Below are 234,571 nucleotides of genomic sequence, written 5' to 3'. Positions count from 1 at the left end.
TCGGTCTCAGATTCGATTCAAATGACCCTTAGCTGACCAATTGGACCCTCAGGAACTCAGAAATCGCAGCGAAAAGAGCGTAGGACCAACAGAAGAGAAATGGCGAGCGAAAAAGCACCTGCTGGAAAATGTCGAAAGTTCAGGTTCTGGTTTTTTGACTGTAACTTATGATGCGTTGATCGCAGCGTATTGGGACTACGCCCAATCGATTTTTCTCGCAAAATTACGTCGGAATAGTGCCACAAATAATCAATTCCAGCACTTTTGAAAATCGCGAAAATTTTCGCCAAAAATGGAAAGGGGTTAGCCTTACTTTTTTTTTGGGCAAAAAACTTTCGGTCTCAGATTCGATTCAAATGACCCTTAGCTGACCAATTGGACCCTCAGGAACTCAGAAATCGCAGCGAAAAGAGCGTAGGACCAACAGGAGAGAAATAGCGAGCGAAAAAGCACCGGCTGGAAAATGTCGAAAGTTCAGGTTCTGGTTTTTTGGCTGTAACTTATGATGCGTTGATCGCAGCGTATTGGGACTACGCCCAATCGATTTTTCTCGCAAAATTACGTCGGAATAGTGCCACAAATAATCAATTCCAGCACTTTTGAAAATCGCGAAAATTTTCGCCAAAAATGGAAAGGGGTTAGCCTTACTTTTTTTTTGGGCAAAAAACTTTTGGTCTCAGATTCGACTTAAATGACCCTTATCTGACCAATTGGACCCTCAGGAACTCAGAAATCGCAGCGAAAAGAGCGTAGGACCAACAGGAGAGAAATGGCGAGCGAAAAAGCACCTGCTGGAAAATGTCGAAAGTTCATGTTCTGGTTTTTTGGCTGTAACTTCTGATGCGTTGATCGCAGCGTATTGGGACTACGCCCAATCGATTTTTCTCGCAAAATTACGTCGGAATAGTGCCACAAATAATCAATTCCAGCACTTTTGAAAATCGCGAGAATTTTTCCCAAAAATGCAAAGGGGTTAGCCTTACTTTTTTTTCGGGCAAAAAACTTTCGGTCTCAGATTCGATTCAAATGACCCTTATCTGACCAATTGGACCCTCAGGAACTCAGAAATCGCAGCGAAAAGAGCGTAGGACCAACAGGAGAGAAATGGCGAGCGAAAAAGCACCTGCTGGAAAATGTCGAAAGTTCATGTTCTGGTTTTTTGGCTGTAACTTATGATGCGTTGATCGCAGCGTATTGGGACTACGCCCAATCGATTTTTCTCGCAAAATTACGTCGGAATAGTGCCACAAATAATCAATTCCAGCACTTTTGAAAATCGCGAGAATTTTTCCCAAAAATGCAAAGGGGTTAGCCTTACTTTTTTTTTGGGCAAAAAACTTTCGGTCTCAGATTCGATTCAAATGACCCTTAGCTGACCAATTGGACCCTCAGGAACTCAGAAATCGCAGCGAAAAGAGCGTAGGATCAACAGAAGAGAAATGGCGAGCAAAAAAGCACCTGCTGAAAATGTTAAAAATTGAGGTTCTGGTTTTTTGGCTGTAACTTGTGATGCGTTGATCGCAGCGTATTGGGACTGCGCCCAATCGATTTATCTCGCAAAATTACGTCGGAATAGTGCCACAAATAATCAATTCCAGCACTTTTGAAAATCGCGAGAATTTTTCCCAAAAATGCAAAGGGGTTAGCCTTACTTTTTTTTTGGGCAAAAAACTTTCGGTCTCAGATTCGATTCAAATGACCCTGAGCTGACCAATTGGACCCTCAGGAACTCAGAAATCGCAGCGAAAAGAGCGTAGGATCAACAGAAGAGAAATGGCGAGCAAAAAAGCACCTGCTGAAAATGTTAAAAATTGAGGTTCTGGTTTTTTGGCTGTAACTTGTGATGCGTTGATCGCAGCGTATTGGGACTGCGCCCAATCGATTTATCTCGCAAAATTACGTCGGAATAGTGCCACAAATAATCAATTCCAGCACTTTTGAAAATCGCGAGAATTTTTCCCAAAAATGCAAAGGGGTTAGCCTTACTTTTTTTTTGGGCAAAAAACTTTCGGTCTCAGATTCGATTCAAATGACCCTTAGCTGACCAATTGGACCCTCAGGAACTCAGAAATCGCAGCGAAAAGAGCGTAGGACCAACAGGAGAGAAATGGCGAGCGAAAAAGCACCTGCTGGAAAATGTCGAAAGTTCAGGTTCTGGTTTTTTGGCTGTAACTTATGATGCGTTGATCGCAGCGTATTGGGACTACGCCCAATCGATTTTTCTCGCAAAATTACGTCGGAATAGTGCCACAAATAATCAATTCCAGCACTTTCGAAAATCGCGAAAATTTTCGCCAAAAATGGAAAGGGGTTAGCCTTACTTTTTTTTTGGGCAAAAGACTTTCGGTCTCAGATTCGATTCAAATGACCCTTAGTTGACCAATTGGACCCTCAGGAACTCAGAAATCGTAGCGAAAAGAGCGTAGGACCAACAGAAGAGAAATGGCGAGCGAAAAAGCACCTGCTGGAAAATGTCGAAAGTTCAGGTTCTGGTTTTTTGACTGTAACTTATGATGCGTTGATCGCAGCGTATTGGGACTACGCCCAATCGATTTTTCTCGCAAAATTACGTCGGAATAGTGCCACAAATAATCAATTCCAGCACTTTTGAAAATCGCGAAAATTTTCGCCAAAAATGGAAAGGGGTTAGCCTTACTTTTTTTTTGGGCAAAAAACTTTTGGTCTCAGATTCGACTTAAATGACCCTTATCTGACCAATTGGACCCTCAGGAACTCAGAAATCGCAGCGAAAAGAGCGTAGGACCAACAGGAGAGAAATGGCGAGCGAAAAAGCACCTGCTGGAAAATGTCGAAAGTTCATGTTCCGGTTTTTTGGCTGTAACTTATGATGCGTTGATCGCAGCGTATTGGGACTACGCCCAATCGATTTTTCTCGCAAAATTACGTCGGAATAGTGCCACAAATAATCAATTCCAGCACTTTTGAAAATCGCAAGAATTTTTCCCAAAAATGCAAAGGGGTTAGCCTTACTTTTTTTTTGGGCAAAAAACTTTCGGTCTCAGATTCGATTCAAATGACCCTTAGCTGACCAATTGGACCCTCAGGAACTCAGAAATCGCAGCGAAAAGAGCGTAGGACCAACAGGAGAGAAATGGCGAGCGAAAAAGCACCTGCTGAAAATGTTAAAGATTGAGGTTCTGGTTTTTTGGCTGTAACTTGTGATGCGTTGATCGCAGCGTATTGGGACTGCGCCCAATCGATTTATCTCGCAAAATTACGTCGGAATAGTGCCACAAATAATCAATTTCAGCACTTTCGAAAATCGCGAAAATTTTCGCCAAAAATGGAAAGGGGTTAGCCTTACTTTTTTTTTGGGCAAAAAACTTCTGGTCTCAGATTCGACTTAAATGACCCTTATCTGACCAATTGGACCCTCAGGAACTCAGAAATCGCCGCGAAAAGAGCGTAGGACCAACAGGAGAGAAATAGCGAGCGAAAAAGCACCGGCTGGAAAATGTCGAAAGTTCAGGTTCTGGTTTTTTGGCTGTAACTTATGATGCGTTGATCGCAGCGTATTGGGACTACGCCCAATCGATTTTTCTCGCAAAATTACGTCGGAATAGTGCCACAAATAATCAATTCCAGCACTTTTGAAAATCGCGAAAATTTTCGCCAAAAATGGAAAGGGGTTAGCCTTACTTTTTTTTTGGGCAAAAAACTTTTGGTCTCAGATTCGACTTAAATGACCCTTATCTGACCAATTGGACCCTCAGGAACTCAGAAATCGCAGCGAAAAGAGCGTAGGACCAACAGGAGAGAAATGGCGAGCGAAAAAGCACCTGCTGGAAAATGTCGAAAGTTCATGTTCTGGTTTTTTGGCTGTAACTTATGATGCGTTGATCGCAGCGTATTGGGACTACGCCCAATCGATTTTTCTCGCAAAATTACGTCGGATTAGTGCCACAAATAATCAATTCCAGCACTTTTGAAAATCGCGAGAATTTTTCCCAAAAATGCAAAGGGGTTAGCCTTACTTTTTTTTTGGGCAAAAAACTTTCGGTCTCAGATTCGATTCAAATGACCCTTAGCTGACCAATTGGACCCTCAGGAACTCATAAATCGCAGCGAAAAGAGCGTAGGATCAACAGAAGAGAAATGGCGAGCAAAAAAGCACCTGCTGAAAATGTTAAAAATTGAGGTTCTGGTTTTTTGGCTGTAACTTGTGATGCGTTGATCGCAGCGTATTGGGACTGCGCCCAATCGATTTATCTCGCAAAATTACGTCGGAATAGTGCCACAAATAATCAATTCCAGCACTTTTGAAAATCGCGAGAATTTTTCCCAAAAATGCAAAGGGGTTAGCCTTACTTTTTTTTTGGGCAAAAAACTTTCGGTCTCAGATTCGATTCAAATGACCCTTAGCTTAGAATTTTTCCCAAAAATGCAAAGGGGTTAGCCTTACTTTTTTTTTGGGCAAAAAACTTTCGGTCTCAGATTCGATTCAAATGACCCTTAGCTGACCAATTGGACCCTCAGGAACTCAGAAATCGCAGCGAAAAGAGCGTAGGACCAACAGGAGAGAAATGGCGAGCGAAAAAGCACCTGCTGGAAAATGTCGAAAGTTCAGGTTCTGGTTTTTTGGCTGTAACTTATGATGCGTTGATCGCAGCGTATTGGGACTACGCCCAATCGATTTTTCTCGCAAAATTACGTCGGAATAGTGCCACAAATAATCAATTCCAGCACTTTCGAAAATCGCGAAAATTTTCGCCAAAAATGGAAAGGGGTTAGCCTTACTTTTTTTTTGGGCAAAAGACTTTCGGTCTCAGATTCGATTCAAATGACCCTTAGCTGACCAATTGGACCCTCAGGAACTCAGAAATCGCAGCGAAAAGAGCGTAGGACCAACAGAAGAGAAATGGCGAGCGAAAAAGCACCTGCTGGAAAATGTCGAAAGTTCAGGTTCTGGTTTTTTGACTGTAACTTATGATGCGTTGATCGCAGCGTATTGGGACTACGCCCAATCGATTTTTCTCGCAAAATTACGTCGGAATAGTGCCACAAATAATCAATTCCAGCACTTTTGAAAATCGCGAAAATTTTCGCCAAAAATGGAAAGGGGTTAGCCTTACTTTTTTTTTGGGCAAAAAACTTTTGGTCTCAGATTCGACTTAAATGACCCTTATCTGACCAATTGGACCCTCAGGAACTCAGAAATCGCAGCGAAAAGAGCGTAGGACCAACAGGAGAGAAATGGCGAGCGAAAAAGCACCTGCTGGAAAATGTCGAAAGTTCATGTTCCGGTTTTTTGGCTGTAACTTATGATGCGTTGATCGCAGCGTATTGGGACTACGCCCAATCGATTTTTCTCGCAAAATTACGTCGGAATAGTGCCACAAATAATCAATTCCAGCACTTTTGAAAATCGCAAGAATTTTTCCCAAAAATGCAAAGGGGTTAGCCTTACTTTTTTTTTGGGCAAAAAACTTTCGGTCTCAGATTCGATTCAAATGACCCTTAGCTGACCAATTGGACCCTCAGGAACTCAGAAATCGCAGCGAAAAGAGCGTAGGACCAACAGGAGAGAAATAGCGAGCGAAAAAGCACCGGCTGGAAAATGTCGAAAGTTCAGGTTCTGGTTTTTTGGCTGTAACTTATGATGCGTTGATCGCAGCGTATTGGGACTGCGCCCAATCGATTTATCTCGCAAAATTACGTCGGAATAGTGCCACAAATAATCAATTTCAGCACTTTCGAAAATCGCGAAAATTTTCGCCAAAAATGGAAAGGGGTTAGCCTTACTTTTTTTTTGGGCAAAAAACTTCTGGTCTCAGATTCGACTTAAATGACCCTTAGCTGACCAATTGGACCCTCAGGAACTCAGAAATCGCCGCGAAAAGAGCGTAGGACCAACAGGAGAGAAATAGCGAGCGAAAAAGCACCGGCTGGAAAATGTCGAAAGTTCAGGTTCTGGTTTTTTGGCTGTAACTTATGATGCGTTGATCGCAGCGTATTGGGACTACGCCCAATCGATTTTTCTCGCAAAATTACGTCGGAATAGTGCCACAAATAATCAATTCCAGCACTTTTGAAAATCGCGAAAATTTTCGCCAAAAATGGAAAGGGGTTAGCCTTACTTTTTTTTTGGGCAAAAAACTTTTGGTCTCAGATTCGACTTAAATGACCCTTATCTGACCAATTGGACCCTCAGGAACTCAGAAATCGCAGCGAAAAGAGCGTAGGACCAACAGGAGAGAAATGGCGAGCGAAAAAGCACCTGCTGGAAAATGTCGAAAGTTCATGTTCTGGTTTTTTGGCTGTAACTTATGATGCGTTGATCGCAGCGTATTGGGACTACGCCCAATCGATTTTTCTCGCAAAATTACGTCGGAATAGTGCCACAAATAATCAATTCCAGCACTTTTGAAAATCGCGAGAATTTTTCCCAAAAATGCAAAGGGGTTAGCCTTACTTTTTTTTTGGGCAAAAAACTTTCGGTCTCAGATTCGATTCAAATGACCCTTATCTGACCAATTGGACCCTCAGGAACTCAGAAATCGCAGCGAAAAGAGCGTAGGACCAACAGGAGAGAAATGGCGAGCGAAAAAGCACCTGCTGGAAAATGTCGAAAGTTCATGTTCTGGTTTTTTGGCTGTAACTTATGATGCGTTGATCGCAGCGTATTGGGACTACGCCCAATCGATTTTTCTCGCAAAATTACGTCGGAATAGTGCCACAAATAATCAATTCCAGCACTTTTGAAAATCGCGAGAATTTTTCCCAAAAATGCAAAGGGGTTAGCCTTACTTTTTTTTTGGGCAAAAAACTTTCGGTCTCAGATTCGATTCAAATGACCCTTAGCTGACCAATTGGACCCTCAGGAACTCAGAAATCGCAGCGAAAAGAGCGTAGGATCAACAGAAGAGAAATGGCGAGCAAAAAAGCACCTGCTGAAAATGTTAAAAATTGAGGTTCTGGTTTTTTGGCTGTAACTTGTGATGCGTTGATCGCAGCGTATTGGGACTGCGCCCAATCGATTTATCTCGCAAAATTACGTCGGAATAGTGCCACAAATAATCAATTCCAGCACTTTTGAAAATCGCGAGAATTTTTCCCAAAAATGCAAAGGGGTTAGCCTTACTTTTTTTTTGGGCAAAAAACTTTCGGTCTCAGATTCGATTCAAATGACCCTGAGCTGACCAATTGGACCCTCGGGAACTCAGAAATCGCAGCGAAAAGAGCGTAGGATCAACAGAAGAGAAATGGCGAGCAAAAAAGCACCTGCTGAAAATGTTAAAAATTGAGGTTCTGGTTTTTTGGCTGTAACTTGTGATGCGTTGATCGCAGCGTATTGGGACTGCGCCCAATCGATTTATCTCGCAAAATTACGTCGGAATAGTGCCACAAATAATCAATTTCAGCACTTTCGATAATCGCGAAAATTTTCGCCAAAAATGGAAAGGGGTTAGCCTTACTTTTTTTTTGGGCAAAAAACTTTTGGTCTTAGATTCGATTTAAATGACCCTTAGCTGACTAATTGGACCCTCAGGAACTCAGAAATGGCAGCGAAAAGAGCGTAGGACCAACAGGAGAGAAATGGCGAGCGAAAAAGCACCTGCTGAAAAATGTCGAAAGTTCAGGTTCTGGTTTTTTGGCTGTAACTTGTGATGCGTTGATCGCAGCGTATTGGGACTACGCCCAATCGATTTTTCTCGCAAAATTACGTCGGAATAGTGCCACAAATAATCAATTCCAGCACTTTTGAAAATCGCGAGAATTTTTCCCAAAAATGCAAAGGGGTTCGCCTTACTTTTTTTTAGGGCAAAAAACTTTTGGTCTCAGATTCGATTTAAATGACCCTTAGTTGACCAATTGGACCCTCAGGAACTCAGAAATCGTAGCGAAAAGAGCGTAGGACCAACAGGAGAGAAATGGCGAGCGAAAAAGCACCTGCTGAAAAATGTCGAAAATTCAGGTTCTGGTTTATTGGCTGTAACTTGTGATGCGTCGATCGCAGCGCATTGGGACTGCGCCCAATCGATTTCTCTCGCAAAATTACGTCGGAATAGTGCCACAAATAATCAATTCCAGCACTTTTGAAAATCGCTAAAATTTTCGCCAAAAATGGAAAGGGGTTAGCCTTACTTTTTTTTTGGGCAAAAAACTTTTGGTCTCAGATTCGACTTAAATGACCCTCATCTGACCAATTGGACCCTCAGGAACTCAGAAATCGCAGCGAAAAGAGCGTAGGACCAACAGGAGAGAAATGGCGAGCGAAAAAGCACCTGCTGGAAAATGTCGAAAGTTCATGTTCTGGTTTTTTGGCTGTAACTTATGATGCGTTGATCGCAGCGTATTGGGACTACGCCCAATCGATTTTCCTCGCAAAATTACGTCGGAATAGTGCCACAAATAATCAATTCCAGCACTTTTGAAAATCGCAAGAATTTTTCCCAAAAATGCAAAGGGGTTAGCCTTACTTTTTTTTTGGGCAAAAAACTTTCGGTCTCAGATTCGATTCAAATGACCCTTAGCTGACCAATTGGACCCTCAGGAACTCAGAAATCGCAGCGAAAAGAGCGTAGGACCAACAGGAGAGAAATGGCGAGCGAAAAAGCACCTGCTGAAAATGTTAAAGATTGAGGTTCTGGTTTTTTGGCTGTAACTTGTGATGCGTTGATCGCAGCGTATTGGGACTGCGCCCAATCGATTTATCTCGCAATATTACGTCGGAATAGTGCCACAAATAATCAATTTCAGCACTTTCGAAAATCGCGAAAATTTTCGCCAAAAATGGAAAGGGGTTAGCCTTACTTTTTTTTTGGGCAAAAAACTTTTGGTCTTAGATTCGATTTATATGACCCTTAGCTGACTAATTGGACCCTCAGGAACTCAGAAATGGCAGCGAAAAGAGCGTAGGACCAACAGGAGAGAAATGGCGAGCGAAAAAGCACCTGCTGAAAAATGTCGAAAGTTCAGGTTCTGGTTTTTTGGCTGTAACTTGTGATGCGTTGATCGCAGCGTATTGGGACTACGCCCAATCGATTTTTCTCGCAAAATTACGTCGGAATAGTGCCACAAATAATCAATTCCAGCACTTTTGAAAATCGCGAGAATTTTTCCCAAAAATGCAAAGGGGTTAGCCTTACTTTTTTTTAGGGCAAAAAACTTTTGGTCTCAGATTCGATTTAAATGACCCTTAGTTGACCAATTGGACCCTCAGGAACTCAGAAATCGTAGCGAAAAGAGCGTAGGACCAACAGGAGAGAAATGGCGAGCGAAAAAGCACCTGCTGAAAAATGTCGAAAATTCAGGTTCTGGTTTATTGGCTGTAACTTGTGATGCGTCGATCGCAGCGAATTGGGACTGCGCCCAATCGATTTCTCTCGCAAAATTACGTCGGAATAGTGCCACAAATAATCAATTTCAGCACTTTTGAAAATCGCGAAAATTTTCGCCAAAAATGGAAAGGGGTTAGCCTTGCTTTTTTTTAGGGCAAAAAACTTTTGGTCTCAGATTCGACTTAAATGACCCTTATCTGACCAATTGGACCCTCAGGAACTCAGAAATCGCAGCGAAAAGAGCGTAGGACCAACAGGAGAGAAATGGCGAGCGAAAAAGCACCTGCTGGAAAATGTCGAAAGTTCATGTTCTGGTTTTTTGGCTGTAACTTGTGATGCGTTGATCGCAGCGTATTGGGACTACGCCCAATCGATTTTTCTCGCAAAATTACGTCGGAATAGTGCCACAAATAATCAATTCCAGCACTTTTGAAAATCGCGAGAATTTTTCCCAAAAATGCAAAGGGGTTAGCCTTACTTTTTTTTTGGGCAAAAAACTTTCGGTCTCAGATTCGATTCAAATGACCCTTATCTGACCAATTGGACCCTCAGGAACTCAGAAATCGCAGCGAAAAGAGCGTAGGACCAACAGGAGAGAAATGGCGAGCGAAAAAGCACCTGCTGGAAAATGTCGAAAGTTCATGTTCTGGTTTTTTGGCTGTAACTTATGATGCGTTGATCGCAGCGTATTGGGACTACGCCCAATCGATTTTTCTCGCAAAATTACGTCGGAATAGTGCCACAAATAATCAATTCCAGCACTTTTGAAAATCGCGAGAATTTTTCCCAAAAATGCAAAGGGGTTAGCCTTACTTTTTTTTTGGGCAAAAAACTTTCGGTCTCAGATTCGATTCAAATGACCCTTAGCTGACCAATTGGACCCTCAGGAACTCAGAAATCGCAGCGAAAAGAGCGTAGGATCAACAGAAGAGAAATGGCGAGCAAAAAAGCACCTGCTGAAAATGTTAAAAATTGAGGTTCTGGTTTTTTGGCTGTAACTTGTGATGCGTTGATCGCAGCGTATTGGGACTGCGCCCAATCGATTTATCTCGCAAAATTACGTCGGAATAGTGCCACAAATAATCAATTCCAGCACTTTTGAAAATCGCGAGAATTTTTCCCAAAAATGCAAAGGGGTTAGCCTTACTTTTTTTTTGGGCAAAAAACTTTCGGTCTCAGATTCGATTCAAATGACCCTGAGCTGACCAATTGGACCCTCAGGAACTCAGAAATCGCAGCGAAAAGAGCGTAGGATCAACAGAAGAGAAATGGCGAGCAAAAAAGCACCTGCTGAAAATGTTAAAAATTGAGGTTCTGGTTTTTTGGCTGTAACTTGTGATGCGTTGATCGCAGCGTATTGGGACTGCGCCCAATCGATTTATCTCGCAAAATTACGTCGGAATAGTGCCACAAATAATCAATTCCAGCACTTTTGAAAATCGCGAGAATTTTTCCCAAAAATGCAAAGGGGTTAGCCTTACTTTTTTTTTGGGCAAAAAACTTTCGGTCTCAGATTCGATTCAAATGACCCTTAGCTGACCAATTGGACCCTCAGGAACTCAGAAATCGCAGCGAAAAGAGCGTAGGATCAACAGAAGAGAAATGGCGAGCGAAAAAGCACCTGCTGGAAAATGTCGAAAGTTCAGGTTCTGGTTTTTTGGCTGTAACTTATGATGCGTTGATCGCAGCGTATTGGGACTACGCCCAATCGATTTTTCTCGCAAAATTACGTCGGAATAGTGCCACAAATAATCAATTCCAGCACTTTTGAAAATCGCTAAAATTTTCGCCAAAAATGGAAAGGGGTTAGCCTTACTTTTTTTTTGGGCAAAAAACTTTTGGTCTCAGATTCGACTTAAATGACCCTTATCTGACCAATTGGACCCTCAGGAACTCAGAAATCGCAGCGAAAAGAGCGTGGGACCAACAGGAGAGAAATGGCGAGCGAAAAAGCACCTGCTGGAAAATGTCGAAAGTTCATGTTCTGGTTTTTTGGCTGTAACTTATGATGCGTTGATCGCAGCGTATTGGGACTACGCCCAATCGATTTTCCTCGCAAAATTACGTCGGAATAGTGCCACAAATAATCAATTCCAGCACTTTTGAAAATCGCAAGAATTTTTCCCAAAAATGCAAAGGGGTTAGCCTTACTTTTTTTTTGGGCAAAAAACTTTCGGTCTCAGATTCGATTCAAATGACCCTTAGCTGACCAATTGGACCCTCAGGAACTCAGAAATCGCAGCGAAAAGAGCGTAGGACCAACAGGAGAGAAATGGCGAGCGAAAAAGCACCTGCTGAAAATGTTAAAGATTGAGGTTCTGGTTTTTTGGCTGTAACTTGTGATGCGTTGATCGCAGCGTATTGGGACTGCGCCCAATCGATTTATCTCGCAAAATTACGTCGGAATAGTGCCACAAATAATCAATTTCAGCACTTTCGAAAATCGCGAAAATTTTCGCCAAAAATGGAAAGGGGTTAGCCTTACTTTTTTTTTGGGCAAAAAACTTTTGGTCTTAGATTCGATTTAAATGACCCTTAGCTGACTAATTGGACCCTCAGGAACTCAGAAATGGCAGCGAAAAGAGCGTAGGACCAACAGGAGAGAAATGGCGAGCGAAAAAGCACCTGCTGAAAAATGTCGAAAGTTCAGGTTCTGGTTTTTTGGCTGTAACTTGTGATGCGTTGATCGCAGCGTATTGGGACTACGCCCAATCGATTTTTCTCGCAAAATTACGTCGGAATAGTGCCACAAATAATCAATTCCAGCACTTTTGAAAATCGCAAGAATTTTTCCCAAAAATGCAAAGGGGTTAGCCTTACTTTTTTTTTGGGCAAAAAACTTTCGGTCTCAGATTCGATTCAAATGACCCTTAGCTGACCAATTGGACCCTCAGGAACTCAGAAATCGCAGCGAAAAGAGCGTAGGACCAACAGGAGAGAAATGGCGAGCGAAAAAGCACCTGCTGAAAATGTTAAAGATTGAGGTTCTGGTTTTTTGGCTGTAACTTGTGATGCGTTGATCGCAGCGTATTGGGACTGCGCCCAATCGATTTATCTCGCAAAATTACGTCGGAATAGTGCCACAAATAATCAATTTCAGCACTTTCGAAAATCGCGAAAATTTTCGCCAAAAATGGAAAGGGGTTAGCCTTACTTTTTTTTTGGGCAAAAAACTTCTGGTCTCAGATTCGACTTAAATGACCCTTATCTGACCAATTGGACCCTCAGGAACTCAGAAATCGCCGCGAAAAGAGCGTAGGACCAACAGGAGAGAAATAGCGAGCGAAAAAGCACCGGCTGGAAAATGTCGAAAGTTCAGGTTCTGGTTTTTTGGCTGTAACTTATGATGCGTTGATCGCAGCGTATTGGGACTACGCCCAATCGATTTTTCTCGCAAAATTACGTCGGAATAGTGCCACAAATAATCAATTCCAGCACTTTTGAAAATCGCGAAAATTTTCGCCAAAAATGGAAAGGGGTTAGCCTTACTTTTTTTTTGGGCAAAAAACTTTTGGTCTCAGATTCGACTTAAATGACCCTTATCTGACCAATTGGACCCTCAGGAACTCAGAAATCGCAGCGAAAAGAGCGTAGGACCAACAGGAGAGAAATGGCGAGCGAAAAAGCACCTGCTGGAAAATGTCGAAAGTTCATGTTCTGGTTTTTTGGCTGTAACTTATGATGCGTTGATCGCAGCGTATTGGGACTACGCCCAATCGATTTTTCTCGCAAAATTACGTCGGATTAGTGCCACAAATAATCAATTCCAGCACTTTTGAAAATCGCGAGAATTTTTCCCAAAAATGCAAAGGGGTTAGCCTTACTTTTTTTTTGGGCAAAAAACTTTCGGTCTCAGATTCGATTCAAATGACCCTTATCTGACCAATTGGACCCTCAGGAACTCAGAAATCGCAGCGAAAAGAGCGTAGGACCAACAGGAGAGAAATGGCGAGCGAAAAAGCACCTGCTGGAAAATGTCGAAAGTTCATGTTCTGGTTTTTTGGCTGTAACTTATGATGCGTTGATCGCAGCGTATTGGGACTACGCCCAATCGATTTTTCTCGCAAAATTACGTCGGAATAGTGCCACAAATAATCAATTCCAGCACTTTTGAAAATCGCGAGAATTTTTCCCAAAAATGCAAAGGGGTTAGCCTTACTTTTTTTTTGGGCAAAAAACTTTCGGTCTCAGATTCGATTCAAATGACCCTTAGCTGACCAATTGGACCCTCAGGAACTCAGAAATCGCAGCGAAAAGAGCGTAGGATCAACAGAAGAGAAATGGCGAGCAAAAAAGCACCTGCTGAAAATGTTAAAAATTGAGGTTCTGGTTTTTTGGCTGTAACTTGTGATGCGTTGATCGCAGCGTATTGGGACTGCGCCCAATCGATTTATCTCGCAAAATTACGTCGGAATAGTGCCACAAATAATCAATTCCAGCACTTTTGAAAATCGCGAGAATTTTTCCCAAAAATGCAAAGGGGTTAGCCTTACTTTTTTTTTGGGCAAAAAACTTTCGGTCTCAGATTCGATTCAAATGACCCTTAGCTTAGAATTTTTCCCAAAAATGCAAAGGGGTTAGCCTTACTTTTTTTTTGGGCAAAAAACTTTCGGTCTCAGATTCGATTCAAATGACCCTTAGCTGACCAATTGGACCCTCAGGAACTCAGAAATCGCAGCGAAAAGAGCGTAGGACCAACAGGAGAGAAATGGCGAGCGAAAAAGCACCTGCTGGAAAATGTCGAAAGTTCAGGTTCTGGTTTTTTGGCTGTAACTTATGATGCGTTGATCGCAGCGTATTGGGACTACGCCCAATCGATTTTTCTCGCAAAATTACGTCGGAATAGTGCCACAACTAATCAATTCCAGCACTTTCGAAAATCGCGAAAATTTTCGCCAAAAATGGAAAGGGGTTAGCCTTACTTTTTTTTTGGGCAAAAGACTTTCGGTCTCAGATTCGATTCAAATGACCCTTAGCTGACCAATTGGACCCTCAGGAACTCAGAAATCGCAGCGAAAAGAGCGTAGGACCAACAGAAGAGAAATGGCGAGCGAAAAAGCACCTGCTGGAAAATGTCGAAAGTTCAGGTTCTGGTTTTTTGACTGTAACTTATGATGCGTTGATCGCAGCGTATTGGGACTACGCCCAATCGATTTTTCTCGCAAAATTACGTCGGAATAGTGCCACAAATAATCAATTCCAGCACTTTTGAAAATCGCGAAAATTTTCGCCAAAAATGGAAAGGGGTTAGCCTTACTTTTTTTTTGGGCAAAAAACTTTTGGTCTCAGATTCGACTTAAATGACCCTTATCTGACCAATTGGACCCTCAGGAACTCAGAAATCGCAGCGAAAAGAGCGTAGGACCAACAGGAGAGAAATGGCGAGCGAAAAAGCACCTGCTGGAAAATGTCGAAAGTTCATGTTCCGGTTTTTTGGCTGTAACTTATGATGCGTTGATCGCAGCGTATTGGGACTACGCCCAATCGATTTTTCTCGCAAAATTACGTCGGAATAGTGCCACAAATAATCAATTCCAGCACTTTTGAAAATCGCAAGAATTTTTCCCAAAAATGCAAAGGGGTTAGCCTTACTTTTTTTTTGGGCAAAAAACTTTCGGTCTCAGATTCGATTCAAATGACCCTTAGCTGACCAATTGGACCCTCAGGAACTCAGAAATCGCAGCGAAAAGAGCGTAGGACCAACAGGAGAGAAATGGCGAGCGAAAAAGCACCTGCTGAAAATGTTAAAGATTGAGGTTCTGGTTTTTTGGCTGTAACTTGTGATGCGTTGATCGCAGCGTATTGGGACTGCGCCCAATCGATTTATCTCGCAAAATTACGTCGGAATAGTGCCACAAATAATCAATTTCAGCACTTTCGAAAATCGCGAAAATTTTCGCCAAAAATGGAAAGGGGTTAGCCTTACTTTTTTTTTGGGCAAAAAACTTCTGGTCTCAGATTCGACTTAAATGACCCTTATCTGACCAATTGGACCCTCAGGAACTCAGAAATCGCCGCGAAAAGAGCGTAGGACCAACAGGAGAGAAATGGCGAGCGAAAAAGCACCTGCTGGAAAATGTCGAAAGTTCATGTTCTGGTTTTTTGGCTGTAACTTATGATGCGTTGATCGCAGCGTATTGGGACTACGCCCAATCGATTTTTCTCGCAAAATTACGTCGGAATAGTGCCACAAATAATCAATTCCAGCACTTTTGAAAATCGCGAGAATTTTTCCCAAAAATGCAAAGGGGTTAGCCTTACTTTTTTTTTGGGCAAAAAACTTTCGGTCTCAGATTCGATTCAAATGACCCTTAGCTGACCAATTGGACCCTCAGGAACTCAGAAATCGCAGCGAAAAGAGCGTAGGATCAACAGAAGAGAAATGGCGAGCAAAAAAGCACCTGCTGAAAATGTTAAAAATTGAGGTTCTGGTTTTTTGGCTGTAACTTGTGATGCGTTGATCGCAGCGTATTGGGACTGCGCCCAATCGATTTATCTCGCAAAATTACGTCGGAATAGTGCCACAAATAATCAATTCCAGCACTTTTGAAAATCGCGAGAATTTTTCCCAAAAATGCAAAGGGGTTAGCCTTACTTTTTTTTTGGGCAAAAAACTTTCGGTCTCAGATTCGATTCAAATGACCCTGAGCTGACCAATTGGACCCTCGGGAACTCAGAAATCGCAGCGAAAAGAGCGTAGGATCAACAGAAGAGAAATGGCGAGCAAAAAAGCACCTGCTGAAAATGTTAAAAATTGAGGTTCTGGTTTTTTGGCTGTAACTTGTGATGCGTTGATCGCAGCGTATTGGGACTGCGCCCAATCGATTTATCTCGCAAAATTACGTCGGAATAGTGCCACAAATAATCAATTTCAGCACTTTCGAAAATCGCGAAAATTTTCGCCAAAAATGGAAAGGGGTTAGCCTTACTTTTTTTTTGGGCAAAAAACTTTTGGTCTTAGATTCGATTTAAATGACCCTTAGCTGACTAATTGGACCCTCAGGAACTCAGAAATGGCAGCGAAAAGAGCGTAGGACCAACAGGAGAGAAATGGCGAGCGAAAAAGCACCTGCTGAAAAATGTCGAAAGTTCAGGTTCTGGTTTTTTGGCTGTAACTTGTGATGCGTTGATCGCAGCGTATTGGGACTACGCCCAATCGATTTTTCTCGCAAAATTACGTCGGAATAGTGCCACAAATAATCAATTCCAGCACTTTTGAAAATCGCGAGAATTTTTCCCAAAAATGCAAAGGGGTTAGCCTTACTTTTTTTTAGGGCAAAAAACTTTTGGTCTCAGATTCGATTTAAATGACCCTTAGTTGACCAATTGGACCCTCAGGAACTCAGAAATCGTAGCGAAAAGAGCGTAGGACCAACAGGAGAGAAATGGCGAGCGAAAAAGCACCTGCTGAAAAATGTCGAAAATTCAGGTTCTGGTTTATTGGCTGTAACTTGTGATGCGTCGATCGCAGCGCATTGGGACTGCGCCCAATCGATTTCTCTCGCAAAATTACGTCGGAATAGTGCCACAAATAATCAATTCCAGCACTTTTGAAAATCGCTAAAATTTTCGCCAAAAATGGAAAGGGGTTAGCCTTACTTTTTTTTTGGGCAAAAAACTTTTGGTCTCAGATTCGACTTAAATGACCCTTATCTGACCAATTGGACCCTCAGGAACTCAGAAATCGCAGCGAAAAGAGCGTAGGACCAACAGGAGAGAAATGGCGAGCGAAAAAGCACCTGCTGGAAAATGTCGAAAGTTCATGTTCTGGTTTTTTGGCTGTAACTTATGATGCGTTGATCGCAGCGTATTGGGACTACGCCCAATCGATTTTCCTCGCAAAATTACGTCGGAATAGTGCCACAAATAATCAATTCCAGCACTTTTGAAAATCGCAAGAATTTTTCCCAAAAATGCAAAGGGGTTAGCCTTACTTTTTTTTTGGGCAAAAAACTTTCGGTCTCAGATTCGATTCAAATGACCCTTAGCTGACCAATTGGACCCTCAGGAACTCAGAAATCGCAGCGAAAAGAGCGTAGGACCAACAGGAGAGAAATGGCGAGCGAAAAAGCACCTGCTGAAAATGTTAAAGATTGAGGTTCTGGTTTTTTGGCTGTAACTTGTGATGCGTTAATCGCAGCGTATTGGGACTGCGCCCAATCGATTTATCTCGCAAAATTACGTCGGAATAGTGCCACAAATAATCAATTTCAGCACTTTCGAAAATCGCGAAAATTTTCGCCAAAAATGGAAAGGGGTTAGCCTTACTTTTTTTTTGGGCAAAAAACTTTTGGTCTTAGATTCGATTTATATGACCCTTAGCTGACTAATTGGACCCTCAGGAACTCAGAAATGGCAGCGAAAAGAGCGTAGGACCAACAGGAGAGAAATGGCGAGCGAAAAAGCACCTGCTGAAAAATGTCGAAAGTTCAGGTTCTGGTTTTTTGGCTGTAACTTGTGATGCGTTGATCGCAGCGTATTGGGACTACGCCCAATCGATTTTTCTCGCAAAATTACGTCGGAATAGTGCCACAAATAATCAATTCCAGCACTTTTGAAAATCGCGAGAATTTTTCCCAAAAATGCAAAGGGGTTAGCCTTACTTTTTTTTAGGGCAAAAAACTTTTGGTCTCAGATTTGATTTAAATGACCCTTAGTTGACCAATTGGACCCTCAGGAACTCAGAAATCGTAGCGAAAAGAGCGTAGGACCAACAGGAGAGAAATGGCGAGCGAAAAAGCACCTGCTGAAAAATGTCGAAAATTCAGGTTCTGGTTTATTGGCTGTAACTTGTGATGCGTCGATCGCAGCGAATTGGGACTGCGCCCAATCGATTTCTCTCGCAAAATTACGTCGGAATAGTGCCACAAATAATCAATTTCAGCACTTTTGAAAATCGCGAAAATTTTCGCCAAAAATGGAAAGGGGTTAGCCTTGCTTTTTTTTAGGGCAAAAAACTTTTGGTCTCAGATTCGACTTAAATGACCCTTATCTGACCAATTGGACCCTCAGGAACTCAGAAATCGCAGCGAAAAGAGCGTAGGACCAACAGGAGAGAAATGGCGAGCGAAAAAGCACCTGCTGGAAAATGTCGAAAGTTCATGTTCTGGTTTTTTGGCTGTAACTTGTGATGCGTTGATCGCAGCGTATTGGGACTACGCCCAATCGATTTTTCTCGCAAAATTACGTCGGAATAGTGCCACAAATAATCAATTCCAGCACTTTTGAAAATCGCGAGAATTTTTCCCAAAAATGCAAAGGGGTTAGCCTTACTTTTTTTTAGGGCAAAAAACTTTTGGTCTCAGATTCGATTTAAATGACCCTTAGTTGACCAATTGGACCCTCAGGAACTCAGAAATCGTAGCGAAAAGAGCGTAGGACCAACAGGAGAGAAATGGCGAGCGAAAAAGCACCTGCTGGAAAATGTCGAAAGTTCATGTTCTGGTTTTTTGGCTGTAACTTATGATGCGTTGATCGCAGCGTATTGGGACTACGCCCAATCGATTTTTCTCGCAAAATTACGTCGGAATAGTGCCACAAATAATCAATTCCAGCACTTTTGAAAATCGCAAGAATTTTTCCCAAAAATGCAAAGGGGTTAGCCTTACTTTTTTTTTGTGCAAAAAACTTTCGGTCTCAGATTCGATTCAAATGACCCTTAGCTGACCAATTGGACCCTCAGGAACTCAGAAATCGCAGCGAAAAGAGCGTAGGACCAACAGGAGAGAAATGGCGAGCGAAAAAGCACCTGCTGGAAAATGTCGAAAGTTCATGTTCTGGTTTTTTGGCTGTAACTTATGATGCGTTGATCGCAGCGTAATGGGACTACGCCCAATCGATTTTTCTCGCAAAATTACGTCGGAATAGTGCCACAAATAATCAATTCCAGCACTTTTGAAAATCGCAAGAATTTTTCCCAAAAATGCAAAGGGGTTAGCCTTACTTTTTTTTTGGGCAAAAAACTTTCGGTCTCAGATTCGATTCAAATGACCCTTAGCTGACCAATTGGACCCTCAGGAACTCAGAAATCGCAGCGAAAAGAGCGTAGGACCAACAGGAGAGAAATGGCGAGCGAAAAAGCACCTGCTGAAAATGTTAAAGATTGAGGTTCTGGTTTTTTGGCTGTAACTTGTGATGCGTTGATCGCAGCGTATTGGGACTGCGCCCAATCGATTTCCCTCGCAAAATTACGTCGGAATAGTGCCACAAATAATCAATTCCAGCACTTTTAAAAATCGCGAGAATTTTTGCCAAAAATGCAAAGGGGTTAGCCTTACTTTTTTTTTGGGCAAAAAACTTTTGGTCTCAGATTCGATTTAAATGACCCTTAGCTGACCAATTGGACCCTCAGGAACTCAGAAATCGCAGCGAAAAGAGCGTAGGACCAACAGAAGAGAAATGGCGAGCGAAAAAGCACCTGCTGGAAAATGTCGAAAGTTCAGGTTCTGGTTTTTTGACTGTAACTTATGATGCGTTGATCGCAGCGTATTGGGACTACGCCCAATCGATTTTTCTCGCAAAATTACGTCGGAATAGTGCCACAAATAATCAATTCCAGCACTTTTGAAAATCGCGAAAATTTTCGCCAAAAATGGAAAGGGGTTAGCCTTACTTTTTTTTTGGGCAAAAAACTTTTGGTCTCAGATTCGACTTAAATGACCCTTATCTGACCAATTGGACCCTCAGGAACTCAGAAATCGCAGCGAAAAGAGCGTAGGACCAACAGGAGAGAAATGGCGAGCGAAAAAGCACCTGCTGGAAAATGTCGAAAGTTCATGTTCCGGTTTTTTGGCTGTAACTTATGATGCGTTGATCGCAGCGTATTGGGACTACGCCCAATCGATTTTTCTCGCAAAATTACGTCGGAATAGTGCCACAAATAATCAATTCCAGCACTTTTGAAAATCGCGAGAATTTTTCCCAAAAATGCAAAGGGGTTAGCCTTACTTTTTTTTAGGGCAAAAAACTTTTGGTCTCAGATTCGATTTAAATGACCCTTAGTTGACCAATTGGACCCTCAGGAACTCAGAAATCGTAGCGAAAAGAGCGTAGGACCAACAGGAGAGAAATGGCGAGCGAAAAAGCACCTGCTGAAAAATGTCGAAAATTCAGGTTCTGGTTTATTGGCTGTAACTTGTGATGCGTCGATCGCAGCGCATTGGGACTGCGCCCAATCGATTTCTCTCGCAAAATTACGTCGGAATAGTGCCACAAATAATCAATTTCAGCACTTTTGAAAATCGCGAAAATTTTCGCCAAAAATGGAAAGGGGTTAGCCTTACTTTTTTTTTGGGCAAAAAACTTTTGGTCTCAGATTCGACTTAAATGACCCTTATCTGACCAATTGGACCCTCAGGAACTCAGAAATCGCAGCGAAAAGAGCGTAGGACCAACAGGAGAGAAATGGCGAGCGAAAAAGCACCTGCTGGAAAATGTCGAAAGTTCATGTTCTAGTTTTTTGGCTGTAACTTATGATGCGTTGATCGCAGCGTATTGGGACTACGCCCAATCGATTTTTCTCGCAAAATTACGTCGGAATAGTGCCACAAATAATCAATTCCAGCACTTTTGAAAATCGCGAGAATTTTTCCCAAAAATGCAAAGGGGTTAGCCTTACTTTTTTTTTGGGCAAAAAACTTTCGGTCTCAGATTCGATTCAAATGACCCTTATCTGACCAATTGGACCCTCAGGAACTCAGAAATCGCAGCGAAAAGAGCGTAGGACCAACAGGAGAGAAATGGCGAGCGAAAAAGCACCTGCTGGAAAATGTCGAAAGTTCATGTTCTGGTTTTTTGGCTGTAACTTATGATGCGTTGATCGCAGCGTATTGGGACTACGCCCAATCGATTTTTCTCGCAAAATTACGTCGGAATAGTGCCACAAATAATCAATTCCAGCACTTTTGAAAATCGCGAGAATTTTTCCCAAAAATGCAAAGGGGTTAGCCTTACTTTTTTTTTGGGCAAAAAACTTTCGGTCTCAGATTCGATTCAAATGACCCTTAGCTGACCAATTGGACCCTCAGGAACTCAGAAATCGCAGCGAAAAGAGCGTAGGATCAACAGAAGAGAAATGGCGAGCAAAAAAGCACCTGCTGAAAATGTTAAAAATTGAGGTTCTGGTTTTTTGGCTGTAACTTGTGATGCGTTGATCGCAGCGTATTGGGACTGCGCCCAATCGATTTATCTCGCAAAATTACGTCGGAATAGTGCCACAAATAATCAATTCCAGCACTTTTGAAAATCGCGAGAATTTTTCCCAAAAATGCAAAGGGGTTAGCCTTACTTTTTTTTTGGGCAAAAAACTTTCGGTCTCAGATTCGATTCAAATGACCCTTAGCTGACCAATTGGACCCTCAGGAACTCAGAAATCGCAGCGAAAAGAGCGTAGGATCAACAGAAGAGAAATGGCGAGCAAAAAAGCACCTGCTGAAAATGTTAAAGATTGAGGTTCTGGTTTTTTGGCTGTAACTTGTGATGCGTTGATCGCAGCGTATTGGGACTGCGCCCAATCGATTTATCTCGCAAAATTACGTCGGAATAGTGCCACAAATAATCAATTTCAGCACTTTCGAAAATCGCGAAAATTTTCGCCAAAAATGGAAAGGGGTTAGCCTTACTTTTTTTTTAGGCAAAAAACTTTTGGTCTTAGATTCGATTTAAATGACCCTTAGCTGACCAATTGGACCCTCAGGAACTCAGAAATGGCAGCGAAAAGAGCGTAGGACCAACAGGAGAGAAATGGCGAGCGAAAAAGCACCTGCCGAAAAATGTCGAAAGTTCAGGTTCTGGTTTTTTGGCTGTAACTTGTGATGCGTTGATCGCAGCGTATTGGGACTACGCCCAATCGATTTTTCTCGCAAAATTACGTCGGAATAGTGCCACAAATAATCAATTCCAGCACTTTTGAAAATCGCGAGAATTTTTCCCAAAAATGCAAAGGGGTTAGCCTTACTTTTTTTTAGGGCAAAAAACTTTTGGTCTCAGATTCGATTTAAATGACCCTTAGTTGACCAATTGGACCCTCAGGAACTCAGAAATCGTAGCGAAAAGAGCGTAGGACCAACAGGAGAGAAATGGCGAGCGAAAAAGCACCTGCTGAAAAATGTCGAAAATTCAGGTTCTGGTTTATTGGCCGTAACTTGTGATGCGTCGATCGCAGCGCATTGGGACTGCGCCCAATCGATTTCTCTCGCAAAATTACGTCGGAATAGTGCCACAAATAATCAATTTCAGCACTTTTGAAAATCGCGAAAATTTTCGCCAAAAATGGAAAGGGGTTAGCCTTACTTTTTTTTAGGGCAAAAAACTTTTGGTCTCAGATTCGACTTAAATGACCCTTATCTGACCAATTGGACCCTCAGGAACTCAGAAATCGCAGCGAAAAGAGCGTAGGACCAACAGGAGAGAAATGGCGAGCGAAAAAGCACCTGCTGGAAAATGTCGAAAGTTCAGGTTCTGGTTTTTTGACTGTAACTTGTGATGCGTTGATCGCAGCGTATTGGGACTACGCCCAATCGATTTTTCTCGCAAAATTACGTCGGAATAGTGCCACAAATAATCAATTCCAGCACTTTTGAAAATCGCGAGAATTTTTCCCAAAAATGCAAAGGGGTTAGCCTTACTTTTTTTTAGGGCAAAAAACTTTTGGTCTCAGATTCGATTTAAATGACCCTTAGTTGACCAATTGGACCCTCAGGAACTCAGAAATCGTAGCGAAAAGAGCGTAGGACCAACAGGAGAGAAATGGCGAGCGAAAAAGCACCTGCTGAAAAATGTCGAAAGTTCATGTTCTGGTTTTTTGGCTGTAACTTATGATGCGTTGATCGCAGCGTATTGGGACTACGCCCAATCGATTTCTCTCGCAAAATTACGTCGGAATAGTGCCACAAATAATCAATTCCAGCACTTTTGAAAATCGCAAGAATTTTTCCCAAAAATGCAAAGGGGTTAGCCTTACTTTTTTTTTGGGCAAAAAACTTTCGGTCTCAGATTCGATTCAAATGACCCTTAGCTGACCAATTGGACCCTCAGGAACTCAGAAATCGCAGCGAAAAGAGCGTAGGACCAACAGGAGAGAAATGGCGAGCGAAAAAGCACCTGCTGAAAATGTTAAAGATTGAGGTTCTGGTTTTTTGGCTGTAACTTGTGATGCGTTGATTGCAGCGTATTGGGACTGCGCCCAATCGATTTATCTCGCAAAATTACGTCGGAATAGTGCCACAAATAATCAATTTCAGCACTTTCGAAAATCGCGAAAATTTTCGCCAAAAATGGAAAGGGGTTAGCCTTACTTTTTTTTTGGGCAAAAAACTTTTGGTCTTAGATTCGATTTAAATGACCCTTAGCTGACCAATTGGACCCTCAGGAACTCAGAAATGGCAGCGAAAAGAGCGTAGGACCAACAGGAGAGAAATGGCGAGCGAAAAAGCACCTGCTAAAAAATGTCGGAAGTTCAGGTTCTGGTTTTTTGGCTGTAACTTGTGATGCGTTGATCGCAGCGTATTGGGACTGCGCCCAATCGATTTATCTCGCAAAATTACGTCGGAATAGTGCCACAAATGATCAATTCCAGCACTTTCAAAAATCGCGAGAATTTTTGCCAAAAATGCAAAGGGGTTAGCCTTACTTTTTTTTAGGGCAAAAAACTTTTGGTCTCAGATTCGATTTAAATGACCCTTAGCTGACCAATTGGACCCTCAGGAACTCAGAAATCGTAGCGAAAAGAGTGTAGGACCAACAGGAGAGAAATGGCGAGCGAAAAAGCACCTGCTGAAAAATGTCGAAAGTTCAGGTTCTGGTTTTTTGGCTGTAACTTGTGATGCGTTGATCGCAGCGTATTGGGACTACGCCCAATCGATTTTTCTCGCAAAATTACGTCGGAATAGTGCCACAAATAATCAATTCCAGCACTTTTGAAAATCGCGAGAATTTTTCCCAAAAATGCAAAGGGGTTAGCCTTACTTTTTTTTAGGGCAAAAAACTTTTGGTCTCAGATTCGATTTAAATGACCCTTAGTTGACCAATTGGACCCTCAGGAACTCAGAAATCGTAGCGAAAAGAGCGTAGGACCAACAGGAGAGAAATGGCGAGCGAAAAAGCACCTGCTGAAAAATGTCGAAAATTCAGGTTCTGGTTTATTGGCTGTAACTTGTGATGCGTCGATCGCAGCGCATTGGGACTGCGCCCAATCGATTTCTCTCGCAAAATTACGTCGGAATAGTGCCACAAATAATCAATTTCAGCACTTTTGAAAATCGCGAAAATTTTCGCCAAAAATGGAAAGGGGTTAGCCTTACTTTTTTTTTGGGCAAAAAACTTTTGGTCTCAGATTCGATTTAAATGACCCTTATCTGACCAATTGGACCCTCAGGAACTTAGAAATCGTAGCGAAAACAGCGTAGGACCAGCCGGAGAGAAATGGCGAGCGAAAAAGCACCTGCTGAAAATGTCGAAAATTGAGGTTCTGGTTTTTTGGCTGTAACTTGTGATGCGTTGATCGCAGCGTATTGGGACTGCGCCCAATCGATTTCACCCGCAAAATCACGTCGGAATAGTCCATAGAAGACCTCCATACCAGCACTTTTCAAAATAGCGAAAATTTTCTCCAAAAATGCAAAGGGGTTAGCCGTACCATTGGATGAATAATATCAAGACAGTAGCTCTCATGGGCTTTCATGTGACAACCGAAAATTGCTCCGCGAGATGTTCCAACGGTAGATTTGAGAACTCATGGCACAACATCAGAGAGTTTCCGATTACAACATGATGCTGGCTGCATTCACCTTCCGAGTAACACAGTCTTCGCAATGGTAAGCCTAAGCCAGTACTTGGCCTGAGTGTACTTACCGACTTGTCGGCGATACAATAAATTAATAATGAGAATAAATATCATTCAAAAGTCGTAGAAAAACAGTGATTTAATCAAAGTATAGTTACATGAGAGAAGAATGTATACGTAGATCATGAATAAAAATATATCAGATATAATAATGATGCAGAGACCAAAAAGTATAAATGTATATGCGGTCCATGTACGACATTGATACATATGATTCGTTTATGATTCATACGTGATACATACTATAAATTTCTTAAATTTCTAGGAAACATACTAGATTATCTACAATAATCGGCTGTAATATGACAATAAAAGAATTGTTCGTTTCGATATGGGATTCAATTCGACACGCAGTCTTTATATTCCATAACATTAATCATCAGAATTAGGAGTACGAATGGGAGTGGAATCAGGAGTAGAAGTAGGAATAGAAGTAAGATCAGGAGTAGGTTCAAGAGTGAGAGTAGGAATAGGAGTAGGATCAAGAGTTGGAGTAAGATAGTTGTAGAAGTAGGTGTAAGATTGAAGTAGAAGTAGGAGTAGGAGTAGAAATAGGAGTATATGTTGTGGGCAGGGGAGGGAAGGCTAGGGGAGTGTAGGGTAGGGTTGGGTATGGTAGGGTAGGGTAGGAATAGTAGGAAATATCTCCTACTCCTGCTCCTACTCCTATTCCTACTCCTACTCCTGATCCTACTTCTATTCCTACTTCTCCTCTATTCAATACTTCAGAATGTTATATTCACAGTGTACAAATCCTCGTCGTCCTCGTCCACCTCATGCTCCTGGTCTTCCTCATCCTCCTCCTTGTCCACCTCCGACCACCGCCAACCACCTCCAACAACCACCGATAACCACCTCGGGTTATACCTGGAATAGTAATAAATATTTTCAGTATGAGAACACATCAAAGATATTGTGTAAGGATTATTATAATTAATTAGTTAATCAATCATCCAATAACATAATAAATTTTGGTAGCGCATTTATAGCTACCGAATTCGTGCTTGCGCGAAACACGAATTTAAGTAATTTAATGTAAACATGACAAGTTCAAAAAATCTTAGATAAAATACAAATACAATTGCCATTAAATATTATAAAAATGTTTTACTCACCGTGCAGTCATCCTCGTCCTCCTTGTCTTCCTTGTCCTCCTCCTCGTCCACATTGATCACCCACAACCACCCCCAACCACCTCCAACCACCTCCAACCATCGCCAACTACCTTCAACGATCACCGACAACCACCTCGGGTTATACCTTGAATAGTAATAACTATTCTTAGTATCCGAACACATCAAAAATATTGTGTAAGGATTCATACAATTAATTAATTAATAGATAATATAATAAATTTTATTAGCGCATTTATAGCTAATGAATTTGTGCCTACCCTACGGAGCGCATGTCCTGGAAGTCGAGTTTCACCAGGTAGCGGACCTGGAGCATAGAAACTACGGGGCGCTTGTCCCTACAGTCGAGTTTCATCAGGTAGCGAACCTGGAGCGCAGGAGTCACGGAACGCTTGTCCTGGAAGTCGAGTTGCACCAGAAAGCGGATCCGGAACGGGGTAGAGAACCCTGTACTCGAAATCTGCGGAGCGCGATTCTCATCCGTCCGCTCTACTGCGCGGTTGTTTGCAGACTGAGGAATTCGACTAGCTGATTTTAGATCGATGACGTCTCGAGAAAAAAAATTTTTGGTGACGTCACTTTCTGAACATCCAAACTTTGATTTCGATCTTTAATACTATGTATGATGTATGATGTAAGATGTATGATGATGTGATATGATGTATAATGATTTTAGTTTCTATATTTCAGACAAGAAGTACGCACTTCATATTTCCTGCCGATTCCAGACTCAAGCGGCTAGGCCCTTCGATAGTCAGCATTTGACTAAAGATATATTCTTCAGTTAACGGATCAGCTAATACCGCTGCTGTTTTGCGACAGTTGGATGTTAAAAATTTTTGTTCCTACTTCGCAAATGTGTGTTAAAATACACTCAAAGTTCCAAGAAGCATTGTTTTATCTCTCTATCTATCTCTCCCTTTCAAAAAAAAAAAAGTCGCCGACAATCACCTTTTTAAGATTTTCAAATCAGGAGACTGTGTTAAATACTGTCTCCTATACGGAGCAGCCATTTTATCTCGATCAAATTAGCGCATCCGTGATGTATTACAGTTACTCTGAATTTTTTCCGCTACGAACACATTTCAAAAACAATTCTGATTCTTCATCCAACGTAGATACTTCACTTGCGACTAGCTTAAACAGCGTTTCGATTCTATTACTACGAAAATTCACGATCGAGAGAGGAAATGAAAAGTTCTTGGAATAATTATGAATATCAATGATCAACTTAGTTCTTGACCTCTGTGTGTTCAATGGGGATTAATTCTTGGATATGAAGGTCATAATAAGAACGTAGAATAACTTGTTAACATTTCGGCCCAAAGTGAGGGCCCTCCACAAGACGAAATGTATAACTTGATCTGTTCAATTAATACACCAAATAAAATTACAATAATGAAGAAATTGAATTGAATATGAATAATAATGTTGTAGAATACATGGAGGAACAGGGGAACGAAGAGGATGAAGGTGGTCGGAGGTATTCGGAAATGGTAGGAGGTGGTAGGCGCTGGTAGGAGGTAGTAGGGGGTGGTAGAAGTTAGTTGGATATGGTAGGAGGTAGTAGGAGGTAATCGGAGCTGGTAGGAAGTGTTTGGTGGCGGTTGGAAGTGATCGGCGGTGGTCCATAAGGACGAGGTGGACGAGGAGGACGAAAGTGGTCGGAGGTGGGAGTAGTTGGTTGACGGTGGTTGGAGATGCTCGGAGGTAGTAGGGGTGGTTGGCGGTGGACGCGGTTACGCGTCTTCTCACAGGGATAATCGAGCTGATCGACATTTCTAAGTCGCAGTTGACAAGTAGTCTTACGTACTCACTTTGTAGCGACTCAATCTGAATCTTCCATACCGACACTACTTTGGCTGCTACGAATGTCGGTGCGAGCCCGTTAAGTAGAGTCGATAGACCAGAATCCTCCTACGCTCCCAGGCCCACCTGGGCCTACTTGCCCGCCGAAAACTGGTCACAAAAATTTACGCTGGGGTATCCGTCTTTATATTTTTCAGTCAACGACCCACTGTAGAAATCTACTCGCTTTAGTGCCATCTGATGGCGCCAATGGTAAATCATCGGGAACGGTACGATTCTATGCGCAGTGTTTGCTCCGTGGTCTGCTCATTCCATGCATATGTTTATGGAGTTGTGGTGACGTTAAATTTCACTAGAATAATTAGCGAGAAAGCAAAAAAATCCCAGACAACACCTCGTGATTCATTCCGTTTTCATTGTGAAGGTAGGAAAAAGTATTACACGAATGCAATTGAAATTAATGTTTCACATCGAAGTGAGTGAGCCGTAATCATTATACGTGTTCATACTTAATTTCACTACGGCATATCTGCAAATTCTTAAATCAACGTAAACAATATTATACTTGTTATCATTGCAAATATAAAGATGGTGTCACAACTTTTCCGTATTGTGTGACGTTTCTTTTATGCCAATAACTAACCTTCACAAAATAGTTGATAAGAATTCTATTCTTGTTATCCATAATAACAATGAAATGTCGAAACTGAATTTAGAATTGAAATAACTTTATTGAGTGAAAAAGCAAAATACATTTTATGCTGAACAATTGTAACGGTACCATGTCAGAAATTTTTGGTGAAAACTTCACTTAGTCGTATCTGTTATTCCGTTACACAAGATCCATTTGAGGAAACTAATTTGGTAAAATGCATTTATTCTTTTGATTTGATATTTCCATTAGTGGTTTTCCTACCTGTATGTGTTTAAATTTTACCGTCACCAAAATTTGTATTTTTTATATTTAATCCGATTAAACTACCACATGATCGTCTTATGTATGATGATGGCAAGGTTTTAATTCGATAGCAAAACGACCAATTATTATTGAATATTTATTACTAATATTTAAAAATATCAGTTGCAATGTTTTGACATTTATTGACCAGGGTCAATACACAATTTCTCAAAGCACCTATGTTACTTCGTTTTTTCAAGGAATCACAAGCATTTATAATCAACTTGAAATGGCTACCGTACCACTGATGTTCGCGGAAGAGGATATTGAGGGAGGGGGCAAAGAAGAAACATCGAATGGGATAGAAAACGACTTTGCATACAACAACAATGTGCAAAATGCTAATATTAAAATACGAATGGCTTTTTTGCGTAAAGTCTATGGTCTCTTGAGTGTTCAGTTGCTCATGACCATTGTTGTCGCAGCCATATGTATGTTGAGCAAGCCTGTTAGATTGTTCATACACCAAAAGTAAGGATCCAATCATCTTTGATGCTTTATACATGTATCAGTTAGTGAAAATTACGCTATTACATATTTTCAAATACAAATTGTAACAAGTAAATAATTTTAGAGAATTAAAAAAGTTCAAGCAATTCGGCACGATGTTTATCATAAGTTAGAACTTCCTTTTCACTTCAGTTATGATTACTGCCCCTGTTAGACAACATACTTCATACTCGCTTTCTTCTTATCATGGTGATATTTCAGCGAATGGATGGTTGGATTGTCATTCTTCATGACCCTCGGATTTATGATGGCGTTAATCTTCAAGAGAAGAGAACACCCCATGAATTTGATTCTTCTGGGTGCATTTGTAAGTATCATTAATGAAAAAGTATCAGGAATGTTACGTTTTGTCTAAATAGTAAAGAGTTAGTAGCTCATAATAAAAAATAAACTTTATTATTAATTGCAGACTTTGGTTCAATCGTACACAGTTGGGGTTATTGTTACAATGTACGACCAAGCAATTGTCTTAGAGGCTTTACTTATCACATTGACGGTGGTTGCTGGATTAACAGCTTATACGTTTCAAACAAAAAAAGACTTTTCGTTTTTAGGTTTTGGGTAAGTATACTTTACTTCAAGTTTTGTTTTGAAATATTAATTACATGCAAATCAGTATGTGAAGTGAACTTTGCTATCTGGAGTCGCAGTTATTCGCTTTTAGCTACTCCTATAATGTCTACGTTATTCTATTCTTTTAATAACTGTGCACCTAAAGATTGATAAAAAAGCGAATTAGGTATTTCTGATTAACTAACAGGCGAATATTCATTTTCAGATTGTTTGCTGGTCTGTGTGCCCTCCTGGTTGGTGGAATTCTTCAAATTTTCGTACAAAGTACTGGATTTGAGTTGCTGCTCAGCATAGGGGGTGCTCTGCTGTTTTCGATGTTCATTATATTCGATACACAACTCTTAATGCGCACATTGTCACCTGAAGAGTATATTTTGGCAACCATTAATCTGTACATGGATATAATTAATTTATTCGTGCACATTCTCAGAGCTTTGGCTGCTTCTAGGCAATAATTAATGCTCATGAGAGTTCAAAACTTTTTCCAATTTCTTATTATATTTAGTGCTTGATTGCCAAACAAGCACAAGAACATAAAATGTTCCGTTATAATTAAGGTAAAAATTTCTTGTCTCACTTTTTTGCCATTTTTTACGCACTTGGCGTGTGTTAAGCTTCTTAAGATGAATAAAGTGTCGTATTTACTTATGTAACTTGACTACAAATTTTTATTCAAAGTAGAGCTGATAGGGTTATTTAGGTATATTTATCAAATACAAAATCTGTAACCCAACACAAATTCTTCCTTTTTCGCCACTTTAAATACTCATGTCTAGATAAATCGGTTGATTTGTTAAGTATGCACGTGTTACCGTTCATATTTTGACAGGACTTGTCAAGATGACACTCTATGGCGACGTTAATTTACTTCGCTACGTGCGCACCGATACAGTAAATCGGGTTTGGACATAACTTTTGTTATCAGCAATTCTTTTAGGTACTGTCGAAAATTTTCAAACTTACGTCTCATTTTTAACTAGAACAATTTGTTTTGCAAACGTACCTTCAGGCAGCCTTGTACATTCAAGGCTAACAGTGTAATAGAGCCAATGATATATTTTTTATAAACATTTGATATATTTTAAACGTTATTTTATAATATCGTATTATTATGTATATTTTACCCTCTAACCATATTTTTATGGTTTCATTTAAACTACGTTTTACGGGTGAATGACTTATATCATTTCACCATTCTGTATTATTTTGTTCTTACGTGTAAGCAATCAACACAAGTATTTTGCCGTGTTGTATGATAAAATGTGTATATTCAATTTCGTGAAATAAAGTTATTTGTTGAACCTAATCTAATATCCCTTCATGCTTGTGAGGAATTATCACCTGTTAAATTAAAGAAAGAGTGTATTGCGGGGTAACGCAAGTGGAAAAACGTATGTCAACTATGTTCCCGGACACTAATTTTCACAATTTATTGCAATACAGATTTTGAAATAATTGAAGGAGCTATACTTATTTTCGTGTTTGTGTAAATACTAAAGTTGGCAGAAATTCCGCATGAATTTTCAGAATCCAAATGCTTCCAACTCCTGATTCATAGCAAATGTATGGTTTTGCACGATGGAATTTCTATCCATAACTTGAAGTGTAAATTACACAGCAGTTTAGCCGCAGTACGATCCTTTGTATATTGCAACCTAATTATGTAATACAATTTCCCTTTCGATGTAGATGTAATACTTTGACGATCGAAACCAAAATTGATCTGTGTTACTTCTACAGGAGCCTTCACTTGTTATTGAAATGTTCGAATGCAGACTTAAGATGTGTGAAATAAGCAGAGGTTCTAGAATCCACAGACGATTCGTATTAACTTGGGTTGTTTCTGTGTCCAGGTATTCAATTGATCTTTATTCGAAAGTTAACTGTGGCTATTGAAAATATACAAACTAGGGTGTGTGTTTAATGCGTGTTTACGAGCTACACGATTAACGATACTGTGGAGCATTGTATTGAAAGCCAAAATTAGCTTGTTCAAAAGCCCTCGTCCACAGAAATCAGGTCATTAGAATCGAAATTCAGTCTTTCATCTACATACAACGGAAAGATACGTATAAATGTAAAAGTAGAGTTTACAACTTCATTAAGCGCCTCCAGTTCATGGACCTTTGTGACTAGGAATATCTTACTATATTTTAAATCGAGAATATGTGGTATTTACGTACATAAATTAGTTCTGAGTGGGGCTGGATTTGTCAAAGAGAATGAATTCGCGTAACTTCGACTCGCAGATTGATGATGATATGTATTGGCATACAAAGAAAATCGGGTACACAGAGCTCAGTTTCTGGTATCTGCAGTTGTTCAACCATTTCTGTAATTTGTCGCGTAAATAATTTTGGGCTCTTCGCATTCAGTTTAAATTACGATAAGACGTCTACGTAATTTGTTAATTAATCATTTAGCTTAATACAGAGATATTTAGTAATTTTTCACGATTGGTAAATTGATTATTACTTGATATGGTGTCATCTGTGATTTACGAGCTAAAGCTTGACCATTGTTAAGTGGCCGAGAATGAGTCACGACATTCATTTCAACAGCAAATGTAGTGTATGAGCATAGATGAGACTTCAGATATCGAATCGATTGAATATTACATCAGATTGCTTAGAAGAAGTTTATAACAGTCCGAGCTTACGAAACGAAATAACATTTTCTCCACGTAGCAAATGGTTTTCATTCGCATTTTCGATAATTCTTTTTTAATATCATTGTAATGCCGATAGCAATTTCACAAGCCGCCTGAGAAAAGCTAGGGGATATGTAATTTGCGACGGCTGCTAAACTTTTGATAATTTGAGTTCGTTTTCCAATTTTGCGTACTCGCTCCAACGCGTTACTCCATCTGACTAAAATTACTTCCAGAATATTTGCAAATGTACGTACATATAGGTACGTCTAATGTCATCTACCGTTCTGCGGAAAGTCCGTGGGAATTGTACCCTCGATTAAGAAGACGATATTGGTGTAAGAAATGGAATAAGACGTTGGACGAACCGCGTCACTTAACGAAATGAAAAGTAAAGTACACGCAAGAAATTCTCTACACAGACGAGTCGAGCTTTCCGGGGAAACAATGTTCGCGCATTTATATTATTACATTTTTAAATTATATAATCTTTACTTCAAATGTATAACTACCCAATAAATCTCCTTTAATCGCGTTCAAGATGACTTCGAATTTTTAATCCGTCAATGGAAAACGGATATTGCTCATATGTACAGTCAGGAGTGATCAGTGTTGTAAAGTATCTAGGTACAAGTACCTTTTTTTGTTCATAGGTACATGTGTCAGTACCTATACCTGTATCTAGATAATTTTCTTAGCAAGTACCTTGTACTTCAGGAGTATCTGCACCTACTTATAGGTAAAATGTAAGGTGCTTTATTTGCGTAAAAATTTCCCAGTAGAACGTGTGTTCAGTGCTGGAAGGCAAATATTAACTTTATCAGGAAATACATTATCTGATGACATTTTCGAATGTCTACATTTTCTTAAACATGATAACTTGCATCAGCCGTATAAGTGGAGTACTGTACAAGTGTATAACTTTTTCATATCACTCTTACGCACGGAGAAAATAGAATAGCAGATTCTACTCAAAACTGCAGGAAAAGAGGTACACACCAGGTTTTTTGGTAAAATATACGTCGCAAAATGCATAGTTTACCTGAAGATCATCGCAAACCACTGTGGGCAGACTAAAATCTGCTAAATTTTTGTAGTAAAAAATACAGTTGACATTTGTATTTTTCATGAAAAACCCTCACGTGTCCCTCTTTTCCTGCGGTTTTGAGTAAAGCCAGTTCTTTCATCCTCTCCGTGCACTTACGTAAATAAAGTACCGAAGTACCTGTATACAGACAAATTTTCAGCACCTGGACCTGTACCGGTACTAGTTTTAAAGTACTTTTTACAAATTATTATCGGATTTGAAAATTTCGTAATCCATCGTTTTCGAAGATTCACTTTTAAAGTAAAATATAAGATAAACAGTATTGATATTGACAAACGGCAATTAAGAGTGATATATTTCCATGCGGCAAGTGAATATTTGGCATGGTACATAACGTCGTTGGTTATCTATTCCAAAGTTTCACTTCGTCTGAAAACGAGCTCATAGTTTGTTATTATTGTTGTTATGCGACCACAAGATTTGCCTCTGGTTTGTTCGCCAGGATGAAGTTTGAATATTTAACCAATATACCAAAGACTATGTCTATCCTTTACACTCCCGCATATATTTATATATAATATACACATATGTAACATATAGCTTATAAACGAACCGTTTACTGAGCGTATCGGTGCAAGACCGTCTTCGGCGCCGGTGTGAATTGAAGATACGTGTGGCTCATTCCGAAGTAGAATACTCAGTAATTCGAGTTATCACGTCTCGCAATCCTCGGGAACTCCGGCGACTCGGACTAATGTTTTCGTTACGTCACGTTCTCGACTACACCCGCATACGCGTACATCAGAAATGAAAGCTCCCGGTGCTCTCTCGGACCCGCAGTGTGCCACAGCTTTGATGAAATTCCCAAACGTCTTGTAGCTTCCACTCCTCGATCATGCTCCATCATTCTTTCTGACCTTCTTTATCTTATACCTGTTTTCTCGTATAATCTTTACTCCTTCCTCTGCTGCCGGCTGGTACAAGTTGTGTCCGAGCTGGCGTCTCGGATTTATTTGACCTGAAAATCTGGGAAGATATTTTCGGCTAAGCTAGGACTGTGGCAGTGGAATTCTCCATGCGGCGCTTATCGTCGAATTCTTTTCGACGCTGTCCTGTTGAGGGGGCGAGGAAGTGTAACTCTTTACTGAACCGGAAATACAGCCTGAATGCATGTTAATGTCGCATGACGATGCGTAGAAATTGACGTTTACGGTTCTCGAAACTCCCGCAGGCTCTAAACAATAGTCTTGTGGATCTACAAGGGTACGAGCTCTATACAGTTATACGACAATGCGATAGTCCACTCAACTATCTCTGCTTTTCTGACACTGACGTTGAGCACGGTCCATCTATTGACCGAATTGTACACACGAATTTCCAGATTGCGATATACGCTCAACCGAGAGGCGGAAAACCGGTGCTGTGTTGCTGTTTGCGGAACTACGTTGGATCGTTATTGATTTTGCAATCTAAAATGCACTGAGTAATCAGGCCTGAGTCCTGTACATATATACCCAGATGTAAATTGTTCCCAGGAAAACGATATCGTTTATTAATTATTTGAGTTTGTAACTTGGAGTGCCTGAGAGACCCTTCTGCGAGTATATTCGGGTATAATTATGATCCAACGGAAACTGGCACCATACCTACTGACTCCGATCTCTTTCGACGTAGTTGTGGAGATGAGCTGGACGGGGATGCTGCAGGGAGACGCGAACGCGAAATTTGATTCATTCGTGATTTGCAATGCAGCGCGGAATTCTCTGTGCTTGTCCTGCCTAAGTAGTGCAGGCTGCAAGCTGCATTCAGGTATAGAGCCATGTAGTACATGCATTGGTATATACCTATGTATGTATTACATACCTGGGCTTGTGGGTTGGGGTGGTGGGGCTGTAAAAACGTGTAAGCTAGTGAATTAGGATTCTATGAGATGCTAATGAAGTCTTTACATTCTGCCAGCGTCTTCACTCGAAGCTTGTAAACTAGGACGGAGGGAAAACTCTACTTTTGATTACCTTAGCATAGCGGAAGGAGAATGATAATAATTAGATATGAAACGGCGAAAACATGGCTATATACGTATCTTTGACTTGTATAAGTAATTTTATACGCGCGTATAGTAATGGCTTATTGTCAACGGTTCCTGGAACGGAAGTAGCGATGGCATGATAATGAATTCCAATTCCAGCCAAATCTCTTACTCACTGTAAATAAATAAATATTGTTATTCACCGTTTGAGTTTGACTAACTTTACGCCGCCGACATTTGCAGCTCCCGCGATGCGAGCAGCGCTGCGAGAAAATCACGTTTCAAAGTTCACTTCGCGTAGATCTTCTCCAATCTTATCCCATCCAATACTCTACATGGTTCTCTCGTTCCCGATATACTTATTTAACGGGAATGTTAAAGAAATCCCCTTGAGCCGTTCCACTCGGTTATGACCAGTTATATTACGCCGGTAAAAACCACGTTATAGGCAGCAACCGCCTAGCTAGTCACGGTCAGGTGACGTCATCGGTAACGACACCCAATCAAGTTACCAACAGCCATGCCGGATATTATGGAATCATAATTATGTCTCATCCCAAGCCCTTCCCAGACGTTGGGTGGTAGTGGATCCTCCATGCAGTCTCGCCTACGAACATGTGCCTACATATACCTAGTGGACATTATGCAGTATATATTGAGATCGATCATACCCTCGATACTGTTGAGATTAGCGAGGGGTAAGAACGATCCTCACGTCGCGCGTCGTTTCCTCAAAATGCGAAGAGAATGTACTGATATGAGGAATGGTGTGGATAAATAATACAGCGGAAACGCCATAAGAGTTGAAGAGTTCCTTTTACGGCAAGAGGCCGAGAGGTGATATCCTGTTTCTCATATAACTTACGTTGCGTTATTACCTGCTTACCCGCAGCATGAGCAGAGCGAATGTGCAGTTCTTTATCCATTTTCTAGGTACATATGCAAACCGAATTGAATTGATTTGCGTTTGAGATACGCCCTGTTCGCCTCCCCGCCTCAAAGTTAATTGCAGGATTCAAATTTCTCACGTTTTCCTGCTGAAAACATTAAGAGCAAGACTTTTCATGTATACTTATTATTATCGAATTTCTTTATAAATGGAAAATATGAGATCAGTGTTAGTTTATACCCGTCGCTACTCGTCAAGGATCTGCGCCGATAGCCCATCCGTGAAACCACTAATTTGACTAAATAATGGATTATTTCAACAATTTTAATGGGCAAGACGTGTGTGTGGGTCGAGGAAGGCGTATCAAGCGAGGCTTTCAGCGATATTGCAATTTATATTTGGCCAGCAGCGGGATTGGAAGCAGCAACGGATATTACGAGCTGGTATGGGCACGTCAAAGAAGCTAAAGACTGCGGAGTAATTTCGTCCATAAAGTTCACGAGTATTCGTAAACTCCTAAACGTTAAGAGAATAAGTGGACGCGTGTACCTACGTACATAAATGCTCCGCCCGGTCGCCCAGGGGCGGGATGTGATTGCTTGTTTATTTTTTTTTTTCGGCGATGCAAGGGACGAAAAGAAATATACTATATCGAAGGATCATGCGTCTCGGGTGTCTGCGTCAGGATCGTTATCGAAATCTGAGTTGGAGAGTAGAAGTTTTAAACGCTAGGTTCGTGTTATCGTGCCAACCAATCTGAGATAGATTCGTTGGTAAGTTTTGTGCAACAAAAAAGAGTAATTTCAAAACCGCGAGCACACGAAACTTGGCGGTTAACCTCAGGCGGCGTGGAAATGAGACTAGTAGAAACTGCTCGCCTTGTCGTTATGTAAATTCACCATTTTCACTCGTCCGATTGTCCATGCGCGCCGCAAAGTCGCGCGGTAGGAGATGGTTTGATAAAAATACTTTTAAAACCCCATGTACAAGCGAATCTTCGTATTACACCATGCACCGTACCGAAGGGGGAGAAAATACAATTTAAATATTAGACAAGAATCACGAAGTAGTTCTAAAGTCTTAAGAGTTAGTAGACGACTTTTATAAGAGTACCTACTGCCACATTCGCCAGTTATTGTTCCAAGTTTCCTGCGTCACCAGACCGCGTTAGATGATACGTGCATCAAATATTTAAGTCGATAATGATTCGTGCAACATTGCAGAAGGAACATTTTCTCTATAAAGTGAATTGCCTCGCTTCTAGAAAAATGGCGCGGAAGCCGGATAGCTGCGAAGTTGAGTGGATGTGCATAAAGTATTCAGAGTGTTACCTGCGCGTATTATGTCTTGGACTACATACAGTAGTCTATGTATACATGCATAAAGTATACGTACGTGTACAGATGTATACCTGCCGACCACCACCCACGTAGACGTGGAGCACAAGTCAGGTGGACGCAAAGTAGCGACGACCAATTAACATAGAGACAACGGGGTCTGCATATTCATTTATTCAAATGACCACCCCTGTATCCCAGTTCAGTTTGCAGGCATCTAGGTGCCCTTAGGGCGGCGGTCTGGAAAGTAGACAAGTGAAAGCCTCCTGCCAAACTAAAACGTGCAAGGGAAAACAGGGAATTGCACAAATTACAAATTCCAGTTACTCTTTGCGAGGGTGGCTGCGGGACAAAGTGGGTAATATACCGGCTGCCGGGCGTGTCGTTTGAGGAAAGTATAACGCGATGAGGTTCTCTTTGAGAGTACAATTGCCAATTGTTATCTGCAATCAAGTGTTGGCACAGAATGAGCGCCCTGCCTCGTTTTCCCTCGTCTCACCCAGCTTTGTTTTATTGTATTGTTAATACGTGTGCTTCGAGGTAACGACATGCGGTGATCGGCGTTATTAGTCAGGGCTCGGGACTGCCTCGACGTTAACACGATGACCATAATCCTGCTCTTGGACCGTGCAGCTGAACTCACTGAATCATTGAGGCGGCGCGGAAATCTACCGGCGATAATAAAGTTTCACAATCGATTCCGCACCCTGACGGGACGCGCACGCTTCGATGATTCCTGCACGGCAACTCCGGTTGTGCAAACGGTTTAGGATAAGCGAGAACCGGTAGACGCCTACCGGTGTTTCTGATAGTCGGTATACGCAAAAGTCTATACACTGAAAATTGACTCGACGAGTTTTTTTAAACTACGTACGAGTATGTAATGTTTTATATTTGTACGTTATCGACCAATGAGCAAATTGCAATACCAGGACCGCAAAATTGGTACAAATAAGTGGACGGGGAGAAGAGAAGAGGAAGTGGTTAGGAAATAACGCGAAATTCCTGTTTTTATCTGTTTCTCCCAAGTTTCTCGAGAGGTCGAGGTTCCGGAATATTACGAAGAAATGAGAAATGGTAGGCAGCGCGGCGGTATCATTTTATTTTATCTCGTTTAATTATAATTTCCTCCAGACAATATTCCTCTGTCTGTCCGTTAGTACGTTTGCACAAGGCAATCTTAAAGGCTGCCAGATGAAAAATGTTTTATTTTTCAAGGTTGCTTGAGCTTGATAAATATAAAATGTAATTTAAAATTACCAATAGAAACAGATACGGTCGTACGTTTTGCGAGCTGTGCTGTTACTTCGAAACAAAGAAACAACAAAGAAACAAAGACACAATTTACGTAAAATATACCTAATTACTTATCTGTTTAACCGAGGAACTGGGAGTATAGGTATACTGTGGATACTGGGTAGGTTGTCTGGAAGAAATCGTCAAATTTGTCACACACTATTTCCAATGCTGTCTGATTTCAATAAATCATACGGAATTCGATTCGTCGAATAAATTACTTACGGCTGCTACGTTGTTGCGCCAGATCGATAGAAACTTTTGAATCTTTGATTCGTGAGCCCGTGTATAATATGAGGGTTGGCTCGGATGAATCGTCCAAAGCATCGGACTGAGTCTTTGGGAAGAGAAGGTATATTTGAAAGATAATTATAATAAATAACGGACGATAAGAAAATTAATTGAAACTAGAAGAAGAATCGTAGTGTTATACGTGAGTAGCGCTGTATCGGAAGAACCTCAAAAGTAAAGAAACAGTGTTAATTCGTTGTTGATTGAGGAGGTTTGTCCAGAAATATAGGCACAAGTTGGGTATTTTCAAAGGTGCGTGGACAACGTATCCAGAATTGAAGGAAGGGGTACACAGAATGCGTTTCAATATTGTAACCGATCGAGTCGATCGGAGAAAATCGCGCGAACTAGGCGCTGCGGACAAGATTACACGAACTAGGTGTAATCAAGTCCAGTGAAGGAATTAAACGCTCTTAAGGTTGCACGAACTAGGTGCAGTGAAATAAAAGAGGGTACTCATTGGCAACCTGTTATGTAACCAAGATATGGGGTCTTTCGATGACCAAAGCTGACGTGAACTCGGCGCTGGTCAGACGAAAAGTGCGCGTCGCTTCGCGGTGGCGCTTTTATAAGAAGTGGTTGGTCGTATCATCGAGCGCTCAGCAGTCGCTCGGTGACGTCACAATTTTAGGAACAGCGACTGACGGATTCTCTTCTCCCATGCCGAATTATGCTCTTAGGTGATCATTCGTTCATTGTAGGCGGGAGTGAATTCGATAGTGTAAATTTATACATGCGGAATTTATTAGTTTAATGACAGTAAAGAAAGATATGACTGTAGGGTTATTAAACAGCCCACCTTCATGGTTTTACCGCTGCGATTTTACGGGTTCGTCTGTATTTTCGGCCACATTTTCATCGATGGGTGAACAGACATTTCTATTTTGACTCTAGATAATTGGAAAGTTTTTCTGATCATAATTGACAGCCAGTGTTTAAATTATTTTACAATGAGATAAACATGTGACTCTTTATTTCACGCTTTTCATTGTGTTGAATATACCTGTTTTCTAGGTGTCTAAAGGCTTAGAATCTAGATCTTAAGCATCGGAACGTATATTGGCGATTATCAGTCGCTGTAGAATGGCGAAGCAGATATTACGGATCATTAAATTTACGAAGTACCCGGTAGATAACAGCAGCTCAATCTCGAACCAAACACAAAACTCGTATCGTCGGTTGCAGTGCAACGGAGAACAAAACCTTGGCCCCCCTTTTCCACCCTATTCTATTCTCTTTCCCGACCAGCCTGCAGGAACAAAATAGTCGAATACAAACTTAAGCCGGAAGCGAAAACTTTGAATTCAATTTATGGATCTACTAGGTTTTCTATACAGAAACTGCAGACGAAACCTACCGGCGAGAAAACTTACCTTAATTTAAATAACAAAATCGTAATAGAACGTGTAATAATGTTAGCAACTTACTTTCACCGGTACTCCTCCGTTGTTTCTTGATGCATCCTTTTGACTGCGCCTTCGTCCTTTTTTTCATACTTTGCTAATATTTCGATGTTGGTCATGTGCACAGCTTGATAAACTTTTTTTAACGATCTAAAATCCTTTCCCGCATGCGATATACTAACGTCGCCAGCTTTGCTGCAATTTTTCTGTAACCCAATTTCGAAACGTGTTGGAAAAGTTTTCACACTTTCCTGGCTGAGAGTTAATTATTACTCGTTGCAAGTTAGGAGGAGAAAGGGCAGCAAAGTAACGGCCATTTAATAATCACTTGTAAAATTTCGAAACTAGATAATTCATTTTAGCTAATGATAACAACCGGTGAATTAATACCCGTCTGTACGTGCTTTACGTTACCGTCTACAGAGCGGTGTTACAATTGAGGCGGGATCCTAGAACTCGGAGAATTTCGTCGAGTTATTATTCACTTTTATATTTTATCTATCAAATTTATAAGTCACGATAAAAATATTCATTTGCCGCCTTTCGTGCATATTTATGCAATTAATTATAGCGTCGGGTGTTTATTTGCGAGTTTATCGATGCGTCTGAATTGCAGCCTCGGAGTAAATGAAGTACTGTTTTCATTGTTCCTTTTTCCAATTAAAAAAAAATCCTATTCGTAGGACCGATATTTTTAATTACAGCGATAAAAATGCTAAAAATACCAGTAGCCTGTAGGGTATTACGTGTAGATACCCGTAACGATTCAGAAATCCACCGCTCGGCCGATAGTATATGCCCAGGAATGTGAAAAGTGAACCAGAATATACGAGATCAAACTATGGCAAGAAAACAAATGAAATATTATCGGTTTTTTTTCTATATGGAAATATGTTTTTCGTCATGTCATCGATATTTACCAAATTTTCACAGCAGAAAGGAAGCAGGAAAAATTGATTTGTTCTTTCCCCGAGGACAAACAGTTTTTTCATTCAATTCTGTCATACCCTGGCCAAAATTTTCCCTGAAATGTATTATTATGCAGTTTGATCAGCTGACAAAAACATTCCTGATCGTAGTCTGATTCCTGGGAAATAATGGCCACCAACTCTCGGTATTGATTCTGCACGCTAGGTAGTATCGAAATATCATAGATCCCAACGCGATCGATTCGTCGTTGAAAAATCAACGCTACAGTCGTGAAATCTCGCGTTATAAAACCGTGGGAATCGGTACAAGTTACGCTCAATTAAGGTGTCGACACAAATGCCATTTACGGCCATAGCTCGTTTCTTTCGTACACCGACGGTTAGTCTTATAAGCGTCTGTTTTATCTTGAGGACTACGCAGGCTGTCCAATTATAATTAATATCTTATCTCAGCTCGGCGATCTTATACTTGGCAAGTTCCAACTCGTCGGTCTTTATAGGCATACCGCGTCTGCTGCAGCACCGTTCAAGAAATTAGCGAAAGACGGAAGCGCGCGCCTTTGGCGTATGCGAAGTCTGCGGTGTGGGTGATAAAAAGAGCTTTCGCTTGTTATCGTCACAATTTCCTGAGTAAGAAAAAATTTCCTTCAACCCGACGCCTCACCTTTGAATTTCGCCTATTTATCTGGGTAAAACACGCACGGCGATCCTACAATAAAGGCAAATCCAGGAGCACGGGGAACGCGTAAACACGTTAACGCGATTTATTCACGTCCCTCGCTCACTTTCGTTGATCCTATACGTTTCTGCAGCAAGAGCTGCCGGAAGCCCGCAAGATCCTTGAATCCCCCGGTTGAGGGGTGAATATCGCGTTGCAATAACGCGGTATCCACAGCCAACCTCTTCCGCTCGAGTGTAACTACAAAGGTGCCGAGTTGAACGTATCCATCATCCCGGCATTGCAGTGTTCGTGGATACTGGCAAGCTGGATAGAGGGCAGAGGCTGCAGCGGGTAGGTACTGCGATGCTAACCAACTGCTATTGACACACTTGCGGTTTGGCTGGCCCTAGATATTGGCATCGGGCTTCGGGGTTGGACATGTTTCGGGTGATCCGACTAACAACCAAAATCCGTACAACGCTCCACGCGTGTCGCCGACGATTTTCCGCAGCTTACGGATCATCGCAAGACGAGCCTGTTCGGTGGCCACGAAATGGCTGACACTCCAATATCGCGCCCCGTTTAACACCTACGTATATGCCGCTGAATGATAAGGCTTATTTTTTATTCTGCATATAGGTACGACGGGGCAGATTTCCTCCGAGAATCGTGATATACTCCGCGGAACGGGACGAGTTATGTCACGTGATCCCACGAGCTTCATATCTTTTGGTAATAAACGTGGCCAATAAAAAAAAAAAAGGTCCCCGGCTTTTCGACATGAGCTTCATTATAGCGGATACAGGGTTTCTCATGATGTATGGCACGGCCTCGGAGGTCCGCCCTCGCGATCTCACGTTACGTTTCTAGGATTACTACGATTGGTCCGCTCCGAATGGACAGAAATATAATACCCCTCTTGCATTGTTCTTGTCAATTTTACCGCGATAACGTTTTCTACTCACCTTTGAAGACGAATCACTGTTCTCTTTTTTATTTTAATAATCAAATAGCTTCGCCGCCGGTGCAAGGCATGTTAATGTTTAAACTTAACGACACACCCGTTATATCGCGATATAAACTGCGTTTGTAGAATGGGTTCACCAGCGACCCGGTATTCTCTAGTATTCAAGTTTATTGCTGCACCGTTTCCCAGCCGAGATGAGCGGAGACTGCAAACCATTAAGTTTATTTTCTGGAAATATATACTTCCATAAAAATTTTCAACAAAATTGACAGTGCTGTTCGAACTGGGCTTGATCTGTGCTCTGTTCCACTTGGCGGTATGGTTTAAAGGTTTCTGTGAATTCGACCGCATGCTGAGGGACTTTTGTCATCGGTAACAAGATTACAGATTTCTCACAACTGACGACTCTGTTATCAATGAGTAGAAAATGCTTTTACTCGAGAGAAACACACACGATGCGTGTGTTTTTCCAGAATATCGTATGTTCACCTGTTATCTTTTGCATCCTATCACCGTGTGGCCATGGCTTGTTAATGTTATAATAAAATGAGTCAAAGCTTATTAAGACAGAGTTTCGTCGTGGGAACTCGATAGTCGTCGATACCGTCCACTGTTCAAGAGTTGAAACTCACGTAGTTTGAAAAGCATCAAGTGCAGAAGTTTAAATTATATATAGTATAAATACACGAACTTACATACCTATAAATATACAGAGCAGTCGGTGCTGTGAGCTCGGGTAGAGTCTTTCAAGACCGAATGCCTTGAGTAGACAAGTTTTCTCTCCATCTTCGGTTAAAGAATAGCACTTCACCTCTGGGAAGTAATCGAATCGCTGATTGGCCAGATGGTCCAAGGAAGGAAAAGGTTCATTAATCGGTTTCCAACCAGTTGTGTCGTATTTTGCGCTCCGACATATCGGCTTACGTCATCGTTTGCGCGTATTAAAAAAACAACGAAGTGGATAAATACTAAAAGCACTGGACATCCCGGATTTCTCGCAAAGCAGCTAAATGTAGAAAGTATCGTACGTGTGCACGACTAATTGCACCAGAAGAAAAGCTAATTGTTTAAATCTGGGTTAAGGTTACCAGATGTTACCTTAATTTTTTCATCATACCCACAACGAACCGCGATTATAAACGAGCGGCTTCCGTCTCGCTAATACTTTGCAATGTAAGCTCGACACAAGACGGTGCTGGGACATTTAGCGTTTCAAAAGATGCGCAGGTAAAACGCGCCGCTGCATGTTGGCCAGGGGAATCGACGTAGTTAAAAATTTGAACAAAAACGCAAGAACGCGGTATATACGCGTTTGTTCTTTGCTCTACATCAATCATTCCCAATAAAAATTTCAAGCTGACAAGAATTAATGCCCGTGCGAGGTTTAACTTTTCTCTACAGGCGCAAATACGTTGGTAAAACGCCAGCGTTCACGTATAGACGTGTCCATTGTTCGGTTGGCGAGGTGTCTGTTTTAGTATCGAGAGATAGGCGGCAGCAATTGCGCGTCTCTTGTTTGACCGCCGCAGCTTTATGGCTTATAGGACCTCTGTAACGAGCTTATCCGATTAGAGGTGCCCTGGAATCTCTCTATCTCTTCTCTGCAACACGAACTATAGCCACATACATTTACACACGCCTACAACGATACATGGTGTTGCGTGGTCTTCGCGCCTCGATTCCTTTCATGTGACCCACAGCTTAGAATCATAGTTTATTTCCCGGCGGGTCGCCTAGGTCACGTCGTATCTTTACAATACAGGATAATTATTATTTAATATACTTATAAATAAATAAGTAGTTACTTGTTCGAGCAACCGAAATTGTGAGCTTTGAGAATGTTGCGTGATCGAGGGTGAGGAGATTCGTGTTATGTCATGCAGAAAAAGAAAATATACATACACCGGTGAGTTGAGAGAAATTAATAGCTTACTTTGTAACGGGTGAAAATTAACAAGAATTAATTGACGCGATTTTCTTTAATTAAACTATAATAATCGAGCATAATTCGTTCCAAGAATTAGTTCAAACCATAGGTGGTTGGGTAAGCTTTAGTAGAAATCCAAGAAACTAGTCAGCTTACGGAATAATACTGCAGAATTATATAATGACCATCTCTGGAAATAATTGATTGCAAATGTGACCTGGTACGAGTGGTAGATTAAATGTTGAACTATCGGAAAAAAGCAAATCAATTGCATGTGCAAATTTGTCTGTATTAAAACAAGGTGATACAAAAATGCAGTTTAACGGATAGAATTTGAATGTAAATAAAAAGATATTTAGTTTGAATAAATGCAAGGTATAACGGAATATTTAGAGCTATGGAAATGACGTCAACGATTCATGGATATATCGCGCATTCACATAACTAGAATTTGCGAATGCTGTTGTTTCGTTATTATTATTGCTATTGGATTTTTCACATTTTTCTTTTCCAGCACAGCGAGAAACGTACATACATCTGCGTGTATGAAATATCGTCACTTGATATTCTGGAAATAGGAGTGGAATGTCAATTGAAAATCGCGTTCTAAATTCAGATCACGAAGTTTCATCTCGCGCGATTGCAGGGGAGTTATATGACCATAATAGTTTGATCATTGTTGATCGTAGGTACCTGCGTTTCGTCAATCCCGTTTGCAAACTCAATGTACCGGCAGATATTTCGCTCGAAATGTATGCGCATTGTAATTTAACGTCCGCTGAAACTTTTTGATACTCCTAATTTATCGTACGCCATCAATTTTTCCCGCACTATAAAAATTACATGAATATCAAAACACGCCCTCATATACTCGTATTACATTTTATGCCGCATTTACGACCGCGTTCCAATATTATCACGTATCACGGTTGACAAATATAATTAAACTTCCAACTGAAATTTTCCGCGGTTTTCGCGTTGCAACGGCAAAGTCCGCATATTAAAGAAAATCTTTTGTTACCATACAACAGGTAGAGTAGCACACCAGCAGACCAACTCATGATCGAACTAATTAACGTTTAATAAAGGTATATATACCTACCTGTATCAAAGGGGCAAGCAGGGTTTGTGCAGAATTTGCAGACCGCTGTTGAATGCGCCGGAATTGTTTTTCAATGGAGAAATGACCCATTTCATTGTTCTACGTCCCTCTCCTGGATGCACGTAGGCAACAACGCACACGGTTTCCGACGTCTGCGCTTCCTTTAGGCATCTTTTTTATTTTATAACCATTTTTTGCCACGTGCTGATTGAATTCTTTTACTATTTTTCAATCAGATGTTCAATTTATCGTTCACAACACAATCATCCTTGTATAAACCGGAGCACCCGGCGCAATCTGCTACAGTCTGGGAATAAATTATTGTTCACCGTTTATTCGTAATACATCTATTGTATAATCGCAGCACATAACTGACAATCGGATAATTGCGATTCAGTTTTGTACAAAAACGTGCAGCTCGAATCGTTTCGTTGAATGGAAATTAATAATCATGCCAAAGGCAGACGCGCGGCTTTGCTTTTACCGCATCACGCCAGCTTCGCTGAATATTGGGTATATATGCCTGATATACCTGAAACCTTGTTACTTCCGTACAAATAATATGTAGCAGGTATAATTTTTATCCTTTTTCAATTTAATTTATTTTATAATGGAAACGAAGTTTCCGGTTCGAAGAAATGCTTGCGCGTAAAACGATTTATCATTAACGGTATATGAGTTACACGAAAGTAGCAATTGCTATATGGAGTAAAGCGGTTTAATGAGATAACGAAAGGGGAAGGCTTTTTTACAGCGACAGCATGGGAGGAAAATTGAGGAATATCCGGGATTATGAGAGCGTTCTAATTTAAAATCTTGCTTGGTTTTTTTTTTTTCTTAATTTTCGTTTTTTTTTCTCGTTTTAATCTTTTTACACAATAGTTTTAATGACATTCGACTGATATATATACATATGTGTTAGTGTAGACCCATAACACACACGCACACACATATATACAACGTGTGTGTATATATAATTATTTTGTGTATGTCTTTATTGGCCCAACGACCTCACATAAATTACCATATATATAATACATATACTTAGTTTGTCTTAAAGTTTATTTATACATCATTAATACGGCCGTATTAATATACTCCTTTTTGTTCCGTTCTTTTTTTCTCCCCCTTCTTTGCAGATATACATAGTTTAAGTTTCTCATATTTACAAAACTCACCACGATCTCGCGCGATCACTTCTCGTAATTAATTATACAATAATGATAACGTCGTCATTATCATCGATAATAATAACGAAAATAATAATAATAATAATAATAATAATTCGTGTCTTCATAGTTACAGTTTAAGATTCGTATTTTTATGTTAACATGTAGGTTTTCATTTGTGTTACCTGACACGTATAATCGGAAACAAAGCGACCAAGCCAATTGCAGTAAAACTTGTTACGCGAAAAGTTCAGTACGGTATAAATTACTCTGTGCCGCAGATATCGTATTTTGGAGTGCGTTTCCTCGCTCGCTCTATGAGAACGGAAAAATCTCACGAGTTGCCTGCCAAACTCCTTCTCGGCCACCCTGTACATACGTGACACAGCTACGTTCATATTTATACATAACGACTGGTTGCTCTGTCAATACTAGTTTATTTATGCATCTATCGATTGAACTTGAGTCGATTCTCAATTACTTCGAGTGCCATTTAAACGAATGAAACGTTTCTTTCATTTCTAAACAATTTGTACACAATGCGTAAAAGATCAACGCCAAAATGACGTGAAAAAGATAAGGAAAATGAAAATAATGTGTGTATAGATAAATTGAAATCGCTATTGATTCCATTGAAAATCGAAAGTATTATAATCAGGAGTACAAACATTCGTATTCCACTATTACGGCTAATAGGCAGTCACGTTAGATATGACGGAACTAAACTGGTTGCACTTTTTACACACACACACAGATATATATATATAGTATATATATATACGATATTACAAATTATTCGAAAATAAGGATTCATCTGTTCGCTAATGTATAAATATTGTATCTATGTATATTAATGTCTCACGTATCCTAGGAGCTGCGACACATTTACAGTAAGGAACAACGATAAAACGAAGTAAAAGGGGTAGAGTGAAAAAAAAAAAAACAAATAAAACCAATTATAAATAATTTGCCAAAAGATCAGTAAAAAAACAAACTAAAAATAACGCACTTCTGCAGTCATGAAATACTTATAAATTGTAGGTACATGTATAAAATAAGTGTAATTTCCGTCGTTTATCCGGTACGTATATAGTACGAATAAGATTGGAGTAAGCTCGAGATTTATCAATGTCTGATCGACATGGTTTAAAATGAAATGAAATCTTTATAATTTTTTTTTTTTTTCACCTTCTATTATATCTATATGATACACCCGCGCACTTACGTGTATATATATATACATATAAATATATTAGGTATATTGAGAATCACACAACCTTGATACATTAAGTATTTAGAAAGTTTTTTTTTTTTTTTTACAGACAATTGAAATAACACGACACAGTATGTATATAAGTAGGAGTAATAATTTATAATGGACAGAGAATGAGTAGCCGTTCGAAACGAGAGCCGCGTCGCTGTCGGTTGTCGGTCGGTGTTGTTTCTCGCGAGGTAATTTTTGGTTTGAAATGCTTTCGCAACGTGCGTCTTATAATATATAAGAGGAGAACGATCGGGCCATAATATGTATATGCATAAGGCGGGTATGTGCCAGCCGAAGGCGGAGGATAAAACGTTCCGTTGTAAAACGTCCGGATGAATATCTCGTCGGCGTCGTTTTCGTCGTCACGGTTACGCAACGTATTCGGAATGCTCGTCACGCCCGTAAGTCAGGACGCGGTAAAAGGTATTATAACCGGGCCGAGAAAATTGTCATAATAATGGAAACTCGGGTAAATCGGAGCCGCGACTTCTTTCCCTGTAAAGATTTTGTGGAATTTTCTTGCGCGTCAAAAATTCTCTCTTCGATCGCGTCGCGTTATCGTTCGGCATTCACAGTCGCTTGTCTACGTCAAAACGTTTGATTTCCATCAATTTCTATACACACGTTCGACAAGAGGACGCGGTTTTTTTTCCCCGAATAAAGTATGCATGAAATTCCGCACGAACTAAACCCCCGGTTCCATTTTTTTTACTGCCTTCAATTTTATCCACGAATGAGTTTAGAGATCTGTTTCTAATTCATCTCGGGATCAAAAATATTCAATTACTTGTACAATTACTAATTCTTGGAGACGTACGATTGTTCGTTTAGCAAGAAATTTATTTCTTCTTCTTCTGTATTCGTAGTCTCGACCTTATCCAAACAGAGTCGTATTTTCATTTAGAATTTGGGGGGGAAAAGTGATAGATGGCCGGTGCTCTGGTTATGCAATGCGTGTGCCAATAAAAATCAAGTAATAATTACTATCCGGATTAAGCCTAAATTGCGATTTTCAGGATTACCAGTGAATCAACAATCGCGTTTATTTATCTCTTTTTATCACTAATGTACGTGTCTCGAACTTGTGGAGAAGAAAATTTCCATCAAATTCGGAAACACCTGGAAACTTCTGTAAAAGAGGGAATTTATTTTTACAGTCAAACGACATAACTTCTTTGTCTTTTTTTCAGTCATAATAATTGATTGGCCGTGTGTGTTTGTGTACTTTTTTTCTTCATCCAGAATTGAGTCGCTAAGGGAAAAGCGTCAATAAAGTGAACAATCTCTTTGTGAACGTACGAAGTACGCAGTGGAAAATCCCCTGTGGTGGAAACATAATATTCGCTGATGAATAAACCGTTACTTTGCCATGTCAACATGTTGTAATTTGTTTAAAATCAATATGTAATTACAGATCAAACAAATCGTAGTATTGAATTACAAATTAGAGCGTGAGCTCATCGATTTTCCCTTTAGCTGTTGATTAACAAAATCCAATAGAACGATGCCTGCAGGGTTTCAAGCATGCAGTATACGTAATTTACCATATCGGGAGTACCGGCAGTTGAAGACACGTATATCGTGAAATACTAGACGTTTATTGTAATAGATGATAAATATTTTAATTAAAATGACCGAGAAATGTATAATAATGTATAATGTATGATAAAAGGAAGAAAAAAAGAACCGATTACATTCCCGTCACAGAAAAAGAAGTCGCGTTGCGTGTGATGTCGACATTCACTACCAGATAACCAGACACTTGTCCGTTCTACGTGTATATTTTTTTATTTTTTTCCAACTTCAGCCCAACAACGAAGAGAAACGCGAAGCTGTAACGCAGCACCGGCGTTAACTACACTTGCCAAGTTCACCGTGGTGCAAGGGTGCATAGGTATAATGTATTATATATATAAGTTCAAAAGTGTCAGGTGTTCTACCGCTCCTGACTAGACTAATTACGCTTGCACGTTTCAGAAGAGGCCGCGGAGTAGAAGAGAATTCCCGTCTTTCTTTCCCCATTTGCGATTTCTCGCCGTTCGTAGGTATCGTGTAACAAACTTCAAGGGCTCCGGAGACTCCCTAGGGAGATTGTTTCTAGTCGCGACGCTTCTCCAACTTTTACCCTCAACGCTACACTCTCTCCTTATTTTCTCTCCCTCTCTTTCTCTTTTGCTCCCTTTACAAAACGTTACGTCAAAACTGTCAACGGAATTTTGGCACGCTCCAACCGAATTGCTAAAATTGCGAATTCAACTGACGACGAAATTAATTGTAAAAACGAAATTGTATATATTACACGGGCATTCGTAGGTACATGATAGGAGGAAGAAGGCTAAATTAAGAAGAAAAAAAAAATGAGCAAAAGAAAAAAACTGCAGGTGAATCGAACAAATGTATGACTGTGCACAATTGTGCGGAAGCGCGGTAGCGGGAAATGAGATGGATAAGTTTAATTTGAAACCCTATACCTATCTTATATACCTACAAATACGCACTGACCAGGCCGAGATAGTATATTTATAAAATAAGGTTTATAATACAGATGTTAAAAGAGATCCGAACGTCTGTAAGACTTATATATGTATGTATATAGAAACTATAAAGAATTGAAAAAAAGAAAATTCCGAACTTTTATGAGTCAAACTAAACCCCGAGCGAATGACAATCATAAAATGTTTAATACTGCAGCTGCTACTCGTACACATGTATGATAATAATACATGCACGTGCTTATGCATAAACTATATTGCTCCACGTATCACTCAACGAATCTGTTTGTTACAACGAACTTGCCTGTATAATACGTATTCAAAGAATATTGTACGTTATATTATATAATAGGCAGTTTCTATCCACCGCTAATGAGAGATTCATTTTTACATTGCTTCAGTTTTGGCGAATGAAAAATAACGAGATCTTCATTACCGGTAAATTCTATGTATGTAAAAAGTTGCAGACGTGTATAACTTACAAATCATTGTAAGAATGGAGAAGAGAAATAAACATAATTAAATAGATGCGTTATGTTCACTACACGTATGTACATACATAACATACATGGTATGTAAGTATCTAGTTGATACAACACACACTGAAAGTGAGAGTGAAGTCTGAAACGCGCGGTAGGTTCAATTAACGCTAATATTTACATACATGTGTGTTGTGTATATGTAATATGTATTATATACTGGCCTATGGAGAAGCAAGTAACGTCACGATAATAGTACGTAAGTTACTTAGTCAATTCTTAAAATATTTCCATCGTTTATTCCGAAATACAATTGCTAAAATTCACCATCGTAAGAAATTTCTACTTTTTTATGTCTCGGTGTGAACCACATACGTCACGGTTTTTTTTTTGCCACATCTCAATATGTTCACAACTTCTTAGGCTTAAGACAACGGTATTAGGTGTGAGTCGACCGGACATAATTTATTTTTACCATTAACTATTATTATTATTATTATTATTATTATTATTTTTATTTTATATATTCGTGTATTTACTGGTTTTTTCTTCTATATTTATGAAAAATACTCTTAGCTTGTTTTCTTGGTTTCGCAATATACACAATATTATAACAATCTAGCTATAAATTAATGGTTTAAATTTTTATGTCACAATTTTGCTCGTTTTTTTTCCCGACACATATATACATACATACATATGTAAATACATATGTATTTACACATATATATACATACATACATATGTATTTACATATGTATTTATATGCGCGTATAGGTATGCGTATGCATGTTGTCATATTATTATAGTCACTAAATTACCTTGCAGCAAAATCGGGAAAACTAGTTTTATATAGGCATACTCGTATACGTATACCGATTTGATACATATACATACATATATGTAACGAAAATCGAAAAGTAAAGAAAGCTGGTGAGAGAAAAAGAGATACGTAAGTATGATTCGGTCCATTTCGTGACATGTTTATCTTACGTTACTACAGTTTCTCCGACTTTCCTCCACTTACAATATCATATGTTATTCACTGTCTGAATAAATATATCAAGTACACGATCGTACGGTGTGTTAATTATCTCATAGTTATAGTTTTATTTCAATCTATCTAGGCAAAATTCATTCACCGATGGCTCATTGTTAGGCCTACTTAGCGGTCGGCTTTGGATTAAAGGATATTGCCGGTATTATTCGTAATTCTCAACATCTGTGTTTCTCATCACGAACGAATTTAATTCTTGTCGATGGCGATTCATTCCTGTATATAATTTCACGTTTTATTCATTATTTCTATGTCTGCGCGCGCCTGTATGCGTGTGTGTGTGTGTGTGCATCAAGTATATTCAGACGCACGCGTACAGATGAACATTATTAAGTACTCAAACCGGTTATTTTTTCGGTACCCATACGTATAATTCATAACCAAACGATTGTTTGCGACGCCGAAGTAAAAAGAATGAAATGTAAAAAAAATTCTTCGTACATATTACACGTAAATGCAAGAAAATACCGAAATCGATTACGTCCATAGTGGATATTTTTAGTACAGGGGAAAAAAACTAATTTGGGAATATACCTACGTACGAGATTTATATGCGCGGAATTAGTTTCTCTTCGGTCCGCCGATCATCTTTCATCCCGATAGCATCTAGATTAATTTATCAAGTTCCCCGAATCAAGATTGGATTCCGCAACAAACTTATATACCTGCATTCCTAGGAAATCGTTGGTATACAGGTAAGTATAGGTAAACACACGTACGAAAATCGCGAGAGATATACTCGTTTACGGCATAGAAGAGCGTGCAAACGGCAGAGCCTGGCGAGCGGCTTGTAACGCTGCTTTGGCGCATCTTACACTTTCAATCGACACACTTTCGAACCGAAGCATTTACGACTGTCTATAAACACACGTCTGTCCTGCGGCCTCCGGGAGAACGGTGATGATACCAAAGAGATAGAAAGAGATACGGGGAGGGAAGGAGAGACGCGAGCGAAGACGAGGCCGGCTGCTGTGCGGAGGAACGAACGAGAAGTATAAGTAAAAACGATACCGGTCTTCGGCATCTGACCAAAAGGAGAAATAAATAACGAAGAAGAATAAAAAAAAATAAAATGAAACAATCGAGTCACTTGTGTGGCCCGAGGCAAGGGACAGAGTAAAAAATAAAAAAAAAAGTAAACAGCAAAATGAAGTAAAGTCGGGAAAAAACGGTTTCGAGAGGTGAGGGTGAGGGGAAGAGACTGCAAGACGAAAAAAAAAAAAAAAAAAAAGAAATCTCTCTCTTAGGTCTCGCTGAAACAAAAGGGAAAGAAAATAGAAAAACGCGGACGTCAAAACAAGGACGAAACTTGAGACGGGACCGAAGGGTTCTCCCGATCCACCTCCCACCTCCGTCTTTTTTGTAACATTTGAAACTTTTTTTTTTTTTTTTTTTTGCATAGAAAAATTCTCCCTGTCGTCCTCTCGTCTTAATTGGGCGTTGAAATATCGGGGTACAGCGTAAATTGGCTGGAACCTGTTCGAAATCCATCAAAAGTTACTCCTCAGTAATGTCGCTAATGACGCGACGCTGCGCGAATGGATGCGGTTTTCTAGCTTTCTTGGCTTATATGGTCTCTCGTATGTGCCGCGGTTCCCGGAACCTTTTCTCATTCTTTTCGTTCTTCTTTCTTCTCCTCGTCTTATTCTTCTCTTATTCTTCTTCCTCTTCTTCAATCCGAGCAGACGGGATACGATCGAGGGAATAATCGACGCTATTCCCGTCGTTCTATAACCGCGAAATCCCGTCTCTCGACGCTTTCTCATCGTCCAACAGCGATGCAACGCCTCGTTTCTCGACCACAGATTTAACCTCAGACTCCGACTCGGTTTATACGAACCAACCTCGACTGACCTAACCTAACGTAATTATGCAACTGATTACTTTACGCTCGAAGCATGCCGCGTGTAATATAATAATAATTCTCAAGAAGAGGAATCCTTCGAATGACCTGCGCTGCAAGAAAATGTCGGCGATGGCGGCTCTCACCGTCGGCCTTCGACTACAGTGCAAGGTACTAAACGGCGAGTGGATGTTTTATGTAGGTAATCGGTATAGAAATGCATCAGCGAGGCCGAAGATCCGCGAAGCTCGGGTTACAGAGTAAACTGAGATGAACCGTTATTAAGGAAAATATTTCCTATACTTCCATCCCGGCTAATTTAAGAAGAAATTCCTAGAAATGAGAACGTTAAAAATTTAAGCGCGATTTTACGAAATGATTACTCTTGCCGCACAGATAGATTGCCGTATCTCTTAGCGCCATAAGACTCATTGGAAGAGATTTCTTCACGTATGATAATGCGACGTGAACAACGTTGTACGAATCGAGCGAGATGTTCTCCTACTTTAGAAAAGAACGGAAACCTAATCAAGTATGCAGTGTTAGTAAACGCATATTGGTCATGCGTTTATAGAATCGGACCAATCTGTAATTGATATCGCACGCGGAAATGTTCGCACAGAGCATAAAGCATTCAGAGAACCGTTTACTTCAGGAGAGGAGCCGGAAAGAACGGCGACAGGTATTTATGTATACATGCACGGTGGGAAAAGTTTTTCACCCTCGTCAGTTGAGGACGAGGTACAAAGAAATAAGGAGGCAAAACAAGGTGGAGAGAAAGTAAAAAAAAAAAAAAATAGCCGAAGGAAAGGAAAAATTTGTGCCACTATCAAAAGTTTAAACGAGAGAATAAGTCTTCTGCGTTCTTATATACTATCGGCAAAATACCTGTTCTCTCTCTCTTTCATTCTCTCCCCCTTTGCCCCGTTTGGATAAGAATAAACTCTTGGAAACGTTTCTACGAGAAAAGTTTGATCCTGAAGTATAAAGATCTACACGGCGACCAGCACGCGCTATACGATACATTTCGGACCCCTTTACGCGATGGGTTCTGGGTACTAAATGGACGAAGGAGAGAAACGTCCCATTTGGTGCTACGGTGGTCAGGTTTCAGGGTTCTCGGAACGAGACGGAGGTCAAGGGTCATGAAAATGGAGCTGCGGGCAGGGGCGGAAGTAAAGGGAACGAGAAGAGCGGAGGTCGAGGATGACGGTTGTTGCGGTCGTGATGGTGCGACATCGGGGCAAATCGAGCTAAAAATCGTCGGTAACAACTTGGTTATAGAAGTATGAGGAATGGTAAAGAAATAGTTGGATGCGACCGCGGCTAGGAGGACAAAAGAATGATTCGGGCACCGGCAACCAACCGGTTCAATTGTGCGACCCAATTGACCCCGACTTACCGGACGAAGAGGACGGGGAGGATGGCGACGAAGCAACGAAACGCGAGGTGCACTGACAGAGCGGTCGGTGGCAGGGGATGAAGAGTTGCGCAAAAGTGTTTTCCAGATCAATTCAATTTCGGATGACAATCTTCGTCGATCTCGCGACGAGAGCTCGGATTGGAAAATTTTACGCCAGATACTTATACCGTCCGAGTAGCCATGCGTGCAAACCGCCAGACTCGCTAACCCACGTACGCGTTATATGTATAATTGCATAAGTAACACGGACGGTCCGATGGTCGAATTTTTCAACGATACTCAGCGAGGAAACGGAACGTTTATTATACACGCGTTTCATACCACATTCGTGACTAACTCTGCACAACGACCGACTCACATGGAATCGAAGCGATGTCAAACTGCAGCTAGCAGGTTGCTATTAAAGCGTGTAGAAGTGAACCGGGTGAGATGGCGTTTGAAAAAATAAATAAAAATAAAACAAAACTAAAGTCAAACTAGAAAAAAGCAACAAAAGATCGAGAAGAAAAAAACCTATCGTATACGTATGCACATATGTGTACCTATGCATATTTGTGTAAACAATAATTTTCAATCGTGCGGGAGAGCGAACGGCGGGGGGGGAGGGGGGTGGGGAGCTGAGATGTATAAATAATAGCCATACGGCAACGTTATACGTACCCCTCTCTTTGAATTTACATATTATTATACAGGCCAGTTGATATATGGCGCGTCCGTCGAGAAGCCGATCATAAATAACTTATAGCCTATGTTAATAATATATTAGACTTAGGCAGTGTTCCTTCCCTCGTTCCCCGCCCCTTTCTCTGCCCCTGCCACTTTCTCGCCCTTTCGACCTATTCGTCGACCCCACCGTCACTCAGGCACTCGACGTTAACAATGAAGCTCAGTGTCAGTCCTCCGAACGAGTTTTAAACAGCAAATACTAAACGAGTTTGATACATATATATATATGTACATATGTACGGATATTATGTATACGTAGACTTGTAGCGATGCGTTGAAAATTTTAGTGTATCCACCTTGCTGAGATTTTCATATATAATCGTCTCTGAAATTTCTAGTTACTTCTCCAGACGACGGTGATTAAAATCGTTAATATATAGAGGGTACTGAAGAGGAGAGCAATAAAACGAAGAAGAAGAAGAATGGGAAGAAATCTGAGACAAGTAGCTGCCGAAGAAGTTTGCTGCATTATTTTCAAGCAAAGAGTGTGACGCATTGTCTGAAGCGATGAAAAGAGGAAGGAAAAAAGGAAAAGGAAGGAAGAGAGACGAACACTCGCTACAGCCGGTTATGAGGAATTTGTAATTATTGTATGAGAATTATTCGAGGATGGTGGATAAAGGGTTTTGAAAACGCGAGGCGATTAGACGTTCCAACTTTCAAAGTATACGTCGTCCTTCTCTTTCAAATGGTTCAATACACGCGCGCGCCGTTTTTGATCTTCTACCTCGTATATGTTACACGTACAGCAAAGGTACGAAATACTTGAAATTATTAATCAATCTCTTTGGGATGTATCGCGAGGACGCGAACACTCGACATTTTAATCCATGCAATAAATTTTGCCCCTCGTTTACAGTACCGTACAAGAGTACCGCTCACGTATACTCGTCGTTCCCCGAACAACCGATTTCAAATTTTAATTAATCTTTATCCAATTTTCAACAAGTTATATCAATTACTTTTAAGAGCTACGGCGGTTCAAAAGTCGCTGCGGCTTGTTGTACGATACACGGTTATTAATTGAAATGACAAAATTAAGAATACAGCCTCGAGTGATCCGCCTCGCGTATACTCAAAAACGACCGACGATCCTCCGCGGCGTTGTCGTATTATCTCACAAAATATGCAATTAAAATGTTGTTGCCGTGTTGTTGTTTCATTTTTCCATTTTTCTTCCCGGTCGATCGAATGTATTTATTTTCTCATCCTTTGTGCGGGGCTCGTCGAAGAGAGCAGAGCCGGGAACGACTACTCGCGCCGCGATGTTTGCTGGTTGAAAATATAATATACACCTGAGAGGGATAAACACCACTACGGATTCTCTCCTTTGTAAGAGTATACGTACAACAAAGCTTCCAACTTCCATGGCACAATCGCCTGCACCTTCTCTGATTGTGAGCGACACCGAGAGGAACGTACGCATGTGTGTACGTAAGCGTACAAGAGGAGGACTAGATCGCATGCCTGAAACTTCAAAGTATTTTTTCCCACATACGCGCGTGTACGCGGAGAGAAGTACGTATGCACGAGGCGCGTATGTTTACGTGCACCTATGTAAAAGCCCTCCTCAGAGATCGCGCGGGGCATTAATACCTCACGTCACGGCATCGCGCGATATAGACAGAGACCGGTGTGTTATTAATTTCAATCGTGCGCAGGTATAGGGAACACATACCGGCAGGTATACGGGCTGGCAACCCGACGCAACGTAATTTGTACATGTACCCAGAGCGCACATCGAGGTCTTATATCGGCTTGTCTGCGTGTCGATGATCGTACGCCGAAGGAACGCGCGCGTGCGTTACGCGCAAGGAGAGAGTTTTTGACCCCGACGATGACCCCTCCGCCTCTCCTTCGAAATGCAGACGACCAAGGACTTGCTTGTACCTAAGTACGTACAGGCATCGGTACGCGAGCGTGTGTGAATCCGTATCACGGACGATACCAGAGGTCTCCGCGAGGTGGTAAAAGGTACAAGGTGGGTATAACCTGGAGGGCGTAAAGGGGTCGCGTGTGAGAAACGTACGCGTAACTCCCGTGCATGTGGGTACGTACGCGAGTGTATGTTTATTACACCTATGTACGCCGGGAGTGAACGAATCGCGATTACAAAACCAAAACGCCCAGGGTGACGGCAGTGGTTTTACGTACATACGTCTACGGGTTTACGGATACGCGCGGTACCTATAAGGAAAAGTTTTCTACGGGTACTTATTATTGTCAGTTACATACGCGCAATGCGGGCGAGAGGCCTGCTTTCGGATTAGTCAATCATTCGCCGAATGAACCCGCGACTTTGTATACGCGTGTAACGCTCGGTTCTACGCTTTGTCTCACGTTATCGTCCCAGTTGTTTCCGCGTATCGGTAATCGCGTTTCAGCGTTGTAACAAAGACAGGCGCCGGTGATACGAGAACGCATCTCTAAGTAAACCGTGTTTCTCACAGGATAAATAAGGTGAAAACTGAAAATGTTGCCTTTCGAAGCGGGGCTCGCCTCCGAACACGTTATTCGATTTTCAAACGTCAAGGAACCGAGGGGACGCGCGTCCAACGTCTTTCGGGTCGGGATAACGTCGTGGCCGGTTTCGGAATTCGATGTTAAAGTTGATGCAGGGATAATTAGATTTCCCGATACGGGGAGACAAGAGCCGTGCGGTGTTTGCGGGCTTTAATGGAATTTTCAGAATATTGCTGCACCGTAACGAGGCTCCGCTACGCAGACCGAGCTACGTTTCAAAGAAAATGTATCACTTGTCCTCATCCCTTGTAAATATATATTACGTATGTATATTGTAGGTGGACATAATTCTTTGGCCGCGTCTCGTGGCCGTCTACCCCCGGCCATTGGTGGATACGCCCTGGTTTTATCCTCCCTCGCAATTTACCAAATGAAATAACCGGCATTAGCGAGGTGTGATTAAAATGACAATTTTTTTATTTAATGTATGGGTGTAACGGTCGTTTCACGTGCACGTATGAAACAAAAAACGAAACTGTTCAAGTTTCACTTTTCGCCGAGATTAAACCACTCACAATTCAGCCTTTGAAAATATAATATTCGAAGGGAACATCGATCGACCTGACCAAGCATTGTATTTCCATACATTTAACGATAAGTTTATAGGACCTGGATAGTAACTGGTGTTATTCCACTTGACCAAATTCAGGATTGAAAAGATATTGTAAATAAATTTGTACACAAAGAACGGCAGAGGAGAAGCTTGGGTTTTCAATCATCAAATGTTGTATTTCTAGTAAAAGGCTACTTTAGAGTTCATCGATAATGGACTTACAACTTCGTCGTGAGTACGATTATAGAGAATTCGCAACACTGTATCTTTGAATATACTTTGTTTGCGAACCTTTCTCGAAAATGATTAAATTTCTTTTGTTAAAAAGGGGGAAAAAATGACGGTGCAGAGAATTTCGAGACGAATCGCGATCGAGTATTTTGTTCAAAACATTTAATTAATGACAAAATCTTCAATTTCCGATGCCTGGTAAAATTTGTACACGAGCCTGCAGAAGGTGGTATGTATTGAAAACATAAAAAAAAAACTAGACTAGAGTAAATTTCGTTTAAAAAAACTGTACCCCAATACACAGATACGGTGTGAAAATACGGTATAATTTATAACTTTCATTACAACGGTTGGAGCAGCCGATCACAAAGCTGTAACACCGTTGTTAATTAATCAATCAATTAAATTCAAGTACGAATCCACCCCCTTCAGATATATTAAGTCTCGCATAAATAATTTCCGAAAGTTGCGGCGAAGAGTGGTGTACCACGCATACCTGAAACTCCTTGCACGCGGTCCGATTTATCGAGCGAGCTGTTGTACACAGGTGGATTGAAGGCAGGGTCCGTATAAATTGGATGCTGTACTCGATATATATTAGGATCGCAGCACCGCGGGCAGCAGCCACGCCCAAAAATCACGCGTCAGACGAGCTCGGCGGAGAACCATCAACGCTCGATCTATCGAGATAAACAGAAATTCCTACACTACGTGTGTGCATATATATGCATACATGTATATACACACACGCACGCACACACATATATACATGTGCACACGTCACTGTATAATACGCTGCCCGCGCCCCGCCGCACGATGATCGCTTTCCGGTATCCCGACCGTTTCACGAGGGGGATCATCGTCGTTTCTCGATCTCATATCTTCTCCGAAACCCGAAGCAGCGCCCCGATCGACGCGTGAAGTAATAAAATCGTATTCGCTGGCTCGTGAATATTCACTAGCTACCGGGAGGGCGTTCAATGTGTGGGTAAGTGTTGAGGCACACGCACGAACACAGAGCCGCACGCCCCTCGACGCGTTCTACTACAAGGGTTGGCCTGCCTGCAGGCTGTGGGTTGCACGCGTATCGATTGAGAGAGGAGAGAGATGAGAGAGAGAGAGAGAGAGAGAGAGAGAGAGAGAGAGAGAGAGATGAGAGAGAGAGAGAGTCGGAAAGTGGCATAGGATAGGTAAAAGCGTGGGAGCTGCCGGGAGAACGAAAGGAGCAATCCTGTTTCAAAAACTTTTCCCGGGGTTGTGCCCGACTTTTTACACACCCTCCGGATCATCACCGCGCTGAGTTTTCGAGGACGGAATTCCGCGGCCTGCACCCTGACTTTTGTACTTTCCTCCGTGCCGCTAATGACGAACGACGTCTGTTGGACGTTAGATTGTTGGATCAACTTTTACAGCGCGCGAGAGAGGAAAAATAGAAGTGAGATAGCTGCGAGGCCCATTAGATAGATTTAATAAAGGACAATATGGGGAAAGTTTACCTATTACTCGACGAACAATATATATATCCATATATGTGTGCGGGCGTGTGTGTGTGTGGGTGTATATATATATATATATAAACGGTGTAGAAAACACAATATGGCTACTTGGGATTCAAGTCAGTGGCGCGTGGAGAAGAGAAGCCGAGCACCGGCCTGCAGGCAATATCAATATACGAGGGCCATTCTTGTATCAGTATGCGGACTACGTCCCTCGAAATTGTTACTGCCGATATTTGGATACGATACGCAAAAAGTCTAGTCCCTTCTTTCAGAGGATCTTCGTTCGTCAATTAAATCCTTTCCTCGTATCCTGGAGAATTGTTGTCACGCGGCGAAAGAAAAAAAAGAAAGATAAAAAAAGAAGAAGAAGAAACCTATCTCCAAGTACGAAAAGGTACTTCCCGTATCTTTTTATTTTTAAGAATATTTTTCGCCTTCAGAGGGCGGAAAGCGTTGATCTATCGACAAATATACGCCGGAACGCGTGTATCGTTGTTGTTCGCGTGGTAAATAAAGATTTTTTTGCAAGGGGACGTTTATCTTGTAAATTTCGTCGTGGTTGGGAATTTTTTCTTCTTCATCTTCGTCGCCCGTTTTTCCTTTTTTTTTATATCTATATATATATATATACACACACACACACACACACACACACATGTATATGTATGGGCACGAGACTTGGAATTTAAGATTTTTGCCCGCCCACACGCAAGGTTGGAAGAACCCCGAGGATAATAAAAAAAAACGATGGGTGTAAAAATTATCACAGGGTGTGTCAGCCATCTTGGAAAATGTGTATAACCAGAGACGACGCCGCGAGGCGAGGCAAGCAAGCGAAACCCGAAAATCTCGGCAATCGTCGGGGCTGAAATCTGATAAGTTTTTTTTATACCGTTGTGCGCGCGCGTTCTCAGTCATCTGCCTCTTTCTTTTCCATTCCTTTCAACGTTGAAATTATCACGGGACCACCGAGTTTCGGGAATAAAGGATATAGGCATATCCCGTTGAAATTGAACCCGCGGCGTACGGACGAGCATCAATGTTTACTCTGAAAACAATTTCATATATAGAAACGCGTAATAATATAATGATTGAGCGGCGCGTATGAATTCGTGTGAAAATCGAGAAGCAAAAAACATTAATCAAACAGTTAATAAATTTTCAATAATTACCCGATTCCGGAAATGGGTTTAAAAAAAAAAACAAGCAGAGCACGAATCGAATCAGGTTAAAGCAAAGTTATATGAATAAATTTTCAGATTTCCCACGAGGGAGAAGCGCGAGTGGTTATACATATAATATATACCTACGATCATTACCCGAACATCGCGAAAACGTACGTATTTGCCGGAAGGCGATATCGCGTCTAGAAATGAATAACAATCGATCTTCATATATGCATGTATTATTCATTTATAGATTAGTCATGAATTTCAGAGTCTTAGCTTGCTGGCACACGAGTCCCCATTGACGTAGGAGATTGAAAATTTAGACAAATTATTTCTAAACAATTGGAAACAGGATCGTCAAAATAATAATTTCTCCGAAACGAAAATGAAAGGACCACCTAAAGTACATAATTACTGAAAAACATCATTCTGCGCGGATGGTATAGAATGGAGAAATCGCATGATTCCGAGTGTACATTGATAAGGTTTGAAAAGCCTGAACTTGGGCCTCCGTAGCTTTTTGGGTGAAAAGAGAAACGGAGGAGGAAATAGGGATAGAAGCAGCAGCGAGGGGAGAAGAGAAGGTTGTGATTTGCAGCCGGCGAGTAAGCTGGTGGCGTGCTTCAAAAAGCACGGGCTCTGGGTGGAACCAAGATATTATCTCTTGTACTTTCCCCAATCGGATTTGCAACGAATCTTCGAAGAAAGCTCGTCGCCAGGGCAACGAGTGAGAGAGAGAGAGAGGGGGGAAGAGAAAGAGAGCGACGCAGCCTTAGATTCAGGACCATGTCTCAAGTATCAATTTCTTTACCCTCTCGAATACATACATAAATAAAAGTATAAACAAACGATGTTTGCACCTTCGGGAAGCAAAACAAAGCTGGAATCGTACGGGCACTTTGACACGAATAAAAAATGATTCAACAAAATCCAAAGAGTTGAAATAAAAAAAACTAACAAAGCGTTCTTTTGATTCGTTACAACGTTATATACCCTAATACTCGGCGTCAACGGGACACGTGCATCCCTTAATTGTTACTGGTGAACCATTCATATTCTGATCAAATTTCTACAGGTTTTTTATTCACCCCCAACTGCTGCGCACATGCATCATACAAAATTGCGACTCTAGGTGCAAGAACTTGACTCGAGTTTAAGTTTTGTACAATGAAACATGAATAAAGTATTTGTAAACCGATGTACACGGATTTTAATAAAAATATCAATCGTTTCTCGTTTCAACAAAATTGTCCTAACCTTTCTTATCGCTGCAACATCCATAAGATCATAATTTTTACTACTTCATTGTCCAATCCTTAACTCGAGTTAAGTTGTTGTTTCACGCAGGGGCTCAATTAGTATACGTATGAAGTTGTTCGCGAGACAATCGATAAAATTTTCGCGTTTAACCGATACAACATATTGTGCCCAACGTTTTCCCCGCGACGAGGTAGGTACCTACAACCTGTAAAATGGATATGAGAAAGACCCGGCATAAATGGCGCAGGGTTCGTTGTACTAAAATCGATTCGCAAAATTGAACCGATCGTCGCTGTCCTTATCCGAGTATAATTGCCCTGTCTTTTCCATAAATCTCTACAGATCCCCGTTTCTCCGTTTCCCTCACATCTCTTCCCTCGAAAGCGACGCGCGTAGCGAATGTTCATTCCAGTCCGAGGAATGAGTAACAATACTGGATAAATCCCGATCCTCGGTATAGATAAATTTTAAACACCACCGCAAACGGATCCAATCACGATACAGTGTTTTGTTCGTACAAGTCCGACGGACCGACGGACGAACGCACGCGCGGAAAAACACAGGAACGAGCGATCCTCGGGTGCGTGTTTGAATTATAAAATATGACCGACACGTTCGAAAGCGATTCGAGGCGTTGTAGGAAATGAATCACGTGTTTTGTGTATCCATAGATTACGTACGTATGTATGTACGTCTCACTCTCCACATGCGCATAGGCATCTGTTGTGTGGCATGTATTTTCACCGCGTCGCACGCTCGTCAGTTTGTCGGAGGCATGTAGAAAGAAATTTTTTCGTATTAATCTTTGTATAAGGGTATGGGGCTGTAGGTATCTACCTCCTACCTATATACGTATTATACGGAGTATTATACGTGTATCGGCTGCTCTCTCGGCGAGCCGTGTGATCGGTAGACAAATTTTGACATTATCGGGGTCGTTTTTCATCACTTACATAAAACGATCTGCTTTTTTTCTCCTTCTTCTCCTCACTTCACTTTCCTCCGAATCATCGCACGCTTTGTTTTACGACTTTCTACGCCTCAGACCTCTTACACATACTTTCCACCCATCTCCCTCCCTCTACTTCTCCACGGTCTAGACGTTATTCAAGTAATTTCGCCTGTCAACGATATATATTATTATACCGGGCATATTTGCATCGTTGAGAAAACGAATAAATAATAATGACAAAAATAGTCGATCCAAGGTATACCAGCGGATCGAGGATGGAATATTTTTTTCTCTTCTCTCTTCTTCAAACATTATACCTGAAATATATCATTTTTCTTCGTGCGCGACGTTTCTTGCCCGTTTTTCATTTACGATTAATACCTTATACGTACCCATCGCTCGTTAAAGCCGAACAATCCGTACACATACACATATAAACACAGGCACAGAACATTTCGTGCGCATTTATTAAGCCGTTTACACGCTCCCGTATTACCCTGCAGGCCTTTACCCGGATTACGATTAGCGTTCAATTGTTTTAACGGGTCAGTTGAATGTTCACGTAGGTTGTACCGGGAATCCATGGAATTACCAAAGTTTTGCGGAGGGTAGAACCACTGCTCATAATCCCAACGTTCACTCACGTTCATTCGAAAGTAGGCAGATCGGGGTGGAGAGACCGGTTGTAGACAAAGTGAAAAATTTTTAATCCGAGCTATTAGCCATAACTCCCTTTCCAGCTTGGTAGGAGGAGGACAGAGATCGGAAGAAAAAAGTCATTCTCCCGAATGCCAAAGTAAAGCTCGACAAATTACGTACGATATTCTGGAATTAACATTGAGAGAGTGAGAGAGAGAGAGCGAGAGAGAGAGAGAGAGAGAGAGAGCGTGCTGCTGCGATAAGGGAGAAAGAGAGATAGATAATAGATACGCGCACATGTGTACAAGGTGTGAGAAGGGCGGAACCAAGAAGTCGGAGAGCTGTGAAATCCGCAGTACGGTTTGCAAACGGTTAGCGAGAAAAGAAAGAAAAAAAAAATATATATATATATAAAACCCACTTACGAAAAACAGAAATAAAAAAGCTACGGCAGCGCTTTTTCCTCCTTTCGCTTTCTATATCCCTTTCTTTCCAACTTTTTCGACTGTTGACGCGGTTGTTCTTTGTTCGTCGAGGTGTGTAACGGTGACGGTGGGTGGAGAATCTCGAGGAAAAAGAATTGCAGGGGCGTGTGGATCCCTTCGAGACATCGCAAATGTGGGGCGATAAACTGAATCGTCTTGGTTATAATCGGAGTTTAATAAAATATCAATCACTGAAGCTTGAACGCAGGCTCACACGCGTAGTTCTGCGGTAAAACCGACACGCATAAATCTAGACCGGAAATCGTACCTCCGTTCAGATTTTGACACCCGACAGAAACGCGTTGCCGACCAAGCCCGAGCTTTACGATACTGTATACAGAATAATACGACCTTATAGCACCATTCCGTAAAGACTGTGATTTTCATTGCCAACGCGTATCCCAAACCTTTGAATCGGTGTTTCAATCTCCGCTGCAGGTTTGCCCGAGTGAAAGAGTCCGGAATAAAAATGATTAGAATTGAGAGTTGAAAAGAAATTAAAATCCAACGTGAAGCTTGAAAAAAATAAATAAAATATTGGATGAAAAAGGAAAAATATCGAACACGCATCGGTACTGGCACTGTTGAAAAATAGACTACAGGTACGAGCGGAAAATAGAAGGGGGAAATTGCATTGGAGAAGTTAGATGCAGCGATCGATAAGCGCAGATTTGAAATGATATTCTCCTCTCCGAGTTTATCCACTGCAACGTGTTTGGCAAACTAACGATTCGGAGGGTCTGACGTACGTATTATATACGTATACCCACTCGTGTGTTATACGTGAATGTTCCGGAGGCGATTTAAATGGGCTGCCCTATTATAAATAACGAAGACTGCCCTGTTTTTTCACTATCCTTCTATTCCTTTTCCACTCGTCATGGAGAACCAGAGATAAGTCGATATACTCGAAACGGAATTGATGGGAACGGACCGACGAGAATGAGAATAATAATAAAAAATCTACGAGTGATTAAAAACGAACGAGTCACCAAACTGTGCGTTTAAACGTAACGTAAAAGTTGTCCATAAAACTAAAAGCTCCATTTTCTATTTTTTTTTTCATTTTTATACGGGCAGTGATTGCAGTTTGCATTGTTTCACGTACCCCGAAGTGATAAAATATGCATCGAAATTAAGAAAAAAAAAAAAAAAACTGCAACGAAAATACTATATTTTCTCTTGTGATAGTAAAAAGTATATTAGAAATCATATATATATATATATATATATTTGTTTTCACATCAGTGGCGATATTATCTCGGCGTACGCAAGCACAATTTGGTTTGGCGATGCATTGTATGTATGCCAACGAAAGAAGTCTCTTCTCTCCTTAAAGAATTCATCTTTAGTCACGTGTCGCGCTTGATCGTTTCATACTGTGTACATGTTTCCTGTATTTCAAATTTTCATTAATAAAATCGTTAATTAATATCTCGTTTCAGTTCGGTGGCTAACTTAACCATTGATCGAGGAACTTAGATCTATGCTTAAACGCTAACTAAGGTATAACTTAAACTAATAGTTAATTCTTTTTCATTTCCTTTTTTTACTTTTTAAATTTTGTTATATTTCTTTAAATAAGTGACGGCTGTACAAATGCCCCCTTTGGACCTTTTATTGCACTGCACCCCCCCCCCCCCCCCCCCTCCCCCTCTTCTTTCCGTCTTGGACCCAACGGTGGAGTCGTTATACGACGGTACCGAGAGTAAGCCACCGAAGAAGGAATCATCGCGGTGTGTCGAGTGTGCTTTCGAGGAATCTCACAGGACAGATTCGATCTCTCTTCGAGGGTTCGGCCTGAATCGCCCTCGGCGCTGCCGCGCGAATTAAAGTCCATTACACCCACGCGCCGTGATCAATACACCGACTCGATACGACTCTTGTCAAATTTCTTGGACCGCGATCCCGCCGACCGATCGTTATCATACGTGTGTTCTTCAATTTGAAAACTAACGAAGTCAGGGCGACTTATGGCGAATTTTATAGAAATTCGTGATAGAGAGCTTGGAAACGGAATAGAATCGCGTCACATTTCGTATCGCGTTGTACCGATCAACCAGACATAAAGCCCTTCGCATAACTTACTCCCGGTACTCACGAGGTTTAAATAATTTATTATATAACTTATTAAGTACTTTTTACTTCGGTATCGTATAATAGACCTGTCATCGTCCTGTCCTTGAAATTACGATTAAATGTCCTTTTTTTCTTGTTCGTCATTCATCTTTTTAAAATAAATATCGATATCTCGCGTCGTCAAGAGTTTGAGCAGCACAGTATCAGATCAGGGGGCCACGGATGGATATCTATACACGGGACAATATATCTTACATCAGATCGATCAGGTGGTTTTCTTCTTTTTCTCCTCTTTTAGTGATCTTTTTTTTCCCTGTCTTTCTTTTAGACGGACTCAACGAGGCGTTGTCCGCGCTGTGCCGTCCTCGGCTTAGTCGTCCTCATCTTGATCGCCGAAACGTTTAAGCTGCGGAAGAAATTTACCCATGTCATCATCTCGCACAAAACTCGATATTGGAAATACGCGAAACCGGATCTCGAACTTTTCAATTCCACATTTCGACTAACAACAAGATTCGAAGAAATAAGATTACGCCAATTTTTATCAAACGTTACGCATTGCGAAGTGGTCAGCGCTTTATTAAATCAGACCATTTTCACTTGACATTGCGTGTAAGTCTCATGTAATATTGATGGAAAAATTTCTCGAGTATCATTTTACGTATTTTTACATTACGATAATGTGATTCTCTGGCTTGAAGTAATTTCTCAGACTTGACACATAGGTGTACGTATAAAATTTGGTTCGCGCGTTTTCTCGTTAAGGCTTTTCCGAGCTACCGCGATCCGTAAAATCCTTAATTCTTTGCCAGTTCCCCTGCGTTTGGGGTAGTCCATAAAAAAAAAAAAAAAAAAATATCCTCCCTTCCCAATTCCAGTAATAGATGAAACAAGGTGGCGGGGTCTTACCATTTACTCGAACAGCGCGAGCGAAGACTCTTCAGTCCTGACTGATGCACCCCCGGCCTACGTGTTGTTGTAAAGCTGATGATGACTTTGATGGTGACCCTGATGACTGGAGTGAGAGTGTTGATGCTGATGTTGAATGCCCGGATGCCGGGCGTTATATCTAACGCTGCCGGCGAGGGAGCTTCCGCGTCCGTGAGTCCCGACGATACTCTGAGAGTCCGACAATTCGTCCTCCTCGGCGCCGAGACTTCGGAACCTTACGAAGCCGTCCTCGGCAACGAGCATCGTGGATCCGGAAGTCGGCGGTTGCTGTTCGTGAAGATTTTGAATCGGTGTATGCCTACCCCTGACGTCGGAGGAGGTCTTCAGAGTTTGTACGCCGTTACCGTGCCGATTAAGGGAGCTACGAGCTTCGTGGGGAAAGTGTCCCATAGTCCCGGACTTTCTGATCGAGTGTCGTTCGAACGTTCCGGATATATTCAAGTGTTCCGGCAGCGTATTAAGGGGGAAACTGTCGTCGTATATCTGTTTTCCAGTCCGTATATTGTAGTTCTGAATCGCTTGATTCGTGCTGCATATAGCCGGGTAGAGAACGTCGTCCATATTTTCGGTCGACGTTGAACTGCCGCAGGGAAACAGAGCGAAACCCGAATGGGCAGAGTGCTGCTGCAACTGTTTCTCGCGAAGCGGATACTGCGAGAGGCTTCCAACCCATACGAGTAAACCGCACATCGAGAGTTCGAGAAGCCTGACGGAGAACTCCCATCCCCATCGTAGCCACGGATAAGGATCGTCGATTCGTTCCTGAACGCCGAATATTTCGTATAGCTGTACGAATCCCATGAGAATCGAGAGCATAGCGGTTGCTATTGTCGTGGTGATGGCGGTGCTCAGGGCAACGGTCGTGGGGTCGGCCCCGACGTGATTCCCAACGGATTTAGCGTTCGTAATTTGGATCTGGGACCTGGCTACTCGGTACACGTACATGTAGCACAGGCCCAGAGTGACGCACACGACGATATAAATGCACTGGCAGACAAGCGGGAGAATATCATCGGCGTTGCTGTATCCGAGCACATGGGCGGAAACGTGGAGTGATATGCACAAGACGACGTGGACGGCCGAGCAGAGGACAAGGGCTGCTGGCGATACGAACTTGTTGTTCAACGAGGGTGCCTGCGAGCATCTCGCCAGGTAAAGTACGAGGGTGGCGAACGCGGTGGTGAGCAGGGGAGCCGGTAGGTTCATCAGCACCCCCGAAAGAGGTTTGGATAGCGAGTGACCGCGGTTGTAAGGGTCGTAGAACAGGTGGAAACACCTCAGTGTGCAAACGGTGGTGAGCAGAAGATGCAGAGTGAGGAAATACGACTGGCTCAGGAGATTGGTCGCCTCGTTGAAACGTACGATTTTGTATATCGAGTACAAGGCCATGAGGGTGAACATTATCGCGGCTACGTATACGTGGAGGGACCAGGCTATCCTCCAGGTCGATTCGAGGGGGTGAGAGTCGACGTGATTAATCACGCCGTTGTTGTCCGGCGGCCTCTTCGAAGAGTCCGGCGGCTGGGCCTGAGGACGAGGGAGTCTTTCGGCGCCCACTATCCCAATATGCTCGGTCCTGATTCCGTGCGCATCGCCGTTCTCATCCTTTAGATTATGATCACCGTTGTCCTCCTCCTCCTGCCGCCTGGTGTTCGGTAGGTTAAATATCGTCGGGTAGGTGACGGTATCGGAGACCTTGGTTATCGTTCTCTGAGTGCTGGTGGTGGAGGGTCCCTCGGTGGTCGATGCCGGAGGGACGTTGTGAAACGGCGGGGGTTTCGTGGACAGCGGTCGCAAGAGGATATCTGGTATATCCTGTTTCCTCCCGTTGCTACCCGAGAGAATTCTAGATATGCTCGGAAAGTGTAGGGTCGGCACAAACTCGCTCGCCGTGACGTTCTTCCGGTCGGAATCCACGCCCGCCTCGGCACCCTTCTGCTGTTCCCTGCTCGGCGTGTTCAAAGGTTTGTTCCTCGACGACGGTGGCTTCTCGGGGCTCTGGGACGAGGAGCCGACGACCAGGTCCGGGGGCCTTATCGGTATCCTCTCGTGGGCCGGAGTCAGACTCGGCGGCGGTACGGGTCTCCGGACCCCGGAATGACTGTCGGTGTTGGTGCCTCGGAGCGTGGGTTTGTCGGCGAACGGGTTGAGGTATTCGGGCGGTAATGGAGGCGTGAAGAAGGCCCTCGCCGGCGGCGCGTAGGAGGGAAGTTCCCGGAATCCCGGTGCCATGGTAGCACGTGGAATCGGATACCTCATCGACGGTGAGGTCGGAGTCGTGCTGAGGGGTGCCGGGACCGTCGACAATGTCGTGCTCGCCGACATCTGAGCCTCGTAGACGGGTACGCTTCGTTTCGTCGTCGCCGAGCCGTGCGACACTTTGTTGAATATCGCGGCGAGGTTCTTCTCCAAGGGCGTCTCGTCCAGGTTGTACACCGGGCTGTTCGGCCCGCCTTCGCCTGTGCCTCGGACCAACGTCGCGCACGACAACGTCGATAACCAGAGCAACAAATGCGTCGACATCCCGATCATAGTTCAGCGAGTTTACCTGACAACGGGACGATCAACGCCGGGCTGTTTGCTTTCTATCGCCAAAAAATTTCGCACCCTTATCGAAGCCGCGATTTCATGATCCGCCGAATGACTTGGAATCTTTCACTCCGTGCGTTTATTTCTCAATTCCTTGCGTGTAGTTTGAATTTATTCACTATTTCACCACTGTCGAACGTAAAAGAAAATAACCAATGTACACTAGATTATATTAGAAACAATTTGAAAGAATATAAACAAAAGATCACGACACTCTTCATACCTTAGCCCGGTGTTATTAATATCACTCAAATTGCACTAATTTTTAATTAACCTGATGAAGGGGTTATTTCGTTATTTTCATCACTAGAAAGTAGCTTGACGTGGGTGAATTCGTTAAATACATAATTGCCTAAATGTTGTCTTTTATTCCTTTACGTATACGTCGGGTCGTGGGACGTTTTAAACTGTCAGAACACTTTTCTTTTTCACCCGCTTTCTTTATTCTTTTTTTTTTTCCTTCTTAACACGGCGATAATTAGGATTTACGACACCAACTTAAACCGTTAATTTTATATCACCTCTAGTTTTTAAATCAATTTGACGGGAAGTCATTTGCCGGTAGGCGCAAGCGTGCCAGACTTGACACGTGTTTCCTCGTGAGTGAAATGAGAGAGAGGGAGAGAGAGGGGGAGAGAGAGAGAGAGAGAGATAGAGAGAGAGAGAGAGAGATAGAGAGAGAGAGAGAGAAAGAGAGAGACCGGGCGAGAATGAGACAGATAAAGGTTTAGAAAAAAAAGAGGCAAGTGAAGAGAAGGAAAGAAAGGGACGAAAGTATATGTAAAAAAAAAGCCTTGACTTTGACGTCTTTAAATCACTCTGGTAATAGAAGAAAATGAGAATGCGATAGCACCAACAATCCTGCGCGGTGAGCGGGGGCGACGGGTTTTCTCTCTTAAACACTGTCGAACGTAAATCACACTCGTATTAATTATTCACTGGAAATCCAATTACTCCGCTCGGGCAGGGGACCCTAGATTACACGTGGTACAACACTTTTATCAATTTCACAATTTCACTGTCGCGCGATGAAAACTTGCCGATGGATCACGGTCGTATTCACAACACACTTGCCGGCGTATTCGTGAGAAATGACGCAAAACGATTGATAGAGCATCCAGTTTCGGCAAGCCGCGACGTCTTCGTCGTCAACCTTGGACGCGGTTCAACGTCAAGCCCCGGTTGTCTTCGACGGTTTACATCCCGAACCCGCCGCCTGTTGAGGAACCCGGACGGTTCGGAGGGTCGGTAGGTCTTCACGGGCTCGAGTCAGCTGAGCGACTGATGTCCGAGCTACTACCTGTAACAGAGAAAGTAGTGGGGAGTTAGAAAGACGAAACGGAACTTTCGACTCAACTGCCGTCGGATGTACGTAGGTATAACTGGGTAGGCATGTGTCTTGGTATATATAGCGTATACCTTGCAGAGAGCTTTAAGGTCGCGCGGGATGAAGCGGTATAAGCCTCAGGCGCTTAGCGTTCTTTGCCTTAGATTTAGGGATTTGAAATTCAAGAGGGCCTATTTGCTTTTCAAACTACGCACGGATGCGTACGCGTACTATAGACACACCCATTTACATGCATGCATACCTGACGAACGAACGAACGAACGAACGAACGAACGAGCGGCTTATTCGTACACACAAATGCAGGGTTGCATTATATACCTCGTTGAGCGTTGAATGTTGAGCCCCCGTTCCGGCTTTCAAAACGTCAGTGCAAAGAGTAACGAAACGACCGTCGGGCAGGTGAGGGAAGGTGCGTGGGTCGGCGGGCCGACGGGGGTTAGGGGGAAGGTTCAAAGGGTGGAAAAGCAGATCGGCAAATCACGATACCTTCAACAGTCCGTAATCGCGTATCCGGTCATTCGGATATTTACAAAGGTATGATACAATATTGCCATTTTGCGTAAAAGCAATGTCTCGTAAATCAATTTACAGTTACAGCGATCGTTTTTTTTTTCTCCCACCCTCATTTTCCTCCTATTTCGCCTCGTCGTCGACTCTGCAATTAGTTGCCGTATATACATACAGTATAGCCTCAAGTACACGGCCGTTTTTGTTCAGGTAGTTGTACGAACAATTACTACCACTTTCCGCGGTACTTACAATTAGTTATTTATCGAGTCAATTAGTTTCGTCCGTGACGTACAGTTGTATACCATATGCGGTATGCGTATACGGTTTGATTCATCGAGTATTCGACGAAAACCCGGTAAATAAATTCCATGCAAGTTGTATGTATAGTGAAGTAGTCTCCGCGTGCGATACTCGTTTATTCAACACATTTCTGCCGGTTTTTTCTTTCTTCATTTCGTTTATGAATTACTCACGAGGTAAAATGACGGCAATTTGGACTACACAAGAATTTCACTGTTATCTTATACACCGTCGACATATATAAATATATAAAAGTCTTATTAGATACATCGGATATTCAGATAGATATCATCTACAGAATTTCAATTTTTATTATACTCCCACAGAGGTGAATAAAGTAACAACTCTCCATTACAGAACCTTTGTTCGAATCTCTCAGACAAAGAAAAAATAAAAAAATAAATCCGCTGTCTGAAATAAAAAGGGTCTGTGCCTGATTCGCAAATCATCATACCGTCGCGGACACGACACTCGATTAGAATTCCAACTATCGTGCTTGATGTGGGTAATCAAATACGTATTAAGGTACGGCAGTGGGTTCATGGCGCTACTCTCAGCTTTGTGATTGCAAAAAATGGTCTTGATGCATGATTTAGTCTCGTTTATCGCGGCGAGTCATTTCCGCAAAGGAAGAAAGTGGAGTGAGGGTAAGGGAAAAAAATACGAGGAAAGAAAAACTGAACCAAACGAGACCCTCGGACGAGGAAGAGCAGCGCGCACTCCCTTCCCACTTCCACCTTCTACGCATGGGAAGTCGTGCCTCGTGCCCCGTCTCCCGCAGGAAAAACAGAGCAAATAATTAACACCATCTGAGCTGCCCTAGGTCCCAATTTAAAAATGGCCGCAGCACGTCGCACACGTGGTGGTTGGTTAACCATAGAAATCTTGTTTCCTGTTTTGCTTCGAGGCCGGTTGTTACCCAGACCACGGAATTCGAATCGGGATTAAATGCGGTTTTGGGAATAAAGAGCACGCAAGAGACGGCTGAAATAATAACGAGACGAATGGGGGAGAAAACATCGTGAGAAATGTGTATGTCTATGTATATATATATTTTCGCAAATACGTAAGTATGCATAAGGGTGAAGAGATATGTATACGCGTGTCTTTTATCACACAAATTCTCGATTTTCCCCACTCCAATCCCGACGGTACACCAGACACATCGACGACGCGATCTCTCAGTGATTGCGATTAACGTACCCGAACCTTCGGGGCTTTTGCGGTATCGATGAACGATAAATCGAGCTTTCGATATGGCGAGGAAAATGTGGCATGTGGTCCAGGCATATACGAAATGCCTTTCCCGACACGTTTTCCACGTGTGTCGCCTTCCTCTTCCTCGTCCTCGTCCTCGTCCTCGTCCTCGTCCTCCTCACGGTCGTAGGCATCCCGCCGTTCTCGTTGGTAGGTACCTACCCACCGCACCGCCACGAGTGAGTTATGCCTGGCAATCTCTCATGTCCTCTCTTGTGGGTGGAATGCGTATATATTTTAGGTAAGGAAGTTTAGGGGTTGCGTAAGGGTGTGTATAAACTGCGGTGTGTCGCATGCCGTTCGCTTGCTTTCCCTCGTCCCTTAAAAAGTAAAAGGAGGAACAATTGTTCCCGGGTCATTTATCGTTCATCGCCGGTCGTTATCGGGCATTAGCCAGTCGATAAGTTAATTTTTGCCAACCGACCGTAACCCCGTCGACGTTGTAACGACGCGAAGACCCGACTTTGCTCCGTGCGATGACATAGCGCAAGGTACCGTCGATGTGACGTGACACTTATACCTGCTACGTACGTAGGTAGAACCACATTGCGAGAGGGTTTCCTCGTTCTCGGGAATAACAGTTTCTATGTAATACCAGGCTCTGCGTTCGTGCTCTTTCCTTCTGCTGCTGCTGCTGCTGCTGCCGTCGTTGCTGCTTGTCGTCCGTGACTCCGAGAGCACGGTGGAGGGAAGCTGAGTTCAGACCACGGTCATAAACCGGAGAGCTGAGCCTACTGCATTGCGAGTATTCTCAAAATTACGTACTATTTACATTCTACGGTTCATTGTGCCTATATACAGAGGTATATACATGGGTACGTAGCGTCTAACCGTACCTACTTCATTTATTTATATTACAGAATATCCAATTACCGTGATTAATCTCCTTTCTCTCAATGTCACTGAAAAATATCGTCGACAGCCTTTTTGTTGTCTTATTCGTTTTGTTGGAACGATCGAAAAACTGATTTAAAATGAATGAGGTGAGAAAAGAAGAAATGAATTCGATCGACAGAGAATTCGTTTTTCGATTGCTGGATTCTATATATATATATCTATCATCCATATCAACAGGGAAATTCAACAAAAGATTATAAATCCGATGGTATATTTTCAGAACTTTTCAGATTACGTTCAGGATATATTGGCCGAACATTTTGCTACGATCAAGATGAAGAGAGCTCTCTAAACCGAAGTGTACGAAGAGAATCAAAAGACTACGATATTCAGATAACAAATATTCCGTCTAAAATGATTTTCATCGTCCAGCAAGATCCAATAACGTATGCAACACCACACCGTTTATAAACTGCGGTACATGCGAATTACGTAAGTATGTAACAATTACAATATTTGCAAGTGGTATTTACGCGAGTAGGGAACGTTGAAATGCGCCGAGTATAATATCGACTCGTGCACCAGCAGCAGCAGCAACAACAGCCGCAAATAGCATCAATCAACCATGGAATTATTTGACTATTAAAGATTATATACAGTAACGGTGATGATAAATCCGTTACGGCGCCGAGGGGAATTGTGATGGTTAATTCAGTAATACATATTGATTGGTAATAATTTATCGCGTTAGAGTTGCTCGTAGTATAATAGGGCTAGAATTCTAATTGGAATGTTTCGGCTCGCGTCGGCGCGTCCCCCACGCGGCCGTTTCGACAATAATCCAAATTTCATGATCATTGAATCGGCGCAGGGTCAGTTCCTGCCCGAACGACAAACGTCAGTGAAGCAAGCTACTTCCGGTTGCCGGTTGCCGCCGGCGGGTAGAAATTATACGCGTGGAGCAACTGGCTAGTCTCCTGTTTCCCTCTTTCCCTCGTCAATGTTACGGTGTACGCTTACAATGGGTATGTACGGCTGCTCTCCTCTCCTCTCTCTCTATATCCATCCATCTCTCTCTGTACATCGACATACGCACCCCGTATACCCCGATATAGACGCGTAAATTCAGCCTGCAGCTAATAACCCAGGAAATAGGGTTGCGGAGTAAATGGCTGTTAATAATGTGCAGACGGCGGGGGTTTTCATTCGGAACGCGTTCTACGGGCGTATTATTGAGAAAATGTATGATAATTCGAGGAATAAGAGCGCACGTTGGAACTGGATAAACTGGCACTCTGGCAGAAACGAAAAATTAGACAACGATAGCAATGAAACGATCGATCTCACAATCAATAGATCATGCTATAATATTCTTGAACCAGGAGGTGATGGCTGGTCGCTTTCGGTAGTGTATAAGATAAGTTGTAATACGAAATACAAGATGGTACACGAATTTAAGAATTATAAATTACATCGACCATGTACCTACGTATCAATAATTTAACAATAAAAACGTCAGGTTACTCATGAAATTTCTATGTTAAATATTTTTCCTCGTATTTTTCCAACACTTGCGTATATGTACGTTACAAGGAGTGCGGTAGATGGGAAAATGCAACGACGATCACGTCTTCGGTCCCGGAGGGATGATGACGTCGAACCTCGTTTAGGAATTTCAATCATACGCCAAGAGCCATTGAACGAAACGACTGCCGAGTCAGGCACGAAATAAGCGAGAAATATATACACATATATATACACGAAGAGATGATAGGCGATGAATCGAATGGTTGGTTTTCTACTTTACAAACGCCCCTGTCATAAAGAGGACCGCACGCGCGGTGAGCGGATATCGCACGGGAAGTGGATAGGAAAACAAATGACTGTTAATAATGCGGACAAGAAGAGGGGAGGGGGTCCGTCGAGTGGTATGCCGGGCTTTTATGCTCCGTGTGGAAGCTGTACGTGTGCATGCGAGAAAGAGAGAGAGAGGAGAGAGAGAGAGAGAAAAGTGAGAGAACGAGGCCTCGATTTTTCAAAATACAGGAAAATCGTTTTACCTTTGCCGTCGAGAGCGGAGTAGCCCTCCTGTCCAATATCACTTCCCATAATGGAGAGTTTGAAAAAGCATCGAGAGTAGCTGAGAAAAATTCAAGAGAGAGGAAATATTCCCATTATTTCATCCCTCGGACTCCAGACGCGGCGGGTCGACCAAGTCGCGCGATCGTCCGGGGTGGAACGAAAAGTTTCTTAATTTACTCAAATTAAGTTTAACAGTGGACAAGCCCTGCAAGAGAGGGATGGCCGGAGTAAAAGGAGGACGCAAATAGCGAGAGGATCCTAATGCTGAGCAACTGGATTAATCTCAGCGATTTATTCAACGTTGGGTTAACGGCGTTGCATTTTTCAGCGCGAAGAAGATTTCGCACACCTTTACACACAGGCGAGGCGAAAATTTATCAGACGCTTGAAAATTAAAACGCAGCGCGTTTCTCTCATTATAATTTTTCATGATCTTTCACTTCTCTTTATCATGGTATGTATAAATTTATATAATTTATCTGTACATTTTTCTTTTATCTTTATGCGTTTATTTTATCAATGTACCGTACACCCCGTAGTTAAATTCGTTCGAAATTTAATTTTCATAAATTTACAGCTTAAATTCTGGAAGCCTTCGGGCTTACAGTGCGTGAAGTAGTGAGCCGTTTATCAGATTTCACCGCGAAATACGATATCGTCTGACGATCGCATTGCGAACTAGATTAAACGAGTCAAACGCAAATGACAAACATCACAGAAAGCCAATCGAAATTGTAGGTATACGAATGAAATTACACCATACTATACATTCACGATAATTAGAAACGAACACTGTGGAATGTAAAATGAAAACGTGCCCTTCAACGGCAATGCCAAAACGACTACATGAGACGTCTTTTCAAATAGTAATCGGAAACCAATAATGGTGAATTGACGGTTCATCTAGCGGGAAAATTTTAATGACTTCTGTTTTAACGACCGTCCAACAGACGGAACGAGGGTATTTAGACGAAGGAACAGACATTCAAGTTAAAAATAAGCGAACGACTGGACTGAGTCCGCATTGGCACTTTGCGAGCCCAATTTAAAGAGAGAGATAAAGAAAGTTGGTAGGCGCAGGCGGGCGGGCATAATAGAGCTGGAAAAAGAAGAGGAAAAAAAGATTGAAAAGAAAGAAACAAAGAGCCAAGGAGGATCCTTTGTACGTCGACGTCGTAAGAAGAGACTGGTACCCTACACCTACACACTAATCTGAAACCAACACCGACGGACTCTGATGAAAATGAATGTGAAAACGCTGTAGCGTACACAAGTTATTTGTCGGTTGAAAAAAATGAAAAATATTCAGTATAAAAAATTTCCCTTTTTCCCTACCCAAAAGCAATATAGGTACATACCTAGGTTACACGTAGTACAGCACGAGGTAACGTTGCGATATACTTCAAGCATTGCAAGAAACGGGTCTCGGCACAGAGAGAGAAAAAGAGAGAGAGAGAGAGAGAGAGGGAGAGAGAGCCGAATATGCAGACGTCGACGCGGCGCGAGAAGCCCGTCAGGGTCTGGCGCTCCTTTGCCACCGGAGCAGCACGTTCCATTCTTCCCGAGAATTTTCGGCGCCCGAGTCTTTGAGCTGATGATTATAAATGTCCCGGGGTACCTTTTTCGTCCCTCCTCTGTTGGGGCGAAGGAAGAGGCCGGGAAGGGATCCGGGGGGGGGGGGCTATTTTACCGTGGTACAATAATGGGCAGCGTATGCCCACGTAGGGTGCATAAAGAAATTAGGGTATTACACATAAGATGTGTGAAATAGTCCACCTCGGCATTGTGCAATCCAGTAGAGCGGTAGTCCATGGGCGGCGTGTCGCCGGGTGAATTGTCCTTCCGATCCTCCTTTTTGCACCTTGCACCTGGCGGTAGCACTCAGTTTCCCCGTCTCACCTACCAATAGGCACTTATGCTACACTCATGTCTCTCTCTCTGTCTCACTCTCTCTGCTCAATGACCAAATCGGCGACGCGTCTGTTGCTCTGATCTCGGCAACACGAAGAGTGGGAATTTCCGGATAGAAGAAGAGTTGTCCGGGTATAAAGGGGACGAACGAAAGACACGAGGAGGAGACGGCTTCTTGTGCTGGATGATCGTGAAATGTGAAGACATTTGAAAGAATGTCTGCTGTTGTTCGGTCTTGTTCTTTCTCTTCCGATTCCCCTTCTTCTTCCTCGATACATCTTTTCGTATATCATTCCTGCGGCAAGAGGATACTGCTGCACGTATTGTAGATACGAATGGCTTAAAAAAGTTATGAAGACTTCGATCCATCTTTTGCTACATTGCCTGCATTCGTTCTCCTGCAGAGCGCGGGGATAGTTTTCCATACATGGAGATACGTTTCTCGTTTCACCGTAGCAATCTGGTTAGGTAGGTGTTCGCTTGGTTGGTTGAGTACTTTTCTGGAAGTTGTGGAATAGGTGTACGCGTACGGGTAACCTTTACGCGCGTGGCAATTCGGAGAGTTAACAAGCCGGTTTGTTTTGTCTATGGATAGTATTTTACTTTCTTACCCGCCCAGCAAAGTGCCACCGTTAGGCGAAAGGGGGCTTTCGGAACGAGATGGAAAACCGCAACGAAAACCGAGCTCAGCCCGGTTCAGGCGTCTGGAAATTTATTTCACGTACTTTACTTACATGCGAGATTTAGACCGCAAGAAGAATTTCCGACGAAGAAGTTTAATAAAACGTTCTCACCCCCCTCTCCACCCGGCGGCGTCATATACTCGTGTTACTCCACAAGACTAACTAATTTCCACCGGTTGGTACAAGTATTGTATCGAAGTGACGACACGGCGATCGTTGAGCGAGAAGGCGGTAATTCTTGGCTACCCATCCAACCGAGAACGGAATGTTCAACCGAGTCGCAATCCAGTTTCTTCGCAAATATACTCTACCCTCATATGCTTGCTTCGTTTCACACGCGATATATATTAACTAATTCAAGATGGCTTTGGTGAAGAAAAAATCGCGATATATTTCGTGGCGTATATAGTGCTCGAAAAAAGATCCAGCAAAACGTTGGGGGACTTTGGTCCGTAGGGAAGCGGTGGAGGGTTGAGACCGTCGATATGAAGAAGAAGAAGATATTCTGCCAACGCTGCGTGCGCAAATATACGGATTTTTTCATGTACCTATATACACGTAATATTCTCCCCATTATCTTCCCCTCGCGAGGACAGATTTTTCCCGTTCCATGCTCAACGAAATATCAGCGATATTGATTGATCGCGGATTACGCGAGGGCTTCGCCAAGTATTTCCTTACGTTCATTGTACGTCCTGCACGCGCACAAGCGTCAAACACACGCACGCACGCACGCACGCACGCTCGACAGAGGGTTTGGCGAATAGGATGTATAACAAGGGAGTAAAACGGGGGAGGGGATCCCGAACCTTGGCTTCTCCGGTATAACGTTACGGCAGGGTTTCTCTTCTCTTCTCTTCTCTTCTCTTCTCTTCGTGTCATGCTGCCAGGGCTACCAGCTGCCGTTCCCCGTGTCCATACGTATATGGTAGCTGGTACAAGAGACGCACGGTAGTCAGCATGGTAGGCACCCCGTCCATAGGCAGAACAACGCAGCACGCGCGTGTGTGGAATAGAACGAAGAGTGTGTCTTCACACGAACGCACCGACACAGCGTTGAGAATGTAGGTATATGCAAGGGTACCTTCGCGGCAAGCAACTAATGACCGAGGAGGGCTTGGCCAAAGGTTTCGGGATACCACCTGCCAAAAATGTCTACCAAATTGCCACCCGAAACTTGAAATTATCGTTATTAGCTCATCAGAAGAAAGCCTCCTCGGCTCTCCAACTTCCACCCAAAAAACGGGAAAGGTGTGTACGCCGTTTATCCCCCATCTCCTCCATTCGCTTATTATAGACTTTTTCAAAGCACCCCTTTTTTCTATCTTCGTTTCCCCCTCTCGCACGGACAACCCATATTCAGTTTTCATTTTCCACGCAAATTATCACTCGGCCATTAGGATCAATCCGACCGCCCGGTTCCACCGCTGCCGCACTTCGTTCCGCAATAAAAATCCATCAGCGTGAATGACCGGATGAATCAACCGTTTCACGACCGCACTCCAAACTAAGCTAAGCTCCAATAGCTCCAATCCTGCGGTGTAAATAGCAGGTAAACGTCGCGTACTCCGTTCAGGCTTACGATGCGTCTACACCCCGCGAGATAAAATCGAACGCTATTTCATCTGCCAACGATTTGAACACCGTTTATATTCATGTGTACCAATAAACGTATCCATAATGCTTATACGCCGAGGAAGCTTATTATTTGTAGGCGAAATTCCGAAGCTCTCCTCGAATCAGACATACCAGAAGGTAATGGACCGCAGCGTCTGCCAGATTATAGCTCGAGACGACGATACCAGTAATACTTTCAGCTTGACAAAAATTTCTCAGATATACCGTAGAAAAAAGAAATAGCATCGAGGGTATTAAAGATAATTGTACGATAATGATGCGAGTGTGTACAAGAACGGGAAGGTGAAGACTACCGTGTCACGAGGGAAAGAATTAATAACGCGAAGCCGGATAGACCAACAACAAAGAGGCTACCGCTTCGCGGGGTGTTAAATGCTGCAACGGGTAGGTAAATACCGTACACGAGATAAAGACTGCGGGTGTACGTAAACACCGACGGGTACATGCACCTAGTACGAGAAAAGATGCTGCCGCCGATGCGAGATGGTGATATCGGAGGAGTGTAGGTATAATAAGACGAGGAGAAACGTAAAGAAAGAAATTATACACGTGAAATAAAATAGGAAATATTACGAGGCGTAATCCTTGGACAGCCAATAAACTCCCGGGCCTTACGACGAGGCGGCCTATAACTGCTAAGCTTTCAACACACGGATTACTCAGGTAATCCGTATTTTCGAGGATGCGTAAACTCCCAACGTAGAAGTCTGCCGTTGGTATATAACACACTTAAGAAGACCAAGGTACACAATAGCAGCAGGCTGCAGACACATTCGGCCTGCACTACGTCTACAACGCTCACGGACGCACCTCTCCCTCGGCGCCGTACCGAACTATCCGTCCCTAGGTTCTGGGCACATGCACCCGATTTCACGTACATGTGTACATAGGTAGATGTATACCTATATACGCATAATGCGCCTTTCGTCGGGTAAGCCCACACGCGTTTTCACATCTGCTTCCTCTCCAGCCGTGCCCTGCGGAGTGGCCGGGGTGACCGAGGAACGGCTCTGGCCGTTCGGCCACTGCCAAGGAAAACACACACCGTGGAAATTCTGAGACAAGGGACGGAGGCGAAAAAGTCTCCCATGCACGATCCTCGTGCGTGTCGGTCTGCAGATATTGCAAACCTGTGCGGGATTCGTGACGGATGGAATGTAATTGTCCTCCTTTGAATTCAGTTGAAATTCCGGTTTCGATATAGGATCAGTTCCAACGGTCAATATATCCCCAAATCGGATTTGTCACTTTCTGGCTTCTCAACTGCGAATCGTGTCACGGTGTCCGGCGGGGGAATTTAAATCTGAAAATCCAATACTTTTTCCACTACCGAGTCGTTTCATCTCTTTACCCCGGTATCGAGGCGCCACGAATCGATACCTGATCAACGATCTTGACCTAAATCTTTCAGCTTCGGTGCAAGTTTTATAGCGCTAAATATTTACGCACGTAATCAAATCGGGACTCAATTTTCCCAAGAATTTCGATCCAATTCAAATTACGAATAACACAAGAACGAAAGGTTTAAAGAATGAAAGTTAATTCACCAAGGTGCGGGTAGGTACGGATATCCGCTTGAAAAAATCTGCGAACATCCAGTCGGTTTCAACTCTCTTGGGGTCCTTATACTTAAGCTGGTAAACGGGTACGTAGTACGTACATAATGTAGGTACTTACTTTACACGTACGCGTCGGGAGAGCGAAAAGAGAAAGTGAAAAAACGAAGGAAAAAGAAGAAAGCTTAGAGCTTTGCGTTTGAGGGTGCAGAGTTCGCGCGTTCGGCCTGTTGAGTTTCTCTCTTCCCCTCTCTTTCAGCTTCTCCCGCCGTGCGACCTGGTATTAGAATTTAAAGAGCTGATAATTATTTTAAAAGCATCGAGGCAACGAGCTCCCTGAAATGGTTTTTTTCACCTTCGCTTTTTTTTCTTTTTGAATTTATTCTTGTCCTCCTCCTTTCTTCCCACTTTTTTTCACCCTTTTTTTTTACGTTTCCCTCGATGCTTTTTATCAGTGATAATTGCGGTACTAAAATTACGAGATTATATTTTCCCAGTTTGAAAACATAACCAAAGAGACCGAAATCGTATTAATTATTTTTTATAAGGTTGAATTTATCACTTGTGTTTATATTTGAGAAAGTGGGACTCGAAGAAAAAAAAAAAACCAGTTATATAATTACGAGAAATAATTAAAGAGATGGAAAGATAAAAGAACAAACTTCAAAGAAACAGTTCTCGAAAATCTCTTTTGCGATCTCCGCAGTTTGAGCGGACCCCTTTTGTTGGACGGTTTAAAGATATACGAGTAATCATGAGACTTTTCTCGAAAAATACTTTACGCAGATCTAATCCACGCTTTTGAACTTTTCGACAATTTTCAGTACTCGATGGTTATAAAGGGCTGGGCGAATCATTGCGGTGTAAGATTTTCGCCTGCAAAGCAAAGTTTTACCAAATTAATAACATACACTTGCAAAAGCAAGATAACAGGACTCCTAGAAAAATATTCACTCGACACCATGGCGCCTTATATACCCAAGGACATACAAAAAGAACTGCAGTGTCTTCGGATCCGTTGCGTGATTGCGTAATTCTAACGCAGTCCAGGATCCAGGGCTTGCAATTCGCCCTTCGAGGTGAACGCGTGAGTTCTGCAAAAGTCGAGACACGCTCTTCCTCAGTTCCACTATATCGTCATCGTAAACGAGCGTATTGTACCAACGATCGAATTATACGAATAAATATCTCTTACTCGGGTATACGAGTTTCTTGCACTTGTTTAACCCCGCAACTCCGTTTCAAGTCCGTGCAAGCGACGTCATTAATTATTACAGCGTATACGTAAACTGCATGCGCCATACTTCTGGGTAACACGTCTTTCGGGAACAATGTTAGCGATTGTTCTCTCTCGCACGTGCCTGCCTGCTCCACTCGCCTTGCCCTGCAACAGTGGCATCTAGCTCGAAAACGATACAATAGCACACGCTCAGCAAAGCGCATGCAGAATATGCGCCTGCAACCTGAAACTACTTAGTATAATTAAAATTACGACGAGAGACTCCTGCGTTCACCGTATAATTAAGCTCGTGACGTACGCGTCTAGTTATAGCATTCCTGTTTGATTCACGGTCCGTTTCTTCTCTCAACCGTACCTATAATATATGGATCTATCGCGCATACGTGTCGGATTAGACCATTAGGTGGGTAAAACTCATCGTGCGTTTCAAACCCAGTTGATAATTATATTAACAAGACATCAAGACCGTCCCCCTTTTCACCCAATTTTTTTTATGACCAACGAACAAAAACACTGATACGAGAATACGAGGGCTCGGGCCCTTTTCGAAACTTATTCTGGACCACCGATCATTGCTGTGATTGATGATGGGTAAGTAATGCGTGAAGAAATGATAATGAAAATTATACAATTTTATCAGCAAAATGACCACGTATATACATACTAGGATCACTTAAAGTTCCAAGCTAATGTGCGCGGTCCGATGAAAGTTTCCGGCAGACGTACGCTTTGATCTCTCATCTTTCTGCGAAGAGTTAAAAGATTCTATAAACTTAAAATCAGGCCAACGATTGGCTATTGGAAAAAAGTGATAACCGATTAATATCGCTCGAGAATGATCAGTTCTTTGTTATAATCTGTAACTGTCATCTCACCAGCTGATAATCGATAACCAAAGAAGAATTTCGAAAATCGTCAAGTTTACTCACCGTCTGAGAATTCGGTGTTTTTGGAAACGATAAAGATCGCGATCGGATTTACGTATAACGTCAAAAACGAGAAAGATGTTGGGTATGACAAAAATTTACTTCGAACAAAGCGCAGGATACGTGTAGTATACCTGTATAGAGGACGGTGAAGGTAGTCTATGACTCGTCCTCGGCTCGATTTCAGTCCAGCTCATATTTTAACCCAGTCTTACCGAGGCGGGCGGCGAGGAGTGCATGACTAACTTAACATCGAACCCAACTCCCACGGTGGCTTTGAACTATCAGTATACCTACGTACGTGAATGCATGTGTGTGTGTGTACATACACGTACACGAATAGGGGCCGAGATGAGACTAAATGAGACAGACTGGCCCCGTCGGTCCGCGAGATGCTCTCTCAGTTCCAGGCGTACCCGACACACACACACACATCGGTACAGGTGTGCACGCCGACCCGAGGCGAGTTTGAATTTCCGTTCATCACGGCGCAGAGTTGACCTCGCGGTAAAAGTAAGATTCCTACCTCATTTACCTACATATGACGCATACCCGAGCAGGACTCGAGAGTCTGGTGTAAAGACGTGGATTAATATGTATGTATGTATGAGAATTAAGTAAGAGACTCTTGAGTGCGGTTCAAGCACGGTGTGCCTAATACCCTCCTGTATATTTATAACATGTATATATTATAATGTATACGTATATGAATACCTGGCTTCAAACGGTATGGAATCGAATCGTCGAATTGGCGTACTCGGGCTCAGGAAACACAACTTAGCGAATAACCACAAGCGTCCTTGGATTAAATATTAAAACTAGTTGAGAATTTCAACCCCTGCACTCAATTACGCATTATCGTCTGATGATCCGTTATCGCACAGAGAAAAACCTTAAACTTTAGTGAATGCGGCATCAAATACTGGTTAGATGAATAATGCATTTTCGAGTCGTTAGCGGATTATTTAAAAATAAAGTAAGAAAAATACTTTATATCTTGCATGAACTAAACGCGCCAGTCTTCGCTAACCATTTTCACCGTATAAGAAAATATAAACGGATGTTTGAAATAAGAAACGGATTTTTCTTTAAATTATCTCCTATGACAAGCCGTTTGAAACGTGTAAACTTTGTATGTTTGTGACACAAGAATTATTTTCGAATTAAATGTTCTTCAAGTTAGAAATATAAATTAACTACCTAGTCCATTTCAGGCTATATAAGTATGCTGATTTGAACGTTTTCAACGTTGGTACAAATGTTTCTTTCCGAGACAATATTCTTTGGACAGTTCTACTACTGATGATGATATACGCGAACACCTATCAGGTTCATGAACTTTGAAGTGGAAAGCAAATGAGAAACTCAATCTCTGATAAATTGTCATGAATATTCATACTCGGCATTGATACTCCTCGAGGACTACTGTGGAATTCCAGAAGTCTGTGAAAGCTTAAGCACGACGACAGGAAAAAGGGAGAAACGACATTTCGCACATTTTGATCGCGATCACAAAATTTGATTATAACCATACGACAAACGAGAACAAACAATTTTTTTTTTCTTATTACTAATATCACAATCCTATTTATCCAACCGTGCAAGGAAGTAGGAAGAAAAAACAGCGCTAATGTGTTGCGGAATGGTTGGATAAAGTGGAACACGGAAGAAGATGAACAAGAGGAAGAAGAATAATAAGACAGATTTGTACACTAAATTAAGCGCTCTTTTCTCTTCCGTGTGAAGCTGGCTTTAATGGACGCGAGTATTATATACGCTACAATCCTTTTCTTCATCGGTACATTAAGTACGGCGGTTTGATATACGTACCTACCTACTTGCATTAAAGGTACGTTGCGTGTGTACGTGATACGGACACAGACCAGACTCTACGACATTGTACATATTGCAGCGAGCTAGGGGCGAGGTTAGGATGCATCAGCAGCGAAAAACTACCCCGATGGAAAAGCAGCGAAGAAGAATAGCGCGAATAAGTATGCCGCGCTGGTGTAGTACGAAGCGAGAGTTTCACAGGTAACTGAGAGGACCTTTTAGTTTGAAGCTGAAGGCCCAGCTGCCGTCGAAGAAGAAGAAGAAGAAGAAGAAGAAGAAGAAGTAGAATAAAAAGAAGAAGTAGACGGCATCGAAGTAGAAGTAGAAGTAGAAGTAGGTGCGCTCAGTGAACCAATAAATAACCGACAGAAGTGCCCAATTCAAAAGTGATTACAATGGGATTTCGGATCGGAGGCGGTGGTTCAGAAAAACGGATCCAAGTATAGTCGATAGGAGCGACGTTGGGTAGGTATAAGGTACTACATGCCCGTTGGATAGCGAGACTCGTATAATACCCCATTAAATTCATAGCGTTTCGGGTCGGGCCGCAGGATCACTAGGCAATCGAGGCACCGGGGCGAGGAAAGGGGGAAAGAGGAAGGAAGGTGGCGGAGGGAGGAAATGGGGGATAAAGGGTCGAGAAGAGGCAAGCGCGGAGGACCGATGCTTCGTTGAAGATTTTGATCTGGAGCGCGCTGTCGGGCGAAAAAATTGCCGACCCACTTGCGGGGGAAAAAAAAGGAGCCACCGCTAAATTTAACGCCGAAAAAATAAGGACAGAGAGGAAGAACATCTACGCGTCGATGATGCCAGGCGCAAACTTCCCCTTTCTAGTTCATCGCAGACAGAGAGGTATGCAGCCTCGTTCTTTTTACTCTCCGAAGCGAATGGCGATATACCGAAGGTAGAATTTTTATTCCTCTACTTGGAATACCTTCGATACATCGACCTCACGCACGCACAGACGCGCATGCCCTTAACCCTTATTTCAGCTCTTTCACCCCTAGACTCGTGTAATTACGCGTCTCCCTTTCCCTCTCGCCGGCTTTTTCGCCCCCTTTTCACATCTCTCTTATTCATTCGGCACTTCCAAGAATCCACAACATCGCGCACCCTTCAAATTTTCACTAATATCTACTACGCGGAGTGATATTTCGTTCGCGTACAGATGTACAGGTACAAGGTATACGTACTAGAGTGACTTTGATCCGAGACACAAGGCACGTGTCACGTCACGCACGACAAGGTTTACAGGTATTTTCTCTTCATCTTTCAGTTTTCGTGTGTGTGTTTTTTGTTTCTTTTTTCCCCGACTCTTCGCAAAATGTTCAATGATGCGTAGGTACTGCAGAGTTCGAAATTTAATATTCGTCGAATATGTCGAACTTTACCGAATCTCACATTTTTTGTCAGAACAGATGTTTCGTGTCACGATTAGAATTCGTAACGTTTCTGGACAAAGACTCGTCATCTTCTTACAGATATACTAATATGTTTCAGAAAAAAGACCGTAATTAACCTTTCTTGGTACGTAAACATTGACAAGTATTGGTAAGTTTCCTGTAATTACCGAGGTTAGCATCTGAACTTAAAAATGTTAGGACATTCCTTCGACTCGTTTAACAATAAATGTTCATTAAAATCTTTTCCGAATTTCTTTCTTCGCAAACATGCGTAACGAAAATTACGCTTCATCCGTGATCCGGGAGAAAATAATTGATTTTTAAAACGACGCTTACGTTTCCCGTAATCCGTGTTCGGACAGGCACGTACATTTAGAGAAGAATAAGGCGAGGGGTATTTGAGACAAGTAAGTGCACAGGACGTATAAGACACGTAGGTGTATCGTAATGGGGAGGAGTTACGTCGAACGGAGTGTATATAATTGAAGAGGATCCGAAAGGGACTGACTGCCTTGGCTAGGTAGGTAACGGTGCTCGGAACAAAGCCGCCTGCTGGCATTCCTTGCCCATCCTAAGCCCTATACCAGCAACACCATAATCAAGTTGGACTCTAGAGTTGAAAGACGTACTGCACAGTCCTCGAAGGTTATAATATCGAGGCAGGCATTCGACGCCGCGGCAAGGATGCCTTTTCTCCGTCCGTCCGTTCCCGTCGAACCTCCAAGTCGCTGTCGTTCATCGGTAGACAAAGAGAATCCACCAAATCACCACCAGCTTGGTTAAAATAGGTTTTAAACCGTTCTTACGGTCTTTGGATCGGTTCGAAACTGACAGATGTACACGGTCGATAGTCGAGTACCTACCGCGCGATTGGAAGCCGCTTCATCCAACGTTAGATACAAAAGGTCCGTCCCTTGGGGAGTGTTTGTAAATTTGTTTCGAAACTTTTCCAACCAGCCAACACCGCGCGATCGTGACTTGTACAACTTTTTTCCACCCCCAAAGCCAGTAATAATAGTAATAATAACAAAGCTCGCGGTTGAATTTTCTTCGCCCCAGAAATAATCACCGATACGTGAATGCTGCCGCTGCAGGACGTTTCCCCGATTATTACATGCTCGGGCGAAGCCTATGGTTATACATAGTCGCTGTGCAAACGCGGTACCTTTATTTTTGTCTCTTTATGAAAAAGGTTCAAACGTTCCGAAATGATAACGCTACACGGGAGCTGTGGAGTATGGAGGAAACACGGTTTTTTATTTTTTTATTTTTTTTTATTTTTCAACACCAAAGAAAACGAACAGCTTATATATACTTGTCCCCGTATATACAAACGACGGATGTTAAGGTTGGGTCAAAAATTCTACCGACTTTGGGGAAAAATATTTCAACACTTTTCAAAGTAAACTCTCGTCGACGGCCAACTTACTTTCTGCCGTCCGTCGCGTACTCGGCGAAGAATGGCTCTTCAAAAATTGCTGATAAAAATAAAAAGTGAAAAGTGAAAAGTGAAAAGTCAGAGTGGGAGAGGAACAAATATATATTACGGTTGTGTTGTTATACTCGAATGGCAAAAACCAGTATTGTTATCCACGTGATAGGCGAGAGAGAGAGGGAGAGAGAAATACCTCGAATTCGTGCAAAGCATCTGGGTAAAGAGACAAGGGAAATAACGAATATGTGTAACATTGACGAGACAATTGTTACAGATTTAGTTGCCACGCTAGTAACGACTTGTTGTATAGCAACTATAGCAGCATGGATAGAATATAAGCAGATTTTACGCCGTTGTTATATCCGCATTTTAAGACCTGCTGACTGTTCGCACTCAATATCATTATTTATAGTACACGACTAGCGTTTATGGCAGGAAGGTCAATAAGTTGGAATATTCAACTTGAAATGGAGTGAGTGAGTGAGAGAGAGAAAGAGAGGGAGAGAAAGAGTGGGAAGCAAGCAGAGTAGAGTAGAGTAGGGCAAAGTCGAGGGAGTCTCTCTAAAGCCGAAAGTCATAAGTCTTGGCATCGCGAGGATCGACGAACCCTGTCGAAAGTAAGTGACTTAAAGAACTCGATTATACGCGCTGGGTACAAAGTTTTGCAAACTTCGTTTTAATTATCTCGGTAGAACGCGGGTGGGAAATGAATGCGATGAAGAAGAAAAAGAAGTAGAAAAACCAAATGAAAATACGAAAGCGCGAACAAGAAGATAATAACAACAATAACAACAACTATAATAGTAATAATAATAATATTAACGCGAAAGTAAACGCGACAGAGAAAAATATACCTGTTATATTTTACGGAAAAGAGAAACTGAACTACTCCAGCATCTTATACGCTGGCATGAAACGAAAAGCAGCGTCATGACAAATATAATACCCAACGCAATCCTTGCATTATATATTCGGATTGTGTTGCGCAAGCTGTGATAGAGGTGGGGAGGGAGGGAATGGAACGAGCGAGGAGGATGAAAATATGCGTGAAAACAACGAAAAGCAAGGAAACGACCGGAGGGAGAAGACGGAGAGGAGAAAGGGAGGCAAGAAAGTCAAACCACAAAGGGGCTTTTACGCAAATGACATTACGGCTTGCTTGGGATACCACAAGGGTTACTCGTTGTTGTCTTCTTCTTTCCTCTTGTCTCGGCACCATATCGGAATACGCCTCGTTAAATATGACGGAACAATTTCATGGGGTTTCCAAGCACAGCCAGTCAATATCGTCGTTTATTGTTAGTGAAAATGAATAGTTACCGTCGTAGTCCGAAAGAAAAGTTCGACCTATGCTAGCAGGATTATACTGTTGAAGATTGAAATTGGATTCGAACAACTTTCGAAGCTTACCGATTCTACGGTGTTTGTAAAAGTTTAAAATATTCATTTCGAAACCTATTCACCGAGGCTTATGCTTGAAAAATTTTCAAACGTATTAAAACGCAATTTGTTTAAGCTCAGCAAGGTTTGCCCGTGCAATTTATGGTAAATCATAAAACGACGGTACGAGTGATTCTCCGAATTTATTTCCAATATTACATCCGTGCGTGTACAACGAGGTAGGTAAACAGTTTTTACTTGCATCAGCACGACCACTAATTAATACGACAATTTCGTGCACTCTGATTAAAAATTTCGCAACCTCGTTGTTTTTGTATTTACCAGGGTATAACTACAGGCCGAATACTCTGTGTAACCTCGCTATTTTGGAATTTCAAATACTGCCGTAGACCGTCGTGATGAATAAACACGTCCAGTACGTTGGCCTGGAGCGCGAAATTACTGATATATATTTTCGAAAAGTTGTGCCAACTTTCATCCAACGTTTGCCAACAAATTTTGACGTTTCTCTCTGATCCTGTATGACAGTATGTAGTACATATATTTTAGACTGGCCGTTCGAAAAAATGTTAATGTTCCAAGTTGACAAATCTCAAGTTAACTTTGAAAAAAATGAGATCCTCAAAGTTCCAATGCTCTCACTGTTTTTTTTTTTTTTTTTCACAAAAAGATCAAGGTTTCAAAACAAATAAAATTTTTAAAAAAATTACAGGCCCTCCGTAATAGTGAAAAATAAAGCATAAAGAGTTTTCAACTCGGAGCATAAACATTTTTTTCAACGGCCAGTCTAATATATTTATACATATACGTAAGTCACAAGAAGTATTTACACGCGTTCGCGCATCGGTAGATCGGGGAACACCTTCGCATAGAGGTGAAATTTGTTGCCGCTCAGGATTCGCACGCCGACGTACATATACATATTTACGTGGTATTACATGTATACGAATACGAAGGTGGATTTTTGCAAGCGTAAGTACGCGTGCGCGTGTGTATTTATACGGAGAACGTAAAGAAGATTGCTCTGCGTTTCCGACTATAATATAACGATATTTTCAGCTTACTTTGGGACATGATATAGTACACGTATATTCTCTTTACGTATGTGATGTGAGGGGAAAAAAGAAGAGAGAAAAAAAAAAAACCAACAAACACATTGGGATCCTGTGAAAAACGACAAAAGAAAAGACGACGCGCAGTGCCTATTTCTGCTTAAAATAGAGAAAACGTTGTTACACTGGATTTTCATCAGGATTACTTTGAAACGCTGTCGAAAAACAGACGGGACTGTCTCGGTTTTGATAATATCAAGCCACCAAATTCCCCCGTTATTCAGAATATTTCTCGCATTTAAAAACATGCAAATCAAAGTACAGTTGGTTTGATGAACTCGGCGGATCGTTGGTACACGCGTGCGTGGAACCTGTATCGCTTTTATAGACTCTAAGCTGAGCTGCATACATACCGACACGTTTTCATCCTTTTCATTCCTCCGCGGTGTACACCTTATACCTACTCTTCATCTCCCTGCGGTCTCTCACCGTATTTATAATGGGTATGACTCCTGCTCTCCGGGTCTCTCGTGAGGTCCTCTGTTACACATATCAATTCTCAACTCGTTCGCGCACTTTCTCCCACTCCTTTTCTCCGTCTCGGTATCTCTTACTTTTTCACCGGATGCTCGGGAAAAATAAACGCACCCGCAAAAGCTTACAGAAGAGCAACGACGAAGCGCTCCAGGTACCATTAGACAAATTTTCCCTTATTGAATGGAATTGGGTTTTATGAGCAGGCGAGATAGATACCGAACGCCTCATAGAACGTAAGAGAGTAAAAGATATAGGTCCAGCGTTCGGAGTTTTCACGCGATTGAGAAGAATATACGTAGCCGAAAAATGGAGAGAGAACGAGCAAGGGTAGGGAAATGGTGGGAAATAACGAGAAACCGGTCAACCAGACTATGGACTGCCTCTCACAAATTCTCTCTCTTGTCCGTACAACGTTGACATTTCAATTTATTTCTCTCAGCACCGAAGCTCACTTGTCAAACACGTATTTTGCTTATATTTTTTCCCCTCGTTCTGTTATTTCATTTTTTTTATTTCACATTGTAAGACAGATTTATGCATGATAATGACAAAGTTAGCAGAAATCGGGTAAAGTAAGTCAGGACTGTAAGTGGAAATGTAATTAAACTTCAGAAACACGTCAAACTTATCCGTGTCGTCATACAGTTGTAAGTGGTAGCTATTTTCGGGGAAATCACATTTTCACCACGAGCAAAAAATAAGGAACAAAACATTCACCCCCGGTACGACCGTAACCTCTATTTTTCAATCTTCAAACTGATCACGAAAGATCCCAAAGCGAGACGTCGAAAGATATAATTCAATTACACAAAAAACAATAGTTCAACTATTTTTCAATTTTCACGACCGAATAGTAAGCGTACCGCGAATTCGAACAACCGTGCAAGCCCATATATTTCTACTAAAATTCTCGCATCGGTCATTAGATATACTCGTACATGGAGAAATTGTTTCCCCTCAATTAAATCCTGACTCTAATTCTGCACGTAACGGGGAGGGAAAAAACAAATTTATTGTCATTCCCGTGAAATGCTTTTACGATAGGTACCTACTACGTATGCAGCTGTATTATAGATATACGTACGTACGTACACGTACACCGTGACAAAGAGATGTTGCACACGACATGCCAGGATATAAACCCGCACGGATTACGGCTGATAAAGTTTACCGAATCTAGATGATACGTAAATGGGAATCGGAGAGTGACGAAGGCAGAGCTCTGTAATTAGTTTGGAGGGGGAATGTCGAGGGTAACGGGAGAGCAGAGTTGCGTAACCACGATACTGGAAGAAGGGAAGCGGTCGAAAATCAATTAATGGTGCGAAATTGCGTGCGAACAAACAATTTCGCTGCGCGAGATGTCACGAACAGTGAACTCTTAGCCACTAGCTAACACGGATTGATCGGGTTGAATACCGGCATCCGAAGGCAGCGAGTAGGCTTACGAGTCGTAATATCCACCGTCGTTACGGTATGTGTAACAAAGAGCGAAGCGATGCCGAACGTATATCTTGTCCGCAGGGTGAAGAGGAGATTTAAAATCTGAGTTGTGAAAGAGGAGAAGAGGTGCGATAGGAGGAGGAGCAGAAGATGAATAAGAAGACGATGAGAAAAGAGAAAGGGGTCAACTGCTAGTAATTTCAAAATCAAATTATTTCCACGTTTCAAATTACACTGGGGAACGAGCGCGCAACATCGGACACGTGAAAGCATGAGATATGGTCTTATCGGGTTTCAGACTCTCGAGGAAGAGCCCATCGATGTTCGTTCGTTGTCTTTTAATTTATTCCTATTATAAACCCAGAATATATTGCATTATACCTAGTCGGAGAACACGAAACTTTCAAGATTAAGTTCCAAATTCTAATCATGTACAAAATTACGTTAAAACTTGCGGGCTTTTTCACGAGGTCTCGCTTTCCTCTTGACAACGTCACGAAATAATCGAATTCCCATTGTTTCCTGTAACTTGGGGATTTAAACGCTTGTAAAATTATAACAATCGAATAAATCACTCGCCTAACTTAACCGCCAACGATTTCAAACCAAATTCCGTTTCACGCAATTGAGATATTCAATCAGATTTATTTTCGATACGGCATCGCGGCATTCGAAAAATGAAACACTCGGCGAGAAAATTTTCCAGTAACGAATGTCTCAGTCACAACTTCGTCAGTTTCGCACTAATGCTAGACAATAAAGATAAATAGTCCTAATCATTCAGTGATTGAGATACCTAGTGTACCTTTCCGTAAAAAAAAGATATCAATATCGTCCATCTTCTCGCACTTGAGCAATTTCAAAATGAGAAACTAGTACTTACAAGAAATGCGAATACATACCTAAACGGTTTGCATATCGTTGTAATTTCCTCGGAAATTACTTTCCCTTTGACAATAATATATTTCGCGTAATTGAAACTGGTCCTGGTTTCGAAACGCTGTAATCTTGGTTTCGAATCCCAGAGCATCCAGCCCGATTCTATTGTGCATCGCGATGCATTGTCTGAACTCTAGAGAGGCTATACATATATATACCTATAACCAGTAGGGCGCAATAAGTAGAGAGATTTTTCAATTGTTTCGCGATCGTTCCCCTATTGTCTGAGGGAAATATGTAAACCGCCGACTAGCCAGCATATTGTGCACTACCGAAGCCTGGAAAGGACAGTTCGATAGCTCCCCTCTACATTCTCTCTAACCCCGCATGGTGAAAAGCTGTTACCGGATGACGTAAAACCCAGTACAATGAGTCAAAGATTCGGTGTTCGTGTCGTATGGGGTTTTACGTATACATGTACGTATTAACGAAATTGAAATTCCGAAGGATTGAAAGACGTCCACTCATTTCGGTCCGCCGCGTCTCCTCCGCGTTGTCGTCGGACAGAAATTGTAGACGAAAGTAAGGTAAGGCAAGGCAAGGCAAGGGGTCGTCTCGGTGCACAAAGTGCGGTGGCACTGTGGCTCATTCCGTGTCGGGGACCGGGATAATGGCGGCTAACTAACTATTCAGGTCCTTTGAAAGCTCGGGGGATTCCCCGGGGACCTGCCTACGGCTGGTGGTGCCGTTGGTGCCGCTTCTGCCCCCTCAGAGAAGCTGGAAGGGAGGTTTGTTAATTTCATGCTAACCATATTCAATTATTATTTGCTCAGGTTCCGTGGGTCCGTGTTTGACGCCTGGCGACCGCGCGACTCGCCCCGTCAGCTTATTGTTAGTGTTTGGTATTTAGCGCTCTCCGCTCTCTAGGCTAAACCGCCGGGTCCCCGTGTCGCTAGGGGTCGCGATGGGTTCACGGTTAACCGTTCCCAGGTTTACCGAAATTCCCCATCCCGACGACGACACTCCCGCATCCCCATTGTTCCCGTTTCCTTCCTTACCTCACTCCCCCCACAAACCCCCGTCGCCTTTCTCTCTCCCCCTCTCTCGTTGAGAGATTTTCACTCATTCATACCGAAATATAATGCAATTAAATCGAATTGTTTTCACTCGATTCATCCTCTCATTCATCCGCACCGCAGCTGACGTTAGACGGGCATATACCAACCGACTTATATACCTACGCGTATAATTTAACATTGAATAAGAGAGATAGCGAGCGAGTGAGAGACACCGAGTTGCGAGATGGAGGGAAGGGGGAGGAAGGACGACCCTGTTACGACGGTCGTAGAGTTAATTGTTCGCTGGAGAAATAGCAATTGTCTTAATCGAATAAAATTTCATTTCAACTCTGCGTATACATACATACATACATACATACATACATACATACGTACATCGATAGGTATGTATATACATACATATGTATACGGTAGTAATATAGAAACCCTTTCGCCTTGTCGAAAACTTTTCTAATTGGATAGAACAAAGGTCGGCGGTAGCTGTTGGAGGTCTAAGCCATGGTTCGGCTACCCTTCCCACGACCCGAGACAAAATTTTCTGTCGACCCAGAATTGAAACGTAGAGAGAGGGCGCGAGAGAGAGAGAATCTACGAACCGAACGCAACGCGTGTATACCTGTATGACGTATATCTATAGATACGTCGGCCACCCCGCGATGCCTAAGCACACACCTTATCCCGCGGCCTTGTATGTAACACGGTACGGCCGAAGGGGTAAAAGACACGCGATTCGAAGCTTCCGTCTCATTAGAGGAATAGGCGGCACATTAGCGCGGTTCCCGGGGGCCGTCTCGAAACACCACAACTCCGACCCAGCAAGATTGAACCGAAATTTTATTGAAGCGATTTCAACGGAATTGGGGAAAATTGAGGCCGCCGTCGTCACCCCGCACCGTGAGTTTAAGATTCGACCCGATTTGGCTTAATCTTACTTCTCGGTCGTTGCCCTTTATTGTAAGTCCTTTGGCAGCGGCCTGCGTAGCTGACTCGCCTCAGCGGTATAGGCACAGGTGTGCGTGTGTGTGTGTGTGTGTTGCGTCCGTAATAGAGGTACGTACACGGAACACAGACGCAATGCGAAGCTACAAACCGAGGTAAAGGAGAGGAAGGGAGGATGAGAGGGTGCGGAGAGGGGGATGAAAAAAGCGGTCGGAAGCGTTTCAAATGAGTTTTTCGTCACCCCCTCCTTCGGTAGCTATCGCGTACCCCAAAGGCAAGGCGACTTGATGCTGATGCTGCTGCTGCTGCTGCTGCTGCTGCTGCAAGAGCATATTAGCGACGGTCACCCGTTTTCTCATCAACGGAGATTGGCAAGAGGCAAAGAAACGCGCGGCGGAGGCGGCGACGAGAACGCGACGCGGTCGATTCTCGCAGCTTCCGCCGCGTGAAGAAGAAGAGATGGCGGTGCGAAGAGGGACGAAGACGAGCGAAAACCCGCGCTAGGGGGGGCGAATGAACGAACAAACGGAAGGGAATGCTTTTTACGTGTCCGTATTCGCTTCCGGGGTGGAGGAGGTACAAAGGTGACGACCGTTCGTCATCCATCATGGTTACGCCACAATTACACCGGCCCATCCGGTCTTCTTCGTACGTATACGTTCCTGTTCCACGACGCGTAATTTCCCCCATTCTGTGCGAAAAGAAGGAAAGGAAGCTCCCGTCTCTCCGTGAACGTCCCCGTGACAATGTCCTTGGCAGGCAAACACCATCCCCATCCCCTGTTCGCAGGATACTTCTTCCTCCGCTCGCAGAACGGTTCCAACTACGTTTTTTTATTTTTTGTTTTCTTATCCCCCGTTTTCCATTCTTTCACACTTTCTTTCTCTACCCGGATCAGGCGGAAGGAACAAATATATCAAGTCAAAAGCGAAGAATGGCGGCTCGTTATGACGAGACGTATAAACGCGTTCGGGGACTGTAATTTCGGTCGCGCTCGAATTTTGTCGAGTATACCAGTACCTGTCTATACATATAATCCGTGCCATTTTCACCGGACTGGACAAGCTTTCGATCACTCAGATTATACCGTTCAGCTTTATCGATCGCGACGTAATCTCTTCGTATTGGACCGCATTTTCATATTCCGTAACCCCTTATTATCAGCGGAAAGGAATTACATATCTCTATTTCCTTCTATTGTCATCGTTCAAGAACATTCGCGTTAGTTTTGTATTGTTCTGCCAAGGCAACGTCACGCTGCAGAGTGACATACGTAAATGAAATTTTTTTTCCACTCGAAACAGTCGAACACGAAAATTTTTAATAAGCAGCTAATAATCACCCGAGAAGAACTCAATTATGCTATTGATCCGTCATCGAAAATTGCTATACCTACTTGTAATCAAATTTCGAAATTTTCCCATTTTATGTCGAGTATAAGAAAATCGTTTGGCCGAAAATTAGGGTGAGTTGACGGTGTTTCTTACGTTTTTTTTTCTTTTCCTTCTTCTCGTAGACTTGATAGCGCGATGGCGTGCGGTAGTCCAGGGGAAAGTATTTCCAAAAATCATGCAACGAACTCGTTACTATAATAGGAAGACACATAAACGTACCATCTTGACGTTTGCCGATACTCGGAAGAACAAAGTTAAAGAATTGAAAAACTCGTACGAACGCTGTCGACTGTGAATATAATATATTCATATACAGAGTATACCTCGGTAAAAAGTATGTTCGCAAAATAATATGTAATATATCTTACCGGGTCGAAGACAGAAATATAAAGGTAGACGGCACAACTATACGTATATATCTATAGGCATGTGTCGATACGTGAGAAATTTTCTTCCATTGAATGAGAAGTTTTGTTGAACTTTTGCGTCGTCTTAAAGATGAATGGGCCCCAACGTTCGGAGAAGAGAAAAAAGGGTTGAAAAAATCTTCAATAACGTTATTCGCGACAATAATACTAGACACGACTGAAAAAACATCCCTACTATGCGATAGAAATGAAACTGAAAATTTGAGAAATGGTTTCATAATTAGAACCTTTTAAATTACCAAACTCTAGCGTTTTTCATCAAATTCCAATATTTTTCGACTCATTTTCTTCTCTGACCGGATACCCGTAAATTGATTCAGAAACATTCAACGAATCTTTACATTCCAGTACGATTATAACGCGCAAATGCAATTTACTATTGACGAACATTTGCTGTACCATACTGACTAAAATCTATTGTTACGAACTCGAAGATAACTATTTGTAATGAAAAAAATTTCATTCCCTAAAACATAAGAATCGGTTGAAAACCATCGGAATTTTATCATTATAGATCCTTATCCAAAATTGTTAACATTTTAGCTTGCGGTGTTCGAATCGCCTCAGAATCACTTCTATTAAACAGAAAAGATGTTATTTAATTCGCATTCACCATCCGATTAGCGTGTAAATAACATTGCCACAGATTTATTTTACACGGCAATCTTCTTTTCTTTTCCTAACAACTTTTGATTCCGACGATGAGTAGGTACCATTCATTCTCAATTTCGACCGTGCCTGCAATCGCCATATTACATCTCCCCTCGTCGATCCTTTAGAACTTACTATAGTTGTGTTAGAGCTGTTAAAGCGTCGTACTGTATACGTGTACGTGTGCGAGTATAACCTGCGCCGAAACAGGGCGGAGAGATCTAACTCATTACGCATATCATCATCATGATCGTCATATCTCTTTATCTCTTTTCCTCGTCGAGCACATCGTTCAATTAAATTTATGGACTTTTCAAGAATTCACTCGACAGAGATCGGCGTGTGTGTCGCGCATACATACATACGTATATAACAAACTTTTCACAAAGCCCGGTCGGCGGTGGTGGCACGCTGAGGAAGGGTGAACCTCCACCATCCCGACCTTCGTTCCTTATTACACACTGTACCTAGTGCCCCTGCGGTATACGTACACCCATACCTCGTACCTACTCGTAAAACCACTTTTCACCCCGCGCCGCGAAGCGAAAGAGAAAACAATACCAGCTCTTCCAATCCCTAAAGCCCTTGGCCATACGCTCCTACGGACGGACATCTGCGGTAGGGTTACAAGCTACTCAACTTTATACGTATACATCAGCCAATGCCCGCTTACAATTAGTGCAATATTCATACTCTGCGCAAGTATTACATAATTAATCATCTCGGCGGTAGTGACAGCTGGTGATTGAAAATCGTAGATATGTATCGGATCGGAAGAGATGACATAATTAAAGACTCTTCGGAATGATCGGATCGTCCTTTATTTAAACAAAAAGAAAAAAAAAAAAGAAAATGAATAAATAATTCCAAGCATCGAAGGCGTCGAGTAACTGGTTTTAGAAATAGGTGTGCACGGCGGGGTTGTACATAGACGTGGCGACGACAGGCGGGGTTAAACAAAATTGATTCCCGCGTTCGTCGTGCGAATATCGTCGAACGAGCAATTCGTGCATTCCCAAGGGGCGACACGTCCGAAGCTGTATGTGCTAGAGGTACTTCTTTCAGTATTCTCCAAGCTCGCAGAGACCCCTGCTCGCGACGTACGTTTCTCCGTGGTTGCTATCTCTGGGCGTTGAATTCGATATTTCACACTCCCGCCCCCGACTTATCGCCGTTGCAGCATAAAGAGGCGCGCACAGCCCTGCCGGGTGGTTCGGATATCCAGACGATCAATTATCATCGTTCGTGTGTTTGAGATTACGCACGTATAGCCACGCGGATAAGCGTTTGACGAGTTTAGACCAAATGCAGGGGGTGAAGAAAATAGAAGAAAGCTCTGTTTCCGAAGTTGTTTGTGGCGTATGTTTAAATACATGCTATACCTACATAGTACGTTCGACCGCCATGTGGCTCTGCTCAAACTTTGTAGAAGAAGCTAGTCGAGTTACATTTCGGAGCGTGCGTCAGCGGCAACAGCACGAGCTTTTTCAGTTGAAGTTCAAGCTGTCTGTGGACGGTTGTTGTACGCATACGCGATGCGTACGGGTATCGTATGAAAGAAGGGAGGAAAGAAAGAAAAAGAAACGATAACGATATGGAAGCAGCGATCCGCACTTCGTAAATCAGTGTTTACGTAAATAGTTTACCTCGTAAAGAAGGAAGGAAAGGGAATGAAAGGAAAAAGCGAAAAACAAAAAATCTATTTAGTTTACGACGTCGCATAGACAGGGGCGTCAGATCCTCCTCGGCTAGCCTCGCCGCGTATCATTTATGATATCTTTGTGCAAACACATAAAATCTTACGAGTTTCTACCACCCACTAGGCGGCTAGCTGGAGAAATCAGGTTTGTTTATACAGGGATTATTAGAAAAGTTATTAGCAATAAAACCAGCAATATTGTGTTTACTTGGGATTTGTTCTAACAGACGTTTCCTAACGCGCTTCTTTCTTTCTTTCTCTCTCTCTCTCTCTCTCATTATTGTATATGTATATAGGTATACGTTCGTCGTTACTAACGACTTTAATGCTTATATAAACCGTCTCGCAAAATTTTTCATTGCGTTTTTTTTTTTTTTTTACATCATTCCTTCACTTGCTTACCTCACGAAATTTTTGCAATTTATATATATATGTGTGTGTGTAAAATACCGATATAGTGCGGTTATAACTTTCATCGCTCGTTCGAAACAACAAAAAACTGAATCACTCATTACCGAAAAGAAATATGTGTAATAACAGAATTTTTTGCACCCACGCGCACTAATTTTTCTTTTTCTCAGCCTTCCTCGGATTTCCCCGCTCGATTAAAGTCTGGGAAACCGTGCAGCATATACAAAAGAACTTGAGCCTGCGGACGAATCTCATTCTTTTTATCATTCATTCCTAATTGCCTACCCACATATTGTCAGAAACTGCGAAGCTCCGGGAAGAAATTGAGCGTAATTCAAGTTTTTGACGTGGGCATAATACGGCGAATAAAATCGACTGCGTTGAGGATATTGAATATCGCTAAAATTAGGAGAACAGTATTGCGGGGGAAGATTTTGTAAAAAGAAGATACATCGTATAATATTAAGAAACTGAAAGGACACGCGCACGAGATTCGTATGTAACATGAATGTACCTTTATTCAAAGATACATTCTCAATGGGACGAATTATCGTTAAATTATAGTTACGCACTTTCATAAAGTGAAAAATAAATAAATACGCCATAAAGGAGGAAGGGAAAATAATCGTAAATCCTTGTCATTTAATCGCACGTTGCGGTCGCGGCGAAGCCCGGTTAATCTACCGCGGTTAAAAGCGGTAACTTATTGTATAATTTATTCGAGAAGACAGGTCTCGAACAACTTTCAGCCAATGAAATTCGAATAAAACGAAACGACTCACCACCACCGGCGCGTAGCGTCTCGCATCAAAGGTACGGGGGTATCCATACTCCATAGAGCACGGAGCACGCACGGATTCTTGGCTCTCCGCAGGACGAACAACGCGGTTCTTGGCCAACAGGACCGGAGAAAAGAAATAGATACGCGGTATATATTTACTCGCTTCTCTTACGTATACGTATGTAGACACGGATATCACATACGATATATACGTGCAGGCGTGGATGTGGGAATCCGTATTGCAGAACGAGGCGCGATGTGTGCGCGTTGCGACCCGACCTCGCCGATGGAATTAACCGGGACATGAGCATCTTATACGCGAGGAGGCAGGAACAAGCCCCCGAGACACAGCCCTGTAATTACAGGAACCTTACGAACCTTGCCTGTACCAAACCACGCCGTCTTGGCTCTGATTCGCTCGGAATTTTTGTTACATACGTATATGTTTATTTATTTTTTTTTTCATTTCATTCATTTTGTCTCAGCTTGTGTTGTTTCTTTCGTTATTATTATTTTTTTTTTTTTTCTTACTTTTCCTTTGCCTCTCTTCTCTTCTTTTTTTCTCACTTTTAAAACCGCTCTCTTCAATCTTTTCCGCGTCGTTAAAGCACTGCCGCGAATTAACGACGCGCACGGATTAAAGGAAGAGCCGGGAGATGATTACAAAGAAAGGTAAGGGAGGAAAAAAAAAGAAGCCACAGATAAATGGGAATAGAAAAACCGACGAAAGGGGAAAAAAAAAAACAACAAAAACAAAATTCACCGTCGAAATTAAGGAAATAAAAAATTCGAGTAAACCAGTACGAAGAATCAAACGATCGCAGCGGGAATCTATCCCCCTCCCCCTGCCTCTCTCTCTCTCTCGCTCTTTCACCCTTTATTTTTCTTTTTTTTTTTTCTGTCCCTGGACCGCTCGGTCCGCAAACGAGCTCTTCGTACATGCGCATTATACACACGCCTACAGCCGCTGTACAGAGAAAGAGTCCATTGTTTGTTCGGGCTCGAAAAATATACCTCGAACAAAAGACTACCGAAGTTCGCGGATCCTGCAACGGGGCGTGAATCCTACAGCGATTGAATAACGCCGTTATAATAAAAATAGCAAAAACTATAACGCGTTGGAAAATAACAAAAAGGATGGATAATCGTGACCCATTGCAAGTGCAGCAGAATCGAAGACTCGAAAGAAAACGAGACACGTGATAAAAACGACGTAATAACTAAACGACGACAAGGTCGGCCAGCTGAAGGAGCATATTACACGTAAATATACATATGGTATGTATATAGGTGTGTATATATATATATATATATATATGTATATATATATATATATATATATATACACAATACACGGCATGCACTAAGCGATTTTACACCCCCGCGGCAGGTTTAACCGGAACGCGTGTGAGAAAAAAAAAAAAAGGATAAAAGAAGTGCCCCCGTACCCTTTCCCCACCCCGATACGAGGAAAGCAATTGCAATTATCTCGTGGTTGAACTTGAGTCTTAATTCGCTTATCTCGATCACGTTCTCGTGAAAAGACGATGCAGAGAGTGGCGGGTGTGTATATGTATATATACACACACACACACCTATGTGTACATATAGGTGTCTGTAATACTACGTATAAACTCACGCGCCAGACGTAAAAGAGAAAGAGAAAGAATTTCGACTAGAACGAAAAAAGACGGCTATAAAATAAACCACTGTGAGCGTGAGCTGTTTATATTTTATGTATAGCAGGAAAACGAGACTCGGAGGTTTCAGATAAAGGTTTTAGGAACGCAGCCAAATGACTAGTGCAGGGTTTAATTTTTCCGAGATTCGTTTCGGCCCTTCGCCTCTGGCTCTGGTTTTCACACACGTGTTTAAATTTCACGCTGCACTTTCACGAGCGGCAAAAATGGCTCCGAGGTGCAGTAACGCGGTTATACGACACCATCCCTACCTAGGCTCAAAGTTCAACCCGGACGGTATACCTGCATATTTCACGGCGGTCTCACAATCGTCGTCGTTCTTCGAAGCTTATTGTTGAAAAATGAGGGGCAGAAAAAGGAAAGTACGCAAAGGACGGGAAATTTCGATAAAGAGAAAAGGAATTATCAAGGGTAAAAATATTTTTCCACAAGTCGTAATCGTCATCCTTAATATACCGCCTGCACCTTAAACCCTCAATCACAGAGATAAGATTCTGCACAGCGGGTGGCGCTTTTTTATAGCAACACAGTCCCGGCAATGTCATAACTACGTATCGCGTACATATACACGTACACAATATATATATATTGTATACCTTACTCGTAATGCTCATTTTATTATAAAACTCAAATACTCCCCTTTCGCGCAGCGGCGATGATTAAAATATTTTTTAATTATTTTCTCACCCCTGACGTTTAAACAGCGTTGCGCTGGGGGAGCAACAAAAAAAAAAGAAAAAAGATGATAAAGACGCGACCATTCCGCTAAAATAGTACATAATCCTGTAGCTCGTAAAAATTATCATCTCATAAAGGAGCCGGTTGAATGCATTAGCTCGTAAATTACACATCTCCTCAGCGTTTTGTATATATAATATACGTCTACGTGCATACCTATACCTCCTGCATCGCAACGGGAATCGTGTATACCTAATGCGTGAAGAAGATACGCGGTTTCCGCAAGTATCTCTATGAGTAACGATCGGTATAACCCTGTGACCGTTGTACGCGGTATGCGAAATACCGACGCCCTCCTGACTATGCTCATGATTAAGGTATGTTACGGGATAAAAGGTCTCGACCCGAGATCGGTTAACAATTTCCGGTTAACTCATCGGTATTTTACCCACCACTCTTCATATGTATATTTTATGTATTTCTGTATACGTACCCAAGTATGTACATAGCCTGCTCTGCTAGGTCATTCAAAAATTTCGTTATTCAAATTTCCCAAGAATCGATGCTGCGTTAGTCATACAGGGATGACTGTCGTACGTGACACACACGTACACATTACACACGCGCACGCACACTCGTCAAGATAAAGCATCTTTATTAGGGAAAAATATTTGGAAGTACAGGGACAAAATAGACTAAACCTGCATTGCGTTGCATCGGTGGCGGCAACAGCGGATATTTACATACTTTATATCGTGTCTTGTGTGGACGACGGAAGAGGAAGAAAAATATCAAATAGTTTAACTACTGCTGGTACAGCTGATAGCTTTATATATGTATAGCTAGTATACGGAAGCAGGAATGCGAAATATTTCTACGCTGTAAAATGAAACGAAATTCTGCAACGTATAATCGGACGTTATGCCCCCCCCCCCCCCCCCCCCTTCCGCCGCACTCAACCGAACTGTTATACCGCACGTATAACGTTATACCATATCCATTTTGACTCGGAGCGTTGAAGTTTTGCGACATTTTGAAAAGTTTCGTCAGATTCCTTAAATTTCGTATTATACACATACACCTGTGCGTATACATATATGACATATACGTATGCCTACGCATGTGGCAAACCGTTACACAAATGCCAAATATAATGACACGGATATCAGGTACTTGCGAGAGTTCTCAGGGTGTTTTAACCACGCTTTATTCCACGTAACGGTATGCATACAACTGATGTGGGTATGGCCAAAACAATTGGACATTAAGTGAAATTTTACGTCTCAGTCTCTTTATCGCTACGCGGTATATAGACAGGATTACAGTGGACAAAGGAGCCCCCGTTTCAGGTAATAACTGCGTGGTCTTTAAAACGTCAACGTTCAAAACTTCGTCCCGTAATCCTATTTAAGCTGTGGGGAAACGTTTAAGTCTATAACGCGGCTATATCTGTAATCTTATCTCTCGCCTTGATTCTGGGTATACGTACTTGCGGTAAAACAATCACACGGAAACGTCGTTGATGAATAATAACAATATGCCCTGCCAAAAACTCTACAATATTAAAGCGCAGGTAAGCTCCTGAGTAACAATCATTTAAAAATCCACGCATCATCGTTCGCGTGTCATATTTTCACTGTATTGTAAGCGCTAAATCGTTTTTTCCATTTGTTAAACCCCCCCTTTTTCGTCGTCCGACGCCATGCAGCGTATTTCTACAAATTGCGTAATCGAGAAAAGAAGCCGGTGACATCCGGCGTGACGAGGGTTTAATCGATGGTCGTCCCTTCCGCACACACATATATGTATATCGGTATACAACCGAACGTATGGGTTTTACGCCCACATATCCACGCGTTAGACGTCCGCTCCGTATACGTTGGCATAAGTATAGGTGATAAAATAAGAGTAAGGATCGGGTACAGCGAGTCGGCTCGTTGCAAGCACCATATGTCCGGCCGGCGATACCGTCTCGGGTATTTCCTGTCGATCGATCCAACTTTACACCCCGATGCGCGTAAATTACACGGGAAATTAAGAAACGCGATACCCGTATAGTCACATAATATTACAATGCAATAAGGCGGCGAACTCGGTGTCACCGACGTCATTCAACCGAGTCCCTCCTTGTATAATAGAGGAAAGCTGGTGCATGGGTACTGAGGTGGCACATTTTTTAACTTTTTTATTTATTTCTCTCAAGTGCTAATCGAAAAATTTGCGACAAATTATCAAATAAAGAAATTATCGTAATACCTGGAGGAGATGGGAAAATATTTAGCGGTCGCTACTGATTATTGACATCTCCTTGTAATGTCCTTATTTTGTTTTCAGTACTGACATTTACGAACAATGATTAATTGGAACGCGATACGAAAAATATAAACTAATATAACGTGAAAGTCCGTAAGTTGTACACATAAAAATGAATAAAAAAGATTTTAACAATCGTTAACGATCTTTAAATATTTTCCTACCGCCTCCAGGTTTTGCGACAATGTTTTTTCAATATTAGACACAAATCTTCCGAGTAGCACCATAAAAAAACAAAAGTTAAAAAACGAGCCGCCCTAATGAGTACGTTGCGGGTCACAAATTTCCACTGTAAAAAATTGATCAAAAGTGGCTGGTGTGGACCACTGTAGAACAATATTGAACTCGGAGGTCAGACAGTGTCGTATCGACAAGGAATAGTGTTAGATTGACACGGAACGATGATGGTAAACTCCTTAATAAAATGATATAATGAAACACGGTGACGTGCGGTGTAGAATGGTCGGTAAATGCAGAAGAACGGGACGTCGTTGCGTTAAGATGGTGAGTTTAGTGCCGGTGGGTTTTCATACGGCAGCTGGATCAATAAATAGATTGGTTTTCGTTGTGGCTGGTAATTAGGTGGATGGCGAGCCGAATACTATGAAACGTTACGAAGAAAGCATTTTAACGAAGTAATCGGTTCGGGCCACGTATCGACAAGCAATTAAGCACCGTACACGTGCACGTATTACACCCGTATAACCCATGGACGGATTTGGTTTTGTCGAACCCATTCCGCTCGATCCTGCAGCTGAAATCAAACTCTCTTTCTCTCTCAATTTCTCACACGACGTGTAACGAAAAAATGCGGCAATTTTCCACGCGATTTGTAATTTCCGTATCATTCGAAAATACAAATTATCGATAAACGATCTATTTTGTAAACTCGAAAAAGTGAACTCTGCCTGCTCCTTGATCATTTTGCCTAGATAACGCGTCTGCGGTGAGAGAATATTAGACAGTATTTTTTGAAAAACAGTAACGAGGTCGATCGGAGAATTCCCACCCGGATTTTATCTCGTTTTGTCTGATTTGTTGGACGGCATGACAAGGTTTTCGTTCCGTATATTTCATCGTCGTCGTAAAAGCGTGAGATAGAACACACTTCCAAGTCGACAGCGAAGAAGCAAAAGTGTGTTATATTACACGTGTACGTGCGCACATATACGCATTCCTGCGCGCATCGGAACAGCGAGAAAAAAAATACCATCAAGTATTTATATATACACAATATCGCTAGTTGCGCGCGTATATGTAACGATAAATATTTGAATAATATATACATACATACACATGTGTATTATACGCGCGTGTGCATACATATATAAATTGAAAAGAATCCACTCAAGAGAGGGATGAATCAGCGTATAGGAAGGAGCCTATAGGCTCTCGAATGCGGTTGATTTCAGTCATCACTACTATACGTAGGTATACCCTAATCGCGTTGGATGACGACGAGACTTGGGTACCTCGTCTCGTCTCGTCTCGCTGACTGGCTATAATATATTGTATATTCTTCTTAATGTACGCATACATAACCACACGTGCCTGCAGTGCAAGTCCTGCAACTACGGGCGCGAAGAGGCCGACCCGAATCAGCCGGGTTCGACCCGACGCGACCCTGCAGCCAAGAAAGAGTGGAAGGAAAGGAGGAAACGAGGAAAGGCGAGGCGAGGCGAGGCGATGCTGGATGGCATGGCTGGCCGCCGTTTTCTATAGGGTGTTGACGTTATAAGTGCACCGTAACGCCGGTCAGAGGCGAAGCCTTGTTAGGCGCTGCATTCATCCGAAGAGAAAAAGCTCCTCTTAAATTTTTTTTTTTTTTTTTTTTCTTTTTTTTCTTTTCTGTCTCCCCCCTCCTCTCCTCCTCGTTTTTATCACTCCTCTTATTTTTTCAACTCTCCTCGGGCAGCGCGGCATTCGAGACGCGCCGCATATCCAGCGAGCGCAGCCACGGAAATAGCGCGATTCAAACGGCGATGCCTGAACGGTCTCTGAATGGTGAATTAGGGGTCCCTTGTTCCAAAATTACCAAGCCGCACACCCGGTTTCGTTTAATTAATTGCTCTGACGAAACAACGACGTCCGATTCGCCCACTTTTGTGCTATACGCGGAGGGGTGGGGGGTTGAGGAAGGGAAAAAAAAAAAAGACTCACCCCCGCTTTTGAGGATTGTATAGAAGGGGGCACGCGGGGCGTCCACTGCTCAGCCAGCTTTTGCAGCACAACGCGACGTGTACGTGTGTACTTATTGTGCGGTACAAAACAAGTCTCTTCATTGTCGTACGCGTATGTAGGTATACATACGTACACATACGTTTTATACATATATGTATATATATATAGTATATACAAGCAGGAACGTGTGTAATCAAGTCGACCGAACTAAAAAAAAAAAAAAAATAAAAATAAGCCCGCGCATTGCCGGCTCTGTATACGGTTTTGCGAATGCACGTTGTATCCACAATCAACGGCTGTTATAAAGTTTTACGGTAATTTAAGTAACACACAGAGTGCGGCTCGTCGTTGGAATACGAGAAATGAAAATATATACATATATATATTATATATATAATTTAGTAATGTACAGGAAAAAAAAAACGTTGGAGAAAGTAGAAAGGGTTGGAAATGTAGTGGAAGCCGTTCTTCCGAGAAAATTATAATACTGAAAAGAGGGAGGGAGAGAGATAGAGAGAGAAAGAGAGTGGAAGCCGCACTTAACGTATAATGTAACAATATGCATGCCCTACGAAGAAGCGCGTATATATTTATCATATACATGGGAGCTAGACGCGTTTGCATATATGTATATGCGTATGACGTGACGTGAATGAAAATTGGGCGATTGTACGACATCCTTTCATTACAGGTGTCTAATAATTCGCGTCACATTAGGTATACTGGAGATAAAAAAAAAAAAAAAAAATAAATAAACAAAAACCTCGAATGTACGTCGATCCCTATATCTATAAAATACATAAAAGGTACGTTGTGATGTCTCAAATTTTAATACACACATCGCGAGATGGAAGAGAAAGAACGTTCTTCCCTGGTACGAGAACCCTCCTTGAGACTTGAGCCAAATTCAATTGAGCGAAAAAACTTTTTTCTCTTTCGTTTCATTCTCGATTTTTATGCGCGCGAGAAAACACACCGCATACATTGGGTATGACGGTGTGTTCCTTTTAGCGTGAAACTGAACCTCTTCGAACGAAACGAACGGGCGGGAAAAAACCTAAATCGAATAATATCTATAAGGTATAGCGTGGCGTGTCCTCGGGGCGGCGAGAGAGGTTGGATCCGAAGCGGACGAAGAAAAGAAGAAAGAAGAAATAGAAATAGAAATAGAAATAGAAATAGAAATCGAAAAAGTAAGACGGAGAAAAGAAGCGGGCATTTTTCAACGAGAACGATTTCGCTGTCTTATTTTGCAACTGCGGTTATGGAACGGGAACCGTGGAAATCTTAATTTCAATTAGATGATATTTCATTTACCTACAACGCGCCGTGCCGTCGCTGCATGTTGTTCACGTCAAACTTCCCTCACTGCCGTTACGAACAATTTCGTGCTGCACCACAAGTTTCGAGTGAATCCGTAGAGGGTTGTGTTCTCCTCGAGTGAATCCTGCGTATTATAATAGAGGTACACGATAAGCAAACTAGGATCCTTGTCTGGACGATGTTAAGTAATATTCACAAACTCCACCGAAATGCGGGAATCAACGTTAAAAATGGCATGATTCTTCAAAATCGATACAGGGTGTCATTTTCCGAAGAAGAAAACTTTTTAATGTTGATTAACAACAAAATAACATTTTTTTTTTTTTTTTTTTTTTTTTTTGCATCTTGGTACGAGGGTAAAATAATACAATTCACTACTTCAGCTTCGCTCTACTCGTAACACCTAGTTTATTCATATTTTAACGATTTGTAAATCGGACCACCCTTTTCCCTCGACGTCTCGATTTCTTGCCGCAATTAAAAGATGTCGCGGTACTCTCTTTTTCTCTCACTTTCTTTCTCTACTTTTCTCCCCCGAGGGATGTGATGGGGAAACTTTCATACATATGCATGCACTTATAAACGTGTATATATATATAAATATTATTATACACGTATATTACATGTTGCCGCGAGGCGTCAAGTGTTCAAAAATTACGGGCAAGTTTTACTTATAATTTACTCTCGTATTTTTTGTCATCACGTTTTTCGCTTAAATTATCTCGAAATAATTCGAAACTGACAAAAAATTATACATGGGTGAGTTCCCCCCCCCCCCCCCCCCCTACTATTTTTTCTCCCTTTTTACGATCCTCTACACAGAAGATGAGAATACAGCTGCATATGCGTACATTATTTGTGTCTTAAAATTTCAATTTACGATATAACATTTGAATAGAGATACACGTACAAGTTTATACACTGCCTTTTTCTTTCTTTACAATCTCAATCATCCCTAAATGCTATGAAATAAAAATTTTCAGAGGCAATAACGAATTGTCAAACTAATTTATGTTCAGTACAATGATAATTAGTCGCATAGAGCCGTCATGCTGAAGAAATAATCGAATTGAAAATACTGCTTGAACACGAAAAAGAGGGAGGGGGGGGGGAGTATCGAACCATATTGCTGCAGGAGCTGCACAGATGTTCGAACGTCAATTTAAACGCTATTTGAATGACGGGTGGGTGCTCGTAAAAGTGGGGCGCAGCAGGTATAAGGTAACGCATTTAAATTACAGTATCTGTACCCCCCTATAATATATGTATACACCTATACCGGTACCCTTTAACGCGTCAGGGTATCGGCGTACTTTATTTTTGTACATTAAAATGAGTACATTATAGACAGCAGCACTATAACCGAGTTACATGCTCATCGTTTGGCTACCGTGGCACAGAATGCGATACGGGAGGCGGGGGAGGGGGGTTGACGGACCTACAAACAATATACTACGCGACGTCCAACGCAACGTCGAAGACGAAGAGAAAGAGAGATGTAGAAGGTAAGATAAAAAAAAAAAAAAGAAAAGAAATTTATATCTAAAAATTCAATTAACCCTCGTCATCGTGGATCGAGCGGTGGTCAACAGAGAGACCGGTTATCTCGGAGCAAAGCGTATTACCTATGCAAACGCGTATGCAACTTTGTTCCTGCGGTAGTCAAGTCGGCATTCAAGAAAAGGGATAGAGGTACGTGTGCCTAGTTGGATGTTTATTGAATATTTCCATTACAATGTTGGATAACGAAATGAGAGGGAAAGCAAAACTGACGTACAATATTCTACAGGAGAATAACTTATCCAGAGACAAACCTGATACTGAAAACTAAATCTAGGACTAAAGGATAACTGCAAAGAGATAACCCATGAAAATTGGAGGAGGGGGGGGGTACAGCTTGGAAGGCTTAAAATCATACCTATCTCTAGAATTTCATTTTTCAAAGAAATTGAAAACAGAGCAATTTCAGTTTCAGGGTTTTATAATTTATAAAGTTGCAAAACGTTCTCGGAACTATAAATAATACAGCCCTAAGAGTCTCATTGCTCGGTGTGTTTTCATTTTCTTAAGAAACAAACAAAAAAATAAAAAATAAAAACACTTAAAAATAGGTATGGTTTTAAACCATCCAAACTGTAACCCTCCCGCCCCTTAAAAGCAAGAGCGAATCTCACCAGTCCGGATGAGATAAACACCGTTTGCGCACCGTAAACTCCGATCCCTACGTTCCGAAACTGCCAAATCGCTTTCCTACCGAAACTCCACCACCATGTGGGTACAGAGTACCGCGATACCAATCAATGGAGACTAAATAATCACAGGGCATTGTGGATGTGCGTGTTCAGATACGACGCGACGGGGCTGCGTTGCCCTCCTTATTTGCTACGGGTATACACTCGCTCACGGTACGTAACCTTCGTGTGAGTACGGGAACAGGAGCAGCTGACTGATCGTGAGAGAAGGAAGGAAGAAAGGACCCCGCATGCGATAACCTGCGTGCGCATGGTTATCCCGGTAGTAAATTATATGCACCCGGCGCGTATCTCGCTCTCGAGAAGTTATACGAGATATATAGATTTACTTTATCTCCGATTTATCCCGCAGGACGTGAAACAAGTGAATGGTAACCGGCGACTTGGTCATGATAATTTTATCACCGGACCTGTCCGCAGCCATTCAACATCCCTGCAGAGTCCGCTTTATTGATACTCTCTCGCTCAAGGATTACGGTTCGATATTTCAACTTTCGGACCCGATTCATTTCCAATACCGAGGGTCACGCCTATCTACGTACGTACACATCCACCCCCTGCAGCGGCAGCTTTTCCTCCCGGCACTTGGCCGAATCGGGTATCTCGTACCTCAGGAAAGGTGAACGACGCACACCGGATAACTCGGTACCTAAACACCCGTGTCGTCGTCGAGCCGAGTTTCTCGACTAAGCGAACTTTCGACGGCGCCGCATTTCAATAGGTAAAAGTAACAGGTTGTTCTATATTCGTGTATTTGTACGCTTATAATTTTCCGAACATTGCTTGGCTGTTGAAATCGCGTCTTACGCCGAACGGGTCGGAAGAGGAGTACGTGTTCACGATTACTGTTTGGCATTTCTACGATACCGAGCGAGCCGAAGTCGGAAATCAAACACCGCAGGAATTCCCCCGGCGTATATTTTGTTCCTCACTTTTTTCTTTTTCCTTTTTTTTTTCTCACCACAGCTGAACACGTTCGATAATATTCTCGTACACGCACGTACGGATTGCTGTATCGGGATAGACGTTGATTCGACGTAGGTATAACGTTCGAGTAGAACCTCGGCATATTCCGATTGATGAATTTTGGACGAACGGAGAGGTCGTACCGGTACTTAAGACATGCAAGCGATGCCGTTTGCTGTTGCAACTCAGAGTTCGGTGGACTTTCAACGATAAGTCCATTCGGCCAAAATAGGTCAATCCGCACCCCGTGCATGATATGGTTGGGGAGGTTGATGAGAAGTCTTTCATCGGGTTGCGAGAAAATGCGGGAAAAGAAGAGGATCACGATCGACGTTTGCAGCATCATGAAACACCGTTGGGGGATTGGCTTTGTCCTAGAAACATCATCCCGCTCTATCCATCACCAGCTTTGCTCTACTTTTCAGAATAACGCAGGGCGAAATACCATCTCCGTTATACATGTATCTGTATCTGTATACGTGCGAAACAACGCAGACCTGTGCAATGTTTCGTTGCTCCTGTTTCTTTTCTACTTACTTGAAAACAGGGCTCTTTCAATTCAGGTTGTGTTTATGCATTTCCGTTCTAAGGTGGTTACACGTTGCCCTTCGAGATAGTGATACAATTGATGCTTAATTCAAGCTAGTCTACACATGTGTATAAAATAGTACAGAAATACCTTACACGGGTAATTATAACGGATATTCTCTCTTGGCGGAAGCGCTTCTATCGCCTTTTATAGTAGAACCTGCAGTCTTGGAACAAACGATCTAGCACCGTGACACGAATTATGTTTCAATACGTAAATTTGGAACGAAGATGCTGTAAGATTGCAGAAAAGATATGAGCTAAAGAAGGGGGAAAAAATGCGTATCGACGTATCTAAAATCGAAGTCCGATTTCCAGTTTCTCTTCTACGTACATGTATCTTCTTTAGCCGACTCCACCCATCGACCACGTGTTTTAGGGTTGGGATAAAAAAAAAAAGAAAGAAAAAAAGAAAAAAAAAATGCCTCCCTCAACGTGAAAGGAAAAGTACTATAAAACAAAGTTATCGAACATTAACATGAAAGAAGGTCGAAGTGATGTTATTTAGTGAATGTCACGAGTTGGGGCGGACGAAAAGAGGGCGACTAAACGAATTCCTTCGTCTCTCCCGGTTCGCTACGCGCGCGCTAAAATTCTTTCTACTAACGCAGAGGCAACGGTAGCGAGAGAAAGACCGTTGTACCAAAATATAGGGATGTCGGACTCCGCCTCCGCAGACGCATATGGGTTACTACGGAGATATAAGAAGACTGCACGAAGTGCGACGACAGGGTAAATCAATAAAGAGTTATCAGGAAGCGGCGTTGCAGCTGACGCGGGGGAAACATTCGCCGGCGATGGTTAAACGAGGGAAAAGCCACGCTTCTTTTTTTTTCTCCCTTTTCACCCTTTGTCTTCATATTTTTTCATTTCAACCCCTGCAGCATTTTCTAGGGTGCGTCAATGCCGAACGCAACGCGTTCCCACCCGCCAAACGATAATGGACTAATCCTCGGGAATCGGTGTTAATATTAACGGACCCGAGATCTTAACAATGGGGGTTGGAGGGATCACCGCGTATGCGTTTAAAATACGAACGTTTGTCAAATCGGATAATTGTCAAATAGAGTCGCGATATATCGTTCGTGTCTAGACTTTCTGCGTATAGAAAACTGCCGTCGTGCCTACGTCCCAAAACGAATGGGAAATCGGTTGCCCGGCATATCCCACTGGAAACCCCGTTGAGTCCCCCCCCTTTTTTTTTTTTTTTACGACGCGTTGTCGCCCCGCTGATACCGTGCTTGCTGAGATCTCGACGCGATTTTCGAATCATCTAAACATCGAATCGGTATGCTGACAATCGCGATGCAGATTTCAAAAAAATTTCCATTCGTGAATATTTGCGGTACGTAGATTGAAAAAAAAAAAAAGAATAGAAAAAAAAATAACGAAAAGAAAAGAAAGACATAAAAAAATCTGCAACGTCTGCAGATTTTCGATGCTTAGCGCAAATTTTCTCTGCGAGTGTTGTTAAATATTTATGTATGTATGTATATATGTATGCAGTATGTATGTACCAATTTTTATGATATATTGCAGACACCGTTCGGAGAAGATGTCGTATCCCTCTGTTGCAGCGCTGAAGGCGAGATTGGGATGAGAATAAAAAAAGAAAGCAAGAAAGTTGTTGGTTAGGGTCGTAAAAGAAGAGAGGTTTAAATTTTTAACGATTTCCTACAAATTTTTCAGAACTCTTATGCGGCATCTGTCTTCGGCGGGCACGCGAGGAGTTTCACGGCTATCGTCGACAGTAAAAGGGGGATTTAAGTGTGTCCTAGGAGCTCGTAATTGGATCTGTTAAAATAAAACTGCAAAAATCTGTCAAGGATATTGCTCTTCTTTTCACGATCGCGGCGCGAGACGAAGAGATTATATACGTATATGATGATCCTTTCCAAATGTAGTAAATAAATTTACCGCTTCCTAATAATACACAACACACGTGAAATTGTAACGAGACTCCGGAATTATAGCCAACTCCACTTCTGTATTTTCAACTCAAGCGTATTTTAATTCTTTCATTGCACACCAATTTCTGGCAATGAGGCAGAACGAAACTAACAAACGCTTCATAAACGGACTAGGCCAACGCGTGGTCCCATTTACAGCGGTGTTTAATTATCCGGAGATAGTTAAAAACTTCCTCAACACCCTTGGGAATATTAACCCCGATATATTTCCAGCGCGACAAATTGGTTTGAAAAAACTTGTTGAAAATTAATTTCTGATTATTGCGTATCGTACGTAGGTATATAATAATAATACCCCGTGGGAATGGCAACGATAAATTTTTCAAGAGGCAAATTTATCACACGTGTACTCGAAAAATTAATTTAACTTCGAGTTTACGGTAGAAATTTGACAAACGGTTTTCACGAAAATACCTACGCATGATTTTTTTTCCCCGTCCCCTATCGACGTACAGAAATTGCTTCAACGCCGTCCGTAAAATCAACAGTTTGAAAAACCATCGAACGACTACGACTTTTACACACAATTGAAATTGGTGGGAATTTTTACGCAAACGAAAATTAGTTTCCGATTCGAATAAAGTACCGTAACGAGCGAGGCTTGAACCGAGGCGATCAAATAGAGAGTCTGCGGAGTCGATCTCGGCGAGGTTGTCTCCCCAAAATCGGTCCTCCCGTAATTATCGGAAGGTTAATTGCATCAAAGTTGACAAGGGAGGCTGAGCGAGCCAATACAGAGTCTCTGCGACGGACGAACTTACCAACACTATTCCTGTCGCTCAACCCTTGACCTCGAGGAAGATCGAAATACGGTAAAGTAAATTACGATACAGATAACGGTGGATCAGGCACAGGATTGAAATGTTGAAATATTTCAAGCATTGTGAAATGTCGCGCCATTGCAAACCTATGGAGAATTTTCTTGACGATTTTAAAAGCATTTACTCAAGATTTGTCATGCACAAAATTTGTAAAATCACAATGAAATATAATATGTCACTAAACCTTCGTGAATAATGATCATCCCTCTCGCATTTAATAATCGTAGAATTGTGAATCAGTTCCATCCGTATAAAGAAGTCACGCGAATTTATGATACAGAGGAAGAAATAAATATATATATAAAAAAAAAAAAGAAACACACGAACCAACGTCACTATACGAGTATAACGTTGTTCATAGAGTACATTTAATTCGTACGACTGACAGTTTCGTTTCGTTGGATAAAATTACCTCGTTCCGAAACCGTAAAAGCTACGGCGACGATAGCGAGGTATTTTCCAATATTCATCAGGTATATAATATTTATCGCTTGCGAGTGAGTATACGTAGGCGTACAGAGGCGATATTTGAGGTACTAAAACCAAGGGATCAAGAAGCGGCGTCTGGTTCGCTGGATCGGCCGCTATGTTGTCAGGAGTGAAAAACATCAGCGGGCTGAAAAGCGATTGAAAACTATAAAAAGGAAAAAAAAAAAAAAAAAGTAACGAACCGGATGAAAAACTTTTCCCGGGAAATATATTCGTATATTCAGCGTTCCAAATGAGAGGAAAAGAGAAAAGTACACAGTAACAGCAGCTGGGAAAGTAAAGTAACATGTTGACGCAAATGGCGTGAGTACGATGTCAAAGCTTTGAAAAATCCGCGCGAGTGTGAAAATCGTGGCGTTGAAAGCCAATCAACGAACGATAAATTAAACCATCTGTCGGCGGATTAGATCTCTATCCATAACGTACAGATTACAGATTATACCAAGGTATCTGCGAACGGATACACGGTTAAAAATCAATGCCTCTTTCATTATTTTATTACAAGACGGTCAAGTATTTATCAAATTATTACATTCTTAAATTACGGGCTTTCCCTTAATGATGAAAAAAAAACAGGTTAAAATTATGAACGAGAGCTACGATATAAATTGTTCATTTCAAACCGCGTCTAAATTGTTGAAAAATTTAGTAGACTCGTGCGACTTTACCCTACAATTAGTCATTTTACTCGGAAGATTACACTTTACAATGCCATCATATCAATTAATATCGTTGATTATTTAATTTACAAGAAACAACAAATAGCACGATACTGAATTAACTCTTGTGAGAAAGGTGAAAAAAAAAATTGATTTGTCGAATTTGCAAAAAACAGTTTTTCAGACAAATACGAGCCGTCTTGCACTGGGGTCAAATAAAACAAAATCGAAGCTCTCGTTCATGATTTCAGTCTCTATTTTGTTAAATTTCTAGGTAAAAGACCGTGGCTTGCAAATACAAAATTTGATAAAACACTCGACGCGCGATCATCTAGCAATAAATCTCTCTAAAAAAAAAAAATATATATATAAATTTCCAACTACACAACGCGCCAAAGTAGGCAGCAGCGCGTCAAGCGAGAACAATATTGCAATGTAAATCAATAAAACGTACGAGAAGGACCAAAGGACAGAGCCCGAGTTTGTAGGGAGGGTTTTTAGACAGGTTTTAGCGATGATTTAGCGTCGGTTTTGGTTCGGCAAACAAGGCGCGTTTGCACATCTGTGTCCCCGACGCGGAGGGCGGCGTGATTTTCTAGGAGGTACGTGCCTAGAGGATGGCGTTGTTGGTGCGCAGAGAGAAGGACGAGGAGGTCGGGGGCTCCGACCAAACACCCGCGAGCTACGGTCACCGGTTCAATCGAAAGGGTTGAATATGACCCGCTGACGCCTGTACCTACGGCAAGGGCAGCCCGCCGCGCCGTTTAGGGGTAGGTAGGCATAATTTTCAAGTGGTTAATAACGCCAAGCCTAAGGCCGGACGGGACGCCGAGATTTCGCCCGGTTGCATAACGTATGAGGTGAAGTGAGACCGAGCCAGCCGGGTCGGTTGGTTCGTTCGCGTATGAATACGCATTCGAGGCCTGTTCAAACAAGCAAGAAAGCGAGCAACCCTCCCCGTCGCCGTACCTCGCGGCTAGTTTTATGCGAAATTTAAACATTGATTTCGACCCTTTAATATAACCAGAACGAGGAGACGAGGAGACGAGGAGGGCAAGCCGGAGGGCAATAAGGACGGAGGTCCTTATTCCACGACTTTATTCCGAATCCAAGAATCAGCCCCGCGGATGGACGAAAAGGAGAGAAAAGTGCCGGGTTTGTGTCGAAATCTCGGCAGTCGGATGGCGAAGATTTATTCCGCATGCTCTGGCTGCTGCTGGCTAGAAGACACCGCCACTAATACTACTAGTACTATTATTACCATTATTACTATTATTATCGTTGTTGTTTTTACCGTTTGGGTTGGCGAAGGAGAGAGCGTTTGAATCGTTCCCGTGAGTTCTGCAGCTACTTGTACGATACCACGGCGAAAAGCTTTTCACGCGATTACGGGCGGCAAGTCCGTACAACAAAGAAGAAGCTATTCAAGACCATGCCGAAAATTTCGAAGCCGAGTACAAAAAGCTTTGCTGAAAGTTTCAAGAAGCTGACGAAGTAATTGGAATTTAGAATTGGCGTGTAATGGACGGGGAGGAAGGGTAGACGGTTTAAAACCACGCAGATATATTATATGCACGCGTTGGTGCCTGGATTTATCGCTAGAATTCATTGAATAAACTCGTCAGGTATACACAACTCTAACCCCCATTAATTCCGTTGCGTGAAACGAAGTAGACCGCGCACGAAACCCCTAAACGTAGTTTACGAGATACGTAACCACGTTTTTTTTTTGTTTTTTTCTTTTTTGCCCCCCTCTTTATCTCTCCTTTCCCCCGTTTTTAAAATCTTTCCAAACCTTATCTGACCAAATCCCCAAATGAAAATCCACATTTGGATCGTGTGTTTAAAATAAAACTACAGTATAGAAGCCGGTTTTACTATAGAAACCATTTTCTTTTCAACAAAGTGTGTATTCACACGTCTGCAGCGATGAGACTCTTCGCATTTCGAAAGCTTTCTTCAATTCAGGAAAGAATTACACGTATATCGGAGAGCCGATATCAAGAGATTTGTATTGAATTAAACGCCTGCATTTTTCGATATGTACCAGGTTATATAGATCGCGTGAGTAATCTTCCTCAGAGTGTTTCAAGTATCTATAGCGATTCTCGTAATTGGAAAGTGACGCTCAATCGAGGTAATTAAACACGCTGTTGCCGGACGTCCGGATTTTGATGCCCGTTGTAAAACTAGCCCGTGGCGTCGAGAGAGAAGAAGTTTGCGTGATATTTTTCTCATTTTTCAATCCCCCCGTCCCACCCTTTCCTCTCTAGGGTAATTTTAGCTCCCAGCTATTATACACACCGGGTATACGGCTGTCCCATTGAAAACGTCGCGCCAGCTTCCACCGCCTGGCTTAGCTGCACCCCCGTGTGGGTAAAGCCCGGGCTACTTCCAGCGTAAAACGTAATTTAAAATTCCTGGTTTCCTGTTCCTGGCTGGCATTTCCCGGGGGACAGTTCTCGTTGCCAGGATGCAGATATCGTCCCCGTTTTACGCCACCCAGACGGCAGGCATGGCAGACCCTTAGCTAACCCGGCAATCGAACCCGAGTCGAGTCGATCCGAACTACGCCGCGGTATGAAAAGAATCGACCGAATATACGTATAACGATACGTACACATGTATATGCATATAGATACCTATGTACACATTATACGTACAAGGTAAGACTTGGCGATGAAAAATTCTCATCTTTTCGAAATGGTGAAAAGCCTGCTAGCCGGATATACCCAGGTATGCATATATGTATATATTTTTGACGAAGCCGAGATCCCCGCACATCCATCGACTTTGATCGGATCGATGGTGAATAAGCTTCTTCTCTCGCTGCACAATCGTGTCTCTCGGAGCTTCCATAATATATTCTCATCTCTTCCTAGATGCGAAACAGATATCAGGCGAACGTGGATGCCATACGTAGACGGCGTAAGGTGCATATCTGTACCGGTTGCAAGCATAACGACCCTCGCAGGCACTCCCGAGTTATGTGAGATTTCAAATACGTATACATTTCCCCCCATGTATGATGTGACGTTACACGCGACGCCGAGGGTACCGTATCCTGTAAAAGTATCGCCTGAATTCACATACCGTAGTCACTCTGGGTGGTAATAGCTGCGCGGTTGACGATCGTTTTAACCGTATGTATACGTATATGTGCCAAAGATACTCGTATAACCGGAGAAGGGGAGTTTAAATGGGGAAAAAAAAGGTGTAACGCTTTCCACCATCGTATATACTACACTTCGTGCGGTAACCGAGGCGTGTGGGGGTAGGCGTTGTGTTTTTCTCAACCTAAAGGGCGAGGGAAAAAATTCAGTCGAGAGTTTTTCTAACTGAGACTTTATATCCTAAAACTTCGGGACGATGGGTAACGAAAAACAAAAGAGTATAACACAGAAACCCCAAATGATTGGTGGGCTTTTCGACTCACCAAATTCGTTCCGGTGTGTAGAACTCGGTATTCGAAGCACGTGCAGTATTCGAGAAAACTGTAACCATTGGCGATAAATCATTAACGCGAGATGCCAGATTTATCGTTGTACTAGAGAATAAAAGAGGGAGAAAAAAAATGTATAAAAATTATCATACCGTGACGTAAGAAAAAGTTGAGGCTTGACGCTGGGAAACTTAAAAAGTATAATGACGAAATGATTCCCGATATTTTGATAACATGTAAATGAATGTGAGGAGCCTGCGAGGTATATATACATCAGTGAGGAACGCTCAAAGGAACGAATATTGAAATTTCAATTAAAACTCGACCTGTTCGAAGATTGGATCTTTTTCCCTGCTATACGCTATAAAGTGTAAAAAAAAAGCGATTGAAAATTTCATTCAACTTTTCAACATGGAATATCCCAACTTCTCGTTAATGTGTTATAATTTTTTTTTTTTTTATCTATTAGCTTTTCAACGAGAACCTCAATTGTTTGTCTTGATACTCGGTTGAGAGTGAAATTCTGTTGGAAATAGTACAGCATAATATAAGTGTTTCCTCGCCGCTTAAAATCCGGTATAATTTATGATTGTTCACGGGAAAGTTTTCACAACACGCCGACTCGTATCGCCACGCTGTCGAAAATTCAAAAATTCCCCATTAATCATCGACGGTCACGGTCCGTGTACGCGATATATTTATTCGATGGAAGAATAAAAAATAAAAAAAAATAAAAATAAAAAACCAAGAAACCGAGAATTAGTATAAAAACGGCTCGAATCGTTACAGGTACTAATGCATTATACATTAATTTCGTTATACTCAATTTCTAGAGAAATGTCACCTGCATGCATGGCAGCTTTAAAACGCAGCGCATCTTTCCTCCAGCCATTCTGCCGCCGTTCATACGTGTGTACATACACATATGTACTATACATATATGTATATACCTAATGGCTGGTGTAAAAGTGTAAAGTATCTACATCGTCGCCGTTCCATATTTTTTTACTCTTAACTTACTGCACCCAGCTCACATCGAGTCGCACCTTTTTTTCTCCTTTTTCGATTTTTTTTTTTTCTTTCCACTTTCTTTTTTTATCGAAAAATTGAATAACGCTGCGAAAGGTATTATAGTAGGTGGCACTTTAGACTCAGCGTTTATATATAACGTAAGACGTTGTAGAAAAGTGGGGGCGAAGGTCTTGAAGCTCAACAGAACGTAAATTTTACGATAAACGTCTGTCTCTACTTTATATACACAGTGTGTGTGTGTGTGTGTGTGCGCGCTCGTATATATATATATATATATACAATACATACACACACACACACATATATATATATATATATTTCAGGAAAAAAAATAAAGGAATGAAATATTGAAGAGAACAGAGGGAGAAAAGTGAGTGTAAAAATGAAAAGAAAAGAGAGAAAGAGAGAAGTTTTGAATTACGTGAAAAATAAGGAGGTAATCCCTCTCCTGAGCTGCCACCCATCGTAACCCTGAGGCTATCGGTATATCCGAAGCCTTAAAATGGGCCATCGTGTCATTAAAGTTGTGTAATCTCGTGCCCCATATTTTACTTTAACGTTGACGAGCAGCGGCTAAGTTACACCGATTGGCGAGAATAAAAAGAAGGAATGAGGATAATTCTGAGGGATGAAATAAGAGACGTGTACCTGCTCCTCTCAAAAGCAGAATGACACGTGTCTGCAAGAGGCGGAAAATCTAGAATAAAAATCGCAATGCGAAGCAACAATCGAAAAAAAGAGAAGATGAAAAGGGAGAAAATAACAACAAAAAAAAAAATACTTCCCAAATATTTAAACGACCCTGGAGAATGGAGGCACTCGTGGTGGCGGCAGCCTGTCCAAGTACAGTCATTTCCGTAAATTGTTTCAATGTCTCGAAGGGTTTCAGGCTTTCGCGCAACATTATGCTCCCCCATTTTGTTATACGGTACATTGCCTCGACGAAATAGAGAGAGACAAGAGTTGGAGGGAGAGGGAGGAAGAGATAAAGTAATGAAAAACCGCAGAGGGCGGAGACATTAATTTAGACGGTGCCAGATGCGGCGCTACCGCTGCCTGCCTCTCTGCTTCTGCCTGTATATATATATACGTACACGTACCTTTCAAACTTCGACAAATTTGAATTCCCACTGTATATCCTTCCGCTCGCGGGAGTCAAACGGTAGGCGAGAAGTCGCGTACGCTTATACCGAGGGTTCCCGGGAGTTGTAGGAAAGTTGAGATAACATTTTTCAACTTTAAATTTGAATTAGAAAATGCGGTGGGAAAAAGTTTCAAGTAGGTTTAAGTATATATTATACGCGGGTTCTCTTATTATAGATACGTGATTACGAAACAAAAGTCTTCGAGAATCTGTTCGAAAATCATTTTTCTCGACAAGTGGTAAGGGAAAAGTATGACAAAAAAAATAAATAAATAAATAAATAAAATAAAAAGAAGAAGAAAAAATATAACTTTACCGTAACAAAAACGACAAACTCCGAACATCCGTAGCGATCGATTTCTCGACGTAAGTCCATGCCGTTTCATGGCTGTGCACGGAAATCGGGCAAACTTCAACACCGAAAGTCACTTATTCCCTAATCAGATATGACGGCGATTAATTAAAAGAATGTACCCGGTGTACGGTTATATCCACTTGCGACGTGGGAGTGTTGTTTTTTACTTCTTTCTTTCTTTGGCTAAAGGTATACCTGTAACGGCGATCGCACTATACGGCTTCAGGGGGTTTGAAAATAAAAGGAAAAAGAGAGTACCTGAAATACGCAAGATGATATGAAACATCGTGACAATCTTTTATCTAGGAAACGAGTTAGGTATACACGTAACACGTTATAACAGGTAAGAAACTGGTTCTGATCATTTGTTAACTTGCTCGGACTGTAAGTATCACGGGCCTGTTGCTTGCTGCAGACGGCGATGATATCGGGGGAGAGGCAGGAGAGGATCCGCGGACGTTGACGGAAACTATAACGAAAGACGTTCCAGTGCGAGCCCGCGATGCGGTTTTGTAACTTCTGAGACGTGAAGTCGTGTACCGTTGTTTACCGTGAGTGTCTATACACACGGATACGTAAACACACACAGAGCGAGAGAAACGGCGACACAATGCCGGCATGCACGCCTCTTAAAGATGGTAGATTAAATCCGGGTCCGGCTTAGGTAAGCAGAAAGAGGTATACGTACAGCAGTCGCATCGCGACGACGGAGAGAGAGAAAAAACTCTACTAGCGAGGAAAGAGGAGAAGTTGGAGACCTAGTTTTTGGGTCAGCGGTCAATTTCAGTGTGATTTTTCGGATTCGGTACATAAGGAAAACGTGAGGTGAAATCTTTAACGTTTTGGGGTATAATAACAATAATATATATATATATGTATATATAAGTAAAGAGGCAAAGAGACCGTGCGAAAGAGGCCGATAAAGATAGGGAAAGATATTCATTTCGACTTTATCTGTAGAAGACAACAACGGCGGTCTTCAGGTATAAAGAAGAAGAAGACGAAGAAGAGAAACAGCGACACGAAAGAAGATAGGAAAAAATAAAAAGAATGAAAAAAGATAAAACTAAAAGAAACGCCTCGGCGTGGCACCAGCGTCATCCTTCATCCTGTCACTAAGAGCGAATGCCGCGATAACTTATTGCGAGGATGTTTCGGTCCTCGTGTCGTCCGGGCGCACGGTTTAACCCTGAATAAAAGTCCGTTCGTCGTCGACGTCGACGTTCGAAGCTGTTCGACGTTACACGAACGAACGAACGAAGTTAGTATCACAGGTATAAAGTCGGACCAGGATTCGGAGTCCCAAAGTACCCGAAGGCTGGCTCAGCGCGGGGCAAAGGACACGGTGAAATTCCCCCTTCGTTCTCCCTCATGGTTGAGATCTTTTTGTTTTTCGAAATATCGAGTCGCTAGAACGAGCGGCGAACGCAGTCGTGGTCCCACAGAGTCCCTGGAAGCAGAGCTCCTGGAAGAAGACGGTCTTCTCTGGTTTCACTGACGAATATCTATCGCCTATCTTCTTTGCGAAGGGACGGCGGTGTGTGCGTAGGATAGGTATCCTTTTCCAAGGACAAACCCCCCTCGGCCTATTAATCGCTTGGTTACGCGGCGGCCGAAGCCTGCAGCAAGCAAGGGGCGAGTTTCTGGGCGTTATCGACCGAGGTTATCACGAATTTAATGGAAGATCGCTTTCGCGATCCCTGTACTCTTCAGCAGCTTGGCTCAGCTCGACTGAGCTCGGCTCGGCTAAACTCTCCGTGCACGAGGAGGAGAGATGACTTTTCGCTAGCTTTAAAACACTCGCTCGCTGAAACTCGCTAGGGGTCGGATGACTAGTGTAGCTGGTTCTTGTGCTCGTGCGCTCGCTTATTCGTTGTCAGTGTTTTACCAGATGATACGAGATTTACCAGATACCTCACGCCCTCGATGCTTGAGGATTGTTCAATGGGTAATAAATGTCAGTCCGCTAGTCCGTGAAGTCGAATTTCATCAAGTAGCGGAGCTCGAGTGTAGTAACTAGGAAGCGCTAGTCCTGGAGTTTGAAATCCACGAGGTAAAGGACCTGGTCAGCCAAAACTACGAAGCGCTTTTTCTGGATGTCAAAATCCACCAGGTGGAGGACCTGGACAGCCAGAACTACGGAAAATTAGTCCTGAAGGTCAAAAGTCACTAGATCAAAGACCTGGACAGCCAGAACTACGGAGCGCTTGTTCCTGAAGTCGAGTTTCACCAGGTAGCGCACCTGGAGCGCAGAAACCACGGAGCGCTTGTCCTGGAAGTCGAGTTGCACGAGGAAGCGCATCCGGAACGGGATAGAGAACCCGGTACTCGAAATCTGCGGAGCGCGATTCTCATACGTCCGCTCTACTGCGCGGTTGTTTCCAGACTGAGGAATTCGGCTAGCTGAGTTTCATCGTCGACGATTACTATAGATCGATGACGTCAGAGCAAAAAAAATTTTGGGCGACGTCACTTTCTAAGCATCCGAACATCCAAACTTTGATTTCGAACTTTAATACTACGTATGATGATATGATGTATGATATGGTATGATGATATGATGTATGATGATGATTTCAGAGGACAGGCACCCACCTAAAATCCGCGTAGAGTATGGTCCTAGCGGATTTGAGGTTCCTGCGTTGTATAACAAGGCGAGAGGAGGAGGGAAAATGAATATCACGAGAAGTACGAGGACGATGAAGCAAACGCGGCACGTTTCTACGCGAGAGACGTGATCTCGAGGCAAAACCTGTGTATAGATATACGTGGGGCGGGTCTGAAATTCCGAATTTGAAAACTTCCGAAAGTGCCAGATTGCGAATTTTTTCGTGACGAAACTTGAAATAAAGAAATCAAAATTTGACAAAACATCAAAGTTCCGAAAGGACGAAATGCCGAAAGGGCATAACTCGGACAAGTCAAAGTCCCAAAAGTGCGTATATGAGAAAATTGAAAAAAAGTTCTGTGAATTTCTGACTTGGTGGAAATTGCATGGCTTCGATCCTTCTTTGTTTTGGATTTGCGATATTTTTACGTTCGGAATCCTGGTCATTCTCATTTTCGATTTTTCTGATTTTTTGTGAGTATATTTCAACTTTTCAAATTCTACTCTCTCGAAACTTGGATTTTCGGAATTTTGAGCCTCCGACCATTCGAAACTTTGTTATATCGTAAAAGTTTCTTTTCTTTACTTCAAGTTTCGCCACCAAATAATTCGTAATTAGAAGCTTTCGAAACTTTTCAAATTCGGAACTTTAACCCCGGCGCACATAGGTGTATAAACTACGTCCGTGGTTAACATTCGGAGGAAATCGCTTCTTCGTTACCACTTCAAGTTGGCTAAATAGAAAAGGTAACGACCGTAAGAATACGGCGGCGCGGTCCCTCGAGAGAACCGGAGGAAGGTGCCGGCAAGGCGTTACAGAACTACAGTGCAACGGCTCTGAAGAATCCAATTAAATATAATGTAATATAAAAATCCCGATTACCGCGCCTAGAGGTAGCGAGTATACCTATCCAGCGTTCCTGTGAAAACCTCACAACTAAACTCGGCTGTCAACAGTTGCACCGCTCTGCCTGGATGCCGAGCTTGTTGGCTCCACAAGAGGTTTCGAAGCCTCTCTCTCCTTCCTTTCCACTTCACCTTTCCTCTCTGGCAGCGCGAGCACATATCCAAAGCCACTCCAAGAGGCAGCCACACCAGCCTTCTTCCTCGGCCCAGCTCCGACGGGCTTCTTCTCCCCCTTATCCGTCCCTCGCTCCTCTCCTTCGCTATTCCTCGTCCCTCCGTCTCGTTTTCCACTGTCTTCGTAAGACCTCGTCGCGCTCCTTCCATCTTCCTCTTTGCGGCTCCTCCTCAGGCTCACCTTTTTCATTTTTCCCCTTGTTACTTCACATTTCTCTTTGTGATCTCCAGAGTATCCACGTCGCCCGCAGGCCGCGAGTTCGCGAGCCCTGGTATAACCGACAGACCGTACCGAAGACCCCCGCGGCACATATCCGGTATTGTACCAACGACTTGGCCGGGGGGATGGAGAGGAGGACCCGAGGACACGAGCCCTCTCTCCCTCTCTCCCTCTCTCAATCTCGCTCTCTCGCGAGGTGTAAAAGGAGCAAGGGTAGCGGCCAAACACGAGTAAATGCCATCTTGCTTTTTCACGAAGACGGGTCAGCCCCGAATTCGGAAGTAGGAAGGAAGAAAGGGAGGAGAGAACGCGAAAGGACGCGCACAAGGGTTCCGGCTTCTCGGGCGCCATATAAATTGAAAGAAAACTTTGCTCAAGTGTTGTCAAGCTATATTTTTTCACCAGACACGGACTCCACGCTCGTGTACGTACCACGGCGCGTCCTCGTCCTCGTCCTCGTCCTCGTCCTCCCACACTCTAGCACTATACGAGTTCTCGATGTGTACACATGCACACACTGCCGTGCAACAATTCTCCTCGTCGCGAGTTTTCGACACAGTTCGCTTTACTACAACACCCCTGACTCGCGACGAGGAGGCGTCGCCCACTCGTTGTCAAATAGATATACGAATTCCAGTTCCAGGTTACAGCGGGGTGAAAAAAAGGGGAAAAAACCCTCGGGGTATATACTATTACTCTCCTTGCCGTAGGAAACTTGCCCTGGCAAACTTTTACGGTCCTGTATACACGCAGGGAATATATCCGACTCCGCCCAGCTTGAAGGAATATCAACGATCAGAAGCTAAAGGCACACAATTGTCGAAAAAAGGAACGTCGAACTATTTTATGCATGTATAATGTATGCCTATACGTATGAGGTATTCCATGTCAACTCAACCAAATCGAGACCCTCATGTATTTTGTTTTTTTCCGAAATTTTCGTCGGTTTAATAGGATGTCAACAATATCTATGTTAAGTTTTATACATTCTTCGAACAGGTCGCAAAAGAGCAACGATTGTCGAAGGTCGTGAAAAAACGTTCTAAATGTGAAATCTGCAGGAAAAAACATACCGTAATACTGCGTTTTATTTCGAAAATGATCTCATTCCAAAGTGTCTAGGCACTCGAAATATTTTATATTCGATCTAAACGTGGAAAAATGGTGTTTATTTATATTCATTGTGAAAAATTAAACTACAAATGTTCTTCGATCAGCGAAAATTCTTTTAAAATTCCCCCCAAAACAAGAGAAAAAAGTACATCTCTCTACGTAAGAGAAAAATGAAAATTTTCCACACTTTCGTCGTATGAAATGTTTTTTCAAGTATCTTAACACCCAGAAGGACATCATTTACCATCATAGGTCTTGTGCGAAAATGATCAGAATAAAATGCTGCATTTTTGGTATTTTTTTGTTTTCAAGATTAACCACGAAGATGTTATTCCAGGACTTTCGACAGTCTTTGCTTTTAAAACGATTTTTTTGCAGCACGTAAAACAATTAATTCAGACGATTTTGAGATCCTCTGAAACTGCACCGACAAAAATGTCGGGAAAAATAAAAAATATGAATATTAGAACCTGGTCGTGTAGGCATAGAATGCCCCATATGTATATGCATACTAAAAAAAGAACTCGTCGATCTCGTACGAAATATTTTCATTCGGTTTAGAATTTTCGTCCTCGGTTGGCTTGATCCGCTGCAAGTACAGATGTCATAATAATCGTTCCACGCTGTGAGGAAACAAATTCCCAAGTGACTCATTTTACTCGATGTACGAGGTATGCGCTTTAATGGAATGCAGTAAATTTATTTAATTCAATGAATTTGCAATTGAGTCAATTAATCGTTTTTGTTAACCGATGAGAATTTAAAAACCGGTAAGTATAATACAGGGTCACCCGCACCCTCCGAATATACAGTTTCCTTCTTTGAATCGGTAATTTTTCTTTCTCATCCAGCACAATGAGTTTTCATCGATTTCATTGAAACTCAATTGACTGCAATGAAAATTTACAGTAGATCGAAACAAAAGAAGAAGAAAAAAAAAATGAAATTTCAATCATCGGTGCTGAGAGAATTATTGAGTCGATCAAACATTCATCGGTCAAAGTATAAATTTACTTCAGTTTGATTTGGACCGATATTCGGCTAAATATTACTCACATATAAGAGTACGAAAAATTCACCGAACGCGACTTACAATTAATTAACGTCTACGAAAACATCACGCGGTTGTATAAAGCGTGACTTAATTATACGAGCTTTCATTTGAAATATCGCCATATTGTATTTCTGTTAGTGTAACGATGTATACGCCAACGGGGTTCTTTCGCGTCGACGTTGCAGAGACGGAACGGGCGCGGATAAAAGAGTGGGTAAGACAAAAAAAAATTAAAAAAACAAAAAAATACACACACGCAAGAAGTAAAAGAGAAGTAGTACGAAAGCGAAAAACGAGTAGAACGAGCACGAGGAACGGATCGCGTAAGAAGCACGGGAAGCGGGGACGACGTTAAATTAGCGATCAGAAACTGAATGGCCCGCAAGTCTGGGTATTCCAGTACCGCCGAGTATTATAGCTTACAGCGGGACATGGGTACTATTTCTAGAATGGGTTTGGTGATCATTTTATCTCGCGCGTTGCGCTGACCGGGGAGCACCGGGTATACCTCCTCGACGACACGTTAGTTTCTATAGGCTGTTTTTATTCCCTCTGGAACGGAGCCAATTTTCCCATCTAGCAATCGTGAACGGGGCATGGCAGGCGATGAGGAACCGTGCACAGCTCACCGTCAGACTCTGGAAGAGAACAACAGACGAATAACAGTCTGGCGTAAAGCAGACGCCAAGAAGACACGCACAGCGACACGGCAGAGATCATCCGCCAGCAGCTCTCTCTCATATTTTCCGGGATAAAATCCCGCTCTGCGAGTATCAGATCTACAACGTATGAAAACCGGAAGAGGTTAAAAGACGAGTAGTCTAGTTTTGGCGAGGATCGGATTCTCCCATGCCAGACGTCACTGTCTCTCTCTCTCTTTCCCCTTACATTTGATTCTCTTCGAGATACGCGCATACCTACATGTGTGACTCGACGTTAATCCCAGCCTTGCACGCTATGATAGGAAAACACAATGGAAAATCGTCAGCTCGGGATGGTGAATTTCCTTTACGCCGGCTAGTCGATAAATAACCCAAGAAGAGGAGCCTCACCGATACGAATAATGGATTTGGCAAGGCGGCGAGGATATTAGCCTCATTATACCTCACTTGATCAATCTTATATTATACCGTATCCATCGGTTTTCTTTTTTCCCCCTCTTTAACCCTCCTGTCAGACACCGCTATTCTTCCATTTGTTTCCATTTTTGTTACACAATGTATACCCCGTGGTATAATAGATGGAACATATATTACATACCTATGTATGTGTGAGGCAATTTCTTAGCCTTTCCGTTACCCCTCTAATATTTTCTATATATAAATATATATATATATACATATAGTTTTGCTGGTTTTCTTTTCATACGAAAATGATTCATAGATCAACGATCGCAGGTTTATTGTTCAGAATCTCAACGATAGCGAACGCGTAACATCTAGTAGATGAAAAAACAAAAAAAAAAACTTGACAACTTTCCCATCATCTTATCTCATTTTTCTTCTTCATTTGCAACACCGGATAATCAGAATTGCAATTATTCTACAATGTTTATCTACGGTTTCTCTAAAAACTTGCCGGTTCAAAATGTCAAGTTTAGAATTAAAAATGCAACCACCAAACAGTGTTCAAATGTGCGCAATTCGTAATCACTTGTATTTTCAGTTAAAAACAATAATAAAATTACGGTTAAACTCGCATAAAAATAACTCCACCGTATGCATATACTTTTCCCACATTCCCTCTGTATAAACGAGAAATTTCTCCGTCGATCGACAAGATTACCAAAAACCACAGCGTATGTATTACAGTGCAAATACCGCATCGCAATTTACCCATGAATTTAAAATTATCGAGTTAGCGAATCCTGCACAGCAACGCTGGGTTGGAAGAAACGTGAAAAATTCTACCGGGCGAGAGTGGATAGGTATAATATATAAGAAGGGAGATTGGAAAAAGCATGAAGACCATGTACGCGTACATAGGTATAGGTAAGGCATACACCCCATGCCTTGTATCACATTCTCGTACCTAATATCAAAACCTCGAGGCAAACAGTCTACGAATTTTGATGACTCTGTTAGAACCTAACCCGAGGCACGACTCAGGTGGTTACTTACTGCAGGATCTCGCGCATGACCTTCGGCAAATGATGTTGTATTATAGAAAGAAATTTTTATATTTACATACATGTATATAGTTGTTTTTTTTGTTTTTTTTTATTTTTTTTATTATAAAAAATTTTGCACAGCGGGTAAATCTCCTTCCTCGGCTTCCGTAATGCGAATTACACGCCATGCTTTCCTTCTTTGCCTATCGATTCTAAACCACATACATGCATGCGCATTCGTCTACCTCCGTATATACATGGGTATGCCTGTATATGTAATACACCGAGCATCACCGGCAGCCACCCCGTCACGCATCCCATTCACAACTCCACCTGTCCGACGTACGAGCGTCTGGCACTCCGGCTGAAAATAGATCGTTCGCGCCTTCTAATTGTAAGACCCGCAACGGACTGTTTTCTACTAAACGTATTCGCGGAGCGGTGTCGCTCGAAATTGTCTGCGAGGTATATATAACCGCGAATTGCCAAGTACGTTAATATCTAGATATACTGCTGCTGTTCCTCTTGAAATTATACCCGAAACAGTGTTGCTATTCGAGAATTTCTATAAAAATTAAAAACAAGTAGGAAATGCAAGGACGGTACGGAAACTGCGAATTAATCCTACAGCAAGATGTTTAAATTCGACGTTTTATTTTTAGTAAAAAAAAACAAGCCGATTTATATTGTTATAGTTAGGCGATCTGAAAGAGAGGAAACTTTATTTAACCCTTATACGCTGCACGACTCCTGCGTGTAACACTGGTGTCACAACCAGGGTCATTGGAGGTTCCACATCAAAAACCATTGCGTAGAAACGGAGATGTCGATTCGAATAACTTGAAAAAATCCTGGGATACTCTCTAATTAATATATATCAAGGCAAATTAGGTATCTCTAGCGATATGAATTTTCAACATTTTGAGCTGAAAATTGACATAGTAACTCCGAAGACACAGATATTCGAAAAAAGTTATTTAATTGAGCGAGCAAGGTTAAAATTTTTGGAAAAAAGAATGAATTAATGATTTTCACGATATTTTATTATTTACCTCGGATCAAATAAGATTGTTTTGGATGTTTTTCGTACGGAATTTAATGTTTAAGATGCCGTGGGGTCACACTTTGACCCCGATTTGCAACTCAAGGGTTAATTTAATTCTTTTTTTATTAGCATAGTTTATTGAAGAGATAACGAAAAAATTTTCACCCGAAAGATCGTACGATATTTTTCTCCCTCGTATACCGAGACGTCATGCAAAGCTGCTTATTTGCGGACGCGGGGTGGGTACAGCGTCTTTTTATTTCTTGTCGAAGGTGCTCTGCTCTTCTCTCATCCGCAATGCGTATATAACAGATATTCAGGGGAAAAGCGTTAAATGTGAAAAGGGTCCGATATATAGGACAGGGCCTCACAGCTCACAGGCAGACGCTGCGTATAGTAGATATACATACAGATATGTATATATATATATATATATATATATATATATATATTACGATCTCCGTAATAAAAGTACGACGAGATTACCAAGATAAATGATCGGACCGAAATTCAAAAAATTTCGAGGAGAGCTTTGTCAGCCGGGGCGCGGTTTGCGTTTGCGAAGGGCCACAATCTGTAATGAAGCTGGAGCGTCTGGAGTGCTCTCCGCTCTCGACCAACGCATACAAACGCATGTCGGTTGATACATCGGGAATAATAGTGCGGACCGATCGATCGGAGACCACGCGTATAAGAGCTTGCCGCAAAAGGGACATTAAAAGGAAAACCTAGGCACCCTGAACAGATCGAATAAGGGAGCCGCGCGGCGCTGACGGTTCGATTAGAACGAAAATATTACCATAACGAACCCGGGGCGTTAATTAAGTGAAGATACGATATCCGGAACGGCGGATTAACCCTGGAGGATTAATTAACGAGGAAATATACTACGAGGAAACGTACGAGACAACCTGAATACCAGCCACAACGCAAGTTTAATTATTTCACGGATTTAACCTCCCCCCAAATCGTTAAATATAAGATAACTTGTACGTATAACTGAATCGCTCGCATTGGAGGACAAAAAATTTTTTCTGCTGTAATAAGAATAGAAGCACAGATCGTTTCAACAATGGTTTTGTCACACTGTTGAGCGCATATTTGTAATGTAAGTACAGACGAGAAATCAGTGTGTCGCGAGGGGCTGCGACAAAGTTATAGTTCAGACCGGTATCCGATGCTCCAGATTTATCTATATACGAGGGTAATGAAACGTAATAATCGGGAAAATAAAAAGGTCGCTGTAACCTAGTTTCGTTGCCGGTAAGGGGAGGGAGAGAAAAAAAAAAGTGTTTAGAAATAAGCGTTAGGAAGGTCGTTATAACGAAACAGGTTACGTAAGAAAACGAGGACTACCACACGAGGAGGAGGGAAGAAAATTATGACCCGCAGAAATATAAGACAGGAAGACATTTTCCTAACACGTATTACAAGTTCCCCTGTTAGTACCGCAGGGTAATTCAAACTTTTCGACCACACCTTCGCTCCCCCCCCCCCCCCCCCCCCTCCCACCGACCCCGCACTTTCCTCAACCCCTCACCGACGTAATAAAACAACGTAGGTACAATACGAATAACCTGCCTTAACGCACGTAGTAATTCTGTCAGGGAATTACAACACCACCAGCCGTAGTAATGTCGAGGTCAATTGCCTAATTACCGTACAAAGTTAGCCGAAATTAAGTCACGTTGTAAACATCAATGATGAACTGGAGAACACTCCGTTTACGTAACCCTAATCATTTGTTTCTATACACCTGCGATGGTGTTAATCGAGTGAAGTTTACGCACAGAAACATTGTTTCTATACTTTGGCAAGCGTATAAAATCGTTAATTGTTAAGTTTGCGTCATAAGTACAGTCTTACGTTTACATTTTCTTTTCCTCCTACTTCAAGTTACAACCGAATTATGATCGGGTATAAAAAGATAATAGAGTTTCGCACGCTTTTTGGAATTTGAAATTTGCTGACTTTTCCAAGTATAACAGCCTGAAAATATTATGGGATTTTTCCCAGTAAACTTACTAGAAATATGCCGCTCAATAATGACAATCTTTTTTACACGTTAATACTAATATCTGAATATCAATTTACAAAAGCAGATTTTCCGTAAGAAAAAAACGAAGGAAAGTTTGGTATTAAGTAATATACGTCATAGAATGTATGACGTGGTGCGGTGAAACAAAATTTTAAAGTGTACAACGTTTTTTTTTCTCAAGAACGAATACTTTGTACAAGAGCGGGTTTATTTCTTCGACAGAGTCAAAATTCCTTGACTTTTCCCTGCTGTAAAAAATTTCCCTCGTTTTCCCGGTTTTTCAGGTTTTCCCTGTACGTACGAACCTTAAACAAGTTTCCGCGAAATGGAGCAAAGATTTAAAGGGCAAAAAAAAATGTAGTTTCCCAGCTTATTTAGCGTTGAAAGAGGTATTAGAAGCATTACCGCGCTTGAGCCCTTGAGACGGATAGTCAGCTGCCGATTCTCAGGACAGCAAACAGCACAGGAACAAGAATGAGAAATCAAGTGAACCGCTTATCCATATCAAATCGCCGCGATTGGTCACTCAATATTTTTTGCCTTATTTTCACCGAGGTAGGTATGCGTATCAAATTTTTTATGCTAGATAAACTTTTTCTTTGCAACCATGTTGTACGTGCGTTGCGTTTATCCATTAAGTGGCTAAAGACAGATAAAAAGCGCACTGTCAAACATCTACCGGGACTTGTGTAGGTCGTGACGACGTACCAAAGCTAATTTCGTTTTCAGCCTTTAAACCGCACCGTGATTAGTTGCCTATGCTGAAAATTATTTGCGGAATAATATACGTGGGTACAGGTAACGTATGTAAAACATTGAATTCGACAGAATGTCGATTTTTACGCACGGCCAATAACGACGAAAATATAAAACTTTTCCACTTGTCGTTTGCATCTTTGTTATTGTAGAAAAGAAAGCAAATCAAAATTATTTATTTTTTTTTTTCTTAAATCAAAAATAAACAAATACCGGCAGGTATTTACTGATTCGATTTTTTACATTGGCCAATCTAATTTTTCCACATTTAACGTACGTTTAATGCAGATGTACACGCACTCGGTCACGTATTGGTTCGATGTCAATGATACGCGTCACACGTACACGCATACTGCGATCACTGAATGCAGGCCATTGAAACCTGACGGTCTGTTCGAAACAGAGATTGAAAGCTCGTATAAACAATGAGAGATAAAGGGGTAAGAAAGAAACAAAAGAGCGGAAAATTCCGAATGGAATATTGTGAAGTCACACAGAGGATTGTTGCACGCGCGACAGGGTCAGAGGTTCAAAATCGGAAATTGAAAACGACGTATGGACGGTACGTAAAGCGGGCGGCAGGTTCGTTAACGAGACACAGAAGAATGCGGCATGACGTACTGTAGAGGGCTCAAAATAAGCGAGCCAAAAGGAAATGATGTTAAAAAAACACTCTCTTTGTAATAGGTACACATATGTGTGCACAGAGCTTGGCATTTTGCGATGAAATTTCAACGCGTGATGCATATAAAAATAGATATTAAACATTGGTGCAACGAAAATGCGCGTGCATAGATAAATCCGCAAGCTATGTACAGCTGCATGCACGCGGAAAAAGCGTAACACATATAGGTAGAATTTGCGAGATAATTAGGAAAACACGTCGTGAAAATTAATCGGGCGGCATATACTCGCATGTACTACATGTATAGCTCTGATTCCTGCCGAGTATGTTCGGATTTTAAATTAATTGCCCCCGATAGAGGATGAAACGATGGTTTTTGTCGTCAAGCAACGCGCTCTTCCCCTCCTTCGGTACCTTTCGCGTTGTTTTAAAAACGCCTAAGCAATTTTTTGACAGTTTAATATTACCACTCTAGGTGTTCACCGCATGCCTTGGCCCGTCGATATAACAAATTGGTTAAAATTTTCCCATCACTCCAAAGGCTTCCAGCAGCCAAAACAAACAAAAAAGGCGGAAAAAACGGATAAAAGGTCTGCTCGCTAAGCGAGAAGAGGAGAGGAGAGGAGAGAAAGAGGAGGAAAGGGAAATGAAGAGAATAGAAGTTGGAAAAAGAAAAAAGAAAACCCAAGACAGAGAAATCGAACTCCACGGACCAACGGACAGGCTGGCAGATGAAAGAAAGCTGCCCCGAATCTTATTGTAAGCAATTGTGATTCTTTGCTGTCACGGATCTATGAAAAGAGGGAAATAATAAAACCACGGTAAAAAGGAAAAGTTTAAAAAAATTAAGGAGCAGAAAACTCGCCCTGCCGTGACATAAGTGAATGTACCTACAAGTTGTGGAAATCCGCAATAAGGAGGCACAAAGATGAATAATAATGATATTATATGTTGCATGGAAAAATTACACCCTGTAAGTAATTTGTTTCATTCGATACCGATACCGTGGTTATAAGTGCTGCTATATTTCATTAGCAATCATTTGTATTTATGCCCAGCCTGCTGCAGCAACGATTCGAATCTATTCGGGGTACAAATCGCGCGAATAAAATATAATATACGAATACAGATATCACGCGAAATATGTTACGCAAAATAATTCGAATGTTGCACTCGAGAGGTGTTGGTCAATTAGTATAACTGAATTTATACGTCATATGTGTTTCAGGGATTTCCACGAGCATGCAGATAGAATACCTTCAAACATCCGTTAAATGAAGATATAATATTTTCATTATTTCATTAGCGGGCATGTCGTAATATATATCACATAAATTATCTAATTGTTAATTTCGTTATCCTGTACCTCTGCGCACACGTAACGTGTGTGAAATATTATGTAGCTTATGACGATAATTTTCCACGAGGTAAAATTAAAAGTTACTAACTTCAGCCTGACACTTTTCTCTCAAAATTTCCCTATATGATATTACCTTCTGAGTCTGTGCAATGTAATATCTATCAATACGTGAAGAAGCAGAAGAAGAAGAAGAAGACAGCGGCCGAAAAAATTTTGTGTTATCCAAAATACACGTAGACATGTTATAAAAAAAAAAAAAATAAAAAATAAATAAAAATTAGGAAAAAAAAAATGAAAAAAAAAAGACACGATTGGGTAACCGCTGCAGGGTAAATTGGCCTCTGCTAAACATACGCGTGTCTTACGAAGGAGAAGATAAAGTAGAAGAAGAAGAAAAAGAAGAAGATGAAGATGAAGAGAAAAAAGTAGTAGCGCACTTTGTGAAGAAATATGAAAAGTGAAGGAGGAGAGAAAAAAAAAAAAAGGAGTGTAAGCGAAAGCGACGGGTTGTACGAGGAAAACAAGAAAAAAACTGATAACCCGCCCTTGCCGCACCGCCGCAGCGTATTAACCAAAATAAATGTTCTCTCTCGTTCTTAGCCGACTAGGGTGGTTAGCCTTTCCAACCACCGCATCCCATATTTCCCATCCGCTCCCACCCCACGAAAAACGAGCACGTTTAATCCTAAAATTTGAACGGGGCATAAAACAGTTTTGGCTTAACGCGAGCGTTGTGTGTGTGTGTGTGTGAGGGGGGGGGGTATATGTGAGCAATCAAAAAGATAATTTGTCTAGAAAATGTGTTGCCGGTGAAATCGTCTACCCCCCCCCCCCCCCTTAAAAAGTTGAGCGGATGAACGGGCATTACGATCCCGTCGTCATCGCTCCTGCGGAACGTTTTATTATCATTTTTCGCGGTAGAAAGATGAGAGGGAGAGAACGAAAGAGCGAGATGCAAAACATGGTGCCGCACGATGGCGCAACTAGTCTGCGAATTTGCATTAAAATTATATTATGACCTATATCTCTCTCTCGTATGAACTTTAGATGCAAGTGTAATTTTTCACCAAAAGTTCGCAGAATAAAAAAAAAAAAAAAAAGAAAGAAAAAGAGAATAAATCGCATCTGGAATATCAAAGTTTTCTCTACCTTCAACTGCCATTTAGGTAATACATTAATTCGGATAAAAATAATTCGTTTTCCAACCGAAAATGTAATTTTCGTTACTCCTCGATTTGTCGCATCTTTACCGTGACATAATAATTGTAACATTATACATGTATAGTATGATACTATTGAAGAATAATTTAACAATCAAGGAAAGATTGCGTATAAAGCATATAACAAATTAGTTTATTCGGCACAGATTTAAGCTCGAAATGTATACTGAACACGCAGAGCGAAAGCGCCGACGGTATCGGATTCGTGCAAAGCATCGAGTGTTGGGTATTTTTTAATTTTATTTATTAACGTTTTTTTTTTTCTTTTTTTCTTAACCATCAGATTACAGAACTCTAATACAAACTATAGTAGTTTTAGTTATACACGCCACTTGAGATATTTAAGCGCTAAATATGCATTCAATTCATATTTTATACACCTTATTGTTAGTGTACATGCACAATACATCGCTTACAGGACGACGACGTAAAAGTGCGACTCGCTCTCGGTCATTTATTTTCTCCATTACGACAACCGGCTGGTGGCGGTGTTTTATACATACCTAGGTATGTACAATACTGCACAGGATATAGATATCAATGTATATGTTTGGCAGGTACAGAGAAAGTACGTCTCGGGGGAAGAATAAGCATGACGCGATGAAGAGAGTAATATCGACTGATTAATTCAAGAATATACAACTCGAGAGCGGCGCACTTTTCTCCCCGATTGAGTTTAAATTACATTTCCTGCCGGTAAACAGAGGGGGAGAAATTGAGGGTGATGGTTTTATCGGTAGCGCATAACAATACGTAAACAACTATATTTAATTGAATAATAACGATCTGCAGTAACGACGAAATGATATTCAGACGTCGATCGCGATGAAATTAACGACGACTTTCGACATTTGTTGCTACATTCAGGATACATCTGCGTGTAACGTCATTGAATTTGTGGTCTATGTACAAATTTTTAAACAGACGCAGTCGGCTTAAAACGTATTAACGACTTTGAATTATTCTGCTTTGTATTCAGAATGAGAAAAGTTTACATAGGAAAATGAAAAACGAATAACTGCACGGTAACATTTTGCAGAGCATCAAACTCGCATTCGTATGCATGCAAGCGCTGAGACAGGGAGGGAGGTGAGGAGATTTTTGACCGATCGACATCATCACGTTTCGGACGAATCGTTGCCGCTGCAGAGATCTTCATATCTTGAATTGGTTAAACAACATTCACTGAATACACATCGTTACCGCTATGCGAGAAAAGTATACACGTCAAATAATTCAGTTCCATTAGTCAATCAAACCAATTTGCGCCAATTTTTCATCCGCCCCTCTCAACGTCAACCTCGCCGACTCGGTTGAGCCACTCGCGAATTAACTTGTCAAAACTCACAGACGTCCTCTCGAGACTATACGCAGAGTGATGAGGAGTCATGACCACGGTCTGTTGAATTTCTTGAGGAAATTGAATTTCGTGATTGATCAGATCGATGTGCGACGCTCAAAAAGGAATTTAACGATAATACCGTAAAAAATGATCATACGTAATGATTGTTCGTCAAAATAGCAATTTCTTGGATCACCGACGATGAATAATACCTATAGAAGTATAAGTGAATACCAACGACTTTATTGGTGGAGAAAAAGAAGCTTCGTGTAGAAACGCTCTGATTTATACTGATATCAATTTAACGCGTTGGTTGATCAGTGATCAATATTCGTTACTCAATAATATCCTTCATCAAGATGAGCTCTTTTTTCAGCAACACGATTCTAATCGATTCCATTCCGAAATTAAATTTGCTTAGTCAATTTATGGAATTCGTGATTAAAGACCTACAGCAATAACGCGTATATAACATTGCAACCCGTTTGCGAGTTTTGGAAGTTCACGTCAGGGTTTGCATTCGACCGAACAGACGCACAATGGCCTGCTCAAATTCCGATGAAAATCAGTAAAATGGCAAGTTTTAAAGATCGTGGTATCGATAATTCAATCGGATGGTTGCGTCAAGAGGAATCGAGTAAACGCATTCTTCTATAAAAATTCATTCCTACTATATTTTAAAAATATCAACATTAACGAAAGAACATGATTGCGAAGTTCACGGTGTTATCGAAAAATAAAATATCAGACGGTCCGAGCAATACTAAAGTTCACAAATAACCAAATCATATCCCAGCGACAGTTGATCTCCGGATTTAATAATCGCGCACTTCGTCAGACGATCGTCGTCGCGTATGGTTGAATATAAATCAACAAGCTGCTCATCTGCTGCGCGAAGAGGCTGCTAGACGAGATGAGGAGAATTCGCGTTCCTCCCGAGCACCCCTAAAACCCATATCGGTTAACGTACAAGAAGGTGGGTAAATAGATGCTCATATCGAAGAGGGTCAGACTAGGTGAGGTTAGGTTGGGTGAGGCGAGGTTAGATGGCACGGTGCTCCTCTTGAACGGATACGTCGTTATGTATTAATATCCGACGACCAGGTCCGTTAGCCCTGGCAAAGGCTTATCCGAGGTTGCCAGTGAGTGAGTTCGAGGCGGGTTTCGAGCTGCTGCAACCCATCGGGAAACGATACTAACTCTTTAACAGCACCGGGGTTATACCTATAGTATATAAAGTACTGCTACACCTCCGTGGCTGTAAATTACCGGCGCGTTAACTCGCTCCTCTCTTTCTACCGCGATCAACTTTTTCGAGGCACACATTTTCATCCTCTTTCTTTTCTTACAGATACCCGCTCTTATAATACGCGTTTCTTCCTGTTCCGTCTTGCTGATGCTATACCTTTTTCCTCATCCCGTTCCTGCAGACGTTGCGTTGATTATTACACGGGGTAAAAACCAGAGTAACAGAAGTAACGCGATGAGAATAAATGTAATAAGAACAACAGTGCAAGTTCAAAACAGAACTAGAAGGAGATACATACCGAATCATAGATGAAGCTGAAGCTAGCAGCCAGATTTAGCAGCATAAACGTTTTAAACTTTTTGGAAACCGAAAAACTGTTGATCAGTTTTATCCTCATCGTTCTACAAAAGTATCCGGGGTTCAAGGTATTTCACAAATTTTTAATTTTCGGCCTTCACTGCCTTATCCGAATGAACATTGAAACGTTTCGCTGATAATTCTGGCTGCTAGCTTCGGCCTCGTAAATCATAGCCATACGGATCGGGTAAGTACAATTAAAATATAAAAAACGCTTGAAATCCGTGGTTTTCGGTAGTTCTCAGCTAATTCTTGTTATTATACCACGCAATATATATAAAATTTACTTACATAAATTTGTTACGTATACATACACACACACACACACACACACACACACACATATATATATATATATATATATAAACTAGCGTAGGAAACAGATGGAAATACAAGACGCGACATGCTAGGATAACAAATCCGATGAACCATGCCCGAATTCCGCCACGGTCCTCCGTTTCTAATTCTCCTACAGCTGCTGCTGCTGCTGCTGCATCGGGCATCGGTGCCCGGCATATCTCCGATCGTTGTTCGGTTGATTTGAAAGAAAAAAAAAAAAAGCAATAAACAAATAAATAAAGGGAAAAGAAGAAACTTCGGACTTCTCCTTCTCGGAAGACATCGTGAAATCGCTTTTTATTTAATCCTCGGTCCAGAGCTAATGCTCGCGTACCTTATGTACCACCAACGTTCTCACGACAACCAGAGGTGGACGAACCAACGTTGGATCGGATGGACGGATGGTCGAGCAGCGGTGCATCCGCGGTTGAACGCGCGATCTCGAGGATAGAAAGTAAGCAACAAACCGCCCGCGATAGGCTCGACTGAACTCGCACGGCCAACAACCGACCGACCATCCCATCCATCCATCCATCCATCCATCCATCCATCCCTAGGTCTCGATCTCCGAATCTAGGCTTCATCCGACTTATCTATCGCCATCATCTGTACACACCTATACCTACGCGATATTCCGTTGAAAAAATGCCCGACTTGTTTCTTCGAGGGTTATTATTCCGTATGGGTGCGAGTTTCGGGTAAGGGTAAAAAAAAAAACTAGAATTTACGACTGATAAAAGGGTCAGAATACCGAATTTTCATAGACGCGAAAATATTATTCATAAAACTTAAAAATGTGGAGAGTGATGAATTCGGACGATTCTACAGTTCAACATCCTACGTTCTGACCTTGTTATTCTTCACTTCTTCATACTTCTACTCTCAACATTCTTAAATTCTATAAATTGAGTTTTCACTTCTTCAAAAATTCGATATTCCGGCCCTTCAATTTTGTGATCTTTCTATATCTTCACCCCCACCCACGAGTTTCAACCTGACATAAACGAATCGGTTATAGTTGTTACAATTTGTAATAATTCTGCGGGAGATAAAAATTTTACGCGAATACGACATCCTTCTACCTTCGAGTTCCAGAAGTGGAAAAGAATATAATACAGCGGCAGCGGTTGAGTTACAGCGGCAGAAACAACAGGTATTCGACAGGAGGAGCGGAAAGAACACAGCTACAACATAGGTCGAAACTAGTGAGCAGAAAATGAGCAGTAGGCGAGTGCGACGAGGACGATAATTTGCGTGTGATTTCAACCAAACGCGAGAACAAAAGCCTCGTTCCTTTTAAATTGACCAAGAAAATTACCCGTCTTGTATACTTATCTCCCTCTCCCGCCGTTCTATTGTGTGTTGAAATATATACATATCTAGCAGTGTAGTGTTTACACGTAATTTCTACAGTACATGGTGGATGCACGCACGCCCAGAATAATTATTAATACTTTGGCAGGAATTAAGTATTTTCCCGTTCTTCTTTTTTCCCCCTTATTTCTCTCTCGCATCATATTCTTTTTCTTCCCCTCTCACTTATTCTGAAGGAATAAAAAAACGCGACGATATTACTCACAGGACAATAGATTTTTTCTTTTTTTCGTGTAAATAAACGCTGATTTTCTCGCCCGTGATATTTGAGTAGTCTTATTAAGATTTCACGTCAATGACCGTAGAAGTAAGTGTAGTTTTTCGAAACTGGCTCTAATTATTTATTTTATCGACATTTTCACATATGACGGTAAAAAGCAATACTTAGATGAAACAGTCCATTTTTTTTCAATGTCTATAGTTTTTCAAAAAAAAAAAAAAAAAAAATACTACACAGCTCGGTAAAAAAATTACTTTTTTTCCACCCTGATTTTTACCGTGAATTAATTAGTGTTTGAGAACGTAAAATTTACGAATAAAATTATGATTATATTAGAAACCATCCCCTCCTTACAATACTATAATGATATAAAAATTAGGGCCAATCTAACATAATCATGATTTTATTCGTAAATTCTACGTTCTCAAACACCAAAAATCAATGGCGACAAAAAAAAAATTCTTATTCTTGTTGATCTATGTAATCGATCACTTCCTAGAGACAACCGTGATATACGATACACGTAACAACAGGTGTAGAGCGGATAAGTGTTTGTGTATGCTCTAAGCCGCGGAACAGAAAAAATTCTCTCTACAAGATAACGGACGTGGGACGCAACGTCTTGCGTGTATGCATACGGATCTTTTACCGACGATTCACGCGTTCCTCGAATTTTCAGCGATCCTTCTTCTCTTCTGCTTTTCATCCTTTTTCCTGTATTCCTATCCAGCAGGCACAACTTTGCATTTTCTTACGGGGAACATCTGCCTGCGAGGAAAAGGGGAGTGAGGAGACGAAGGAGGAGGAGGAACGTAAAAAGAAATACGTCGAGCTAGCGAACGAACGTCGTTCGGGTCGCGCGCCGTTGACGTATTTATAGTCCGATAATATTTCAGGACTCGGGCTTAACGACGCGTAGTGCTAATGCTGCGCTTATGCATATGCGTGCTCTATGGAGAAGGTTGTACGGACGTAGAATTGCCGGGTTCGTATTGCACGGATAGATGCAGCGTACGTCATATACGTGTACGCTGTACGTGACACGAGCGCTGGGGATTAATCTTGGGGAAAAAGTGTGAAAGAAAGAGTGATGCTCATTTTGACAAGGAAAAAAGTGACTCGGAAATAAATAACTCGTATAACGTTCTACATTCACCGCCGCGCATTCGTCGTTACGCTTGAAATCAAGATTCCATACGTAGCTGCAGTATGTACACGTTTGATATTCGATAACAATTTTCTCGCATCTCATAGCACTGGCGTAATTTTTAATGTTACAACATATTTGAGTTGGGATGTAGAATTTTGAGAGTAAGAATTAGCGACGTTGCATGTAAACCAAACTGCTTTGGACCATGAGCCAACCCTCAAACTTCCCTTTCTTACACTGCAGGTTACAAGTTCTTGGAGAAAAAAAAAGAATAACGTATAATACGTGTTTCCGGCTAAAAATTAAAATTCGTGATTCACGATTTTAAAACCCTCGGATATCATATTACGTGAAAATATGTTGATTTTTTTTTATTTTGAACCACTCTAATGGATCCACCATTACAAATTTGGGAAGTCTGATCTTGGACCTGAAAAACCTCCGCCTATCAATTTCTAACAAAATAGGAATATTTTTAGATTTTTCTCCACCATTTTGGATTTCTCAGTTCGTCTTCAGATTCGCGATCAGCCACCCAACAAACTGACGAGTATATTAATCTTCGTTAAAATCCAAATGTCTTTAGTTTTTTTTTTCTTCAGCTTATTGAATAAAAAAAAATTTTAATTTCGCAAATCTGACCTTAGATTCGTGGTTAGCGATCCAAAACACTTCATCGTACGAAATGCATTCATCCATTCTCAAGATATCATCATTTTTATTTCATTTTTTGGAATCTTGTTATTTAAATACTCGAAATAGTACGAAACTGATCAAAGCAAAAATCTAATCAATTCTATGTTTAAAAAAGCCACGTCGATTGAGAAAAAAAATCATTGGATCCGGTAACTCGTTCTCGAGATATCTTCGGATAAAAAAAATTGACAACATACGTACATTCATACATACACGTAGGCATCTATCTGACAATGATTGGAGGTGATTCTCTAAACTTCAACCCGTAGAGATCTGGTGAAAACTGAAAATTTCATATTTGTGTTCGTTACAATAACTTCCTTTTTTCTCTAAAAACAGAGAAACGAGAAGATAAAAATATTGACTCCGATCGAATGACGTCGTTCCAGAAGCATAAAAAGAAACAGAGTGAGTGTGAAAAGTGAGAAAATTGGGACGCCTAACCGACGACACCATCGGAGCTGTGGAATATGAACGCATACGTATGCATACCCTTTTCTCTTCCGCTTCTTCTTCGCTTCACTTCTCCTCTTCTCCGCCCCTGCAGCAGGCCATACATATTCAGGACCCGCAGCCACCTTGTGTGCGTTTATACACACGAAGCACGTGCGGCGCGCGAAGCGAACAGACGGCCTGACCCCCAGTCACCAGGTACTTGAACCGCTCGAGATCTCTCGGATTCGCCGTTACAGCCAGCAGAGCTATCCACGGTCGAAGGTTGGAAGGGAATAAAGATTCGCCTATAACCTGACCCAACGAGCGGCTGCATATCCCTCCCTCACCTTCGTCTACGAAGGTACGAAACCCTCCCGCGCAGTCCAACGGACCATAACGTAATATCGAGTTTTCCTCATCTTTTCTCTCTCTCTTCCTTGCCCAACTTCGCTTATTGGCCGACCGCTGGGGCATAAATGGGGCTTCCGAATGTAGTCCCGCGTATAAGTATACACATCACATGGGCACCTACCTACCACCTAACCTCCGGATGGCTAAAGGTTCGCGGGGGTTTCGCTCGATGAGCCGTATTATGGGTAGTACATATACTCGAGGACCGGCCTGCCAAGCGCTCTTCGTCACAACCGAGTCACCTATACCGAGTTTCCTCGTCGTTTTATTAGTTTTATTCGTTTTATTCGTTTTATTCGTTTTATTAGTATTATTCCCGACGACGACGACCATCGCCTATGGACATCGGACACAAATCGAGCCGAGCCGTTGATATGAGCTTCGCTCAAGGAATGGCCGCTAGCTCACCTCACCCCCGCCCCGCGCAGCAATTTTTCCCGATCGAAGGGAGGACGAAGAAAATTGCGGCTCCTCGCTAAATCGTCCCATCTACTTGTCGCGGTATAAAAGTGCGGCTTTGCGCGAAACCCGGGATGGGTTGGTTTAGTATACTTTTATCTCCTCTCGATATCCCACGGGTGTGGATAGGTCTAAGGTACTGCTGCGTGTTACGTATAACTCTCCTAGGTATGGATGTGATATATGTGTCTGGACGTCTGGCCGCTGCTCGACGCGTTTGACACGGCTCCCTTACGATTCGGCGGATATAAAAATTTCAGCCAAACCTTTGACCCGAAGAATTATGACTGGATATTGGAAACAACAAGGTTCTTCGTGCCAGACAAATCGAACCAAATACCTTCGACTCGACGTAAATTTGCGAGAATAAGAAAAAGTTCATTGATTCACGTAAACACGCACTAGTGTATTATACCTATGTACAAATAAAATTTTATCGCTTCAAGGACTGGATGAATTTTGTGGGTCAAGTCACGCAATTTTGATTTGAAATTTTGTGTTGAGCATATACACGTTGAAAATTCTTATCGATATCATCGTTTCATTCTCTGATACATAAATACTGATAATCGAGTGAACGCGACACGTAGAAAAAAATGGCTTCTATGGATTACAGGCAGATTTTTTAAATTGCCATTATAAATCAATGAAAAATTGAAAGATCCCATCAAACACCATATTTGGTGCAATTACAAAATAAAAAAAAAAAATAAAAAAACTGCAGTTATTTGCTAAAATTCCCTAGCATCCCCGTGTCAAACAAAATCCCCGGACAATTCCGGATTTGAAAAAAAATTTCCAATCGAACGGACAAGACCCTGAGCGTGCACGAAATTTGCCCGTTTTTCTTCTCTTTTCCAATTTTCGAGTAAATCATCGTTCGGAAATTGCCTCTACCTCGATTGACTATACTATAGAGTATAGTGAGTACAGCACACAGCGATCATCGCTATCGAATTTTCACCTACATCCTCCTCTGCTGATCAGCGGCGTTGACCATACGCGCCGATGAAGCAATATCCAATTACGAATTATCGATACCACCACCGTCCGTACCGTGTACTCGCTGTTCGAACGAATCGCTCGACAAAATTTGGCCAACATCTGTGGACCAGGAACCGCGGTCGATAAACGAATCCGTCATTTCGTTATGCATATATACATATACCCATGCACGTGTCCAAAAAAGCTACCGTGTAATACGCGATGACGAGCAGCAGTAAGGATCCCATGAAATTGCCAGAAAACTGTTGGAAAAATTTGAAATCCCATCGAAAGCGTGGATTGTTATAAAGAATATTTATACACGACGTATTAATATACCTGCAGTAATTAGCAGCGGTATAAAATTATGTATTAATGGGAGACTCGCGGTGTTTTCGAACCGATTCGTCCTGTTTGAGGTAAAAAAATCATGGTCGGCCGTAAAACAAACGAGTCTAGCGCGCAGTCGTGCGCAGAAGCGATTATATTCGGTGTTTGTTTATTATTCCATCCAGGGTAGGGGGGTTAAATCCTTTTATCCCGAAACTCGGCGCTCCGACAAAATCGGGATACCTTCGCGATCCGCGCACGTCCCAGTTTCATCCCGCGGCTACACGCCACCCACCCTCACCCACCCTCACCCACCCACGCATTCACTCTCACTCACGCACGCCGCGAGCATGCCTTCGCCTCCAGAGTCTGTCTGGCGCAGACCTCCGAACCATTATACGCCGCTACGCTTATGTTATACGTATTTTGACAATGGGGACCTACTGTGTTTTCTAAACAGCCTCCGCGGCGTAACCAAGGGTATATTTCTTAAGCCAGAACTAACGAAGGTTACAAACGTTCAGAATTAACCGCATGAATGTAAAACTCATGCCCAAATGCTCTCTCTTGCTGTACACATAACCGTTACGCTAAATATTATTCAACAACGCGTGAACGCTGTTTCTGAGATGAGGTTAAACTCTCTAGCGTTAATGTAACGGTTTGAGAAATTTTGAGGTATAAAAAAATATGGTTTAACGTTACGAGATTATCAGTAATATAATACTCATATTTTTTTCAAATTCTCAACTCGATCAAGGTCGTTTTCAAATTGCAAAATAGCGTTCCTTTTCTTCTTCAATTTTTCGTCACGTTAACGTTACTATAGTGAACCTCGTATTGTAATTAGCTTTAACAGATCCCACGTAGAATATCTATAATGTAGCAACGCGCACGACGCGAAGTTAAAGAAATCCGAGGAGAAATCATAATTGTCACGTATCAACTTTTTTCTCTAACCCTTTTCATTTCGTTTTTCTTTCTTTCTTCTTCTTCTCGTTTTCTTAACACAGAGGACAACATTTTTAGCTTACGTCAATATACACATTGACGAATGTGTTCTTGTTCAGGATTAGTGTGCAGTGCACGTGCGGTACAATATTGCATTTTGTTGACACTGCGCGCATCTACACGTACACATACACTATATTATGCGTATATAATACACACACACGCTCGGGTAACGCATATAAATCCCGTCCACCGCATAAACCCCATTTATCTATGATGCACGCTATATCTGGGTATTTATGCAGTGTGCCAACACGCGAGTATACCTACAACGTTTACGACTCGTATTGTAGGATTGCGTGTGTCCGTTCAGGTACCGCATGCGCATACCTTACAGAACGAGAGAAGAGAGAGAAACGGAGATGAGAAGAGGAATGAAAGAGAGGCTGGCTGATGCAGGCAAGGGTGGGAAAGGGAGAGGAGGAGAAGAAGAGGAAGAAAAAAGAGACGAAGGAGGGAGAGAGATATAGAGAGAGAGAGAGAGAGAGAGAGAGGGAGAGAGAAGGAGAGGCGGCGAAGACGCGGAGTGAGTAACATATACACCTGTGCCTCGGAAAGCAGGTTTCACGGATTAGTACAGCTTCGGAGCTTCGTTCACTCGTCGCCGGAGCTTGTTCACCTTCCTGGCTGGTTGCTGCTTGCCTGGCCGGCTGCCCGCTCGTGTTACCGGTCACGATTGTAACTAGCAAACCAACCAACCAACCCGGGGCGGGGAACAAAACCAATAAGTATAGTTTAGCCCCGTGTACATTCGTACGTTGGTTCGTGGTTATCCGCAGAATTTTTAAACAACCCTTTCGTCATCTGCTGCTGCTGCTGCTGCTTTGCCAGAACTGCAACCGCTACTACTTTTCTCTCGTTCTCTCTCTCTCTCTCTCTCTCTGTATCTCATTGTCAGTAGAGTAAGTATTGTAATTATTTCCTCCAAGGTAGAAGGGAATCCCTTAGCCGCATGTCGCGACCGCACACGACTACCTGCCGCCTGAAATGCAGTAACATAAAGGCGACTTTCGAATTACCGGACGGTGTGTAATATTGTTTGTACATTCAAATATTAGCCGCGCTGCTGCTGCAGCACGAACGCACGCACGCACGCACGCAGAGGATACGCGTGCTGTTCCGGCAAACAGAAACGGAGTGGTTGGTTAATTTCACACGTGAAGGCAACTTCATCTCCCGATCCGCAGTGTTCGGGCGAATACGATAAAGATGCATGTGCGTGGCGGTCAATTTTTATTTCCAACCTGGCTGACGAAAAGGGCCGCCTACAGTCTTGAGGAAGTATAACAGGAATATGCGAGTCAAGCGGTTCTCCGGTATTCGTCCACCGCCTAGACGGATGGACGTACTTTATACATTACGAAGCTTAAGTCGGGATCGTTAACGCAGCGAAATATCATAGAAACAATCATTATTGCGCAATTTTTTGATGTCTGAAGAAATTGGCTTTTTGAAATAAGAGTATGCTTTGTTTATCATGGTTTACTAAATTTCCGGACGTTGCTAAAGATGCGGAGTAACGTTTTTTCCTTCGTGCGTTGCAGCCTCTACGTGAACACGAGATTGAAGTTAGTAACGTTATCGTAACGAAACATTGGCGTATTATTCTTATTTTACAATGACTTTGAAGGAACTAAGTTTTTGAAATATGAGTATGGTTTGTTTCAACGCGATTTACTGAATTTCAGACAATTCCAAGATCGCAAAATCACGGTTTTTCCTCAACATGAATCGTTACGGCAAAATTACTAACTCCAATATGATGAAAACATAAACTTCAAAGTCACTATAAACTTGAAAAATAGTAATTTTTCGTCACGATAACGTTACTAACCTCAGCCTCGTATATGGTACGAACGTTATCCGGTATTTTCGTAGTTCCGATTTCAAATTCCGCTGTAAGCCCGGTTGAATTAATGTTTTCGTCCCCTCTCGCAGAATGGATATGTACGGATATCTGGTTACAGAGCGGGTGGATTTGTCGCATGGTTGAAAAATCATCGATAATATTATTGAGCGTCACCGGCTGACTCGGTGTGGTATAAAAAGTGAAAATAACACATAGGCAGAAAGTTATATCGGTCTTTGGAGTAATATAATTGTCAATCGATTCGTTTATATATATGACTGGCTGGGTGAAAAGACAGCAAGGCAAAAAAACGAGATCCTATATAAAAGAACTCGCGGATGGGGGAACTTTTGACAAGCCATCTCGACGAAATTGTGATGATATGAAAGTTTGGTAAATTGGTTCTCAATCGAGAGAGATATCGGGAATCAACTAAACCCCGCGGTGCGGCGGTCGTAGAAAATAACTCGAGGAATAAGAAAATTGATTTCGAGGCTACGTAGGTATATCGGGTGGAAAAATCACGAGATTTTTCATCAAACCTCCCAGTTCTCTCGGTTATCCAATAGCGGGACAAATATTTTTACCGCTTCGTTCATCGCGCGTAATATCTGCATGCTCTCAGAGTTGATATACCGTACACATAAATGTTTGACTTTCCCTCGACGACAAATATTATATTATGAAAGTATGTACGACGGAAACGAGCAGCAGCCGAGCGCCGGGCCACGTTGTGTGAATCTCTCTCCCTCTCTGTATCTTAAGATTTTCCGAAATCAGACACCAAAGAACACATATTATCTAAGCGTAACACACGTATCGCATTACGGTATCCGATCGTGATCCTGAACTTGACGCATCACGGCAAAGATTGATGTATCAGTTCCAACAATGTAACAGTATCCGTGTAAAGGAGAAGCAAAGATCCTTTTCGCCGAACGACACAACAACCGGCAGATACGTACGTGGGAGAGACACGTGCGCGTATTTTCATTCTCCTCGGGGCATTTGTTGTTATCGTTGCAATTACCCCTCGGGCAGGATCTTCGCGATGCGACTCGCAGACTTGTTTATTCGCCGGGCGGATTTCGCGCGGATGGTTATTTAGACGGAAGAGTGAACTCGCGATACTCGCCAAGTCGATTGAAGTTCAAACCGTGTGTTTTGGCGGAGCGTCGCGCGCTCGGCCAGTTTCGTCAATAACGCATCATCGCACGCACCTACCTATACGCACGGCACACGGACCAGTTAATCTTCGGGGTAAAGTGACTTTGTGACCGGGGAATGAATAATTGCCCAACCGAGTCCTTAAGACCCGAGTCGCACAGTGAATAATGTCAGCCGAGCCGTGTGTGCCGGAATAAATTTAGTAGACAAGGGACCTATATATTTCAAAAGATGCCTACTACCTAAACAGGCCCCACTATCCTCCCTGTGACAACGACGGGTTACAAAACTGACTTGTATTCTCATTCGTTCACAATATGAAAATCAACTCCCAGGAGCGCAGTAAAGTAAGTGAGCAAGTAACAACATCGGCGACAAAACGATTCAGCGACACGGATCGTGTGTTAATGCCCTCGATGAAAAGAAGTTGGCACGCGTTATGATTCCGGGATCGATATTCCTGCAAGATGCAACAACCCTTCAAGCTAATAGCGCGATACCACGTCATCTCCCCTGTATTCGTCAGGGGTAAGTTACACGTAAGCCTCACCGGCTTTTTTCTTTCCTCATTTCTCACTCCGGAATGTAAGACTCGGTCACGTTTTCCACCCACACACGGGCGGGCACGCACCCCCCCCCCCCCCCCCCCCCCACGCCGTAAATCAGATGCAACGATCTTGATTTCGCGGACACGGCATCGTGCCAACGGGGAAAACTGGCGTTCGAATAAATGGCAAAAAGAGGACGAAGGAGCAGGAAGGAAGAAGGGAAGGCAGAAGCGATACAACCACCACCATCACCACCTCCTCGTCCTCCTCGCCGCACAACCACGGTGCGTGCCTGCGTGCACCGTGCGTTCGATTCGTCACGGCTGAAAGTGAAGAGAATTATGTGATAAAACTTACCGCTTGATCGTTAGTAATCCAAAGAGAAGACGCGGAGGAACTGGGCCGAGAGTTTTGTCACATAAATCCACAGAAAATAGTCTTTATAAACTCAGGGTAGAGACAAAGAAAGCATAGCTGTCGCTAGCCAGCGAGACTTCCGCACACGAGACAGGGATTCCCCCGGCACTGACACACAACAATCCGGCAAACTCACTCCTCTCGATCACATCCCTATGAATCGCAATGTCATTCGTAGACGCCGATAAAAACGATCCCCTTCAACGCGGGGCTTGAAACGCGGTGTAACTCTATCTCCGTCGCCTCTGATTTCACCCCACGGCGGCCATTACTGTTCGCGAAGCGTGTTTTGTTTTTCCCACGAGCTGTTACTCCGTCTAGACGCCTGCCGCTGCCGCTCCTGCTGCCGATACGCCCGCTGTGAAGATGCGTACCCGACTGAAGAGGGCAATCGCCGGATACCTCTGTCAACCAAACAACCAATCAAAAGCCAGTTCGCCGGACGCCATATTGTTTCGCCCCGAACACAAAGGGCCGCGGAGCCGAAGACGGCCGAAAGGTTGTCGAGCCAACCAAGCGGCGCGCTCCGAGCGCACGCAGAATCTCTGTCCCCTCTGCCTTTCTGTTGGAGCGGACGGTGATCTCGCCTCTCATTGGTCGGGGCTTTATTTACGCCGGTGATGTTCATTTATTTTCACCCGCTAAACAACGAGGGGCAGGTAGAAAGAGCTTTTTTAACGAGCCTCGGCACCTCGGTCAAACAATAACGGCATTGTTTCGATAAGAGGTCGAGGATCGTATGAAAATGACCCGACTTTACTGATTTACCTTTACGGTCCACGATGAAATACTTTTATTTTATCGGTATATGCGGCTTATTTACCGCACTCACAATCGTACAACCGTACAACACGAGTTCTTTTCATATCGTTGAGTTTCAACCGGCTGGCGCACCAACGTTTGAAATTTGAATTAACGCTATGAAAACGACGTTAGATTATTCAACGCGATCTAATAAAGTACTTCGGGCATTGTGAATACTTACTTTTATTAATGGTGGAGTAATTCTGTCTTTGTAGATATGTTACACACCAGGAGCCAATGATTTGTTGTTGCAACGTGATTATACCTACACCAATTTATGATCATTGCTGATCTGAAGTTTGTGCTTCGATACTTTACAATAATATAACCCCATCTTACGGGCAATTATACTCCGAAAATTTCCCGAACTGAATATACCTTCGTCACACTTCTGTTGGGTATGACGTATTTTAAGGTCATCCCTCATTTTCCGTGTCTTTTTTTACCCCAGAGATGTAAACTTCTACCGGAGCTTGAACAATAACAGAGAGTTTTTTTAATGAGCCTCACTTCTTCAGTCCAACAATAACCTTCAGCATTCTTTGGTAGAAGAGTCAAAGGTCACATCAAATGGGTATTTGCTGGCTTAGGGCCTACCTACGAGAATACTGTATTAATAATCTTACATGAATAAACATTTTAGTTTCTGTTATACGAATTTTTCTTCTTCTTTTTACCAATTACAGAACAACGTTAAATATTTAAATTAGCCCAACACAAACGACAATAATTGTTTCAACGCGTTCCAATAAATCGACATTCACCAAAAATTATATCAATAGCTTGAAATATCGATCATCAATATTTCGACGATATATGGACCATCCCCGCGTAAACTTGCGCTTCGATAGTTTACAGCATTCGTATTCTTACTGCAACGGCAACGCAAAGCGCTGTGTATCTAGCTGCTTTACAAGTTTTACGTTCGAGATGTACTGGGTAATAAACACAGGCACGTATAACTCGACGCTATGCCAGGATTGCATCGTTGAAAATCTAACGCGCTAGTTCACTAGTAAGCACGCTATACGTATATACGCCTTGCGCCTACTCTTATCTTGAAATTCTTCAAATGGGCATTGAAATATCGTCTTTGCGGCATCGAATGCAGAGGGATCGTCGTCACGTCTGAACAATGGCGAAGAATTTACGCGCGGTTCGCGGAGCGTGACGGCCCGCTCGATGGGGTCGAATCACCGACAATATAATTCCCAAACCAAAAGCCGAAACTAGCGACGGATGCGAACCCTTCGCAAATCCGAACAAGACTGAGTTATCACGAAAAAATATTGTCGTTCGCAAAATTTTACAGACATACGGTCGTTAAATTTCGCTTAAAAACAATTCAAGACTCAGGAATTACTACTAAATATTTCTAGATCACAGCTAAAGCATATGCACAGTTGCATCTTCTAGGACTTTCTTACCGGACAAAAATACTTCAATTGAACATTTGAAAATAAGTTTGACAATGTTGTACTTACCGAACTGAATTTCCTTCCAAATCCGATGAATCTACATGACTGGTTATATCCGTCATTTCGGGTTCTAAGAAAGAAGCGACTGCTTTCCTGTCGCAATTTCGAACGGTTGGTGGTTTGACAATGATATACATAAGTGGCTCAAAATCGTTGGCCAAAATTTGTCATGGGTCAACGAGTCAATTGGATTTTCTATGGGCGTTGGACGTGACCCCGAGGACCACAGTTGGGGGTCCAACGTAAAGTTGGCAGCTTTCGTCAATTTGGTTAAAATTTTCCAAGGATAATGCGGTAAGGACCTTGGGGAGTAAAAGGATGCTCCGGGGCGTGTTTAAGGACGCTCAGGGACTTCTAATGGGGAGTAAATTAGCCTGGGGTAGAAACGTAGTTATTGAAGTATTTATTGCTCTATTTACAACAGGTTAAGAATATCTTTACAACGGCAATTAAATAATAAAGACATTTTCCCCGAGTCGAGGAGGCATCGGCTGCGCGGAGGACAACCGTGACATTATGACTTTGGCACGCGGCGCACAAGCTACTTATGGCCATTTGCGAAAACATTCAGATTTATAGCTGTACAGTAAACCAGAGTTACGCCTACGTCAATATATTTGAGCAACATTTTTTCTTATTTAACCCCCCCACAAATCATGTTCTCCCGTTGAACCCGACGCGACGTGACGCGGAGGGAAATATATCACGTGCACGCACCACGATACGTACGTATGTACAACATACCTACCTACTCGCCACGGGAACACGACGGCTCCAACAGTTATAAGTAATCCCCGGGAACACCCGCCTCACGCTCGTATTCTACTTCAATAACAATATGCCAGTTCGTACTGCTACGTTAACACCTGACAAATACATATTTCACCGTGAACTCGACATCAATTAGGTTTTTATATCGCGCGGGCAACTTTACAAATCATACCCACTTCATATTGCGGTTTATCTTAAAAGAAGAAACGGTTACATTAAAACCTCGCGAATTGATTCTGTATTATATTTTTTAACAACAATACATGCACGTTGTGATATAATTATTCAGCTGATAAACGATAGAATTACCTTAAGAAAACGACGCTCCGCAATCTCGTGACTCATAAATGCAATACTAATTGAAATCAATGTCTTCACCATGTTTTTCTCCACTCCTCTCAACTGACCGTTACCGAAATTACCCAAAATATGGCGAAAGCTGGTAGAATCACAAAGAAGCTCGAGATCGAGGAAACTGACTCGCCTAATCACGTTGTAGTCGTTATTGATTTCTCGTCTGACACCTGGACGAATGTTCCTTGAAACCCGCTTTACGTTATCTGCGTGAGGTCGTATCTGCATAGGCAGGCGAATCGCGGAGCGCGGTTCTTTCGGAATCATGAGGGTAAAAGAATTTGAATATCAATTGGAGAGTGTGCGAAAAAAGTGAAAATCAAATAAAAGATCCTGTATTTGATCAAAGAATCGACGGATAGAGGGAGTAAAAGAAAAGATAAGAACTTCCGAGTCTTGCAATCCCATTTGCACGATAACTGAGAAATGACAGGAAGTGTGAGGGGGGTAAAAACGGTAGGAAACGATTCATGAATATGAAATGAATCCAAACGGTTATTCCATCTTCCTAGGATCTGAGAATTCACGAACAAGAGACGAAAATTTATTCACCTCGAAGTTACAGGTAGTGTACAACTTCAGTGGGAATAAACATTTGAAAATAATGGATGATCAAGCGTGACGTGGTGGTAGAGAATAAAAGAAAAAAACAACGTGGAGGAGAAAGGTAACGCGAGAGTTAGTGTCTCGAACGGTCGGCTCAAAGCACCGTGGAGTCGAGTAGCGTTTCCGTAACGCGATTGGAGTCAGTTCAAAGTCAATAATTGGCTAAAAATCGCTTCTCCGCTTCGCTCGATGCGACCAACACCAGAAACGCCGGAGTTCCTCCTCTCACCTCGAACCTGGAACAATTTCTTAGTCGTTTTGTCTCGCTTCACCTCACCCAGAAATACGTATACACCGGTGGAATACCTTCTCTTTCCAACTTGCGCAATTTCGATGTTATACGTGCTCACAAAGAACTCACTCGTCAAAAAGAAGAATTCTCGATTTTAATGCATCCGTCTCTCTTCCTCTCGCAGCTTGTAACGTCTTCTTTATACGTATACCTTCATTCTCTACCTTCCATCCATCCATCCATCCATCCCGCCTGAATTTTATCTCACGCACTGCCCCCTAAATCGTCCGACGGTCAGGTAGGCTATTTATTATCCTTAATAATCCGACCCGCGTATACGTAATTTCATTCTAATCAAATTTTTAACAGGCATCGCATGATTTTCTTGGACATCGAAAAATATGCCCTTAGGCATTCGGTTTACGTATAATACCTATTGTACGTGTACACTTGATAGACGGATATTATATTTCCTCAGCATTATAAGTATAACTAAGTAGAATTAATACGGCGGTAAATTAATTAAGATATCTCACGAAGCTGTGATATGAATTTTACGCTCGCGACAGAATGAAAAGGGACTATTTTTGTCCCGCTTGAAATAGATCGATATTATACAACGTACATAAAGCCGTTCCGTTGAAAAATGTGGTGATTTATAATAATGAAATATCTTTTTTCAACCCCATTTGTACCTCTTTACTCAGAGTAAAAAATAAAATAAATTAGAAAAAAAAAAAGAAATTTCATTTGCTTTTTTGAATAATTTGTTTGGGTTGCTTTTTCGTTTCGTAACGTGGATACACAATAGCCTGTGAGTAATGGCTCTCGTGAGAGTGCTAAACGTTTTGCGTGTACGATGTCCATGTACCTACCGCAAATAAACGCAATTTTAACACGGACTGTTGGAGATAAAAGAAATTCACGCTTTCGGTCGCACTTCGTTCGCTCCGCATTAATTACTAATGCACCGTTTCTGTCCACTGGACGGGATTGTAATCTTGCGTAAATGTAATTAAACGTTGGGACTGAAACTAAATAATTTGTAGGACAAACACTCGACAAACAACTACTTCCGGGGGCGTTGAAAGGATTTCGGGATTAGTATACTCCATGTTAATCCCAGAAGCTCTGCGGAGTCAAGTTTTCGTTAACAAATACAACGCCTGCAGTGAGTTACTCAACTTGAATTGCTTCGGAGATGCGAGAATTAATGTGTATTCTTCGCAACAGCAAAGCCGAGTTGAGATTTCGGCTCGGATTTTGGTCCATTCAAACGGCGAAGGATGCACGGAATCCTTTGTTTAAAAACAACTAAACCCTACTTTGTTAGTTGCATTCCTGTCGAAATTGGCCGGTAAACGGCTATCCAAGACAAGATCAAAAAAATTATATAACCATCAATTTTTCAAACGGGATTAACAAATCATCATTGACATTCTCCAAGTCTGAAATTTTATACCGTGAAATGCCGTGATAAACTGTTTGGGAAATTGTAACTACCGTTGAGTCGTGACTGTGTAATTTGAAATGTTATTATTAACGGCCGGTCCAATAAATCAGCTTTTGTTCAGATATTAGGCAGAGGTAGAGAAAGCTATATCCGATATCAGTATCCGCGCGTAAATCATGCGGCTCATGACCCGTGAGTATCCCTTTTAAAATTTTGTTTGAATGCGTCGGCTAACCCAAATTGATTTTTTTCCGCAAAACATCAAGGAGTTACTATTTTCAATAATTGATAAAACAATCCCGTAGCGCAAAAGTTTTAATTCACAATCAAAGTTGAATAAAACAGATATAACGAAAATCGAAAACTGTAGAGTTCATGGTACAACAAACAAATCAAGCGTACGTGTCTCTCGCTTATATCACGATCCGAGACGTGCTAATCACTTTGAAACTACGGGTAGACTATTAATTTGAATAATAATTAATAATTAACCGAAAAAGCGCACCCTCCCACACATCGGGTTCGGTTCGGTACGAGACCATTAAAAGCTCATTAGACTCAGACGAGGTCGTACAAAGGCCTTGCAAATAATATACCTTATACTGCAGGCTTCAAGTTATAGAGCATAAATCGCAGTCTTCTGCATCGAAATACATATAATACATATAATAATTTTCTGAATCTCACCAGTGTACTGACAAGTTGCATGTACGACTATAATCGGCTTGTCTGCTCCGAACAATAACATGTGATGTACCTACATACCTTATATCTACGGATCGTTAGAGGAGTGCATACGCATACCTAGAACTGGATAAATTAAAAGCGTGTCGAATTTTCGAAGTTCGATTCAAGTCGGTCGATTTTTTTATCCGACGAACGAAAAATGGAGAAGTTTGATTCGACGAAGGTGCGGCATACGAACATACCCCTAAATGCAGTGTAATATACGAGCACCGTGGGATTGAATCGAAAGAACATTTAACAGCTCGGTGATAAACAAGGTTTCCATGGGCGCCAAGTTGTAGGAAGGTATTGATTAACTATTACGGTATGAAAAAGTAAACGGTTTACTCTCAGTCCAAGGGAAACATCATGTACGGTTCGAATAATGAAACCGGGTGTATACACGCTTCCGCAAAACTACATTTTCATTAATATTTCAAATGCGCTCGCACGCTACGAGCGCTTTGCTGGTACGGGAACTGGTATCAACTATGCTCTCGTACATGATTGTTTTCGCTTAGCGATAACCTGCGCCACTGATGCAGTTTGAACTTGGTTTAAAGAGAGCTTACGGACGACCGTATAATAACCGTTACTGACCAGCACCAACGTTTTCAATACCATCGAGTATCTCTTCACACCGCTCGCTACTTTCATATCCCATTCCGATAATAATTACAAACAGGGTGTAAAAGCTGCACAGATAAACCTGCATTCCAATGAATGTTTTTTACTTTTTGCTTTAAAAACATACATATATATCAAGACTTTTTGGAATAAAAAAGGAGCATATTCACTGTTCTTCCGGCGTGGTATAGAGAGGCCTCTGATCTTACAAAAAGCTATTTAAATATAACAGAGTAAAAATCTTACAGAAAATACTGTAAAACTTCTACTGAAGTTTTATCCTACAGAGTGCCATCCTACAAAATGAAAATCCTACAGAGTTCGCTACTACAGAAAGTGAAGCTTAACTTATTCTAGGTCTCAGAGTGAAGTAACCTTCTGCATTCTTATCAGGGGTTTGTGTGGTGCAGTTTCGGATACGGCCTAATATATTCCAAACTTCAATATGCCGTGAATCACTTAAATGCAGTTTTCGGACGAGTAATTCCGAACTTGTTTATCGTTAGATGATTTTTGTGTAGAAACCACTGTGACCACTAAAAATAGTCGTGAAAATTACCTGACTGTTCTATGACTTTGTCTGACTAAATTGCAAATTTTCCTTGTCTAAAATTCAAACTAATAGTGTCGATTCAAGTATCTAATAAATACAGCTCCGAATAAATATACCTTCATAAACACGTTTATGATTCATTTAATGTTCGTGCAACCGAGCACGTAGAAAAAAATTGTAATAATTCCTTTACATGGGAATTATGGAAGTTGCATTTTTTTTTATCTTAAACCGCTATAAAATTCCTGGAATAATAAAAAAATGCCCTGACTTTTCCCCAAATTTACGGACAGACACGAACTCTGTAGGATTTTTATTTCGTAGGATCGCACTCTGTGAAATAAAATTTCAGCAGAAGAGATTATGTTCATCATTTTAGATTAAAGGTTTTCTGTGAGATCGTACTCTGTAGAATAAAACTTTTACAGAAAAAAATCATTTAGAATATTCTGTGTACAACTTTTACTCTGTAGGATAGGTTTCTGTAAAACCGGTCCACAGCCGTAGTATTAAGCGCAGTTTCAAATTCCCGGAAAGAAAAAGAGATTCGAGAGAGCCACCCGCTAGTAGGTGCAGTAAAACACAATGCCTGCTATTATTGTCTAAATTGCGAAATATGTACCGGGTATGATTCGAACGATAAAATTCCATTCAACTGCAGCAAATATTGCCAATAACACGCCCGATATTGGATATGTCTCTATTTATTTTCGAAGAATCCTTTGTCCTGATAGAGTAAATTACTGCAATAACTTGTCTAATTTCATCGATGCAGAATATCACATAAAAGAGAATGCAATAAAGGCGGGTTTCGGATTATAGGTACGTAAGTATCAAGTTACTATTTATCACGATTTCACGCCTTTACTGTAAAATGGAGTTAAAAATCATAGCGATGTTCGTCCTTGGTTTCTAACTTTAACGAAACTTTTTGCAAACGTAATACAATAATCAATTAAATCTCAAAACTCTCACCTCTGGTCAGCCAGAATTTTTCCAAGTGTTGCTTCAACGTCAATTTTGTGAACAGTGCGTTTCCCTTTACCCTCAAAATACACATTTAAATTTTCTGGATAATACCGCCTTCCTGTGTCCCATCCCGGAGGTTCTTCAAACAGTTCTTTCAACTGGGTTATCAACCTGGAACATAAACCACCAATATTTGAGTATGAAGTGAAAATACAGTAACAGCAAATATGCGGTTCCCAGCCAAACAACGGCGTGTAAGATTTTTATCAATTACTGCACCAGATTTTTCTAAATGCTCAAGTAGATCATACTGCGTGCAAATGTGCTTAAAGGCAGCGTTAAAATGTACAACATCAAACTAATTTGAACTACCAACTCCTTCAGTAATTTTCATCCTAGTATAAATAGTTAGATTTCATCGGGTCCAAGAAAGTGGTTTAATACGCATGGCATTTTTTCGGTTGTTTATGCAGTATAAGATAATTGATCTTATCAATGATAATGATAGTATTAATATTAAAAGTACCTGGTATCTTCGTGAAATTCTTGAATGAAATCTGTTTGTTGAGTTTCTGGATATAAAATTATAACGGGCCAAACCAGACGGCCGTCTTCCATCAAATGCACTCTGTTCTGGGCTATTTGTGGTATGCACGGTTCAAGATCAGATAGTTGCAGGTGTCTCTTCCCTGAGCCCAATTCGATATTCACACCTCTGCTCTGAATTATTTCGAGTAAAGTCTCCTCTTCTCGGTCAATTTTCTTAGCCAAAGCATCAGTTCGACGTTTATCCCTCTCCAATTTTTTCTGTAAATTTTCAATAGTTTTTCAACAGTGTGAGTATTCAAAGTTATAGCTGATGAGCTCAGTACAGAATATTGTTGTAAGCCGCATCTTACCTTGTTAGCTACTGCTTCATTTCTAAGATTTAATATCACCTTTTCCGACGGAGATTTTTCGAGAAATTGATCACAGTAAGTAATACATTGATCATAGTCCTTGATCTGCGAACAGCAGTTTGCAGCTCTGTTTAATGCTTTTGGATAGTCTGGCTTAAGTTTCAAAGCATGTTTGCAATCGTTTAAACTTGATCTGAAATTTTCATAAATGCAGATATTTGTTAAATGAAAACTGGACTAGGATGAAAGATATGGTTTCTATTAAAGTAACTAGTGCCTGGACCACTTGGATTCATTCCAAACATGGCTTACTTTTAAAGCTTGAATAATTTCGTCAAAAAATTAATCACTTTGATCTCCACAGTATTTGGAAATATGAACTGAACAATGAGCATGATATAAGAGATATATTTACCGGTAATTCTGAAGCATGTAATGTGCAGCAGCTCGATTATTATAAAGCTGAGCCATTAAATCACCATCTTTACATTTAGTTCTGATGCCTTCTGTGTACCCCATTATAGCTAGACGGTAGTTCTTGTATTTGAAATTGAAATTACCATCTTCTTTGTAGTTATTTGCTAATTCTGAAATACAAAACCACAGAATTATAAAAAAATGCCTTCTTCAACACCTTGGGCTTACTATGACGAGTTTCTACTTTCCGTACACTGTTTACCAAAATGATATGCATTATAGTTTATGATCCTGAAACTAGCAGGTAATACCTGTGGAGGGCTTTCAGGGAGTGAGCAAACGATAAAATATTAAGGAATATATTCGAAAGAGTTCCCTGAATAATTCTGCCGTGTTTCATCATTTGGTCATCCCCTGAAACCTTTCTGCCTGTATTACCTGCTAACTATTACTTGCTAGTTTCAGCTTTATCTATTGTTTGCTCACCAACCTTCGGGAGTATTTTCGTTCTCATCGTATTTCAACTGCTGCAAGCCTTCCATTAGCGGTGATAATTCGTCTCCAACTTGGGGAGCTTTTTTCATGAAGAAAGGATGCTTGTCCATTTCGGCTTCCCAACGATCTTCTGGCCATCCTTCGGTATATTGTTTTTGCTCCAAATTATTAATATAGTCATCCAACTCAGCGTCCAATTTAGCGGCAAGTTCTAAGCGCTCATTTTCGGTCCAAGATTTTTTCTTGGTATTATTTATATTTTCAGCATTCATTGTTAATCCTAAATGTAAGTTGATGAGTATGAAAAAATATCATCAGATTCTTGCAATACAAAGGTATTACTATTGTTACAGGTTATGTTCAGTCATGTTGAAGATATATTAAAGTGATATACTGATTTTGATTTGAAAAATGTAACGTAATAGTGATTATAACAATCGTAAATTAAGTAAAAGTACAAATATATTGATTCTTACGGATGTCCTGCAAAAAGATTCATAGAAATTGAAACTAAAAAGACATGTACCGTTTGCACCATAACCTAACTTACCTAATCAAAGAATCGAGCAACGGTTCAAAACTGATTTTAAGTAAGTATTTATTCAAAAAATAATATTATAGTGACGAAAATTTGTATGCTCACCTATGACTTCTCTTATTGTTCATAGAAAAAAGCACCCAGATGTCGTGCGTATATTTTTCACTGACTCTCAATCTCACACGCTTCACACACGTCACGCAAGCATGGCAAACACATGGTTGCTAGTCGTAAGTACAACATGTTGAATTCGCATGACATTGAGTCTGAAGAAAAAAGCAATACACTGAGGAATGAAAATGCTACCGTTAAAAATACATTTTATTTCGTATTAGGAGACAAATTTAATGTATTACATGTTTATATACACACTCGCGTCTGCAACTGACCATGAATATACACATAACTGGGCATTAACAGTTTGAAATAAATAATGCACACATATTATACGTATATTCATGTTGGAGTACACTGTTTAACAACATTATGTATACATTTGTGTTCGTGTATCACAATGTCACTTCACTATGTTCAGATTCAAACTGAAAAAACATAACATAATGTTATTTTTGTAATTGTTAAATAGAAAACATTATTGATTATTATTTACATTTCGATTCGTTGGAAGTCCACCTTGAAACGATGTTCTACGCTGCACTTAGTATTTTCCTATAATCTAATAGTTATTCTTAATAAGCAATATAAAAATCTTCCTTGCAATCCAACCTTGTATTAAATAGCTAAATACAGGACATTGCTCCTCTACCCATCATAATTCCCGAATAAGGTTTTTTTTTTTTTTTTACTTTTTTTTTGTTATCTTTTGTCGTATTTTTTGTAAGTTTATTTAATTTTTTTGTATATTCACACAAAATTTGTACAATATTGCAAATTTGTGGAATATATTTTTAAATAATTTTTCCGCTCTCAGCGAAAACTATCTAATGATAACTGTTTTATCATAAATACAATAATTGATTGCGTTAGTACGGGTTCTTATGCATGTTCAAAATTATCATATTAGATTTTGTACAAAAATAATGATAATCGTGGAACTACTCTCAGAACCATGTACATGTGTCTGGAAACTACAGCCTAGCAATGGTCGTTTAAAAATTGTATAATTGATCACTTTGAATGACATTTTCAAACTGCATAAGATATCCAGCTCGCTACTAAAGCTAATATAAGCCTTTCAGCTTTCTCGGTATAATTATTAAAATGGCCACAAAATTGATTCTACTAAAGCAGTAAACAATGGCTGTTCAAACAATGTTAATTCACAAATTAAATTTTTGTTTATTTTTTCATGATTCTCTGAAAACTTCGGTATGTTTAATATTCTGTATACGTATATTAAGTTTCGGACGATTACATCGTCGTTAAACATTCTGCACTTACGCTTTTATTGCAAAAATCTTGACACCAGTGCAGTATTCAATAATAAATAAAATTTCAACTAGTTCAATATTATAATTCCTACATGATTTGAAGCTTAATAAAGAAACAAGAAAATATGTGTATACAACACTGACGAAACACAAAAAATAAACTTCATTTATATGTATATGTGATAGATGTGTATGTTATATAAAGATTCAGACGGTCCGTATACACGCGCCCATATGTATTTGTAGGTATACGCATTTAATACACATGTGCGAGCGGATCGTTATAAATATCGATAACTGATTGTTAATCACATAAGTTAGAAACTTAGAAATCCTTTATCCTCTCAAAAGTAATTGTAGTTTACCGTCCAGTAAAGGATATTAGCTACGTTATATTATGCGAACGTAATAACATTGGTTGGAATTATTGTTTCTTTTGAAAATAAATTCTATAAAAATTATAGCATCACGAATGTTCTAAAGTAGGCCTACAGTTATTTGGTTCTAATTAGCAATTTCAATTTGTCTTCCTTAAATGCGAGTTTTTGATATGGCATATCGAATAACTTTCACGTTAGTGAACATTGCTTATCTATTGCATACTGAAAACATTGGTAAAAGTACTTGAATTCATGGTATTAATCTTATGGCTCTTCTACGATGCATTTCCAATTTTATCTAAAGTAATCTTAGCACACGATTTTGCCGAAGTTTCAGTGAACTTGGAGGTCTAATGGTGTCTTTACCATTTCACTGTTATCACGTTTGAAACAGATGATTTGTGCGGCGAAATTTCTTACTCGATAATCAGGCTCCTCATTCTAATTCTATCATATTGTGATAATGAAAGATATTAAATTTCCGAGCAAGACTCAAACTTGTCCAAATGAATGGATATGTTTTCTTGCATTTCTATTATTTCCAGGGAATAATTTTTGAGAATAATTAAACAGATAAAATTTATCACTGTACAAATCGCGCAAATACGGTTTTGTTTCATGATTTTTGATAATGTTTCATGATCATTCGACTGGATTGAATTCGTCGTTATTTCTAATTGGTGTTAGTGGAGATAACTTTGTCAGTAAAAAAAAACAATATAACTAGAAGTGAAGTAATATCTTCGTTACTTGTATGCTTTCGGACAGCTGATAACATACAATTGTCAATTCCATTTCACTTTAAATGCCATCAAAGTTATTCCTTTGGCGTGTATGTATATAATTACGGCTCTATCACTTTACTGTTTCAAACGGAGTCCAACATCAATCAGCTCAACAAGTGTTCAACGATTGAATGTGCTTTTTCGTTGTGTTTTACTTTTTTGGAGAATTCAACGACCTTTCTCGTTCCTTATCTGCTTCCGTAAAAAATATCCTCGTTATAACAATATCACCTGTACTCAAGGTTTGGCAGCCAACATGGTCAACTTTCATATTATTCTGTTGAGTCCCAATTGGCTTACTACCGTGACAAGTGCAGATACATTTAAATGGAGATACTTGAATGTTGCTAGGTGGTGCCGGTGTGTCCGATGGGGCAGTGATTGTCGATAATATAGCTTCAAGACGTTCAATCTTTTCAAATCTGTCCATACGTCCATCCGATAAAACTTCGTCCATCATATGCATGGACTCAGTAAGGCTTGGTGGTTCTGAATTACGTGGAGACGTTACACCACCTGTTAATGAACACAAATACTATACGTGTACACCAGCAGTATAAGCTATTCATTCGCATAATTATAAAAAATTTAATGCGACATTTATGGTATTGTTATGGATGTTGCAAAATTTTTTTACTATACCATCACTATCATATTTTGTTGTTTATAATTAAAAATGAGACTGGATGCTGCCAAGAATTGTTTGAGATGATTAACAGCATTGGTTAAATTTCTTTGCAATAACAGCCAGGTAAAATTTTTCTTACCAGAATGAGAGTTTTCTGACGTATAACTATCCAAGCTAGGGTATTCGGCATCCCCATTCCTCTCATCTTCATCGTAATCGCTGCTGTCACCTTTATCTTGCCCCAGGCTTTCGAGCTTTTCTAACTTTCTTGCAACCTTGTAGCTACCCTTCAATTTCTCCTTTTCCTCTTCTGTTAATTCCAAGTATCTCAAAAGTCTGATTTCACGGTTGCTGAGAACAATATTTTTGCCGGTAGTCTCCTCCATTCGTTTTCGTAAGTCGGCTACTTCGGTCTCGACTTTACGTTGCTTCTTACGTGCTTTAACCTCAACGGGCTTTATGTGCATTTGCACTTGTTCCTCACACAGTTCAGCAAATAGTGTGTGCATTTCTGGTTTTATAAGTCTATAACAAAAATATGATCAAAATTTTATTGTCAATTTGTAAAGTAGAGAAGCATTACATCTAGAATACTGGTAAATAACGGACATAACTTTTACCATGCTCCTCTCTATCGATAATAAGTGTGCACATCTTTATAGTCATTTTTAACCAAATTGATTCGCACGTACCTCGACATAGCAGAGTATATTTGAGGAACCAAACTCAGTACGTCACAGCCAGCATACAGTAGCATATCCCGAGAAAGGGGCCTGCGAGACCAATACCTCTGGTCTCGGCGATACACATTTTTCAGCTGATCCTTCAGCGGGTTACATGGAGCACCGTATAATTCGCAAAGCGCATTTAGATTAACATTTTTTACTTTGTACACAGGCTTGCCCGTTTCTTGATACTGTAGCACTGCGTGGGCAGCCTGAAAACAAGTTAAATCATATATTTATTAACAAGTTGAGATCGAATTTATCGAGTAACTGTAAATTGTGAGATGTTAAAATAATGTAGTGTCCAGCTAATGGATGTTCTTGAATATCCAAACTATTTTATATTCACCACAATAATCTGTTTTTCTTCTCGGAATGTGGAACACAATATTTCTTCACCACCATTAACGGAATATTAATTAATACTTTTTCTGATTATACATAACGATTGTTATTGTATCGAGCTTTTCCAGCGATGTCGTGCACTATGTGCATGTTATAATCGAACGTGAGATGAGATTAGGAAAAAGATAGGAAATTTTTTGAGCATGTTTTTAGATTTAATTTATTCGGTATATAACTTGGCACAAGAATAGTCAAATAATTTTACCGCAGGAATCTCGATTTTATAGGTTGCTGGACATCCTGAATACTCTAAAGGACAGAGAAAGAGGTGAAATAGAGATTCCACAATTGCTACTGTATGCACGGTTAAGTAGAAAGTCGTGAGAATACCATTGTGGCTAGGTTGAATGGTTTCGTGTGGTAGATTCATATCTTTCAACTTGGTGAAAATAAATTCTATTACAAATGATATCACGAGAAACATGAGGATGTGGATACTATTAACAGAACTATGTGAAAAAAAACTCTATCGTAATTTGTAGCATAATTAGGTACTTTTCGATTGCATTATATACCTGTGTATCAAAAACGTTATTCAAGGTGATGCCAAATTGGTTGAATAGATTCACACTATCGTTTCGACAATCGTGGATAACCTGAAACATAAAAATTAAATAATAACTTAATATGAATAGATTACTCTGCCACAGTCTTTTTATTTTATTATCCATGCACTCATAATATTGTTTTACAGCTTTGAATGCAGATTAATGCATTTCAAATTCTAATTCTTGATTCTTCCTTCTTTTTATTTACACTAAAAATTTTGCAAATTAAACAAATATTAAAAGAATTGTCTCGAGAACGAAGAATTATAATTTCTTGGACAAAGGCTGTGTATGCGTACATATATATCGTAAGATGATTGTTTCTGGATTGTCCTTGAATCTGTATATATTAATGAGGTAGCACCTCCCGTACGTGGGATGTTGAAGGCTGGTCACATTGCTGACACAAATGCAAATTTTTAGTAAGCAATCTAAATCTTGTACATTTCGTGAAATACTTTGAATTCAATTTTACTCACAATTAAAAATAATTTTATAATTGTACAGCATCATGGGTGATGTACATATATATTTATATTTTAGATATGTCAAGCATAACGAAATGAAATATATTACAGCAATGCAAATTTCAGTAGTGATAATCTTCTGTCTTTTTTGATTTCTACAGAATCAACTTATGTTATCAGATCTTAGTCAACGGACTTGAAATATTTATATTGATGTGTGTATAAAAAAAAATGTATGAATGTATTGGGGAAGTGAAAAGATAATACTCAACAGGAAAGATGAGAATTTCCTAATGTTGACCTAAAATCATAGTTGCTCGTAACTCTGAATTCTTTATAGCACATGAACCCGCTCTACTGCAGAAACATTTTAGCCTGATTATTATTTCAGTTAGCTTTCTTGGCTGGAATCTTATTTATGAGATTGCTATTAGTTTTTCCCTCACTACATTAAATTTTCAAGACAACCTTTGGTCAATGAGCTTATATGCTCCCTTGGATCTCTCTGGGGATTATGAATTAATGAAGAACTAGAGATTGATATTTCTTGTCAAGAAAATTGTGCTGTAATTTAAACTTTTTTTTGCAATGATAATTACTGTGCAGTAAAATATATCATAAGCACAGACAGAAATTAAACCCTAAAAGGTTTGTTTTTAATTGCTGTAAATGATGATAAACCAAAGTTGAATGTTTCAGAGAGTAAAAACTGGATTAATTTGTTATATTTTGAAGTGTCACTGATAAGATACAACAATTAAATTTCCCTTTTCATCATGCATTGAAACTGCCATAGCATCAGTTTGTACTGAAACACATGTATTGTATACAGTTAGCCTGAGAGTAGTTTGCCAATATAAATTATCTCTTGAAGAGAAAATATGATGACATTAGGGTGCAGTAAAATTAGCTAGATGTATTTTGAGGTAATATTGTAATCAATAAATCTGGTACCAAGGTTTTATTTTAAAGTTCAAGATCACAGACAGTGTGAAGTCATGATGATAGTTATGCAAACAAGACCAAATGTCAGTGACCTACAATCAAGCAAACGTAGCACCAACCGTGGTTTTACCAGTTTATATATAATTTTTCTTTTTCTTGTATTCTAAACTCCCCCATTCTAACATTTCCGAGGACAGTTATTAGGTATATATGGTATATATGCTGCAATTTATTTTGGATTCAGGTCTAGTGCCAAGTCTACTAGTTGCATGGCCTACTTGGAGACAATTAACCAACTCGATTGAACACATATTGACTAGGTGACCATTTTGGTTGACGAACTCTATTACTGTGGACAGTTTGCAAATAAACACATCACTTTATAGTTACTAAAATTAGATTTATTGATTGCAAGATTTTCGTGTAAGGTGCCACAGAAATGTATAGGACCTGATATTGATCTATGAATGTATAAATACCCGGTAAAATAAAGGGCAAGAATGTATGTCAGCATCTCATAATAAAAGAAACTGTGAATCTATAATGCAAGCACATGGAGAAACGAATAAATTGTGCATTTGGCATTATGGTAAAAATTTGCTATAAATTTTCGTTGCTGTTTGAAAGTTACTATTTTCAAGAATGATTGAACTTTTGCCAACTTGTGTAGTTTATCAACATTTGGCAGTTTATACGCAAGGGGCAACATAGACTTTACGTGAACCCATTAAATATTTAAAGATAAAAGGTTGTCTGTGGTCGGTCTCATATCTCACAGAGTCCTAGAATGTGCAGACTACTCCCTAGGGAGATTCCCTGAAGTTATTACCCCGTTCCGTTGCATGTTTCAGTTTCTAGCAGAGGTTCCTAGTCAAAGATTTTACCACGTTTGGCAGAAACATTCCATTTTCATTATTATTTGAAGTTAATAAAAGATTCTTTTTGCAGCCTTAAGATGTATTGTTTAAAAAATAATCACTCTTCTTCTTTGATTACCGGGAATGTTTACTTTATTGAAACACTAACATTGAGAATATCTTTGCAATGGCAGATACAAAAAGGACACAGTTCCTTTTATGATGTTTCATATATTTTAGTGCACCAACAGTAATACAAGACTGTAATAAAATTTTTATACAATACTATTTCATATCTGATGAGATTCTGCCTTCTTGTCAATTTATAAACAGAATTGCTTTCCATATGATAAAAATTCATTATCCAATTACCTCAATGTTTAACTTGACACTCCCAATTACGAATCACCACTATGTGTACAAAACAAAAATACTTCCAAGTCTAAGCTAAAGCTCTTCTATTGTAGAGGATTTGAATCAGATTAACTTTTATTGCTTCAAAATTTCCAAAAAAAAGTATCCCCATTACTTTCGCTAATTCGCAGGTTGTATTTATTTTGATAAACGGTTTGTGGGCAATTTTATAAAGCAAATAAATTTAGATTGTGGTGTACATCTGTAATCGACAACAGTACAGAATGAGGTAGTCCGATGAATATTGTTGTTGAATAACTAGTTAAAGATGCAATTACAGCCCCAATAGAGAGCAGGAAGTGGAAACAAAGTTATTTCAACCTTGTTTCAGTTTACGCAAGTCCATACCCAAATGATAAATTTCTACCCAACTTGATGCTATTGATAATATGTGCCAGAAAACACAGTGGAGTATCAAGCTCAAAGTAAATATTAAATATTGGAACAAGCAGATATGATACAGTTACTAAATGTATGTTTTTCTGGTGAAAAATGTGGGGCTAAAAATGAGATAATGGAAGTAATTTGGTTGTACAGAATAATGTCTACTTCTGCAAAAAAATATTTCAAAAGAATTGTTTATGATTCTCACCTTAATGACACTATTGCTTTCAAGAAGCTTCTGAATGCCTCCACTTTGAACGAGAGTTGGGCATGTAACCAAATCGAAAACATAAGCTTGTCCAGTCATAGTCCCAATTTGCAGAAGCGTCAACTGACCTTTAACTCCCAAATTAATGCCTTCGCAATCAAACGAAACAATGACTTTACCATCATGTTGCAGTCTTCTGGGATTCATGATATCTTCAATTATTTGTAAGCTTTCTTTCGGATTAACAACGACTCTCGTTTGTTGAAATACTTTAAGCTTCCATGCTTCGCCCATTTGCACAGTTTGCAAATTACGATCTTTTTCAGTGTTGTCCGCTAGTGTTTTCATTACCAACGTATTTATTCTTTGCTTTAAAGTTTGCTGCTGTAAACTCAGCGGTGGTGAATTGTTATTGCTTTCCGTTGAAGTAGGTGATATGTTTTGGAGAGAGTTTGGTTGAGACACTGAATTATTTGAAGTGATCGAATTTGGCTGTGAACTTTGTAGAGACACTTGCAGCGAAGTAGGCTGAGATGTTTGTAGTGAATTTGGCTGCGATCTGTTATTGCAGTTTGGTATTCCTGGGCTGGTGGAACGCTTTATTTTTCCATGGCAGTTATCAATTGTGAATGTCTTTGGCCGGCTTATCAGAGTAACAAGATTACTTTGAACATGGAAGGCATCGGAAAACATTTTTAAAAACGTTGACAAATCCTGCGGTGTTTTGAATATCGAAGTCCAAGTTTCTTGCGGAAATTTAGAGGTAACAAGATGAAACAACTGATCGACCAATATTGGTCCTTTGTTTTCGATACATTGCGCAAAAAAGTCAAGCAGCCTAGCTGTTATTTCAGGGTCGATTGTTTCTGGTTCCAATTCGCGGAATGGTTCAGCTTTCATACCTTCATACTGTTTCAAAACAACGTTATCTTCTGTAACGGCAAAGGCGTCAGGATATTTCATGAGAAAGTCTCGAAACTCTTTGTAATGCTGTCCAGAAATGTGTCTGACCTCGGAAGAAGCTTGCGATCTATGACCTAGAAGACTTTTGATTGGTACTTCGGTGCCGATTCCATATTGCATCAGTTTCATCGAAAAATATTCGACTGCTTCCTGGGCGTAGTCCCTCTTCCCACCAAGATTTGATCCACTATCCTCAGCCACGACAGGTTGGAAGGTATTTACAAAAACATAGTCACCGTCGATTGAAAACAAGGCTGGGTATTTGGCGAGGAATTTTTTCAGTCCACTCTGAGAGCCGCCAGCAATTTGTCGCATCTCTTTAGTAAAGCCCTTCGCTCCAAACTGGCAGCTTAAGTCATGCAGAGTTCTCGGGCCTCCCTTGTCCATCAGTCGTTCGAAAAAAAATAGCAAAGTCATATTGCGGACCAACTCATACTCAGAGCTATCCATTTTCTTTACGTGCTATTTTTATTACAATGAGTGTACTGCAGCTGCTACGGGATTGATATGGTGCGCTTTGTGGTACAAATCCAATCTTGATCTGGTGTGGCTTGAGTTCACTTTAATTGTGCATAAAAAAATATTTTTACTTAATTATTGATGCGAAAGTATTTCATCTTATTTTGTAATTAATCCCTGAATGTATTCTGAACTTTTGATTTCATTGCTTCCATATATATTTAGTAGAAAAAACTTTTGCTACGTAAGATTGAGAGCAGAGTTTCCATCAAGTCTAAAATAACCTGTTTGGCATACAAAATGTTTATATGGGTGTATATAAATACCGTTCCCATAATAACAAAGCAAATAGGTTTTCATGGCAGATAATATTTTAGCCTTGCTGTCTAGATAGAGTTTCTACAACTGAATAAATACAATTCGTAAGAAATAGAACTATCCAGATAGCAATTTTAAAATGCCATAGATTTTAATATTTACACGAAATTCCGGAAAAAATTTGAGGTTAGAATATTAACACATTTAATATGCACATCAATTGGGGGGTTAGTATTTCGTCAAAAAAACTAATAAAATCACGTAAATACGTATTCATCACGGACATTAAAAACTGTCACGATAAAATTTCCCCCGAACAGGTACAATTTGTTACCTCGGATAGAGCTCAGCTGCAACGAAGACCGAGCTTGGCCTCAATTATCTTTGATTCCGAAAAAAATAGGCTGGTCGAGGGAAAAATTTAGAAAAAAACCGATCCCACTATAACACAAGCACCTGAAATATATTTAACCACGATATCAGCCTTCGCCCGCGGCCACACGGTACACTCACAACTTATAAAATACTATGACATTTTCGCATGAACTTCCACAATCGCCATATTGGCCCGAAGAGCCACAAGAATGTCTGCCTGGCGATGCAAGTGGCGAGCGAACGAATTGGCCTGGGGGGGGGGGAAGCATATGTCAAGTGAATACCACAAAAGTCAAGCGTGCGTCTCGTCCGAAATGTCGTGGGTGTCAGGCCTAATAGTGGATATTATACGATATTATCCTACTGAATGTATTCTTTCCACGCCTCATCGTCGATATCGTTCAATCTCACGAATTTGAAGTTTCATTTCCGTTGCGTTGGCATGGAATTTATTTTTGAATGGGTCACATATATGAAAAAATTGCACTGGGTACAACCGCGGTACATCTTCGCTCTGTTTACCTTACTGACTTGAAATTCTTATATCATTACGCAACGCCTAATTATTCTACCTCATAAAAGAGTCCACCTTATGTATACATATGCACAGTATAGCACATGCGGTACGCAATTCGCATATTTATTATGTACAGCGCTTGTAGCTTTCAAAAAAATTTTCAAATAATAGACGCTTGAGCTTGAATTATCATCTGATATGCATAATATCATTTCTCACATCTTCAACTTTAACTTCACAACGATTATGTGATACAATATGTATAATAGCAATCATACGCAATGTTCCGAACAGTTCTGCAGGTTGCCATTCGTAAAATAAACAAGACACGTATATTGTCTGAATAATAAATTTACTGCTGGCGTTCTGCTGGGTAAAGTGCACTTTAACGTTTGTGAACTATGTTATTTTACTGAAATGAAGAAAAAGACGTTAGTCAAAACTATTGATGACGTTGATAGACGGCGCGTATTTTTTAAACGCGACAATGATCGAGTAACAGGAGATTAAAAATAATTTAAAGGTCTGTGGCCTTATTTGTATCAGCTGACCGGTTGTGGATGACAGCTGGCACCCAGCTATGTCTACTTCCTGTTTCCAACAAGATAACTCATTCGTTTCGCCGCTTGCGGACGTGGATTTAAACAGAAAGAAGTTTAAGTATTAAACGTCAATATTGCAACTAGTAATTGGTGTTAAAATTCCCCCGAGAATTCACCCGAAACAAATGTAAGCATTGTGCATTCTACAATTTCTCTTTTCGATCATCACTCTCAAAAGTTAACCTAAAAATGCACCATTTAAATACTTCAAAGTACCTTAAAGTTTTTTCAAGGAGCTTGACGATACTTTGCCACTTGTCGGCCACTGTATATCAAATATGCAAAAACCATTCTATTGTTTATTTTTGCAGAATCTCAGAAGGTTAATTCAATTGATAACCAACCATATTAATCTATCCTCAAATTTTCAAACTATAATGGCCTGGTTATGACTATATTATTTAAAAAAAACACATCTTGTCTGTAGCACTTTCGGTATTTACATCTAATTCCTCAATTACCTTGAAATGTGACACTTCACTCTCCTCACTGAGCGCTTCGAGACATTCCTCTTTCTTCTTGTTTCAAGTTAATTGTGGAATCAGATGTAAATTCCGAACGTAGCTCTGGTTGTACCTTAAAGTCACGTAATTCTAATTGTTGAGTGTCTTACTAACATTTTGTTCTTATCTGTTCTCTTTCAAGATGACAAAGCTTATGGAATGGGTTTTTGTGGCCACAGTATTTTTCAGTATATGGACAGCTGCAATCACTGGTAGTGCCCAATCGACACTCCTAATTAAATGGCGAACACCAATATTATACCTTCCCCTAACATTAATTGTACTCTTTGGCTTATATGCTGTTAGTGTAGTTCTTTACCGAACTTTCACTTTCAACAATTGTGAAGAAGCTGCTGTAGAACTCCAAAGGGTAAGCAATCAATATGGGATTGCACATGGAATGCTGATTAACAAAAAAAAATTAGTTCTACAGAACCTTAGATCGATCCACTTTACACATTGTTTAGTACCTATTTGTCTATTTCAGGAAATCAAAGAAGCCAGAGCCGATCTTCGTAGCAAAGGCCTTGCACTTAAAGAAGATTAAAGCTCAAATCTAAGTATCGATATCTCATCAGTTGCATTTGATGCCTCTCATCATCCAGCAATAAATTCATTCGTTTTTTGCATCTCGTGAGACAATAAAATCTGTAATTTCATAATCAAATGGTTCAGCCGTTATTTTCTGAAATATGAAGTACACAATTTTAGTCACGACATGTTCTGAGTATCAATGTAAACAATACCAATATTTGTATCCAATTTTCGAGTGCATTACAACCAAACCGTTTAAACAAATAGATTTAAATAAACACTCGATGTCAATGTAAATCACTACATTCACCTTTCTTTTATGTATAAGCTTTCATAATATTTTAATTCTAAAACACTGATTGTGAGCTAAAATGTGATCTTAGATTTATTACACTAAAAAAATATGTATATATACATATATTATACAATAATGTATCAACAAATTGGAAAAATTCCAGGTGAAAATAAAACTTTGGTCAACATATTGAAAATGTATTTTGTAAATTCAATCTGTATAGTTTTTGTTTTTGGTACTCATGAGGTTTTATCTTCATAAGTTGCACCAAATAACGGATGTCTAATCTTCAAATTTTTCGGAAACGGAACAGTTGTCTTTGGAGAAGGCAGTTCCGAAGGAACTAATTTTGAATCAGACACAACTGAGATCTTCTGACAAAACTTCATACGGCCTTTAGATCGGATATTAACTGCAAAAAAAATAACATACAAATATCAAGTTGTAATGTAAATGAAATGCAATTGTAGTATAATAGTTGACGTACGTATTTTATAGTCGTTTTTTCGCTTGCTTGTAGTTAACACACAGGACAGATTGCAAACCCCCTTACTGGGTTTGCTTGAAACTTTGTAGCAGTCATCTCCAAATCTCAATACACTCATCCCTCCAAGTATGATCGTCTGATTCTCAAGATCTTTTGGATTGATCTAATATAAACGATGTTAGAACACAAGCTACTATTAACAAATACCATAAAATGATGTGACATATTGGGCGAATAATATACATTGCACTTTTGAGTCAAGTTCAGTTTTCACAGGAGTCGTGATATAAATGTAAAAATTGACAATTATACTGCGAGTTTCATCTTACCATTTTTGGAACATCCAGTATCCAAATTTCATCATCGTCGCTGATATCCTTCAATCGGAAATAAGCCTTTGTTGGATCCTGATTCACAGCTTCTGTGACAGCAAATTCTTGTAACTAGAAGCGACAGAAAATTATATTATTAGATAGAAAGTAAAGACTGACTTGTGTTGTTTACAACTGAGCTTACATTTCGTGGCCTGTGCCTTCTTTTCGGTGAGTGTTCAACTTTTTTACTTTTGTCTGGTTGCAGTCGGTTCGAAGATTCACCTGGAGTTTTGTCCTCATGCAAAATAATTTCGGATTGTTTATTAGTATGTTGTTGAGGTTGTTTGCTTGCACAAGGTGAATTTACAGAGAGATGATTGTCCGTTTCACTGTTTACAATTCGCCTTTTGGCCCGTTTAGGCTTAGAAGAAAGCAAGCACACTCCGACGTCTGAATGTTTTCCCGTATTCTGTGATAAAACTTTCAATGTATTACATTCTTTGACGAAACCATTGGCTTTTGAAGACTGTACATTTTTAGTGTTTAATGGTTCATTGGTTGATTTGTAGATGTTCTTCCGTCTTTGACTTGAAGTGGAAAGAACTTCTTCCCCTGATGACACTGATTTATTCTCAACATTACATTGATTATCTATCAATTTATTTTCAATCTCCGTAAGTAATTGCTTTTTAACAGTATTCTTTACATCTTCATCATACGTTCTGCTAGAAAAGGACGAAATGCTGCCATTCAATGATTGATTAAAGCTTTGTGACTGAATGTCCGATGATGTACACTTCTCAGAGAAAGCGTCACTTTGTGATTGATCTTCGTCTGCTGGTAGTAATTCACTTTCTCCAAATACGTTCAGATTCTCTTGAGTAGACGTCAATATATTGGAGCAAGCTTCAGCATCTGCCGACGAATTCAAATAACATGATTCGTTCAAAGCAAAACTACAACCCTCATTTGCTTCGCTATATCTCAATGGTTGCTTATCTTCTGAAGGTAATACACTTTCGACAAACTTGTCCAAATGTTTCAAAGTTTCATAGTCACAGTTACTCATGGTCCGAAGTTTACTCAATCTTCTCAAGTGACGCTCATTAAAAGATTTATGTCCTCTTTCATAATAGTCAATTGCTAATATTTTCAGCTTACTCCTACCATTCTTCACGATGCTTTCGACATGAAATTCATCATTTAAATCCTCGTGTTGGTTTTTGCTGCGTCCGAGCTCTAGACGTGTTTCATTGTCCAAGTTGCTATCAGACAGTTTTTCATTTCTGGAAGAAATTTCATATTGCGATTCTAACTGAGGAGTATTCAAGTCTTCGCATAAGATGACATTACTTGTGGCCTCATCGGATTTGATTGTAACAATTTTCTGTCGAGTTTTATTTGAAGTCTGTTTATCGGTAATTGTCCCATTATTACCGCCATTATCAGGAATGCTGTTGTCAGGACTCATGCTGCGCTGATCATCCAACACATCCGTTTCGGAAAAGCTATTATTACCAGAATCTCGGTCCAGGTTGTCAGTGGGCTTATCAATATCACTTTCATGATTGATATCGACTTTCTCTTTAATACCCATTTTCGAATTGTCTAGGAATTTTGAATTTGTCCTTGATGTTTTTACATCATCTTCAATAGTGGTATTAACATCATACTTGTCCTGCTTGCGATTACCAGACTCGTGAGAATTATCATCAGATTCCAGAGATATTCCTAACTCATTACCTGCATCATCTCGCAGTTCCGGTGTAGTTATTTGCTCGAGAAAATTTACTGCTGCGCTGTCACTGATTACAGCCAATTTGCATTCAGAATCCAAACTGATGCTATCAATGGTTCTGATTTGAACACTGGTTGCTTTAATATCATAAATTTTCTTCACTGCATCATCATCTGTTTGAGTACTGTCTTGATTGATATTGCTGTTACTCGAAGAAGAAATTATTTCTCGGCTCGGTGATTCTGCTTTGCGTTCAATTGTTGGTACTTCTCGTCGAGATCGAAGTAGATACTTACAAATATTTTCTCCTGAATAAATTCGAGATTTCGCTGCTGAAAGTGATCTGGAAGTTTTTGAGAGAGATGAAGATTTATTCCGTGTTTTCGGGATGAGATGTGGCGATTTTCTCTTCGTGCGTGATGGTGTTTTTTGCACGCATGTTTTGAGGAAGGTGCGTAATTGATATTTCGTTTTTTCTGCATGTATTCTTTTATAAGATTCATAATCTAGGTCTGATTCATCGTCCGTTTCAGCATGGTTATCCCTGAACTCTCTAACGGATTGTCTCTTTAAGAACAGAAACTGTTTGTACTCGCGTAAGTTTCGTCTTTTTTTCAACTTAGAATTCAGGATTTTTGTTTGCTTAAGGATTTTTTTATCCAATGTCAATGTGTGTAATAACGAATTATCGATTAACCTCTCATACACCGTGTTTTCCACTGGCTCCCAACGATTCGTGTAATCCAAACTCATTTCTTCAACTTACACGGTCCGATTACCGATTTTATTATCACTGAAATTTGCCTCAACATCACAATTGGCAACAGAATTATATTCATTCATGTATTCATTACAGAGTATAGATATCTCATTCGTGATTTACTGGGTATAAACAATTTAAATTTATTATTTACATGTCAGAGTGTTAGTTTTCTTGGGAAAAACTTCCAACCAAACTTAACCTCGCTCATCTTTCAAACTGCCTCGGGCATGGCTCTACACTCTGAAATAAGCAATTTTAGCTGACGCAGTGCAGCCAATATTGAACGTCTCACTTCTGCTCATCATGACTAATTACTGCCAACGTACCTGTAAGGAAAAATGAAATTGCTCAAATTTTACATACATTGACTCGTTGACTGAAGAATGTACTTCGACCAGCTTCGACTATTGACTGAACAATATTCTTCAGTCACCATTGAACCTTTCATAACAAAATCGATATTTCAACAAATGTTGCTGAAGTTTCTTATTTTGAATATTTTGCCAAATAGCAAACCACTGATAAAAGTTTCTTTGCAGTCTGATAATTTCAGATAAATTCCTGCGTCAATAAAATACCGAAATATACTAGAATTTATTGTAAATAGAGCAATTTCGAAATAAGGGGAATAAATATAAATGGAAGATATAATTTTTGGAATTTCAAGTCAATAAATAGTTGTTTCATTTTAAATTCGTTTTCTTTCTATATACATATCATACACACAGATCACACTATTTCAAATTAATCTCACGTATAGCAGTAACATGTGACATATAAGGATGATTTAAAATCCCTGCTTTCGAACTCATGCGATTCGTATGCATGTATCGAACATTTTGTTGAACCCTGTTCAACTCTGCATCGGCATATCCTTTTTCTTCAGTAGGTGGGTGAGCGTGCGTGATGGGGGCGAATATTCGATTCCAAATCCTGCCTTGGTGAGTAAACGGCGACAGGAGTCGGGGAAATCTTAACCCTCCGCAACGGGTAGGACGGAAGAGCCTCAAGTATACGCGGTGGAATTTTTTTCAGTTCCATTGTGGAGGAAGGACTCGGGTCTGCAGGTTTCAGGTTGACATCATCGATGAGCCAGTTACCGGAGAGTGTCGCATTTCCGAACAATTGGCGGGTGGCCGGTTTGCTCGCGGAGTCTGTGCTGGCCATGGTGGAAACCGGCGGAGCACTGCTCTGTAAATTCAAGGCGTTCAATTGCAGGTAGCTGTTCGCTCCAGAAACCGATTCGCCAGCTCCGCCAGATTTACTTTGCCGACCAACGTATTCCTGAATTTGCTTTACGTTCCGTTCACCTGAAGTGATAAATTCCAAAGGTGAGACGGGCACACGCTTATAGATTTTTTCATTTGATAAGATAATTAAAATATCCCGTCACGTAAAAAACAGGAAAATTAAGGACCGTCAATTATTTTTAATTTAGACTGAATTATAAACTTTCCAATGCATCGAAGAGTCAACTGCGCATTGGATTGCCTAAAAATCCTGTGGAACCAACTGTGAGATATTGCCGTTTTGCTGTGTATGCAATTTTTAAACCATACTAAACCTTTTGGAATGAATGTTTATTGTATGGTTACTGGATATAGAATTTGATACTTACAGGGTTTTTGCTTAGCTGTAGTTGGTCAAAAAAGTGAGAAAAATGAGTAAGTGAGTGGAAAAGTGAATATCTTGTGTGTAATAAACATGTTATTTTAACACTAAGAAGCTGCACTAGAAAATTTAATTTTGATGGTGCTTATTAGAAATTCTGTTACTCGAGAAAAATGAGGCGGTAATTAAGAAAAATGTAATTTCTCACTTTATCAAAAACACGTATTTACTTAATTACAACAGATGGCTTCCTAAGTCACATCATTTCGAACGATTAAAATATATAAATTTGAAACTCTTAGATTTACTTTTGAAAAGAAAACTATTTCGATGATTAAGGCTTATACCTATATTTTATAGCAGAATGAGACGATGAATCTAGGAATGATAATTAGAACTTTTCAAGAAGCAAAAAATGCGTCTTTTGCAAAATAAATGGATAAACTATGACAAACGTGAGCTGCACGTGCACACATATACATACAATTGCAACTTACCAAGGCTCTTAGCTTCCCGAGCGTGGGCGAGCAACGCGTCGACTCTACTTCTGCGAAAATATGCGTCTGCAATATCCTGGGGTTTAATATCGTTTACGGTGTTGTTGTTATTGTCGTTGTTGTTATGGTCCGGCTGCACCCCCGACATAGGTTTACCCTCGACTTCACGGTTAGATTGCGATAGCGTCGGCGGCGGGAGAGGAATACGGGGCGAAACATCCGGTAGCCGCCACCGCGACAATTCATCGCACCAGGAGGCCGCGGCTCTGACAGCCTCGATGTCGCGAAAAGGGCATCCTGGTCTCAGGTGTGGAATCATCGCGTCGCACAATTGGGTGGCCAGGAGTTCTCGCCGAAGCAGATCACGTCTCTCCGCGTCCCAAGACGCTTGAAGGTCCGCATTTTCGGCTTCCAACTGTCGAGTCCTACGAATCGCCCGCTTCAGTGCCTCCTCCGTTGACTTGAGCTGACCATAAACCTCGACCGCACCTTCGGTCCCTTCGCTGGTACCGGCCAGAGCCCCTGCTATTACCTCCAATCGTTTTCTCCGCCTCTCTCTTCGTTTGCGCGCTTCTTCGTCGCCCCGAGCTTCGCCACCGATCGTCAATTTCTCCAGCCTCTTGAGGACCTCCTTTTTCGCGATTTCTCGCTTTCGTTTTCTCCTCTCCAGAACACCTTCGCTCTCGCAAACGTCCTTTGCTTCCGTTACCCCAGAACCCTGTTTAACACAGTAGAAAGATATTTAATAGTTCGATCACGGCAAGGATCAGCTGCAAGGCTTCAATTTTTTTTTTTTTTGACGAACGAATTAGCCTTTTATTAATCCCAAATCATGGAATACGAAAAAATTAACAAATAATATTATCACGTTTTCTTTGAAACGAATACTCTCATTGCTGGTCCACGTATCGCAGGCTTACATAATAGTTGTAAAATCTTTATTAGAAAGTATGCACAATAATGGGAGATGTACCTCATATCGCGTTCGCAGGTTTTCAAGTTCCTCCTGAAGACGCTGAGCCGATAGATTCGAATCCTCGCACTCCTTCCTCAGTCTTTGTACTTCCTCCTCGAAGGCAACTTGCCGGATCACTTTATCCTCCGCCTCGGAATCGCTCTGTTCCCGGCGATCCGTAAGACTCGAAACCTTCCTATCTCCCTGGACATCACCTATCAACAGTTCCGTCGCCGGATTGTCGCTGGTCTCGAGTAGCTTACGGAGCCGCTGTAGTTCCAACTGATACTGCCTGAGCAAAGCGTCCTTGGGGTCCTCGTTGACGACCGGTTTGTTCTTTATGCACCGAGCCCTGGCCGCGTACCTCAACGTGCTCAACGTTTCGTCGGCGTCTATGTCGCTCGGGCTGACGCAGGCGATCATCAGCGTCCTGGCGTTTCCGCCTAGACTGTCACGGAGAAGTCTCGTCAGCTTGCTGTCCCTGTAGGGTACGTGTCTGCCGTTCCCCGCCGCCAGTGCGCTGATCACGTTCCCCAGGGCCGAGAGGCTCAGGTTGATACTCGCCGCCTCCTTGAGCCTCTCCCCCGTAGCTCCGGTCCTCCCCTGCCTCTCGGAGCCGGCGAGATCCACCAGATGCAGCATCCCCTTGCGGACTGCGCTGTTCTGTTTGTCATTTATCGCGATCGCCTCCAAGGCAAGCGTCAGGACCGCGTGGCTCCTGGAGCTGGCCGCGTTCATCCGCGTCGCGGCCGCGGCTCTTTTCTGATCCCCTTGCACCAGGAGGCGGCTACATTCCGCAGCGTCCTTGACGGTGACTTCCCTGAGGCCACCAGCGACGTATGTGCCGCGGGAAGGGTCCTCCTTGAGCTGGAGCAGGTTTGAGGCACCGTCGTTGTCGCCGTCTCCCAGCAAGTCTCTCAGTCTTTCGTTGTAGATTTCTAGGTAGCTCAGAAGCGCGAGGTAACGTGTCTCCGACGATGACGTCGATGTCGCCTCGAAAAGGTGCTCTAAACTCCGCTCGACCACCCCTCGCATTGTGAATGACTTTCCACATCCGGTTTGCCCGTAGGCGAAAACCGTCGCGTTGTAACCCTCCAGGACGGCCTCCACCACGGGCGAGCCAACCTGCTCGTAGACGACCTCCGTTGACACGGTCTGATCGAAGACCGCGTCAAACTGGAACATCTTTCCTCCGCCTCCGGCCCCGCCTCCACCGCACATCGGATTTTCCAGGGTACATGTCTTAGCCTGCGAGTCTACCGTCAACACATTCTAAAAGAAACAATATAACGATTGATTCTGGAAAATGACCTTCGGTTGAAAGAACTTATATACTTCGAAATAAACCACGAGTCAAACGGAGTACGAGTATAAATTTCAAGATGACCAAGTTATAAGCATTTATCACTGGAAAGTCAATGAGTTATTATCACTTTTCGTATAAAAACAAGAGCTTTCTTAAGATTGAACAAGTTATCCTCTATAACTGGGTCCCTAAAGGGATTATATACAGTCGAAAGTGTGGTCATGTCTCATATCGATATCCGAAACGGTACGTTACTTACTTAAAAAAAATGTGCTAGATTTAAGTGTACCACGAGAATTGTGCACTTTGTTCTGTCACGATTTACAACTGTCGAATTCGAAAATGCTTGCTCTCATTTTCGTAAATACTATAATTGAACGGTTCACAGGAAATTTATAATTATTGCTAAGGAGCGCTTTCCGCGATCTACGACATTTTAATGCAGAGGAGATTGGAAATAACAGGAGGAAACTTCTTTTCTAACATAGAACACGAAGTCGTAGCAAGCATGGCATTCCTTTGATGGAGTGCAGTATAAGTGAAGACTAGGTCACTGAAATTAGGATTATTGACGGCTAGTTTACGCACGGGTTATTTATAGAGTTGATAAAAGGTGTCTAGTTCAAATGCAATCTGAATCGATTCCTCAAGACAAACAGGAAGTCCCTTTGGTCGCAAACGCACGTTTAACTATGATTAATAATGAGGAGGGTGCACTCGCGTGAAGGGTTGGCTCTGTAGTTTTGACCTATAACACATTATACGCCATAACCTGCGACAGGGTATGATATATATATATATATATATGCGTGTGTATATATATATAACCATATATCTATACCTACAGTTCCCTGCACGCGGCAAGGGGAAACAGGTTGAGGCAAGGGGTGGCGTTATGCATGTCAGTGGATATCGGCAGTCAGCGATGTGTGTCGAATCGATAAATGCCTGGCCGAAGTAACGAATCCCCGGTTCAACCCTCCAATTACAAGATTGACCGAGACAATCGGCCGTTTCAAAAATCGAACGGTCGTTGAGTTTCGGTGGCTGGAAACACGTCACTCTTGAGTCACAACTCTGACATTTGATTAGGCAGGAAATAATATATCCATACGGAGATGCAACAATATGATAATTGCGTGTTGTGTCCTCGTCGCTAGGGGCTACCTTCGGTCAATATCGATGGTCTCTTACTTATAGTACCACGAGAAGGAGGCAATTTATCATTTTTCAAAATTGATTCTTATGCACTTGACTATGTATTCCTAAATGATCTGACAGTATAGAGTTCAAGGAAGAAACACTCACCCGACATCCTTCTTGCTGCTCCCGGACGGACATCGGCCTGCATCTTAATGCTACTTTGACGGACTCGCTCATCTGCGTGTGAACAACAAAAAATAGTGACAATTCGTTCATGATTTTAGTTTTGTAATATTTTTCTAGCAAAGACCAATAGTGACAAACGAAAGTAATATCCACCTCGACGATACCCTCGCGGAAAAAACCTTCAACTTTGGTGTAAATTCGTACCCTCGACTAGATAGATAATGCTAAATCCTTGTAAGAAAAAAGTTGAGGGTACGAATTTACACCCAAGTCGAGGGTTTTTTCCGTGAGAGTAAACTAGTATTACTGCGGGAATAAGGTGTTTTTTTTTGTTTCTTCGTTCACTCAATATTACAGTGCTTATTATACAAGTTTTAGACTGTATGACGATCGATACTAGCTGTAATTAATAGATTAACGCCAAGCGTTGACAAATTGTCAATTTCAATGTGCTAAGTACGACACGAAATAACAAAGTTCTATATTCTTAATTGGGCTAATTAGTTTTGATTAACTGTGTTTAAATGTTGGAAAATGGTAGCCGTAAATAAAATGAAGCAATTGAATCGGTGGCTACGGTACATAAAGATATGATAACAAATAATTACTAAGTATGATCGTAACAGTTATAGAAAAAATTCTTGACATGAAATTGTTTAAACGATAATTCGCTTCCTTTCACCGTAAATTTCTAACATGGTAACGATTCATAGAGAATGAATTTCAGTCCTGCAGGACAATTTTCACCGTCGGAATAAAACAAGACGATAGGTTACTCGGGACACTAAAATACTTGTTCGAAAATGCCTTGAAGAAATAATAGATGTTCCTTACCATAAGACAAACATAAATCAACGACAAGATCCGAAGGTTGACCATGCAGTCGTCGGCTAATGCTATTTTCGCTAACGAATATTGAGTCTGAAGCGAAGGTCCAAGCTATTGCAGGTGAATATCATCAATGAATTATACAGAACTATAATATGAGCGAGTAGCAGCTGCGAAGAAACTTGTACGTATTGCTGCATGAGCTGTGCAAAGACCGATCCAGGTTTGAACAAAGATCGCAACTGGCAAAGTTCTGCTCTTCGTTAGCCGGAAGTTTTTAATATAAACCCCATTATTCACGCGTTGTCGTGTAATTTATTTAGCGTTCGGATAATCGATCGATCCCCACGATAGACACGAGGTGTCACCTTTATAAGCGGGGCAACAACCGACCATCGCCTACCCCGAAACTCAAGGCTTCTTACCCTTGAACCCAGGCATCATGTGGTCAGGCATTTCGAACTACACGCGTGTACCTTTACCTTTACGTGCAGGTGTACCGCCTCTCTGCTCAGTAGATGGTAGATAAAAGTGCTTCCACCCCTGCGTCGAAGGTCAGCTTTATGTTAATGCGCAACCCCAACTCCTCGCTGTTCGTAAATATATGAAAGGTAGGATAAGGGATGACCGGTTAGCCCACTCGCTTAAGCTTTTACCGAAGATCGATCGAGCGAGCTAGCAAGGCACGAATCGAAAGTGACGTATATTTTTGTTGACGACTCTGACGAGTGTGACAATTACCCCCTGCGTTCTATCGGTGCACTGTAGTTTCGGCAACTACGATGCTAAGTGTTGCATGCTTTCGCGCCTGATTCGCGTGCAGATAACGTTCATTTATCTCTTACAGCCACGTCTAAGACTAAACTTAGTGCGCCTTCAACTGAATAATTACCATTGGACAGTGTATAATTGGACTAAACATATAGCCGTAAGATCTGTTAACGAGGATTCGTGTGAACTGTAGAATGTGAAAATACTGAACATGTGAAAACAAAAATATCTTTTTAAATATAATGGTAAAAATTGAATTCGGTAAAAATGTATCCAAAAAACGGATTTTTGTTAAAAAAAAAAAAAATAGTCACGTTGATAGAAAAAAATCACATATATCCATTGTTCAATAGATCATCGTTTCAGGAAGCAGCATGAATAAACATAAAAGAACAAAGAAGAAATAAAGGCATGGTGTATTTTTTTGTTGAAATCACCACAACAGCTTAACTTGTCGTACAAGAAAGCTGACAATGCAAAAACTGTAGTAGATTGACTTGATTGGCAATTAGTCTGATAATTTTTATTTTCCGTACCCTTGTCGAATACCCATCGAACATTAGTGAACTTGTATTGTTTTAATCCAACAGTGTTGCTATTGATATTTTCAAATAATGTATGCCGAAATCAGAAAGAATGAGCAAAATTTCCTATTCGGGCAGCAGTGGGGTCAAAAACCAAAAGCTCCCAGTCAAGGGTAACCGATGAATCGGCGTGGATATAATTGTAATCGCGTGTCTAATGAATGATTTGGTTCGCAAATATACACCATGATGCTATTAGCAGTAGCTGTATTGCGTGAATTGGGCATCGAACTGTAGTGCCTGGCGTTTTTTCGAGACTTAACCTTGGGTGATGACGAATAGTGAAAACAGAACAGTTTCCAGTCACGCGAATCGCTACGTAGTCGAACTTCATGTAGGTATGTTTATTGAACATACATATTTTTTTTCCACCACGTCGCGGTTCACCTCATCATTATAACCATCGATTGACGATGTGGTATTCAAGGGCGAGGATGGCTCAATTTTCACGTGCTAATTTATGCCGACGCGACAAAGCAGGATGCAAGGTCGCCTGCGTGTAGGCAATCCGTGTTACTTTAGGCGAATAGCGTTTATCCTTATCCCGGAACTCATAGAGAGTTGCCTACAGGCAGGGGGATTTACCGAATATACGAAAAGATCCGAAAAAATTATTCCCAGATGATTTTGAATTGAAATTAAAATATCTGTGCATGTGGGAAAAAAGCGACGCAAGAATGTATCGTATTACCGTGCTAATCAAAGTGCGCTTTAAGTAATTAAGTAATTTCTAGTTTTCACCTCGAAGACTGCAGAGCTTCAATCAGGCTTCGTTGATCGAGGACAGTTCATGAAAACTGTGCCGTAGCTGCATGTTGTCAATTCTCGTTGCGACGGCGATATTCAATTCGCGAAGACAATAATTTACCACAGAGCGCCGCTCCAACCAAGCGCGCGACTGACTCTCAACTGACCGACTGATATTTCAAAGGGCTACAATGCTCGAGACGAGCACCGTAATTCGAGATATCGAACTTGCGCACACCCGGTCTCGTCAATCTCGTTTGCCGACGGCGCTCAAGGTTCGATTGTCTCCAATTTTCTCTCGCGAATCTTTCTCGTTCTAATGTCGTCTTTTTAATTCATATTGCGGATTTATCGTGACAGGGCATGGCTGGCTACAACTTGAAGAGCCCTGAAGAGGTGAAAGAGTATCTTAAAAACCTTCACATCGAATACAAATTCGGATGTCTCAACGAGAAAAACCCGGAAAGTAATACCACCCTTCCTTTTATAACCTCATTTCCGACTTCCGCTGCGCGTTTAAAAGCATTCAATTTTCACATTCTGTGTTATGTTATTCAGCATGTCACCTCCTTGGAGATTACGAAGAGAGTATAAGTAAGGATTATGAAAAATCGGCCAAAATCTACAAGGAAAATTGTGACGAGAGAAACTTTGCCCACAGTTGCCGAAAGTTTGGAGGTTATGCACTAATCGGTGAGATCAATCCCTGTATTAGATTGTTCTAAAATAGGTATACAGAACTTCAGCTAAGATTACAGAAAATTTAATGTTAAACAAAGGCTTGAACGTAAAAATTTTCATAAAGCATCCCACTACTCCGTATTTAATAACTGTAACGTGTTTGGTTTTTTTTTTTTTCAATTTCATGTTAATTCTTTACAAAGGCAAAGGTCTGGATGCGGAATCACCTACAGAGTCTTACAAGTATCTGAAAAAAGGATGCGATGTTGGAGACATGATGTCCTGTGCGCATGCAGGAATTGTGGCAACGTCCTCGTTTAAAATTGGAGAGAAAGAAGTTCCCATAGATTTTCCAACGGGGCTTGATTTACTTCACAAAACTTGCCACGAGCACAAGTTGGAAAAAGCTTGCTACTACCTGTCAGGACTCTATCTTGGCGGGGTTCCGGATTACTTGGAAAAGAACATGAAGGAAGCTTACAAGGCTTCGATGAAAGCTTGCGAGCTTGGAAACGCATATGCCTGCGCCAACTTGTCACAAATGCATGCACGTGGCGACGGAGTTCAGAAAAATTCTGAACTTGCCGAAGCCTTCAAGCAACGAGCACTCTCGATTCAAAGGGCCTTGCAAGAGACCAAACATATACCATTTCAGCAGGGTATGGGAAGCTAACGTGACTGCCAGTACGTTTGATAAATTGTTGAGACTTATTTCGTTGACATTTATGTACATTTATTTGTTTTCAATTATAGCAATAAATTAATTGTTTTTAGTTTAATCCTTGTTGTGAATATCTACCTACTAGTATGGTATTACAAACATTCATTTTACTCTCTTTAATCTGGTAACAGAAATTCTTTAAAACACCTCCCAGATGATCAAGGTTCACATTTCTTTCAATGGTATTCAAATCTGTAGATTATCGCAAAATCCGTAAGTTTCTTCTGTTCCTGTATCCGAAATGGTTTGAAAATTAAAAAATTCACAGGCAAATGTAGAGTATAATTGCGTTTTCCATAGAAAGTTAGAAAAGGGCTAGCAAAAGGCTACAATGATATCGATTGACTTCGATTATAGGTAAAAGGAGCTACTTAGGTGATATTGCGTTGATCGTGGCAAATGAATTTATGAATGTTCGCTCTCACGTCACCTCAGTGGCCTATTAACAGGCGCACGAATGTGACTAGCGTCTGGTCAAAGAACCGAGTCAGATAGAGTTTAACTAACATAAGAATATAATGAAGCGATGCTTTGTCGTGCAAATTGCAAATACGACGTAGAACTCGCGGAGGACAGTCATGAACGTAGTCTCAGCATGCTGATTAGAGTTCTCATGATTAAAGCTGCAGTACCTAAGCATTTGGCTTGTTGATAGCTATTGAAAACTACATACATAAATCTATAATTGCGAATGAATTCAAGGATTACGAATGATGATGAAAATAATTGCAGTTAGTGATCAACCTCTAGTTATACCTGTATTCCTACTTCAGTGTTTACAGTAATATCAAACTGTGCTTTTACATTGCCGTCTGTGTTGATAATATGATAAATTGACAATGGTTAGTAAGAATTGTATAAGATCAATTAGATTAACGGCTTTTCACATGGTTTCAAGACAGCACTTGCTTTTGTTGAGTTATGGTCACTGAAAGAGAAACAATTTTTCTCGTATAATGTTAAGAACTTCAATATTTCCCCACAACCACATCTGCGAAAATGCTATCACAATCGGCTTGTTGCATCGTTAACGGATTGTAATAATTATAACGTATATTAGTCTTACGAATAACAAGTTCTTCCAATTTGAACTTGTCGATTATCATATAAAACATTCTTGGGGTAAAAGTTTTTTGACATCTAGTGAAGGTGTCCAAATCCATGTATACAATATCCTCACTAGCTCACAATTTTTTAGAAGTAAGCTGCAGGATTGCTTCTAAAAATCCAACCCCGAGATTCATTAACACGCAATGAACTAATTGTTCTGATTACGATACGAACACGCCAATAGTGTATAAGGACACGATCAACGCCCACAATCGGATATCCAACACACATACCTATGTATGAATATATACTTAAATTTTACAGCAAAGCAACAACTGATTAAATACCAATATCCGAGTCAGTTGCTTTTTCCATTACGCAAGTATTTTGGCAATCCAATTACGTGTTCAAAACACCTGAATGTAACCTAAAAAGTACCCAGGTAACAAGGCAATAAGTGAACAAATATTTTCCTACTACATTGTAGGAGCGGCCTTGCTGGTATATATTATTTCATCTAGTTTTTGCCATAGTTAAAAAATGAATTTAAAAATGTCTGAATCCATAGACTTCGCGATTACTCCGCCACTGCCTCGCAGCGATCTGCGAAGGTACAAAATTACACGCAAACAAAAACATGGAGTAAAAATTCCTGAGACAAACGTGTCTCTCGAGAAACACTGTGCAGTTGGTTACCACGCCAGTTCTGTCGCCAGTCTGGTCGGCGTCAGCAGAGTTGGACAAGCGGTCGAGGTTCTCTTCCATACTCAGGTATGTACTAAAAACTCGACCCTATAACGGCCGATCTAGAATTGGTATTTCTAAACTGGAATTTATAAAACGACAAATCTCGATTCTCGATTATAGAAGCGATGATCAAACTCGCATGTATACTAGACGCAAACACATGCAGTTGTTATTCAAAAGTGTCGGCAGCTGAAGATTGTTTATCGTATGACTAAAGCATACGTGAGGGGGATTTAAAATTAACTCAATTTAAATCGGTGTAGTTATAAGTTTAAATCGTAATCGACGTATTGCCGGAAATATAATATTACTCGCCTGCGCGTGTTTATTCCTATATATTACAGTACCTATGTGTCTCAGCCTGTGGAATAGAGCGAGATTTTTTTTCAATAGTGATCGCTTCGATGAAAAAATCGAAACCCGGTCAGTTTCGTAAAGTAATATCTGGCGTGTATCGTAAAGATTGCGGAATTTTGTGAAAAATTATTGCAACTTGGATTTGCGGTAGGCATGCACAAGTAATACGTATGCTGTGCGGCTAGAGAGTTCTGAGTAACGGTTTTTCGGACCGTGAAAGTCAATACACCAGTCAATATATAGAAATTGCGTATTTCGATCGAAACTCAGTTTGAATTACACTCGATGATGAATATTCTTACAATACAAATATATTTTCGGTAATTTTAACCGTATATTGTGAAAATATACATATTTATTTTTGCAGGTATACTCATACCGATTACATGCATTACATTAAATCGGAATTACATCGTTGCTGCAAGTTTATAATGTCTGATCTTTTATACTTTCTCGAATTATATCGATGTGGTACTAAAACATTCCTCACAGTCATCTCAATATAGCCATTTTATAGCACATTGCGTTCAGGATTGATTAAGAAGTTTCGTTTGCTCCGTCAAATATTCTTGATATACCATATAAGTTGTAAGGAGCTGTTATCACGGAAAGAAAGACGATAGTTGACTCTAGCTGATAGATTAATTATATTTTTCCACATTTGGATCCGATGAAACGCATATTGATAATTGATTAGTCAGAAACCGTTATGTGACAAAAACCACACACACTACACGTTTTAATCCGTACTTGACACAAAAATAAAACAATATTTGATTTACAACAATCATATCGTCGAGTCCGGTTTCATGAATTATACTCGAATTACCGGTGCTGAAATTACCCAGAACATACAGGATGAAATAGGCATGGCACACAAGAGTTAACAGTGATAATTATTTTCTGGCTGCTGGCATTCCGACCACATTGTGAATTGAAAATACGAGGCTTCGCACGATCGTGTATAAATAGTATTACGGCCTGATCACCAGTAAAGAGAACGGCTTCGCAGCTGTGACTGAGACGATAGGCGCATACGGTACGTAGGATGGGTAAAAAGCAATATTAACCGCTAGTAGCTTAATAGTTTTTTACGCAATTGCGGTAATGCCTTGGCGACTGTATTTCCACGTTGTGAAACTCCTGCTTCAGCTTACGATTAGCAATCGTATATTCCATGCAATTTGTGATTTACAAATACATAATTGTTGTGATAATGCATAACCACAGACGGTTGATTCTTTCCTCGACACACATAGTTGTCGGATATTCGAAAAATTTCCTTATCGATTGAATATCACTCACAGTAAAATTGCGCGAATTACGAAAATAATGGATGGATAAAAAAAAAGGTCAGCATCTTAAGATGAGTCACTTATTTCGATTGCGAAATCAAATTGTACAAAAAAGACAATGGGAAACCACAAAGACGACATTTGTTGTATGGAAAGTACGAGGGGGCAGAGCAATAATACTCTCGGCAAGATAAGGAAAAGTATTTACGGAATAGTCACGCACATGTTGACTCGAGTCTCGAATCGCCGACTGATAAACGATATTCCAACCAAATACGACCCACCGCAGTCTTTATATTCCAGCTGCTCGGCATCAGTTCATTCGTCTTAATACGTACTGACCACTTTGCCATCGTTCACTCGAGCCCGTAACTCGCAAGCATGAGGTGGTACTACGTCAAGCCTCACGCTGCTGTGAGCCAATATTATTTGGTAACAGCCGCAGTAATCATCGCCGTCTGCGGTTCTGCGGTAAGTTGTGATCTTAAACCGAGAGTTGCTCCAGATCCGATTTTTGGACCGTTTAATAATATTGTTCTGTTTATTCTCTTCTCATCGAATCTTTAGAGGTCTGATACGACTGGTGGACCCTCATTTTCTCCAGTGGATATTACCGTGTACTACGAATCCCTTTGCGGCGATAGCATTCAGTTTGTCAGAAATCAACTAGTCCCAGCGTATCGTGATATTGGAAGCTTTTTTACCGTCAACTACATTCCTTACGGCAAAGCCACGGTGAGTCAGAAAGCGCACATGTGCACAAAAAAAAAAAAAATGTTATGTAGATTTTACATCTTTGGAGTAAAATCTCCATCAATTGTGGTAGACCTACCTAAGCATATTTCAACTCTTGAAATTGGTTTTGTAACTCTTATTATCGGATTTGTAAATCTTGCCACAATTATTATACATTGAACTCCAAAAAAAAAGTGCTGTACATATATTCACCACAGGAGATGTAAAATCTACAATATTTTTCTTTCCGTGTAGGTAATCGTAGGACTGCTTTTAATTTTATTTATACAATTTACGATTATCAATGAATGATGAATGTAACGTCTTCGCATCTCGTTATAGAGATGTTTCTACGAGTTCAGATCACTTAGATTGCTTTGGGTGGGGGTCAAAAGGCAGACAGATTATCACAGTACGTATCGTCGAAATTGCGAAGGTTACCAGCGTTCGCATATACTTCAAATTGTTTACCCGTCATATTTGAGAAAAATGTACGCTTATATTGCGTAATATTTGATTTTATCCCTGAAAATGAGAGTAATTAGGATGAAAAATTGAAATAAATTTTTGATTCGTTTCCGAACGTTTAGCACGGAAAGTACGTTAGTAATGGGGTTGAAAAATGGCATTTCACCTGTCAACATGGACCACAAGAATGCTATGGCAATAAAGCGCAAGCTTGCGGCATAAACGACATCTTGACAAACCCTGAGAGAACCAACAAGCAACAGGATCTAGTCAATTTTGTCGGCTGCGTGATGCAGGCGAGGAATCCTTCCACTGCTGTTCCACAGGTATTCCGCAATTACACTCGGTTACGTAAGCTCGTCCGTTCGTTCTACACATACGTGAACAGAGAGACACAACGCAATGAAACTAAATAAGACAAACTATCACCGCGGTGGTGAAGATAAAAATTGAGGAATTTCTGCTCCAATTACAGTGTCTACAAACGATTGGCATGGATACGCAGCACGTATCGTTAGTAGAAAATTGCATCTCATCCGTAGCAGGAGATGAGCTGCTCGCAGCTTACGGTGACAAAACTCTGGCTCTACAGCCAAGCTTGAGTTTCGTACCAACCATCACGGTCGACAGGGTGAGTCGAGACTTCGATTTGTCAGAGTGTTTTCGCTATCTTGGTGGCTAAAACAGTTCGTGTGGAGTGCCTTTGATACACCGGATTTGCAGAAATAACAATTACTGTGCTAATTTTATTCAATTCACAATCAATTCTACTGTTAATTTATCCGAGCTTGTTCAACTGGTTTTCAGATTTATCTAAAACAGACGAACCGGTTTCCGTTTAAGTTGAGAGAGTTAAAATAAGTTTTTGTCACTTCTCCAGTGGAACTGGATGTAGAACGCGGCAGGAAACTTTTTCTCACAGTCAGTTCTTTTATTGCAAAACTTGAACAATACAAGAAGTTTAGAAAGATTACGATTGACCCTGCCTGCAGAATAATAGAAAAACTCCAAGTCGTAAATAAAAGATCTTGCTCTCAACATTTTTACTTTTACAGTGGAAATGTCATGGACTGGGTTCCTTCTTCTCAAACTTAATTGTCTGTGAAATGGAAAAAAATTTAATACATGCATCAAAAATAATAATTTGAATAAGAAAGAATTGATAGCAGCATGCTTCAGAGTCAAAAGCTTAGAACTCAAACAAATATGTTACTTGTCTTCAGAAGTTGAGAGATTTTGCAAATGGAATATTTTTACGGAAAACAGAGGGGAATAAATATAGAGGAGTGGAAAATTCATGATAAATAGAACAGACACATCGCATCGGGCTAAATCAGTTTTGACCTACAATTCAAATTAGACATATTTCATAATGATTGCGAACAATGCTCAGCAGAAGTTTTAACGTGCATGTCTAATTTCTCTTTCAGGCATACTCGCAAGAGGATCAAATAGGCGCGCTGCGCAACTTGACAGCTACCGTCTGTAAACACATACCTGAACATAACAAGCCATTGAATTGTAGCGGCTGAACAGTGCCATGAATTAGTATTTACTTCTCGGAATTACAATTCAAACAGAGTAAAAAGATGTGAATTTTTAAATATTCTTACCGTCACATTTTGGTACCACTCATTTCAATAACCTATAATATTATAAAATTGTTCATCAATTTAAATATATTTTCCACGTAATTAAAACCGAATGCTATTTTTGCTTACAACTTTATTTTCTAACCCAGAAATGAAGCCTAAGATTATAATTAATGAGTAGCGAAATATGTAGTTTTGTGGAAATAGCAAACAATTGCCGGTGATAAAAAAAGTTATCATATATTTACAGAATTTCCGTTATCTTATGTACAAGTTTATATATACAAAATAGTATATCGGCATACACGTCTATATATACAGAAACAATTTTTTTTTTCTCACGTGTTTTTCTTACGTGAAATATGAATGTATAAAAATTAATCTTCTCGAGATAAATTCGTTCTAATATATTCTTTTAATGGGAAGTACTTTGGTAAAATCACGCGTAATATTGGTCCACTGTGCGATACAGCATAATGTACAGAACACGTTTCAATCGAGTATCCACATATCGCACTTACAGTGTGCTTTAAAATAATTCTCACAACATTCTTAAACTCTAATATACATTTACTTTATATAATTTGATCGTTTGAGCATTGAGATCATAATGTATTATTGGCACATTTGTTTTTTGGTCATCGTTACATACCCATACCTAACATTAACATACGCTGTATCCTACATCGCCTCGCCTATCATGGAAAAAATCGATTAACCTCCGATAAATACCGATTCGTCCAAATTACTCAGCTCCAGAAACTGTTGCTCGATATCGGATCCCAGTTCTTGAAAGTCAGAGACATCGCCTTCCGCATAAACTGGAAACACGTAATTTTCAAACCATCAATTTATCATACTCCGTTAACGGGTACGTCGCGCCAGCTTGGGTATCACCGACGTAAATACCAAATACGTACAAGAAGTGCGGTGCGGGGGGAAGAAAAAAGATGAGAGGAAAAAAGAAAGGAAAAGAAGAAAAATGTGAAAGAAAGAAACTTGATGTATTATTGGGAAACCAGCCTAATCCATGTTGCAGTGAGTGTATTTATGAAATACCGAGATTCATTGGTCGGTAAGTTGGGCGCGTGTGTAGCACGTGGCAACTTATGGCGCGTGCTTTCATGCACAGTCAAAAAAGAAAGGAATATTATTTTAACTCTCTGTGTGGGGTGCGCGACACCTCCTCTGAGATTCAAGATGGACGCTCGTCCAGACGCGGTTATTATTATCGCGTTGTCGTTAGTTTTAGAACGATTATTTTTCAGTTATATGGGCAAACGCACCGAACGGACAGAAGCTGCATGCACGTAACACCGCACGTGCACTTCTCCCCCTCAGCCCGCGATGCATCGCCTCCCCCCCCAACTCCGCCATCGACTATTCGTGTTTATTGTTACGACTTGCGTGGCTTATCTTTCACGTCGCTTGCACGAACCAAAGAAATCGTCGGCTTTTCTCTGTATTTCGACCCTCCGTTCGTACATTGGTATAGGTGTACGCTGCACTACGTGCATTGCTGTACACTATACGTGTAACGAGTACGAGTTCTGCAGTCGACTACGCGATGCATCTGGATCATCGAGATAATATCGTGGCGCCAAACCCGTGAGGTACTTCACTCCCATCACTTCAAAGGTGATTCCTCACAGGGGTATTTGGTACGAAAGAGTGGTTAAAAGGGTTTTCCCTCGGGTTAATTATTCTCCTGACTTCGCAGCTTATCACTCACGCAATACGAAATGAACTCACTTCAGGAATGAAAATTTAACAAATTTTACCTCGAAGGTAGGAAAAATTCAACGTAGTACGAATCGTAGTATATTTACTATCGTTGATCATCCTGCGGTAAAGAAATAATATTACTGATTGATTCTTACCCGTGGCGTCGGTGACCTCTACGTGGGTTGCGTCTCCGATAAGAAAACGTCGCACGGACTCGAAGGGAATGTACTCGTGGCGTTCGTCCAAAGGGGTTGGGACGCGATCCTCGCCGCATACGGTCGAGAGGAGCAGCTCTTCGTCCTCGTAGTGAATCCCGAGATCGAGATCGGATCCCAACCGTGGACGGAAGGTGGTCCCCGTTGCAGCGACGTCCACCCCGATCGACGACGTCTTTTGCTGAAGCCGTTGCGCTGCTGGACCGGAGTTTAGACGCGTCGAAGAGGCCTTGCACGACATCCCGTTGCTCGATCCTCTGCTTCCGGGACCCGACGACCCTGGACCGGGTTCCGCGTGGTTCTTGACGTGTTTACGAAGGCTGGACGGATCGGTGTATCGCTTTCCGCAACCGCTCACCTGGCACGCATACGGTTTCTGAAAGGATTAACGTGATTCCTAATAGCTTTGACCTCGCATGGCAGACAGGATGTGCAGCGACAAGTAATTTTCAAATTATTGACGCCCAGAGCAAAGCTGGTACTCTTGTTTGTCTTTATATTTTGCCACTTTTTTCGCCATGCGTAAACGGCGCGCTAATATTCAGAAGGTAATCGATACGCCGCAATGATTCGAGTTGCTTAGAAGGTTGTCACCCGCCTCCGTTAGGGAACGATAAAGTACGAAATATCTGGAAAGTATGGTAAATTGGTATGGCATAGACCGTGTGATTATTTCATTAAGCTGTTGGTTAACATGAATTTATTTTGAAATAATCAGCGTAGTCTTGAATTACAGAATTAACATTTTATAATGCTAACATTATCAGTGTGTCGTCATCTTCGTCAAAGTAAATAATTTCATTCGAATCAAAACGTCTTAGGCTCCTGAAGCCACATTAAATTCAGTCACCACCAAAAGCAGTCACCAGTATGACAAATGTTACAACGATGGTTCATTATACCGCATACTCTGATATTTGTTTTTTAACCTGCGATATGTCCGCGTATGCAAATATCTTCGAAACACGTTGTTTTTTTTCTCACTTCCTCAAGCCCCAGGTTCATTTTATCAAAATTCAATGAGGCGTCAAGAACTTTTTTTTTTTTCAAGGTATATGCGAGAATTTCTGTACGTCAAACGATAAATAAGATTTTCGGATGATCACATCACGTGCCACAATTCGTGCTTCGAAAGACTTTCAATAATTGCAACGTTTTTAAAATTCAAAGAATTCGTTTAATCGTCGTGATGAACACCCACAGGAACGTAACGAATATCGAGTATGAGACGAGTTTCGGGACCCAACAAGCTTCGATAAAAGTTTGACATTGAGGATACCGAAAAACGAGAAGCACATAATTAATGTGTATGTTTTTTTTATAATTTTTTTTTTTTTTTTATCGAACATGGATTTATATTGTAACACGGGCCCCGTACTGGTTTTGGGACCTTATGCAAGATCACCGCGCCTTCAAAACGGGTTGTATATTCCGCAGTCTTAGCCGCGAATGAATAACAAGGAAAGAAAAATGTGCAAGGTGAATTTCTTACCGTGTCGTAATGCGTTCTCTGATGTTTCGCGCGGTCACTGCTGTTGCTAAAGGCCTTCGAGCAGCCTCTGTGCTGGCAGGCGTAGGGCCTTTCACCGGTGTGCGATCTTTGGTGAATTTTCAAATTCTCCAGCCTCGAGAACGCCTTTTTGCAGCCTGCGAACTGAATCGTTGCACCAGTTACCGTACCGTCACAACGATGCTAATTCCTCGCGATTCGGTCAGCCGCGCCGCTGGACCAGTTTTCAAATCCGGCGACAGAAATGAGCGGAAGTAGGTACTCACCGGACACTTGTTGGGCTTTTCTCCGCTATGCACCCGCATGTGGATGAGAAGCTTGTACCTCGCGTTGAAGGGCCTGGCTCGCGGACATCCTTCCCAGAGACAGGCGAACTCGTCCTGAGGTGCGTTTGGCACCATGGCGCCGGTTTCGCCAGACGTTGAATCCCGTTGAATTCTTTTACTGTGACTGTGAGCTCCCGACGACGATGACTCGACGTGCCGCCTTTCAATGTGCCGCACCAAACTCGCCTGTTCCGGAAAAGCACATCCGCAGTCCATCCACCGACACTGGTAAGTCGGCCCGAATGAGGAATCCTCTGTTACGGAACAGCCTGTGGACAAAACACGATTCTCATCTAGCTCCGAATTGATATTGCCACCAATTGGTATTCACCTGTATACATGCTTCGTCGTCAGATGAAGAAATGGGGGGACTTTTTTCTCCAAATTTTGTTTCCTACGTCAGGATACCCGCGAAAATCGAAGTTTAGAACGTTATTAAGTTTTGTTCCTAATTCGATGTATCTATAGTCAAATTTCTTAAAACTATCGATAAACCTCCGATGATTTATTTTATTTAATTTAATTGAATCAGTGAAATTCTTTTTTTTTTTTTTGTCGAATAATATGAAGGTATTTTTTCGTATCCCATATACTATGCGTATTTACTGTACCCTTGGTAGAATATGGATTACAAACATCTTACCGTCTGACGGCAGTGCTGTTGTTTGGTATTTCAAGTAAACTAGATGTTTGGCCGATCACCGAGTCAAAGTTTAACGTTTGGTGAGATAATCGAGCTCACGTGATGCAATTTATTCGCTATATCTACGACAGTCGTGACGTCCGAAGCGATATCGAGTAGTGTTATATAGTTTTCGCGCTGGCGAAACCTAAACGATCAAGCTATGTTTGTTTCTCGAGACGAACCAGTTGCGCGCATCGAGCGAATCCCATAACACTACGACTATCATAACGAGTATGCGTGCAAGATAAGAGAAATCGTGGGTTTCAATTTTCGCCAGCGGTTTTCAAGAACGGCACAAAAATGCTGTACGATAAATCATATTACAAAAACAAGTCAACAAGTAAAATCGAGTTTCGGTCTACCTACCGACAGTCGGAGCCTCCAACTTGATCGTATCCGGAATCGTGGGCGACGTCGAGGTGAACATGGACTCACGGTCGTTAGCGAGAAGGAGTCCCTCGTCCTGCGGCAGGACGACTTGGTTGCTATTCTCGATCAACGGTTCGTCGAGGAGGCAGGTGGAGGCGGCGGAAGTTCCGTTGAGTTGTCCCCTGTTCCGGTAGTAAGGCGACGTCGACGTCGTCGATCCATGAGACGCGGGTGTCGGTGGTGAGGACACGAGGTGTCCAACCGCGTAACAGGAGTTGTTAAATCCGGCAAAGGGATCCAGCTCCTCCTGGAGGTCGTCCAGATAGGGAGTCGGGCAGGGCGGCGATCCGTTTCCGGCGAAGAGGGAGGTGGGGTCGCCGCGAATAAGGCTCAGGTCGAACTCGTCCGTGACATTGGCGAGGCTCTGCTGCTGGCTACCGTAAAGTTGCGAACCGAAGCTCGTCGGGCAGTCGGCGGTGGTGTTCGGGGGGTAAAAGGACCTGGAGAACGCGGTTCCCATCGAGGGTAGCTTGTGCCGAGACGAAGACGACGCGTCGGCGGCGGCGGCGTCGTCGGCCTCCCCGTAGAGGCAGCACCAGGTCGGCATCGCGTCGGCGGCCGCGCTGTCCGGTCTCGGAGGAGCGGCGGAGTTCGGTGGATAGGGAAAGCAGGTGTACTGGAGGGTGGTGCCGTACTGTTCCCAGTCACCGGGGTCCCGAGGGCTCAGGAGAAGGGGGGAGAGGCTGCTGGCCTCGCTGACGGAGGAACCCCAGCAGGTCTGGCTCGCGAGAGAGCCGTTGGATCGTTGGAAGTCTTCCTGAGCGGCGTTGCCGAGGGGATGACGGTGCTCCTCGTCGCCGGTACTGGCGTACTTTTCCAGGTGCATCACGCCTAGGGTAGTGGAACGTTTATTTGCGATACGTGGTCGGTGTCGCGGGGAAAATTCAGTCGGAAATCATGACCCGCGGGCTCGAGGCGTTTCGGTTATTACAATATATGTGTACGCGCTAGGGCGGCCGGAGGGTAACTGACGGGACTCAGGACGAAGAAGACTCGCGGCCGAGACGCCGCAAGAAGTTGCATCGTTTTTCCCCTATGCTAAGAGAGGCCCCTCCACCCCCACTTCCAGCACCGCTGCCCGAAGGGTTCGGGCGAAACGAGCGACGACGCAACCGCCGGCGCCGCCCACTCGCGTGGCTCGAGTTCGACGCCGCAGCATCCATCTCGGCGCTCTGTCCGAGGCACGTTCGCCACGGGGGTTCGTCCCGACGCCTCCGTGCCATGCGTGCTCTCTGGCTTGCTCCGGGTCGGCTCATCGTTATCGCTCGGACCGCGCGACTGACATCTGCGCGGTCGTCCATCATCTTGGCTTTCTTGCACCCCCGCCCCCGCCCCCACCCCTCCTCTCCCTCCCTCGCCCTTCCTTCTCGGTGCCCCACGTTACACCCTGGCTTACGACAACGCGAACGAATGTCTGGTGCCTTCGCCGGGAACTGTACCCGATCGTCAATTGTCGTCTCACGACATTCAATGGATGTGACAACGAACACGCTTCGCTCCGTGACCCGAGTGCCTTGAGGGAGAAGGGCGGTCCAGATACGACATGCGGATGAGCTAATTTTCCAGGCATGCGATGTGCTTGTACACGCGGTTTTTACTGCTTATAAAAGCTTGTGTTAGGTATAAGAGTTTCGGAAGTGTACCTGATACTTGAAATTTGAAGATTATTTCTTAAATTTATTTTACAGCAATGGCAATATCGTTTCATTGTAATATTAAAACATTTAATCATTTGTTATTCAGGTTGGCGGTTGATATTTTTATCCAACGAGTACTTTGCCTTCCCGGAATGTGCAGACTATACGATAACGGCGGGACGTTGGTGTGCAACCGCCACAATTTTTCGAGAATTTCTTGCCACGTCTTATAAACATTAATATAGACGTCATCGGAGAGACGATAACTACGCCAATATCGCCACGCTTTATCTTTCGTAATCAAACGTGTGACAAACAAATAAACTTTCAATCTCAGTAATTACACGACAAACTTATACATGAATTTAATAACGATTGCCTGTACAGTGTACATCCTTATTTCATACGTGAATATAATGATTCGATGAAAAAATTCATTCCAGGTGGATAAAATTAATTGACAGTGAATATATTGTGATTTCATAGACAAGGAGAATCGCTACGTAAATAGAATTTTCTTTTCGTTATCAATAACCGAAACGGAATTCTCTCGCTAGAAGCGAACAACTAATTGAGTTCATATTGCAAACAGTTCGTTCCTCCCGGCAAACTTATCTGCAAAGCTGCCCGCTCCAAAAGCGACTATATGCCTATGTCTCGAATCCAATAAGATACGACTTGACCTGACCTACCGACCTAGACAGGCAAAATCGCTAACGACTCCCCCCCCCCCCCCCCCATGTCTTTTCTCAGTCAATAGCGTTTCGGCCATAACGCATATACGTACGAGATACGCTCAATCGCCGGACACCCCGCAGATGATGCACTTGGCACGCACGTGTCGTTCGCCACCTTCCGGACTGCACGAAGCCTCGCACTCGTCCCTCTCGTTCAAGATGCAGGACCTTACCGATCAGTCAATTCTCACCTTCCTTCCTTCGTCCGAACCTGCGTTACAAAAAAAAGAGCAAATCGCATCCAGTCCAGCCCATGCATCCCGGACAAAACCGACGACTATGAGCCCGCGGGGCGCGCTCACGGATTTCACGAGATATACCTACTGGAAAGGGTGCGAGCCTTGGACCTTGGGCTGGTGCAGCAAGGAGCGGAGCTTTTTAGGCGAGAGAAAGCCGAGTCGAAGGGAGTCGAGGAACGCCTTTGCTCCGATTCGTATGCGCAGGTTCGGGCTCGAGCCGCGGGTTAGAGTCGTGCGGCAAAAAACCGGTGCACCAGCTGCCGTACACGCGTCAGTGTACCGAGCTGGCTGCGGTCCATCGTGTACGATAGCAACGCTGCCCTCTCGTCACTCGCATTGTACGCATGCATTATAAATACGCGCCCCTCGAGCGCAGCGACGTTTCTTAGTTTCTTGCACGCCGCGGCTCGCCTCTGGGTGGATGCTGCCAACGTGTGTCGCGTGGTCGGGGGAATAAGCCTACAAAGACATATCCCGTCGCGCCCGCACCCTCGACGCAAATTCCAACCAGACACGATCGTGATGGACGCCTTCGGCAAACCTGTTTTATGCTTCAACGTCGGGTCGAGTTGCCGATTCGACGATTCGTCGCGTCCGTCAGGGAAGAAACCCCCTTTCACCTGCGCTTTCGTGTCGGATTTACATACGCGCGATAGAGAATTATAGATTCGAAGGATGGATACGAAGCATGCGTGAGATTGTTCTTCAGTCGCCATGTCGCCTATGTATCGTAATTCAGGCGTGTCGTAAGAAAGGAAATCCGAGTTTCGAATTAAAATCGAAGGGGCACGTCTCTATCATTTCGTTTCCGTAATTGGGTTCGGATTAAAACGTCAACTAGCGGGCTGCGTCATGCCTAAATTACATTAACCGTTGATGCGATTATTTCGAGCGGCATAAATTCCGCCCGGTTCGGTTGCTTTTTCTGCGGCGGTATTCACAAACATGGTAAACCGCGTTCGTTAATGTGCCACCAATACACCAGGGGATGGGATACCGAGCGTGTGCCATATATACTGTGCTTGGTTTTTTGCCCCCTGTCAAATTCGTCGACGGGCTGCACGACGTACCGCACCCCGCGTTAACGGACTTGTGAAATGAAATAATATACGTACACGTCTACATGTGCCACGACCGGTGGAGGAAGATCGTTTCGGTAGCCGGAGCTTTTCTCCCTCGTAGGCGGAGTGTGCATGGTGTCAAGAAACACGGTGAACTTAATTCCTTCACGGAGGCGAGATTTACATCGCCAAGAATCACCGGGACCTCCCCCGAACCTTCGTGACGCGACGTTACGTAGACGGGTCCGCAAAATGTAAACTCCTGACGATTTCAGCCCCATGGTTCGGGCCCCGTGTCGACCCGACTAGACCGAAATGGGCTCAGTTACGGAAAGGAGGAAAAAAGGGAGAAAACTCGATCGAGTTAAGAGAGACTTGTTAGTTTTCGAAGCTCTGTTTCAGACATTTTTCGAACATTTACACGCGGCGAGAATGCGATATTTTACGTGTGAATATTGTGTTTCAACTCGGCACAGACCTGGATTGAATTTCAGCAGGGTTTTAAACGAGTATAAAGTATGTTTGGCACGGACATGAATTCATCTCGTTGCACGGTCACGTTGCCTTTCACGTTTGTAACAATCTCTAGACGTCATCCGAGGCTCAGCTAAATCGTTCTACGTAATCTTAAGGTGTGCGATCGGATCGTGCAAGAAACTTCCAACGAGACGAAGCATGTTGGTACTCGACTTATGTGTAAATTTTTCCATATTTCCAGCTTGGCGATGTTTGCAGACATTGTTGTTTCACTGGTTGATGAATATTCATTATTTCTCAACTTGTAAAATCCACGCATCGTACAAGCGGAGCTGATATCATGGCAATTGTACGCTGAATCACGTCTCGATGTGTCTGACTTGCGAATGAATGTTAAAATTTGTGGAAGTGTTTCTTCGATACTTGAAAGTACCCACAGCTGAGAGTATTTTCGAAGCCTTTCTCATTTTACATCGTAACCGTTGCTGTTTTGCGGTTTGTCCCGAGGCGTCCAAAACCAAGAAAAATAAATATCTACCGGGTATATGATAAATTTGTGATTAGTGTAGAAATTAGCGGATTCAGGGTTCGCATTTATTACAAGTGGATTTTATCGCTAATTCCTTGAGGTATGTTTTTTTCCGCATTCCCCGTGACAATAAGGTTGCAAAAAAATTAAACCTGCCAAAATTTTGTGGCCTTCGAACCGTTTTATGAAATTAACGGTTACTCATTTCTATATCCTATACCGAAGAATAATATTTCACACCTAGGCGTTAATATACTGTTTATTACTTGGTATTTAATAAATTACTTCACGGTCCGATGGAGGAGGAAACAAATGTTAGTAAAAAAAAAAAACAAGGCTAAGCGGATTAAAAAAAGATGAAACGAAAACACTGGTGTAAATATTTTTAACGTTGTTGAGAATTAAAAAAAAAAAAAGAAAACCATGTTTATGAATAAACGAAAAATGGCGTGTCTTTAGGCGGATGTGTTAAACTATCAAGAATACTAACATCAATTTGTATTCATTCGCGCCACATACAAAGTTGCGTTAGGACAAATTGCAAAGATCGAAAAAGCAAGGCAAAAGTCAAACAACGGTTGACTAAATGCGAGAGGTTTCTATAATTGCGTAAACGGCGTTACACGCATATGCATGTATAAAGAAGTATATAATTATCTTAAAATTACTGATCCCAACGAGTGAAAGTCGTTTGGATATATACGTCGAAGTAATCGATTCAAATTAACAGTGAATTATTTAGACACGATCAAGGAATGTAATTACGAAAGCACGGCACGTTGCTCGGAAGGCAAACTTTGGACATCTCGATATTACGCATAATTAATGCATAACGAGCCATGCATATACGGTCGAAATTCTACAGTTAAATTTTTAAATAAAAAATGTTTTCTTACATGCATGATTCTAGGTGGGATATAATAACATTTGGAATAAAATCTGACAGTAATTCCCAAGGCTTACGTACGACGCGTTATAGAAGATTATATTGTGTGTATACATATATATACGCGAGCAATAATAATATTTTGGTGATTGTGGTGGTAGGTCGTTCTCCGCACGACTATTCCTCGGGCAGATATATATGTCATATGGTAAGTAAATGATCAACCGAGTGACACATGTGGCTTGCCAGCCCTCTGCAATGCTTATGTTACGCTGCTCTGTCCCTCCTTCTTCTTCGCCCCTGGTTCACCAGCTTACTCGCCCCTGTCCCGGCTTTTTTCTTGTTACTTTTTTTTTACACTTTCTCTCTTGCTTTTTTTTTTTTTTTTTTATATTATTTTTTCCTCTCTTTTCCTCGAGGCACCTGTCATACTCGTTCATACTGGGGACTCGTATCTGCGTGCACGTGTTTCGTGAAATAATGCTGCACTTCTACGCGACGAGGAGAAAGAGAGAAGGATATGGATTCGAGAAACGGAGAGTGGAGAGACGTAGACGCATACGTTTACCCGAGATTTAAAATGAGGAGAGACGAGGAGGTAAATAAGAAGAAAAAAATACAGATTTATGCCCGGCTGACAACGCGACTGAAGCTACAATTTTTTTCCATCTCTCAAGACGGACCTGCACTCGGCGATACGTTCGATTGATAAATATTTTCCTGAATCCTGACGTATCACGTGCGCAGACCGAGCCGAAGTTTCTTGTTAATGTCCATGCTTCGCAAAAGAGGAAAAGAAGGAAAAAAAAAAAAAAAAAAAAAAACAAGTACACAAGTGCGAAGAAAACAGTGGTTCAAGTATTGGAACAAAACACTTTATCACGTATGCTAATAAGTCTCGAGCCGCGCAATTCGTTCTACGTTTATGGAACGAATGAGGAGAATTTGCTTGCGTGATTTGAAAGTCAACACCTTGTGTATATTTCTCAATCGATTGTGAGTAAATAGTTGTAGAGAAAAAAATTATGTTATATGTAATTTATTTAGTTATTAGTGTAGGCACTATCGACCTAACTGAAACCTATGAGAATCAAATTTTGTACCGGCAGTTATTTCACTCACGTACAACCGGAAAGTTCAAGGCTCCACACAAAGTGAATATCCTTGTATACTTGTAACTGCCGATCTTGGTCGAGTTGAAATGCAATTGTAACATGTTAGTAGAAAATTTTCATCTATAAAAATAATGAGGCATGGAAACGTACTTGTCTGTCGCAAATATGCGAAGCGCGTAACTTTTGGAATACCTTTAACAAGAATTTACGCTACGATATCTAGGAACATGACCGAGAAATTTTTTATTTTGGTAAAGCAAAATGAATTACAATTCCGGCATGTGAAAACGGACAGTATCAGTGTGAGCCGCGCCTAGTTGTAGGCAGACCAAATTTCGTCTAACGTACGCGTGCTGCTTTCCACTCCGAGCACGGCGCCAAGACTGAACATCCTCGACAACTATGAACACCTTTTCGAGACAAGAAAGATAATAAAAATAATGTAAGATTTTAGAACACGGACCGTTTGATGTATCAGGTGGTTTGCCTAATTAATGGGCTTTGTCAAACTTGCGTATTTATTACCGCAGTTAATCAACCAAGAAACTAGGCATCCACTCGCGTACGTTAAACTCGCGAGCTTTTGAAAAACATAACGACCAAGTGATTTGCCGTATTTGATTGATAACAGCTGTTTCAGGGAATAATTATACGAATAAAAACAATATAGAGAAAAACACGTTGCCAAAGGACACTGATACATTGCGCATCTCTGCTTATTATCGATGAAATTCAACGTAAATACCATTCGCGTTGAATGCCGTTTGTGCGACTTGTTGTCCTCGATCGATCCGCAGGTCATTCACAAATATGTAGATTGGTTCTGATGCAAGAGCAAATTTTTTCATCATAGACATAGAAGCGCTGAACATGCTTCATTAAGCTGAAGGTGCATAAAGACGATCATCATTTATGGGAGGAGGGTACAGCTTAGACGGTTTAAAATCATACCTGTTTTTAGGAGTTCTTTTTTAAAGAGAATGAGAATAGTCAGAGCAATTTGTGTTTGAGGGCTTTGTTATTTACAATTTCAAGAATGTTGTAGAATTTTTTCATTGAAATTAATAACAAAATGGCGGCATGGCGTGTATAAGTAGTGATCAACTCCGAACTCGAGGGCTTTTGCGATGGCGCACCTCCTGACATCACTGTCCAGCTTGTAACAAATGAAAAAAAAAATTTTGAGTTTAAAACAACTTTTTATGTTCGAGCTCGTAGCCCAAACATTAAAAAAAAATATAGTTTCAAATGTATACGCTTATGAACCACAAATTTCATGTTTAAACCATAAAGTTGTTGAAAAAAATATACAAAAAAATGTAGGGATTGAAATTTGAAGATTCAGCCACGCGGTCGGATCGATAAACATGTTTTAAAGATTGTATCAAAATTTCAGGTCGTCCGAATAAAGATTGAGCGAGGAATCTGCGCCATGACGCCGTTCTGTTATTAATTTGAATGAAAAATTTTTGGAATATGCTTGAAAGTATAAATAAATAAGCCTTCAAACTCAAATTTTTCCAAGTGTTTGCATTTTCTTTTAAAAAAAACTTCTAAAAATAGGTAGGAGTTTAGACCGTTCAAGCTGTACCCCCACCCCGCAAGGAAACGCGATTAGACTCCGTTCTATAATCGCTCGTGTAACGATATCGCGTCGTACAAAGTTGAGAATTACTTTCTCATTGACAGAACGACAGCGCGACCTGGTTGTCAGAGCTTGTGGTACACCGGCGTGAATCTCTAAATGCAGAATTATTGTTATCCTCGGCCTCCTTAAAGTCCCCTGACATGTTGCCTGGGGTCCCGCACTACCGTTAGGACCGGTTCGTCATTGCGTCGCCGTTTCCTTGATCATCCATCCACGGCAACATCATCCTCGTTTCTGGGCTGTGAAATTAGGTTTCTCGACGTTTCTTACACCGCTGCTCGGTGTGTATTATTCAAACTAGTAGACTGATACAAACGGGAGCGTCATGCCCTCCAATTACCAGTATAATTGGAACTTTGAACGGCTCTTAAGAGAGTGCAGAGGAACACAGTCGACGCACATCCGAATTCGAAGGGCGTTCACACTCTGATAACTTCCGGACGTACGCTTCACACTTCTTCACGATCACTGGCGTGTGTGTGATTTCGATGCAGACGGCGGACGGTCGACGGAAGGCGAGATGGAGAGTGCGAAATAAAAGTTTCTAACGATTCACAGCTTGCTGACACCTGCCCGGTTGAAATATACGCAGTATGCATATGAGCACCGGAATATTTAGAGAACGTATGTATCAGCTAGCTTTCGTTTGACGGGGAGATTTTTTTTATTTTTTCTTTATTTATTTATTTTTTTTTTCTCTTTATTCGTCTATTTATTTTGTCGATTTTGGTAAACTCCGATTTCTTTTCGAATCGATGACGCAGATTGTTACGCCGGTTTTGCGATCTCGTTGTGTAATCGGTTCTTACTTTATTTCTTTCCTTAATCGTATCATTTATTTACGATCTTACCGCAGTGATCTACCCGAGTCAAAAATATTCCATCGAGTTTTCACGAAACTTTAAACATACATACTTAATGCACTTTTAGAAAAGTCGTTCCATTTGTCGGATCAATGTGTGTCGCGGTCAGTCATCACGGGCTCTCGATGAGGAACGATTGGTTTCATAATAGCTTACGAGCTGATAAGCAAGTATTTATTACCGTCAAAATATCGTTATTTTAACAAATACAACGATTTACGGAAAAATAAACCCACAATGTATCATGTTGTGCATCGTTTCAGGTTATCACAGATTTATAGTGCAGAATTCCAGTATTTTGTACCGACTGAAGATAATTTTAAGATCGACGATGATAGCACTAGTAATAATAATGATCATTTGGCTGTGCGTGGTATTTCTTTAGTCGTCACGTTAAACGAAGAATAATACTTTCGCTAAAATGTCTATAGTCTTTCATCTTGCCAAAGTGCAAATACTGATTCATCGGGGTATTATCAACAGTCCGGAATTTACATAAAACAATATAAAAATATTGCTAACACTTCATCATATTACAAGGCTGCCAGCATATATATTTTACATATATATGTTTTTGGAGGAACGCGCATTGTTTCTCATTGAATTCGATGGTAATAATACACGGGGTATTCAATGTCAAGTGATCGCGCAAGGCTAGATTCGAACTGTCACAGATTATTTTTTAGATTAGCAAACGATCGATTTTGTCTTTTATACAGAGCTGCAATTCTAAATTTATTTTTCCATGAGATTTGAAGATAAAATCGGAACACTCTTTTTTTACATGCGTGAAAATTATGTTAGTTTCCTTATGGATAGTAAATTTTGCAAAAATATCGGACCCGAAACATAATCAAGTATTCATTTCATTTACGTATAATCGGTTCAAAACAGAGACATAGGTATTGATGAAAATTTTTGAAGTGGCAAAGTCGACCAATCGTAAAAAGAAAATTAAAAACAAAATAATTAAGGTCAATCATTCGATGATCAAGTTGGTTCTAAACAATCCTGTTTCCGGCATAATTTCCATAATAAATGGTTGTATAATATATTTATTTTTTTTCACTGCAAAATTGCAGGAATGAATCACCACCTCGATCATCGTCTCGAAATAATTGGGCGCATATATAATTTTACGGAAGTAGAAACAAGCAATTTATTACACCGGGCAACTTGTAGTCTCGACAACAAGTTTATTTCCCGTTCAATTCTTGGTCTTTATAGTCAATTATATTGCGCCTACGTTGCGTCATGTGTTGTATTCACAGACAAAATTTACGGCACATAAAAAAGAGCGCTCAAATCGCCCGAGTAATACCTTAGAGCTATAGAAATTAGCAGGGGAATTTACGAACCTGTCGCACGATAATACTCCGATCACGTTTCAAACTCTTACTGTTCATTGGCTGACTTGGGCCTATTGTATATACATACTGGATTAGCGTATCTTCGTTGGTTCATTACACTTACCGTGTCGGCGACTTTGCTGCGTACGACAAAGCTCTGACATATGCGATCGGCCTTGTGTGGACCAGCGATTGATATCGTTGCTACAAATCTTGGCTACTAGCTGATAAGGCTACGAATAATTTGCAACGAAGCCATCTTGCGTAACGATTTCACAACGCGAGTCAAAGTCGATTGAGAACAATATTGAATTACGAAAGTTCCAGAACTTTTACAACACATAAACATAATTATATGTATGATTTCTGGTGTGGTAAAGGAATATGAAAGCAATTGGGAGAGATTCCTGAAATAAATTGCAAAAAGCAGAATGCACGCAATAGCCTGTTTGTCATCACAGCATCAACCTTTCGCAAGTTATAAGGAGCAGTAGCTTCGGTAGGTAGTTTGAGAAATTCAACTTTAATTCACGGCATAATAATAGGTGATTAGACAAGCGTTGTGGATCGGGCTGTCCATCATTCGCGTGATTTTTTTTGTAATTTTGACTTTCGCACGATCATTTACCTGTAATATTTCGAGAGAGCTAATCGCTCGGCTGCGAGGAGTCTTCTACCGGCCAATGAACATACCTGTACTTTCTCCGTTTACGTGAATAAAAAAGACAAAGTAATATCGAGAGCTGAAACCGGCGTTCACAACGAGAGATTTCTTTCCGAGGGTCCACTTTCTTACCGAAAACTTTCATATAAGTCATAATATTCAATCATCGGTACAATATTGTATGCGCACATTGGTCAGCTAGGCCCGTCATTAACCGAATCACAAAAAAAGGAACCTTGCTACCTTCGAATGCACCGTATGCTGTGCTACATGTACGATAGGCATGCACATACATTAAACATATTTTACTCTAGACTAAACCCACTGGATCGCACGAGCTAGGCTCTGCTACGATTTTGCCTGGCTGTAAACCTTGACAGAATAAATATGGTCACACGGTAGAGACGTATACATTATGAAGTTTTGGGTAATCAGCGAGAACGACATATATCCACTTCTTCAAACCTAAATTACGATAACGCTGATTTAAAAGTTCAGAAGGGGCTCTCATGTTGATTCGTTGGAGTAATAATAAGCCTTATCAAGTACAGCGTTTCCCCTTGTAAAAGAAAAAGTTAGGATGAAATTTAATCTGTCCTGCATAACGACTGGGCTGGTATAAATATAGAACACTAGGTTTCTAGGTTCGGTATACGCAAACATATTACGTACAGCTCCGTTCACCAGCTTCATTCTGACCGTCAGATATATTTCCATGATGTAGATTTGGATATCTTAAAACATGAATTTGAAGTTTTGCGTACTCGCGCTCAGTCTTATTTTCCGAACGTGCGCTTCGGCACATCCATAAATGAATAAATTCCTCGTTTCTGGTTCTCATATCGTCAGAACCGGCGATGTAACCGTAGTTATTGAGGAATACTTTATAGCTTAGAAATCGGAAATACTTAAAATACTGTGAATGTAAAACAATATTCGAAAATAACCATTAGCACTATTAATAAAAAAGACTGGCAAATTTTTTTTACCCTATACACGAGCCTGATTATTGAAGTGAAAACTGGCACTGTATACCACAGAAAATTTTACTTCGCTGGTCCTGCATATCGTGAAGCAGGTAAAGGTCTCCGCAGTGCAGTTTATATGATTTTTCAACTTTTTGCCCTACAATTCTATAGTCAGGGGTGATACTGAAGGAATGTTCGTTCCACTCTATTTCCCAAATTTGACATGGTCGCTTCGAAGATATTTGGGAAGTTTGTCAGCTGATTGTGAGTTAAGTGTACGCTGCTCTTAACGTACTGTTGTACATACAAGTCCTGATGACTTGATTTTGACGAATATGACCAATACACACACGATTCTTGCGATTTCGCACGGACATCCGTTGCTACGGGTGTGAATATAGGCACAGACACACATATAATGTATTTTGAATACGTACTCGACGCCTTCTTCCTGAGCCCAGTGATGGGAAACGAGCCGACGAGCATAAGCGTGATTACAGCGTGAGGTTGCTTGTGGGTTATATATAGATGTAATTGTGAATCACAATGAAATTCGTCTGGACCACAGAATGACAGAGCTAGGCACCGCGTACCGTGACGTTATCCAAATTACAAATACACGAGTATGTTTGCCAGTGTGCAGCTGCGGAAGGAATAAGATATATATATATATATATATATATATATATATAAAATAAAAAACAAACAAGACAAAAAAAAAAAAAAGAAAAGACGACGATGTACATTGAGATCCGTACAGACTGGAGTACCGTGAGAGATAGTCGGGCGCCTCTCTCTTCGTCCCTCTCTCTCTCGTTCCAGGTATCTCTTGACTTACGAGATAAACGAAGCGCGAGGTTTCACTGTGCGTGCTGCGAACTCTCATCACAATTACCTGATGCCATGGCAAATTCACTGTTGAAACTTCCGCGGCGATGATATTCGTATTGGCGATTGTAGTTAGATTACAGCGTGCCATCGCACGTATCGTCGATTCCCGAACGAAGAGCCCAGTCGATACCGAAGGACACATATGTTCGACCAGGCGTCTATAGGCCCGACGAAGCGATGGCTCGATGCGTTGCTGAGCGAGCTACGGTTATATACCTAGTAGTCGAGTTGTTCCGACCAACAGCAGATATCATTCACACATAGGAACACGCGGACCGCGACGAGCTCTCATCTCGCGTCTCCGTCAGCAGCACCGGGTCCGAATGATAATCGGTGAGAGACAGAGCTAGGCCACTTGTTGCGCGCGTCCGTCCTCCATCCTCCAACGCGGTTGGCTAAATGGTCTTGGTTGTGGTCGTGAGTAACCATCCGCCAGCAGGAGAGGCCGTGTATAACCGAGTCCATGAGCGAGTTGAGCGGGAATAACGTCAGTGCCCAGTGGGGCAGTTCAGCGTGAGCTGTCGTCGAAAGAACTCGAAAGGACAGAACGGCTCCGCTCCGATCGCGGTACCACCTCGAATAATACCAGACATCAGACATCGGACGTCAGACGTCAGACTGTCAAGTTCACCAGCATCACGTGCGTACCCCGGCGCAGATTGGCCAGTGAAATAATTCCAAGCGAGGAGCAGCTGATCGACTCTTTGTTGCCATTTAAGACCGTGGGTGTCTGCGTAGAAGTGGGACTCGGAAACTTTCATGGCAGCGGTGATTCGCGTCCTCGTATCAGCGCACTCGACACTGTACCATGTGGTGTAGTGGTCTAGAGCCGTAAAGAGTGCGTCGACGTCCTGACGACGAGGAGGCGATTGCAAAACTTTCCAGTTTCGCAGGGGCGAACGATACAATATATAATATAACGTGTACACCGAGGCTGGGAACTGACACGTTCTTACGGCGAATGCGCGACGCAAAGTGAAACCTTGATGAGTACAATTGAGTGACGGATAATCGGTCATTATGTCGTCCGTATTTTCTAAATTGATCGACAAGACTTCGGAACGATATGGCATACGACAGGAGAGGCTGACCAAAGGGGTCGTGGGCCTCGTGACGACCCTTTATCTCCTGAAACTCGGATATCCTTACTTGAACCAGGTAGCGGCGCAGGCGAAAAAGAAGGCGACCAGCCTCTGCAGGGATATTTCGGACCATCGACACACCGCCAGTAATAATAACAATAACAACGTAAAGGATGACGGTAAGGCGAGAAACAATGGTGCAGCATCGGCCGGTGACGAGGCGAGCTCGTCACTACCTGCGGGTAACAAAGGCATTGGAACTGGTTTGGACCGTGAATTTTTGGCACGGTTATTGACACTGCTGAAAATTATGATACCGGGCTGGCGGACCAAGGAGGCAGCATTGCTGACGAGCGTTACGCTGGCTCTTTTGGCGAGGACGTTTCTTTCGGTTTACGTCGCTACCCTGGAAGGAAGCATAGTAAAACGCATCGTACTTCGGGACGGTTGGGGTTTCTTTTCGATGCTGATACGGTGGTTCGGCATTGCTCTACCTGCGACCTTCGTCAACTCGGCCATCCGCTACTTCGAGGGGCGTCTGGCCCTGAGTTTCAGGTAAACAGCTTGAATGGAGGTTTATTTTCTAACGATAAAAAGTGGTCGGACAACGATAATATCGGAATGCTCTTTGAACTTTGGAACTTGATCGCGGACGCGAGGATAATGAGATCGTTTTCACATTCGCTCGTGATAAAGCGAGCACAAAGCGGACTAGCTATCGCCCTATCTCCGTAACTATGACTGATCATCGTTTATCGTACCAGCTAATATCGAACGCCGTTTATCAACCGTACCGTAACGGTTGTAATTACTGCGAAGCTAGCGTGGGCGGTTCGCGCGTAGTCTATACGCTAGTCTCTCTAATCTCCGACCAACCTTACACGTTCCTTCTTCTACAGGGGACGGCTAGTCAAACATGCGTACAATATGTACCTCAGTCAGCAGACCTACTACAGAGTCTCGGCCCTGGACTCGCGGCTTGGCGGAGCCGAGCAACGGCTGACCGACGACTTGTCCGAGTTGGCCAGCTCCGTAGCTCACCTCTATACTAGTCTTACGAAACCTTTGCTCGACTGTGCACTTGTGGGCATCGCATTGGCCTCCTTCTCGGCTCGTATGGGTTCCAGAACAGTTCCAGGTACTCGGTTTCTTTCCTCCTCCCTTTCCTTTTCCGCTTCCGGCGCATTCGTCTCAGGTACTGACACGGACTTTCCTTATCCACAGGTCCGCTGTTGGCAACGGCAGTGATAGGCCTGACTGGTCAGGTTCTGCGGCTGGCATCGCCAAAGTTTGGTCAATTGGTCGCCGAGGAGGCGTCGCGACGCGGGCGTCTGCGACAGGCACACGCGAGGGTCAGCGCTCACGCCGAAGAGATCGCTTTCTACGGTGGCCAGGATGCCGAACTTCGGCATCTCAACTCCGCCTACGACTCTCTGGTCGTTCATGTTAGACGAGTGCTTAAGTTGAAACTGTGGTACGTTATGCTGGAGCAGTTCCTCATGAAGTACGTCTGGTCGGGAACGGGGCTCTTTGTCATCGCCCTGCCAGTCTTATTCCCCGTGACATCCGCCTCACGGGCATCCAATGACGACAGTGAGTTACATTTTTTCATTTCAATCGCCTCGGACATTCGATGTCAAGAGTTTTCTTCGTTAACAGATTTTCTTCATCGCGACAAGTTGCTTAGTTCCGGTTCCATACGTGCGGTTACGCTCATAAAAGTCACGCGTTCCACAAGTCGTTTGTTATACAGATATTGCCGCAGCTTACTAGCGTCAGCGTTTTTCTCTTAACGTATTATTCGCAGTCTTACGTCACGAACTTAATTGACATCTTCGTTAGTTCTTGACATGGCGATGTAACGTACCGACGTACAAGCGGTATCAAAAATTAATTGAACGCACTTTCGCACACGTGTAACGGAAATCGGAGCAGTAATTAAAATAAGACCGTGAACGAGCAAGTCAAAATGTAATCTAGCGAAGCAGGCAACACTGAGGACCGTATGTGTAATTTATTCTGTCGTTGAAAGCGACAAATCTTTTACCTGACATTTCACTGATGTAAAGATAACTGCGCGTCCCGGTCTCGTCCATTTTCCGACCAACATAGTAAGGAAGTGAAACGACAAACGTAAACCACCATTCACGTATGACGCAAATTAAGAATAAAAGCCGCTCCTGATTTATTCTGAGTTAATTTTTTACACCGCTAGTGACGAACGCGTTTCACAATTAAACGTTGAAAGGCACAAGTAACAGTTGAGAAATACTTCGCAGCTGGCGTGAGTGAGAGGACGCAGTACCTGACTACCTCAAAGTATCTTCTAAGCTCGGGTGCCGATGCTGTAGAGAGGCTCATGTCGTCCTATAAGGTTGTATTGCACACCTCGATCCACTCTAAAATTCCCACGATTAAACATGGTCGGTCGATTGGAACAAGTTATTAAATTTCAGGAAGCCGTGGCCCTGGCTGGTTACACGGCTCGAGTTGGCGAGATGTTGGACGTCTTCAAGGACACGGCACTTTGTAAATATCAGAAGGGAATAGTCGTCGGACAGCACAGGCCGATTACCGGAAACGACGGTATAGAAGTAACGCGACCAAGCGAAAACATTCTGCACTTTGAGGACGGAGTACCGCAAATAAGAGGTGAGCCTGGCTGGAGAACGAAAATTGTGAGAGCATGATTGGTGGTTGCGCCGTTGGCAACACAATCGTTGCAACCTTTCGTGGTCGTAATTGTTGTACAATCAGATAATTAATGCAAAGAACAACGCCACGGTATTTCCATGTAACCACGTCTCTTATTGCGGCAAACCTGATGCTTAACGACATCCTCGACTTGGTTCATAGGTATTGTTCGCGAAAGCACAGACGGAAGTATCGGACTGACGAATGTCCCCATCGTCACACCCAACTGCGAAGTCATTGTGCCAAGTCTGACATTGCGGGTGAGTTCCACGTGACGTGAAACGTATATACGACCCGTACACCAACTTACAAATTGTATCCCTAATAATAGAGCCAGCATCTTCGAGTCGGCCTGGCATTGGCCGCCAAGAAACTCGTCGAGCCTCAGATTAGCCTGGCTGCTGACTCGAGACTGACAATTATTCAAATATAAAAGTCAAGATCAGAGGCAAGCAATACATGATCTGCACGTGTCAACCGTATCCATGTTTTAATAGTTTGTTTCTTTTCCCCTCTTCACTTCCCCGTTGTCTTTTATTTTGCATATTTTTCACCTACGCAGATTCAGCCAGGCGATCACCTACTGATAACAGGACCAAACGGGTGCGGCAAGAGTTCGCTGTTCAGGATCGTTTCCGGTCTTTGGCCCGTTTACGGTGGGGAATTGACCCGCCCCAAGGAGACCGGAGAGTTCACTTACGCTGGTGTGAGACCGACGCTTTTCTACATCCCTCAGCGGCCCTACATGACCGTCGGGACCCTGAGGGACCAGATAATATACCCCTCCGATTCAACGAAGGGCAAATACACCGACGAAGAGCTTCTCCACCTCCTGGATCTCGTCGATCTGCGAAGTCTCGCCGAGCGAGAGGCCGAAGGGCTCAGTTCTCGGAACGATTGGGACTCGACGCTCTCCGGCGGAGAGAAACAGCGGCTGGCAATGGCCAGATTGTTCTTCCACGCACCGAGGTACGCCCTCCTGGACGAATGCACTAGCGCCGTTAGTCTCGAGGCTGAGGGCACCATCTACGAGGCGGCAAAACGTATGGGGATCACCTTGCTGACGGTCACTCACCGAGTCGCCTCCCTGTCCAAATTCCACAAGCTTATACTCCGCTTCGACGGCGAGGGTGGCTGGGATCTTGGACCTTTGAACCAGAGCGACGTTCAGGTCAAGGTAGCGAATCACGACCAAGACATGGACAAGGAAGAACCTCACCACCATCACAGACTGCAGGTTGTTCACAAGAATTAATTTAATCGCGATTTGATTGGTGATGAAAAAAAAAGAGAGGATAGAAATCGATTTGTTGCTAATAGATGCTAAGGGGAAGTTGACCTAAAACTCATTCACTATCGTTGAAACTTGTCAAACTGCTTTTACTCTGTAGTATTGATAGCGAGAATGCTTGTCGGATTATGCGGCACTAATCATTCCTTAAACAAGTAACATAGCTCCCGGTGCCGCGGTGTTTGTAATTATGACGAAAACCACACTCGAAATATTAGACTCAAGCGGGAAAAGGAAGAGGTATTTTTAATGGACAGATAAGCAAGTTACTACGATTACCAGTGATTTATAGTATAACAAAAGTTGAATATTATCCAGCAATGTGCCATTTTTAGTTTTTGTTGTTAAACAGAAAGACGCGTAAATCTATTAATTTAAAATGAGTTAAAGTGAACAGAATATAAAATGCGATTTAGTGTGAATTAGTAAATTTTACGTACATATTTACATGCCATTTCCGACATTGCCATGGCTATACAAAAATTTATTATTATGTATTCTATATTATATTCTATTCTTTTGTCGCGGAATCAGGATGAACAATTAGGAACAATGATCATTTGCGGACGTATTGAGCCCTAATTTTCGTTGACGCGGTGATATTTGGGAGACACTTTCCATATTCAACTTTCGTCGGTGTTTTATCCGGAATTATGCAGGCAAACAGTTTTTTCTATCCTTGCATATGCAAAGCTAACGGCAGTTTAAACTTTTTTCGGCGTGCTAGATGTTTAGAGGCAGTTGCACATAATACGCTTACACTGGCCCTCATTATTTCCCAGCCACATATCGGCATGACCCCTTGGGCGAAATTATACCAAAAATTAGATTCAATTCGTCGAAAAAATATCAGTTCTGTTTTGGAATGCTTGAGTAATTTTGGAGTATCTTTAGATACTATCAGTACCTTGTTGTCTTTTCGCGCACTAATATATGTGATAAAAATACGTTTGTGACAAAATGATATCACGTCACGTTTATAACCAAATTGTATACTCACCTGTTTCTTTTGTAGGAACTACGTGACATGCTTGCCAAGGACCCAGTGGGCATCAGCTAGAACTGCATTTGGTTCAAAACAGATACTTACACAGAAAACAAAACAACTAGCAGCTGTACGAAGAAACGACTAATTTTCTTTTAACCGGAATACAGTGAGAATGCGCCGTGAACACTGAAAAACGAAACCGAACCGTGCGAACGGTCGAAACCAGTCAAACGAGAGCTACATTGCTCTTGTGCCCCAAATCAGTGCTTTTGTTTCATTGGGTTGTTTTTGTTTCTTTCGTCAGATCCATTTTCTTTTTCTGATAAAAAGTAGAAAAAGATATTTGTGTTGAACATGGTTGGAATAAGCAAAAGTGTGACTCACTGTGACGTGGTGCTGAGTATTATAAGATTATATTCGTCATTATTCTTCCACATTGCGGAGTATATATTTTTTTTTCCCCTTACAAGTGATGGATATGACTGCATACCGGTTTCAAAAAAACCGGAAAATACCTACTGTCGAGTTTTCATCACTAAGCAACCCGTAGCGATCGAACTTGGGCTTCAATGAATTGAATGAATCAGGGTATGATTTTCCTCTATTTTCGATTAATTGTAAGTAGATAATTTTGCACTATATAATATTCTCATACGTGATGAATGATTTAGAAACTCGGCGCGACTTCTATTATTCGATGCTAGTAGCTGCGAAGTTTACACTAAAAAGTAATTCGCGCGTCCAGGTTCTAATGTTACCATACTTTGGATCGCGGTTAATCCGCGTGTTATACTTATTCAAGGTGTGTAAAAAGCGGCAAGGAAGACGTTAATAATCACTGTTCAGCTTTACATATATACTACGATAAGTGTAATTTTAATATCCAAATATATTAATCGTGACAGAGAAGGGGGGAGGGGGGGCGAGCTCCGCCGTACAACCAGGTATGACTTCTTGTCTTTCGTGCTGACAAGCATAAATTGCAGATTGTAGGATCAAGACAACGGTGTGGATCATACAGCATCAAACCACGCATACGGAATGCATACATGCTTGTGACCAATTTGCATTACAGAGATAGCCAGTGCCTCGTGGCATCTGTAAGTGTAATTAGGAATAATTTTATACCCGAGCGACGAGTATAAGATAGCAACGCATAAAGTCCTTGTTATATACCTGAATGTGGTGGGGTAAAAAAAAAATTGAGGATTGTAAATATACGTAGATTTGATCATCGGAATGATACCACTGTAATTACTTTATAAACTATTTCTTCTACTAATTTATGATTAAATCTTCTCGCGTGTGAACTACAAACATGTGATATACCTAGTTTTGTACAATAATCACAAACTTCAACAAATATATTTAGTTTATAAATTAAATAAAACTATTTTTAAATATAGTTTGTACACACTGCTTTATTTACGAGACACATTTTCAATATGAGGAATAAAGATGAATCCATATTGCTATTTATATACGCGATCACAATTGTCAACATTATTTCCTCAACTTTCTTAATAAATTCAGCCAGCTGGGAGGAATATTTTAATTCGAGTTGGAGTTCAAAAATGACTAGTTACAAATCGAATGATTAGTATTTGTACTTGATCTCGAACGGTTTGACAAACTCTGCAGAAGCCGTGAATTACATTCGATAATGAGGAATTGAGAAACTGCTACACCCATACTTACGTTATTATTGAGAATCTATGCTTATTCGATAAAAACTAGGAAGGAGCGATGGTTAAGTAAGTAAGATATAAATTTGCTCAAATAACTTATCCCTTGATAGCAAAGTAGACCATGGACAGAACTTAACGTGAAAGTATTTTGGTGTATAATTAAACATTGTCTACAGTGGAAGTAGCTTTCCATCTTCCAATGAAAATCTTGAATTTAGGGTTCAGCGTATAATGTTGTTTGTAAATTTTTATGCGATATCAGTCTCCATGAAACTTCAATAATTTGATAACATTATATCTTAACCTGACTTGAGCACGGAGAAAAGTGCATCGCGTCAATGACTTTTAGAACTTGTCGGTATAATTGGGATGCAAGAAATATTCAGTAGATTACGGTAATAATTATTAATTATATTTAGTCACGCCATGTAGTAGTAATGCAGAATTTACTACACCCCTTTGATTTTCGGTTCACGAATCAAAATACACTGACCAACCGTTAAAGATTCGAGATTGCTTCCGAGGTATTTTTACAGGTCGAAGAGATAGATTCAATTTATATCGAAATAGAATGTTTATTAAATTATCAGCGTAATGAAGATGTAGTCACACCGGTGAAAGGCAGTTAAGTCAATTCAGTATGCGTAAGTGTGAGTACGTGTAAGATTGTCCGTAAATATTTCAATTAGGTACACTAACTCATAGCAACGATTTACTCAATCCTGACTGCTATCCAATATCCATTACAGCCACATAACCGCACAGGCATGATGGTAATATAATTACAGTCTTCTCATCACTGCGGTCGAGTCAATAAACAACAAGGAACGAAGTTAATGTATTGACTTGATGGGTTTTAACAAAATATCATAATTGCGGCCAATCACGGATTCACCACATTCAAAAATATGCAACGGCACGCTAACGCGGCTATAACGATGTGAACCATGCATCCATCAAATTTCAAAGTATGCGCATCTCGACTATCGATCACGTGGCAAGATCGTGCCGTGGTCGACGTTCTCATATAGGTACGTGAAAATGTGTAATTCTGCATACGTGATTCATACCATTTGCCGGTTGGGACATAATGAAACTAAATTGCATGTACAACTTAGCGGCGCATGACGATGTATGTACATGCAGTATGCTGCGACGCATTCGCATCGAAAGAGTTGAAACGCATGTTCAATACACACTCGAAATGAAATAAGTTGACAAAATCGAGAAAAAAGCGCGCCTCCAAACAGCGAACAGTCCCATTGATCGTAAATGAATTGTTCCTGGATCAACGACGGTTATTATATTGTGTCTAATTTTGAAGTCCGACTTGAGTCGTACGAACGTTGACGGATCGCGGAGACATCTGACTGTTTCCCGGACGATAGTTTCCGGAACCAAGAAGCTCTACCAAACTTTCACCGCGCTGTCCAAAGTAACGCTGATAGTCCGGTGCTTTGCGAAGACCCGCATCAGGATCGAACTCAATCCGCCACACAGCCTCTTGGTGCCAAGGAGCAGGCGCAGGTCCAAGCACGAAGTTTCTCACCGTTGCGACTCCTTTCCTCCATAATTCGGTCACGTACGGGTTGCCCTCGGCCACTTTTGACGAGCCGATAAACACCTGAGTTCACCAATGGGATTAATCCTCGGCAAAACTTCACCAGGGTCAACAACAGCGGGGAAAATGAACTCTAAAGTAAGGCAGACTTGAACCGAGACCTCTTCCACTTTCGGGTAAATTCACGTCTCGGTACCGCAAAGCGTGGGAAAATGAGTAATGCTCACCGCGACGATCAAGATTCCCGCTTGGAGTTTCATCGCTGATGTACCGAAGCCCTCGGAGACGGTTGGCTGGGTACTCGTCGAGTGTAAATCGAAGAGTGCGAAGAATGCGAGCGATCGGTCTTTATCGCTTTCATTCCGATCGGAAGAGGTCAGAATTTCGTAATTTGGTTCATTGTTGATCAATATTCAATTGGCGAACGTCAGGACGCGTGTCGTCAGTGTCGTAATCGGGCCGTTTGGGCCCAGCCGCACTTGAGAAGGGTGAGGCATCGATTTCAGCCGACCACTGCAGTACCCAACACTGTTTTCCAACCTTTCTCTTTCGCTGGTGGGCTAACATCGTCGGCATTACCGAAGACGGTATGTTTTAGTCGTTTGATATTCCTCGGACAACTCGGAGTGCTTTCGTAACAGCCGACACGGTGCTTTCTAGTTTCGTTGATACGTGCAGCCGATCGACGATATGGGCGTGAAATTGTTCCTGGTAAGACAATGATAATACCTCGACCGCGCTGTTGAACCGTAATTTCGTACCCGACGGAGGCCGCGAACTCCTTTCTTCCGGTCGTTCCACTCATGGAAGGCGAAGGTCCCTCGCCTTTCGTGCGAAGGTCTCTCTGGCCCAGCAATGGCCCCTCACCGCAGGCCTCGATTCTTAGAGTTCGCGATTAGATCGTTTTATTCGTTCAATTTGCCTATGCAGCGTAACATGAAAGGATGTTAATTGTTTACAGATGATGATGATGTTAGTCGGTGGATATTCGGTTCAGGGAGCTTCGGTTCTGGGTATTATTCACGACCTTCTGCAGGATAATGTCGCTGGAAGACCAGTTATCCACGAGGTAAGCCATTATCATGTTGCACCGATCAACTTTCTCATGAACTTTCAGAGGGGTGAAGGATCCACTTACTGTGTGTAAATTGAACCCTTTCCAACGTAACGAAGTTTCTGTTCTCAGCGGAACGTTCAATGAATTGTTGGTCGTTGAAAATGACGAACGATCAAATATTGATGAGAAAATTCCGAAGAGTCTGCACGTTCGGAATACCCAAAGTGTGGCTTATCGTTATTTTAAACTCATGACGTAACGGGAATTACTGGGTTCATCGTACACTTGATACTGTTTCCGGGATCACAGATTATAATTATGTACTTCATAATTCATCTGGCGACGGCGAGTTGGTCAATAAAAATACTGCCCCATGCAGTGCCGGTGAAAAAAATATAAATTTAAACTCTCGGAATTAGTTATTCAAGACCGTATTATAACCGTCTCCGTGTCACGACTTTCCGCCACTGATTGCATAACGCAGATACAGTGACACAAAAAACAAACAAGTTTTCCTTATATTATTTTAATTTTGTTCACGTTTTTACCTACTCTTAAACCGGTATAACCTAGACCAGGATCGCGGAGCTACTTCTATATAATTACACCACGGCGATAATTAAAGGCTGTTTTTATCACTGATTCTGAATGATGTATAGCGTAAAAAAAAAAAAAAAAATAAACCCGAGTTGTGTGCTTTGCAATTGTGCCAATAAAATTGTAAGACAAAAAGTTAACAGGTAATAAAAGTAGTTTTCCCCCTGCTGCCCCAAGGCCATGGATCAACCTCAAAGCTATATTCACAGGAGAGAATTTCTCTTTACTTATGCGCCCGCAGCAGGTTATGCATTGATTAGAATAAACATTACAATATATGCCTCGTGTAATAATCCTCGTAATTATTCACGCAGAAAAGCGATTGGGACTTTGACCCGGACGTTGGAAAATTAAGGAGAGTCCAATTCGAGGCTATCAATGGACCGCAAGGCCGTGACCTGATCGACAGGCTGGGATACGGGATCGGTGCCCATGGAGTAACACCAAAAACCACCGTCGTTAAACAGCCCGCGGTGATTCTAGCCAATTGGGATGCGTCCACGCCTGGGAGTTACTAGACACGGCGCTGATTTCGGCGCTTGTTGCTAAATCCCGAGAGATGGACACTTTACGAAAGCTCTAGTAGTTGGTACTTGAGAGAAGCGCTAGCCAATTGTCAACGAGATGTAGGTTTACATACAATATATCTCAAGTTTCGATTTTAACTCACGTGTACCGGATGATGAACAATTTAAGCGTGGAACTGATGTGATATTTTTTTTTTTTTTTTTTATTATAATTCTGTCTTTTTGGTGTTATAAAAACTGGATATTATTCAAGGTCAATGAATTTTATATTTGATCAGTCGTGCATTGGATAAAAAAAATCGCTATATTGGATCGTAATTGAAATGACGATAATTTGTTCTTTTTTCTTGGACGTAAAATTGTCAGGAAACACCCGTTTATTCGTGTGGGATAGATTGCGTGGAAATAAAAAAAAATCTAGTTAATAAATAGAAACATTTTGGATTTATAATAAATTGGTATGCAACGATTACATTTTTACCATATAAGTTTTGTATAAAATATGTATATCATTTACAGAGAATAAATTGATTTTAAAATAACGTGTGTAGTTACATAATTGTTTTAAATTAGTCTTAGTGTAATTCATTGCAGAACGGATCGTCGTTTAATTGCACGTAAATGGAGAAAACTAGTCTGTGGTGGATATCGGGTTTCGTGAAAGTTATAAATTTATGAAAATCACGATGAACCATAATGTCTTAGTGGAAAAAAAAACTATTTAATGAAAAAGCAAGCGATCGCTAAATTCTTGCGGACTTGAGGTTATTCTCCTTACCACGTTTCATCTTTTTGCTGTCGTAGGTACACGCATAAAATTAGCTAGCGAAACGTCCCAATTGGTATTCGTCCCAGTTGCGACAAAAATTACTTTTAGCGCAACAGCCGTCATTCTGGATTGCAAGTAAAGAGTGCTCGAAACGTGTAGATCTAACACTCAATCGTTCACTGTGAATCACCTATTATAATTGCGAATTCGCATCGTACGTTGGCTCGATCATAATACGTCGCATATACGTTCACGCTTTTTCTCAATTTCAAAGTGCCATTTATCAGGGTAGTTTATTCAGGGTTATAATAGTTGAAACACCTTTTTTTTTACATCTGCAAAGTCTGCACTTATTGTTAACCGTGGAATAAAAGCGCCAAAATGAAGAGTAAACTCGAACTTGTAATGGTATAATGCCTCTAGTCGCGCAAAACTAGAAAAAAGAAAAGAAAAAACATCGGAATTAGCGCGACGAAGATTTTAGTACCAAAAAATGATATTACGTTCCACGACTGGCTTCATGAATAACCAACGAATAAAAAAATTACTGGCATGGGCCTGGAGCGTAGTCTGAAGGCTAAGACTATATCGAATGCGGAAGTGTTGCTGCGAAACTGTCAATTAGCCATAATTCCTAGGGCTTACTATTAGCATGTGGATTGTGATTAGGAAAAATGAAAAAAGGCTCGATTAATCGCGCCGTCCACACAACTGGTAGTCATGTGCGGCGATCGTTTGCAGATCGTGATCGGATGGTTTTGGAATCAAAAGCAAATCCAAGAGTTGCTTAATTATGCGACACATGATAGCTCCGGAATTTGGGCCCAGCAGGGAAACGTGCAATTTGACATGAAACCAGCTTATACGTAGTTAAGTTAGAAGCTACTCTCACCATCCCCACCGACATCCTTTCGAACCCTACCAAGCCGGCCATCCACGGTTAAAGGAACTTTCACTCTTTACCAGTAAGAGCGTCGTTCAGCCTGTCCTACGGCATTTCTCACAATTGTGTGTTAGTTGTCGATAAGCTAAGCTTGAGCGACGTTTTCGTCTATAACGTTTTTATAATTTCGTTGCAGCAGAACCACGCTGGGTGTACGAAATGACGAGATTTCTATCCGTAAGTGCTGCGTCAATGCGACATTCGATACAGTCGTTAAATAAAAAATTGTGCCTAGATTCCGTTGAAGTTAATCGTAAGTAAGTAATACCGATCATGTCTCCTCCGCAGTGGATCGTGCTGCTCTTTGCGCTGATTGCCGTCTGTGGAATTGGTGAAATTTTAGCTACTATACCGCAGCCGAAGGCACCAAATTTCCAATACTTCGAAAGGTGAGTACCCCCTCCACATAACGCTTTCATTTTCTTGGTTGATTTCATACGCAGCGCAAATTATTATCAGAGTTTAGCCTTGTAAATATCCGAAAGTCAAATATCACTTTGTTTTAATTATCAGGCCGAAGTACCGTTATCCGTACTACGACGAGAACGGCCGAGGGAGACTTCTGTATGGGTACGGCGGACCAGAACTTTACCAATACAAAACTTACAGTGCTCTCGAAGGGATACACTAGCACAACTAACCATATGTAGCTGGAGAAGATCTACTAACTGACCAACCGAGCTGTCACGTCGGTAAAACAGTACCGATCTACAGATAGTATTTATTTTTTTTCACATCCCGACTCCAAATGATGGGAGGATTCTCAAAATTATCGTGTACCAAACAATCTAATGTATCATAGGTGTGGAATAAATTTGTTTTCATTAACTCTGGTGATAGATTTTTACTCGTTTCATGATCTCTGTTTTCACCTGCTAAAGGATGCAACAGTTTTATTTATTTGTTTGTTTTGTTTCCGTTAAATCGACATATTTAATTTGAGTTAAGGTTTTTATTGCAAAGACGAATGGCAAGTTCCGTGAAAAATTGGGTAAGCCGTAGCTTTGGAATTTTAAATGTGCTTGTTTCATTGTATGTATATAATCCATGCCCATACATGTACATAGATGGCCGCGCGTTACGTGAGCAATACGCACTGTATCGGGTTTCCATTCTTTGATAGAGCGTGATGAATAAAGGATTGCATTTGACATTTGTGTCACGAACGTATTGGCGGAAGTATCGGTTAAAGAATCAACTTCCTGTTTATGGAACATCGAGTAATTGCGTTTTACTTGCGTAAACAGCGCTGCGTCGCCACAGTGACTTTTATTCTACCCTGCATTGACGCGTAGGTTCATTGCAAAGTGTGGGGGAAACATTTTTTTTTTCCGACGAAGCGACTGCGGTGAAAAATTTCACTTCGGTCAAGCCTTGCAACGCCAGCTTTATCGGATTTGAAATGTTAAAATAACTACGACGAACACTCGCCTTTCCCCTTTCATTGACTATTCGAAATTCGTAAATCACTCAAGGCTGTATCTGCAGTACAGCGAAAGCAAATCCGAAACCTATACGAGCTATCACTTGAATTTCATAAAAAAACGGCCAAGTAGAACCACGCAACTATTTATCAAAACAGAATGAAAACAACTTTCACCTAAAGAAGATGGCACCGAAGAATATTACGATCAAATTCTATAGTAAATATACCAATTGCTATTTCTTTGGGCCAACATAACGTGCCTGTAACGAATAACACACTTTTCCCTCATATTACACCATCTGAAAATCCGTGGTTTCGGTGCTGCGTGTAAAATTGTCGCTGCATGGGTTTCGCACGATGCATCTCGTCACCGAAGATAGAAGGCAAAGACCTTCAATGTCGTCGAATCGGAAGCGAGTATAACGTGCGATTACAGCTCACCAAATGAACCGGTGGGAGTAAAACAAAGTCTTCCACGTCCAATTCTATCGGTAAGAAACCGTCGCCACAAGTTGCACAAGCGTAAGCTGGGTGAAGAAGATCGAAGAAGCGTGAGAGGTTGCTGAAGCTGTTGAAGCAGAGTGCTCAAGAACCACGTTACCTTGCCTTTGACTTTCTCTTAAACTCACTTTCTTTTTGTACACCGATCCTATCGCACCAACCGTGGAACCTGTAGATTACTGTCATAACGCAGCACCCGTCACATCTTCCGAGATCTTCGTAGTGTTTGGCATCATGCTGTCGTCAATAATTTCCGTACGTAAGTTGGCGTTATATTTAGATCGTAAGCTTTTTAAGACGGTGTTACAACTTGAAATTGGTATCCTCGGTGAGCTGTAGCTTCTTACTATGAGTTTGTACAGGGCAACCTTTATTCCAGAAATTGATCGGCGCTTTCAAGTGTAATCGATATCAGATAAAAATTGTTATTTGTGAAATGTCAACTCTCGCAGTCAGGTATGTGCAGAGTAAATGCGACGCTCCAGGAAGAATCGTACGAATATACAATGAGCACAGAAAGGAGTGTTAAAGATATGTAATTTCGTCCAGTTCATAATTTCTTTTTCACTTGTTAAAACGTTTAATTCGCAATGTAGAGCAGCAGCTGAATCTGATTTGCAATTGAAACAACCGATTTCACCGAGAGTTTTTACCAATAAAAGTTGTGCGATTTTTCGGTTTTTAAATTGATACCTGATCGGTTTAGAAAAAGACTTGAACAACTGAGCTGGTACATTCAAGCGTGTCCGTATCCATGTGTGAAGTGAATCCATTGCACAGAATGAAAAATATAAGCTATATTTAAACTAAAGCTTCTGTCCACTTTCAAATATGGTCAACCATGAGAAACAGACTTGACGTGACGAAAGAAAAATTATAATCAAGTCCAACTGGATAAAACTACTATTACGGGCATGTGTGTCACCAGATAAAACCCGTGTGTAATAAAATAAATCCCACCCACGCACCTCGTGTACATATTCATGATTGATAGTATTAGACTTCGTGTTAGACGTACTATATGTGCATTTCATATCGTAGATCAGCTTGATTTGCGCAATCGGCGCACTGGCAACCCCCGTCGCCTCCAGACCTCCGAAGGCGTTGCAGCAGCACGAGAATCCGCAGAATGGAAACTTGTTACTCGACAGCAACGCGATACCCTCAACGATTAGTGAAAACTTGATGAGTTTCTTTTCAACATTAACACCCGGCATATTGAGAAGCATATTAAATAGCGGACGGTGGGCCGAGGAGATGCCGTACGAATTCCAGGCAGACCCTGATGTCGAAACCAAAACTCAGGGCTACCAAGGATTGTACAACGAATTCCTCGAATCGAGGAAGAGACGGCTATAATTGCAGAGTTATTAATGCACACGGAGTGTGAGGAGGACTTGTTTGATTTTGAAATATAGCTGTAAGACATTTCTTGCATACTGATCAGCTGACTTCAGTTCGGTTGCAAGAAAAATAACATTACGAATCGAGAAAATCCCACCTGAGTTAATTGATAGGGCTATAATAATACTGACTCGTATCGGTGAACTAGTTCTGAATGTTAAATCGAACTATAACAAAAATATTTTTCGAACAACGCTAGTTTTGTAACTATCGATATTATTTGCGATGATATCAAAGTCAATGAAGCTACCTCGTGTACAACGTCTATGAGTTGAATATAATTATATCGGCGGTATTGAGGTATTAAAAATTGTCATGAGATGGAATTACAATTTTCAAATTCTACATCAATAATGGCACGAGCGATAAAGTCCAAGTCGCAGTTTACGAGAATTGCTGAAGTGGAGTGACTAAAACCGTCAATCCGGAACGTACACTTACGTCAAAAGTGGTTAGAAAATTATATGAGACCAGTTAAAATATATATTTGATTCGCATATTCGTAATCGAGGCTCAGCAGTGTTGCGTAAATATTATTATAACGCTGTAACGATTAGAACTTGTAGACCGAGTTTGAATAAGAGATGAACGAGTTGATGAATTAGACCCAAGACGCAATTATAGCCAAAATGCGTAATGAGTTATGTTTGTACATTTTACCGCCATTAAATATCAAACGGTTCATTTCCAAAGGAATGCAAACTTTGCATGTTGATATTTCACAATTAGTAATGACAAGTATCAAAGAGTTATAAATAGTATAAAAATATAAATATATACAGAATTATGAAAAGCATGAGTAATAAGTCGTAGTATAATTTATATTAATTTATACTAAACCCAGAAAAACAAATAGCTGGAAGAAACGAATAGTAAACCTTTACCTACAATAAATTTCAGCGTTCCGACACTGGTTAAATATTAAAATGGCAGAACCGGTTTAAACTGATTCTATATTTTTTTTTCTTCAATCGCCTTTGAGCAAAATAACTTGCTCAAAGATGTCCGGGGGCCACGTAGGAACGAATGACCCGTAACTAAAACAGCAAGTATGAGATATAATTGTACGAAGCTCGTCGGCATGCACGCAAACCTGTAATACAAGAATAAAATTAAGCTAAACTAGCAATACAGCAGTCCGCCATGTATCGTAATAGGGTAATAATGCTCAGCGGAAGAACATTGTGAATTCCGTTGCATGAATTATTTAAAAGCATCACGTTGCACGTGCAGTGGACGATCAATAAACGTCAGAAACAGGCTGTGCAATATTACGCAATGGTGTGCAGAGTAAATATCTACACTGCGTACAAAGCGCACCGGCGATATAAAAGTAAATGCATACGACAAACGAAACATCAACTCGTTAACATTAGCTCGACGATGAACTAGTGAAATAAAATTGATTTACCCGGTTAAGAGTTTTGCTATTCGTACGTTTTATTTCCTTTTCTATCAACGGTACCTACGGGTTCCCATAAAAATTATATCGCGCAAGAATGCTGTCAGGTGAAGTAACAGTGTAGCCACTTTCCTCATTAACGTAAACATTACAATCGCTACTAATCGATTTCCGAACACTTAACAAAATCCCGATATCCAGACAATTTCCTCGTGTAGGCTAATGTTTTTTTCCGTCAGTTGATACGTGGTTTTGAAAAGCTACCCTGCAGTAGATCTTTGGCCTTCTCGATACACGTTAAACCAACATTGATGA

At 41.4% G+C, this 234,571-nt stretch overlaps 12 protein-coding genes and 1 long non-coding RNA gene across 27 annotated transcripts; 7 read left to right on the top strand and 6 right to left on the bottom strand.

The window, feature by feature from the left end:
• The first annotated feature begins 28,310 nt into the window (after positions 1 to 28,310).
• LOC124179840 (protein lifeguard 4-like) lies at positions 28,311 to 30,771 on the top strand. 2 transcript variants are annotated; one of them, XM_046564645.1, is made up of 5 exons: positions 28,311 to 28,509; positions 29,244 to 29,514; positions 29,755 to 29,860; positions 29,963 to 30,114; positions 30,332 to 30,771. In XM_046564645.1, exons 1-5 carry the CDS (start codon positions 28,326 to 28,328, stop codon positions 30,579 to 30,581), a joined length of 963 nt encoding a protein of 320 aa, XP_046420601.1. In that variant the 5' UTR covers positions 28,311 to 28,325; the 3' UTR covers positions 30,582 to 30,771. The 2 variants fall into 2 exon arrangements, with proteins under 2 accessions (XP_046420601.1, XP_046420608.1); XM_046564652.1 differs by having other exon boundaries at positions 28,385 to 28,634.
• A 36,871-nt stretch (positions 30,772 to 67,642) lies between these two features.
• LOC124178724 (proline-rich transmembrane protein 4) lies at positions 67,643 to 155,554 on the bottom strand. Of its 3 annotated transcripts, none has more exons than XM_046562290.1 (4): positions 155,112 to 155,554; positions 111,881 to 112,010; positions 69,408 to 73,338; positions 67,643 to 68,904 (listed from the first exon to the last, which is right to left on the bottom strand). In XM_046562290.1, exon 3 carries the CDS (start codon positions 71,979 to 71,981, stop codon positions 69,465 to 69,467), a length of 2,517 nt encoding a protein of 838 aa, XP_046418246.1. In that variant the 5' UTR covers positions 71,982 to 73,338; positions 111,881 to 112,010; positions 155,112 to 155,554; the 3' UTR covers positions 67,643 to 68,904; positions 69,408 to 69,464. The 3 variants fall into 3 exon arrangements, with proteins under 3 accessions (XP_046418246.1, XP_046418256.1, XP_046418264.1); XM_046562300.1 differs by having other exon boundaries at positions 111,885 to 112,010; XM_046562308.1 differs by lacking the exon at positions 111,881 to 112,010.
• Positions 155,555 to 157,833: 2,279 nt separating this feature from the next.
• Positions 157,834 to 166,342, bottom strand: LOC124174460 (DNA polymerase interacting tetratricopeptide repeat-containing, protein of 47 kDa). 2 transcript variants are annotated; one of them, XM_046553647.1, is made up of 7 exons: positions 166,199 to 166,341; positions 165,551 to 165,835; positions 165,059 to 165,230; positions 164,644 to 164,836; positions 164,271 to 164,551; positions 163,751 to 163,915; positions 157,834 to 159,420 (listed from the first exon to the last, which is right to left on the bottom strand). In XM_046553647.1, the coding sequence occupies exons 2-7, from the start codon at positions 165,825 to 165,827 to the stop codon at positions 159,336 to 159,338; spliced, it is 1,173 nt and encodes a 390-aa protein (XP_046409603.1). In that variant the 5' UTR covers positions 165,828 to 165,835; positions 166,199 to 166,341; the 3' UTR covers positions 157,834 to 159,335. The 2 variants fall into 2 exon arrangements, with proteins under 2 accessions (XP_046409603.1, XP_046409604.1); XM_046553648.1 differs by lacking the exon at positions 157,834 to 159,420 and adding an exon at positions 159,430 to 159,694 and having other exon boundaries at positions 166,199 to 166,342.
• A 54-nt stretch (positions 166,343 to 166,396) lies between these two features.
• Positions 166,397 to 176,591, bottom strand: LOC124174453 (egalitarian protein homolog). Of its 3 annotated transcripts, none has more exons than XM_046553633.1 (6): positions 176,305 to 176,591; positions 174,231 to 175,936; positions 170,923 to 171,003; positions 169,970 to 170,214; positions 169,417 to 169,802; positions 166,397 to 169,165 (listed from the first exon to the last, which is right to left on the bottom strand). In XM_046553633.1, the coding sequence occupies exons 2-6, from the start codon at positions 175,641 to 175,643 to the stop codon at positions 168,801 to 168,803; spliced, it is 2,490 nt and encodes an 829-aa protein (XP_046409589.1). In that variant the 5' UTR covers positions 175,644 to 175,936; positions 176,305 to 176,591; the 3' UTR covers positions 166,397 to 168,800. The 3 variants fall into 3 exon arrangements, with proteins under 3 accessions (XP_046409589.1, XP_046409587.1, XP_046409588.1); XM_046553631.1 differs by having other exon boundaries at positions 174,231 to 175,753; XM_046553632.1 differs by lacking the exon at positions 176,305 to 176,591 and having other exon boundaries at positions 174,231 to 176,245.
• Positions 176,592 to 177,162: 571 nt separating this feature from the next.
• On the top strand, positions 177,163 to 178,873 carry LOC124174468 (dolichol-phosphate mannosyltransferase subunit 3). Its single transcript, XM_046553660.1, has 3 exons — positions 177,163 to 177,591; positions 178,110 to 178,337; positions 178,455 to 178,873. Exons 2-3 carry the CDS (start codon positions 178,110 to 178,112, stop codon positions 178,512 to 178,514), a joined length of 288 nt encoding a protein of 95 aa, XP_046409616.1. The 5' UTR covers positions 177,163 to 177,591; the 3' UTR covers positions 178,515 to 178,873.
• LOC124187877 lies at positions 178,601 to 190,900 on the bottom strand. Its single transcript, XM_046580064.1, has 9 exons — positions 190,721 to 190,900; positions 187,776 to 187,847; positions 185,180 to 186,433; positions 184,207 to 184,924; positions 182,986 to 183,408; positions 179,800 to 182,096; positions 179,613 to 179,726; positions 179,284 to 179,446; positions 178,601 to 179,208 (listed from the first exon to the last, which is right to left on the bottom strand). The coding sequence occupies exons 2-9, from the start codon at positions 187,845 to 187,847 to the stop codon at positions 179,036 to 179,038; spliced, it is 5,214 nt and encodes a 1,737-aa protein (XP_046436020.1). The 5' UTR covers positions 190,721 to 190,900; the 3' UTR covers positions 178,601 to 179,035.
• A 75-nt stretch (positions 190,901 to 190,975) lies between these two features.
• LOC124174466 (cytochrome c oxidase assembly factor 7 homolog) lies at positions 190,976 to 192,186 on the top strand. The gene is made up of 3 exons (XM_046553655.1): positions 190,976 to 191,192; positions 191,285 to 191,419; positions 191,611 to 192,186. Exons 1-3 carry the CDS (start codon positions 191,090 to 191,092, stop codon positions 192,078 to 192,080), a joined length of 708 nt encoding a protein of 235 aa, XP_046409611.1. The 5' UTR covers positions 190,976 to 191,089; the 3' UTR covers positions 192,081 to 192,186.
• A 1,635-nt stretch (positions 192,187 to 193,821) lies between these two features.
• Positions 193,822 to 198,485, top strand: LOC124174465 (GILT-like protein 1). Of its 2 annotated transcripts, none has more exons than XM_046553653.1 (6): positions 193,822 to 193,949; positions 195,881 to 196,048; positions 196,145 to 196,312; positions 196,903 to 197,106; positions 197,256 to 197,411; positions 198,211 to 198,485. In XM_046553653.1, the coding sequence occupies exons 2-6, from the start codon at positions 195,959 to 195,961 to the stop codon at positions 198,310 to 198,312; spliced, it is 720 nt and encodes a 239-aa protein (XP_046409609.1). In that variant the 5' UTR covers positions 193,822 to 193,949; positions 195,881 to 195,958; the 3' UTR covers positions 198,313 to 198,485. The 2 variants fall into 2 exon arrangements, with proteins under 2 accessions (XP_046409609.1, XP_046409610.1); XM_046553654.1 differs by having other exon boundaries at positions 193,871 to 193,949; positions 195,867 to 196,048.
• A 108-nt stretch (positions 198,486 to 198,593) lies between these two features.
• LOC124174456 (zinc finger protein GLIS3-like) lies at positions 198,594 to 216,498 on the bottom strand. Of its 5 annotated transcripts, XM_046553640.1 has the most exons (8): positions 216,194 to 216,498; positions 215,873 to 216,078; positions 205,687 to 205,847; positions 203,200 to 204,093; positions 202,089 to 202,417; positions 201,805 to 201,966; positions 200,253 to 200,688; positions 198,594 to 199,193 (listed from the first exon to the last, which is right to left on the bottom strand). In XM_046553640.1, the coding sequence occupies exons 4-8, from the start codon at positions 204,086 to 204,088 to the stop codon at positions 199,087 to 199,089; spliced, it is 1,923 nt and encodes a 640-aa protein (XP_046409596.1). In that variant the 5' UTR covers positions 204,089 to 204,093; positions 205,687 to 205,847; positions 215,873 to 216,078; positions 216,194 to 216,498; the 3' UTR covers positions 198,594 to 199,086. The 5 variants fall into 5 exon arrangements, with proteins under 5 accessions (XP_046409596.1, XP_046409592.1, XP_046409591.1 ...); XM_046553636.1 differs by lacking the exon at positions 205,687 to 205,847 and having other exon boundaries at positions 216,180 to 216,498; XM_046553635.1 differs by lacking the exon at positions 205,687 to 205,847.
• Positions 216,499 to 216,832: 334 nt separating this feature from the next.
• LOC124174454 (ATP-binding cassette sub-family D member) lies at positions 216,833 to 223,786 on the top strand. The gene is made up of 8 exons (XM_046553634.1): positions 216,833 to 217,963; positions 218,308 to 218,546; positions 218,633 to 219,001; positions 219,688 to 219,782; positions 219,865 to 220,060; positions 220,265 to 220,362; positions 220,665 to 221,339; positions 222,409 to 223,786. The coding sequence occupies exons 1-8, from the start codon at positions 217,347 to 217,349 to the stop codon at positions 222,451 to 222,453; spliced, it is 2,334 nt and encodes a 777-aa protein (XP_046409590.1). The 5' UTR covers positions 216,833 to 217,346; the 3' UTR covers positions 222,454 to 223,786.
• Positions 223,785 to 225,987, bottom strand: LOC124174471. Its single transcript, XR_006868938.1, has 2 exons — positions 225,858 to 225,987; positions 223,785 to 225,693 (listed from the first exon to the last, which is right to left on the bottom strand). It is a non-coding gene; the product is annotated as an uncharacterized LOC124174471 (long non-coding RNA).
• On the top strand, positions 225,630 to 228,337 carry LOC124174467. Of its 4 annotated transcripts, XM_046553656.1 has the most exons (4): positions 225,775 to 226,005; positions 226,062 to 226,217; positions 226,592 to 226,699; positions 227,599 to 228,337. In XM_046553656.1, the coding sequence occupies exons 1-4, from the start codon at positions 225,850 to 225,852 to the stop codon at positions 227,800 to 227,802; spliced, it is 624 nt and encodes a 207-aa protein (XP_046409612.1). In that variant the 5' UTR covers positions 225,775 to 225,849; the 3' UTR covers positions 227,803 to 228,337. The 4 variants fall into 4 exon arrangements, with proteins under 4 accessions (XP_046409614.1, XP_046409612.1, XP_046409613.1 ...); XM_046553658.1 differs by lacking the exons at positions 225,775 to 226,005; positions 226,062 to 226,217 and adding an exon at positions 225,630 to 225,768 and having other exon boundaries at positions 227,599 to 228,332; XM_046553657.1 differs by lacking the exon at positions 226,062 to 226,217 and having other exon boundaries at positions 225,779 to 226,005; positions 227,599 to 228,335.
• Positions 228,338 to 229,546: 1,209 nt separating this feature from the next.
• On the top strand, positions 229,547 to 230,351 carry LOC124174470. Its single transcript, XM_046553661.1, has 3 exons — positions 229,547 to 229,700; positions 229,812 to 229,912; positions 230,037 to 230,351. The coding sequence occupies exons 1-3, from the start codon at positions 229,683 to 229,685 to the stop codon at positions 230,152 to 230,154; spliced, it is 237 nt and encodes a 78-aa protein (XP_046409617.1). The 5' UTR covers positions 229,547 to 229,682; the 3' UTR covers positions 230,155 to 230,351.
• Positions 230,352 to 234,571: the final 4,220 nt, after the last annotated feature.

This window comes from Neodiprion fabricii, chromosome 1 (genome assembly GCF_021155785.1).
Source record: "Neodiprion fabricii isolate iyNeoFabr1 chromosome 1, iyNeoFabr1.1, whole genome shotgun sequence".
Taxonomy (NCBI): domain Eukaryota; kingdom Metazoa; phylum Arthropoda; class Insecta; order Hymenoptera; family Diprionidae; genus Neodiprion; species Neodiprion fabricii.
Note: the sequence above shows the minus strand (reverse complement) of the source record. Positions and strands in the feature narration are given on the sequence as shown.

Bases quoted from the DNA above. Each gene is read 5' to 3' on its own strand.
- LOC124174454 (XM_046553634.1), top strand. From the start codon at position 217,347: ATGTCGTCCGTATTTTCTAAATTGATCGACAAGACTTCGGAACGATAT. The intron at 219,002-219,687 runs GTGAGTTACATT...AATACTTCGCAG, and splicing joins ACGGGCATCCAATGACGACA to CTGGCGTGAGTGAGAGGACG. The intron at 220,363-220,664 runs GTGAGTTCCACG...TCACCTACGCAG, and splicing joins TGCCAAGTCTGACATTGCGG to ATTCAGCCAGGCGATCACCT.
- LOC124174468 (XM_046553660.1), top strand. From the start codon at position 178,110: ATGACAAAGCTTATGGAATGGGTTTTTGTGGCCACAGTATTTTTCAGT. The intron at 178,338-178,454 runs GTAAGCAATCAA...TGTCTATTTCAG, and splicing joins CTGCTGTAGAACTCCAAAGG to GAAATCAAAGAAGCCAGAGC.
- LOC124179840 (XM_046564645.1), top strand. From the start codon at position 28,326: ATGGCGCCAATGGTAAATCATCGGGAACGGTACGATTCTATGCGCAGT. The intron at 29,515-29,754 runs GTAAGGATCCAA...GTGATATTTCAG, and splicing joins AGATTGTTCATACACCAAAA to CGAATGGATGGTTGGATTGT. The intron at 30,115-30,331 runs GTAAGTATACTT...ATTCATTTTCAG, and splicing joins TTTTCGTTTTTAGGTTTTGG to ATTGTTTGCTGGTCTGTGTG.
- LOC124174466 (XM_046553655.1), top strand. From the start codon at position 191,090: ATGGCTGGCTACAACTTGAAGAGCCCTGAAGAGGTGAAAGAGTATCTT. The intron at 191,193-191,284 runs GTAATACCACCC...TATGTTATTCAG, and splicing joins CAACGAGAAAAACCCGGAAA to CATGTCACCTCCTTGGAGAT. The intron at 191,420-191,610 runs GTGAGATCAATC...TTCTTTACAAAG, and splicing joins TGGAGGTTATGCACTAATCG to GCAAAGGTCTGGATGCGGAA.
- LOC124174470 (XM_046553661.1), top strand. The intron at 229,913-230,036 runs GTGAGTACCCCC...TTTAATTATCAG, and splicing joins AATTTCCAATACTTCGAAAG to GCCGAAGTACCGTTATCCGT.
- LOC124174467 (XM_046553656.1), top strand. From the start codon at position 225,850: ATGCTCACCGCGACGATCAAGATTCCCGCTTGGAGTTTCATCGCTGAT. The intron at 226,006-226,061 runs GTCAGAATTTCG...GGCGAACGTCAG, and splicing joins TTTCATTCCGATCGGAAGAG to GACGCGTGTCGTCAGTGTCG. The intron at 226,700-227,598 runs GTAAGCCATTAT...TTATTCACGCAG, and splicing joins GAAGACCAGTTATCCACGAG to AAAAGCGATTGGGACTTTGA.
- LOC124174460 (XM_046553647.1), bottom strand. From the start codon at position 165,827: ATGAATGCTGAAAATATAAATAATACCAAGAAAAAATCTTGGACCGAA. The intron at 163,916-164,270 runs GTACTTTTAATA...TTTATGTTCCAG, and splicing joins GAATTTCACGAAGATACCAG to GTTGATAACCCAGTTGAAAG. The intron at 159,421-163,750 runs GTGAGAGTTTTG...AAATTGTTCCAG, and splicing joins AAAATTCTGGCTGACCAGAG to GTTCGAGGTGAGAGGAGGAA.
- LOC124174465 (XM_046553653.1), top strand. From the start codon at position 195,959: ATGAGGTGGTACTACGTCAAGCCTCACGCTGCTGTGAGCCAATATTAT. The intron at 197,107-197,255 runs GTATTCCGCAAT...CTCCAATTACAG, and splicing joins CTTCCACTGCTGTTCCACAG to TGTCTACAAACGATTGGCAT. The intron at 197,412-198,210 runs GTGAGTCGAGAC...TTTCTCTTTCAG, and splicing joins CAACCATCACGGTCGACAGG to GCATACTCGCAAGAGGATCA.
- LOC124174453 (XM_046553633.1), bottom strand. From the start codon at position 175,643: ATGGATAGCTCTGAGTATGAGTTGGTCCGCAATATGACTTTGCTATTT. The intron at 170,215-170,922 runs GTATATAATGCA...ACTTGTTTTCAG, and splicing joins ATAACGTTTTTGATACACAG to GCTGCCCACGCAGTGCTACA. The intron at 169,166-169,416 runs GTAAGAAAAATT...GTTCATTAACAG, and splicing joins GTCAGAAAACTCTCATTCTG to GTGGTGTAACGTCTCCACGT.
- LOC124174456 (XM_046553636.1), bottom strand. From the start codon at position 215,921: ATGCTCGTCGGCTCGTTTCCCATCACTGGGCTCAGGAAGAAGGCGTCG. The intron at 201,967-202,088 runs GTGAGTACCTAC...GCAACGATTCAG, and splicing joins AAAAGCCCAACAAGTGTCCG to TTCGCAGGCTGCAAAAAGGC. The intron at 199,194-200,252 runs GTAAGAATCAAT...ACGTGTTTCCAG, and splicing joins AGAGGTCACCGACGCCACGG to TTTATGCGGAAGGCGATGTC.
- LOC124187877 (XM_046580064.1), bottom strand. From the start codon at position 187,847: ATGAGCGAGTCCGTCAAAGTAGCATTAAGATGCAGGCCGATGTCCGTC. The intron at 184,925-185,179 runs GTACATCTCCCA...TGTGTTAAACAG, and splicing joins ACCTGCGAACGCGATATGAG to GGTTCTGGGGTAACGGAAGC. The intron at 179,209-179,283 runs GTACGTCAACTA...TTTTTTTTGCAG, and splicing joins AAAAAACGACTATAAAATAC to TTAATATCCGATCTAAAGGC.
- LOC124178724 (XM_046562290.1), bottom strand. From the start codon at position 71,981: ATGATCGGGATGTCGACGCATTTGTTGCTCTGGTTATCGACGTTGTCG.